General features: G+C 40.4%; 1 protein-coding gene across 1 annotated transcript; it reads right to left on the bottom strand.

The window, feature by feature from the left end:
- Positions 1-54,803: 54,803 nt before the first annotated feature.
- Positions 54,804-216,907, bottom strand: SPHKAP (SPHK1 interactor, AKAP domain containing). The gene is made up of 12 exons (XM_088841870.1): positions 216,831-216,907; positions 193,649-193,754; positions 173,309-173,416; positions 100,501-100,560; positions 98,102-98,236; positions 92,056-92,311; positions 86,102-89,873; positions 74,581-74,766; positions 72,590-72,676; positions 70,345-70,397; positions 70,073-70,257; positions 54,804-56,533 (listed from the first exon to the last, which is right to left on the bottom strand). Exons 1-12 carry the CDS (start codon positions 216,905-216,907, stop codon positions 56,390-56,392), a joined length of 5,169 nt encoding a protein of 1,722 aa, XP_088697996.1. The 3' UTR covers positions 54,804-56,389.
- Positions 216,908-279,624: the final 62,717 nt, after the last annotated feature.

Genomic DNA, 279,624 nt, shown 5'->3' with positions numbered 1-279,624 from the left:
TGAATAAAATATAGTGAAATATAGAAAAACATATAGGGAGAATAAAATGGATCTCACTTAGTAGCAAATGTATTCTGATTTCATAGTAGATTGGAATGTAAAAAATGCAGACTTATTTTTTTCTGAGGAAAAGTTAAACAGAATATAAATTCAGACTATTGAACTTAAAAATCTGGTTTTTAAACAATTGAGGTACCAGAGAAATTATCAAACACCAACCTGATTGATGCTGAAATACTAGACAATATTTTTAAAAAGGCTTTTCTATGTAAAAGTGCCACAATGCATTTTAAAAGTTAATGTTCATAGATAAAGCACAAGACTTATCTTTACAACTGTTATCTGTTACAATGCAGATAGCAGTCCTGATTTTATACTGAGCAAGGTATGTCACAGTGAAGTTAAATAATTTACTGCTGCTGCTGCTAAGTCACTTCAGTCATGTCCGACTCTGTGCAACCCCATAGATGGCAGCCCACCAGGTTCCCCTGTCCCTGGGTAATTTACTATAGACATCAAATATTAGGTAGTGAAGTGAGATTTAGAGCCCAGGGATTACACTCCATTATATTATGTTCTTTGACGCTCCCTGGTGGTCAGGAAAGCCTTTCCTGGGCTTCTCTGATTGGTTCAGATGGTAAAGAATCTGTCTGCAGTGCAGGAGATGCAGGTTTGATCCCTGGGTCAGGAAGATCCCATGAAGGGAATTGCAGCACACTCCAGTATTCTTGCCTGGAGAATTCCATGGACAGAGGAGCCTGGCAGGCTACAGACCATGAGGTCACAAAGAATCAGACAGGACTGAGTGACTAACACTTTCATTTTCATATATTACATTCTTAAGTGAAAAAGTCTTAATTCTGGCCTAACACTATCAGATGTACTGGTAAGAAATTTTGGGGTGAGAATTACCTCTCAGATCATCTGTGGATGCCTCAAGAAGAAAAAAATAGAATAAACAAAACTTTAGTGCTGGAAAGGAGTAAATAAGTTTAGAGATGGAGCAGCCAATGAAAGCTTGAATTAGGGAAGACCAGGCCAACATTTGGGCTTCCCTTGTGACTCAGCTGGTAAAGAATCCACCTGCAATGCGGGAGACCTGGGTTTGATCCCTGGGTTGGTAAGATCCCCTGGAGTGGGAAAGACTACCCACTCCAGTATTCCAGCCTGGAAAATTCCATGGACTGTATAGTCTATGGGGTTGCAAAGAGATGGACATAACTCAGTGACTTTCACTTTCAGGCCAAAATTTAGCTGCTGCTTTGAAAATTCTAAAGAATCAGTGGACCTTGAGTTTTCCTTCTAACCCTTTGACACCTTTGGGAAGGGTGGTGATAAACAGAATATTTTCTGCCATATCAGTAAACAAAGGATGTCACAGTCATCAGCAATTGCAGCCATAGCCAATTGTAAGCTGGGGGGCCTAAGGGCACTCAGCAAGGAGAAGAATAGCTGCTATTTAGGAGTCAGCAGCAACATCAGTAGTCATCAGACTGCAGCCACTCTCCAAGGTGAGCCCTGAAGAAACTCTAGATGTGAGAACACAGGGTACTGGCCCCAGATCCCTGAGGTGCATATCCAAAGAATGATTTCAGTGAGTCCAGACTCTTGTGTTTTCTTTAATTAACAGTAATCTTTTGTTTCTATTACCTGCTTTTTGTTGAAAAACTCATATATCCTAGCTTTCTGCTTGCCTCCTTGCAGCAGTTCTCAGAGTTACTTGAGATGCTGCCTCCTGGGCTTGAAGTCCTAAAAATTCCCACCAAATAAGACATAATGCTCAACTTGTAGACTGTGAATACATACTTTCAGTCCACAGAGAGAATATTATTTTGATAAATCATTTAAAAGACTCAGACAATGTGCTAACCTAAGTTCATGTGCCTGACACACAGTGAGGCCGAACAAACTGAAACGTCATAGTTTGGAGCAGAGAAAGTTTTATTGCAGGGACATGCAAGGAGGTGGGTGACTCATGCCCTAAAAAGCCCCGAGCTACTTGGCAAAACATTTTAAAAAGCCAGGTGAAGGAGGGGAGGCACAGGGTATGTGATCATCTCGTGCACAATTCTCTGATTAGCTGATGATGTGGAAAAGGGTGGTGTCACTGATGTTAACTTTATCAGCCCTTAGGCTCCAGGAGGCTATGTTACTCACAGTCATCAGGCAGTTATATCTTCCATTTTGGGGGTGTTTTCACATCTGCAAAACAACTCCGGAAATGTACCTCAGATACTATTATATATTCAGTAGGTACTTTAGAGAGGAGCTAAAGCAGAGGATAAAATTAAAAGACATTTGCCCCTTGGAAGGAAAGCTCTGACAAACCTAGACAGCATATTAAAAAGCAGAGTTATCACTTTGCCAACAAAGTTTAATTTAGTCAAAGCTATGGTTTTTCCAGTAGTCATGTACAAATGTGAGAGTTGGACCATAAAGAAGGTTGAGCATCCAAGAAATGATGCTTTCAAACTGTGGTGCTGGAGAAGACTCTTGAGAGTTCCTTGGACAGCAAGAAGGTTGAACCACTCAATGCTAAAGGAAATCAACCCTAAAAATTCACTGGAAGGACTGATTCTAAAGCTGAATCCCCAGTACTTTGACCACCTTGATGTAAAGAGCCAATTTGTTGGAAAAGATCCTGATGCTGGGAAAAATTGAGGGCAGGAGGAGAAGGCGGTGACAGAGGGAGAGATGGTTGGATGGCATCACCAACTCAATGAACATGAGTTTGAGCAAACTCTGGGAGATAGTGAAGGACAGGGAAGCCTGACATGCTGCAGTCCATGGGGTCACAAAGAGTTGGACACAACTGAGCAACTGAACAACAGCAAAGTAGAGGACATTGGAGAAGACCTGTCCCAGGAAGGTTCCATAGGGTCCTGCTGCTGTTCAAATGTAAGATTATCCTGTGACTTACAGACCAAAATGAAACTCTTGGCCATAAGATGACTTAACCTCCTAAGTTTTATGTTTTGAGGAATTGTTTCTTTATAGAATGCTTGTGATGGCTTTCAGATATCCTAATCTACTTTAAAAAGTGCTTACTTAAGATCATAGGGAAAGCAATAATATACTGCTGGGTGTTGGTCTCAGCCCACTGATCATGATGCTATTGGCTAGCAATGCCTGAAATGCTCACCTGAGCTCCTTCTCCTTGTGGTGAGTCCTCATAGACATTTACCCACCTGAAGTCAGTGTAGCTGGATTGGCTCTCTTGGTTATTTATATGGTTCTAATAGGGAAGAACAAATCTAACTCCATATTAGATGTTTCTTTTAGTTTAAACCTTTGCTCTCTGTTGCTTTTTTTTTTACAAGTCAATCACTAAAAGGACAATGCCTACAGTTAGAAGCAAATATAATGGCCCATCTCAAGGAACCTGCCCCTTCTGCCTAAATGCTAAACTGATATACATTTGTTAAGCTCACAGAGAAACATTCTGACCCTGTTCACCTGTGAATGGCTGCAGGAAAGAAGAAAGGGAACATATCCCCTCCCAGAGTCTGGTCAAATCAGGAAATATTTGCAAAAATTTGGGGCCTTTCTCTTTACCTCTTGCCCTCCCCCTTCTCTCTTTCCTACAAAAGAAACTAGCATCCAGACCCCGTTAAGACAGTTCTCTAGGACTTTAGTCTTCTGAGGCTCCCGACTTTCCAAATAAAGCCTTTCTTCCTTGCCCCAACACCTCATCTCCCAATTTATTGGCCTGTCATGTGGCAAGCAGAATGAGCTTAGACTTGGTAACATGATTGTAAGAGGCACTTTGGCAACAACCATTAGGGAACTTTGAAAAAAGCAAGGTTTTGTTACAAAGTCCTGGAGGGTACAAGTCACACCCAAGGTCACACAGGAGGCCAGGTAGAAGGAGAGGTTTCACAGGTTCACAGTTCAGTGGTGAATTTAAAACATAAGAGTGGGGACTAGGGCTTGGGAGAAAAGAAACAGGGTCACTCAAGTGAAGTTATCTGGGTCACCCAGGGCTTTCTAAAAGAGGAACATCATAGGTGAGGTGGCCTGGCTCCTTATCTGGTTGTTTAGCTAGGGTATGTGTCATCATAGAGCTGTAAATAAGCTCATTTGAAATGGATATCTTTGAAATGGATGCCTCAGTAGTCAAAAGCTTATTGTCAGGCACTTTCACTACATATACCCACTTTATTTTCATCTGGAGTATTGTCAGGTACAGTGAAGTGTATGTGGGGCCTGGAGTCAGATTCTCTACATATATATTCTGATTCAGACTCCTGTTCTTGGACAAGTTATAATACCTTGCCACTCTGTCTGAGGTTTCTTATCTGGAAATTGGTGGCAATAAAAGTTCTTGTTTTGAGGATTAGGAATACATGGCACATAACAAGCATGAGGGTAATGTTTTCTGTTATTATTTATGATCAATAACTTAGGAGACCTCTTCAAAACAAATTGCACTTCACATATGAGCACATTTTTCAGGGAAGAACACAGTGTTGTTTTTCCTGAAATAATAGTTGTAATATAACTCATTTAATTTGTTAAAAGCATCTTAGGGAGGATTGTAAATCAAATTTTTGTCAATTAATTTAAAATTTAAGTCTTTTATAACTTTCCTTTTAAAGGTTTTCTTTCAGAGGAGATGAGATGTGAGGAGATCATTAATATAGATGATTATGGTCTAATCTATCCTCACGCATTTAGATTTCATATAGAATTTTATGAAAGTGAACTGTCCTCGTAAAAATGAAGTATCTTTTCTAACAACTCATCTCGAAAACTGCAGTAGCTCATGATTTAGCATAATGTCTTATTTAAAGGCAAAATAAATGCTCTTTGAACTAAACAGTGCTTTTTATACACAGAAATCTTCTATTGCCATTTGAAAATGCATCAGTAATCTTTTAAATTACAAAGGAATTTATTATGTTTTCCCATTGCTTCTGGCTCTCTTAAAACAATTTTGGGTTTTGAAATTTGAAGTTAAAAAATTGTGAATATAGTAAAAAGCATCAGTTCAGTTCAGTCGCTCAGTTGTGTCCGACTCTTTGCGATCCCATAAATCATAGCACGCCAGGCCTCCCTGTCCATCACCAACTCCCGGAGTTTACCCAAACTCATGTCCATCTAGTCGGTGATGCCATCCAGCCATCTCATTCTCTGTCATCCCCTTCTTCTCCTGCCCCCAATTGCTCCCAGCATCAGAGTCTTTTCCAGTGAGTCAACTCGTCACATGAGGTGGCCAAAGTATTGGAGTTTCAGCTTTAGCATCATTCCTTCCAATGAACACCCAGGATTGATCTCCTTTAGAATGGACTGGTTGGATCTCTTGCAGTCCAAGGGACTCTCAAGAGTCTTCTCCAACACCACAGTTCAAAAGTATCAATTCTTCAGCACTCCGCTTTCTTCACTGTCCAACTCTCACATCCATACATGATCATTGGAAAAACCATAGCCTTGACTAGGCGGACCTTTGTTGGCAAAGTAATGTTTCTGCTTTTTAATATATTGTCTAGGTTGGTCATAAATTTTCCTTTTGTGTTGACTGGTTTGGTCTCGCTGTTAAAGGGACTCTCAAAAGTCTTCTCCAACACCACAGTTCGAATGGTTGTTACCTATTACAATAAATGTAATTTGTTATATCCAAGGTAGAAAATTTTGACTTATGAGTACAGCGACGAGTTGACTCACTGGAAAAGACTCTGATGCTGGGAAAGGTTGGGGGTGGGAGGAGAAGGGGACGACCGAGAATGAGATGGCTGGATGGCATCACCGACTCTGTGGACATGAGTTTGAGTGAACTCCGGGAGTTGGTGATGGACAGGGAGGCCTGGCGTGCTGTGATTCATGGGGTTGCGGAGAGTCGGACACGACTGAGCGACTGAACTGAACTGAACTGAACCTTAGTGGCAGATTATGATCACTTTTTTTCCTTTCCTCATATTAGAACACATTTCTCACTCTTATTATGGATCAGGTCTATTCATATAGCAAAAAAGAATATATATTCTGAAAAGCTTCCCCTCATCCTGAGAACAGCTGTACTCACCCTGAAGACTCCTGGGTCCTAGTGAGATTACAGTACGGTTTGTCCTCACTTGATTCATGGTATCATGACCTACTCTCTACTACTCGGCAAGCTTCAACTTTTGCATTGTTATTATTCTCAACTTAAAAATCAATACTGAGATTCCTGAAAAAGGTAAGCATCAAGTTACCATATGGCCCATATACCATTTTCACTTCTAAATAAATACCCCAAATATTAAAAACCGGTACTTAAGGACACGTATGTGCATTTTCATTAAAGCACTATTCACAATAGCTTAAACGTCCATCAGTGGTGCTGCTGCTGCTGCTGCTAAGTCACTTCAGTCGTGTCCGACTCTGTGTGACCCCATAGACGGAAGCCCACCAGGCTCCCCCGTCCCTGGGATTCTCCAGGCAAGAACACTGGAGTGGGTTGCCATTTCCTTCTCCAATGTGTGAAAGTGAAAAGTGAAAGTGAAGTCGCTCAGTCGTGTCTGACCCTTAGCCACCCCACGGACTGCAGCCGACCAGGCTCCTCCATCCATGGGATTTTCCAGGCAAGAGTACTGGAGTGGCTTGCCATTGCCTTCTCCGATCAGTGGTGCAGAGATAAACAAATTGTAATATATCTATACAGTGGAATATTACTTAGCCACAAAAATGAATGAAATACTGATAAAGTGAATCTTGAAAATATTATACTCAGTGGAAGTAAGACCAAAAGCTCACCTCTTGTGTGATTTCCTTTATATGAAATACCCGAAATAGGTATATCCATAGAGATAGAATGTAGATTGGTGCTTGCCAAAGACTGGGGGTAGGGTGGGGCACAATTGTTTCATGGGTGTGGTGTTTTCTTTAGGGGTGATGAATATGTTTCAGAATTAGAGATGCTTATTGCACAAAACTCTGAATATATCAAGTACTAATGAATTGCTCAGTTTTAAATGGTTCATGTTACATTTGTATATTTTGGAGATTAAGTCCTGTCTATTGCATCATTTGCAAATATTTTTTTTCTATTCTGTAGATTGTCTTTTTTTTTTTAAATTTTAAAATTGTTACTTTGCTGTGCAAAGTTTGATTAGGTCCCTTTTGTTTATTTTGTTTTTATTTCTTTTGCCTTGGGACACTGACCTAAGAAAACATAGGTACAATTTATGTCAGAGAATGTTTTGCCTATGTTCTCTTCTAGGAGTTTTATGCTGTTTCTCTTTATTTCTAAATTTCCTCTTGAGTTTTGAGCTTTAGGTTCAGTTACCTGGAACTGGAAAATGAGTTTATGACTCTGCTGTCATGCAAGAGATGAGAATCCCAGAGAAGTTATCTAGAAGTTGTAAATACAGTGAGGACAAACACTTATTTATTCTGTCTTTTGGGAAATGCTGGATGAATCTTTTCAATCAAAAGTTGCCTTTGCTACTACTTTCTTGGGACTGTGAGGTCTAATCAAGCGATCACCACAAGTCAAATGTCCTTGTACTTTACTGAGAAATGGCAAGCCTGCTTTTCACTGATCTCACTAATGAAAAGGAGAAAATATTGTTTTAAATCTCACTTTTATTCTCTCATCTCAGCAGGTGGCAGTGTTTATCTTTTGGCAAATAAATTCTTTACTTACAGCTGCAAATGAGTCTAAAGAGTAAGCTTTGTATTCTGGGTTCTTTAAAGTTCAAGCTACATGGGCCTATATAACAATGCTCAGATTGTGGTATGGCTTAAAGCATAGGACCATTTTGGCATATCTGGGGCAAATGACATATCTCATTAAACCCGATGCAGTATAGAGATGTTTTTCCATGTATTTATGAGAACACCACCCACTAAGGTGGATAAGAGATAGTTTTATTTGTTCTCTATAGATCCCTCCATTGGAAACCATGTTCTAATTATTTATTTTATAATGATGTAATCTATCAAGTAAACAAACTTTCAATTAGGATAAAGTAATACTTGATCAATTTTTATGTTCTGATAAAATTGATTATAATTTCAGTGGGTCAAGAGCCCAAGAATTGTGGATACTTTGAATGTAATTATTTTAACATAATTGTAAATTGAAAGGGTCAATCTGGTTTGTGTTTGATTTTCAAAGACAACAAAATTCTGAGACGAAATGAACAGAGGCTATTTATTAATAAAGGAAGACCATCTGCTGTCACTTTCATTTCAGCAGGAGTTCCAAGTTTCAAAGGAGAGTCAGTTTCATAGAGCAGAAAGATGAAATACAGAGATAATCTCTGATTGACAGGTGCTTTATTAAGGTGGCAGCTTCAGGGTGACTTTCTAACTGGTTTTCAGGTATATCTGGCAGCCTTCTACTGGCTACAATGGACAAGAAAGCAGTTTGAGGACATTTTTAAAGAAGGAAGGATTACTCAGTGTCATGGGTGGAGGATTTTCTGTAGAGTCCTTGGGTGCTTTGTGGCCGTTAAACTGTCATGAAGGTTCTTATTTGATGGTAGTGGTGGGCCAGCTGCCATGACAGCCAGTTTCTCAAGAGTGACAGTATTTTGGTGATTAAAAATGTAGACTCTGCAATCAAATAATATTAGAAGGGATAGGGTACCCACTCCAGTATTCTTGTGTTTCCCTTGTGGCTCAGCTGGTAAAGAATTTGCCTGCAATGTGGGAGACCTGGGTTTGATCCCTGGGTTGGGAAAACCCCCCAGAGAAGGGAAAGGCTACCCACTCCAGTATTCTGGCCTGGGGAATGCCATGGACTATATAGTCCATGGGGTCACAAAGAGTTGGACGTGACGGTGCAGCTTTCACTTTTACTGCAATCCAAATGTCTGTTTTAATATCCTGCTCACATGCTTCTTGGATGTAGAAGCTTGAGATTTCAAACACTCCTTGACTCAGTTTTCTCATCTATAAAAGGGGACTGATAATAGTGTGTGTGGAGTTGGTGAGGATTAAATAAGTTAATAAATACATGAAGAACTTGGAAGGAAAGCTATGATAAGCCTAGATAGCGTATTAAAGAGCAGAGACATCTCTTTGCTGACAAAGGTCCATACAGTCAAGGCTATGGTTCTTCCAGTTGTCATGTATGAATGTGAAACTTGGACTGTAAAGAAGGCTGAGTGTTGAAGAATTGATGCTTTCAAATTGTGGTGCTGGAGAAGACTTGAGAGTCCCTTGGACAAGGAGATCAAACCAGTCAACCCTAAAGGAAATCAACCCTGAATATTCACTGGAAGGACTGATGGTGAGGCTAAAACTCCAATACTTTGGCCACCTGATGCGAAGAGCCACTCATTGGAAAAGACCCTGATGCTGGAAAAGATTGAAGGCAAAAGGAGAAGTGGGTGGCAGAGGATAAGATGGTTATAGCATTATTGACTCAATGGACATGAATCTGAGCAAACTCCAGAAGATACTGAAGGACAGCAAAGCCTGGCGTGCTGCAGTCCATGAGGTTGCAAAGAGTCAGACACGACTTAGCAACTGAACAAGAACAGCAACAGAACTTGATACATCGTAAATATTCAATTAATGAATTAGTTCCTTTGCAGACAAGGCTTCAGTGGCTTGGATTTAAAGGATTTAAGACCGGAGAAAGAATTCACATATTCGAGGCAGATTCTCATGAATTTATTATGATTTGGGATATCTCTGCAACAGATATTCTAAACCTCCCAATCTATGTTCTCCTAGGAAACTGATAGGGAGTAAAATAAATGCAGCGAGTATTAGTGTCCATCTCATAAATTGTTATGGACCGAGGCATGAGAATAAAGTTTTGGTTCAGATTAATGCGCATGTAGTGATCATGGCTCTTAATTAGCCCAGTGTTTCAGTATTTTCCTCCTTTTGCAAAGCTGTGACCTTCTAAGTAAAGCCTCATCCAGCCCTCACAGCCACGGCAATCACTACTGAAGAGGAGGAAAATGCCATTAGGTGAAATTTCAAAATTCTTGAAGTTATCCTCTTGGATTTTGAGAAAAGATGTTTTTATTAGAAAATTTAGAGGGAATTTATCAAATATTTCTTAAAAATATCTTTAAGGTGGCAATATTCCCCAGGGTGTTCTGATGTGCCTATTAAAATTTCAGTGATTCCTACGCATTGGAGAAATTGACAAATGCCCCTAAATTTGAGTTTTAATTACTCAATCAAAGTGTCAATCAAAGACTGATGCTGAAACTCCAATACTTTGGCCACCTGATGTGAAGAGCTGACTCTTTGGAAAAGACCCTGATGCTGGGAAAGATTGAGGGCAGGAGAAGGGGGCGACAGAGGATGAGATGGTTGGATGGCATTATCAACTCAATGGACATGAGTCTGAGCAAGCTCTAAAAGATGGTGAAGGACAGGGAAGCCTGGCGTGCTACAGTCCATAGGGTCACAAAGAGTTAGACATGACTTAGCAACTGAACAACAGTGTCAATCAATCAAAGAAGCCAGCACCTCTTCAGTAAGGGTGATCACAGACACACTTTCCTTTGGCATTTCCAGTGCATTGACATGTAATATTTTGGGTGCAGGCTTATGCTGCATGTGTAATGATCCCCTTGGAATCTCTTGTGGTGTGGTTCCTGCTTTAGTACTTTTCTTCATCTTATACACCTTATTATTTGCAAGTATTTCTAGGACACGCTCTCATCCTTAATTATGGAAAGAGCAATCCAAGGGGGAATACCCGAATTTCTGCTCCGTGTGCATATGGTTTTTCCCTGTTTTCCCAGCGGAGTGTATATTCCTGGAGTGGAGGATGACACTGGGTTTTTTCCCCCAGGCAAGAGGAGACTTGTTTTCTAGGTGTGCCTGAGGCTAAAGAACATGAACAATTCTCTTCTAGGGTAGAAAATCTCCATTGTTAAGTAGAGTAGCAGCTACGGCTATTACACCTTGGGTTATTACCAGGAATAAACAATTAGGTTGCATCCTATAAAATTTTGACAGATTTTTGATTTACAAAATTTTCATGTGGTTCAACCTAATACATTGCTGTATATGTGCAGGTTGAGAGATATTTTTGCTTCAGGTTTGTCCTCAAACAGATCCTTGATAGTGACCCACAACAATTATTGCATCCTGGTGTCCTCCCCCTGCAGAGAGCTGATGATGGGTTTCAAACAAAGGCTGATGATACTTTGACCTACGTAATCATGGTAGAGAAAACCCACTTAACATGGTATATGGCAGACATAGTGGATTTTGGAATAAGACAGTGTTCAACTCATTATCCTATTCTTATGAGCAAGTCATTTTACCTTTCTGAGTCTGTCTCCTCATCTATAAGATGGAAAGAAAATAATAGAATGAAATGAGACAGTACACATGGAGAAAAACTAGCCCAAGGCTTGTGGTGCATTTGGTATTTAATGTGTGTCCTTGACCTTCAATTTCTCCTTTGAGAATGGAGTCAGTGCTGACTCCTGTGATTGAAAAAGGGATCTTGCACGAACTGTCCTTGGAGAGAGCAAGGACATCCTCTCTGCCTTTCTGAAGGTCTTTGCCCACAATGCCACGCAGAGATGTCCCTTGTAAATGTGCTTCTCTCCGCCACTCAGGTTTTGCTGACTCCCTTGGGAAAAACAGGTGGCCTATATTTAGAATAGCTTCAGCTGTTAAGTATTTGAGTGAATGCCTACAAGTGTTAATCAAAAAGTGTTTTAAGCATTGATTCTATGTAAAGATATTGTTTCAGACAATGTTCTAAATATCTGGATGATCCTTTTAGATTGGTTTGAAGGAGGAGGATAAAAATAGAAGTATATGAATATATATCTGAAAGCAAGTCTTTTTAGAGGGATTTTAGTTGTTGTAAAATTTACATTATAATATATAGAAATAATTTCAGTAAAGAAGTCATATTAGGTTTCACCTTCAATATTTAACAGTCCAATGAGGTAAGGAATGTCATGTCAGACATTCATAGAGTTAGTTGCATAAAGAAGAAGTTCTGATTTCTTATTCTTATAGTCCACAGCATCTATGAGTTGGCCCTAACCTACATTACTGGCTTAATCTTCCCTGCTCCCCTACATCCCAGGCTGAATTGTGTTCTCTCAAAATTTGTATTTTGAAGTCCTAATCCACTTCAGAATGTGATTAGAATGAAATTGTACTTGGAGAGAAAGTCTTTATAGAGGTGATGAAATTAAGGTCTTTAGGATTGTCCCTCATCCAATCTGACCGATGTCCAAAGAGCAAATTTGGATATACAAAGAGACACTAGGGTTGTGGTGCAAAAAGTAAAGACCACACAAGGACACAGCAGGAAGATTTTTGTCTGTAGAGTTGATCTTGGACTTCCAGCCTCCAGAACTATAAGAAGCAATTTTCTGTTGTTGAAAGTATCCAGTCAGTGGTATTTTGTTATGGCAGTCTGAGCAGATGATACACCAGATTAACTAGACTATCCAGCAGATCTCATATACCAGACTTGTCTTTCTCTTTGATTTCACTATTATCTACTTTCTTAGCCTATTTGGTGTGTTATAAAAGAATACTATAGAGTCAGTGGCTTGTAACCAACAGAATCTTCTGGTTCACAGATGGCCATTTTTCTTACTGTGTCCTCACAGGGCCAAAGGAGCCCTTTGGGGTTGCTTTTGTAAGGGCACTGATGTCTTGATGAGGGTTCTACCCTCATGATCTAATTACCTTTAAAGGACTTACCACCTAATATCACATCAAGGGTTAGTTTCAAAACATGAAATTTGGGGGAACACAAACATTCAGTCTATAGCACTTACCATAAAATGCTGTGAGTAAATGGGTAAGTAATTTACCATAAATAGGTAAGTAAGTTACCCATTTACTTACCCTAAGATTCCTCTTATATCTCTAGTTAGGAATTCCCCCCTCCAATGCTCTGCATATTCCTCAGATACAATATTTCTCTTGAATTCTGTTCTCCTACCCACCCTCACTCCTCCAAGGTGGAAAAGGTCTTCCTCTCAATTCCATTCATGCATGTCTATTTTATAATTTTAAATCATATTATTCTGGAAAATAAAGACTAGAATTTCCAGAACTTGCTGGAGTTGAAAAAGATCAAGAGACCATGGGACCATTTAATTTTGGCTTTTTATTAGGATTAAAGAGGCATATGCCTGATTTTAGACTGAGGAAACGATTCCAGTAAAGAAATAAAGGTTGAAAAGTTAAAAGAAAAAAATTTGTGTTTGTTGGAACTGTTATTATTTTTTTAATTTAATTTTTGGTTGCACTGTGTCTTCATTGCTGCATGCCGGTTTTCTCTAATTATGGCAAATGGAAGCTACCCTTCATCGAGGTGTGTGCATTCTCATTGCAATGGCTTCTCTTGTTGTGGAGCACAGGCTCTAGGCACACAGGCTCAGTAGTTGTGGCTCCGGGGCTCTAGAGCACAAGCTCAGTAGTTGCGGCACACGGGCTTAGTGGCATGTGGAATCTTTCTGGACCAGGGATTGAACCTATGTCCCCTCCACTGGCAGGCAGACTCTTATCCACTGTGCCACTAGGGAAGTCTTGGAACCAGTTATAGAAGATGACAGAGGAGATGGTCAAAGAACAGAGGGAGGCGCTGACATCAGCGGCTTTTAGACTTCAGTCTTAGTGTTGTTAGGTCTACAATGGGTAAAATCATCACTGTCATCAAACAATTAAATGGGTCCCACACATAAAGTACTTAGCAAAGAACCTCACCAAAATGATCATCAATAGCAATGAATCTTATTACTGTTGTCAACGCCTAACCACCAGGGATATGCCCATAGTTGAACAGACTAGATTGATTATTCCTTGGAGGGAGACGATGCTCTCATGGGGAACCATGGATCGGTTCAGAAAAAGAATGCTAGAAAGGATTGATTATAAAATATGGGCTTGTATTAGGTTTTTTTGGAAAGTATTAAAGGACTTTTCTCTGGACTGGATGTTGTCAGGAAGTGAGTGTGACTCATCAGTGAAGTTGCTCAGTCATGTCTGATTGTTTGTGACCCCATGGGCTGTAACCTGCCAGGATCCTCTGTCCATGGGATTTTCCAGGCAAGAATACTGGAATGGGTTGCCATTTCCTTCTCCAGGGGATCTTCCCAACCCAGGGATGGAACCCAGGTCTCCCGCACTGCAGGCAGACTCTTTACCATCTGAGCCACCGGGGAAGCCCCATGAACGTGATTGGGTATCTTCAAAACTTTTATGCAAGACTAAAGTTGTCATTGGTAAAGGAGTAGCTACTGCTTATATTAACTAAAAGAAGGAGGCATTTGATTTACTACATTTTTGTGGCTTGAACAATGCTTATGTTTTGTCTGTGTTCAGACAAAATAGAGTGGTGGTGTTTTGTCTTGATCCATCCTATTAGGGAAGTTAAAGTAGTCCTGTTCAGACTTCAGGAACAAGAAAGCAGAGGAGGCCTCTGATCTTGCTTCTAACTGGCCCCGACACTACCCTGACTGTGTGCCTGCTCCAAGTGCATCTGTGCATACCAGTAAATCCAGGGGAACTGTAGAAAAGATAGCAAGCGGGTCTTGGAGTTGTTGAACCCTTGGAGGAGGTCTGGCCAACCAAGCCCAGTGTTTAGCAATATCCTAGGAGTGGCAAAAAACTCTATGACCAGTGCGTTCTCTTGACAAAACTATTAGCCTTTGCCCTGCTTCATTCCGTGCTCCAAGGCCAAATTTGCCTGTTACTCCAGGTGTTTCTTGACTTCCTACTTTTGCATTCCAGTCCCCTAGAATGAAAAGGACATCTTTTTTGGGTGTTAGTTCTAAAAGGTCTTGTAGGTCTTCATAGAACTGTTCAACTTCGGCTTCTTCAGCATTACTGGTTGGGGCATAGGCCTGGATTACTGTAATATTGAATGGTTTGCCTTGGAAATGAACAGAAATCATTCTGTCGTTTTTAAGATTGCATCCAAGTACTGCATTTCGGACTCTTTTGTTGACCATGATGGCTACTCCATTTCTTCTAAGGGATTCCTGCCCACAGTAGTAGATATAATGGTCATCTGAGTTAAATTCACCCATTCCAGTCCATTTTAATTCACTGATTCCTAGAATGTCTATGTTCACTCTTGCCATCTCCTGTTTGACCACTTCCAATTTGCCTTGATTCATGGACCTAACATTCCAGGTTCCTATGCAATATTGCTCTTTACAGCACCGGACCTTGCTTCTATCACCGGTATGGTTTACCATGCACAACCGGGTATTGGTTTTGCTTTTGCTCCATCCCTTCATTCCTTCTAGAGTTATTTCTCCACTGATCTCCAGTAGCATACTGGGCACCTACCGACCTGGGGAATTCCTCATTCAAGGAATTTTGCCCTTTGATACTGTTCATGGGGTTCTCAAGGCAAGTATACTGAAGTGGTTTGCCATTCCCTTCTCCAGTGGACCACATTCGGCTGTGGTCCATATGATCAGATCAACTAGTTTTCTGTGATTTTGATTTCAGTGTGTCTGCCCTCTGATGCCCCCTCGCAATACCTATCGTCTTATTTGGGTTTCTCTTACCTTGGGCGTGGGAAATCTCTTCACAGCTGCTCCAAGAAAGCGCAGCCGCTGCACCTTACCTTGGATGAGGTGTATCTCCTCAAGGCCTCCCCTCCTGACCTTGAACGTGGAGTAGCTCCTCTCGGCCCTCCTGTGTGGGCGCAGCCACCTCCTATTGGACGTGGGGTAGCTCCTCTCGGCCGCTGGCCCTGGCCTCAGGCATGAGGTAGCTCCTCAGGCTGCGCCTCTTTGAGTGGTCGGTTGCAGGCGGGGCCAGCGTCTCCCGCGTCTGAGCCGGCGGGGCCCTCTTCCAACAAAAGAGAAGACTCTACACATGGACATCAATAGATGGTCAACACTGAAATCAGATTGATTATATTCTTTGCAGCCAAAGATGGAGAAGCTGTATACAGTTAGCAAAAACAAGACCAGGAGCTGACTGTGGCTCAGATCATGAACTCCTTATTGCGAAATTCAGACTTAAATTGAAGAAAGTAGGGAAAACCACTAGACCATTCAGATATGACCTAAATCAAATCCCTTATGATTATACAGTGGAAGTGAGAAATAGATTTAAGGGACTAGATCTGATAGACAGAGTGCCTGATGAACTCTGGACGGAGGTTCGTGACATTGTACAGGAGACAGGGACCAAGACCATCCCCATGGAAAAGAAATGCAAAAAAGCAAAATGGCTCTCTGAGGAGGCCTTACAAATAGCTTGAAAAGAAGAGAAGTGAAAAGCAAAGGAGAAAAGGATAGATATAAGCATCTGAATGCAGAGTTTCAAAGAATAGCAAGGAGAGATAAGAAAGTCTTCCTCAGTGATCAATGCAAAGAAATAGAGGAAAACAACAGAATAGGAAAAACAAGAGACCTCTTCAAGAAAATTAGAGATTCCAAGGAACATTTCATGCAAAGATGGGCTCGATAAAGGACAGAAATGGTATGGACCTAACAGAAGTAGAAGATATTAAGAAGAGGTGGCAAGAATACACAGAAGACTGTACAAAAAAGATCTTCACGACCAGGATAGTCACAATAATGTGATCACTGACCTAGAGCCAGATATCTTGGAATGTGAAGTCAAGTGGGCCTTAGAGAACATCACTATGAACAAAGCTAGTGGAGGTGATGGAATTCTAGTTGAGCTATTTCAAATCTTGAAAGACGATGCTTTGAAAGTGCTGCACTCAATATGCCAGCAAATTTGGAAAACTCAGCAGTGGCCACAGGACTGGAAGAGGTCAGTCTTCATTCCAATCCCAAAGAAACGCAATGCCAAAGAATGCTCAAACTACCGCACAATTGCACTCATTTCACATGCTAGTAAAGTCATGCTCAAAATTCTGCAAGCCAGGCTTCAGCAATATGTGAACCATGAACTCCCAGATGTTCAAGCAGGTTTTAGAAAAGGCAGAGGCACCAGAGATCAAATTGCCAACATCTGCTGGTTGATGGAGAAAGCAAGAGAGTTCCAGAAAAATATCTATTTCTGCTTCATTGACTATGCCAAAGCCTTTGACTGTGTGGATCACAATTAACTGTGGAAAATTCTGAAAGAGATGGGAATACCAGACCACCTGACCTGCCTCTTGAGAAACCTGTATGCAGGTCAGGAAGCAACAGTCAGAACTGCACATGGAACAACAGACTGGTTCCAAATAGGAAAAGGAGTGCGTCAAGGCTGTATATTGTCACCTTGCTTATTTAACTTATATGCAGAGTACATCATGAGGAATGCTGGGCTGGAAGAAGCACAAGCTGGAATCAAGATTGCTGGGAGAAATATCAATAACCTCAGATATGCAGATGACACTACCCTTATGGCAGAAAGTGAAGAGGAACTCAAAAGCCTCTTGATGAAAGTGAAAGAGGAGAGTGAAAAGGTTGGCTTGAAGCTCAACATTCAGAAAACAAAGATCGTGGCATCTGGTCCCATCACTTCATGGGAAATAGATGGAAAAACAGTGGAAACAGTTTCAGACTTTATTTTTTGGGGCTCCAAGATCACTGCAGATGCCGATTGCAGCCATGAAATTAAAAGACGCTTACTTCTTGGAAGGAAAGTTATGACCAACCTTGATAGTATATTAAAAAGCAGAGACATTACTTTGCCAACCAAGGTCCGTCTAGTCAAGGCTATGATTTTTCCCGTGGTCATGTATGGATGTGAGAGTTGGACTGTGAAGAAAGCTGAGTGCCGAAGAATTGATGCTTTTGAACTGTGGTGTTGGAGAAGACTCTTGAGAGTCCCTTGTACTGCAAGGAGATCCAACCAGGCCATTCTAAAGGAGATCAATCCTGGGTGTTCATTGGAAGGACTGATGCTAAAGCTGAAACTGCAATACTTTGGCCACCTCATGCGATGAGTTGACTCACTGGAAAAGACTCTGATGCTGGGAAAGGTTGGGGGCGGGAGGAGAAGGGAAAGACCGAGAATGAGATGGCTGGATGGCATCACCGACTCTGTGGACATGAGTTTGTGTGAACTCCGGGAGTTGGTGATGGACAGGGAGGTCTGGCATGCTGTGATTCATCAGGTCACGGAGAGTTGGGCACGACTGAGCGACTGAACTGAACTGAACTGAGGAGTGGCAAGATAAAGAGCACTGTTCAAAAGATTAACCTATAACCAGAGCTGCAGTTTTCTCACAAACTTCTGATGGTATCAGTTTGCAGCCTGGGATGGTAAGCGAGAACTCCCCAAAATGCAATTACGAAGTCACACCCACAGAGTGGACGTGCGGCCTGGGATTTTTTCCCGACTGGGACACCAGATTGCTGTTACACGGGACTTCCCAGTGTTATTTGTAGTCTGGATGCTAACCAGCCCCAGGTTGGTGATGTATCTGCTGTTCTATTTCTCTTTCCTGTTAATGATTATTGAAAGTAAGAGAGATAATTCTCTGTTAGATATTGGTTCTCTTTTCTTCTAATGATTGTATATTGAAAGTAAGTTAGATAATTCTCTATTAGATATTGGAATTGTTCATTTGTGTATGAGTGGTTTGTTTTGTTAACGAATCCTTGGAACCCGAAACAAAAGTTAAAACTTTCAGCAAGGAGAGGGTGTGGAGAAAAGGGAACCCTCTTACACTGTTGGTGGGAATGCAAACTAGTACAGCCACTATGGAGAACAGTGCGGAGATTCCTTATAAAACTGGAAATAGAATTGCCATATGACCCAGCAAACCCACTGCTGGGCATACAAACCGAGGAAACGAGAATTGAAAGAGACACATGTACCCCAATGTTCCTTGCAGCACTGTTTACAATAGCCAGGACATGGAAGCAACCTAGATGTCCATTGGCAGACGAATGGATAAGAAAGCTGTGGTATGTATACACAATGGAATATTACTCAGCTATTAAAAAGAATGCATTTGAATCAGTTCTAATGAGGCAGATAAAACTGGAGCCTGTTATACAGCGTGAAGTCAGCCAGAAAGGAAAACACCAATACAGTGTAGTAATGTATATATATGGAATTTAGAAAGATGGTAATAATAACCCTGTATATGAGACAGCAAAAGAGACACAGATGTATAGAACAGTCTTTTGGACTCTGTGGGAGAAGGCGAGTGTGGGATGATTTGAGAGAATAGCATTGAAACATGTATATTACCATATGTGAAATAGATCACCAGCCCAGGTTCAATGGATGAGACAGGGGCTCAGGGCCAGTGCACTGGGATGACCCTGAGGGATGGGATGGGGAGAGAGGGTCAGGATGGGGAACACATGTACACCCATGGCTGATTCATGTCAATGTATGGCAAAACCACCACAATATTATAAAGTAATTAGCCTCCAATTGAAGTAAAAAAAAAAAAAAAGAATCCCCCTGCCAATGCAGGAGATGCAGGTTCAATACCTGGGTTGGAAGATCCCATGGAGAAGAAAATGACATCCCACTCCAGTATTCTTGGATAATCTTATGGACAGAAGAGTCTGGTGGGCTATAATCCATGAGGTCACAAAGGAGTCAGACATGACTTAGTGACTAAACAACAATTAAAGCTCCAGCATTTGAACTTCTTATAACATCATCAAGTAAGCAAATTACAGTTGCTTATTATGCTTCTTTCTCTCTCTTTCTTCTATCTTGTATTCATCAAAATATAGTCACATGTGTAAGTAAAAAATATATACAATTGTTACAAAAAACAAAACAAAACAACAAACCTTTTGCAAAACACATCCTGAGCACAGAGTGGCCTTTTCCAATGTTGATGTTCTGTGAAGTTGTTTATGAGAATGCCAAGGCCTGGCTGTATCAGCCAGTAGCAACGCCAAGACCTTGTTGATCAATGCCTAACGACCTTGGTTCCTGTAGGGTATCTGCAGAGAATGAGGTGCTTAGAGACTGAGATGGATGTTGATAATCTTTTTTTGATCATCGCTGAAGAGAATCACAAAGGGATGATGGGCAACGCTGAAAGTCGAGGTCAGAGACCACGGATTTGCTGTAGTCATTTGCATTGTGCTTGTGTGATTCTCATCCTTGGTGCTTGACCACCCAGCACAGGTATGAAGAAGGGACATTCCAACACTGGTCCTGGCCTGGGGTTTTCAGAGAGACCAGGATAAAAGAACAGGAGTTCAAACTTGAGAGTGAAGGTGAGAAGAATTCTGTTGGTTTGCTCTGAGATATGGGCAATGCAATGAATAAAGACAGTCGATGAAGGAATTAGCCACCAAGAGAAAGGGGAAACTGAAAGTCTTAGAGAGAGGATTTTCTGAGTAGAAATTCTTCTGGGTTGTGAGACGGTCTTTGACTGGAAAGAATCCAGGACGTTGGAAATGAAGGGGTTGGTAAACACAAAAGCTGAAACCCTGCAATGCAAAAGAAACTAAGCAAATAGACTTTAAAGTCTCTCTGGGCCATTTTAGATTTGTCAGAACTTCTGCCTCTTTCAAGAAAGGATGCAGGCACAGTGACAAGTATCCTGCCACCATGACCCTCACCTTTCCCTCATCTGATAGGTGATATTCTCTCATATCCCATTTTAGAATCTGTTCCACTTCACGTGAAGATGATGCCTTTTGGCACTGCCTCCATGTTGCGTTTTGCAGCATGGTTTCTGAAACAGCTTTGTCACTGCCCTGTGTTTCAGATATTTTTATGTTGGACAACTTTATTTTTGCCTCTTCTCCCTAGGGCTCTAGTACAAGTTCAAGGACAGGGAAAATCTAGTAAGCACATACTCACAATTTTTACAAAACCCTGTCTCCTCTATCAGAGACAAATTGTCTTTGGAATAAACCTCAAAGCTCTTGGAAAGCTGACTCTCAGGACCTTAGTCATGCATGGAATGATTTGCAGCCTCAGGAGAGCATCTCACGGCCTCTCAAGCTGGTTCCACTTTCAGAAGAAGGTTTCTCTTCAACTCTGAGCTTCTCCAGAATGTGGTGTGGTGAATGTGTTAGTCGTTTAGTTGTGTCTGAGTCTTTAAACTCCATGGACTTTGTATCCCACCAGGCCCCTCTGTCCATGGGATTCTCCAGGCAAGAATACTGGAGTGGGTTGCCATTCCCTTCTCCAGGGAATCTTCCTGACTCAGGGACTGAACCTGGGTCTCCTGCATTGCAGGCAGATTCTTTATGGTCTGAGCCACCAGGGAAGCCCTGGTATGGTAGATTGCTCTAAATAGGTAATGACTGATTGATTATAGAGCTATGAAATTAAAAGATGCTTACTCCTTGGAAGGACAGTTATGACCAACCTAGACAGCATATTAAAAAGCAGAGACATTACCTTGTCAACAAAGGTCCATCTAGTCAAGGTTATGGTTTTTCCAGTGGTCATGTTTGGATGTGGAAGTTGGACTATAAAGAAAGATGAGTGCCGAAGAATTGATGCTTTCAAGCTGTGGTGCTGGAGAAGACTCTTGAGAGTCCCTTGGACTGCAAGGAGATCCAACCAGTCTATCCTAAAGGAGATCAGTCCTGGGTGTTCATTGAAAGGACTGATATTGAAGCTGAAACTCCAATACTTTGGCCACCTTATGTGAAGAACTGACTCATTTGAAAATACCCTGATGCTGGGAAAGATTGAGGGCAGGAGAAGAAGGGGGCGACAGAGGATGAGACGGTTGGATGGCATCACCGACTCAATGGACATGGGTTTGGGTGGACTCCGGGAGTTGGTGATGGACAGGGAGGCCTGTGTGCTGCAGTTCATGGGGTCCCAAAGAGTCAGACACGACTGAGCGACTGAACTGAACTGATTGATTAATAGAGTGAATGAAGAATGCTGTGGCTAATTACTTTGACGCTGTAGGACATTAGCTGTTCTTCAGAGGTTTTTCAAAGCCTTCCACATCAGGGAGCAAGGGGCTGAGCACACAGAACTGTGTCCTCTGCATATTTCTTTAACCAGAGGAGCTTTGTTAAAAAACAGGATCACACAAAGAACAGACTTATGTTTGCAAAAGGGGAGAGGAGGTAGGAAAGGTTTGGGATTAGTACTGTATATAGGAAAGGTAAACAACAAGGTCTTACTATATAGCACAAGGAACTATATTTAATATGCTATAATAAACCATAAACCAAGGAAATGGCAACCCAGTCCAATATTCTTGCCTGGAGAATTCCATGGACAGAGGAGCCCGGTGGGCTACAGTCCATGGAGTTGCAAGATTTGGGCATGACTTAGCTACTAAATCATCATCATCATCATCATCATCAATACACCATAAAGGAAAATAATTTTATAAAACACTTTCTTCCTGATTTTCACCTACAAGTAAAGTATATTTGGAGAAGTGAAGTGAAGTGAAAGTCGTTCAGTTGTGTCCAACTCTTTGTGACCCCATGGACTATATAGTCCCTGGAATTCTCCAGGTCAGAATACAGGAGTGGGTAGCCTATCCCTTCTCCAGGGGATCTTCCCAACTCAGGAATTGATCCAGGGTCTCCTGCCTTGCAGGCGGATTCTTTACCAACTGAGCTATCAGGGAAGCATTTGGAGAAAGATTTTATAATCTCTAAGGGAGAGAGAGAGATCATTAGGTGAAGAATACAGTTCTGCATTTAATCACGAAAGACTGGCCTATTGTTTTAAACTCATGTTGATCTTACATGATTTCTTTGTCTAGTCCAACTGATCTAATATGCCATACAGCTGATCTCAGTATGCCACTTCCAATCTTTATATTTTTGCTTCTCCAATCTCAAACCTTCAAAATTATCTCATTTCACATCTTCCTTAATCTCCATGGGGGGATGTGCTTGTTCCTTTACTCAGTTGTGTCCGACACAAACTCATGTCCATTGAGTCGGGGATGCCATCCAACCATCTCATCCTCTGTTGTCCCCTTCTCCTCCTGCCTTCAATCTTTTCCAGCATCAGGGTCTTTTCTAATGAGTCAGTTCTTCTCATCAGGTGGCCAAAGTATTGGAGGTTTATATGTCAGGTACTGAGATTCATAATGAATAACGTGGATACCTCTGCCTTCAGAACATACAATTTAATTGGACTTGAGGGGTATATTTGATTTCTGAGGAGGCTCAGTGGTAAAGAATCCACTTGTCAATGCAAGAGACACAAGAGACGTAGATTTGATCCCTTGGTTGGGAAGATCCCCTGGAGGAGTAAACGGCAACCCACTCCAGTATTCTTGCAGAGTTGGACATGACTGAGCAACTGAGCACTCACAAACATGGGGGCCCTATCAGTCAGAGTTCAACCAGAGAAACAGAATCAGTAGGAGATACATTGTGAGATTGACTACAAGGAATTGGCTTATATGATTGTGGTGAATCTGAAATCCTCAGGACAGGCTATCAGGATGATCAGGGCAAAACGCTCAGGCACGAGCTGAAGCTGCTGTCCACAGATAAAATTTCTCCTTCTTGTGGCAGCAGCAGTTCTGATCTTAGGGACTTTGACTAATTGAATCAGGCACATTCAGATTATTTACTAACTATTCCATACTTAATGTCAGTTGATTCGACCTGTAATCACCACTACAAAGTACCTTCACAGTAACTGCTCTGTAGTATATGATTCAATAACTGGGGACTGTAGCCCAGTCAAGCTGACACATAAAACTGACCATCACAGGAAAGAACACTAAACAAACCACACAAAAATATCACAATAAGATTCAGGAGAGAGAAGAAAATGTTTCTATACTTTTTGTCTAGCTGGAAGCTTAGAGATAAATTTAATGTTTGGTTTTAAGACTGAACTTTAAGAATTTAATGCAACTATTGAATTAATTGAGTGTCAAACTAGATATCTTTGAAAAATAACAATGACTTGACCCTTCTCTGGACCAATTAAATCAAAACTTCTGGAGATGAGTGCCCCAGAACTTGTGCTTTGAAAATGTTCTGCCAGGCAGGTCTAATATGCAGCGAGAGTTAAGAACAACTGCTCTAAAGGGACTCGATTTTTTTAGCTGTCCTGGTTTATATGTGTTCTGATATTGAAATGATCTTTTCATCATCTTCAGTTCAGTTCAGCTGCTCAGTCATGTCTGACTCATTTTGACTCCATGGACTGCAGCATGCCAGGCTTCCCTGCCTGTCACCAACTCCTGGAACCTACTCAATTTCATGTCTATCGACTTGGTGATGCCATCCAACCATCTGATCCTCTGTCGTCCCCTTCTCCTCCTGCCTTCAATCTTACCCAGCAACAGGGACTTTTCCAGTGAGTCAGTTCTTCGCATCAGGTGGCTAAAGTATTAGAGTTTCAGCTTTAGCATCAGTCCTTCCAATGAATATTCAGGACTGATTTCCTTTAGGATTGACTGGTTGGATCTCCTTGCAGTCCAAGGGACTCTCAAAAGTTTTCTCCAACACCACAGTTCAAAAGCATCAATTCTTTAGCACTCAGCTTTCTTTGTAGTTCAACTCTCACATCCATACATGACTACTGGAAAAACCATAGCTTTGACTAGATGGACCTTTGTTGGCAAAGTAATGTCTCTGCTTTTTAATATGCTGTTTGGGTTTGTCACAGCTTTTCTTCCAAGGAGCTACTGTCTTAATTTCATGGCTGCAGTCACCATCTGTAGTGATTTTAGAGCCCCCCAAAATAAAGTTTCTCGCCGTTTCCACTGTTTCCCCATCTATTTGCCATGAACTGATGGGACCAGATGTCATGATCTTTGTTTTCTGAATGTTGACTTTTAAGCTAACAGAGTTTTTCACTCTCCTCTTTCACTTTCATCAAGAGGCTCTAGTTCTTCTTCATTTTCTGCTATAAGGGTGGTGTCATCTGCATATCTGAGGTTGTTGATATTTCTCCCGGCAATCTTGATTCCAGCTTGTGCTTCATCGAGCCTGGCACTTCACATGATGTACCTGCATATAAGTTAAATAAGCAGAGTGACGATATACAGCCTTGATGTACTCCTTTCCTGACTTGGAACCAGTCTGTTGTTCCTTGTCCAGTTCTAACTGTTACTTCTTGACCTGTATACACATTTCTCAGGAGGCAAGTCAGGTGGTCTGGTTTTCCCATTTCTTGAAGAATTTTCCACAGTTTGTGGTGATCCACACAGTCAGAGGCTTTGGCATAGTCAATAAAGCAGAAGTAGATATTTTTCTGGAACTCTCTTGCTTTTTCGATGATCCAGCAGATGTTGACAATTTGATCTCTGGTTCCTCTGCCTTTTCTAAATCCAGCTTGAACATCAGGAATTTCACAGTTCACATACTTCTGAAGTCTGGCTTGGAGAATTTTGAGCATTACTTTGCTAGTGTGTGAGATGAGTGCAGTTGTGCGGTGGTTTGAACATTCTTTGGCATTGCCTTTCTTTGGGATTGGAATAAAACCTTACATTTTCCAGTCCTGTGGCCACTGCTTAGTCTTTCAAACTTACTGGCATATTGAGGGCAGCACTTTCACAGCATCATCTTTTGAAAGAGCGCAACTGAAATTCCAACACCTCCACTAGCTTTGTTCATAGTGAAGCTTCCTAAGGCCCACTTGACTTCACATTCCAGATGTCTGACTCTAGGTGAATGATCACACCATCGTGGCTATCTGAGTCATGAAAATCTTTTTTGTATAGTTCTTCTGTGTATTCTTGCCACTTCTTCTTAATATCTTCCGCTTCTGTAAGGTCCATACCATTCCTGTCCTTTATTATGTCCATCTTTGCATGAAATGTTCCCTTGGTTTCTCTAATTTTCTTGAAGAAATCTCTAGTCTTTCCCATCTTATTGTTTTCCTCTATTTCTTTGCATTGATCACTGAGGAAGGCTTCTTATCTCTCCTTGCTGTTCTTTGGAACTCTGCATTCAGATGCTTATATCTTTCCTTTTCTCCTTTGCCTTTCATGTCTTTTCTTTTCTCAGCTATTTGTAAGGCCTCCTCAGACAACCATATTGCCTTTTTGTGTTTCTTTTTCTTGGGGATGGTCTTGATCACTGCCTCCTGCACAAAGTCATGAACCTCAGTCCATAGTTCTTCAGGCACTCTGCCTATCAGATCTTTTCCCTTGAATCTATTTCTCACTTCCACTGTATAATCAGAAGGGATTTGATTTAGGTCATACCTGAATGGTCTGGTGGTTTTCCCTAGTTTCTTCAATTTCAGTCTGAATTTGACAATAAGAAGTTCATGATCCGAGCCATAGTCAGCTCTTGGTCTTGTTTTTGCTGACTGTATAGAGCTTCTCCATCTTTGGCTGGAAAGAATATTATCAATCTGATTTCAGTATTGACCATCTGGTGATGTCCATGTGCACATGGACAAGAGTCTTCTCTTGTGTTGTTGGAGGAGGGTGTTTGCTATGACCAGTGCGTTCTCTTGGCAAAATTGTTAGCCTTTGACCTGCTTTTTTTTGTACCCCAAGGCCAAATTTGCCTGTTATTCCAGGTATCTCTTGACTTCCTACTTTTGCATTCCAGTCCCCTATAATGAAAAGGAGATCTTTTTGGGGTATTAATTCTAGAAGGTCTTGTATGTCAATTTCAAGAACTAGAAGTTCTTGAACTAGAACCATTCAACTTCAGCTTCTTCAGCATTACTACTTGGGGCATAGGCTTGGATTACTTTGATATTGAATGGTTTGCCTTGGAAATAAACAAAGATCATTCTGTTGTTTTTGAGACTGCATCCAAGTACTGCGTTTTGAACTCTTTTGTTGACTATGATGGCTACTCCATTTCTTCTAAGGGATTCTTGCCCACAGTAGTAGATATAATGGTCATCTGAGTTAAATTCACCCATTCCAGTCCATTTGAGTTTGCTGATTCCTAGAACAATGTTCACTCTTGTCATCTCCTGTCTGACCATCTTAGAAACTAAAAATACATAAATTAGAAAAAAATAATTATTTTCATTTAAAAAATGGGTTCTTCTTAAAGCCACTGAAATGCTTGAAGTCACATTCCTGGATGGTAAGTCTAATGAAGGCAAGTAGGTGGTTCAAACAGTAAAGAATCTGCCTGCAATGCAGGAGACCCAGGTTTGGTTCCTGGGTTTGGGAAGATCCCCTGGATAAAGGCATGGCTACCCACTCCAGTATTCTTGCCTGAAGAATTGCATGGACAGAGGAGCCTGATAGGTTACAGTCCATGAGGTCGCAAAGAGTGGGACATGACTGAGTGACTAACATGTTCACTTTTCACTATCAATTAGAATTGATACCAGTGTGCGCCAATTAAATAAAACCCCTAACTTTTCAGGAAATTAAAAAAGAGATTTAGTTCTCACTTATTAAGGTCTGCCATGAATCTAGGTGACTCTCCAGGGCAGCTGGTCCCTCTGGGTGGCTCATTAATAAGATCTAGTTGATTTGGTTTCGTATCTCTGAATTGAGTCCAATAACTGGCTCATGTTAAATATTCTTAGAATTCACATACCACACATTCTTTGTTCTTTGATATGTGTATGTATGTGTGTGTGTGTGTATGTGTAGTAGATTGAATCCTTTTCTGTGGACAGGTGTTTCTCAGCTCATTAGCTCTCCAAGTCTACCATGCCACAGACTCACAACTTCATGTCTGTGGCCCTGAGACATTTGTGATACCAACCACAATGATAGCACCAGTGAAGGAAAGTTCCCTTGATACCACAGACTACCACTGACCCTCACCTTCTCAGACCCAATAAAAAGAGAAAGAGAGCTTTCAGATATTACCCAGGTAAAGAAGTCTGTTTGCAATGAACCTGGCTAAACCCTGTGGAGAATCAGTAATGCAGTTCCCTGGTCAGATTAATGTCACTATCCAGCACTGTCCCCAGCAGTTCCCCAGTCTTCACAGCTCTGAAGAATGGAGGCTTCCCTGGGAAAGAGAAGCTAGCCCTGAGGTCAAGTCTTCTCTAGACCTGCAAGCTTCTGCATGTGTCAGACCCAGTTGTGTGAGATGTCACTTAATAGTATGTTTTGGGGACATCCCTGGTGCCCATTGACTAAGACTCTGTGCTCCCAATGTGGGGGGCCCAGGTTCGATCCCTGGCTATGGAACTAGATCCTATAATCCTGCGTGCCACAACTAAGAGCTGACAGTTCAGTTCAGTCGCTCAGTCGTGTCCAACTCTCCGCGACCCCATGAATCACAGCACGCCAGGCCTCCCTATCCATCACCAACTCCCGGAGTTCACTCAAACTCATGTCCACAGAGTCGGTGATGCCATCCAGCCATCTCATTCTCGGTCGTCCCTTTCTCCTCCCGCCCCCAACCTTTCCCAGCATCAGAGTCTTTTCCAGTGAGTCAGCTCATCGCATGAGGTGGCCAAAGTATTGCAGCTTCAGCTTTAGCATCAGTCCTTCCAATGAACATCCAGGATTGATCTCCTCTAGAATGGACTGGTTGGATCTCCTTGCAGTATAAGGGACTCTCAAGAGTCTTCTCCAACACCACAGTTCAAAAGCATCGATTCTTCGGCGATCAGCTTTCTTCACAGTCCAACTCTCACATCCATACATGACCACGGGAAAAACCATTGCCTTGACTAGATGGACCTTGGTTGGCAAAGTAATGTCTCTGCTTTTTAATATACTATCAAGGTTGGTCATAACTTTCCTTCCAAGAAGTAAGCGTCTTTTAATTTCATGGCTGCAATCAGCATCTGCAGTGATTTTGGAGCCCCCCAAAATAAAGTCTGACACTGTTTCCACTGTTTTTCCATCTATTTCCCATGAAGTGATGGGACCAGATGCCATGGTCTTTGTTTTCTGAATGTTGAGCTTCAAGCCAACCTTTTCACTCTCCTCTTTCACTTTCATCAAGAGGCTTTTGAGTTCCTCTTCACTTTCTGCCCTGCATATCTGAGGTTATTGATATTTCTCCCAGCAATCTTGATTCCAGCTTGTGCTTCTTCCAGCCCAGCGTTCCTCATGATGTACTCTGCATATAAGTTAAATAAGCAAGGTGACAATATACAACCTTGACGTACACCTTTTCCTATTTGGAACCAGTCTGTTGTTCCATGCCCAGTTCTAACTGTTGCTTCCTGACCTGCACACAGGTTTCTCAAGAGGCAGGTCAGGTGGTCTGGGATTCCCATCTCTTTCAGAATGTTCCACAGTTTATTGTGATCCACACAGTCAAAGGCTTTGGCATAGTCAATGAAGCAGAAATAGATGTTACTCTGGAACTCTCTTGCTTTCTCCATGATCCAGCGGATGTTGGCAATTTGATCTCTGGTGCCTCTGCCTTTTCTAAAACCTGCTTGAACATCTGGGAGTTCACGGTTTACATACTGCTGAAGCCTGGCTTGGAGAATTTTGAGCATGACTTTACTAGCGTGTGGGATAAGTGCAATTGTGCGGTAGTTTGAGCATTCTTTGGTATTGCCTTTCTTTGGGATTGGAATGAAGACTGACCTCTTCCAGTCCTGTGGCCACTGCTGAGTTTTCCAAATCTGCTGGCATATTGAGTGCAGCACTTTCACAGCATCATCTTTCAAGATTTGAAATAGCTCAACTGGAATTCCATCACCACCACTAGCTTTGTTAGTAGTGATGCTTTCTAAGGCCCACTTAACTTCACATTCCAAGATGTCTGGCTCTAGGTCAGTGATCACGTTATCGTGACTATCTTGGTTGTGAAGATCTTTTTTGTACAGTTCTTCTGTGTATTCTTGCCACCTCTTCTTAATATCTTCTGCTTCTGTTAGGTCCATACCATTTCTGTCCTTTATCGAGCCCATCTTTGCATGAAATGTTCCCTTGGAATCGCTAATTTTCTTGAAAAGGTCTCTTGTTTTTCCTATTCTGTTGTTTTCCTCTATTTCTTTGCATTGATCACTGAGGAAGGCTTTCTTATCTCTCCTTGCTATTCTTTGGAACTCTGCATTCAGATGCTTATATCTTTCCTTTTCTCCTTTGCTTTTCACCTCTCTTCTTTTCACAGCTATTTGTAAGGCCTCCTCAGACAGCCATTTCGCTCTTTTGCATTTCTTTTCCATGGGGATGGTCTTGGCCCCTGTCTCCTGTACAATGTCACGAACCTCCGTCCAGAGTTCATCAGGCACTCTATCAATCAGATCTAGTCCCTTAAATCTATTTCTCACTTCCACTGTATAATCATAAGGGATTTGATTGAGGTCATATCTGAATGGTCTAGTGGTTTTCCCTACTTTCTTCAATTTAAGTCTGAATTTGGCAATAAGGAGGTCATGATCTGAGCCACAGTCAGCTCCTGGTCTTGTTTTCGCTAACTGTATACAGCTTCTCCATCTTTGGTTGCAAAGAATATAATCAATCTGATTTCGGTGTTGACCATCTGGTGATGTTCATGTGTAGAGTCTTCTCTTGTGTTGTTGGAAGAGGGTGTTTGCTATGACCAGTGCATTCTCTTGACAAAACTCTATTAGCCTTTGCCGTGCTTCATTCCGTGCTCCAAGGCCAAATTTGCCTGTTACTCCAGGTGTTTCTTGACTTCCTACTTTTGTATTCCAGTCCCCTATAATGAAAAGGACATCTTTTTTGGGTGTTAGTTCTAAAAGGTCTTGTAGGTCTTCATAGAACCGACGCCAGCCCCGGCGGCGCAGACGCGACGCGAGAGACGCCGGCCCCGGCGGCGCAGACGCGACGCGAGAGACGCCGGCCCCGGCGGCGCAGACGCGACGCGAGAGACGCCGGGCCCGGTCGCAACGAACGACGCAAAGAGGTGCGGCCGTGAGGAGCTACCCCACGCCTGAGGCCAGGGCCGGCGGCCGAGAGGAGCTACCCCACGTCCAACAGGCGGTGGCTGCGCGGGTGCAGGAGGGCCGAGAGGAGCTACTCCGCGTTCAAGGTCAGGAGGGGTGGCCTTGAGGAGATACCCCTCGTCCAAGGTAAGGTACAGCGGCTGCACTTTGCTGGAGCGGCTGTGAAGAGATTTTCCACGACCAAGGTAAGAGAAACCCAAATAAGACGGTAGGTATTGTGAGGGGGCATCAGAGGGCAGACACACTGAAATCATAATCACAGGAAACTAGCCGATCTGATCACATGGACCACAGCCGAATGTGGTCCACTGGAGAAGGAAATGGCAAACCACTTCAGTATACTTGCCTTGAGAACTCCATGAACAGTAACAAAGGGCAAAATGATAGGATACTGAATGAGGAATTCCCCAGGTCAGTAGGTGCTCAGTATGCTACTGGAGCTCAGTGGAGAAATAACTATAGAAGGAATAAAGGGATGGAGCAAAAGCAAAACCAATACCCAGTTGTGGATGTGACCAGTGATAGAAGCAAGGTCCGGTGCTGTAAGGAGCAATATTGCATAGGAACCTGGAATGTTAGGTCCATGAATCAAGGCAAATTGGAAGTGGTCAAACAGGAGATGACAAGAGTGAACATCGACATTCTAGGAATCAGTGAATTAAAATGGACTGGAATGGGTGAATTTAACTTGGATGACCATTATATCTACTACTGTGGGCAGGAATCCCTTAGAAGAAATGGAGTAGCCATCATGGTCAACAAAAGGGTCCGAAATGCAGTACTTGGATGCAATCTTAAAAATGACAGAATGATTTCTGTTCGTTTCCAAGGCAAACCATTCAATATTACAGTAATCCAGGCCTATGCCCCAACCAGTAATGCTGAAGAAGCCGAAGTTAATCGGTTCTATGAAGAGCTGACACAGCCAAATAAATAAATAAATATTTTAAAAAGTAGTCACCATATTTTCATTTCAGGATTAGCTCTTTATCTTACTAAACTTCTCATCCTGTATGGAAATGCTGGTGTTGAAAACATTTTATACTCAACTGAGTATCTGTTACAAAAGACAATTATCCTAAGCCTACATGAACGATTTCCAATATAAAAAAGCAATCTTCTTTGATTTCAGTTTCATTAATTGAGGGCATTTTCAGAGGGTAATTTGAAAATGTATTTTAAAATACATCCCAATTTTTAAAATAGGTCCCAATTTTAAACTCACCATGTTGATGCTGTATAATTATTTTTCAGGGTTGCCCAGTGAGCAACCAGCATGTGGTATTGCGGAGGTAAATAAGAGCACTCTTGTTCTAGGAAGATTTGTTTTGTGAATTATGCTTTCACAAGTGATTATGAATAAATATGTCTGAACAAGTTAGAGTGGGGATATGGAAGAAAATTATATTTATATTTTGGCCTTTGTAAAAAAGTAAAACTTTTTGATCAATTATACTTAGCACTTTGCATCAAAAAGAATCTGAGAATGACCTACTTTGAGGATATGCACGGATTATCTTTTCCCTTGGTTACTAAATAAGAAAAAAAATTATTTGTCAATTATCCCAAGTCTGTTTGCCTCAGCTTTGAAATGGTGTGACCGAATAAGTCATTGCTCTTGGCCTGGTGCATCAGTTTTCTAAAACTGGAGTGAGGTGTAGAGAACTTAATCTCCAATTGCTTTGAATTTGTATACAATAGTGTTGTTGATTTTCTGAGCATCTCTTGTGCAAATATTCCAGATTTTCAAGCATCACAATCCTAATTGGATAAAGCTGTGTTTGGGATTCAGATATATTTTTAAGTCATTGGTAATAAGAGGAGGGAAAATAAAGATATGTACATTTGTTTTTAAGTATATAATATGTGGCAAGTAATTTGTAAAAGGCTGATGTTTTTCATCTTTACAGACTCTTTGAATTTAAGAAGGCAAGCAACTGGCCCCAAATAACCCCACTTGTGATGAAAGCAGGGATTTGAACCCAAAAAGGTCTGCTTAAAAATCTTGCACGCTTTCCAATACACCATACTACTCCACTAGTTAAGAATTACCACCTTATTAAAAGAAAATTATCTATTCGGCTGTGTTGGGTCTTAACTGAAGGATATCGGATCCTTAGTTGTGGCCTGATGAACTTTGGTTGCTACATGTGGGATCTATTTTCCTAACAAGGGATTGAACCTGGGCCTCTGCAGTTGGGAGTACAGAGTCTTAGCCACTGGACAAGGAAGTTCCTATCCCTTCATTTTGAAATTTAATATATATGGCCCCTAGATGCTAAAAAAGGCTTCATAGAGCCTTTATACTATATATCATAAGATCAACATTCATAGTAATGAGTTGTGAATAATAGTATAACCAACTCAATGGCTATGAATTTGTAAAGCCACTATCAGGAGATAGTGGACAAAGGAGCCTGGAGTGTTGCAGTCCATGGGATAGCAAAGAGTCGTATACAACTCAGCAACTAAACGAAAACTAACAGTAGTTATTTAATCTCCACTGCATTTTTATTTTCATTTGTATCCTGAATGACTCCCATTTAAAAGCTATCCTAATTATTTCTAGGAGTTCCTGTAAGTGTTTCTTGCCAGCTGAATTTACTCACAGTGTTTTGTTCTGGACTGTCTTGAACATGCCCTTGAACTTGAGGGGAACCATCCACTCTGCACATCTGCCTGTGGGTGTTAAGTCACGTCAGTTGTGTCTAACTCTATGACCCTATGAACCATAGCCTGCCAGGCTCCTCTGTCCATGGGATTCTCCAGGTGAGAATACTGGAGTGGGTTGCTGTGCCCTCCTTGCAAATCTGCCTGCTGCTGCTGCTGCTAAGTCACGTCAGTCATGTCCGACTCTGTGCGACCCCATAGACGGCAGCCACCAGAATCCTCCGTCCCTGGGATTCTCCAGGCAAGAACACTGGAGTGGGTTACCATTTCCTTTTCCAATGCATGAAAGTGAAAAGTGAAAGTGAAGTCGCTCAGTCATGTCTGACTCTTTGTGACCCCATGGACTGTAGCTTACCAGGCTCCTCCTCCGTCCATGGGATTTTCCAGGCAAGAGTACTGGAGTGGGGTGCCATTGCCTTCTCTGGCAAATCTGCCTAGTGGGTACCAATTAGTGAGGACAAGTCACAGGTTGGCTTCCCCGAATTTCCAAAGCTACCAGACCTAATGATGATTAACAACATTCTGCTTATACCCCTATGCCTTACATAGTTCCCTGTGAAAACACTTCCTTCAGCTTTTATCTGCAGACTCACTTACCACAGGGCATGGGGGCAGATGTCATATTACTCTCTGTTCTCTTTCTCAGTCTAACTCATAAACTCACTTCTTCCAGATCATCTTTACTGAAAGAAGAGTACTGCTGACAGGCCTGCTGTAGCAGGCACTGTCAGACATGCCCCAATTTCTCCAATATCTATATATTTAATATATTACAAAGGAAAGGTTCAAACATGTTTGATTTTGAAAGTGAAAGGAAAGTGAAATCACTCAGTCGTGTCCGACTCTTTGCGACCCCATGGACTGTAGCCTACCAAGCTCCTCAGTCCATGGAATTTTCCAGGCAAGAGTACTGGAGTGGGTTGCCATTTCCTTCTCCAGGGGATCTTCCCAACCCAGGGATTGAATTCGGGTTTCCTGAACTTCAGGCAGATGCTTTACCATCTGAGCCACCAGGGAAGCCCGTTTGATTTTGAGCAGCATATTATTTTAAAAAATTTACTTGGGATATTCTATCATGAGTTTTAATCTTCCCAACTCCCTTGCCAGCTTTACACATGTATCTTTTTTTTGATTCAAATATTAACATTTCCATCATCTGGGAGCTTGTTAAAATGTAGACTTCTAGTCCTCACCTTAGACCTACTGAATCAGAATCTTCATTCCTGTCAACAATACCACTATTTAACAAGAAATCAGGTGAACTGTGTGTGTCTTAAAATTTGAGAACACTGGTCTCTGTTACTCTGCCATTCCCTGAATTTAGGTAATTGTGAGCTGTGTAGCTTAGGCCACACCACCACTGACATAAATAAATAAAAAGATGTGGATAAAATATAAAGTGAACTTTAGGCAGTCTGGACTGAAAGACTTTGATGTCAGGCAGAGCAAGAAAAAATTCTCACTCGTGGAAGGTTCACCATCGTATGCCTAAAATTATTTATACAATAGTTTTCCGAACAGAGTACACAAGTTGGTATCAAAAATATCAGATGTATAAGGAACCACGATGACATAAATGAGAACCAACAGAACAATGGACAAGCCCAATGTGACTTCAAATCTAGGAAGAGGAGTAAGGTGAATCTTCCTGTTACTTTGCTTATAACAAGCAACCTAGTGGCACAAAGTTTTACTGTGCTATAAAATCCTGTGGGTTAGGAATTTAGACAATATGCAGCAGAGATGATTTGCCTCTGCTCCATGGCATGTGGTTCTTGGTCTGGGTGACCTGAAGGCTACACTCACTGGGATTGACAGCAGGGTGCGTGCACATCGTAATTTTTGACTAGTCTGATTTTTTATTTGACAGCTGGATTCTCTCACAGTGAGTACTCGAGAGCACCAGGCAGAAACTGCTTGTCATTTAATTATCTAGCCTTTTCAATCATATAGCATTGCTTTTACTAAGCACTTTTGTGTGAAAATGTCAGATCCATGCTCAGATTCAAGTACACAGGACATCGACACTGTCCAATGGTTTTGAAAAAAAATCACCTTATCAAATTACAAAAAGCTGGGTATAAACTAAGGATAACTCTTCTTAGAGTCATGAATTATGGCATTTACTTAAACAAAATTGGTCTGATGTGGCCTTCAAGGTTCTTTATTGGGCATTTATCATAATTGACTTATAAGGCTACTTATAAGAAACATCAGTTTAATATGTAATACCAAGAATCCATCTGCCCATGCAGGAGATGCAAGAGATGTGTGTTTGATCCCTGAGTCAGGAAGATCACTTGGAGAAGGAAATGGCAACCCACTCCAGTATTCTTGCCTGGGAAATCCCACGGACAGAGGAGCCTGGCAGGCTACAGTCCATGGGATCTCAAAAAGAGTCAGACACAACTGAGCACACACACACACACAACAAATGTTTAATGAACATGTTAGAAAAATGGAAAAGTAAAAACAAACTAACAAGCCCATTTTTCCTGATACATCTATTTAGTTAGACTTTAAGAGTCACTCAACCCTTGATTAACATTCTAGGCTCAGTTGTATGTCCACCCCTGAATCAACCACTGGGGCCAATGAAATAAAAAGCAGTGATTGGATTAGCCTAGGTCCTGTGTCAACCCCTGGGGGCTTGGCATGTATTAGTTTCCCTTTAAGCAAGCAGATACAAGAATGGAAATTTAGGAGTCATTGGCATGGGAAAAATTGATACTAGAAGATCCACTATCCATGATGGGAGAATGTATAGTCCAAACAAACAGAACAAATAGCTTGTGTAAGTTTCTCTACGATCATGTATTGCTTCTGGGTAATGGCAAGGAACCGTTATGGCTGGAGTTAAGTAGTACCTAATATCTCTGCCCACAAAAACACAGGAACCAGGCTATAAAATTATGTCACACTGAAGGATGATTACATAATTGATTCATTGTCAACACTTTTTCAAAATAAAACAGAAATATGTATTTTCATGGAGCTGAGATATGAGACTTGGAAAATATAGGGAATAGGCAAGTATAAATGCAGAAATTTTGCATAAAAGTTTCATTAAAGAAAAAAACACTATGTTCTCCAAGATCTTAGCAACTGTTCTTTAAGCTAAAGTTGACTACCCTCAATTACAGGTTCTATTCATGGGCTCATGAACTTGACACTTGAAAGCTTCCCCTGAGAATCATCTGTCACGAGTATGCTTTGTCCAGCTGGAAGCTAGATTTATAAATATTTTAGCCTTTTTAAACTCTGTCTCAGCAGACTTATATGTCATTTACAAGCAGGCATCAATTGATGTGACCTTTCCAAAGGAGTCAAGGATTCAGGAATCACATTGACACTGTACCTTGGATAGTGCCTTTTACTTACAAAGCATACTTGTAAATGTAGTCATATTGAATATTTACAACTGTTTAATGAATATATATATTTGATCATTTTTATTAATATATTTATCTTTTATTGGAGTATAATTGCTTTACAATGTTGTGTTAATTTCTGCTGTACAACAACGTGAATCACTTATATATATGCATATATTCTTTCTCTTGGGCTTTCCTTCTTCCTCCCCCACCGACCCCTCTTCCACCATCCCACCCATCTAGGTCATCACAGAGCACCGAACTGAGCTCCCTGTGCTAGAAAGCAGATTTCCATTCACTATCTATTTTACACATAACATTGCATTTATATCAAACCTAAGTTCCCGATTCACCCCACCCTCCCCTTTGCCGCCTGTGTTCACATGTTTCTTCTCCGCATTTGCATTTCTATTTCTGCCCTGGAACTAGGTTCATTTGTACCATTTTTCCAGATTCCACATGCATGTGTTCGTATATGATATTTATTTTTCTCTTTCTGATTTATTTCACTATGTGTGATACAACGTATGATCCAACAATCCCACTATTGGGCATATACCCTGTGAAAACCATAATTTAAAAAGACACATGTACCCCAGTGTTCACTACAGCACTATTTACAGTAGCCAGGACATGGAAACAACCTAGATGTCCACTGACAGATGAATGGATAAAGAAGCTGTGGTCCATATACACAATGGAGTATTGTGCAGCCATATAAAAGAACTAAACTGGGTTATTTGTGAGACGAATATATGTTGACACCCATTTTACAGATGAATAAATTGAAGTTCAGAAACTTTGGGTGATTTTCCCAAAGTTATACAGATAGTAGTGGCAAATGAGTCTCAAGCCTAGACTCTCTTATTCCAAACCCAGCATTCTTTTGGCTGTCGCTTTTTCCTATCATGAATAAAGCAGGCATTATCAGAAGCTTCTCCCTTATTAAAGTATGACTTGAATCACAGAGTAGGTATATTTTAAGCTATTCCACATAACTGGAATTATAGCAATAATTTGCCTATAGTCAGCATATTAGGATAATAGAAAATGCAAGTAACATACTTTAAGAACAGGCTTCCCAGGTGACACTTGTGGTAAAGAACTGCCCGGCCAATGCAAGAGACATAAGAGGTTCGGATTCTATCCCTGAGCTGGGAAAATCCCCTGGAGGAGGGCATGGCAACCCACTCCAGTATTCCTGCTTGAAGAATCCCATTGGATAGAGGAGCCTGGCAAGCTGCAGTCTGTAGGGTCTCACAGAGTCGGACATGACTGAATAGACTTAGCACACATGCGCACACTTTAAGAACAAATACATATAAAACACCATACTGCTTAGATGAAGTTGTGCATTCAAGACCTTCCAAATTTTGTTCCCAGCCACTTCCAAATCATAGTTTTCCATTCTCCCATCTGTATTGTTTGCATCCTGTATTGTCTTGGCTTTGATACCCATCCTATTGCCTACTCTCTTCCTTTTGTTTAAAATTTTCTTCCCAACATGTCTTCCATTTCTGCTTTTCCAAATCTGATTTGGGATTTGAGGAACCACATGGAACTTGAAAGTCTCTGTTCCCCAGCTAACCCCTCAAGCTATCTCACTGTAATTCTATTCCTGTCCAACACCATCTCTCTGGTTCAATATGTGTGTGTGTGCACACACATATGCACACGTGTGTGTACACACGTGTGTGTACACACGTGTATGTGTAATAGCAGGAAGGCTGATGGGAAAATCACTGAAATCTGAAATCATCTTAGTCAGTTTGGGTTGTTGTACCAGAATCCAATAGCCTGTGGGACTTAAACAATAAACATTTTTTCCCCATGATTCTGGAGGCTCTAAGTCTGATATCAAGGCACCAACTGATCTTGTGTCTGTTGAGGGAATGTTTCCTGTCTGCAGATGGCTATCTTCCTTCTGTATCCTCTTATGGTAGACAGAAAGAGAGAGAGATGACCTCTTCCACAGCTCTCCTTATAAAGGGCACTAAGCCCATTTAGGAAAGATTCACCCTCGTGACCTAATTAGCTGCCAAAAGCTCTGCTTGAAAACATTATCTCATTGGGGATCAAGGCTTCAGCATATGAATTTTGGGAGAACAAATATGCAACCTATAACATTTTGACTCTAGCTTCCCCCAATTTATGTCCATGAAAAAGATATCTATTCCATCCCAAGAGACCCAGACATCTTAGCTCATTTCAATAGCAACTTTAAAGTCTAAAATCTCATCTAAACACCACCTAATTCAGATATGAATGAGACTGGAGGTAAGATTCATCCTGAGGCAAAATTCCTCTCCAGCTGGGAATCTGTGAAACCAGACAAGTCAAATGGTTCTAAAATAGGGGTGAATAGGATAGACATTTCTATTCCTGATGTGCTCAGTTGTGTCCGACTCTTTGCGACCCCATGGATTGTAGCCTGTCAGGCTCCTCTGCCCATGGAATTTTTCAGACAAGAATTCTGGAGTGGGTTGCCATAACCTCCTCCAGGGGATCTTCCTGACCCAGGGATAGTACCTGCATTGGCAGGAGAATTCTTTACCTCTATCGCCACCTAGAGGTATGAAAAAGAAGGACGACACAATGGGTCCCAAGCAAACCCAGTACCTAACAAGGCAATCAGTCCTGGATATTCACTGGAAGGACTGATGCTGAAGCTGAAACTCCAATACTTTGGCCACCTGATGCGAAGAACTGACTTATTTGAAAAGACCCTGATGCTGGGAAAGATTGAAGGCAGGAGGAGAAGGGGATGACAGAGGATGAAATGGCTGGATGGCATCACTGACTCAGTGGACATGAGTTTGAGTAAACTCTGGGAGTTGGTGATGGACAGGGAGGCCTGGCGTGCTGCAGTCCATGGAGTCGTAAAGAGTTGGACATGACTGAGAGACTGAACTGAATTGAACAAGGCTAACTCCATGAGCCATTAAGGCTCAAGAATGGTCCTTTTTGGCGTGATGCTCTACCTTCTGGACTTAATGGGTCATGTAACCTGGGCCTCACACTTAGGAAAGACTTGCACTTAGTTTAAGGCTCTGTTGTTGCAATCTGGAAAATCTTAACAATTTTTATTTTGCACTGAAGCTTGCAAATTTTGCAGCTCTTCCCGCTCTCTTGATTTTAATTATTCCAACAAGTTGGTGTGGAAGGGAGGGAGAAGGAAAGAAACAGTCATCTCTTGTTTAACTGGCCAATTTTGAAATCCCCTCTCTCTTGGTTGGCACTGTTTCTCTGCCCAAAATTGATTTCTGGAAACAAGACAAGCAAGGCTGCACAGCTGTATTGCTCAAGCCACTTCAACCACCCTGCTTTGTTGTCAGCCTCATGACTAGTGGGTCATCAACCTATGCTCTCCTCTGCCTCGCCCTTGTGGGGAGAGTGTTTTTGTTTCCCTTTCCTTGAAATCCCAGGAAGGGGCATCAAGATGAACCAAGATCAACCAGGAAGGGAGAGATTCTGATTTACTTACTTTTGATTGGCTGCCTGTTTGGACAGCCAACTTGACGATTTCACTTTTGCACATCTGAGTGGAGAAGAACATTCCAGAGAGAAGGCCCAGCTCAGATGAGTGGGAAAGAGGAACAGCTTTGGTGAAGATAAGATTCTTCCTATTCAGTGTCATGCATTTGCCAAAGTTCACTGCAGAAATAGGGGTAGTTGACTGTATTTGAACTATTCTGATGGTATGCACCCATGGAGTTGTCTATTAAATATTGGAAACCAGGTGCAAGAGGCTTGGATGGGGCAGGGAGCAGAGAGAGTTAGGGGTCATATGAGTGTGGGCCATATGAAGAAAAAGTAAAACTGGAGTTATACTTGTGTCTTCTGGTTTTATTTTTTTTTAATTTTAACTTCTTTATTCTCTTCTTTTTATTTTTTTAACTTTTTATTTTATATTGAAGTAGAGCCTGAACTGATAGCCAATTATTAACAATAGAGGAGGAAATGGAACCCACTCCTGTAGTCTTGCTTGAAAAAATCCCATGGAGAGAGGAGACTGGCAAGCTACAGTCCACAGGGTTGCAAAGAGTTGGACACCACTGAGCGTCTGAACACACATAGCCGATAAACAGTGTTGTGACAGTTTCAGGTGGAGAGTAAAGGGACTCAGCCATACATATACATGTGTTCATTTCCCCCCAGACTCCCTTCCCATCCAGGCTGCCACATAATATCGAGTAGAGTTCCCTGTGCTATACAATAGGTCCTTGTTGGTTATCCATTTTAAATATAGCAGTGTGTCCATGGCCTTCCCAAAGTCCCTAACTATCCCTTTCCTCAGTCTTTCCCTCTGGCAACCATAAGTTCATTCTCTAAGTCTGTGAGTCTGTATCTGTTTTGTAAATAAATTTATTTATATAATTTCTTCTTAGATTCTGCGTATTAAGGTGTCATATGATATTTCTTCTTGTCTGACTTACTTCACTCAGTATGACAGTCTCTAGGTCCATTCATGATGATGCAAATGGCATTATTTCATTTGTCGTTATGCCTGAGCAATATTCCATTATATATATGTACCACAGCTTCTTTATATATTATTCTGTTGATGGACATTTATACTGCTTCCGTATCTTGACTATTGTAAACAGTGTTGCAATGACAACTGGGGAGCCTGTGTCCTTTCAGATCATATTTTTCTCCTGATATATACCCAGGAGTGGGATTGTAGGGTCATATGACAGCTTCCCTCCAGGGAAGATGCCTTGGAGGAGGGTGTGGCAACCCACTCCAGTATTCTTGCCTGGAGAATCCCCATGGACAGAGGAACCTGGAGAGTCCATAGGGTGGCAGAGTTGGACATGACTGAAGCAACTTCTGCTTCTGCACTGTTCAGTTCAGTCGCTCAGTCATGTCCGACTCTTTGCAACTCCATGAATCACAGCACGCCAGGCCTCCCTTTCCAACACCAACTCCCGGAGTTCACTCAGACTCATATCCATCGAGTCGGTGATGCCATCCAGCTATCTCATTCTCTGTCGTCCCTGTCTCCTCCTGCCCCCAATCCCTCCCAGCATCAGAGTCTTTCCCAGTGAGTCAACTCTTCGCATGAGGTGGCCAAAGTATTGGAGTTTCAGCTTCAGCATCAGTCCTTCCAATGAACACCCAGGACTGATCTCCTTTAGAATGGACTGGTTGGATCTCCTTGCAGTCCAAGGGACTCTCAAGAGTCTTCTCCAGCACCACAGTTCAAAAGCATCAATTCTTCGGCAATCAGCTTTCTTCACAGTCCAACTCTCACATCCACAAATGACCACTGAAAAACTTGACTAGATGGACCTTTGTTGGCAAAGTAATGTCTCTGCTTTTTAATATGCTATCTAGGTTGGTCATAACTTTCCTTCCAAGGAGTAAGCGTCTTTTAATTTCCTGGCTGCAATCAGCATCTGCAGTGATTTTGGAGCCCAGAAAAATAAAGTCTGACACTGTTTCCACTATTTCCCCATCTATTTCTCATGAAGTGATGGGACCAGATGCCATGATCTTTGTTTTCTGAATGTTGAGCTTCAAGCCAACCTTTTCACTCTCCTCTTTCACTTTCATCAAGAGGCTTTTGAGTTCCTCTTCACTCTCTGCCATAAGGGTGGTGTCATCTGCATATCTGAGGTGATTGATATTTCTCCCGGCAATCTTGATTCCAGCTTGAGCTTCTTCCAGCCCAGATTTCCTCATGATGTAGTCTGCATATAAGTTAAATAAGAGGGTGACAATATACAACCTTGACGTACTCCTTTTCCTATTTGGAACCAGTCTGTTGTTCCATGTCCAGTTCTAACTGTTGCTTCCTGACCTGCATACAGGTTCCTCAAGAGACAGGTCAGGTGGTCTGGTATTCCCACCTCTTTCAGAATTTTCCACAGTTTATTGTGATCCACACAGTCAAAGGCTTTGGCATAGTCAATGAAGCAGAAATAGACGTTTTTCTGGAACTCTCTTGCTTTCTCCATGATCCAGCTGCTTCTGTTAGGTCCATACAATTTCTGTCCTTTATCGAGCCCATCTTTGCATGAAATGTTCTCTTGGTATCTCTAATTTTCTTGAAGAGATCTCTAGTCTTTCCCATTCTGTTGTTTTCCTCTATTTCTTTGCGTTGATCACTGAGGAAGGCATTCTTATCTCTCCTTGCTATTCTTTGGCACTCTGCATTCAGATGCTTATATCTTTCCTTTTCTCCTTTGCTTTTCACTTCTCTTCTTTTCACAGCTATTTGTAAGGCCTCCTCAGACAGCCATTTTGCTTTTTTGCATTTCTTTTCCATGGGGATGTTCTTGATCCCTGTCTCCTGTACAATGTCATGAACCTCCGTCCATAGTTCATCAGGAACTCTGTCTAGCAATACATGAACCGTGAACTTCCAGATGTTCAAGCTGGATTTAGAAAAGGCAGAGAAACCAGAGATCAAATTGCCAACATCTGCTGGATCATCAAAAAAGCAAGAGAGTTCCAGAAAAACATCTATTTCTGCTTTATTGACTAAAGCCTTTGACTGTGTGGATCACAATAAACTGGGGAAAATTTTGGAAGAGATGGGAGTACCAGATCACCTGACCTGCCTCTTGAGAAACCTGTATGCAGGTCAGGAAGCAACAGTTAGAACTGGACATGGAACAACAGGCTGGTTCCAAATAGGAAAAGGAGTATATCAAGGCTGTATATTGTCACCCTGCTTATTTAACTTATATGCAGAGTACATCATGAGGAACGCTGGGGTGGAGGAAGCACAAGCTGGAATCAAGATTGCTGGGAGAAATATCAATCACCTCAGATATGCAGATGACACCACCCTTATGGCAGAAAGTGAAGAGGAACTCAAAAGCCTCTTGATGAAAGTGAAAGAGGAGAGTGAAAAAGTTGGCTTAAGGCTCAACATTCAGAAAACTAAGATCATGGCATCTGGTCCCATCACTTCATGGGAAATAGATGGGGAAACAGTGGAAACAGTGTCAGACTTTATTTTTTGGGGCTCCAAAATTACTGCAGATGCTGATTGCAGCCATGAAATTAAAAGACGCTTGCTCCTTGGAAGGAAAGTTATGACCAACCTAGACAGCATATTAAAAAGCAGAGACATTACTTTGACAACCAAGGTCCATCTAGTCAAGGCTATGGTTTTTCCAATGGTCATGTATGGATGTGAGAGTTGGACTGTGAAGAAAGCTGATCGCCGAAGAATTGATGCTTTTGAACTGTGGTGTTGGAGAAGACTCTTGAGAGCCCCTTGGACTGCAAGGAGATCCAAACAGTCCATCCTAAAGGAGATCAGTCCTGGGTGTTCATTGGAAGGACTAATGTTGAAGCTGAAACTCTAATACTTTGGCCACCACATGCGAAGAGTTGACTCACTGGAAAAGACCCTGATGCTGGGAGGGATTGGGGGCAGGAAAAGAAGGGGACTACAGGGGATAAGATGGCTGGATGGCATCACCAACTCAATGGACATGAGTTTGGGTAAACTCCAGGAGTCGGTGATGGACAGGGAGGCCTGGCGTGCTGTGATTCATGGGGTCTCAAAGAGTCGGACACGACTGAGCAACTGAACTGAACTGAAGTGACTTAGCACATGTAGCACATGGTAGTTTTATTTGTAGTTTTTAAAGGCATATTGAAACTGTTCTCAGTAGGGGCACTACCAATTCATATTCCCACCAGCAGAGCAGAAGTGTTCCCTTCTCTCCACACTTTCTCCAGTGTTTATTGTTTGTGGATTTTTTGATTATGACCGTTCTGACTGGAGTCAAGTACTTGTGTCTTCTATTCAGAGAAATATGTTCACCATGATCCAACAAGCCCTTTCAAAACACATGTATCCCATTCGGAGAGCAGATATTTGGGTTGCTGCTCCAGGAGGCGCATCACCAGTGGGGTGATATTAACAAGAGAAGCAATCCTAGTCAACAGAGAATTGTAGTTCAATTTCCAGATGAAATGAGAAATATCTGTCCTGCTTTGTTTCCTTCCCCCACTGCCTAACACTGACTAAGATGGAACCAGAAGAGGTTGGGGAGGAAGAACAAAGAAACAGTAGACACTGTCCCTTTTCCAAATTCAAGCTCCTTAGGCTGAGGTGTAGTTGGTGCTTAGCAGAAGAGAATAACTTTAAATTGCACACCAGAGCCAGGCTACAAATTGGAGTAGACTGGCTGTAGAGTTTAGTAATGAAAAAGAACAGAAACTATGGGATCTGCCCTAGATTTTCATAGGATGGCAAAAATATATTTGACAGGACACAGTTGGCCTAGTAGTTGAAGGAACTAAAAAATGCATCATGTTTTGTTTGCCTCGTGTAATTTAGGTCATTTAATAAACCATTTACATTTGCAGTTTGGCTGCCAGAAGTAGCCAGAGAAATGCTTTCCTGTTCACTTTTTCTTAGGAGCTGGAGAAAGATGATAGATTAGATAGAGAGATAGATAGAATCTTCTATATAATTTCTTCCCTTTGGCTTGGGAAATTTAGGTCCCAAATCTACTCCTGAACTGATAAGGATTCTAACAAGGGAAGACTGACTCCAATGGGCTTAGTCTAGCCTGTATCCATCCACGCTCTGGGATGGAATTAGTTTCTCCTACTTTATATGGGTTATGTGGAGGAACCCGAATTCCTGCTCATCATCAGGTAAGGAGGAGAGAGATGCTGCTGACTAGGCCACCAAAACTCTCCACTGTGTGGGGCTACCACATGTGACAATCATTTGTCATCACCCAGTTGCCCTGGGCAGTGTTGACCAATTTCCTTCGGGCTGCTCCGTGGCAAGGGTCTCCGCCATTCCTCATGGTCAGTGGGAGTGGCTCATGCCCAGATAAGGGAAAGCCAGGTGTGTTACTTCCAGCAGGTAATTGCTGGCCAAAGGCCTGTGTGCTCTGGTCAGTTAATCATCCTCACTCTTCTCCCCATTGGCTGGCCTTCGGAGTGAATGTTCTAACTCCCAGATCCAACATGAGTCAGCCTTGGCATTTGTTTCTTTGAAAACACTCTTTTAATTTTTTTTCTTTATTCTTGCTATCTTCCGGAGTCAAACTCTAAAAACAGAATTAAAAATTCATCTCCCAGTGTGTCTCTGTGATGTTCATTCTCCTCATGCTGAAAATTTGGCTGGCACTCACTTCTTTCGTGCTCTGTAGAACAATTCTACTCTTCAGTTCACTAACTTACTTAGAATAGATGACAGGTATGGCATTATTGGTTGCGAATGTTTAATATAACATTAAAAAAAATGACCTATCACATAATATTTTAAAAACATTTCTGAAAGAATAATGAGAGGAGCCAAATACTTATTATTTCTTTTTCTTTTTGATGATTTAAGAAGAAAATTTTATTGTGATTTTAAACTTTTGGGAAACCTCTTGTAACCTGGTGCTTATCCAGGTTGAGGACACCTTTACAGTTTGCAGTTAAGTGAAGCGTTTATCTGGAGGGAGGTTATGTGAATGATCTAGAAGTATGGTCTGTTTGCATGGGGATATTCTAAATAAGGAGTCCCCGGTCCCAAGACCATGAACCGGTACTGGTCCCTGGACTGTAAGGAAGTGGGCCACACAGCAGGAAGTTAGTGGCAGGTGACCAATGGGAGCTCTGTCTGTATTTACAGCTACTCCCTATCACGTGTCTAAGCTCTGCCTCCTGTCAGATCAGCAGTGACATTAGATTCTCATAATAGCATGAACCCTACTGTGAACTATGCAAGTGAGGGGTCTAGGTTGCGCACTCCTTATGAGAAGCATCGTGAAACCACACCCAACCCCCTCATCTATAGAAAATTATTTTCCACAAAACCAGTCCCTGGTGCCAAAAAAGGTTGGGGACCACAGCTCTAAAGAATTAACCCAAACTTTTAGTCATCATCTCCACTTTCCCAGCCTTAACTGCTGTCGATATCAAGTAACACAGAGTTCTGTTCATCTAGTCTATTTGGGGAGCATGATGGCAGCTGAGAAAAGATGCGATTGAACCAATAAGGATGATTTCTGGTTTGTGACTCTGCTTTTTTTCCTGTCTGCCTTGTATCTCCTTTGACCTGGCTTACTTCTCATTCCTCTAATTTATACTAAATTAAAAACCTTGCAGCAGAAGTTCAGAGTGCAGGCTCTGATCTGTCTGGGGGTAAATCCTGCTCTACCCATTTCTAGGTCTGTGATTATAAGCCAGCTACTTCTTACCATGTTCCAGATGCTTCAATAATGAAATTATAATAACAATATTTTATTAATTCAGAGGGCTGGTGGGGAGATTAAGTAACATTCACATATGTCTGGTACGTGGATCAAATGCTCAGTAAATCTTAGTTGCCGTTATTTTTATTATTCTTTGAAACCTTGATTAAGTTCCCTTTCACCCCTGAATCTCCACTTTCTCACCTGCAAAACTGGAGCCATAATTTTTTTCCATACTCAGATGACTTATATGGACCTGAACGAGGAGCACAGAGGGAGTGGTCATTAGTAAAGTGTTGGTGAATTAACACCAGGAACCTTCATACCAGGGCTGTCCCCTGTTTTCAGAATCATCAGAAGTTGACGAGGCTCAAAATTCAGTTAGATGCTAGCAGATGTCACCATCTTCCAACTCAAGGGCTTGCCCAAACCTCCAATGCTGAGTATGGAAAATTAACTTTCTCCCAGGAAGAAACTCCTTTTATTTTTAAGTGTTACTGATTCTTTAGCCAGAGGAATTCTGATGATGACAGTATTGCCCTTGACATTCTAAAAGATGAGGTTCCATACCTCAGACAACAGTGTACTCAAGGAGTCATCAACCCATGAATTCCTGCAGGGCAAGGAAATATACAACCTGATGGGGGTGGGGCAGCAAGAGCTGGAGATAGTTCAGAAAATGTCAGGAGAGAATGTATTGGGATCTTAGCTGAAAGTGGGAAAATATACAATCTGAGAAACGCGGGGGTGAGAGGAAAAACTGACCAAAGAATAAGGACATATTGGATTCTTGCAGATTTCTGTTCTTTTTTAAAATTAAAGAAAATGTTTAAATTTTTATTGATACATAATTGATTTACATTGTTTGGGTTGGGAAGATCCCCTGAAGGAGGAAATGGCAGCCCACTCTAGTATTCTTGCCTGGACAATCCCATGGACAGAAGAGCCTGGTGGGCTGTTCTCCATAGGGTCGCAATGAGTTGGACATGACTGAAGTGACTTAACAAGCAGTTTTAGGTGTACAGGGTCGCAAAGAGTCGGACACGACTGAAGTGACTTAACAAGCAGTTTCAGGTGTACAGAAAAGTGATTAAGTTATATACATATATGTTTATTCTTTTTATTTTTAAATAATTTAATTAAAATTTTTTTTTGACCCCACTGTACAACTTGTGGGATTTTAGTTCCTCAACCAAGGATCGAACCTTTGTCGTCAGTGGTGAGATAGTAGAGTCCTAACCACTGGACTGCCAGGGAATTCCCTATATATTCTTTTTCAGATTCTTTTCCATTCTTTTCCACTCCAACTCCTGGAGTTCACTCAAACTCAAGTCCATCGAGTCGGTGATGCCATCCAGTCATCTCATTCTCTGTCGTCCCCTTCTCCTCCCGCCCCCAATCCTTCCCAGCATCAGTCTTTTCCAGTGAGTCAACTCTTCGCATGAGGTGGCCAAAATTTGGAGTTTCAGCTTTAGCATCAGTCCTTCCAATGAACACCCATACTAGCAGGCTGTTATGGACTTCCCAGGTGGTGCTAGAGGTAAAGAACCCGCCCACCAATGTAGGAGACATATGAGGCTCAAGTTTCATCCCTGGATTGGGAAGATCCCCTGGAAGAGGGCATGGCAACCCACTCCAGTATTCTTGCCTGGACAGGGGAGCCTGGCTGGCTACATTCCATAGGGTCAGGAAGAGTCAGACGTGACTAAACAACCTATCACACACACATGCAACAGGCTATTATGGGCACAAAAAGTTGGTGGTAGTGGTTTATTCATGTCTGACTCTTGTGACCCCATAGACTGTTGCCTGCCAGGTTCCTCTGTCCATGGGGGTTCTCCAGGCAAGAATATTGGACTGGGTTGCCTGTTTTCTTCTCCAGCATAAGAAGTTATGACTTCCTGTTTTTTCAGAGCTGTGTATAAGAGTTCTAGTTTAACTGATGCATTTTTGAATTTTTTTTTATTATGGTAAAAAAACATGGAATTTACTGTCTTAACCATTGTAATTGGTGCATTTTTAATGACAACTAATACATTTCATCTGCTTTGAGTGGCAGGTGGTTAAAACTGTGATCACTGTTTTCAACAAACCTGGATGAAGGGAAGAAAGTGAAAGTGACGGTTGCTCAGCTGTATCCAGCTGTTTGCGACTCCATGGACTATACAGTACGTGGAATTCTCCAGGCCAGAATACTTGGGTAGCCTTTTCCTTCTCCAGGGGATCTTCCCAACCCAGGGATTGAACCCAGGTCTCCCGCATTGCAGATGGATTCTTTACCAGCTGAGCCACAAGGGAAGCCCAAGAATACTCTTCCCAACCCTGGAATCAGACCAGGGTCTCCTTCATTGCAGGCAGATTCTTTACCAACTGAGCTATCAGGGAAGCCCTAATAAAGGGCTTTCTAAGTGGCGCTAATGGTAGAGAATGTGCCTGTCAATGGAGGAGACATACGAGATGTAGGTTCGATCCCTGGGGGGGTTGGGAAGATGCGCTAGAGGAGAGCATGGCAACCCACTCTAGCATTCTTGCTGGAGAATCCGATGGACAGAGGAGCCTGATGGGCTAGAGTCCACTGGGGTCGCAAGAGTCAGACTGGACTTAGCACTCACTCAGATGAAAGAACAGAGTCTCATGGCATGATCGGGAGAGTAGCATCAGGCCCTCAATCCCTAGGATTTGAAGAGAAACTAGAAGTTCTTGGAGTTGAATGGAAACCTCTTTAGGAACCATTAATTATTTTCCTGAGACATTGAATTCCACACAAGTGTTGGTATCATCTTTACATTTACCTTTCTCTCTGCCAAATAGCAATTTGTAGAATGTTCTAGTTGGAAGTGTTCTCATATATTGCCTTACTGCATCCTTTATTTGTTATGTTAAAAAACAAAATAAAATGTTTCAGAAACATTTAGTCCTATGCTGGAGGGCACATACAGCTGGGATTTAAGTTACTGATTTTTCTACTGTATCTTTGCATTTAAATTTTAGAAGGAGATCGTGATGTCAAACATGAGGAAAGAAGGAAATAAGTGAACTAATTGGATGAAGCTTTATTAGATATTTCTATGAGTTTCACAAAAAAACAATATGTGGTCTACTGTCTTTTTCACTAAAAATACTGCTAGGTGTAAAATAACTGTCCTATTGTTTGAAACAGTAGGCAAGGGTAACCTTCACAAATGGAACATGTGACAATGGAGAAGAATCCAGTGCACTGGAAACCAGATGCTCTCCTGGTATCATCCATCTTTATTCTGTCTTAACAAACGGCAATTTGATTTCTTTTGCTTTTATCTGAAAGAAGGAAAACAGTGCTTGCTCCTACTTTATCTGGGCCACATGCTACTGTTTGTGACTCGATAAGAGAGAAAAATGTTGCATGTGTATAAGTATTTGGACCAGGTGTTCAGCCCAGACACAACACAATCTGCCATGAAACAATCTTTGCACCTGGGTTTTGTGGTGCTTGGAGTATCATGGTAGAATCTGGAGTCCTTGCTACATTCTGGACCAGAAACAGGCAGAACAGAGAGTAAAGTAGCAGATGGGACAGAATTCAACAAAGCAGAGGGAATCTCCCAAAGGCAAACAAATAATTGTTGATGTCAACTACAAATTGGCACTTGCCATCTTCCTCTACAAGGATTAAATCATGTGCTGTTGCAGTTGTTGATTTTCTTTTTTTTTTTAATTTATTATTTTTTTATTTTACAATATTATATTGGTTGGTTTTGCCATACATTGACATGAATTCGCCCCAGGTGTACATGAGTTCCCCCTCCTGAACCCCCCTCTCACCTCCCTCCTCCCTTTATCCTCCCTCTGGGTCATCCCTGCACACCAGCCCCAAGCATCCTGTAACATGCATTGACCCTGAACTGCTGATTCGTTTCACATATGACAACATACATGTTTCAATGTCATTCTCTCAAATCATCCCACCCTCACCCTCTCCCACAAAGTCCCAAAGACTGTTCGATACAACTGTGTCTCTTTTGCTGTCTCGTATACAGGGTTATATTTCCATCTTTCTAAATTCCATATATATGTGTTAGTATACTGTATTGGTGCGTTTCTTTCTGTCTTACTTCACTCTGTATAATAGGCTCCAGTTTCATCCACCTCATTAGAACTGATTCAAATGTATTCTTTTTAATGGCTGAGTAATACTCCATTGTGTATATGTACCAAAGCTTTCTTATCCATTCGTCTGCAGATGGACATCTAGGTTGCTTCCATGTCCTGGCTATTATAAACAGTGCTGCGATGAACATTGGAGTACATGTGTCTCTTTCAATTCTGGTTTCCTCGGTGTGTATGCCCAAGTTGTTGATTTTCAACACCTCCTGAAAGGAGTTTGGGTTGGAGAGCAGAAATAAGGCACTACTGTGTTTTGGGAAAAAACTGGCATAACAAGTCTTCAGATATGGTTAGGAGCTGATTTTATGAGCTCAATTCTTATAGCTCTTCATGTATAGAAAAGCACTGAAATCATGGTGACAATTGCTCCTTCTGATGAGCAGAAATCTGCAAAAATATGCACTTGATTGCATGTATTCCTCTTTCACTAAAATCACATGTAATACTGACCTTTCCTTCTGATTCTTTGGAGCACTTTCTCAGAGCTATCTGAGGTGCTACCTCCAGGCTATAGTCCTCATTTTGCCCCCAAATAAAACTTGCCTCTCAACTTTCTCATGCATTTTTTTAAGTCGACATTGATAAGTTTTAATAAAAGGCTGTTTTTAAGGACAAAAGCAGAAGAAATGGGAAGGAGATATGAAACTGAGAAAAAGTGAAACTGGATATGGGGCTTTGCAAGGGTATTTTTGAGCTGATTATTTCAGGAAAAGAAAAACTTAGGTGGCCAAAGGATTCTTACATCAGTAACAGTGGATTAGCATTTTGTTCATTTGTTTGAGCACAGAAAATCTTTACTGATAGGAAGGGAGGATCAAATGATTCTTCCCCTTGTCCATCTTGTTCAGACCTAATCTGCACCCAACTGGCCTCTAAGTCTTGCTGATAATGTCCTGGATATCACTTAAATTCATCCCAGTACCATGAAGACATTCTCCTTTCTATGACTGAATGGTCTAATGCAACTAAAATAAAAGGCAAATATTTTTAGGAAGTTTCACTTACGGAAGTAAAGAAGTAATTTTATACAAAGTCTTGAGACATTTAATATGGCAGGTCTCTGGAAAACTAAGGAGAACTTTAGAGTAAAATTGTGTTTCTCAAATTAATGGTTGACCATCACTAGATGTAAACCAAAGCCTTAATTATCCAAGGTCCATTAGCTTTATCAGTTCAATTCAACATCTACCATGGACAAGGCATTGTGCTAGAGATGATGAGCAAGTCCATACATGAGTTAAAGATGGCTCCATCCTCAAGAAGCTTTCAATCAGTGATGAAGACATAGATATTCAACTTATCATGCTAGAAGGCAGACTGAGATGGTTAACCTAGAAGGCCTTGGCACTCACACATACCTCTTCCTAAAAGAGGTCTGATTTCAGGTCTTGACCTTGACTGGCTCTTAGGAGCTCAGCTCTGAGACTTGGACCCATGGAAGCCCCCGTGTTCACAAGGACCCTTCAAATTTCCATTCTTGGTCTCATAAATCCTTAGCTGAACTAGTTGTACCCACTGATCAACTAGAGGAATATACTTGCTAACCAAACTTTAGTTAAGTTTCTTGACTTTCTCCAGGCTCCTTAACTTTGACACATCCTTGTTGGCAGGATCCAGTATATAGTGTCTCCTTAAATAACCCCTCCTGAGAATAGACTGAGCCCAGCATAAAACATTCTCTCATCTACTGCCCCATCATGACACCTGCACTGGCTTATCTCATTCTCCACACCTGGCTCTTTCTAGTCCTTTTCTCTCTGAAATAAAACCTCTTTTTTGGCCCAGAACACTTGTAGATCTCACAGTTGGAGCTTTCTTACTTTGCTATAGAAATAGTCCCCCTTCCTTCCCTTTGGAACAGTCCCTTTCCCCTTCTTGTAGTAATCCTTTCAAATAAAGTCACTCCTTACTAATGCCTAGAGTTTATTTTTATTTGACATTGTCCTCTGGCAGATGGAGAATTCTTTACATAAGCATATCCAAGCCTTTTTATTAGTAAATAAAATGCTCAGGTATCTCAATAATTTCTTTCTATAAATCTAATAACTTTTGAGGTTGACTATGTTTTTATTTATGTGGGCTGGTGTTCATGGTGTCTGTTTCTTTCAAACATAATTAACCTATAGAAAAAGAAAACGTTTTGTTTTATTAGTCTAAATGTCTGAATAGTCAGCACACACACACACACTGTCTCACACATAAATTAACCTCAATGAAATAATTTTGATTGTAAGAGATGCATTTAAATTTTTATCAAATATGGCTTTTCAGTTCGAAAACATCAGACTGTAATTAAAATATTGATACAACTGTCTAGCTATTTCTACACAATCTTTCCAGTTTTCATACAGCTATTAGGAAAACAGATCTCATTTAAAAAAAAATGTAGATGCTATTTCGTTTACTCAAGTAATAAAAATAGCACATGCTCACAGCCAGAAGTATGGTACAGTGGTTAAGATTTGCAGTCAGGCTGCCTATGCTCAAATTCTTCATAGCTGTGGGAGCTGGAAAAAATTAGCTCACCTCTTTAAGTCATATCAGACCCCACTTTTGCCCCTCATTGTTTTAAGCATTGTACAGATCATTTAGGTTCTCTATATTTTAGCTTCCCACTTTTGGAAAATCATCATAAAAATTGCAACTAACAGAATTGTTGAGAATAGTAGATAATGTTATCCTTATTTGGGCTTCCCTGGTGGCTGAGAGGTTAAAAGCGTCTGCCTCCAATGCAGGAGACCCGGGTTCGATCCCTGGGTCGGGAAGATCCCCTGGAGAAGGAAATGGTAACCCACTCCAGTATTCTTGCCTGGAGAATCCCATATACGGAGAAGCCTGGTAGGCTACCGTCCACGGGGTCGCAAAGAGTCGGACACGACTGAGTGATTTTACTTTACTATCCTTATTTTTAATTACCTGAATAATCTTTTTTTTTCTTTTGCTATATATCGGCATCACAATATATTCTAATGAGTTCAAAGAGCACCAGTCCATTTATCTCTAAGACTGAACATTTACCTCCAGCTTACTTGCTTCTAGGTTGGTTTAGTCCCAGGTCTGGAGATGCCTGGTTGCCTTGTGCCTCTCTCGTCTCTGAGACTTACTGTAAAGGCCACAGTCAGCCCTGGGAGGGTGTGGGCAAGTGAAAAGTGAAAGTGAAAGTCATTCAGTCTTGTCCAACTCTTTGTGACCCCATGGACTACACAGTCCATGAAATTCTCCGGGCCAGAACACTGGAGTAGGTAGCCTTTCCCTTCTCCAGGGGATCTTCCCAATGCCTGTTTTTCAGGTTCGTACTGGGGTTCTCCTTTAACCTAATGCCTCCTAGAGCCTCAGACTCTGCCTTTTCAAGGCATTATTTACACCAAAGATCCTCAACCAATGGTGATTTTGCCCCCCAGGATCTACTTTTTTGGTTGTCATAACTGGGAGGAGATAGTCACCGACATCTATAGGTAGAAGTTGGGAGGGGGTCACTACTAAACATTCAACAATATGAAGGACAGTATCCCCACCCCCGCAACAAAGAATTATCCAGCCTTACCTGACAGTGATGCTAAGATTGAGAAGTGAAGATTTATGTGAATACTACTGATCCCAACAATTTAGTCAAAGAATATCGGCTTATTCAAAAATCGAAAGTGGGACAGTGAAGTGTATAATCACACTGTGACTTTTCCTATGAGGCACTTAAGCTCTGGGAGAAAAAATGATCAACCACTTGGCAACAAAAATTTATTAATTAGTTTGCAACTTTAGGTACAACATATATTTCATCACATGGTTATAATTCGGTATTTGTGCTTTGTAGGATAAGTAAACATTCGAGCACAACAAAAATCTACACACAATATTACAGTCTTTTGGGGTTGTTCAGAAAATAAACATATCCTTTTCCATCTAGTATCACAAAGAATTTTCACTTTGAGAGGATGGATAAATGTTCAAGTTTGGTATTTGTATAACATGTCAATTAAATATATAACCCAAATTTGGACTATTTTTCTATAATAAATGCCTAATGAGTCCTTGAAAGAATCCTGGGGGTGGGTGGTAGGGAGGATGACTTCCAATAAAGTTTTTTTGACATTTCAAGAAATGTCCATTTCTTGTCAACGTGAATGACACAGAAAGCCGGCATAGATGGTGTGGGACTTTGTTCACATTTAAAATTACTTGACAATCTTAAAAATAGTGTAAAAGCATAGTATTTCAGGAAATCTTTAATAAACACATTCTTTGATCAAGAAAATAAAAGCCAGTCTAGCTCATTTAGCTGAAGGGGAAAAAGACCTATTAGGGAGAAGTTAAATACCTTTATTTTTCAAAAAAGTAAATCTCTGTTTTTAAAATACTTCAATGTGACAATATTTTCTTTTCCCCAAATTAAATGCCAGTATCCTTAAATTAAGAAGTATATGATCCTAACTGGATATGTCAAACCCTGCATCCATCATTATAAATGTCATCTGACTAGCAGGTCTGCCATACGGGTACCAACGTGTTTATAATGAAATCATAGGGCTCAAGTGTCAATATCCAACTTGAAACAATAATCTCTTCATATTTTATGAACCTCGAAGGCTAACTTGATTTATTATTTATGATAATCTCTCCATAATTTACAATAAAAATGAAAGCTTATATTTTATATAATTTAATATACAAGCAGATTTTCTCTCCAAAGACTCTCTTTAGTAGGAAAGCTTTCCCATAGGGTAAGAGTTCTGTAACCATGTCACTCATGTAATAAACAGATGGAAATAAGAAAATCTTCCACCTTTCTCTCTCTCAGCTGAACACCAAGAGTCTTTTGATTAGCTGGGAACTCAGACATTGCTGGGGAGATATGAAATATTTATCAGTGGGCTACAGTGAACAAATGAAATCACCTCTGCAGGCAACACTGACATATCCTTGCATCTCTGTGAATATCCACTGGTAACGGTCTAAAACTGAAAAGCTTTTATATCAAAAATTTGGAAATTTCTCACCTGTATCTTAAATATTTACCTGGACTGATAGACCCTTTAATCTGCTCAAAAAAGTAAAATAAAGATTACAGCAGAGTTTATAAAATGATTTTGACCAGTGATGTTGTTTCCAGTTGATTCACATAATTGGAGATATTACATGACATTTTATGTTATTAAAATTATGCAAGTGCAACTCTCCTAGAGTTTAGGCCTAGCCCTAAGTTTTCCATCTGGGCCCATTACAATTTCTGTTTCTCCAGCCATTCTAACACAAGCTCTTTTAAACTCACCAACAGGTTGCGTTGATTTGTACAGACCTGTATTTTGCTTTCCCTCAGATTTATTCCATGTGCAGCAGACTTGAGGAACAGATTTTTCCTAGCTCTGTTAATGTGATGTGATGTTTTGAGGAAGTTTAGAGCATTTAGAGCAAACCACTGTAATCTAAGCTGGAAAGAAGGAAAGGGGTACTCTTCAGGAGACTGCTCTCTTATCCCAGTTCCAAGAGCCAGTCAAAGAGACTTGGGGTCCCATCCCTCCGCTCCTCATGTATCTTGCAGTACTGAACCACGGCATGGAAGATATCCCCCACCTTCCAGGACTTCTGATGGACCAGCCGCACGACATCTAGAAACTAGAGGAAAGCACAGAGTTAGGACTCACATATCACAGAGGATCCTCCAATCATCTCACTCAACCACTCTACCAAAGCCAATGGCTCTCCAGGCTATTTTTTAATACCTCTAGTGGCAGGGAACTATATTTCAGGACAGTCTATTTTCTTTGTAGACAGTTCAGATTATTAGAGGGTTCTTTCAACTGAACTGAGATTTTCCTCACAGCTGTTGCCATCCACCAACTTTTGAGAGTCTACATGGAATTCTTCTTCCAACATCTTATCTTTTAGGTATTTGAAGAGTTCCCTCAGATCCACTTTTCTCTGGGTTAGACTCTCTCTAATGGGTCTGTATAGCACGGTTCCCAGTCCCTTCTATCAGTGTCATACATAATCTTTCATAGGATGTACCATTTAGGTCAAATAAATTGTGTTAAAATTTTGGGTGCTGGAGAAGACTCTTGAGAGTCCCTTGGATGCCAAAGAGATCAAACCAGTGACTCCTAAAGGAAATCAACTGAATATTCATTGGAAGGGACTGATGTTGAAGCTCCAGTACAATACTTTGGCCACCTGCTGTGAAGAGCCAACTCATTGGAAAAGACCCTGATTCTGGGAAAGACTGAGGCCAGGAGGAGAAGCGGGTGACAGAGGATGAGATGGTTAGATATCATTGACTTAGGTGAATATGAATCTGAGCAAACTCCAGGAGATAGTAAATGAAAGGAAAGCCTAGCGTCCTGCAGTCCATGGGCTCACAAAGAGTTGGGGATGCCTTTAGCGACTGAACCACAAACTTTTGGGTAGTTTTACTTACTGGTTCCTCATTCCACTTTGAAAAGTTCCCTCCTCCTTCATCAAGTTTCAAGAGACACTGTCTTTCCATTGGAACAGGAAAAGGAAAGATTGAGGAAACATCCTAGACTCATCACCTGGCTAAGGTATCATTTTCAATTGGCCACAACTTAGAAAGCATCTGACTGCAGGTTGAGTTGGAGCACTGGAAGATGGGAAAATCATTACAGATGGTCCCCTTCATGAAACTGTAGCCTAAAGCTCAGCATGAAGTCCTCTTAAACTCCTTAGTCAGATATGTATAGAGAAAAGTAACAACTATTAAGAGCCAAAACCTGTAGGAAGTACCTTTCAAGCATGTAATCTCATTTAATTCCATCAACAACCCTGCAAAGCAGGCATTTAAAGATGAAAAATTGTGGGTTTGTGAGATGAAAAGTTGGCAGTAAGATGGTCTTCTTTTTTTAATGTGAATCATTTTAAAAGTCTTTATCAAATTTGTTATAGTATTGCTTCTGTTGTCTACATTTTGTCTTTTTGATCACAAGGTATGTGGGATCTTATCCCCTTGACCAGAGATGGAACCCACACCGCCTGCATTAAGTGAAGTCTTAACCACTGAACCACCAGGGAAGTCCCAGGATGCATGGTCTTCTGACACTACAGCCCAAAGCTCTTTTTGCTACAGCACCCCATGCCTTTTGGTGGTAGGAGAATATGCTAAGTCACTTCAGTCGTGTTCGACTCTTTGCGACCCCATGGACTGTAACCTGCCAGGCTCCTCTCTCCATGGGATTTTCCAGGCAAGAAAACTGGAGTGGGTTGCCATTTCCTTCTCCAAGGTAGGATAGTAAGACATTAATATTTATTTGGAACATTGGGATAAAGGAAAGGCTGGGACTCTAGTCTCGTTTATTGAGGAAGAAAAATCTATTTCTTAAAAAGATGAGAGATGTAGTTTAGTTACTATTTCTTCAATGTTTCCTTCTAGAATTTCTTTGCCCTGCTCGTTTCACATTTGCTCAGACTTTGAAGATGAGCCACAAATTGGAATGCTAATTTTTTCTGATCGTCCCCTGCCCCCTTCGGTTTGAATTTGCTAATTCATTTCAATTACTGAGAAGTTGTTTCCCAGAGAGCTACTATTAAATTATGTTTCTTCTTCCAGCTGCTGTGACAGCACCAGCTTTGGCAGTTACGGAAATCAGTGCTTTATTGTACTCATTTGCCTTGTGTTGGCTTAATCAGAATAAAGCAATTTTCTAGGCTGGAAAATAAAATGCTTAACTTTTAATACATGGAAACATAAACATCATCTCAAAGAGTTTTAGGAAGATGCAAAAAGGGAGACCAGTGGGAAGCTGATGGCAACAGTATTATAGACAGTAATCTCCCTGGGAAATGACACCATCTGATCTGCCTCTCGCAGTTTTTTTTTTTTTTTTGGCTTTACCAGGGCTTTGTTGCTGTGTGTGGGCTTTTTCTAGTTGAAGTGAGCAGGGGCTGCTCTGTTGTAGTGAGAGGGCTTGTCACTGCAATAGCTTCTCTTGTTGGGGATCACGGGCTCTGGAGTACAGGCTCAGTAGTTACGGTGTACTAACTTAGTTGCTCTGCAATCTGTGGGATCTTCCCAGACCAGGGATCGAACCCATGTCCCCTGCGTTGGCAGGCGGATTCTTAACCACTGAAAGTTAACCAGGGAAGTCCTTAATCACTTCATATTGGTAACATCTTATGGAAAAAACGTGAATGAACTGTTTGGCCAACCCAGTATCTTGTGCCTGCACCTACTAGGGACTCAATAAATATTTACAGAAGGCTAAACATCCAAACTATGGGGTTGCACAGAGTCGGACACGACTGAAGTGACTTAGCAGCAGCAGCAAACATCCAAATGTGAGTCAAATATATCAAATGCATTCAAAATGATCAATAAGACTACTTGAAATATGAAGTGACATCCAGAATCATTGAAGCTGTACGTTGTCTAAATATTCATTCTTGAGTTTTACATATTTGCACATACACCATTAAAAAATTACCAGGCACATCTTGGGGCTGCTTACTCAATAATTTCCTACAGATAGGATGCTCCAAAAAATGAGTCAAGGCTGCGAATCTAAGTCAAGGCAGAGCCTGAACTGGTGCCATGGTAGTGGGCAAAGAGCAAAGTCAGAGATGGTCATGGGGCAGGTGTTTTATCACCTGTGACTGGGAGTGGGCATGCATGCTGTGGAGGTGGGGTGCCCGGGACCCCTCTTCACTGGTCATTACAACAGCCCTGGAAAGTTAGCTCCAATCAGCTCCATCAGGCTCAGTGACAGAATTTCAGACTGTTAGCTGTCCGGTATCCCTCACAATTCTGTTGTGCTTTCTGACTGTCAGACGCCTGAAATTTTAGAGAACTTAATCCTTTAGGTTAAGACTTTGCTCAGAACACAAATACCGTCAGAAAGAGGAATACTCTAGGTAGTTATTAGTAAATTCACAGAGTTGCATAAAAATAATTCTGTGAGCCGTTACTTGTATGTTGGTGTGTATGAAAGATCCCAGGCACGCATGTTTTTCTACTGGAGTAGGTGGCAAAAACATGAGGCGTCAGGAAAAAGGGGAGAAAGGCTAGGATGTCTTTGCCTGATTTTGTTAATCAGACTTTTCCAGCTCTTACTGGAGAAAGGTGTTCCCAGTGCAGAAGGTTTGAACATCAAGTTTCTGAGGTCTCACTGAGAGAGGCTCATATTAATAATTCATCGACTTTTCTTCAAGATTTTCCTCCAGGGTCATCAGTGGTCTTAGACCAGACTTATCCCTTAAGGGTGTTTCCTCTTCTTTAGCATGTTTTATAAAGATGCAGTATAAAGTACATAGAAATACAAACTTAGTCTCAGCACTTTTTTTTCTCTTTCTGTACACTTTAGTTTTCTGGGCCACCATCTTATTCCCAACTTTAATCTCTGAGTCATTGCTCTGGGAGAGAATGAAAATTACAAAGCAGATGTCAATACTGGCTAAACTCTTCCCAGAAGCCTGTCTGCTTCAGACCTTTCTGGAAGGTATTAGCTACTTTCCATCTATTTTGGGCCTGCTGAAGCAGGGTCTCCCACTGTGGTCTGTGATGATGACCACAGGTTGTTGTGAACTGACCCAAAATTGTCAAAATGTCCTACCAACTAGGCTACCCTATCAGTGTGAAATGGCCACATGCTAGAATCTGTCTCATGACTTCTAAAGTCAGGTTGATAACCCAATAAATTGGAGAAGAAAATGGCAACCCACTCCAGTATTCCTGCCTAGAGAATCCCCAAGGACAGAGGAGCCTGGTGGGCTACAGTCCACGGTGTCGCAAAGAATTAGACATGACTGAACGGTTAAGCACATCCCAGTAAAGCAATTTTTAAAAATGATCTGGTCCCGCTAAATATAGCATGCTCTTAGTCTGTGATGGCTTCATCTCAGACATTAAGACCTTGAAACATCGATGGGGTTGATGAGTAAGGAAGGTCTTACACTTTCTTTTCTTCCTTTATTTAAAAAATATTCTAGACAAAATGAAGCCAAGACTGTAAATAAGCCAGAAAAGGACGCTTCCAGTTCATTCCTACAGTCTTTAAAAACTGCATTCTATTTAGCAGCTGTCCCTATATCTTTCACTGTGTCTGTCCATGCTATGGACTTGATAATTTCATAATCAGCTTTAGGATGTCAGGGATCTGAGTTTTTCTTTCCAACGTACTGACAAATAAAAATTTTCATTTTGTATCATTTCACAATTAATAACAATTAGGTTCCCTTCCTATGTATCAGAGTTGCCATCTGCTTGAACAAATGTTTCGTTTTAGGAAGGTAGAAGAATCTACATCCTGTGATGGTATGTTGTAGACCTGTTTGAAGGTAAGTATCACATGGTAGGTACCTTTTATATTCTCAGGTGCATTTACTCAATTAGTTGTTTATAAAATCATATGGTAGGACCTGTGGGTTGTTGTTGTTTAGTTGCTAAGTTGTGCCTGACTCTTGGTGACCCCATGAACTGTAGCCCCTCAGGCTCATTTGTCTGTGGGATTTTCCAGGCAAGAATACTGAAGTGGGTTGCCATTTCCTTCTCCAGGAGATCTTCCCAATCCAGGTATCAAAAGGAATCTATTAGAATTGTTGCAAATTGTTTAGATTTTTTGGGAAACACTCAATGTAGATTTCTGAAAGCAGCTACCTTCTTTTGTTCCAAGGCAGTCCATTTCATTAAGCACTAGTGAGCTGGTCTTTATATTGCTCCTGCAACTATGGCCTGTAGGAGTCGAGATTCTCAGCCTTGGCTGTACCCTGGGACTCCCCAGGGATCTTGAGAAAACCCCAAAGCCTGGTTCATCCCAAGAGAGGAATCTGATTTGATTGGCTCGAGCATTGGGCCATAAAAGCATCCCCCGGGTCATGGGGATGGGGCTCTCAGGATGGAATTCATGCCCTTCTGAGAAGATGAAGAGATACCAGAGCCGGCTCTCTGCCATGAGAGAGCCAGAAAGGAAGAAAGGAAGCTGCACAGAAAGGAAGCTGTCCCTCATCAGGAAATGCACCTACTGGCACTTTGATCTCAGACTTTCTAGCCTCTAGAACTCTAAGAAATAAAGGTCTGCTGTTTAAGCCACTGTCTATGTTATTTTATTAGAAAAGCTTGAGCTGACTAAGACAATATTTAATTCTTTATTTCTCCTTTGTCAGGTACTGTTTTCAAAACTGAGACTTTAAGTGTAGTATTTTGGGGAAAGTTAAGTTAACAGTAAATGCCATAGATATTTTCTCATTCTCTTTTCTCTACTTGGCTTGTGGAAAAGAGTAAGACATTAAAGAAGCAAGTCTTCTTCTGACACCCACTTTCTTAGGAAGGCAGGTATACATCTGTTTCCTCTTAGGACATTCTGTTCTATGCACTGCCCTCAAGAGAAGGATGTAATTCCCCAAATGAGCTTAATGATGAGGAAGGCAACTGATTTACTAAGAGGCCAGTCATCAGCTCATTCCGGCTTCCCGATTATTGAATTTAAACAGAAGTAAAAGAGCTGGAGAACAATAATGCATTGCCTCCACAAAGCAGAACAATTAGTTAATTGATATCCTTTTTTTAAAAAAAATGGCTCTCATGATTTTTCCCCCTCCATGAATTAAGTAGATTAAATTTAACTGATATCAAGGTCACTGTGAATTAAATTTATAAACTGTATTTTAGATTTTCAAGTGCTATGATTCTCAGCAATCTTTCCTTTGGAAGTTAGCATACTTAAAAGCCACCTCAAATTCTGCCACTCCTTCAAGATATTTCTTATGAAAGTGTTAGTTTCTCAGTCATGTCTGACTCTTTGCGACTCCATGGACTGGAGCCCTCCAGGCTCCTCTGTCCATGGGGTTCTCCAGGCAAGAATACTGCAGTGGGTTTCCAAGCTCTTCTCCAGGGGATCTTCCCAATCCACGGATCGAACCCACATCTCTTAATGTTTCTTGCATTGGCAGGTAGATTCTTTATCACTAGAGCCACCTGGAAAGCCCATTTCTTATGGAAGGGAGTCCAAACTTTAGTGCTCATCAGAATCATCATACTTGAACAAATATGTTAAACGTGCATATCTCTAGGCACCACTCTTAGAAAGGGAGCTCCAAGAAGCAGCCTAAGATGTGAGTTGTAAGTTAGTGTCCCAGGTGACTCTTTGCATTTGGCTTATGGTTTGCAGGGCATAAAGAACAGTTTCAGTATGTTTCTCATTTTTCCTTATTCAGAATAAGCTCCCATTACCTTTCAAGTTTGATCTTTACAAGCTGAGCCTCCTTTGGTTTACCTTCTACCTGTCCTGGGCCCTTCCTAAACTGGAATATGAACTCCCAAAGGGTAGAACATCTTGCCTCTTTTGTTCCCTGTGTCCCCAGAGCCTAGAACAATGTTGGCATGTTGTACATATTCGATAAACTTTTGATGAATGTCCTGAATGTATGATGTTCAAGTGCACCTAGCATTTTAATAATTAGATGGAACACTAAAAGATAAAGCCTGAGAATAAAGGTGTCATTTACTGGAGAGGAGTGACAGTACATTGGGCACCCAGAATGTTTGGAATTTATCTTTTGAATTGAAATAAGACTGCAGGTCTTATCTAATAAGCTGATATTAGGTGTCCTTCCACTCCAAGGCCAAGTTCACAGGCAGTGGTGGGACAGATGACATGCTTCTGTATTCAATCATGACATCTCTTGGAACTTGCTCAAACTCATGTCCATCGAGTCAGTGATGCCATCTAACCATCTCATCCTCTGTCATCTCCTTCTCCTCCTGCCTTCAATCTTCCCAGCATCAGGGTCTTTTCCAATGAGTTGGCTCTTAGCATCAGGTGGCCAAAGTATTGAAGTTTCAGTTTCAGCATCAGTCCTTCCGATGAATATTCAGGACTGATTTCCTTTACTATTGACTGGTTTGGTTTGATATTCTTGCAGTCCAAGGGACTCTCAAGAGTCTTCTCCAACACCATAGTTCAAAAGCATCAATTCTTCAGTGCTCAGCTTTCTTTATAGTCTAACTCTCACATCCATACATGACTATTGGAAAAACCATAGCTTTGACTAGACAGACCTTTGTTGGCAAAATAATGTCTCTGCTTTTTAATACTCTGTCTCGGTTTGTCAAATATTTTATTCCAAGGAGTAAGTGTCTTTTAGTATCATGGCTGCAGTCACCATCTGCAGTGATTTTGGAGCACAAGAAAACAGTCTTTTCCTATTTCCATTGTTTCCCCATCTATTTGCCAAGAAGTGATGGGACCAGATGCCATGATCTTAGTTTTTTGAATGTTGAGTTTTTAGCCGGAGTTTTCACTCTTCACTTTCACCCTTCATCAAAAGGCTCTTTAGCTCTTCTTTGCTTTCTGCCATAAGGGTGGTGTCATCTGCATATCTGAGGTTATTGATATTTCTCCTGGCAATTTTGATTTTGGCTTGTGCTTCATCCAGCCTGCCATTACTCATGATGGCATTATAAGTTAAATAAGGAGGTGATAATATAGAGCCTTGACGTACTCCTTTCCCAATTTGGAATCAGTTTGTTGTTTCACGTCTGGTTCTAACTGTTGCTTCTTGACCTGCATGCAAGTTTCTCAGCAGGCAGGTAAGGTGGTCTGGTATTCCCATCTCTTTAAGAACTTTCCACAGTTGTGATCCACAAAGTCAAAGGTTTTAGCGTAGTCAATGAAGCAGAACTAGATGTTTTTCTGGAATTCTCTTGCTTTTTCTATGATCCAACAGATGTTGACAATTTGATCTCTGGTTTCTCTGCCTTTTCTAAATCCAGCTTGAACATCTGGAAGTTCCTGGTTCATATACTACTGAAGCCTAGCTTAGAGAGTTTTGAGCACTACTTTGCATGTGAGATGAGTGCAATTGTGTGGTGTTAGAACATTCTTTGGCATTGTCCTTGTTTGGGATTTGAATGAAAACTGACCTTTTTCAGTCCTGTGGCCACTGCTGAGTTTTCCAAATTTGCTGACATACTGAGTGCAGCACTTTCACAGCATCATCTTTGGGATTTGAAATAACTCAGCTGGAATTCCATCACTTCCACTAGCTTTGTTCATAGTGATGCTTCTTAAGGTCCACTGGACTTTTCACTTCAGGATGTCTGGCTTTAGGTGAATGATCACACCATCGTGGTTATCTGGGTCATGAAGATCCGTTTTGTATAGCTCTTCTGTGTATTCTTGCCACCTCTTCTTAATATCTTCTGCTTCTGTTAGGTCCATACGAATTCTGTCCTTTCAGTTCAGTTCAGTCACTCAGTTGTGTCCGACTCTTTGCGACCCCATGAACCACAGCATGCCAGGCCTCCCTGTCCATCACCAACTCCCGGAGTTCACTCAAACTCATGTCCATCGAGTCGGTGATACCATCCAGCCATCTCATTCTCTGTCATCCCCATCTTCTCCCACCCCCAATCCCTCCCAGCATCAGACTCTTTTCCAGTGAGTCATCTTGTCGCATGAGGTGGCCAAAGTATTGGAGTTTCAGCTTCAGCATCAGTCCTTCCAATGAACACCCAGGATCGATCTCCTTTAGAATGGACTGGTTGGATCTCCTTGCAGTCCAAAGGACTCTCAAGAATCTTCTCCAGCACCACAGTTCAAAAGCATCAGTGCTTCGGCGATCAGCTTTCTTCACAGTCCAACTCTACATGACCACGGGAAAAACCATAGCCTTGACTAGACGGACCTTTGTTGGCAAAGTAATGTTTCTGCTTTTTAATATGCTATCTAGGCTGGTCATAACTTTCTGTGCCCATCTTTGCATGAAATGTTCCCTTGGTATCTCTAATTTTCTTCAGGAGATCTCTAGTCTTTCTCATTCTGTTGTTTTCCTCTATTTCTTTGCACTGATCACTGAGGACGGCTTTCTTACCTCTCCTTGCTGTTCCTTGGAACTCTGCATTTAGATGAGTATGTCTTTCCTTTTCTCCTTTGCCTTTCGCTTGCTGAACTTAACAGAGACACTTCTTTCACCTTTTCCAAGCTGATGAGGAGCTAATGAGACATTGCTGCTTTCAAGTGACACAGCCTCCTTGGTGGGAAGCCATAGTCTGTCTTTCACACTTGAAAATGGCCACTTAACTTCCTGACTAATTAAAAAACAGAATGAGGGCTCCAAATAAAAGACGGGATATCAAAATTCCACATAAGGGTTTGCTTTATTTCACCAGTTCTGTCACAGAACTGGGCACAGGCAGTGCCCTTTTATGGAGAAGCCATTACCTGTAGAGAATTTTAACTGACTCAGAAAAAAAAAATGATTCAGTCCCTAAAATTATATTACTTAGAAATAAGTCCCTTGAGGTGATGCTAAATAGGAGTGAAACAGCATTTAATGTATCTTGACATACTAATGGAACATTTATTTTTACAGAAAAATTGCTATGAAAAAGGACAGGGATCCCCTTTGATAACTGAAAATCCACTGGGGATAAATAAATATCATGTCAAAGCACTATTTATATAATTAAGGTGTTAGTGACATATTCCTTGTCCTTTTATCTAAACAAATTTATTAGACATATATTCACATAGAGTGTTACACTGTTTCTTCAGAATGGTGGACTGTATAAAAATCAATGGGACATGAATTTGAGCAAACTCTGGAAGATATCAGAAGACAGAGGAGCCTGGCATGCTGCACTCCACGGGGTCCCAAAGCGCTGGACACAGAGCAACTGAACAACAACAGCATAAAAATCTGTTTCATGAACAAACCATCTAAAATACACCATGCAATGCTTTTATTCAGGAAAGGGCTGGGGATAAAACTAGAAACCAACCTGCCTTTCATTTTTCCAGGAAACCAAGAACTCTGGATAAAAATGTCTTTGTTCTGCTCCCCATGGCAGGGGGTCTTGGGATGATGTGGGGCAGGAGGGAGGGGCCAAAACTGAAGCACTCTATCGCTGCACCCTTTGCACTGGCTGGCTGGATGGAAAGGTGGGAGGAGAATTTATAGTGAACCATTATAGTGAACCACTCATCACCTTGAAAATAAAGGTGTGCAAAGTATGGAATAGTATCTAGATTTAGAGACGATAGAACTGTAGGCAGTCCTATGCATAAACAGAAACACGAATCACTGGCTGGAAAGAGAAGCCGAAGTGGACGAGTGTATGGAAAATAAACTAAGTCTTCTCAGTTTCTCCAGTAGCTAAGCCCATTGGCTGGGGAGGCAGAGACAGAGAGCAAGAGAGAGAGACAGATGCTATTCTAACTACCGTGTACTTAAGCCTAAGCCAGAGAGTAAAGGACCTCTCATTTCAGGATGTTTCAAGATGCTAGATTTTGGCAATAAAAATTAAGATGCAGTTACACCTTTAGGAAAATCTAGATTTTAACTCCAAGGCAATTTAACTTGAGAGAGAGAAACTATCGAGAAGCATATGTAGAGACAGTGAGGTTCTAACCCACTCCAGTGTTCTTGCCTGGAGAATCCCAGGGACGGGGGAGCCTGGTGGGCTGCTGTCTGTGGGATCACACAGAGTCAGACACGACTGAAGCGACTTAGCAGCAGCAGCAGTGAGGTTCTAGGACTAGGCTCAGTCCATAGGACTCTCATGGACCAACCTCTCTGAGTCCTTACTTGTTCATCAGTATATAGGGAATGATAATATCCATTCTGGTCTTCTCACCGGGTTGTTGAGAAACAAGTATAATGAGTATGTGGACATACTTTATAACATTCAGTTCAGTTCAGTTCAGTCACTCAGTCGTGTCTGACTCTCCGCGACCCCATGAATCACAGCACGCCAGGCCTCCCTGTCCAGCACCAACTCCCGGAGTTCACTCAAACTCATGTCCATCAAGTCGGTGATGCCATCCAGTCATCTCATCGTCTGTTGTCCCCTTCTCCTCCTGCCCCCAATGCCTTCCAGCATCAGAGTCTTCAGTGAGTCAACTTGTCGCATGAGATGGCCAAAGTATTGGAGCTTCAGCTTTAGCATCAGTCCTTCCAATGAACACCCAGGACTGATCTCCTTTAGGATGGACTGGCTGGATCTCCTTGAAGTCCAAAGGACTCTCAAGAGTCTTCTCCAGCACCACAGTTCAAAAGCATCAATTCTTTGGTGCTCAGCTTTCTTCACAGTCCAACTCTCACATTCATACATGACCACTGGATAAAGATTAGGGCAGCAAATTTGGGGAGCTAATTTAAGATACTACCTATCATTACCACTGTGCTGAAGAATGCTTAAACTACTGCACAACTGTACTCATCTCACACGCTAGTAAAGTCATGCTCAAAATTCTCCAAGCCAGGCTTCAGCAATATGTGAACCGTGAACTTCCAGATGTTCAAGCTGGTTTTAGAAAAGGCAGAGGCACCAGAGATCAAATTGCCAACATCCGCTGGATCATGGAGAAAGCAAGAGAGTTCCAGAAAAACATCTATTTCTGCTTCATTGACTATGCCAAAGCCTTTGACTGTGTGGATCACAATAAACTGTGGAAAATTCTGAAAGAGATGGGAATACCAGACCATCTGACCTGCCTCTTGAGAAACCTATATGCAGGTCAGGAAGCAACAGTTAGAACTGGACATGGAACAACAGACTGGTTCCAAATAGGAAAAGGAGTACATCAAGGTTGTATATTGTCACCCTGCTTATTTAACTTATATGCAGAGTACATCGTGAGGAATGCTGGGCTGGAAGAAGCACAAGCTGGAATCAAGATTGCTGGGAGAAATATCAATCACCTCAGATATGCAGATGACACCACCCTTATGGCAGAAAGTGAAGAGGAACTCAAAAGCCTCTTGATGAAAGTGAAAGAGGAGAGTGAAAAGGTTGGCTTGAAGCTCAACATTCAGAAAACTAAGAATGAGACAATTAATGCTCTTATTAGGGCATATCTTAAATGTTACTTTTGAGTTAATCAAAAGGGAGACTATCTGGTGAACTTAATCTGTGTAATTTAATTGAATGAACCCATTAAAAGCAGAGTTTTCTCTGGCTAGTGCAGAAGAAGTAATGGAAACTAACAGCATGAGGGCACAAAGGGACCACGTGACAGGAAATTGCACAAGTTCTAGAAGTTGAGAGTGGGCTTCTGCAAGGAAATGGGACTTCAGTCCTACAACCTCAAGTAACTTGAGTCAGGACAACCTTAAGAAGTGTGGAAACTTATTTCTCTCTGTGGTTTCCAGATAAGTGCCAAAGAAAGCTGCTAAGTTGATTTCTGCCTTGTAAGTCCCTCAGTAGAGAGAATGGAATTCACCCAAACTTCTAACAACAGACCTTGGTGTTGCTGTTTTAAGTTACTAAATTTGTAACACAGAAATAGAAAACCAATATAGCAACATTATTTTAAATCATTTTAAAAGTATACTTTTAAATTATGAAAATTGAGCTTGAAAACACTGGTGTGCCTGATCAATAGTTCAGTCATATCCAGTTCTCTGTGACCCCCTGGACCACAGTCTGCCAGGCTTCTCTGTCCAGGCAAGAATGCTGGACTGGGTTTCCATTCCCTTCTCCAGGGGAGCTTCCTGACCCAGGGATGGAATACGTGTCTCTTTCATCTCCTGCATTCTTTACTACTGAGATTTACTACTGAGGTAGGCAGATTCTTTACTACTGAGCCACCTGGGGAGTCATTGGTAGTTGAATTCTTGTTTTAACCTTAATAATTGATATTCTATAATAGTAAGTGATTGGTCTTAGAGAATAGGAATTAGAGTGGCAGTTGCTATTAATTTTGATGTTGGCCAAAGATCTATTCCTTAGCTTTATATTTTTGGTAGCTGGAGAATATTAATGAGAAAATCCATCCAATGCAAATCTGTTCCACAGGGAATTCAAAATGCCTTCTCTTTGACACCATGCCAGTTTGTTTTAATTATCAGTGTGACCTCAGTTTGGTCTAGTATATATCAAATCTTTGCTTCTCTACTTTTAATTTAAATGAACATAGGAAAAGGTCAATTCAAGAGCAAGGAAACACACCTAAAGATAACAGACTCTTTGAAAATATCCCATCTCAATTTACTTTCTCATCATCCCCAACTAGTGGAAACAAACTGGCAGTCAAAGAGTTGTCATGATTACATTTATGCAGGTGGAAGGCTTCAAAGTTTTAATCAAAATTCTAAGGTGAAAAGTCAAGAACAAAAACATTCAAATGGGTCAACTGGACATTTACTCAGTTTCAAGCAGGGATAAAAACACAAAGCCTTAAGACATCCAAACAGGGGTCAAGGTACCTTTTCGATTCTGTTTTCTTGAGATTTCTTAAAGTAGATGGTGGGGATACCAAGTTCAGACGCAGCTATCCACTGCAGAGTAGCTCGCAGCTCAGTGTCAGGACACTCTGGCTCCAGGTCAAAGTTTATCACCAGCAGGCTCCCCTGGCGGCTGGCTGTTCCCACTGGCGTTCCAGAGGCACATTCTGAACACAGACATAACCACCTTACTATGCTTTCCATGGGAAGATCATAGGCAAATTGCGTCTCAAAATTATGGGAAAGTGGCTTACCTTCCATGGTTTCTGACTGTCCTTTAAGAATCTCCTTTTCTTCTACCAATTCACTTTAGGAGAAAACAACAGTATATGGTTGGTAATGTTTAGGAAGAACAAGCTGTAAATGGAAGATGAAGTGATGGGTCTTACTGATATAGAAGCTCTTGAAATATATTTATGGTTTTTGTGGAATAAATGAATACTAGAGAAGTACTAATATAGCTATTACGTTGGACTACTGGATCTGAAATAGACAATCTCGCCCCTAAAAAAAAGGCCAGATCAACTGCATGGTTTTAGTTGAGATGATTGGTGTGGGAGACTCTGAGAGATGCAATCTTCAATTCTTCTCAACCTCCCTTCTACAAACCTACATAGGTTTGAATAGTCAAGAAAATATTTAGTAGGTAACTAGATCCGATTGGAGGATTTATCCTTCTGCATTTTATTTGTCATTTAAAGGATCTTGTATTTCCATCTCAAGACTAATTATTTTTCTATACCATGATAGCAACATAAATTTGCATTTTAGTCTGGGAAAATATTTTTCTACATATAGCTGGTTCTTTGACCTGAAATGAGGAAAAACACAATCACAAACTTTAGAACTTAAGTTGTATGACAAAATATCTCAATTAGATGAAACTTTTCTTTTTTTTCCTTTTTATTGGGAATTGTTAGCAGGCTGGAAGTTGTTTAGAACTAGAGACTCATTACTGAAGTGAGTTCAGTTCAGTCGCTCAGTTGTGTCTGACTCTGAAAACCGAAGTAAGGATCTCATTAAATATAGGCATGTTGAATATCTGAGGTATTTTCATTATAGTGAGTACTTATTAGGGAGCCTTGCAAATAGTGGGAAGATTTAGTAAATGATTTTAAAATTAGAGTATATGTTCCAACAGCTGAAAGCAAGTGGCCATCTTGGGAAACTCATCGTTGTCCTGTATTTTTGTCCTGTCTAGAAATTAAACTGCAGGTGCTCTTAAAAATGTGTCTCTTTATGGGGGAGGATTCTTTCTTATATTCTCTGTTACTGCTAAAATCTGACTAGTAAATTCCATTGTATTCCTAACATCCAGAGAAAGTACAATTGTTCTTTTATGAACACCTATTTGTTTGTGGAAGAATGGCCAATTTCCCAAAAGCTCTATATTTTTCGGTAGATCTCTATCCAAGATCTCATAAGTGAAATGACCTACTAGATACAGTTTCTGCTGTTATGAAGCAGCAGGATGCTAACAGGGGTAGCAGAGATGGTCTTGGTTTTCTCCTGCTGTATTCTGTGGGGTCCTAGACTCATACTGGGTAGAAAGATGGACAGCTAAACAAACGTTGTCTGAAGGAGAAAAATAAATTTACCCCAAAGTGGGTTTGCTTGTTTTGTCTCCTTTCAAACACAAATCAGACCCAAGATAACGTTTATGTTCATCTCTACCTGCGAATCATGGCTGTGTAGCACAGTAAAGGAGGCACTGCAACTTTTAATCACTGAGGAATATTCCCACAGGCAGGATACTGATTAAACAGTGAAACAGAAGTGCTTTCACTATGGATAATAACAAAAAAATAGAACAGGGAGAAGTTTTAGCCCGATATCTCATTTTCCCTTTTCTGAAATTTCAGAAATCTCCAAATAATGTCATAATGGTCAAAAATAGGTTTCGGTTCATTTAATTTTCCAGAACAATCACAAATTCTAGATAAAGTCCTGACCTCATGTTGCTCTCCCTTTATACACCATATTTTATGCCTTACTTATTGTATTTTTTTTCCTTGGTACTTTAGAAGGGCCTCATAATGTGGGGAGCAGATGATGTATCTCCATCATAGTGCCATTTGGTATTGGACTCATTAATGACAATAATCCCAGGTGTCTACAAGAAAAGAAAAAGCCTCTCACACTATATTCTATTGAACAGTAGTCTTTGCTGCTTGGTATAGTACAATTTAAATGGATTTTTGCTTCTCTGTATCTATCTAGGTAAAATGACATATATGTCTGAATATATGGATAAGTTTTATCCAAAACGATTATAGTATAAGGGACAGACTTAAAATACAGAAAGCGGTTGATGGCAGGGTGAGGCTACGGCACGCCTGAGTTCTTACTTCAGTGACATGAAACCACACATCTCCGGGAGCCTTGGTAGGACAGACATGATGAAGCCAGTGGTCGGGCACAACCTGAATGATCAAAATGGATTGCCAGATGGAATCAGAGTAGTGGTCTCACAATCACGGCATCTCAGTGGCTACTTACTTAATCATGGGAGAAGAAGGCATGCTTCCCTGATAAATGTCCAGGTCCATAATGCCAAGACTGCTAGTGCCACTACTGTTGCCATTGCTGACAAAGCAAAAGTTGACATATTAATGCCAGTCTCTGCCACCTGGCCACACTGCCGACACTGATGTTCCACCATTCCAAGAGGTCCTTCCTTTGAGCCCCAAGAGAACATTGCTTTGTGTCTAGGACCCCTAAATTGATGTTTATTTGACCAAATCAGGGGAAAACACAATAAAAGACTCTTTTGACTCACCACCATCATCCTCATCATCAGTATTTTGTAATTCCTGCAGTGGGCTCAGACTTGGTGGATCACACCTGGTGGGTGACAATCAGCAAAACCCCTTTCTTCCCCATTCTAGGAAGTTTATCCATCAGCAACAGGCTTCTTGGGTATATCTCCAGAGACTAAGATACTTCTGAGAATGCTGGCTTGGGGCAGATCTTCCTGCTTCTTGACTTTTGACAGAAACCAGTAGGGTTTTTCCCTTTGCCATTCAGGCGATTTTTCTGAGGCATATTCCATAGGATATACAGTTGTCTCATTTTTTTTTTTTCTTATGGGGCTACAGAATTTTAAGTACACAGTTGGGTAATGTCAAAGTTTTATAGCTCCTTTATCTTAAAATCTTTGAGGAGGAGCCACACCTGATACTTCCTGTGTTGTAGAGAAGGAGGAATTACATATTTTATCATTTTTGTAGGTTGCACAATCAATATATGGTCTAGTTACTAGCCTGGAATCTATTTACTGGAACACAGAAGAGTTGAGCCCATTTTTAGGTTCTGTCTGTACTTGCACAATGGAATGTATCCAATTTCACCAAACTCACCATGTGTCCTCATACCTTCTCTAATTTCCAATGACTTCTCTTGCAAGTAAGGTTTTCTAAGGATGTGTGCTGGAGTATTGTGTAACGGAACAGTCTTCCCTCTGGAGTTCTATGAATAGACAACTAAACCCCCTCATTTCAAATTCTTATCTTGGGTTTCACATGGGGGTACTGAATGTATTCACTGATTGAAATTTGATGACTCAAACATTACACTGGAGGTAATTAACTGTATAAACTTATGATAAACCCAAAGATTCAAATTCTCTTTGCTTTTTATTGCTATACTGCAACATTTCCACCAGTGTTTGAAATTTTCGATAAATCATTTAACACTGTGACATTTTCTAAGTCTAAACAGACTGAACTGCAGGAAAAAAAGAAAAACCTTTCCAGGAGGCATACACTCAGATGCAACTGAAGCCACTTTCCAATTGATCTTTCTGAAAAGTTCTTAGACTTGTTGGCCTGGTATCAAATAAGATTGGGGTAGAAAAGTGAAGATGCTTTTCATTTTCACCTCACAGAGGACTAATTTTTAGTTTATGTCTCCTGAGTGGCTTCCGTTCCGTTCCGTTCTGTTGCTCAGTCGTGTCTGACTCTTTCCGACCCCGTGGACTGTAGCCTACCAGGCTTCTCCGTCCATGGGCTTAGGTTCTCCCAAATCTAATCTCTCTAAGCTCCTGTCTAGCTTTCTAGAGCAACAATACAGAGGGCAGGGCAGAGAAAGGGAAAAACACAACACTGTGTGAAAACACTTGCCTCATGTAAACCCAGCCTGTCTTGCATCTGAAATACAAACGAACCAGAAAGAAAGTATCAAACACGCCATTTGTAACAGCAACTCATTAAAGCAAACAAACAAACCTCACAGTTGTCACACCACTGATGCACTAGCTGGAGCCTGCAGAGAAGGGAACACGGATGACTCTCAACTTTGGTCGAGCTAATTGAAACCGTAACTGGATATTAACAGCTCTCAGAACAAATCATGACAAGCAGGCACTTGGTCCTAGCAGGAGCTTTCCTTTTTGCTCTTTTAGGGATCCTTTGAAGATAATGATTTAAAATGTATTTCTGGAATCTGCGCTGAGACTTATTTCCCTGGGAAGTCAATTAAAGTGCAGGTACCTCATGGATCGCTCACTGAGCTGCAGGAAGCTGCTTGTGTCGTCTGGGTTGTCCTCCTCGTTGGCGAGCTGGGACCAACTGTCCATGCTTTCCCCACTGCTGCCTGGAGGGCTGGAGAACTCATCCAGGGCTCTGCCTTCTTTTGAGACTTCAGCCTCTGGTACATCTCTGGCATCAAGGGTTTCACTGTAGATAGTAAGACATTACTAAGAGTGTAGGTATAAGACTGAACTTTTCCGGGGAACCTCACTGCCCCGAGTGTATATACCATATATTATTAAGAGTTTGTATGTGTTTGGGGTAGAGCTGTGGACACACTAAATATTCTGTAAATTAACGTGTGTGTGTCTGTAAAGCTGCTTAGTTGTGTCCAACTCTTTTGCAACCCCATGGACTGTAGCCTGCCAGGCTCCTCTGTCCATGGGATTTCTCAGGAAAGAATACTAAAGTGGGTTGTCATACCCTCCTCCAGCGGATCTTCCCAACCTAGGAACTGAACACAGGTCTCCTGCATTGCAGGTTCTTTACTGTCTGAGCCACCAGGGACGCCATAAATGAATATGTTATTGTTAAAACTGCCTAGTTCATAATTATATGCATACTCTCAATTTAGGTAGCCCTACCTGTTAAGTTCCAAGTGGAAAGATCTGGATAACTGCAGTATGGAGATGTGGCAGTTTCTATCACACTCTAGGCAAAAGAGTCAGGCACAACGTACTGACTAAAAAGCAACTTCTGCTAACACTTGGTGAAAGAGGGTTCTTGACAAGCTTGACGTTCCATTTGTTTGCCTGGCAGTTATACACGCACACAGGTGCTCTGGATTAGGGATCAGACCATTTCTTTGCATCCATTCCCTCAGTCTGCCCCAATTTCCCAGTGCACACTGCAGATGGAGTGAGGTTTTCACCACAGGAGAGGAGGCTCAAAATTAAGACGCTAGGACATGTCTGCCTCCTTTTCTTCAGGGAGAGAGGGGAGAGAGACAGATGGAAGAGAGAGAACTTTGCTCAGGATTATAAATAAACTAAAACCTTCTCTGCAGAGAGGAGCTGGTGTCACCATCCTGGAACGGAAACAACCAGCTCTAGGAAAATGAAGCTCTGTCTCTCTCTAGAAGTCTCGAACTCTAGGGTTCATAATTGATCAACCGTCAATCCAGGTGCCAGGGCTCTTTGTTCAGAGAGCCAAATATACAGGAAGTAGGGAGAGATTCGTGCAAACTTTTCTCCATAGGCTCATCAGAAACTAACAGTATGGAAGTGAAGGGCTTCAATGACTGCAAACAAAAAACAAGAGTGTATTTCTCAGTTGACGATGAAGAATAAGGTAACTCGGTGAGCGGACACTGGAATTCTTTCCTTGGCTGTTGTGTACTGGCTGTAGAGAGTATTGAGGGCTTCCAGTGAGGCTCGTCCTCAGGTCTGGAATTGTCTTGCCAAGGTTATACCCTTTCCCAGTGAGTACCCCAAGGATGCGATAATACAGAGCTACAAAAACCTACTTACTGGCTCCATTTGCACTAAACCTGACAGACCATCCCAGCTGCAGGGTTTCCTGTAGGCTATGCTGCGCTCTCAGTTGTAAACACATTTGCAGGGGTGGACGATCTGCCTCTGTCTAATCTTGTCTTTCCCTGCTCCTTACACAAGGATGTAGACTTTTCTCTGGAGAGCACTCCAAAAATTACCTGTCTGCCACTCTCTTCAAGGTCTGTTCCTGGGAAATACAATTTAAGATACTTGATCAATTTCATTCAAAATTCCTGTGTTAGGTAGGAAGTTAGGCGTGAGTGATGGCACCCCACTCCAGTACTCTTGCTTGGAAAATCCCATGGACAGAGGAGCCTGGTGGGCTGCAGTCCATGGGGTCACGAAGAGTTGGACACAACTGAGCGAATTCACCTTCACTTTTCACTTTCATGCATTGGAGAAGGAAATGGCAACCCACTCCAGTGTTCTTGCCTGGAGAATCCTAGGGACGGGGGAGCCTGGTGGGCTGCTGTCTATGGGTCGCACAGAGTCGGACACAATTGAAGCGACTTAGCAGCAGCAGCAGCAGCAGCAGCAGCAAGGGTGGCTTACTGGAAAAGGTTGCAATCTGATCTCTAAACCTACACTTGCCCAGAGCACACAGTGGATACAAACTAACTACAGGGGCTTCCCCAAGTAAACTCAGGCAGCTACAAGCCCATTGACGGTTCATAAATATTCTATACTGGTTATAACAGACCGAATTATGGGAAGACATGCACAACAGAGCAACTGTCAGTCGACCGTGAGCATATGACCATCTGCATTCCCTTTCGTGACTGGTAGTAGGAGAAGGCAATGGCACCCCACTCCATTACTCTTGCCTGGGAAATCCCATGGACAGAGGAGCCTGGTGGGCTGCAATCCATGGGGTCGCTAAGAGTCGGACACGACTGAGTAATCACTTTCACTTTTCATGTTCATGCATTGGAGAAGGAAATGGCAACCCATTCCAGTGTTCTTGCCTGGAGAATCCCAGGGACAGGGAAGCCTGGTGGGCTTCCGTCTGTGGGGTTGCACAGAGTCGGACACGACTGAAGTGACTTAGCAGCAGTAGGTACAAGCCCTAAAAGGCTACATAATTTTCCTTAATCTTAGAATGAGTACTGTTATCCTTTTTCCAAAAATGACTGTACTTTAAAAAAAAATCTCAGTTGGTAAAGAATCCGCCTGCAATGCAGGAGACCCTGGTTCGATTCCTGGGTCAGGAAGATCTACTGGAGAAGGGATAGGCTACCCACTCCAGTATTCTTGGGCTTCCCTTGTGGCTCAGCTGGTAAAGAATCTGCCTGCAATGTGGGAGACCTGGGTTCGATCCCTGGATTGGAAAGATCCCCTGGAGAAGGGAAAGGCTACCCACTCCAGTATTCTGGGCTGGAGAATTCCACGGACTGTATAGTCCATGGGGTCGCAAAGAGTCAGATGACTGAGCGACTTTCACTTCATTTCACTTCACAGAACTTCAAATGCTTAATTCTGGGGGCGTGATTAAATACCACCTCTGAAATGTGAACGTGTCACCTTGGTAATTTCACACAAGATCTCAGATTCCTTCTCACAGAATCCGGACAAGTGCAGTGTTGGGGTGTGGCTGCTTCTAGTGCAATCTGCTGCTAACATTTGGTGCAAAGAGACCCATATAAACTTGATCTTTCTTTCAGAAATGTTGAGATTTTCTAAATTGAGCAAGGAAAAGGGGGAGAGGAATAGATGCAGCCAAAGACACATTTACTGAATTTAACTAAATCAAATGAAAGAGAAGTTCATTGATGACAAATGGAAATAATATACATGTTCCCCCAAGTGGAAATGAGCCAAGCGTTGAGCACAAAGGAGAGAAATCCGAAGCCAATTGTTCATTTGGTTAAAAAATAATTTCCTAGACCAATTCCCAACTGAGTTAGGACCTTATATTATTAGCAAAATTTGTTCCAGGACATTTCTTACTAAAGCAGAAGTTAAATCTCAGTGACTGACATTAAACATTCAGGTTAAAAAATGAAGCTGTCAGAATATTTTATTTTATCTCAATTTCACACTCTATTTACAGTAAACTTCATATCCCATGTTACATAACCAGGAATTCAGAATGAATAATGATTATATCTAAAATAGTAGTTTTCATTTTCTTTTGAGAGAAATTTAAAGCTTTGCTCATTTATTTATGAATAATACACATATATGTTTTGCAGATGTATGTGTTGGCTTTTTTTCCTACTTCTGATCTTACAGTTCACACACACTGCTTTCAAGGACCATAGTTGATATGACATCAAATTGAACTGTAGAATTTCTGAGCTGGCAGGGACCTCAGAAACCACCTAGCTCAGAGTTCCTTCAACTTAATTTGCTAGCAAACCATTGTCATAATTTGTGCCATATTTGCATTACCCTTTACAATAATAATAATAAAAATTTAAAAATTAATTTATATAACCAAAATATGTTTATTTTAGAAAGAAAATTTGAGTCATTACTATAAATGAAAAACAGGAATCACTTGCCATAGGTAGACAGTAACAATAACCCTAATGTAAGTGATGGAGTTTGGGTGAAAATGATGTATTATGTTGGTTCATTAGCTGTAACAAGTGGACCACTGGTGTATGATGGTGATAGTGGGAGAGGCTATGCTTATGTGGGGGCAGAGGACATGGAAAACTCTCTGTTCTATCCACTTTACTGTGAATCTAAAACTGCTCTTAAAAAATTAAGCCTATTTAAAAAAAATGAAAAAATAAGGTTATCAATAAATAGCAATTTTTATTTAACAAAATGTCCCTAGGAGATGTGCACAGTAAGAAGTGCAGTGGGAGTCCTTAGACAGAAGGAAAATAATACTGATTGGAACTTGGATACACACAAAGAAAGAACACCACAAACAGTAAATAATTTTCAAGATGATCATTGAAACTCAGGCATGCTGATAACTACATTAATTTTTTAATGGTCAAAACACTCTAACAAGAAGCAGAGATTGTCACTTTTGTTTCAGATCCTTCCATTTTCTGCCTCTGAGATTATCATATGATTATGATTATTAAGTTCAGCCCTAGATTTAAAAGGATGTTTATTATACTCAATCTAGGATTTCTAGGTGATTCATCCTGGGAGAAATTTTGTCTATCTAGAACACAGTGATGTTAAAGATGCGGTTCAATTCAATTCTTAAGTCATTGGCATAATTTCTCTCTTTTTTCACATTTTGTCTCAAATGCCAACATTCTATCTTAAGAAGCCTCTCCCCCCAACTAGTTATTTTCTGTCACATTACTCTTATTTCCTCTCAGCACACACTACAGTAATCTTTTTCAAGCGGGTTTTTCCAAGCACACTGTCTATTTCTCCCACTGGTGTGCAAGGTAGCCCGCCAGGCTCTTCCGTCCACGGGATTTCCCAGACAAGAACACTGGAGTGGGTAGCCATTTCCTTCTCCAGGGGATCTTCCCGACCCAGGGATCGAACCCAGGTCTCCTCCACTTCAGGCAGATGATTTACTGTTTGAGTCACCAGGGAAGCCCAAGAGCCGTGGATGCAGGCACTAAATCTTTATGTTCTCTTGTGTTTGCAGCTCCAGCGGCAACGTGTATCATAGATAAGCATGCAAATAATTGTCGGGTGAAAAATTTTTTTTCTTGAAGCAAACATAAATGAATACACAATATAAAATATATTTTTTAAAAATTATATAAAGTGAGTGCAACATGTGAATGATCAAGATTTTCAGTTTGGTGTTTATACCTTGGTCTCCAGCTATCAAAAAGTTAGATAATTGCTTTTCGAAAATCTCAGAGAAGGTGGTTGAGTTAAGAACACATTGCTGTTCACCAATAGGATAATATCTTCCCAGAAATCAAGAACTGGGCTATCCTAAATCACTGCAGCTCTTTAAAACTGATATAATTCGGAACTTGGCCAAATGTGGTGGCCTGAACTACAGTAGCAGCAGTAGTAGTGTTAGCTGCTCAGTCGTGTCCGACTCTTTGCAACCCCACGGACTGTGGCCCACCAGGCTCCTCTGTCCACGGAATTCTCCAGGCAAGAATGCTGGAGTGGATTGCCCTTCCCTTCTCCAGAGGATCTTCGCAGTCCAGTGAAAGAACCTGGGTCTCCTGCATTGCAGCAGATTCTTTCCTGTCTGAACTACAGTATTTCTATTTGGGCCTGATGGCCATGATGAATTTTGGTTTTACATAACAAAAAAGTAAGAATGTGATTTTTATTTCATTATGTTGAGCATTTATGAAGCTGTTAGTAAGAATTATGACAATGTCCTTCAGAGAATAGCTTAAAAATATCTTCAGGACATGACACCTCCCCACTTCCAAACAATCTAATGTGTGCCTATGTCCTCCCTCCCCCTAGTGTATAAGTGGGTAGGAAGTCTGTCATAGGGAATTGAGCTCCATATTTAGGTATTTGGACACGTCAAATCCCCTGATAACAACCCTGAACTTAGAAAATGTGATCTAAGTATGACTAATTTCCCTCTTGCAAATCCTGAGAATTCTCTAGTTTCAATAAAATTCTCACACTGTTCAAAACAGGTTTCTCTTGGGACAAAGATCTTCTGGAATAAAAGCAACCATATACCTTAAACCCAAGCACAACTGTAAACATTTATTGAGTGTTTGTAATAGACTAGGTGCTGAGTTAAGAGTCTGTCAACATTTCTTGATGTAAACCTTAAGAATCTTCTGATGATGTAGCTGTTACTATTATTACCCCCTACAGGAGAGTCCCTTGGACTGCAAGGAGATCCAACCAGTCCATTCTAAAGGAGATCAATCCTGGGTGTTCATTGGAAGGACTGATGCTAAAGCTGAAACTCCAATACTTTGGCCACCTCATGCAACGAGTTGACTCACTGGAAAAGACTCTGATGCTGGGAGGGATTGGGGGCGGGAGGAGACGGGGACGACAGAGAATGAGATGGCTGGATGGCATCGCCGGCTTGATGGACATGAGTTTGAGTGAACTCCGGGAGTTGGTGATGGACAGGGAGGCCTGGCGTGCTGTGATTCATGGGGTCGCAAAGAGTCGGACACGACTGAGCCACTGAACTGAACTGAACAGGTGAGACAGAGTGCCCGAAGAATGATGGACGGAGGTTCGTTAACATTGTATAGGAGGCAATGATCAAAACCATCCCAAGAAAGAGAAATGCAAAAAGGAAAAATGGTTGTCTGAGGAGGCCTGACAAATAGCTGTGAAAAGAAGAGAGATGAAAGGCAAAGGAGAAAAGGAAAGATATAAGCATCTGAATGCAGAGTTCCAAAGAATAGCAAGGAGAGATAAGAAAGCCTTCCTCAGCGATCAATGCAAAGAAATAGAGGAAAACAATAGAATGGGAAAGACAAAAGATCTCTTCAAGAAAATTAAGAGATACCAAGGGAACATTTCATGCAAAGATGGGCACAATAAAGGACAGAAATGGTATGGACCTAACAGAAGCAGAAGATATTAAGAAGAGGTGGCAAGAATACACAGAATAAGTGTATGAAAGGGATCTTAACGACCTGGATAACCACAATGGTGTGATCACTCACACTCACCCAGCGCCAGACACCCTGGAGTGAGAAGGCAAGAGGACCTCAGGAAGCATCGCTATGAACACAGCTAGCGGAGGTGATGGAATTCCAGCTGAGCTATTTCAAATCCTGAAAGATGATGCTGTGAAAGTGCTGCACTCAATATGCCAGCAAATTTGAAAAATCCAGCCCACAGAACTGGAAAAGGTAGGTTTTCATTCCAATCCCGAAGAAAGGCAATACCAAAGAATGCTCAAACTACTGCACAATTGCACTCATCTCACAAGCTAGCAAAGTAATGCTCAAAGTTCTCCAAGTTAGGCTTCAACAGTACGTGAACCGTGAACTTCTAGATGTTCAAGCTGGATTTAGAAAAGGCAGAGAAGCCAGAGATCAAATCGCCAACATCCGTTGGATCATAGAAAAAGCAGAGAATTTCAGAAAAACATCTACTTTTGCTTCATTGACTATGCCAAAGTCTTTGACTGTGTGGATCACCACAAACTGTGGAAAATTCTTAAGAGGTGGGAATACCAGGCCACCTTACCTGACTCCTGAGAAACCTGTGTGCAAGGCAAGTGGCAACAGTTAGAATCGGACATGGAACAACAGACTGGTTCCAAATTGGGAAAGGAGTACTTCAAGGCTGTATATTGTCACCCTGCTTATTTAACTTATATGCAGAGAACATCATGAGAAATGCCAGGCTGGATGGAACACAAGCTGGAATTAAGATTGCCGGGAGAAATATCAATAACCTCAGCTATGCAGATGACACCACCTTTACAGCAGAAAGTGAAGAAGAAGTAAAGAGCCTTTTGATGAAGGTGAAAGAGGAGAGTGAAAAGGCTGGCTGAAAACTCAACATCCAAGAAACAAAGATTATGGCATCCAGTCCCCTCAGTTCCTGGGAAAAAGATGGGGAAACAATGGAAACAGTGACAGACTTTATTTTCTTGGGCTCCAAAATCACTGCAGGTTGGTGACTGCAGTCATGAAATTAAAAGACACTTGCTTCTTGGAAGAAAAGCTATGACAAACCTGCTGCTGCTGCTGCTGCTAAGTCGCTTCAGTCATGTCCAACTCTGTGTGACCCCATAGATGGCAGCCGACCGGGCTCCGCCGTCCCTGGGATTCTCCAGGCAAGAACACTGGAGTGGGTTGCCATTTCCTTCTCCAATGTGTGAAAGTGAAAAGTGAAAGTGAAGTTGCTCAGTCGTGTCCAACTAGTAGCGACCTCATGGACTGCAGCCCACCAGGCTCCTCTGTCCATGCGATTTTCTAGGCAAGAGTACTGGAGTGGCTTGCCATTGCCTTCTCCATGACAAACCTAGACAGTGTATTAAAAAGCAGAGACAATGCCAAGAAAGGTCTGTATAAAAGCTATGGTTTTCCAGTAGTCATGTATGGATGTGAGAGTTGGATCATAAAGAAATCTGAGTGCCGAAGAATTGATGTTTTTGAACTGCAGTGTTGGAGAAGACTCTTGAGAGTCCCTTGGACTGCAAGAAAATCAAACCAGTTCATCCTAAAGGAAATCAGTCCTGAATATTCATTGGAAGGACTGATGCTAAAGCTGAAGCTCCAATACTTTGGTCATCTGATGTGAAAAGCCAACTCATTGGAAAAGTCCCTGACGCTGGGAAAGATTGAAGGCAGGAGGAGAACAGGATGACAGAGAACGAGATGGTTTGATTGCATCATCAACTCAATGGACATGAATTTGTGCAAGCTCTAGAAGCTGGGGAAGGACAGGGAAACCTGGAGTGCTGCAGTCCATGGGGTTGCAAAGGGTCTGAAATGACTGAGTGACTGAACAACAGCAGGTGAGTAAGGTCTTTCCTGGTGCCTGAGTGGTGAAGAACTTGTCTGCCAGTGAAGGAGACATGGTTTGATCCCTGGGTTTGGAAGATCCACTGGAGAAGGAAATGGCAACCCATTCCAGTATTTTTGCTGGAAAATCCTAGGGACAGATTGGCCTGGTGGGCTATCATGCCCCCTGCATTGAAAGCACTTAGCCTGTAGTCTAACCCCTGGACCACAAGGGAAGTTCCTATAATTCTTTATATTGTGCCACAAAGAAAAATATATTAAATGCTTAGTCTGGATGCTTTGAGAAAAAATTTAGCTCTTGAATTTCTAAGGCTGATGATTCTACCACGTTTTTTTTCTCTTTCACTGTTGGAAAATTGAATCAGAAATCCACATCATGAGATAATATGTGTTTGTGTCATTTATTGGGAACACAAACTAATTCAGTTGGAGGCTTTATTCATGCTTATTTTCCAACTTTTTGGAATGTTCTTAGGTTGTACCTATTTTGAGTATCATTTGTGACATTTAACTCAAAATTGTACAATGCATGGTATCTAATTTCAGTGACCACCACTATTAGATTTGAGCCTACAACTATGAACCTTGTTGAACTACTGGTTCAAGAATGCTCCCTAGCTAGATGATCTTCTTTTACTAAGAATCTCAGCTGGTGCTTTCAAGGAGAGCATAAGTCAAACACCTGGAATCCAAAACAAGTCTTTAATCAGAATTAATAACTTGTCATGCATCATATTTCCTGGAGGTGGTGAACACTATGGTACTTCTGTAAGATTTTGACAAGTATTGTCTGGAGAATTACAGATATGTAAGAACTTGTCTTCTTAGTCAGCTTGGCCTGTATTTCATTTCGTTTAAGTTCATGTTCTTTGGCTTGTACGTTTTCATGCTTTTGTCCCCCTGCATTCTTCTAGGATTTAATCCAACTGGTAAGCTGAATTTTTAGCACTAAGTAGCTAAGAAAGTGCAACTGGAGCACCCACTGCCCATAACTTGTAAAGATGCTTTATAATGATGGCGAGCTTTAGTACCTGAAGATGGATCCATTTGGGGGATTTCTTATTCTTGGTGGGGGTGTGAATGTCCCAGGGATTTTCCAGAGCTGACAAAATTTGAGGAAGTCTGTGTTCAGCTGGTTAATTGCAGCTAAACACTTAAAAAGCATAAGCTCTCTGAATGATAGATGTATATCTCTGAAAAGATAATGCAAGCTATTTCTGAACTTATGTTTCCCAAAGCCAGTAGATTAATTTTTGTCTTTGTTTACTTTGGTAGCTTAAAAATAAACTTTATGTATAGATCAAAATTTTAAATGTTACGATGGTCTCATATTCAAGAATCCTATGAATATGCTACAGAAAATGGGAGTTGTAAAAGGAACTGATATTTCTTTAAGCTGTCTGAGAGAAATAATTACCTTATCTCAAATTCAAAATGCACTGTCACTTGCATTACGATTTTCTGGAAAAAGAACTATTGAAATAACAACATTCCAGTGTTTTTTTACACTTATGCTTCCTTGATTATGTTGAAGTTTAGTCGCTAAGTCGTGTCTGATTCTGCCAGGCTCCTCTGACCATGGAATTTTCCAGGCACAAAAACTGGAGTGAGTTGCCATTTCCTTCTCCAGGGAATCTTTCCCAACCAGGAATCAAACCATGTCTCATGGATTGGCAGGTATTCTTTATCACATGCATGAACGCCTGTATTATACTAAAGATCTAAAGCACTGTGGGACATGGTGTCCTTGCAAAGATCTTTAGAGTAAGACAAGAAAGAAAAACTCGAGAGAACCTGGGGGAAAATTACACCAAAATATTTAATGTCAGATTCCAATATTAAAACTTACTTAAATTTAGCTGTTTTTCAAGTGAACAAGTTGATGTGTTTTCTTTTTTGCTTGAAAGTTGCCATGAATTAATTTCAAAAGGGAGCTTACTATGGGAGATTAATTTTAATGGGGAGAATGATATCTCATTTCATTATACACAGAAATCTAATTTGTTTTAGAAATTAAAAAATTTACTTCCGCCTTTCTATTATATGCATGCTAAGTCACCTCGTGTCTGACTCTTTGCCACCCTCTGGACTGTAGCTTGCCAGGCTCCTCTGTCCATAGGATTCTCCAGGCATGACTACTGGAGTGGGTTGCCATGCCTCCTTCAGGGGATCTTCCCAACCCAGGGACTGAACCCATATTTCTTACGTCTCCTGCATTGGCTGGAGGGTTCTTTACCACTAGCACCCCCTGGGAAAGTGTATATTAACCCAGGGAGGCCAATGACTATCTCAGGAATTCAGTTCCTGAACCGTAAGTTCCTAAGATTTAGAATAAATACTGATTACGACGAGCTGATTCACTGGAAAAGACTCTGATGCTGGGAAAGGTTGGGGGCGGGAGGAGAAGGGGACGACCGAGAATGAGATGGCTGGATGGCATCACCGACTCTGTGGACATGAGTTTGAGTGAACTCCGGGAGTTGGTGATGGACAGGGAGGCCTGGCATGCTGTGTGATTCATGGGGTCGCTGAGTCGGACATGACTGAGCGACTGAACTGAACTGAACTGAAGGTGCAAACTGCAGTCCCATGCACCCTAGTTCCTCTAAGAGATCACTCACTCACCTGGGGTTCTGGCAGGCACTCAGGGCAGCGTCTTCACCCTTCCCTGCATCTGGGACCTTTTCTTCTTTCAAACACTTTTCTTTTTCCTCTAGGGGGCTGCATTCGGAAATCACGTGTTCAGGTTCTCCCACACACTCTTCTCTCTGATCTGTTTCGATCTGGATTAAAGGCACTTCCCTTGAACAAAGTGATCGCCGGGTGTGGCTTAGAGGGACCGCATTGTGGCAGGAGGGAGTTTCCTTTTTAAAATCTAAACTACTGTGACTTGTAAGAGGAGCAGCTTTGCTTGGGGACGACCCTGCGGGACGGTTGCTCTCTGTGATTGAGTTTTTCCTCGGATAATCAACGGACTCCTGCACAAGCAGAGCTGGCCCACTTTGCACCCTGCCCGAAGCTAACCTGCCGGCACACTTCTCCACTTGCAAGGAGGGGCCCCCTGAAGCAGGGTCAGCATTAGCTGCGCCGGCATCGTCCACTATAATTTTGTTCTTCCGCATGAGGGCCTCGATTGAGTTTGCCCATGTCTCGTGAATTAACATGTTTGTGATGTGGTCAGTCCCGCCTCTGCGATACAGGCAAGAGTCAGATTTGCAGAGACCCGAGGAGGAAGCGCCGCTGACTGGCTGGACGCTGAGGAAGTCTTGCTGGCTGTGTTGAGAAAAGCCGTCTAAGGAGTTGGCTTTGATGGGCGCGTTCACCGTGAGCCTGGCGCCCGGGGATCTGCCGTCGGGCACGGACGACTGTCTGCAGTACCAGGGGGACCGCAGAGAAGGCGAGAGCAAGCCAGTGGTCCAGTCCTGGCTGCCTCGCCTGGAGGCGGTGCCGTCTTTGCCCTCTCGTTCAATGTCCCTCAGCATGTACCTGTAGAACTCCTCGGTGATGCTCTCCGTGCTGGACTGCTTGGAGGGACAGCTTGGCTTCACACTCAGGTGGTCATTTTTCCGGCAGGCCTGTTGCACAGCTGAGTTCAGGATGCTGCTGGCATTCTTGCCTGCATAGTAATCCAGCAGTAACTCGAAGCCTCGTCCTTCATTTTCCATCTGGTTCACCATGAACCTGGAAAACTCATCCGTGATGCTCTCGCAGCTCGACTGCTTGGAGACGGAGCTGGCCCGGCTAACTGGCTGACTCAGGGTACTCATCAAACCCAGGCTGTTCACATAGGCCTGGGTGTTAGAGTCCTCCTCTGGAATGCTCTCGCAGCTGGAGGCCTTCAGGCGGTTCCACCTGTCCCCACCCAGTAACCGACTCCGCGGGTAGCCCTGGGCTTGCCAGACACCGTCCACCAGGGAGAACTCTGTGAGGTTCATGATCTTGGCTGTCACTTCATTTGCAAAAATGCTGACAGAGTCTGGGAGGTCCTCGAGGTTCACGGACTCGTCCACCACCCTGTTCATCAGCTTCTCTTTCAGCTCCGGGTGCTCATCGGTTTTCCTCTTGATCTCGCTGAGTCGCGGGGGCTTGTGTTTCCTCACAGTGGCCCCGCTGGCCTGGCTCTCTTTCTTCCTCTTCAAGGATCGGCAGGAGATGTTGGGGGTAACCAGAAACTCATTCCCTCTTTTCCATGCACAGAACCAAGGTTGTTTTCCATTGGAGTTGTCAAGGCAAATCGCTGCGATTTCCGTTGCCATGGAGACGATCGTCTCTGCTAATTCTTCTGCGAAGTCTGCAATGCAGTATATGTCTGGGTCTTTTTCTGGTAGCGTGGATTGAGCAGGAAGCAGCAAATCATCCCCCGACAAAGACGGGCGAACGTGAACTTCATTGTTCAGAGGCAAGGCACCATTGTACTTTTCTTGAGCATTTGCATTGATGCTGTCCTCAGTGTCCTGAGAACTGGTGCTGTACTTGCCAAATGTTGGTGTCATTTCTTCCTCTGGAGGGGCTCTGCATTCATTCTCATTGTCACTGGGTGGTGGAGGAGGGTTTTTCATATCCTCCACCACCGATCCTTTCAGATATATTTCCTTGGGGGATATTTTAGCAGACATGCTGGTACTGCAGGATAATTCAGATTGCAGTATGGGGATCTGGGAAAGACCTGACTGTGCTGGACCCTTGCCATCTTGCTTCAGATGTCCAGCATCTACGAGATCATTGATAACAGGACTGCTGATATGCAGGTTACTAAGTGGATGGCAACTGGAGTATTCAGTGGCTTTTGTCCATGCTGGACAAATGGCTTGATCAGTTGGCTGGAAGTCTGGTTCGGTTTCCTTCCATCTGATGGTCTCCTTAGAAAGGACAGGGGGACATCCCCCAAGCCGTACAAGGTGGCTCATCTTCTTGAACGTGAAGCGTATCACATTGAAGAGCAGCTGATTTACACTTTCCATTAAGGAGTCCAGGGTTTCAGATGAGTCCCTGTCATCATTGGGGTCTATTATTTTATTTTTCTGGTGAATTTCATCAATGGAATGCTTCAGGATAACATTAGACAGGGTCTGTGCCAGTTCATTCCCAAGGGCATTTTCTGAGCACAAGGTCTGAGGCTTTGAAACAGCTTCTACGATCCTCCTATTCACTGACTCCATGAGGTCTCCGATGCTGCTGTAGGCATTAGGTCCTGTTAAGACCAAGGCAACCTCCTTGAGCAAGGCCTCTGCAATGGCTTCATCCCCCAGCTCCATGCTCTTCTCTGTCACTAAACCACAAAGTGGGGTGATGGCTGCAGGGGCCTCAACTGCAGACAGGAAGCCACTGGAAGCCACCGGGCACTTCACCTCTCCTGTTTCCTCCAGGCCACAGACAGCAACAGCACTGGCCACCTGAGTCATGCCGCATAAAGCAGATGGAAATGAGTATTCACTGAGGGAGGGATCCTTGGGTACTTGAGAGGCCTGAGATTGCACTGGCTCATCACCTCCCAGTGGATGGTGTGAAACCAGGGATTCTTGCTCCATTTTGAATCTTTCTGTGGCTTGTGGACTGGAAATGGTTCCAATAACAGTGGCTGCACAAGCTAGTGCTACTTCTAGAGCACTCTGGGGGTGTCTGCTGGAGTTCTCTCCAGAGGGGCCGCCTGGAGTTTCACTGGAGACTTCTGTCTCGGGCCATGAGGAGATGCCTGGCTCAAGGCCAGCATCACTACCTTCTGGACTTTGGACAATGACGATTTTGGGGAGCTCGTTCCATGACTGAGGTACCACGATATCTTTTGTGGAAGAGCCACTGGGGAGCAGAGCATGTCCTACAGAAACACTGACTGCAGATTCCTGGGGGAGGGCAGGCTGAGACTTAGATAGTCGAATAAATGCATCTTGCAGCACAGATTCCGCTAAATTCGTGGCGTACTTGCCTGTTGTGGCTTCTCCGTCTTGTGAGGGAAGAAGAGAGCTTGTGCAGTCTTCATGGTCTGCTGGGTCTAAATTGCTGTCATGCTCAGAGAAAGTCCCACATGCAGAAGGTCCATCCCTCTTAACCATCCTTGAGGAATAAGCATTGCCTGGAACACACAGTGCCTGTGATTTTTCCTCTTGACTTTCACACTTTTCTGAATAATAATCCTTTGTGGTTGACCACTCATTCCCCACAGCTTCACCTTTCCACTTTGATATCTTGGCTGAAGGATCTAGATTCTGCAGACTTGTATATTCTGCCACTCTTCCTAGAGATCCTTCTGTTTTAACCAGTGGTCTATGATATTTGCTAACACACTTGTCTTCCAATGTATAAAGTAACTTTTCCTTGCTGTGATTCCATTCCTCCTTAGTGGCTTCCTTTGGCTTTTTATTTTCCAAGATACTGCTTGAGACATTTATATTTTCATAACCTGGTGAAGAGAAAATGATACTACTTATTTATTTTATTTAAATAAAAATACTACTTATTTATTTTTTCACTTTTGATCATCTGCTTTTATTCCATTTTTTGCAGTTCTGAGTAATTTTTTTTATTGGAGTACAGTTGATTTTCATTGTTGTGTTAGTCTTAGGTATACAGAAAAGTGAATCAATTGTATATATACCCAGTCTTTTTTAGATTTTTTCCCATGTAGGTCATTACAAAGTATTGAATATAGTAGGTTCTTATTAGTTATCTATGTTATATACAGTAGTGTGTATATGGGACTTCCCAGGTGGCTCAGCTGGTAAAGAATCTGCCTGCAATGCAGGAAACCCTGGTTCAACTCCTGAGTTGGGAAGTTCCCCTGGAGAAGGGAGAGGCCACCCACTCCAGCATTTTTGGGCCTCCTTGGTGACTCAGATGGTAAAGAACCCACCTGCAGTGCGGGAGACCTAGGTTCGATCCCTGGGTTGGGAAGATCCTCTGGAGGAGGGCATGGAAACCTACTCCAGTAATCTTCCCTGGAGAATCTCAAGGACAGAGGAGCCTGGTTGGCTACAGTTCATGGGGTCGCAAAGAGTGGGACATGACTGAGCAACTGCATACAACACAGCACAGTGTGTATATGTCACTCCCAATCTCCCAGCCCGCCCCCCTCCACCATTTCCACCTGGTAATCATGAGTCTGTTTTCTACATCTGTGACTCTATTTCTGTTTTATAAATAAGTTCATTTGTATTTTTTTTTAGAGAAAGAAGAACAAACAAAACCCAAAGTTAGTAGAAGGAAAGAAATCATAAAGATCAGAGCAGTTATAAATGGAAGAAACAAACAAACAAAAAAAAACAACATAAAAAACCATAATTCGAGAAGTTACATGCACCATTACTTTTTAGATAGCAGGTTCACTTAAGTCTAAAATAATCTTTATTTCCAAAACTGCCTTAAAGGATCAGTTATCTTTTTTTTCTGTTTTTGAAAATAGTATTTTGAATATTTCTTCAAGAAATATGAATCTGAAAAAGCTTCTGAGTTTCATTGTGAACTGCCCTCAACAGAATGGCTTTCGATGTGGAGTACAAATGCCGGTGCGAAAGTGGAAGAGGGCATTTGGGAGCTGAGGGCTGGTCACCGTGCTCTGGCGAGAAAGTAACCAAGACAATTGTGTCCTGCAGCTGCCCAGTGGGCACGGGGGAGAAGGCAGGATATGCAGGATATCGTGGGCCTTGTTGAGAGAGTTTCTCTGAAGCTTGCATAGGACATGCCCCAAGGACAGTGAGAACAGAATCTGGAGTATTCCTTCCTCTTTGGGGAAGAGTAACTCATTGCTCACTGAGCTCTATTAATGAGTCAAAAGAAAGAATAAATACACGCTAAGCACTTTTTTGGGTTACTTCCTCCTGCCCTGGAAAAATAATCATGCCGGCTCAGTCATGTCCGACTCTTTTGTGACCCCATGGACTGCAGCCTGTCAGGCTCCTCTGTCTATGGGATTTCCCAGGCAAGAATACTGGCCTAGGTTGCCATTTCCTCCTCCAGGGGATCTTTCCAACCCAGGGATCTAACATGCATCTCCTGTGGCTCCTGCGTAGGTAGGCAGATTCTTTACCACTGAGCCACCTGGAAAGCCCAGAAATGTAACAAATATATATATTTTAAATGGCTAAATATAATACATACAATAGTTCTGGAGGCACTGTTATACTCCCAAATTATGGATGGAAAATGGAGCTCAGAAAGACTTAGATCACTGGCCCTAGGTTTCACAGCCTCAAAGAGGCAGTGCTCGGATTCAGGCCAATCTCACTCGGCCTCAGCTAACAGATGGCTTTAATGGAAATCTTAGGGAAATTAACTTTCCTCCGATTGATAGTCTTCATCTCTTGGCAGGCAGGAAGATTTCGTTTTAAAACAGAGATTTCCTTCAGCATCCCTAAGGCATCTTTACACAGAATGGGGCCATCTAACCATTAAATCTGTTAAAGTGCCTCCGTCAGCATCCTCACTAGTGTTTCCTTATCCTCTCTCCCTCCTGAAACTTCTTACGTGAAGATTGTGATGCATCAGCCAAACTGATGTGGCCTGAAACTTTTCTGAAATGTAACCAAGACATTTTTATAGGGTGACTAATTTCAGGATGCACATTCATTTTACAGGAAAGCTCTCACCGTTCCTATACTCTTCCACTTCACTTTCCTCCTCCAAGTGCTCGGATGCGGTGAGAAAGTCTTCTTCAATTGAAGACAAGGAACAGTTCGTGTCATCCTCCACTTTCAAGACGTTTGTATCAAGGTGGAGCTGCCGCTCCTGTACCAGTTCCAGACCAATCAAAAATTTGTTGATTTCAAAGATGATGCAATTGGTACTGTTTGGTCTGTTCCCTCTTGCACACTGGACCAAGCAGACATCTGACATCCAAGGACACTGCAAGTAGAGAGAAAAAAAGGCACTTGTTAAAAAGCAACAACAACAACAAAAAAAAAGACAACGGAGCTTCTTGGGGGACGCTAGTGGTAAAGGATCCACTTGCCAATGCATGAGATATAAGAGATGCAACTTCGATCCCTGGGTCAGGAAGATCCCCTGGAGAAAAATAGCAACCCACTCCAATGTTCTTGTCTGGAGAATTCCATGGACAGAGAAGCCTAGTGGGCTGCAGTCTGTGGGGTCGCAAAGAGTCCAACACAACAGCACACACACACAAGAGAAAATATAAAACCATTGCCTCCAAACTTTCTTCTATTAGTCTCTCCCATTAGAAGGAATGGGGACCTTTAAAATACTTGGAATATCTTCAGGGCATATATTGATGAACTGCTTAAAAAAATTAAAATGCTGCTTTGGAACACAGGGTATCTAGGAGAAAAGCTGACTAGTTGTGTCACATATTTTTGTTCTCTCTTGTCTAGGTGAAAATTTCACTGGGCAAAGTTTAGCAGGCACAGAAGACCTCATTCAAAGCTTTTAAAATAAGAGAAGGAGGCCAGAACTGAGTTGGATCACAACTCAACTGAAATTAAAAAAAAGGCAATAGGGTTTTGAAGAGCTGGTACAGGAGGACTGAAGTCCATCTGTGTTTGCTTAGGAAAAAGAAACTTCTCGTATCTTCTTGGCTGGAAGTAGTTTTGTAAATTGGAGCAAAGTGCCTGCAGAAGTTAGGACATAGGGACACTAACTTCTTTGATGACATTTCCAAGAGATGGATCCAAGGTCTTGAGAAAGACATTCTTGAACTGTACAGGTGTCAAAAGGCTTTTAAAATGATTTATATCCCAATGGGGCAGAGAAGCAATTTATAAAAATAAGTCCTCTAAAATCAATATTCTAAGGAAAGGGAAGTTTAGGGCCTGGAGTTAGGAATAAGGTTGTCTAAAATTTAATAAAGCTGAGAGGAAAGTTAAGGCTGTCTTGGGTGCTCCTTTTGATTAAATGAGTCCCAGGTTCTCAGACCAATATTTTTCTGCATTGGTGATATTCAGTACAACCTCTCTGCTACTATTTTACACAGATGGAAAGTGTTCTATCAACTCTGGTTATATTTTATAATTTGTAGTGTTCATTTGAAGAAGCAGCCAAAGTGAGACGTAAGAAAATCCACTGAAAGTGATAAAATTCTCTCTAAAGGACAGTGTATGGGGACAGCAGTGAGGGAGACAGATCACTGGAGAGTGTCCCACGGAGACCTGTTAATTCTCTTCAGTTCCAAGGTTACAGACCACCTCCCCATTCTCCATTACACATTTTCACCATTCACCGTGCCATTCATTATAATAACAGTAAAAAGTCTCAGTTGCCCTTGCACAGATTACTAGTAGGTCACAGATATGTCTTGTACATTGGGGTTTTCATCTTTGTAAGAGGAACAATATGCTGATTTCTAGCAATTTTTAAGAGAAAATTATCTGAATAGAAACAGTGGGCAAAGAGAAGCTAAATAAACTCATCTCAAGATGGAATTCAAAACGCTTGGGAATATTTTATGTCGACATGTTCCTCTTATAAAAAGAGATTGTTTAAAACACGTGCTTATCTGTGGTTGGAGGTAATTAGGTCTCATCCTAGTTAACTTGCCATTTCGAAATGCTTGAGTGTGAATGTAGATATCTGAATGTATTATATATATGTATGTATATAAGTATATATACGTGTGTGTGTGCGCGAGTGGTGAGGATGCATACATGCAGAACACATACACATGGATATTCACATTGTATCTCTGAAAGCAGTATATCTTTTTTGTGTAAATATCATTTATCAATCTCTTTGACTGAATACTATATATAATTAGAGTAAGACTAGGACAGTTGATTAGAAAATGAAAAATTCAATCATTCTCTGAGTCCAGGGGTCCCTAAGATTTATCTATGTGCTTAAGTGACTGGGTCTTTTCTCAAGGAAGGTGGCCCATAACCTTGCTTTTCAACGTGTGGTTTGTGTACTACCAGCCTCAGCATCACATGGGAGCCTGATAGAAATATATAATCTCAGACTCCACCCAGTCTACCACATCAGAATCTACATTTTCAAGAAAACTTTCAGTGATTCCTGCATGCACTGACTTTTGAGAAGTACTGCCCTATAGATTCTGTGAAATTCACAAAGAATCTGTGATCCCCCAAATGGTGAGGACCCACTGCTATAGAGTAATGGGGGCTGACTTGATGACTTTTCTTTCCACTGGATTCAGAAGTAAGAAAATAAAGGGAAATTTGCCAGACATTTTCTGAGTGCCTATTATATGCAAGATATGCTGGGAGGTACAAGTTCTGTTCAGTTCAGTTGCTTAGTCTTGTCTGACTCTTTGTGACCCCATGGACTGCAGCACACCAGGCTTCCCAGTCCATCACAAACTCCCAGAGCTTTCTCAAACTCATTCCCATAGACTTGGCGATGCCATCCAACCATGTCATCCCCTGTCATCCCCCTTCTCCTCCTGCCTTCAGTCTTTCCCAGCATCAGGGTCTTTTCCAGTGAGTTGGCTCTTTGCATCAGGTGGCCGAAGTATTGGAGTTTCAACTTCAGAATCAGTCCTTCAAATGAATATTCAGGATTGATTTCCTTTAGGACTGACTGGTTTGATCTCCTTGCAGTCCAAGGGACTCTCAAGAGTCTTCTCCAACACCACACTTCAAAAGCATCAATTCTTCGACTCTCATCTTTCTTTATGGTCCAACTCACATATCTATACGTGACTACTAAAAAAACCATAACTTTGACTAGATAGACCTTTGTCGGTGAAGTAATGTCTCTGCTTTTTAATATGCTGTCTGGGTTTGTCACAGATTTTCTTCTATGAAAAGGAGGTACAAACACTAATCAAATAATCACTCTAGGGAATACGGCATGATATATTCCCAGTAGATCACATAGGAATAAAAATCATTACAAAGTTGAATCATATGAAATTGTCACATATGCAGATTAAGATGATTGGTTATTTTATATCATTTAGACTAAATATAAATAACATGAGGTGAAATGGGACAGAAATCAAAAGGAATGTTAACAAAGTAATATAAGCAGTTAAGTCATACTTCAAGACAGACTTAGGGAAAGGATGTTACTAAACATGAGATGTTACACAGATGTGGTACCCTTAGGAAGAAACTGTATTTTGTTTACAATCTTCTTGAAAGTAAAGATTGAAAGATCCTGGGAATCTTAGGTACATGATGGCAAACAGTAGAGGCTGGAAAATAATGGGAGATACACCAAGGGGAAAAGGGCTATCAATTCAGTACAGTTCAGTTGCTCAGTCATGACCGACTCTTTGAGACCCCGTGAATCACAGCACGCCAGGCCTCCCTATCCATCACCAACTCCCTGAGTTCACTTAAACTCATGTCCATCGAGTTGGTGATGCCATCCAGCCATCTCATTCTCTGTCGTCCCCGTCTCCTCCTGCCCCCAATCCTTCCCAGCATCAGAGTCTTTTCCAGTGAGTCAACTCTTCACATGAGGTGGCCAAAGTATTGGAGTTTCAGTTTTAGCATCAGTTCTTCCAATGAACACCCAGGACTGATCTCCTTCAGAATGGACTGGTTGGATCTGCTTGCAGTCCAAGGGACTCTCAAGAGTCTTCTCCAGCACCACAGTTCAAAAACATCAATTCTTCGGCGCTCAGCTTTCTTCACAGTAAAATTCTCACATCCATACATGACCACTGGAAAAACCATAGCCTTGACTGGACGGACCTTTGGGTGGGAGGAGCTGGGAGATTGGGATTGACACATATACACTAATGATACTATGTATAAAATAGATTACTAGGAAGAATAAGCTGAATAGCACAGGGAACTCTATTCAATGCACTGTGGTGACCTAAATGGAAAGGAAATCCAAAAGAGAGGGAATATAGGTATTCCTATATTTGTATTCCTAACATTTGTATGGCTGATTCATTTTGCTGTACAGTAGAAACTAACATTGGAGAAGGAAATGGCAACCCACTCTGGTGTTCTTGCCTGGAGAATCCCAGGGATGGGGGAGCCTGGTGGGCTGCCGTCTATGGGGTCGCACAGAGTCGGACACGACTGAAGCGACTTAGCAGTAGCAGCAGTAGCAGCAGAAACTAACATAGCAGGGTGAAGAAGCTATACTCCAATAAAAAGTAATTAAAAATAGTGGCAGATATTAGTATATGATTTTCATGATAGTCTATTAGATGCTTTGCATACCTTATTGCCTCTAACGTTAACAATTTTCTACAAGGTTGCTGGTGCTACTGCCCTGTTACAGACAGAGGCACACAAAGGCCAATTGATTCTTTTTATACAAGTTTTTTACTGGAGTGTAGTTGCTTTACAGTGTTGTGTTAGTTTCTGCTGTACAGCCACGTGAGTCAAGTTATGTTCACATATATCCCCTCAGTTTTAGATTTCCTTCCCATTTAGGTCGCCACAGAGCACTGAGTAGAGTTCTCAACAGTTATCGATTTTATCCATGGCATCAATAGTGTATATGTGTCAATCTCTGTCTCTCCATTCATCCAAGTCACAGAAATATAAAGTGGAAGAACCACCGCTGCAGTCCAGGTCTGCTGGACTCCAGTTCCTGTGTTTTTTCCAACTCTCCTCATGGAGAGTTTAATTAGAAATGATAATTAATAGGCCTGGTGCAGAAACCACTCTTAAAACTCAGGTTTGAAAATTACGTTTGGTTATTATGGCTTTGCCTAATACAAATAGACAGCACTTAGGTCCCCTTCTGTATTCTCTTTTCAAATAATTTTCTCACTAAAGAAATGTGTTACCAGATTGACTGGGAGTAATCTTGTTCTAGTCTTGAGGAGCAAATTGTAATGGACTGTGTGTAGATTTTCATTGAGCATCTGAAGTATGGAAAGAAACAGTGGGTGGCCCACTAAATGTTTTTTTGATATTTTGAAGGATTAAAGAAAAAAGAAGATTTAAAAACTTTCCAGCAAAACTAAAACACAAGGAAGAACAATTTATAGGGGAAAACAAATGCTCATTATTTTAATCTGTAGCTATCGATCACTATTCACATATCTTATGTGAGAACATTCACAAGCTTGTACAGTGTGTCTTTAGAAATTTTATGTAAATTGATTAAACAATTTAAAATGTTAAAGTTTTCTTCAGCATTATAGTTATTTAATAATAACGAACATTAGTTTAATAGATTGAATGATAATAGTATTTTAAACTCTATTTTCAGTAACATTCTTTTCTTCTGGGAACTTCATTTTGGGTCTAGGAGACTCCATTTTCATCTTTGGGACTGCTATCCTGTATTTATTAGCTTAGCTGGTTTGATATAGCTTAAAAAACCAATAGCATCCAGAAAGAAGAAATTATGCCATTCTGGCATCACATGGTATGAATTAGAATTTTGCTATTTTTCCTGAAACAGAAGACAATTCCGGTTTTGATTACTCAGTAGGTTAGTAGAAAACCAAGCTAACCAACCAATGCCGGGTGTGCCTGCTCTAGTTTAAGTGCAACTTAGTACTATAAAGCTGAGAAGATAATATATGTTAGAAATCAATGTAAGGGAAACTCTGTCAAACTTTAAGGGGTAATATTTAAAAGAAGTACAAGTAAAGAATGATATAGGATACAAAGATGTTTAGATTCATATGCTATGGGAGTCTATATATTGCATTCATTTGGGCCTCATACTGACTTGTGCCAAGAGCTGACCACAGATAACTTGCTAGTGAATTGCTTATCAAGAGCTACTATTTCTTACCTGTGAAACTTCAAAATCTGCCTGTAGGTTTCCAGATGTTAACCCACTTAGGAGGACAATTTCATTTTCTTTTGGCTGTTGGACATTCATGGAGCTTATAAGTTTTGGAAGATCTGGTGAAACATTGACCAACTTCTGTAGAACAAGAATCTTTATTAGTTGAGATAATTTATTTTCACTTCCAAAATACTACCTCAAAATTATTTTACTTGCAAAACTAATATACTCATATAACTATTCATAATATAGATGACTGAATCTACTAAGATTATTACAAGAAGAGATTGTATAAAATTGAAACATAAAGGCTTAGATTGGAATAGAAAATTTCCTAAACATAAAGATTTAATAATTTTTAGTTTGAAGTTTCCCAAAGTAAACACTTAATGATTTTATTGTGACACCACAGGCATCCATGGTAGTTTGGGAATTTTCTTTCCTTTTAAGTCCTTGAATAAGAGACTCGTTGACTAATAATCATGAAGCTAATGATTAGCTTCTAATGAAGCTAATAATAATAAAATTGCATGGCAAGTCGCTTCAGTCATGTCTGACTGTGTGCAACCCTATGGACTGTAGTCTGCCAGGCTCTTCTGTCCATGGGATTCTCCAGGCAAGAATACTGGAGTAGGTTTTCATGCCCTCCTCCAGGGGATCTTCCCATCTCAGAGATCGAGTCTCCTATGTCTCTTGAATTGGCAGGTAGGTTCTTTACCACTAGCTCCACCTGGGAAGCCCCCAGTAATAATATTAATAATAAAATATTTAACGGCATTGATTTTTCTGTATATATGAGGCACCATATTGAGGACTACACGTATGTTATGTTGCTACAGTCACTGCAATACCCCTAAATGGATTAGGTAGCACTACCACTCTATTTTCACACATAAGTATCCTGAAATCCAGAAAGATGAGAAACAACTTTGTGTAGCTAAATCAGCTTATGTATGCTCTTAGGCATAGCCGAAGACTGTCTCGAATCAGTCATAAATTTGTTAAATAAAAAAAAAAAATTGTTAAATACAGTCTTCTCTTTTTTTGCTTTAGTCTTTTATTGTGCTCGACATATATACTTATTTTTTTATATCAAACAAAAGAATGTTTATTTGACACACAAAAAATCAGAACCTGAGAACACAGAGAATACTGAGATTCATATACAACAGATTAATTGGAAATACACATATACATATTTATTTTATATACTCTGAAAATGTTATTTTCATAATATTACCAAATTTTCATTTCACACATATTTAAAAATTAATATCTGTCATCTATTTGCATATTTAAATACTGCAATAGCTGTCCCAAAGATCACAGCTGAAACATTTTTGTTTCCATGAAGATCACATTAATTGGAGAAATAAAAGTGGGAAAAATGCTGTTAAGTTATAATGCATATTTTCTGTATCATAAAGTTTGATGGAAACACACAGTTCTTAAGATGACAGCTTGCTTTGTCCCTTCCTGCTCTCTCTGATGGACTTTGCACCACAATTCCATAAAATGGAATAATTTGTATAATTTCTTTTGAAGATCTCTATAGTACTACACAGATTAGGGATATTTGGGGCTCAGTGGAAATCTGTAATAAATAATCTGTATGGACAATTAAATTTGAGAATCTTCAGGTGCAGCACTGTTAAGAAAAAAAGTTACAGGGGTAACTGAGTAATTTCAGATCCACTGTCCCATGGCAATCAAGATGCAAATGGTGTACTATTATACATTAAAGAGTGCTGTACCAAACAGTAAAATCAAACCGTCTTCAGCTTTGGGCATGAAATGATAAATTATATCACACTAACCAACCTTTCCCACTGTACCTACAGGCTCTGGTCCCAAAGGATTGAGTCTTCAAGTTTTTGCATGTTGTCAAAAATTTACATCAGAAATCTCACAACCGTGGCTAAGTTTGGAATATTCAGCTCCCACAGAGTGCAAAAATTGTGAGTCCCAGATGACTGTGGGACTGAGAAACTGAGGTTAGATGGAAAACATTTGATGAGAGCAGCAAGAAGGAGCAAGCCAGAGGGAAGGGCTAGCTGGCATCAAGCACGTTTTAGAAAAACTTTGGGAAAGTCATCAGAGAAAGAGTGCTTGAGTGCGTAGAGTGGGGCAGTAGAAAAGTCACTCCTAGGCACCGGGGGCACAGGAGAAAGAGACTGCTTAGAAAATAGCCTGGTCTACTTGGGAAAGCAATTCTCAAATGTAAGGAGAGCAAACTGCAGAAAAATGCCAGGAAGAGGCCAGGGAGATGGGCTGTGATGAAATCATCTAACTAATGAGTCTCCTACAAAGCGGGCATCACCGAGGCAGTGTCATGATAGGTCTCTCGTCAGTACAGCCAGCCCTTGAGGGGAGCTCCCAGAGAGTTCAGTTCCCCGAGTTACCTGCTGCAGGCGCTCCGCGCTGCATGCATCCTTGTTCACATCCAGGTTCACAAAGCAGACCTGGGAAAAGGGCGACAGCTGTCAATAAAGTGAAAAACCTGACAGTCCTTTTTGAAAAGAGCAGGAATTAGTTGGGCGCAAATGATTCCAGAGTCAAATTTTTTCATATAGTTGATCTGGCATAGAAACAGCCATCTTACCTTTGAGCTTCTGCATGGGTCTCTAATATCCTACTCATGATTCCCACTGATTCCACCGAATGCCCTCTGTCTTTCATGACCCAACAAACAAAACAAAATCTCTTTGTACAGAACCAGTGTAACAGTCTCAACAAAATCTTCAGGTTTTTAGAGGGTTGTTAACTCTCATGAAACAGAAAAAAAGAAGCTTGTAATACTTGCAAACTCTTTATAATCGCAGCAAATATTTCCTGCTGGTTCTCTCTTTTCTCGTACTTCCTGCTCCCTTTCTACACCCACTTTTCATATCATGTACTATCAGTCGAGTTCTCCATGTCTCATTATTTTAATTTTTAATGTATTTAATCTTCTTGTAAACTCTGACACTTTAGTAGCTATCTTGCAAATCAAAACCACAATGAGATCCCATTACACACCAGTCAGAATGGCTGCTATCCAAAAGTCTACATGCAATAAATGCTGGAGAGGGTGTGGAGAAAAGGGAACCCTCTTACACTGTTGGTAGGAATGGAAACTAGTACAGCCCCTATGGAGAACAGTGTGGAGATTCCTCAAAAAATTGGAAATAGAACTGCTATATGATCCAGCGATCGCACTCCTGGGCATACACACCGAGGAAACCGGAATTGAAAGAGACACATATACTCCAATGTTCATTGCAGCACTGTTTATAATAGCCAGGATATGGAAGCAACCTAGATGTCCATCTGCAGATGAATGGATAAGAAAGCTTTGGTACATATACACAATGGAGTATTTTTCAGCCATCAAAAAGAATGCATTTGAATCAGTTTTAATGAGGTGGATGAAATTGGAGCCAATTATACAGAGTGAAGTAAGCCAGAAAGAAAAACATCAATACAGTATACTAACGCATATATATGGAATTTAGAAAGATGGTAACCTGAACCCTGTATACGAGACTGCAAAAGAGACATAGGCATATAGAACAGTCTTTGGGACTCTGTGGGAGAGGGTGAAGGTGGGATGATTGGGGAGAACGGCATTGTAGCATGTATAGTATCATAAGTGACCAGTCCAGGTTCGACACATGATACAGGATGCTTGGGGCTGGTGCACGGGGATGACATGGAGGGAGGATATGGGGAAGAGGGAGGTGGGAGGGGGGTTCAAGAAAGAGAACACATGTACAACCGGGGCGGATTCATATCAATGTATGGCAAAACCAACCAATATATTAATGTAAGGTAATTTGCCTCCAATAAAATAAATTAAAAACAAACAAACAAACAAAAAAGAAGTGTCTGGATAAATAAGAGTGTAAAAACAATAGCTATAAGATTAAATAGTAATTCAGAGCAACGGTCAAAGAATTTTTATAATTTAAAGCCATCACAAACAGACTTGGAACAATAGACTGGTCCCAAATTAGGAAAGGGGTATGTCAAAACTGTATATTTTCACTCTGCTTATTTAACTTCTAGGAAGAGTACATCATACGAAGTGCAGGGCTGGATATAGCACAAACTGGAATCAAGACTGCAGGAAGAAATATCAACAACCTCAGATTTGGAGATGATACCACTCTAATGGCAGATAGTGAAGAGGAAATAAAGACCGTCTTAATGAAGGTGAAAGAGGAAAGTGAAAAAGCTGGCTTAAAACTCAGCATTCAAAAACTAAGATCATGGCATCTGGTCCCATTACTTCATGGCAAACAGATGGGGAGAAAGTGTAAACAGTGGCAGATTTCACTTTCTTGGGCTTTAAAATCACTGTGGATGGTGACTGCAGTGATGAAATTAAAAGACACTTGCTCCTTGGAAGAAAAACTACCTAGACAGTGTATTGAAAAACCAGAGACATCACTTTGCTGGCAAAGATCTGTATAGTCAAAGCTATGGTATTTACAGTAGTCATGTATGGAAGTGAGATTTGGACCATAAAGAAGGCTGAGCACCGAAGAATTGATGCTTTTGACCTGTGGTGTTGGAGGAGACTCTTGAGACTCCCTTGGATTGTAAGGAGATCAAAGCTGTCAATCCTAAAGGTTATCAACCCTGAATATTCTTTGGAAAGACTGATGCTGAAGCTGAAGCTTCAATAGTTTGGCCACCTGATGTGAAGAGCCAACTCTTTGAAAAAGACCCTGATGCTGGGAAAGACTGAGGGAAAGAGGAGAAGGGGGCTGCAGAGGATGAGATGGTTGGATGGCATCACGACTCAATGGACATGGGTCTGAACAAACTCCAGGAGATAGTGAAGGACAGAGAAGCCTGGCGTACTGCAGTTCATGGGTTCACAAAGAGCTGGACACGACTTAGCAACTGAACACCAACCACAACCAGATCACATTAATTAAAATAAACTACCATGGGTACTACTGCTGCTGCTGCTAAGTCACTTCAGTCATGTCCGACTCTGTGTGACCCCACAGATGGAAGCCCACCAGGCTCCCCCGTCCCTGGGATTCTCCAGGCAAGAACACTGGAATGGGTTGCCATCTCCTTCTCCAATGTGTGAAAATGAAAAGTGAAAGTGAAGTCGCTCAGTCATGTCCCACCCTTAGTGACCCCACGGACTGTAGCCCACCAGGCTCCTCCATCGATGGGATTTTCCAGGCGAGAGTACTGGAGTGGCTTGCCATACCATGGATACTACTATATATGAAATAGATAACTAATGAGGCCCTACTGAATAGCAGACATCCTGGAATGTGAAGTCAAGTGGGCCTTAGAAAGCATCACTACGAACAAAGCTAGTGGAGGTTATGGAATTCCAGTTGAGCTATTTCAAATGCTGAAAGATGATGCTGTGAAAGTGCTGCACTCAATATGCCAGCAAATTTGGAAAACTCAGCAGTGGCCACAGGACTGGAAAAGGTCAGTTTTCATTCCAATCCCAAAGAAAGGCAATGCCAAAGAATGCTCAAACTACTGCACAATTGCACTCACTTCACATGCTAGTAAAGGAATGCTCAAAATTCTCCAATCCAGGCTTCAGGAATACGTCAACCGTGAACGTCCAGATATTCAAGCTTATTTTAGAAAAGGCAGAGGAACCAGAGATCAAATTGCCAACATCCGCTGGATCATCAAAAAAGCAAGAGAGTTCCAGAAAAACATCTATTTCTGCTTTATTGACTATGCCAAAGCCTTTGACTGTGCGGATCACAATAAGCTGCGGAAAATTTTGAAAGAGATGGGAATACCAGACCATCTGACCTGCCTCTTGAGAAACCTGTATGCAGGTCAGGAAGCAACAGTTAGAACTGTACATGAAACAACAGACTGGTTCCAAACAGGAAAAGGAGTATGTCAAGGCCGTATATTGTCACCCTGCTTATTTAACTTATATGCAGACTACATCACGAGGAACGCTGGGCTGGAAGAAGCACAAGCTGGAATCAAGATTGCCGGGAGAAATATCAATAACCTCAGATATGCAGATGACATCATCCTTATGGCAGAAAATGAAGAGGAACTAACAAGCCTCTTGATGAAAGTGAAAGAGGAGAGTGAAAAAGTTGGCTTGAAGCTCGACATTCAGAAAACAAAGATCATGGCATCTGGTCCCATCACTTCATGGGAAATAGATGGGGAAACAGTGGAAACAGTGTCAGACTTTATTTTTTGGGGCTCCAAAATCACTGCGGACACTGATTGCAGTCATGAAATTAAAAGACGCTTACTCCTTGGAAGGAAAATTATGACCAACCTAGACAGCATATTAAAAAGCAGAGACATTACTTTGACAACCAAGATCCATCTAGTCAAGGCTATGATTTTTCCCGTGGTCATGTATGGATGTGAGAGTTGGACTGTGAAGAAAGCTGAGTGCCGAAGAATTGATGCTTTTGAACTGTGGTGTTGGAGAAGACTCTTGAGAGTCCCTTGGACTGCAAGGAGATCCAACCAGTCTACCCTAAAGAAGACCAGTCCTGGGTGTTCATTGGAAGGACTGATGCTGAGGCTGAAACTCCAATACTGTGGCCACCTCATGCAAAGAGTTGACTCACTGGAAAAGACCCTGATGCTGGGAGGGATTGGGGGCAGGAGGAGAAGGGGACGACAGAGGATGAGATGGCTGGATGGCATCACCGACTCGATGCACATGAGTTTGAGTGAACTCCGGGAGTTGGTGATGGACAGGGATGCCTGGTGTGCTGCGATTCACGGGGTCGCAAAGAGTCAGACACGACTGAGAGACGAACTGAACTGAACTGAAGAGCACAGGGAACTCTACTTGGTGCTCTGTGGTGACCTAAATGTGAAGGAAATCCAAGGAAGAGGGGACATATGTATGTGAATGGCAGATTCACTTTGCTATACTGCAAGAAATTCACACAATGTGGTAAAGCAACTATATTCTAATTAAAAAAAATAAGTAAGTTACTGTTTGTAAATTCCTGTAAATATATGGATAAAAAGCTAAATGTAAGTCTAAATAAAGGAATGTTTTTGCTTAATGAATGTAGTTTAAAGAAATGATGGTTTTTGTTTATTTGTAATTTGTAATTTGCTGGTGTTTCTACTAATATAAATAAAGAGCCAAAAGTTTCTAGAGGCATTAAAAAAAAATAAATAAAAAAAATAAAGGAAGAAAAACAGTAGGGCCATAAAAAACTGGATGAGAATATTAATTACCTGAATAGTTAGTCAGATATTTGGACTTAAGTAGATACCTGAAAGCGTATAAGGGTTTCTGATTTCAGTTAGTTGTTTGGGGTCATGCTTTCTTAGAGTCCATCGTTTTTCTTTTTGGGGTTGGAAAAGAACCATAAGGGAAAGATTTTGGGAAAGGCCTTAAAAATTAAAATAGTGTTATACCGATGAAGTATAAAGCTCACTGTTGTTTTAATCCTAATTATTGAGAGACTTCTTCGTTTCCTGGGCTCACAATATCGTTTCAGTACATTTCTTGGATACAGTTTTTGCTTATAACTTGATGGACATTTGGAAAAAGCAAGGGTATGAAATGCCACCCACACTCTCAATCTTTTGGTTAACAGGGAGGATTCGGGCATGAGACCTTTTGCAGACAGAGAGCAAATGGAAGCATAAACAGTAGGTGCTTCCTGATGCACAATCTAGAGCAGTTTGAGAATATTCATATAATAACAGTAACTTTGCCCTTGGAAAGCTGGTTCAGTATCCATTAGTGCTCAGGGACTTTTCATTATAGGCAGCTGGGATAGCAGTTATTGAACTGATTAGGCAATTCTCCATTCACCTTAAAGAAAGGTGCATTACCTGGCCCCTGGGGGTCACAAAGCTCTATTATCCTATTTCACAGAGGAAGAGGGCGAAGCAGAGAGACCCAAGAGAAGCGTCTATGATAACCATTTCTTGCCTTCTGATACCGTATTTAGTTTCTGAAGATGAACATTCTTTAACATTAATTTTGCGTTACAATGTGAAACTGCCTGTGCTTGGAGGAGGAAACTCTCCACACTTGCCGGCTGGGCCAAGACTGGAACACAGCAAGACTTAAACCTGTTGCTGCTTATACTGTACTGAGCCCGTACGTCTTTCTGGATGTTGGTGGGAGGGGAGGTTTTAGGGCCGTTGCTGCTTATACTGTACTGAGCCCGTACGTCTTTCTGGATGTTGGTGGGAGGGGAGGTTTTAGGGCCGTTGCTGCTTATATTGTACTGAGCCCATACGTCTTTCTGGATGTTGGTGGGAGGGGAGGTTTTAGGGCCTGATATACATGCAATTTGGGGAGACAGTCCTTTAGAAAAAGAATGATGAAATTTAAAAGTTTAAATTAGATGTGAAAGTGCCTATTTATTTAGAAAGAGAAAGGAAATCACAACAACTCTCAAATTTAAAAAGACTGACAAACACCATAAACACAAGAACTTTCTGAAAAATGATATTTCTATTAATAAACAGCCTAGTACACCTACATAATATTTCCCCCTACAGTGTTGGCTCAGTACTCTGATTATCTCTTCTTATAAAAGCAGTTTTATAATACCATTTTCTCTAGCAAGAATAGAAAGATAATTCAACCTCAATACTGTTGATTTAATTTTTTCAGCTTCACAAACTTACATTGATAATATCTTGCACAGTTTCCAGGTTGTTGTCAAATCCAGTGAGAAATCACTAAATAATTTCTTTCATATATGAGTGGCTATGATGGACAGGGAGGCCTGGCGTGCTGTGATTCATGGGGTCGTGGAGAGTTGGACACGACTGAGCGACTGAACTGAACTGAACTGATAGGTATATTCATTCATTTTAATACTATTAAAGTTTGTGCTCTACAAACTAACATTTGGATAAATTCTCTTTTGATTCCTACTGAAAAAGAAAGACAAGGACATGTTACTGAATTTTCCACTGGGGAGAACTTCTGTGTTGTCTAGACACCAATGAGAACCCAATCTTGTATTTTAATTTTACATGTTTGGTGACTAGAAGAATTTTTCACAGACTAGCTCCCGGCACATAAACTTTGTTTACTGTTTTATATTGGTATTGGGATGGTAGGACACATTCAATTGGAAAACTGTCTCTCATCTGAAATCTTCTTGGTGCAATGTACGGCTGGGTTACCCTCTGTCCATGACGGGAGCATTCAGGAAGACATTCCTACATTCCTACATGGGCATGATCTCAAACTACATAAACATATCTCAAGGAAATACAAATCCACTCATTTTCTCTTGAGCCAGACCCCACACATGTCTGGGGTCACTTTGATGACCCTTCACATGAGAAGAGGTAAGATGCAGGGAGTCTGAATGGAAAGAGACAACTGCAGTTTAAATATCTTCAATTTGAAAATCACAAATACATATAACTTTGTGAATACCTATGAGGGGATCCTATGCACCCGAGGAGCCCTAAATTTGAAGCTTTGATAGTTTCACTGTAAGTGCACTTCACAGTGAAATGGTCTCTGTGATGGAAATGCTCTTAGGATATGCTCATTCTCTATGACTGTGGACTGTTTACTTGAGATTCAGCGATCCCCTGATGCTGAACTCTGAGTGGAAAGTGTAAGACAAGCCTCTCTCCAGTAGGACTGGGGAATGGTCGCTATGGAGTGGAGATTGTATAGGTTGATGAGAGGACTAGCGGTCCTACGCCTCCGAGGTTTATGGCTTAGTGCTGGGTGCTGAGAAGACAAACAGTTATTTTTCTCGCTCTCAGAAAGTTTTGGTCTGCTGAAGGCTGAATGCATCCCTAAAAGGATGACCATGAAGTGTTACAAAAGTAACAGGCATGTGTAGTGGTGGAGGAAGCTGGGAAAAGGGATTCATCACAAATGGCATCTCTGAGAAGATAGATTTGAGGTGAGGTTGGCAGGCAGGCAGGCAGGACACATTTAATAAGCAGAAGAGGGAAAACGGCACAAAACAACAAATGGATGGTTTTCCCCTGACCAGCAGCTGTTGAATGATAAATGATAAGAATCTCTGTATTAAGCACAGGCTGAGGAGAAGGAGAAGACAGAGGTTGTGAAATCCAAGGCAAGGAAAACTTTCTAGAGGAACTCCAGAGTGAGATCAAAGTGGGTGGACAAAACGTCCTTCTTTCTGAACAATAAAAGACTCTGGGAATAATTCAGCAGACTTTTCAAAGATGAATGAAAGGGGAACTCATAACTTTGTGATATACATCCTGTGCAATAAGAATTGAAGGAGACCTGTGGGTTAGAATTAGGTATTTCCATTCCTGCAAGTGAGGCTGCTCCCATGTTATTACGGGAGGAAACTTAAATAGGAGGACATTATATAAGGAAACTTGGTAACAGGAAGTTAAAAGTTCGTAGCAGCTTAAGGTGAGTGTTATGTATGACCAACATTAAACCCTGGCAGATTATTCATTATGGCTTAATGGGTTGCATGAAGGTTGAGTCTGTATGTCTAAGACATCATCCAATTAGGAATAAGTGTAACTGTTCTGTGCTGACACTTTATCTCAATCTGGAGTGAAGTTACTGTTCAGTTCGGTCACTCAATCATGTCAGACTCTTTGTGACCCCATGGACTGCAGCACGCCAGGCTTCCCTGTCCATCACCAACTCCTGGAGCTTGCTCAGACTCATGTCCATCGAGTAGGTAATGCCATCCAACCATCTCATCTTCTGTCGCCCCCTTTTCAATCTTTCCCAGCATCAGGGTCTTTTCCAATGAGTCAGTTCTTCACATCAGGTGGCCAAAGTACTGGAGCTTCAGCTTTGGCATCAGTCCTTCTAATGAATATTCAGGACTGATTTCCTTTAGGACTGATTGGGTGGATCTCCTCGCAGTCCACAGGACTTTCAATTCACTGAGTTATCTGTCAAATGACTGGATGTGCAAATCCAAATACAGTAAGTCCCTGAAATACAAACTTTAATTTGCAAACATTCAAAGACGTGAACATGCCATCCATGATGAGAAAAAGAGAGCTACTACCCAGACATCAGACTGGTTCCAAATAGGAAAAGGAGTGCGTCAAGGCTGCATATTGTCACCCTGCTTATTTAACTTCTATGCAGAGTACGTCATGAGGAACGCTGGGCTGGAAGAAGCACAAGCTGGAATCAAGATTGCTGGGAAAAATATCAATAACCTCGGATATGCACATGACACTACTCTTATGGCAGAAAGTGAAGAGGAACTCAAAAGCCTCTTGATGAAAGTGAAAGAGGAGAGTGAAAAGGTTGGCTTGAAGCTCAACATTCAGAAAACAAAGATCATGGCATCTGGTCCCATCACTTCATGGGAAATAGATGGAAAGACAGTGGAAACAGTGTCAGACTTTATTTTCTTGGGCTCCAAAATCACTGCAGATGCTGATTGCAGCCATGAAATTAAAAGACGCTTACTCCTTGGAAGGAAAGTTATGATCAACCTTGATAATATATTAAAAAGCAGAGACATTACTTTGCCGACCAAGGTCCGTCTAGTCAAGGCTATGGTTTTTCCCGTGGTCATGTATGGATGTGAGAGTTGGACTGTGAAGAAAGCTGATCGCCGAAGAATTGATGCTTTTGAACTGTGGTGCTGGAGAAGACTCTTGAGAGTCCCTTGCACTGCAAGGAGATCCAACCAGTCCATTCTAAAGGAGATCAATCCTGGGTGTTCATTGGAAGGACTGATGCTAAAGCTGAAACTCCAATACTTTGGCCACCTCATGCGACGAGTTGACTCACTGGAAAAGACTCTGACGCTAGGAAAGGTTGGGGGCGGGAGGAGAAGGGGACGACCGAGAATGAAATGGCTGGATGGCATCACCGACTCTGTGGACATGAGTTTGAGTGAACTCCGGGAGTTGGTGATGGACAGGGAGGCCTGGCGTGCTGTTATTCATGGGGTCGCAGAGAGTCGGACATGACTGAGCGACTGAACTGAACTGAACTGAACCCAGACATCACTGGATCATTTTTTCCAAAACATAGAGTTGAATCCAGCAAGGAATCAGAACCTGTGTCATTAATGTCAGAGGTGAATGAAATCGCAACTTGCCCTCCGTCTGCTGTTGCTGACAATCCCTCATGTCTACCTTCTACCTTCTTTCTCCCTCCCCTCAGTAACTCTTCCTGCCTGTTCACTCAATGCCAGCCCTTGCTTACCAGCTGTTGAACTATACTACTGTGCCTTTCAAGGCACTGTACTATAAGATTAAAAATACTTTATTTTTTTTGTATTTCATTTTTATGTATTATTTGTGTGAAAAGTATTATAAACCTACTACTGTACAGTACTATATAGCCAACTGTGTTAGTTGGGTACCTAGGCTAACTTTGTTGGACTTACAAACAAATCGGACTTAGAAATGTGCTCTTAGAATGGAACTTGTTTCTATGTAGGAGACTTACTGTATGTCAAGTGATATGGGGAAAGATCTTTTTTAATTAATTAATTTATTTTAATTGGAGGCTAATTATTTTACAATATTGTGGTGGGTTTTGCCATACATTGACATGAATTAAAGTACGGGTGTTTACTTAATTACCTTTGTTCCTGAGCACAGTTTATTTCCTTCAGCCTGGACTAGATTATTTGTTCATGAGGTCAGATTCTGGTCATCACTGTATTCTTAGTACTTATCATAGCCTGGCATTTCATAGATGCTCAATGAATCCTTGTTGATAAATGTATATGTGTGAAGTGAAAGTAGTGTCACAGGTGATAGGTGTAATAATCATCAATTTAACTAAGTATTTTCCTTATTTGTTGCATAGTTTTCTTCTAACAAGGATGTAAGGGATTAAATACAGAAGTTATAGGAGGATTAACTGGGCTAATATGAATCAGGCTGTTGATATTGCTTAAAGTGCTTAAAAATTTGCTCCTTTATCCCCTAATAAGGATTTGCTAAAAAATAGAAACGGGCAAAAAGTTGAGAATAACTAGTAATAAATACGCATAAAAGGTATTAGCTTTTTTTTTTTTTTTTGGACTCAAGGCTCCTTGTTCTTCACATAAAATGCATTCCACATTGTGTCTGCATTTATCCTTGTTTACAGCATTTGCAGATACATTCAGTTAAAGCAGATGGAAACACAGTATCATCATCAAGAGAACACAAACAACTTTTCTTGCTAATTTTATGGTTGTGCATAACTTTTAAATTCAAAACCTCTCTTCTGTCATTATTAAGGTTTTAAAATGAAACATTGTAGGAATAAGTATCACTCAAAAAATTATGCCATTTTATGATTTTGACTTTTAAATAATCTAATAAAATATTCTTCAAAGGTACTCACAAGTAAACATTTTAATGTTTGTAGGCCATATACTGTTTCCTCTGTTTAGCTTTTATGGATTATTAAGTCAAGCATTTCACCTATAAGTCTACTTTCATAAATGGAGGATGTAGGCATGTAAAAATAAAATTTTACTTTGATATTTTATTAGATAGTGATTTAAGAGTTTTGGTAAAAGCTACTATGAGAAAAAGGTTAACCTTAAACTATATTAAAATAAGAAAATATAAGTAAAGTTGATTGTAATTCATAACATGTGAAGTCAAGTGGGCAGATGATACCACTCTAATGGCAGAAAGCGAAGAGGAAGTAAAGAGCCTCTTAATGAGGGTGAAGGAAGAGGGTGAATGAGCCAGCTTAAGACTAAATATTAAAAAATACTAAGATCATAGCCGGAGAAGGCAATGGCACCCCACTCCAGTACTCTTGCCTGGAAAATCCCATGGATGGAGGAGCCTGGAAGGCTGCAGTCCATGGGGTCGCTGAGGGTCGGACATGACTGAGCGACTTCACTTTCACTTTTCCCTTTCATGCATTGGAGAAGGAAATGGCAACCCACTCCAGTGTTCTTGCCTGGAGAATCCCAGGGACGGGGGAGCCTGGTGGGCTGCCGTCTATGGGGTCGCACAGAGTCGGACACGACAAAAGTAACTTACCAAGCAAGCAAGATCATAGCATCTGGCCCCATTCAGTTCAGTTCAGTTCAGTTGCTCAGTCGTGTCCGACTCTTTGCGACCCCATGAATCACAGCACGCCAGGCCTCCCTGTCCATCACCAACTCCCAGAGTTCACTCAAACTCATGTCCATCGAGTCGGTGATGCCATCCAGCCATCTCATTCTCGGTCGTCCCCGTCTCCTCCCACCCCCAATCCCTCCTAGCATCAGACTCTTTTCCAGTGAGTCAACCTGTCGCATGAGGTGGCCAAAGTACTGGAGTTTCAGCTTCAGCATCAGACCCTCCAATGAACACCCAGGATTGATCTCTTTTAGAATGGACTGGTTGGATCTCCTTGCAGTCCAAGGGACTCTCAAGAGTTTTCTCCAGTACCACAGTTCAAAAGCATCAGTGCTTCGGCGATCAGCTTTCTTCACAGTCCAACTCTCACATCCATACTTGACCATGGGAAAAACCATAGCCTTGACTAGATGGACCTTTGTTGGCAAAGTAATGTCTCTGCTTTTTAATATGCTATCTAGGTTGGTCACAACTTTCCTTCCAAGGAGTAAGCGTCTTTTAATTTCATGGCTGCAATCAGCATCTGCAGTGATTTTGGAGCCCCCAAAAAACTAAAGTCTGACACTGTTTCCACTGTTTCCCCATCTATTTCCCATGAAGTGATGGGACCAGATGCCATGATCTTTGTTTTCTGAATGTTGACCTTCAAGCCAACCTTTTCACTCTCCTCTTTCACTTTCATCAAGAGGCCTTTGAGTTCCTCTTCACTTTCTGCCATAAGGGTGGTGTCATGTGCATATCCGAGGTTATTGATATTTTTCCCAGCAATCTTGATTCCAGCCTGTGCTTCTTCCAGCCCAGCGTTCCTCATGATGTACTCTGCATATAAGTTAAATAAGCAGGGCGTCAATATACAACCTTGACATACTCCTTTCCCTATTTGGAACCAGTCTGTTGTTTCATGTCCAATTCTAACTGTTGCTTCCTGACCTGCATACAGGTTTCTCAAGAGGCAGGTCAGGTGGTCTGGGATTCCCATGTCTTTCAGAATGTTCCACAGTTTATTGTGATCCACGCAGTCAAAAGCTTTGGAATAGTCAATGAAGCAGAAATAGATGTTTTTCTGGAACTCTCTTGCTTTCTCCATGATCCAGCGGATGTTGGCAATTTGATCTCTGGTGCCTCTGCCTTTTCTAAAACCTGCTTGAACATCTGGAAGTTCACGGTTAACAGTTTGCTAAAGCCTGGTTTGGAGAATTTTGAGCATGAGTTTACTAGTGTGTGAGATGAGTGCAATTGTGCGGTAGTTTGAGCATTCTTTGGCATTGCCTTTCTTTGGGATTGGAATGAAGACTGACCTTTTTCCCAGTCCTGTGGCCACTGCTGAGTTTTCCAAATCTGCTGGCATATTGAGTGCAGCACTTTCACAGCATCATCTTTCAGGATTTGAAATAGCTCAATTGGAATTCCATCACCTCCACTAGCTTTGTTCGTAGTGATGCTCTCTAAGACCCACTTGACTTCACATTCCAAGATGTCTGGTTCCAGGTGAGTGATCACGCCATCGTGATTATCTTCATCATGAAGATCTTTTTTGTATAGTTCTTCGGTGTATTCTTGCCACCTCTTAATATCTTCTGCTTCTGTTATGTCCATATCATTTCTGTCCTTTATCGAGCCCATCTTTGCATGAAATGTTCCCTTGAAATCTCTAGTTTTCTTGAAGAGATCTCTTGTTTTTCCTATTCTGTTGTTTTCCTCTATTTCTTTGCATTGATCGCTGAGGAAGGCTTTCTTATCTCTCCTTGCTATTCTTTGGAACTCTGCATTCAGATGCTTATATCTTTCCTTTTCTCCTTTGCCTTTCGCTTCTCTTCTTTTCACAGCTATTTGTAAGGCCTCCTCAGACAGCCATTTTGCTTTTTTGCATTTGTTTCCCATGGGGATGGTCTTGGTCCCTGTCTCCTGTACAATGTCACGAACCTCCATCCAGAGTTCATCAGGCACTCTATCTATCAGATCTAGTCCCTTAAATCTATTTTTTACTTCCACTGTATAATCATAAGGGATTTGATTTAGGTCATATCTGAATAGTCTAGTGGTTTTCCCTACTTTCTTCAATTTAAGTCTGAATTTGGCAATAAAGAGTTCATAATCTGAGCCACAGTCAGCTCCTGGTCTTGTTTTTGCTCACAGTATAGAGCTTCTCCATCTTTGGCTGCAAAGAATATAATCAATCTGATTTCGGTGTTGACCATCTGGTGATGTCCATGTGTAGAGTCTTCTCTTGTTTTGTTGGAAGAGGGTGTTTGCTATGAACAGTGCGTTCCTGCATGGCAAATAGAAGGAGAAAAGGTGGAAATAGTAACCGATTTCCTCTTCTTGGACTCCAAAATCACTGAGGATTATGACTGTAGCCATGAAATCAGAAGACGATTGCTTCTTGACAGGAAAGCGGTGAGAAACCTATACAGTGTGTTGAAAAGCAGATATGTGCCTCTGCCAACAAAGGTCCCTATAGTCAAGGCTGTGGTCTTCCCAGTGATCATGTACGGCTGTGACAGCTGGACTGTAAAGAAGGCAGAAGGCCAAAGAATTGATGCTTTTGAAATCTGGTGCTGGATAAGACTCCTGAAAGTCCTTTTGACAGCAAGGAGATCAAACCAGTTAATCTTAAGGGAAATCAACCCTGAATATTCACCAGAAGGACTGATGCTGAAGCTGAAGCTCCAGTACTCTGGTCACCTGATGTGAACAGACGACTCACTGAAAAAGTCCCTGATGCTGGGAAAGACTGAGCGCAGAAGGAGAAGAGGGCGTCAGAGGATGAGATGGCTGGATGGACCGATGTGATGAACATGAACTTGGGCAAACTTTGGGAGTAGGTGAAGGAGATGGAGGCCTGGTGTGCTGCAGTCCTTGGGGTCGCAAAGTCGGACACAAAACAGCTATAAAGAAACAATTCGTAACAACTTTTCTAAGTTAGCTATATTTAATAAATAGTTTTATTTCAATGCAAATTAAGTCGGATAAAACAATACTAATATGTCAAAATTAGTAAAAAATTAGTAAAAAATTCAGATTTGAGTCTTTGAAACAATCCACTGTATGTGGACAGTTTTATTTTTTCATGTATTCACTTTAGTTAACATTTTGGATTGTTCAGATAGTCAAATGCAACAGTTGAGAGATGCCATTATATAATGCACTCACTAAAAGCAAATCGCTGTGCAAGAGGATATATGACAAGTGGGTTTTAGCCCAGAATATGGGACCTTTGTATTTCTTTCCTGGGTATGTTTTCATCTTTCCTGAAGTCAGCTAAAATCTATTTAAGAAATGATTCTTATGGAGATCCTGCTTAGAAAATGTTAACAAAGAGCATGATGTCAAATTGTTTTTGAAATCTAGGCATTTGAATGTTTACTATGACCAAAGATATACTTAGGCTTTATCTTAGAAGAAACCCAATTCCTTTTTTCTGCAGCTTCCAACAATGCAGCCATCTGGCCATGTGGTGATGAGAGGATCTCTTAATTTGGTGGTTTAAAATGCTGATCGACAAGTTTTTCAAAATAAAAATTGCCTCCTTTCTTCCCCAATCAAAAGACTTCTGCTAGATTCAGGATCCAGGACCACAGTTACCTTTTAAAGAATGTGCTTTTTCCCCTGATTAGTCCTTTAGGTTGATGATAACTAAAACGGCAATTTATATATCAATGCTGTCAAGCCACAGAGCTGTCAGACATTCTAGAACATACTTGACTGTTTGGAATGACACTGCATGTGTATCCAGTTATTGCTTTGAAATAATTTCAGCAATCACGCAAAATAAAATACAAAGTTTTATTTACACTTGAGACTGTCAAATTTTCCTTTGTTTTCATTGCCAATATTTTTTAAAAATAATTTTGAAATGCTGTTGGGGGGTAGTTATTCAAGTAAAAGGCATAGACTTCCAAGCAATGACAGGCATTTTAACTAGCCATACGTCAGGCCAATTTTATTGCTAACCTAAAAAATAAATGAAAAAATAAGGATGCTACTCTAGAGTAATTATTCATTTTCCAAAAATTTTTGTTGTTTTAAAGACAATTCTTTTGGAGTATGAGGATAAACTTAAATATAATGTCTGATAGACATTTACCAGATATAAAGAACACATGATATTTATTTTAGATTTCCATTTAAAATATATGTTTTATTGAGATATAATTAATATACTATATGACTTATCCATGTAGAATGCATGCTTCTATGGTTTTTCATATATTCACAGGGTTGTGCAATCATCACCACAGTGAATTTTAGAATATTTTTACCATACACAAAAGGAAATGTACTATTAGTAGTCAATCTTTATTTCTCCTCAGGAACCCTCCCTCTAGCCCTAGACAATCACTCATCTACTTTATATCTCTAGATATTTGCCTGTTTTGGACATTCAGTATAACTAAAAGCACGTGTCTTAGAAACAAAACATAAGTTTTTTTTTTTTTTTTTGGTAATTAAAATTTATTGTTCACAGTCACTCAGTTGTGTCCAATTCTTTGCAACCCCATGGACTGCAGCACGCCAGGCTTCCCTGTTCTTCACTATCTCCCTGAGTTTGCTCAAACTCAGGTCCACTGAGTAGATGATGCCACCCAATCATCTCATTCTCTGTCGTCCCCTTCTCCTCCTGCTCTCAATCTTTCCTAGCATCAGGGTCTTTTCCGATGAGTCAGCTCTTCCTATCAGCTGGCCAACGTTTTGGAGTTTCACCTTCACCATCAGTCCTTCCAATAAATATTTGGGGTTCATTTCCTTTAGGATTGACTAGCTTGATCTCCTTGCAGTCCAAGGGACTCTAGGGAGTCTTCTCCAGTACCACAATATACTGCATGCTATTTTTTCATTTATGGATATTTGGGTTGTTCCAAGAAAATATTTATTTTTCAAAATCTCCCCTGGTAAAATGATTTGGGACTCTTAGAATATGATAAGTTTTGACTATAATTATGTCATCTATCATCTTGGCTCTAAGAATTTCTCCTGTTATCTCTTCTTGATAATAGGGGATGATTCTAAAATAAAAGTGATGCTCAAGGATGGAGGGGCAAGGATGAGTCAAATTTCCCTTAGAAGAGGGTTTATCTGGAAGTTTAACCATTTTGCATATTAAATTGAAAGGAAAAATAACGGACTTCGCTCCACGTTGTTTATTTCTTCTCTCACAGAGGTTATTTAGATTACTAACACAAAGAGTTGAGATACATTCCTAACCTCTCAGGAGTCATGTCCAGGGGTAATGCAGGCAAAGAAAACTCAGATGCTGATCAACTGCGTAGATGGCTTGCTACAGACATCCTCAATGGCAGTGGGGGAATCTTCTACTTGACAGGAAACTTCTGTTTTCTTTTTGATCAAGATGATTTCTCAAGTCCCCATTTTGTCTACTGTAATTAAACCAAGTTTCAGAGAGTCACATAACAATCACTAGCATGTTTAATAGGGAAAATCTTTTTTTTTCCCCTTGGAAAAGTAGGGCATGTGTCGGGTAGGGGGAGTAGTCAGAGACTTCATGTCTTTTGACAGGTGAACAACACCTCAGGAGATGGTAGGTAAGATCTGTTTGCTGATCCTGAAACATGACTTGAGCATGAAATTCTTACCTGTCATCAAGTTCAATATGACAGCTCTATGCATCTTACTCTTCAAAATTCTCGTGCTCAAACTGCTGTTTTCCTTATAAGTTCTTGCATTTTCTTGGATGCCCTCAGTTCAAAGGGTTAACTCTACTTAATCTGGATAAACATACTCTAGAAAAGAAAGACTGAAAGAACAGGACTGTCCCTAGGTTATGAAAGTCAGAAATAACCCAGATCCTTAGTCTACGAACAGGCATACTAAAGGAACTAACAACAAAGAACTGAAGAAATAAGTAAGCTATGTAGCAGAAAGTCACCTAATTTTCAAAGTTTTCAAAATAATCCTATGTTTTCCATGTAGAGGACAAAGCCATTGTTCAGAATATGAAAACTTTAGAGGTTTCACCAAATACCAATGGAGGAAATTCCAGAACCAGTAAATGGGACAATATGATCGCTGTCTACGGCTGGACCACTCTTTCGTCTTTGAGGCACAGAGTACAGAAGAAACAGAAGGGCTTTGCTTTCAGACAAGCTTAGCTTTCCTATCCTGATTTCACTTCTTAATAGTTGGTAGTCTTAATAATCCATGAGAAAAATGGGGGTCATAAATTTATAATAATAATTTGTAGAATTCCTGTGAAGAGTAGATGAAATACAAAATAAAGAACACTGGAGTACAGTAGATGACATTTTACTGCTTTCTGGATTATAATCTGTAAAGGTGAACTATTTTAAACTGCTGCTCTCTAACTTTTTTCACACAAAACATTTTATAAGGTTTAATAATCTAAATAACGTGAAATAGAATTTTATAAAGAACAGCCATTTCTGAGTGTAAAGCAATTAAATTTTGACTTCTTGTACAGAGATAGTCATACAGAGTGAAGTTAGTCAGAAAGAGAAAAACAAATATATTAACACATTTATGTGAAATCTGAAAAAAAAAACTGGTATGGACAATCTTATTTACAAAGCAGAGACACAGACACAGAAGTAGAGGATAAATGTACGAACACCAAGGGGATGGGGGTGGGATGAATCCAGAGATTGGGATTGACATATATTCACTATTGATACTATGTGTAAAGTAGATTGCTAATAAGAACCCACTGCAGAGCATAGGGAACTCTACTCAATGCCCTGTGGTGACCTAAATGGGAAGGAATTCCAAAACAGAGGCGATATATGTTTACATATAGTTGATTCACCTTGCTGTACAGTAAAAATTAACACAACATTGTAAAGCAACTATAAGGCAATAATTTTTTTTAATTAGTTAAAGAAAATGCATGAGATTAAAAAAAATCATATTATTAATTAAAAAAGTCATTCTTAGAGTCCCAGAAATTTTGCCTAAAGAACTTTCTTCTCTGGAATTTTGATAAAGCAGAATAAATACTTGTGATTAAAGAAAGAACATAATTTTTTATAAACTTTTACTTCTCATGTTTGGACTCTAATATGTATATAAGAACTGTGTGTTACTGTATTTTTCAAGCTATAAAATATTTTATTAAGGAATGCCTTCATTCTTGTTCTCAGGGGCATTTATGACTTATTTATCTAAACACCTGCAAGTGTTATGGGTAATATTGTTATCACATGCCATAAAACCAGTGGGTGATTGCAACAGACAAGAAACTGGGAACCAACTACGTGTAGGGAGAGTAAAAAATTATAATTTGCCGCAGAAATGTAGGCATGCTAAAAACATCAACCACTGCTTAACCAGCATCAAGTTCCTTAACAGGAATAGTGCTGTTTGAGGGAACTCATACAGATCTGCAGGCAAAATAGACTATTCATAGAAATAAATATCTTTGATGAGAATGAGAACACATAAACTGTTATACACACATCAGTTCAGTTCAGTTCAGTCGCTCAGTCGTGCCCGACTCTTTGTGACCCCATGAATCACCGCACGCCAGGCCTCCATGTCCATCACCAACTGCCGGACTTCACCCAAACTCATGTCCATAGAGTCGGTGACACCATCCAGTCATCTCATTCTCTGCATTTCACCCCACTGAATCCAATGCATGATTTCAATTTCTCAATAGAGCGTATGAAAGCATATACAGGGTAGCTTTATTTTAAAACATTTAAGAAACCAGCTGAGAATGCGCTTTTCATCAATGTTGAAAAGCTGATCAGTTAATTGACAAAAATCTTCCTTCAGGCATGATAAGAATATTGAGTTTTGACTATGGCATGAAATGAATGCAATAGAAATGCATTAGATAATATGCATTAGAACAAAATGCAATAGATAAACTGAGCATAAACTGAACAAAAATACTGCATGGCTTTAAATTTTGTAGAATTTTATGTTTTAGCTCTTTAAACTTCTATTAAAGTTATTTCTAATTTTCACCTGTAAAGTAATAAAGTCACTTTTGCCTCTTCTCAAAGTCATAAATATTTGCAAAAAGAAACGTAAAAAGTGTAGAAATGGACGTTTGTAGCCTTAGCAGCTCAATTATTTTAGAGTAGATGAAAGGCCATTTAAATACCTACTGGGAATAAATGATAGTGAACCTAATTTTAAAATACAAATAATTAATCTAAACTAGACAGGGACCAAGACCATCCCCATGGAAAAGAAATGCAGAAGAGTGAAATGGCTGTCTGAGGAGGCCTTACAAATAGCTATAAAAAGAAGAGAGGTGAAAAGCAAAGGAGAAAAGGAAAGATATAAGCATCTGAATGCAGAGTTCCAAAGAATAGCAAGGAGAGATAAGAAAGCCTTCCTCAGTGATCAATGCAAAGAAATAGAGGAAAACAACAGAATAGGAAAAACAAGAGACCTCTTCAAGAAAATTAGAGATTCCAAGGGAACATTTCATGCAAAGATGGGCTCGATAAAGGACAGAAATGGTATGGACCTAACAGAAGCAGAAGATATTAAGAAGAGGTGGCAGGAATACACAGAAGAACTGTACAAAAAAGATCTTCACGACCAAGATAGTCACGATAACGTGATCACTGACCTAGAGCCAGACATCTTGGAATGTGAAGTCAAGTGGGCCTTAGAAAGCATCACTACTAACAAAGCTAGTGGAGGTGATGGAATTCCAGTTGAGCTATTTCAAGTCTTGAAGATGATGCTGTGAAAGTGCTGCACTCAATATGCCAGCAGATTTGGAAAACTCAGCGCTGGCCACAGGACTGGAAGAGGTCAGTCTTCATTCCAATCCCAAAGAAAGGCAATGCCAAAGAATGCTCAAACTACCGCACAATTGCACTCATCTCACATGCTAGTAAAGTCATGCTCAAAATTCTCCAAGCCAGGCTTCAGCAGTATGTAAACCGTGAACTCCCAGATGTTCAAGCAGGTTTTAGAAAGGGCAGAGGCACCAGAGATCAAATTGCCAATATCCGCTGGATCATGGAGAAAGCAAGAGAGTTTCAGAAAAACATCTATTTCTGCTTCATTGACTATGCCAAAGCCTTTGACTGTGTCGATCACAATAAACTGTGGAACATTCTGAAAGAGATGGGACTCCCAGACACCTGCCTCTTGAGGAACCTGTATGCAGGTCAGGAAGCAACAGTTAGAACTGGGCATGGAACAACAGACTGGTTCCAAATAGGAAAAGGTGTACGTCAAGGTTGTATATTGTCACCTTGCTTATTTAACTTATATGCAGAGTACATCATGAGGAATGCTGGGCTGGAAGAAGCACAAGCTGGAATCAAGATTGCTGGGAGAAATATCAATAACCTCAGATATGCAGATGACACCACCCTTATGGCAGAAAGTGAAGAGGAACTCAAAAGCCTCTTGATGAAAGTGAAAGAGGAGAGTGAAAAAGTTGGCTTGAAGCTCAACATTCAGAAAACAAAGATCATGGCATCTGGTCCCATCACTTCATGGGAAATAGATGGAAAAACAGTGGAAAGTGTCAGACTTTATTTTTTTGGGCTCCAAAATGACTGCGGATTCTGATTGCAGCCATGAAATTAAAAGACGCTTGCTCCTTGGAAGGAAAGTTATGACCAACCTTGATAGTATATTAAAAAGCAGAGACATTACTTTGCCAACCAAGGTCCGTCTAGTCAAGGCAATGGTTTTTCCTGTGGTCATGTATGGATGTGAGAGTTGGACTGTGAAGAAAGCTGATCGCCGAAGAATTGATGCTTTTGAACTGTGGTGTTGGAGAAGACTCTTGAGAGTCCCTTATACTGCAAGGAGATCCAACCAGTCCATTCTAAAGGAGATCAGTCCTGGATGTTCATTGGAGGGACTGATGCTAAAGCTGAAACTGCAATACTTTGGCCACCTCATGCGACGAGTTGACTCACTGGAAAAGACTCTGATGCTGGGAAAGGTTGGGGGTGGGAGGAGAAGGGGACGACGGAGAATGAGATGGCTGGATGGCATCACCGACTCTGTGGACATGAGTTTGAGTGTACTCCGGGAGTTGGTGTTGGACAGGGAGGCCTGGTGTGCTGTAATTCATGGGGTCGCGGACAGTCGGACATGACTGAGCGACTGAACTGAACTGAACTGAGACCTCTAACTAGCATCCCTCATATTATGTGACAACCAAACTAACAAATAACTCCAAGCTTTACCTCTCCTGGATGCCTTAGGTATACTTGAGCAAACACTGTGTGCCTGTCAATAATTAAGGGAAGCTGTCATTCCATTGGTATATGTAAAAAAAAAAAAAGTATAAAAAACAAAAATGTAACAGTAACTGCTGAATGTACATCCTGGTTGATGCCACACAGAAAAGTGAATTGATTAGATAATTTAGTCCTCAAATCAAGCTAGCAACGGTGCAGATGTACTTTTCATTCTTTTGAAAAGAACTGTTCAGATTCACTATCTACATTGAAAGTTGTTCTCAATTCTGTTTCAATGGGTTTGTAAGAACCACTTTATTTGGTCTGCTCTGTGGTTATGTATTAAGTCATTAGCTCCAAGCATGTATCTGAATTACTGCTCTCTATAACTTGGATTCCTAGAGCTCTTCAGAGACTCATTAAGGTAAAATGTTCTAACAGACTGGCAAGTGCTTAGATGTAACTTGCTTTTCAAATAAATGGCCATTAAAGCCAAGTCTTTGAAAATTGGAATTCTGAAGTTTGTCATTTTCACACAATGAATAAATAATCAGATAGATAGATAAAGCAATTAGAGAGAAACAAAAAAATACCAGAGGGGATTATCTATTGTTCTGAAGAGGATAAAAACTAATCTTTCACATTTGTTTCCTTTGAAAATGATTTTGATTAATTATTAAAATATTCATGTTTCAAAGAGACTTTGTGCATGATGAACGCTGTTTTTTTTCCCCTTTGTTGGATTTTTGTCTCTGTTGGTAAAACTGACATATATCCTAATTCTGGCTTATTTTCCAATTTACTTTCTTGAACTTTATTCATTTAAGGCAATGACTTCTGGAAAAATGACTTTTGTAATGAAGGTATTAATTCAAGATAGTTCTAGGCTTGCTATTAACAAGACATGACCAATAAACTTCTGAATTTAAGCTTTGATTATGGGATCAAGTGTTTGAAATAGATAGGTGACTCAGATGCTCTTCAAACACTTCACATTCTCTGACCTCTCCAGAAATCATTGACAGCAAGAGAGCAGGAAAGTGTTTTTTGTTTTATTTCATTTGTGTTTAAACTTAATATTTCATTGTTTCTGACTTCAATCATTGAAGCATCAATCAAGAATTTTTTTAAAAAATTATTATAATTTCTGTCTGAGATTCCAAATGTCAGCTTTTAACTGAAGGACACTATGAATTGTCTTCTTTTGTGGAGTTGGAGAAGACTCTTGAGAGTCCCTTGGACTGCAAGAGGATCAAACTAGTCAATCCTAAAGGAAATCAATCCTGAATATTCATTGGAAGGACTGATGCTGAAGCTCCAATATTTTGGCCATTTGATGTGAAGAACTGACTCACTGGAAAAGACTCTGATGCTGGGAAATACTAAAGGCAGGAGGAGAAGGTGACAATAGAGGATGAGACAGTTGGATAGCATCACCAACTCTATGGACCTGAGTTTGAGTAAGCTCTGGGAGTTGGTGATGGATGGGGAAGCCTGGCATGCTGCAGTCCATGAGTTTGCAAAGAGTCGGACACGACTGAGCGACTGTACTGAATTGAGCTTTTGGAAAGATTAAAAAAATGCACGCTTCTCTGTGCAAAAGAGGAGAAAGTAGTGTCTGGGCAAGGACAGCTGGAGCCCTGACTTTTGTTCCTTTGTAATGTCCACACCTCATCGTCAGGCTTTCTCTGTTGCCAGCTAACATTTTCTCACTTAAAAGGAAAGGAGAAGAGAGCACAAAAATATTCCTGGGTTTCAAATCAGTCTTGTCAAATAAATTTTTACTTTACTAGGAGTAAATAAATAAAAAAATTTGAAATTCCAAGTTGAAAAATCATTTCACTCAAAAATTTGAAGACATTGCTCTGTTGTTTTCTAGCTCCCTTGCAAGCTATGTCTGACTCTTTGCAACCCCGTAGACTGTAGCCTGCCAGGCTCCTCTATCCATGGGATTCTCCAGGCAAGAATACTGGAGTGGGTTGCTATACCCTCCTCTAAGGGGTCTTCCCAACCCAGGGATCAAATCCACTTCTCTTAAGTCTCCTGAATCGGCAGGCTGGTTCTTTACCATTAGCGCCACCTGGTAAAGTCTCTCACAAGCTATACTCTATGGCAAATCTTGGTCTCCTGCAAACACCAACAGTAGTATTTAAGGACTTAAGTACAATTCTTAGAGATTTCAGGACCCTAAGCTGTTATTCCAGTTCCTTGGGGCACATTGCTGCCAGTGTCTTCAACAGTCCAGATACCCCAGATGTGAGACACAGCCAATGGGAGTCTGACAAAATAGTTCTGATGCTGCACACAGATGGAGTTTTCTATTTTTGTGTACTTGATCTCCATATTTAGTCTTGAAGAGTGGGATGAGGGTCAGATTTCTTCGTATCTCTCAGACCTCCTTACGAACTACCTTGTCACAGTGAATTTTTCTGATGATTATGCTTTTTTCTTATAGCACCATGAAATTCTCCTTCACAGCAGTGATTAAAATTTGCATAAACATTTTTTAAATTATTCCTGTCTTTTCCCCCAAATGTGTGTGTGTGTGTGTGTGTGTGTTAGTCACTCAGTTGTGTCCAGTCCCTTGCAACCCCATGGACTATAGCCCTCCAGGTTCCTCTGGCTATGGAATTCTCCAGGCAAGAATACTGGAGTGGGTTGCCAGTTTCTTCAGGGGATCTTCCCAACCCAGGGACCAAACATGCTTCATTTATGTCTACTGCATTGGCAGGCAGGTTCTTGACCACTGGTGCCACCTAGGAAGCCCTTTGCCCAAACAGAAGGTAGGCTAATGAAGAGTGGGACCGCTGTCTTGTCAGTAGGTGAACTGTGCATCTCCCCAAGTGCATGGTGCAGCATATGTCCAGACAACAGCAGCTGAGTAAACGAAGAATGACCAGGTCATAGATGAAGACAGAGAGAGCTTGAATTGGCCACATCAGTGGCCCATTTTGGCCCCAATCTGTGTTTCGTTGGACTATCACTTCCAGCCCAACTTGATTTGGAACAATGTAATAGTGAATCTTGGCCTAATCTAGGGGGACCTGTTTTCCCTAAGCATTGAGATAGCAATTCTTATTCTTTATGACTTAAGAGGTTCTTTAAATGTTTATTTTTCCTTTTAAATGTGAAGAGAGTAAAATAAATAAAAGATAATATCTCTGATCTTTATTACATATAAGCATGAGCCACAGGAAATCATATTTGCACAGGGAGTAAACAGTGAATAAAAACTTGCTTACGAAGTACTGGCAAGTGTACTTTTAAGTCAATTGTTAGGCAGCTTTGAAGTAGAAGGAGGCATAATTACCTTCATACTCCCTGCAGCTTGCACTACAGGGGCCTCGTTTACTTTGAATGACTGTATGTGTGAATGTCAGGAACAGTTTAAGATGGGCTGGTCTAGCAGTATTCCTGAGAGTAGCTTAGATGGCTCCCATGGTTAAGAAAGAAATAAATGATAAATCATCAGTGCTCAAAAGCACGTCTGACTTGTTCAGTGGACTAAGGCAGTTGCATCAAACATCTGTATTTGACAGAAGCATACATTCTTAAATGCACTGTACGATTAGGAAGGGAGGCATGATTGAAAGTAGAAATTGACTTGACTTGACATTCTACTTTTTTCTTTAAAATTATCTTATATACCATACATGCAGAAAATCTTCTGACGTTCTTCACAAGTATTCTAGATTATTTTTAAAGAGAATACTATTGAAAAGTATACTAGAAATCTTGCCATAGGAAATAAATATTAAATAAGTCTTTTTATTCATGTAACACCTATTATTCACTCAAAATACATTGATATGTATCATTGAATGTACATTATTTTTATTGAGCTAGTAGGCAAAAAATTCTCAAATGCAAAGCAAAGTTGTCTCGTTCAAACTGTATCCTTTCCCAGTGTTCCTCTATTTCCACCTGTGTATCTGAAGCATAAGCTGGAGTCAAGATTGCCAGGAGATATATCAATAACCTCAGATATGCAGATGACACCACCCTTATGGCAGAAAGCAAAGAAGAACTAATAAAACCTCTTGATGAAGGTGAAAGAGGAGAGTTGACAATCAAAAAACAAAGATCATGGCATCTGGTCCCATCACTTGACAGTAAATATATGGAGAAACAATGGAAACAGTGACAGACTTAATTTTCTTGGGTTCCAAAATCACTGCAGATGGTGACTGCAGCCATGATGGTAAAAAGACGCTTGCTCCATGAATGAAAAGCTATGACCAACCTAGACACCATATTAAAAAACAGGCATTACTTTGCCAACAAAGATCTGTATAGTAAAAGTTATGGCTTTTCCAGTAGTCATGTATGGATGTGAGAGTTGGACTATAAAGAAGGCTGAGCGTCGAGGAATTGATGCTTTTGAACCGTGGTGCTGGAGAAGACTCTTGAGAGGCCCCTGGACTGTAAGGATATCCAACCAGTCCATCCTAAAGGAAATCAATCCTGAATATTCATTGAAGGACTGATGCTGAAGCTCTAATACTTTGGCCACCTGATGTGAACAGCTGACTCATTGGAAAAGACCCTGATGCTGGGAAAGATTGAAGATAGGAAGAGAAGGGGACGACAGAGGACGAGATGGGTAGATGGCATTACTGACTTGATGGACATGAATTTGAGCAAGCTCTGGGAGATGGTGAAGGACAGGGAAGCCTGGCGTGCTGCAGTTTATGGGGTCGCAAAGAATTGGACATGACTGAACAACTGAACAACAACAATTTGAAGTTCAAACTTATGAGGCATTTCATTCACCCCTTGAGAAAATATTTGAGTCCCTATGAAAGTAGTAACTGTGAAATGAAAACTGCAAGGAGGAGTCCACAGATTGTGTGCCAGACGATACTGAACAGATAAAGGAGGGAGGGGAAGGCTTCCTGAGGAGGTGAAGTTTGAAGGAAGATCTGAAAGTCTTAGAGGCGAGGTCAAGTCCTAGATGGAAGATGAGCAGAAAGAGGGTAAGCTGGGAGAGGATTCTGGATAGACAAGTAACAAATGTCAAGTTTTTAAAACATAGTGCATTTAAGAAGTGGTAAGGAAGATTGGTGGAATGTAGGGAGTGAGCAGATAAATGGGACACTCTGAAACCAGAGGAATAAGGTCTTGGAGTATGGGGAATTTGGAGGGAATTTTAAAGACTTTGTCTTTACCTTGAATGCAATGGAACACCAGTAAAGAGAAAGACTCCCAGATGAGAGGAGACATAACTATATCTTTGTAATGCAGGAGAACCAGGTTCAGTCCCTGGGTTGGGAAGATGCCCTGTAGGAGGAAATGGCAACCCACGCCACCACTTTTGCCTAGAAAATCCCACAGACAGAGGAGCCTGGTGGGCTATAGTTCATGGAGTGGCAAAGAGTTGGATATGACTGAGTGACTAATACTTTCATTTTCAACTATATCTTAGCTTGTTGAAGCTATAACAAAAACCATAAACTGGACAGCTTATCAAGAGAAATCTATTATAATTCTTGCAGTTCTGGAGGCTGGAAGTGTGAGATTTGGGGCCACAATGGCCAGACTCTGGTAAGAACCCCCTTCCAGACTGCAGACTGCTAACTTTTCATTGCACCCTCACAAGGCAGAGGGTCTTAAGACTCTCCTAAGGCATTAATCCCATGCAGAAGGACTTCACATTCATGATTTTATCAGATCCTAATCACCTCCCAAAGGCCCCGCCTCCTAAGGCTGCTGTCACACTGTGGTGATAGGATTTTAACACATGAATTCTGGAAGGACACATTTATTCTATGACATCATGTTTCTGTTTTGGAAAGACCACTCTGTGGGCAGTTCTTTCCCCTGAGCTCTATGCCGCTCCACAATTCTAAAGATCAGATTAAAAATTAGTTTCATTTAGTTTCATTCCTTGCACATCTAGAGTTGCAGATATGAGTCTACATTCTGTTTTGTTCTTGCTGCCGTTGCCCATTCAGAACTTTTCTCTGTAACCAGGAGCAAAAGCCTTTAATTAGGATCCCCAACAGCAGCTCCCTCAGATCTAGCCCATTCTGTGTCCTGCTACTCCCAGCCTAAGAAACTTCCATTTCCCTTTAATGTCTAGAGAAATCTCAGTAAGTGCTATGAGTCACTCCATGTCCTAAGTGCTTAGCCATACATTATACAGACATTATGTTACATTTTACACCACTTAATCTTCACCTATATTATACCATTGTACTTGCATTATATCATTTAAACCTCACCACCCCCAGGCAAGGTAGGCACTATCATTTCAGTGCACTTCACCTGCTCTCTAAGCTCCAGGCAAATGCCACCAATGTTGTTCGCTGAATATGCCCAGAGTCTTCTTCCCTCTGTACTTAAACTCTCACACCTTTAGCACTGCTGGAATGGGGAGATGTTACCTCCCCTCTGCTCCCTACCCCTTTATCAGAACATCCATTCAGACTTGAACTAATATGCTACCTTCTTCAATACCTCCACTTGCAGATTTTCTGAAGTGCTGTGTCCCTCTTAGCATTTGTTTTTAAAAACTCCTATGTAGCAGTCATATGTGAACAAATAGAAGGGTTTTCTTTTAGTAGTTCATCACCTCCCTATTAGAAGGGTCTGCTGATTTACTTTCTTAACTCTTAAATTTACGTAGAGTAAAATTTACAGACAAAAAAGTTCATTTTTGGGGGTGTACATATCCATGCAGTCTTACACATGCATGCATTCCTGTAACCATGAGAAGATATAGAACACTTCCAACATCCCCAAAGAATTCCCCTGTGCTGCTCTTTTATAGGCAGACCCTCTTTCCCTCCTTAATCCTTACAATCACTGACCTGTTGTCTATTCCTATAGTTTTGCCTTTTCTAAAATGTTGTGATAGTGGAATCATATAGTATATAACCATTTATATACCTGATGGGAAGAGCTGATCATTGGGAAAAAACCCTGATGCTGGGAAAGATCGAGGGCAGGAGCAGAAGCGGGCCACAGAGGTTGAGATGGTTGGATGGCATGAGTCTGAGCAAACTCCAGGAAATAGTGAAGGACAGGGTAGCCTGGCATGCTGCAGTCCATGGGGTTGCAAAGAGTTAGTCGTGACTTAGCAACTGAACAACGATGACAGCAGCATAATCATTTAAGACTAGGTTCTTTCACTCAGCAAGCTGCATTTGAGATTTCTCCATGTTGTGTGTACTTACTGTTTCTCTTTATTGCTGGATAGTATGCTATTGTTTAGATGCATCATGGTTTATCTATTCATCCGCCTAGTCACTGACTACAGGTTTTCCTGTGAATATAAGTTTTCATTCAATTTGGGCAATACCTGTGAATGGGATTGCTTGGTTTTGTGCTAAGTGTATGTTTAACTTCTAAGACGAGGCCAAACTCTCTTCCAGAGTGACTGTATTTTATCCCCTGCTTATTCACTTTTGTGATTTTTTAATGTGGCTGAAAAAATCATCTTCCCCAATCATTTTGTTAACTGACTTATACAAGCGCAAGACTGAATTGCAGTCATGGTGTTGAAGAAGAAACTGCATAAGCTGGCTAAATATTCCATCCAGTGAGTGCAAAAGCTGAGAGAGAGAGAACAAATTCTCTGAAAAACAGAATCTGAAACATGAGCTCATTATGTGTTACCTTATCCTCCAATTCTTGCTTTTAGATTATGTGAAACTTAAAATGTGGCAAACAGCTTTCAGGTATTCCTATATGGAGTTGATGGTCAATTTTATCTTACAGAAACCAAGCAGGAACCACCCACCTCCTTGTGACCTGCATCCTGTTTGTAGAAAACCTTCATGCTTTTAGGCTTTTTACAGTTTCAAAGAGCAAATTTAATCAGAAAACTGAAAAAATACAGAAACAAAGGAAAACAGTCAAGCAAGATAAAATTATAATAGTTTCATCATAAAACAAAGTCAAAGACCTTTAGTTTCTCCTCAAGGGTCACAGATAACATCCTGAGCCAAATCCTTGTGCTGTTTTGCAGATACTAAAACCCCTACCAGGTAGAAGAAGAAGTTAACGGCATGCTGAACACAAGCCTATTGATATCAACACAATATACCACATTAACACATTTAAGAATAAAAATCATATGATCATCTCAAAATATGTGGAAAAAGTTTTTGGCATTAGTTAATATCCACTCAAAGAGATGGGGATACCAGACTACTCTACCTGCCTCCTGAGAAACCTGTATGCAGGTCAAGAAGCAACAATTAGAACCCAACATGAAACAATAAACTGGTTCCAAATCGGGAAAGGAGTATGTCAAAGCTGTATATTGTCACCTTGCTTATTTAACTTATATGCAGAGTACATCATGAGTAATGGCAGGATGGATGAAGCACAAACCAGAATAAAAATTGCCGGGAGAAATATCAATAACCTCAGATACGCAGATGACACCACCCTTATGGCAGAAAGTGAAGAGGAATTAGAGAGACCCTTGATGAAGATGAAAGAGTAGAATGAAAAAGCTGGCTTAAAAGTCAACATTCAAAAAACTAAGATCATGGCATCTGGTCCCATCACTTAATGGCAAATAGATGGGGAAACAATCAAAACAGTGACAGATTTCATTTTTTGGGGCTCCCAAATCACTGTGAATGGTAACTGCAGCCATGATATTGAAAGACGCCTGCTCCTTGGAAGAAAAGCTATGACAAACCTAGGCACCGTATTAAAAAGCAGGGACAACACTTTGCCAACAAAGGTCTGTATAGTCAAAGCTATGGTTTTTCCAGTAGTCAAGTATGGATGTGAGAACTGGACTATAAAGAAGACTGAGCACCAAAGAATTGATGTTTTCAAACTGTGGTGTTGCAGAAGACTCTTTGAGAGTCCCTTGGACAGCAAGGAGATTCAAGCAGTCAATCCTGAAGGAAATAAACCTTGAATATTCACTGGAAGGACTGATCTGAAGCAGAAGCAACAATACTTTGGCGACCTGATATGAGGAGCTGACTCACTGGAAAAGACCTGGATGCTTGGAAAGACTGAGGAGAGGCGGAGACGGGGGCATCAGAGGATGGGATAGTTAGATGGCATCACTGACTCAACAGACGTGAGTTTGAACAAACTCCAGAAATTGGTGATGGACAGGGAAGCCTGGCATTCTGCAGTCCATGGGGTTGCAAAGAGTTGCGTTGGATGTAATCGAGAGTTTGAAAAATAACAATATTCACTTAGGATTAAAAACTGCCAACAAAGTGGATGTAGACGAAAAAACCTCTACATAATAAAGACCATATATGGCAAACATACAGACAGCATCACATTCAATGGTGAAAAGAGGAAAGTATTTCCTTTATGATCAGGAATGACACAAGGATGTCCACTCTTGCCACTTTAATTCAACATAATATGAGGCCTTGGGATGAACTGTTCCCATCGAAGATTTCTGTTTTCCTTTTTGATTATAAATATAGTCCTTAGGGAGAAGATTAATTAAATGTCTACAGAAATTCAAACATTGATAGTTAGACATAAGTTAATTAGAAAAAGTTTTCAGGCAATTTATATAGGAGACATAAGAGATATGGGCTCAGTCCCTGGTTCAGGAAGGTCCCTTGGAGAAGGAAATTCCAACCCACTCCAGTATTCTTGCCTGGAGAATCCCATGGACAGGGGCGCCTGGTAGGTTACAGTCTGTAGGGTCACAGAGTTGGACATAGCTGAAGCGACTTAGCATGCATGCATACAGGAACCCATTCCAGACCTTCAGAACTAATGTGATAGCAGATACTTTCATTATGTATCTTCTCAGGCAGACATTTGGTCCTCATAAAAAATCCTATAAAGATGCCATTATGATTCCCATGTCAGGAATCTAAAACACAGAAAAGTTAAGTAACTTGTGCAGAGTCACAGATCTGTTGAATGGTAGGATTCATTCGCAAGTAGTCTGTCTTAGAGGTCTGTGCCATGTTATAGTATCTTTTTAACATAGTATTTACTATATGCTTTATCATGTATTATATAATATATGATGTTACATATGTTCTGTGACATACTATATTATATATATATTTTTTTTACTACCAGGTTCAATGCATGATACAGGATGCTTGGGGCTGGTGTACTGGGATGAAGCAGAGGGCTGGGATGGGAGGGAGGTGGGAGGGGGGTTCAAGATGGGGAACACATGTACACCCGGGGCAGATTCATGTCAACGTGTGGCAAAACCATTACAACAATGTAAAGTAATTAGCCTCTAATTAAGATAAATTTAATAAAAAAGATTTTAAAAGGCAAAAAAAATACTATGCTGTTTTAAAAAGATGAACTGGATAGACTGCTAAGGGTTCTAATTCAGTTAAAAATGGGATATACTCTCAACATTTCATTCTAGCAGTCTAAGATGGTCTTTTTTTTAAATTTAGAGATGAGCAATAAAAAGGCAACAAGAACAGGCTCCACACAAGACAGTACAAGACAATAGAGGGAGGGGAAAGAGGATATATATGGCAGAAAAAAAATCCTCACAATAACAAGTGACCACCAAAGTGTTGGAAATTAGGACTAAATAAATGGCTAGAAACTAATAGAACTTAATGGAACAACGAAGAGGCTTAAAGCAGAGCAATTGAGAGCTCAGGGGGAAAATACAGAGGCGCCACAGAAGGAGATGAAACAATAACTTCTAGGGCTCAGGAAGGAAGCAGAAGAGAAAAATAAAGCCATATGGAAATTTAGGCATATTGAAATAAACACAGAGGAGAATAAGCACTACTCATGTTAGTGAAGATAAGGTAGACAGGATTAAGAAAAGCAAGCAAAATAAACCGGAGATTAACCAAGGTAAAATGGATTAGAGAGACTATGAAAGATAGGAAGACAACAGAAAAACAAACAAACAAACAAACAAACAAAAAAAAACATGGGTTAGTGATTGGAATGTGATATTTACTTCCAGGTCTTTAATATATTTATGATTGAAGCCATGATGGTTGTTGAGAATTTTTTTCTTCAAGAGGCATCTCTTGTCAGTCTCAACTGTGATTTGGTTAATCCCAAAGAGCTTGAAGTAGGAGGCAAGATGGATGGCAGAGCTTGGGAGAGGTGTTCCCCAGGGAGAGGGTGACAGCTCTCAGAAAGTACTCTGAGTTTGATGGTTGATGGAGAAAGGACCAAGGGAAGACGAGACACCACCAGGAGCAGCCCGTGAGGGGAAGGCAGGGGCCTCATCTCTCAGGGCAGAGCCCAGGCTGAAGCTGGAGGTTTCATAAACCATGCTGGATTTAGCACTAAACTTGGACAACTTTTGGGGAATTTTGAAGTTCTCCATTTTCATGTATGTGTTTCAAATATGTGTGCCTGACTCTGTGACCCTATGGACTGCGGCATGCTAGGCTGTCCTGTCCTTCACTATCTCCCGGAGTTTGCTCAAACTCATGTCTATTGACCAACTAACCATCTCATCCTCTGCTGCCCCTTTCTCCTCATGCCCTCAATCTTTCCCAACATCAGGGTGATATTTGAACCAACGTAACAGTGTCAGACTTTATTTTTTGGGGCTCCAAAATCACTGCAGATGCTGATTGCAGCCATGAAATTAAAAGACGCTTACTCCTTGGAAGGAAAGTTATGACCGACCTTGATAATATATTAAAAAGCAGAGACATTACTTTGCCAACCAAGGTCCGTCTAGTCAAGGCTAGGGTTTTTCCCGTGGTCATGTATGGATGTGAGAGTTGGACTGTGAAGAAAGCTGATCGCCGAAGAATTGATGCTTTTGAACTGTGGTGTTGAAGACTCTTGAGAGTCCCTTGTACCGCAAGGAGATCCAACCAGTCCATTCTAAGGGAGATCGATCCTGGGTGTTCATTGGAAGGACTGATGCTAAAGCTGAGACTCCAATACTTTGGCCACCTCATGCGACTAGTTGACTCACTGGAAAAGACTCTGATGCTGGGAAAGGTTGGGGGCGGGAGGAGAAGGGGACGACAGAGAATGAGATGGCTGGATGGCATCACCAACTCTGTGGACATGAGTTTGAGTGAACCCTGGGAGTTGGTGATGGATAGGGAGGCCTGGCGTGCTGTGATTCATGGGGTCGCAGAGAGTCGGACACGACTGAGCGACTGAAATGAACTGAACTGAACTGAATTATACTCCTGTAATTCAGGAGATCTGGGTTCAATCCCTGGGTTGGGAAGATCCCCTGGAGGAGGAAACGGCAACCTACTCCACTATTCTTGCCTGGAGAATTCCATGGACAGAAGAACCTTGTGAGCTATAGTCCACATCAGTCTCAAAGAATCAGATATGAAAGAGCTACTAACACACGCATTTATACTCTGAATATCCAGGACATGGATTTTCTTGGAAAAGAGCATTAGCTGTAGCATCTATATGCACCCTTTGCAACTCTTTGGAACCCCATGGACTGCACAGTCCATGGAATTCTCTAGGCCTGAAAACTGGAGTGGGTAGCCTTTCCCTTCTCCAGGGGATCTTCCCAACCCAGGGACTGAACCCAGATCTACCGCATTGCAGGCAGATTCTTCACCAGCTGGGCCACAAGGGAAGCCCACAAAAAAGACAAAAAATTCTTTTCCTTGAAAAACTAATGGATTATAGTGACCGAATCTAGACTCCAGCCTTATTAGCCCTGACAGAATAGGTATCACTCAATTCTTTTCACATGTTGCAAACTAGCATTTTCACTCCAAAATCAGTCGATATCCAGCATAGAAAATGTGTAGTGTGCATAGGTAGTGTTTTAAGTAAAATCAAGGTAACATTAAACAACTGAGTGATTTTTCATAAAAGTTCTGAATTTCCAACCTCTAGAGAAATTCTGGGACAAAAACCTTCATTTCCATATGACAACTGTCCCCGGATCCTTTTAAGTGTCAAGTCCTCCACCAGTTCCTATTGTATTCTGGACTCTGAAGTTGCATGGTAAATGCCATGTCATTGGTTTCTGCATTGGTCATTTTTTTAAGAACAGAGAAATATGTCTCTGTACCCAAGTGGGGAAATAAAAATGCCAAGACTGTGAGTTTAAAGAAAAATGGTAGTAAGCCTATTTCTTTGTGAAAGTGAGTGCTAGATCCATCCACATGTTTGATATGCAAAGTATATCTGTGTTTAAAAGAAACAAGACAAAATCATAAAATAATATTATGAAATCATTCATCATAAAGAACCACACAGGTGTAAAGGAAAGATGTATGATGAAACAACTGGTGATCTGTTGAAAAGGACTGAATTTAAAAACATTTGTTTTGGATGTGAGTAAAATAACTGATGCTCCTGTGGAATTAGTTATGCATTAGGGGAAATAATTTGTCTGTGCAATTGCTTTTTACAGATGACAGGTTTATTAAACAAAGTCTATTGAGTGTAACAGAAATCATGTGTTCTGAACAGAAACAAGTTTTACAAATGAAAGTCTAGCTGGAAATAATGTTGCTTGGCATACTGAAACTACTGTTAAGATTTTACGGTGTATATGGAAAATGTTATTTGTGGCCTCAGCTCAAAGCACAGATTGATTCCTGTCTATCTATAAATCATATCTATCTATCTGTCTATGTAGTACCAGACAGTTATTTATATTTGTTCTTGGTATTTTGATGATTTTGATTTTATTGAGAACTTTTGAATATAGTGTCCCTCATGGCATAATATCAGGAAATGAGCTACTTTACTGAGAAAAGTCAAATAACTTATTGTAGATTGGTCAAAATTGGTTGAGTGGTATTGCTGCTGTGGTTGGTATTAGACATTAGGGAACTAACATATATACAGGGTGGTAACATTTTTCAAGAATGTAGAATTTTAGTTCATGTAGTACATTATGAACTAGTATTTGTTTGTTTTGGTTAAAAAGTTAATACTAAACAATGCTATTAACATTGTAGTTAACTGCATTAACTCAATAAACTCGTATCAGTTCAGTTCAGTTCAGTCACTCAGTTGTGTCCAACTCTTTGCGACCCCATGAATCACAGCACGCCAGGCCTCCCTGTCCATCACCAACTCCCGGAGTTCACTCAAACTCATGTCCATTGACATGATGCATCGGTGATGCCATCCAGCCATCTCATTCCCTGTTGTCCCCTTCTCCTCCTGCCCCCAATCCCTCCCATCATCAGAGTCTTTTCCAGTGAGTCAACTCTTCCCATGAGGTGGCCCTTGAGTCAAAGTGAGATTTCTGGATGAACCGGACAGGTAGTAAGACATAGTTTTTTAATAGCTTCATATGACAAAATACCGATCAGAGTTTTAACTGTTCAAAACATTGACTTATTCATGGAACCTTGACTGCATTAACGATTTGGCTGTTTTAAGTTGCCGGTATAACTCACCTAATCACTGAATAGCTATCAAAATGCATGATTTCACTGTTCCAGGAATCCTGAGACGATGTGTTTGGAGATACTATTTGGGAAGAAATTGTCTGGTCCACTTTTATATGCTAAAGTCAGTCTCCCTAATGAAATGGAACCACATACTCCACACCGTGGTTTTGAAGTCTGAGGTTTAAAAAGATTTCTCTGGTTGATGTTAAACTGCAAGTAAAATTAATTAACATTGCTTGGTTTCTATCTCTTAATATTTCCACTTGTGAAGTAAGAACGACTGTTGGATACTACTGAAATACAGGATCATAAAAATCATTAAGTAGCAGCATCTAAAAACGAAGACATTGGGACACAGTAATTCCATCTCTCCCAGATGGAATTACCTAAAATACAAACATTTACAGGTCTATATATTTATGTATTGAAACAGTTGTTTTCCATTATGGAAAGCAATAAAAGTAAATATCATACCCAGCTAGAGGAACCATGACTGAATTTGATATTACACATTGTAAACTGAAATAAAAAACCTACTATTGACATGGTGTGTAGAAGGTTTCAGATGTTCGGTTTTTTTTAGTTTCAGAACAAGTTCTTCTAACTTACAACACAAAAATATAATAATGGGACATTTCTACTTTTTAATTTCATGGCTGCAATCAGCATCTGCAGTGATTTTGGAGCCCCCAAAAATAAAGTCTGACACTGTTTCCACTGGTTTTCCATCTATTTCCCATGAAGTGATGGGACCAGATGCCATGATCTTTGTTTTCTGAATGTTGAGCTTCAAGCCAACCTTTTCACTCTCCTCTTTCACTTTCCTCAAGAGGCTTTTGAGTTCCTCTTCACTTTCTGCCATAAGGGTGGTGTCATCTGCATATCTGAGGTTATTGATATTTCTCCCAGCAATCTTGATTCCAGCTTGTGCTTCTTCGAGCCCAGCGTTCCTCATGATGTACTCTGCATATAAGTTAAATAAGCAAGGTGACAATATACAGCCTTGACGTACTCCTTTTCCTATTTGGAACCAGTCTGTTGTTCCATGTCCAGTTCTGACTGTTGCTTCCTGACCTGCATACAGGTTTCTCAAGAGGCAGTTCAAGTGGTCTGGTATTCCCATCTCTTTCAGAATGTTCCACAGTTTAGAGTATATAGTTTAAATGTTGGCTTTAAAATTATTTTCAGTATCCATCCATACCATGTTAGGTATTTTTGTCTTTGTTCAGAAAAAATGAATGGCAGATGATTCTGTTTCTGGCAGATGCTAGCTTTCTTCCTGGTGTATGTCACTCATTTCTTTACCTGCTTCGCCCCTTTAGGTATATGAGGTCGTGTTCCCGGATACAGATGTGAATTAAAGCACAAGATTATGAAGAGAAAGAGTACATAGAACAAGAAGAGAGGAGGAGCCAACACAAAATTCATTAAAATGCTCACATAGGGGCAGAGTAAGAGAACAGACAGAGGACATGGGTACCCAGAAAGGTAACCAGAAAACCAGGAGAATGTGGGGCTGCAGGGCTTGGGGGAAGACATTGTTGGCAGAGCAGAGGCTGTCTACCATGAGCCCTGAGCATCTTTGTCCTTGCTGGGTGCACAAAAATGCAAGGTCTGAATTCTCTTTCCTAGGGCCATTTCTCGGCCTTGTGCCTGCAGAAAGCAGTCTTAAAGGATGAAGTTAATTTCTTCCTTCCTCACCAACAGAGTACAGTCGCTCCTGGTTCATTATAAAATCAGTAGATGCTGCACACTCAGAATTCCTTCATTGCAATGCAAACTCACTGCATGCGTGACATACACCTGGGACCCACCTGAGCCATCCCCATGGCTCTTGGGAGGCAAGGGAAATTGACGCAAACATACTGACTCTGGCTACTGCTGTGCTGTGTGTAATACTTTTTCTCTGACCCAGAAATCTCATGTCTTTTCCAAGCATTCACCTAACAGTAACAGTCAGCTTCAAAGTAGGGCAAAATCTCAGTTCTTTCACAGTCCTGGACACTCATTCAGGAGAAGAGCTACCAATGCTGCCAAGTGTTCAGAAGCACAGGAAGCTCAGCTCGGTGCTCTGTAAGAACCTAGATGGGTGGGATGATAGGGAGGTGGGAGGGAGGTCCAAGAGGGAGGATATAAATGCACACATACAGCTGATTCACTTCACTGTACAGCAGAAACTAACACAACATTGTTAAGCAATTATACTTCAATAGAAAGGAAACAAATGATAAGTAATTAAAAAAAAAAGAAAGGTAGACATCGAAAAGGGTCTATTGGTCCTTAAAAACCTTGGCAAAGAACAGTTTCCATGGAGTGCTGAGGGCCAAAGAGATGATTCTAAACTATTTTAATATGTTTGGCTATAAAAATGAGAGTACAGAAGGTAACTGCTTAAAGATGATATAGGGTCAAAGGAGGATTCTAGTTCCTGGCACCAATTTTCCAGTTATTTAATGATTTTGTTTGGGATTTTTGCTAAGACAGCTGGTATGGCTGTGCAAGTGTGCTTTGTAGTATAATTCCAAGAGGCCAAGGGGTACCATTTACTTTCTAGTTACAGTGCAGTTGTAGGGTTATTATAATAGTTTTCTGGAGAGAAGCACTATACCGAATTGAGGAAGGAAACCCCTTTGCATTTGTGGCGAGGCTGCCTCTGAGGGACACTCAGGAGGAATCTGTCCCCGAGTAAACCAACCCTGGACTACAGAGGTGACTTCCTTGTCTGCACTCAACATTCTTATTGTGAGTCACCTAAGTACCAAGAATAGTACTGGGTGACGATACCGGGGTGAGGAAGACGATCAGTCAGTTCCAGCCCTCAGAGTTCCAGAAGCCTTTCAGTGAGATGCTGACGAAGATGAGCTGTGAATAATGAAGAGCTATTAGTCATCAAAGCAGGGAATAGAGGATCTGCACAAGTGTGAATAGTTTCTGTAAAGACTTTGAGTCAGAATGATCCATGTAGGACGGGCTAAGGAGCAGAGAGGTGAAACTTTAAAAAGCATCCTTTATCCCAGGAGGCTCCTGTTTAGGTTTTGTTGCTGTTTAGTCCCTAAGTGGTGACCGACTCTTTGCCACCCCATGGACTGTAACCTGCCAGGCTCCTCTGTCCATGGAATCTCCCAGGCAAGAATACTGGAGTGGATTGCCATTTCCTCCTCCAGGGGATTTTCCTGACCCAGGAATCGAACCAGTGTCTCCTGCATTGGCAGGTGGGTTCTGCACCACTGAGCCACCAGTTGAAACCCACTGTTTAGATTGGAAGGGAATAATTTGTAGTGGAACTTAAATATGCCCTTAGGGGCTAAAGTGAAAGTGTTAGTGGCTCAGTTGTGTCCGACTCTGTGACCCTAGGCCACCAGGTTTCTCTGTCCATGGAATTCTCCAGGCAAAAATACTGGAGTGGTTTTGAGTGCCCTATTTCATGCATTGAACTTGAACTGGTGATCGATTTCACATATGGTAATATACATATTTCAATGCTATTCTCTCAAATCATCCCACCCTTGCTTTCTCCCACAGAGTCCAAATGTCTGTTTTTTATATCTGTGTCTCTTTTGATGTCTCGCCTATAGGGTTGTCGTTACCATCTTTCTAAATTCCATATATACATGTTAATATACTGTATTGGTGTTTTTCTTTCTGACTTACTTCACTCTGTCTAACAGGCTCCAGTTTCATCCACCTCATTAGATGGGATGGGGAGGGAGGTGGGAGGGGGGTTCAGGATGGGGTTCATGTACACCCATGGCTGATGCATGTCAGTGTATGGCAAAAATCACCACAATACTGTAAAGTAATTAGCCTCCAATTAAAATAAATTAATTAATTTTAAAAAAGAAAAAAGAATACTGGCGTGGGTAGCCATACCCTTCTCAAAGGAATCTTCCTGACCCAGGGATCAGACCCAGGTCTCCCACATTGCAGGCAGATTCTTTATTGTTTGCCACCAGGGAAGAAGAACAAAACAAAAACCTGTAGCAGTATAAGAAAGTAGGAAAGAATCAACGCTTAACTTTTTTCCCCCTAAATAAAAGCCAGAGAAGCTCCAAGCGGTTTTGTTTGTTTGTTTGCTTCATATTTCCTCTTAACTTTCGTCTCCGATTGATTTTCCAATGAAATGGGTGTTATCCTACAGTTGAAATATGCCTGTGTTCAGAGGGATCCCAACACACCTGACCTCATCATTAGCTTCTTTTTTGTACCTTCCACTCTTATCTCTCTCCTGTGGGTTTCACCCTGACACAAGGTAATTCATTTTCTATAAAATGGTTATTTGTGTCTCTTGGAAATTTATCCTCTTCTAATAAGAAGGTTGTACAATTACCCTCTGTTCTCATTTAAAGCACAGTCAAGCTGTTGGAATCCGCCCATGAAAAGTTCCCTTCACCTTCCAGAGAAGATACCTTTCAGGCCAGCTGGTGCCGCCCTGAGCGGCACATTGTGTGGGGGCAGTACTCAGGGCTGTGATGAGCACACTGTTTCTAGTTTCTAGGTTGCACGTTGTTCTGATAGGGAGAAATCATACTCATTCCTGCATCCGTGCAAAAGAGAACATGCTTCTCAACTAGTAGAGCTCTCTGGAGCCACAGGAGCATCCATTCTTCCATGATCAATTCTCATTAGAACACAAACTGACCAGAGAAGGTAATCTCTTAAAATTTCACCTCTTGCTTTTAAGCACCCATTGAAACAAACTGCAGCCGCGAAATTAGAAAACGCTTGCTCCTTGGAGGAAAAGCTATGACAAACCTAGATAGTGTATTAAAAAGCAAAGACATCACTTTGCTGACAAAAGTCCATATAATCAAAGCTATAGTTTTTCCAGTAGTCATGTATGGATGTGAGAGTTGGACCATAAAGAAGGCTGAGGGCCAAAGAATTGAGGCTTTTGAACTGTGGTGTTGGAGAAGACTCTTGAGAGCCCCTTGGACTGCAAGGAGGTCAAACCAATCAGTCCTAAAGGAAATAACCCTGAATATTCATTGGAAGGATTGATGCTGAAGCTCCAGTACTTTGGCCGCCTGATGCAAAGAGTCAACTCACTGGAAAAGACCCTGATGCTGTGAAAGATTGTGGGCAAAAGGAGAAGGGGGTGATGTGAGACGGTTGGATGGCATCACCAACTCAATGGACGTGAGTTTGAGCAAACTCTGGGAGATAGTGAAGGACAGGGGAGCCTGGCATGTTGCAGCCCAGGGGGTCACAATGAGTTGGACATGACTTAGTGACTGAACAACAACAGACAGACACGTGGTTGGTAGTGGGGAATGGATTGGGAGTTTGGGATTAGCAGATGCAAACTATTATATATAGAATGAATAAACAATAAGGTCCTACTGTGTAGTACAGGGAACTATACTCAACATCCTGTGATAAACCATACAGAAAAGAATATGAAAAAGAATATATAAAAACTGTATATATACACACATATTTACATATATAATTTGAATCACTTTGCTGTACACCAGAAACCAATACAACATTGTAAATCAAATCAACTACACTTCAATTAAAAAATATTTTCACTAATATTTTTACTGTAGTTACTTAGTAAACTATTTTTTTAGAGATAATACAGAGACAATTCTTACTCTTTACTAAATTATATTTTCTGACCGAGTGTGATTTAAATTATAAGCTATTTCTGTTTTTTTAATTAAAAATTAAAAAATAATAAACCAAGGCAAGAAATTGAAGGGATAATATTTCAGAGACTGTAAAAATGTGTTTTTCATTTATTATCCCACCTATTAAGCATCCTTTCATTTTTAATCCATCTGTCCTGTTTCATAGACCTTTCTCCTTATTGTGAACATATCCAGGATTGACCTCCATCACCTAATCTGAAAATTCAGCTCCGGTGGATGTGACTTTAAAAGTGCAAACCAACTTCCAGTCAGCTATGGTTCAGACATCCTGGGAAATAACTATTTCCCAGATATCCTAAAAAATGATATTATGGGTGTGATTTCAGATTAGACGCTGTGACCTAATGTAGAACTTAACGCTTCTGTAATGCATTTTTGCTTCTGTACTTTGCTTGCTGCTCATAAAACCAAAGTTACTCCATTTTAAAATAAGGTTGTTTTTAAGTAAAGATTCCTAAAATTGTTTTTGAAAAAATAAAAAAATAATAAACAAAAACCAAAATAAATAAACAGTGAGAAGTGACAAAGCTGAAATGTGAACTCAGATGTGTGACACCAATGACTGAAGTCTTAAGTCCTAAGCTACATCAGTAAGTTTTGTCTTGATCTTTGTCTTTGTTACTATATTGTATTTTGAACAATATATTTTTTACTATATTGTATTTTGAACAATGTATTTGTTACTATATTGTAAAAAAAAATTAAAAAAAAATTCAAATAAAAAGTGAAAACCACAGAATGTACATTCAAAGACTCAGCAACCTTGGCCTCAGGACAGAAGGTTCTTCTGCTTCTCTCCTTCAGCACAGGAGTTAAAAAGCTAAGAAATGGAGAGAGCATTTGCCCTTTCTATTTGTGTACTCTTGAGGCTCAGTTATTTGAATCCCACTGACTCAATGACACTTGCTGGGACTACTGATGGACTTTCCCAATCACAGTGAAAGTGAATCTACTCTTGTAATCACAGGATGAAATAAACTTGAGAGAAGCTAAATATCAAGCTTACAAAATGTAAAATTGTATACAAACTGCATACGTGGAGTCGGGAATCTGGGAAAGAGGAGGTAGCTCATTCCATATGCTCCAATTAAGTCATCCTGACTTAGCGTTGACAGGGCCTCCTGGGACTGAGCTAGCCCTCAGACAGACAGGAACATGTCAGAGAGACAGACCATCATTCCGTCATCTGTCATGTTACTGAGGGCTCTAGTTGAAAGCTGTGAGTGACTCTCATTCCAATAAGGGCTCTAGGCCTTTAAACGAGCAGTTAGTCATTTCCCTCTTCTCTCTGTCGTGTATATTGGGAGACAGATACGATTTCATTTGAAAAAAAGGATTTTGCTTTTTAGAAAAAAAGACACTGATGCAGAGCACATTCCAAGGCTGTGCTTAAATTATTTACAAACATATATGAATAATCACGGAAACTTCAGCGTGAGTTATTAAACATATAAAGAGACAGAAACGTGTCTTTCTCTTTGGCACCAAACAAATTTTAGGAGTGTTAACTAAACCAAGTTAGAATATATTGGCATAATATTTTGAGCACCTTAAGATGGTAAGTTCAGAGGTTCTTCAGTTATCTTTAGAAGATGTTTGTTATTGCTTAAAGTTTCAAAGACTTTTCTCCCGCTTGTGGCATTTTATATTTTAGTCCTTTGGATTTTAATATTACTATGAGATTTGTTTTTGATGAAAACCAATTGCCAGATAACAAGAACGCCATTGAGTTTTGGTTTTAAAATCACGAAAGTCCAATAATCCTTTCTTTCAAAAATGCATTAGGATCTTTCTTTAATGTATATTAAGCCTGGTGTACGAATACATGTACTTACCTTTGGTCATATTTCTGCACCCGATTAAAATTATCTTTCCTGCCTTCTTTGTTTAGTTAACGTGTTCCTATTTTTCATGCTGTGACTTAAAAACAAAATCGCATCTCAGACATCTACTTTGATGTGTAGCTTTTTCCATCACCTTCTCTGACCAGAAATAACTTTTGCCTCTCCTGTGATCCCACCTCCCTCATTTGTATCATTGGTGCTAATGTATCACACTGAAGTAGTTGAGAAAATCTGAAATTTCCCCCAGTCCTGTGGAGTGTCTGGTAGATATGACTTATCTAGCTTTATTTATTTTTAAAATGCTTTTATTTTTTACGGGTAATATGGTCGTTACAATAAATAAAATAAAAAATAATAAGAGTTATGTAAAGGTAAAACTGACCATTTCAACCTTCTTTCACCTCTTCCTGCTTCCAATACCTGCCAATGTGGTGAACAAATTTAATAGCTTAATCTATATCTTTCTAAATCCTTCTCCAAGGAATCTACCTTGATACAGCTATGTGTTTAAAGACACAGATCTCTCTGTCTCCGTCTGTGTCTTTATATCTTTATCTGTTTATCAGTATGCATATGTGTACACACCGATACGGATTTTATTTTGCAACAATATAATTTTACTCTCTATATATTATAACATGCTTTCTCTTATGGACACCCATATATCTAACTTTCTCTATATTTTTTCTTCTAGTGTTGCATACATACACTATAGCTTTCAATAAATGGGGATCATAATACATGTTAAGCAACAGTTAGAAGTGGACATGGAATAGCTGGCTGGTTCAAAATTGGGAAAGGATTTCGTCAAGGCTGCATATTGTCATCCTGCTGATTTAACTTCTATGTAGAGTACAACACGCAAAATGCCAGGCTGGATGAATCACAAGCTAGAGTCAAGATTGCTGGGCTAAATATCAACAACTTCAGGTATGCAGATGATGCTACTATAATGGCAGAAAGTGAAGAGGAACTAAAGAGCCTCTTGATGAGGGTGAAAGAGGAGAGTGAAAAAGCTGACTAAAACCTCAACATTCAGAAAAACTAAGATCATGGCATCTGGTCCCATCAGTTCATGGCAAATAGATGAGGAAAAAGTGGAAACAGTAACAGACTTTATTTTCTTGGGCTCCAAAATCACTGTGGATGGTGACTGCAGCCTTGAAATTAAAAGACTCTTGTTTCTTGGAAGAGAGGTTATGACAAACCTAGACAGTGTATTAAAAAGCAGAGATATCACTTTGCCGACAGAAGTCTGAATACTCAAAGCTATGGCTTTTCCAGTAGTCATGTACAGATGTGACAGTTGGGGGTCACAAAGAGTCAGACACGACTTACCCACTGAACAATAATAACAAAGAGTACATGTTGGGTTTTTCATCTGCAATATGTGAGTGTGTATTCTGAGGGGCAGGTAATATGGTGAGGCAAAGTGCAATCTTTATTTCATCCATTTCCTTTTTACTGACTTTACTCTACTCCTCTCACTGTCATGTTTGCGTTAAATCTCTGTTCTTCCAGAACTTGACATACAACATATATCCATGTGTGTTGACATATGTGTATATATATGTATGTATACATGCTCAGTCATGTCTGACTCTTTGTGACCACATGACTGTGGCCTGCCAGGCTCCTCTGTCCATGGGATTGTCTCGGCAAGAATGGTGGAGTGGGCAAGAATGGTGGAGTGGGTTGCCATTTCCTCCTCCTGGGGATCTTCCCAATGCAGGGATTTCACTCGAGTCTCCTGTATTGCAGGAGGATTCTTTACCACTGAGCCAGCAGGGAAGCCCTTCGTTAAGTCCCTCCAAGAATAGTGACATATCCCCAGCTCATTCTTCTGTATGACTGCATTCTGGCTTATGAGCTGAGGTAGGGCAATTTTCCCCAATTGTTAATGGGAATTTGCTTCCAGGTTTGTTTGTTTGCTGTTGTTGTTTCTCTTGCTGCCATTGTGAAGAAATGCCATATTAAAGAGTTTTGTTTTCGGTTACTTTTATGATTTCAACGCACACACACACAAATGGGATTTGGGGGTTGAAGGGCACATAACTTAAGTTCTAACAGAAGTATTTTGTTTACTATTTAAACAGCTTAGAACAATTTAAATGCCCATCAGCTATATGTGAAAACATCCCTTTCCATATCAGTATTATAGGAATATTGCTCTTCTATCATTAAGCATCATAAAAGCATGCTTCCTTGGTGAAATGCATGGTTTTCCTTGCTCTCTCTCCCTTTTTTTTTTGTTTTTACAGTCTGCTTTTTAATGGAAGAATTAATTTCCTATGCAATTATTTTGCCATTTCATTTTTGTTGACCCCCTCAAGTAGCTTGGCAAAGCATTTAAACCTAAGGTCTAATAGACTAAGGTCTTTATAAAATTCAGGCAAAGATTCCTTATTTAATTATTGTTTTCCTTTTATGTTCCTTTTTCTCCTTCAGAAGCTTCTATGATTCTCATATTAAATTTCTGAGGTTTTTCATATGGCTTTATTTTCCAAAATTAGCAGTTAGAGATATTTCTTTTGCTTTCTCTCCTATACTACAAATTTGAATCTCTATAATGACTGTCTCCTACTCAATGTATTTCTTTAATATTTATTAGAAAATGACATTTTCAGTTTTAAGAATTCATTTTTTGTGTGTGTTGTTAGTAGTCTTGTTCTTTTTTAAAGTGTTCTAGACTTAAAGTCCAAGCCAGTCTAGAAGTCCCCACGTTTGCCCCAGTCAAGAGACGCAGCTGTGTTGGAGTGAGAGTTGGGTGAGAAAGTTACAGAGCTCCTTAAGTGACCACCTTCCAGGGTTATTCTGATTTCATTCATCATTAGATTATCTGATCCTTGAATTATACCTAGGATACAGAAAGTACCCTATTGATGGGGCTTCCCAGGTGGCTCAGTGGTAAAGAAGTTGCTTGCCAATGCAGGAAAAGTGAGTTTGATTCCTGGGTCAGGAAGATCCCCTGGAGAATGAAATGGCAACCTACTCCCATATTCTTGCCTGGGAAATCCTATGAACAGTGGAGCCTGGAAGGCTATAGTCCCTGGGGTTGCAAAAGAATCAGACAGGCCTGAGCAAGCACATACATGCATACGCACAAATGCATATTTTCTGAGGAAAAGCCATAATAATCACCCCAATGTACATTCCCACCAACAGTGCAGGAGTTCCCTTTTCTCCACATCCTTGCCAGCACTTGCTACTTATTGTCTTTTTGATGATAGCCATTCTGACAGGTGTGTGGTGGTATCTCATTGTAGTATTGATTTGCATTTCCCTGACATTGATATTGAGCACCATTTTATATATCTTATGCCATCTGTATATCTTCTTTTGATAAATGTCTATTCAAGTCCTTTCTCCATTTTTAAATCAGATTATTTGCTTTTTGATATTAAATTTTGTGAATTCCTTATATATTTTGTATGTTAATTTTCCATCAGATATGGATGTGTGATTTGCAAATATTTTCTTCTGTTCCATCGGCCACCCCTTCCTTTTGTTGATCATTTCTTTTGCTGTTCAGAAGCTTTTATATGTGATGTAGTCCTACTTACTTATTTTTGCTTCAGTTGCTTGCGCTTCTGGTGTCATACCAAAAAAATCATTGCCAAGACCAATGTCAAGCAGCTTTCCCTTTATGTTTTCTCCTGGTAGTTTAACAATTTCAGGCCTTATGTGTAAACCTTTACTCCATTTGGAGTTAATATGCAGTTTTCCAAACACCATTTATTAAAGAGATTATCTCTGCTGTATAATCTTGGCCTCCTTGACAGATATTAATTGACCATATATATGTGGGTTTACTTATATCTTCTTGATGAATTCACCCCTTTATTGTTATGTGATGAGCTTCTTTGTCTCTCTTAAACATTTTTAGCTTAAAATTTTCTTTGTTTGATATGTCTAGCTACCTCTTTTCCTTTGTTTATCATTTGCTTCTAATATCTTTTTTCCATTCCCTCACTCTCAATCTATCTGTGTCCTTAAAGCTTAAACAAATCTCTCAAAGGCAGCATATGGTAAGACATTATTGTTTTTAAATACTCGAATTCAAGGTGGGAACCAGATTAATTCTATCCATACTAGACTAAACTTATTGAGAAGTTATTATGTGTAACATGACACTGCACTTTCCAGAAATCGTCATACCTACGTATACATCACATGCTTTTTTATGATGTAACACTAACACTCCTTCATTAATAAATGGGGTCAGTTTTTCTTCCCCTTTTATCTGAGTAGGCCTGTGTCACCCATGCTGGAGAGACCACTTGGAGAAGCCGTAGGAAATGAAAAGACACACACAACAAGGCCCAGCTGCTTGAGATCCTGGTTGTTTGAGCTTTTCCAGCTCAGATATCAGATGTGTATGAACAAGCTTTCAGATGATTCCAGTCCTCAGCCTCTGACTAACTTATTCGGCTCAGTGGAGCCAGCCATCCAGTCTCCCAACTGTAACACAGATCTATAGGGCAGAAACAAGCCACTCTCCTCCCCCTCTCCCCACCAATCCTCCCATATGCCCACAGAACGTATGAGTATATTGAAAGCTGTTTTATGCTACTAAGGTTTGGGGTAATTTGTTCGTGCATTTGTACTAACTAGAAGAGATGATTGGAAAAACACAGACTTACAGAAATGGAAAAGAACTTTGAGAACATCTGGTTAAAGCAGCTTATTTTACAGATGATACAATTAGCTCAGAGAGTCAGAATAATTGACCCATTATCTAACAGCTCATTAATGGCACTGCAATGGTCTTATTCTCCTTGTGATGTGTGGGGAGAATGATGGTCTGGTAGAGAAAACATATATGAGTTATTGGATTGGAATAAACCTCTCTGAATGAAAGTTGGTTCATACAGTTTCAGATACTCCGCATGGGTTAGGCTGCACCAGTAAATTCTGAGGTTCCCCAAAGTTACTGCCTGCCTACCCACTAGGCAGAGCCAATCTAGAAATGAGAATTGCATACGTGTAACTGGACTGCAAGGAGATCCAACCAGTCCATCCTAAAGGAGACCAGTCCTGGGTGTTCTTTAGAAGGACTGATGCTGAAGCTGAAACTTCAATACTTTGGCCACCTCATGCAAAGAGCCGACTCATTGGAAAAGACTCTGATGCTGGGAGGGATTGGGGGCAGGAGGAGAAGGGGATGACAGAGGATGAGATGGCTGGATGGCATCACCGACTCGATGGACATGAGTTTGGGTGAACTCTGGGAGCTGGTGATGGACAGGGAGGCCTGGTGTGCTGTGATTCATGGGGTCGCAAAGAGTTGGACACGACTGAACTGAACTGAATAAAGCATAAGCTGGAATCAAGATTGCCAGGAGAAATATCAATAACCTCAGATATGCAGATGACACCACCCTTATGGCAGAAAGTGAAGAGGAACTCAAAGGCCTCTTGATGAAAGTGGGACACACCCTCTACTTTCAGGTTGTGACTTTACTTTTCAGTTAACATATGACTACTGAAGGAGAGTATCTACAAAATTTAGGTGAGTGGTCTAGAAAAACCGCATTATTAATGTACTGCTGAACATGCAGAAAGGATACATGCCACAGTGCTCTCCAAATTACATCAACATGTCAATAATTATGGGGCTTCCCCATTGGCTCAGTGGTAAAGAATAATTTTGCCAATGCGGGAGAGGTGGGTTCTATCTCTGGGTCAGCAAGATCCCCTGGAGAAAGAAATGGCAACCCACTCCAGTATTCTTGCCTGGGAGATTTCATGGACAGAGGAGCCTGGCAGGCTACAGTCCATGGGGTTACAAAGGAGTCAGATACAACTTAACAACTAAACAACAACAATGAATCAATAATTACATAATTTCTGGTGCACTCTGAAGTCTTAAACCATTGCCACGTGACCGTGACCGCTATACTTTATCTGTTTAGAGTCAAACCTACTGCCTTTAGGACCATGCGGCCTGAAGGTTTACATGCCTCAGCCACTGTCGGAATGATTTAAATATATGCTACTTAAGCAGTTACTCTTACCATCATTTGAAACAATTTTTTTTTTTTGTATAAAATTAATGCCTTTGGATCTGAAGTTAGCAGTGATATGGTGCCATAAGAAAGACCATGGAACCATCCCCAATGACCTGAGTTAATTTAGGAGAGAACAAGCCAAAGAAATAGCAAAGAGAGTGTTAAGAAAACTAGTAAAAAAAAAAAATCACCGTTCAGCTAGACAAAGATAAATTTATGGAAATTAGCCCTAAGGTAGAAATTTCCATAATGTGCTCTTATGACCTTAAGCTAAGCAACTTAAGCTAAGGCAGGCAGTATTTTCTGACCATTTGAAAAAATTTCTGTAAATATATACTGTGATTAAAACACATATTTAAATGCAAAAATGTTCTATAATGGGGATTAATTGATATAATCTCAGATCCATTATCTGTATTCTATGTTAATGCTCATAAGATGTTAATCTTGAATTAGTGGTCTTCAGAAGTCCCCCCAATTGTATATAACATTGCCTTTATTTCAGAAGGTAAAGCATCTGCCTGCAATGTGGGAGACCGGTTCAATCTCTGGGTTGAGAAGATCTCCTCAAGAAGGAAATGGAAACCCACTTCAGCATTCTTGCCTAGAAAATCCCATGGACGGAGGAACCTGGTAGGCCAAAGTCCATGGGTTCACAAAGGAGTCGGACATGACTGAGTGACTTCACTTTTCACTTGCTTTATTTTATTTGAGCCTGCCTGTCTTATTTTCTTCCTTCCTTCCCTCCGTCCCTCCTTTCTTCCCTCCTTCCCTTTCTCTCTCCCTTGTCCTTTCAACATGTATTCCTGCCAATCAGTTTCCGTTTACATAAGATAGCCAATATTATCATCAAAAAGTAAGATTCCAAAACCAAGAAAATTTTCGATGCAAAAAGGCAGAGACTGTATTGATCTCAGTCACCACAATGCTTATTAAGGCAGGAAGAACATAATTATGGAAGTAAATTCAAATTACAGAATATCATCACTAAGATGGACCTCAACGATGAAAACATTCTTATAATACCTGCATTTTTTCTTTTATACCATGGATGCAGTAAGCTTTTAGAACATTGTCTTTTGGTACATAAATGTGCCTATTTTTAAAATTAATAATGACTTGCTTAGGGTGTATGTGCTTACTACCACTAACTTACTTCACGAAACCTGAGGCCTAGAAATTGGAAAATATATCCTCTGATCACACTCTCTTTGAATTACCAAGGACTTGCTTTCCTTTTCTAAAGAGCTGACAAGCGTTTGTTCTTTCTGAATTGCCAAGCACACATCAAATATTTCTCAAAGACCATGGCTTTTGTGACTTCTGGTAGGTTGTGATTAACAGGCAACAATAAAATGGGATGGCAAATTAGGGTTTACAGAACTAAAAATACAGTTAGTAATTATAGCTTTGAGACAAACAAAAGCTAGATTCATGCAGGAAGCAATATTGTTCTCCTAAAAGATGCCAGATTACTCTTCAGAGGGACAAGAAAAGGCAATATATCTGTCTAATTCTCAAGAGTAAGCCAGGAGAAAACGCTATGAAACATGTAATTTCTTAGGACACTTGGACTAGTGAAATTGGAAACCACTAAGAGGTGAAGCACAAAAAGGCTTTACTAAAGAGAAACAAAAATAACAGAGTTTGTGGGAAACGGCCATGAAACTATTCTTTGATAAAAATTTCAAAACATATCATGTTTTTTTTTTTCAGTAGGGTAAATTAAGTATATTATTAGAACAGGGAAGTCAATTTAAAAGAACCCAAAATTTAGGTGGAAACATGAAAATCAAATATCCTGGAGAATTTAAAATCCTGAGGTACAGTTCTCTATCAAGAAAAATTAAGACTTAAGTTAAAGTTCAGTCCATAGAGCTTATCAGTTCAGCTTATAGTCACTCTACTTTGCACAATTCAATACACCGAGAATCTTAAGTTCACTCAAAACGTATCATGGTTTTAAGTAATGGGAAGCAGAGATCGACGAATTAAAATCTTGATGGTGAAAAGTAATGTCCTTCAAACACTTGATGTATAACAGATCTGAGAAATTCCACAGATAGAACAGAAATAGTCTTGTTTTTACCCATACTAAATCAATAATGCAAAGAAGCTGTATTTATCTTTCAAAAGTTTTTGCTGCATTTACTCACCTCTTCTGTGATGATGGGGAAACAGTCATAGGCAGTATGGAACAGAATGGATGTGACTGTGTCCCAGTGAAATTATTTACAAAAACAAGCAGTGGGCCAGATTTGGCCTGAGGACTATATTTTTGTCAGTTGTGTCTCTAGAAAATCAAGAATGTGAAATCATAAGACTTGACTTTGCCAATTAATCATTGCTTGGCAAATGTAATTGGGAGACCTGATTTCAAGCATTAAGTCCATCACTTTTTGATCTTGGACAAACATTAAACCTTTCAACACCAATGCACATTTCTTTACATACAATACCTATTCTGGGTATTTCATAGGGTTTCTGTAGAAATTAATAAAAAATAATATTATTATTTCCCTGTTTCATCTTGCACAGATAGCATATATTACTAATGGCTTCCTGGCACTGATAGTATTACAATTAAAGAAATTTAAACAAGAGATGACATTAATAGCATTATGGCTATGAATAAGAAGGCAAATAAATGCCTGCACAGCTGATCTGAAAGAAGTTGAAAGCCTTCAAGAATTTTTCCCATAATTATCAACACATATGAAAACATCCGTTAATAGCTCATTTTTATATATTCATACATAAATATTAATATTGATTATTACAAGCCATTTATTTTGATTTTGTTTTTGAAAAAAATGATGTGATGTAAATTTTCATGCACCCCATTGTATCATCTTAAATGTCTTGTGGGATTTCATTTCAGGTAGTTTCTAAAATGTTCATGACTGATTAGTTTTCAAAAGTGTTTCATAAACTAAAACTTAAGAGGACTTTGCCTGAACAAATTACTTCTCCCTTCAGTTTCCAGACACATAAGCAGGGCTCAAGTCCAATTCTTTGCTTTCCCACTTCGAAGGAACTTCTCTTTAGATCAAAGAAATCTCTGCCTATATGAAGAGTGAGAAAGCGTTGTGATGGATAACGGGGAAAAGAGCATCTTTACAGACAAACTTACTGAAGGAAAAAAATAATAAAATTGAGTTGTCAGAAGAATAGCTCAAAGCCTGTGACATTGATTGATGACTTCCCTTTGCAGATACCAAGGTAAACCAAATATATGCCCCTAGTTCTCTGACTCCTCCTAAGCAAAGCAAACAGAATGTGTTTTCATGCACTTAACACCAGAACAACAGCAATCTGCTGAGTTAACAGAACACCATGCTGAAGTTCAGTGTAAAAAAATAAAGGCAGCAAAATTATGCTGTTTTTACTAATTAACACAATATCACTTTCTTCCAATATTGCACTGTTAAGAACAACAATTCTGCTTTGACTGTGTGGATCACAATAAGCTGTAGAAAATTCTGAAACAGATGGGGAATACCAGACCACCTGACGTGCCTCTTGAGAAATCTGTATGCAGGTCAGGAAGCAACAGTTAGAACTGGACATGGAACAACAGACTGGTTCCAAATCAGGAAAGGAGTGCGTCAAGGCTGTATATTGTCACCCTGCTTATTTAACTTATATGCAGAGAACATCATGAGAAACGCTGGGCTGGATGACGCACAAGCTGGAATCAAGATTGCTGGGAGAAATATCAATAACCTCAGAAATGCAGATGACAGCACCCTTATGGCAGAAAGTGAAGAAGAACTAAAGAGCCTCTTGATGAAAGTGAAAGAGGAGAGTGAAAAAATTGGCTTGAAGCTAGACATTCAGAAAACTAAGATCATGGCATCCGGTCCCCTCACTTCATGGGAAATAGATTGGGAAACAGTGGCAGACTTTATTTTGGGGGGCTGCAAAATCACTGCAGTTGGTGACTGCAGCCATGAAATTAAGACGCTTGCTCCTTGAAAGAAATGTTATGACCAGCCTAGACAGCATATTAAAAAGCAGAGACATTACTTTGCCAATAAAGGTCCATTTAGGCAAAGCTATGGTTCTTCCAGTAGTCATGTATGGATGTGAGAGTTGGACAACAAAGAAAGGTGAGAGCCAAAGAATTGATGCCATTGAACTGTGGTGTTGGAGAAGACTCTTGAGAGTCCCTTGGACTATAAGGAGATCCAATCAGTCCATCCCAAAGGACAGCAGTCCTGAGTGCTCATTGGAAGGACTGATGTTGACGTGGAAACTTCAATACTTTGGCCACCTGATGCAAAGAGCTGACTCATTGGAAAAGACCCTAATGCTGGGAAAGATGGAAAGCAGGAGGAGAAGGGGACAGCAGAGGATGACATGGTTGGATGGCATCACCAATTCAATGGACATGAGTTTGGGTAAACTCTAGGAGTTGGTGATGGACAAGGAGGCCTGGTGTGCTGATGTCCCTGGGGTCACAAAGAGTCGGACATGACTGAGCAACTGAACTGAACTTATCTGACGAAGAATGAATAAGCATCTGAAAAGAATATTCAAAATTGGAAGGAAGCTTTGTGGTCACATAGGCCAAGTCACGTGGGAATTTGTTGTGATAAATGAAATATGTCCCTTAATTTTAATATCATTTTTTTAGCCTGCACAACCTACTTTTTATTAATGCTATTTTAGACAAAAATTACAGTGACCAGAGAATATTCTTTGATACAGATATACCTACCTATGAATGTCTACTTGAAAATTCACAAAATTCTGCTGATTTCAAGGATACATGACTAAATTCTCTTGGAGGTTTACAATATAATTTTATCCAGAAAAACAAATGATATGAATAGACAATTGGGTTTGCTATACAATTAGTACTAGAGAGAATGACTCAGTTTAAGCGATTTCACATTTATCATCCTTTGCCAGACCTCATGTAACATCTAAGTAGCTTCCAACCAAAAAGTATATTTTGAATCAACTCAAGCAGTATCAAGAGGAATCCTTTACAGTTATTTTTTGGGATCATGATGAAATTATAGTCCTTAAAGTTGAAAAATCAGTATTTAACAAGTTTTTAATGGACAGCTTCTCTAGACAACTGTGACATCTGTTAAATGTTTTCAGAATAAAATCAGTAGAAGCATCTCCTGAAGTTGAACTCCATGGATTATAAGAAACTTCCATTTTTTTCCTGAGAAAAATCTTGATTCTCTCCTCAAACATTCACTTGTCAACTTTATATGAAAATGAGATGCTCTTCTTTGGGGAAATTAGATTCCTCAACTTTCATGAAGAATGTCAGCTCTACCCTCAACAAAGCTAAAAGCTAAAGGATATAAAGAAATCTTTAACTGGTGATGAGAAACGCCTGTCTTTATTTGTGAACCCTGCCTGGGTCACAAACTTGAACATCTCCAAGTGTCAGGCAGGTAACATAAATATGGTAGAAATTTCCAGGCCTGGGATGGCAGCATGAAGAGCTCTGTGGACCAACTCCTCAGTGAAGGAAGCAAAGCAGTGGGGTGCGGGAGGGGAACTATAAAAGAAATGCTTTAATTCCCTAGAAACTGTCACGAGAACACCAAGAAAAGGAAATATCTTCAAGAAAATCTGCTAAAACTCAAAATAGAGAAAAAGTCTGTGGTATTTATGCCACACCCCACTCTCTCCTTTCCCCTGCAGTTCAATTTGACCTGAGGCTCCATTTGGGTCTCCTGTCCCCTCAACTACCAAACAAGGGTTGCTCTATCTTATCTCCTGAAAGTCAGAAACTGCTAGCATTACTCATCCCCTCCAGATCCAAAGTGAAGAGGCTAAATACCTGGTGAGTGAAACCAAGAAACTGGGATATTCTTTCTTCCATGTGGGCCCCATCCAGGTTCTACTTAGATACAGCAGGCTGGGAATACTAGGGCTGTTGCAGGTGAAAGTCAATTCTGACTCCATGTTGGAACTGTTGCTTCAACTAGCTTTTAGTTGCTTTTGTTATTATAATCACACATAATGGCTTCAGAGAATCCTGCCCCTCTGCTTAACTGTAAAACTAAAGTGCCTTTGCAGAGTCCTGTCCACTTGTAGATGGCAGAAAGAAATTAACACATCCCCTGCCATTCTAGGAGATATTTGCAAGATCAATGTCCTTTTTACTTTGTTTCCTCACCTCCCCTCATCTCTGATCTATAAAAGAACCTGGCATCCAGACACGGATAAGACGATCATTTTGAGACATTAGTCTGCCATCTTCTTAGTCAGCCAGCCTTCCAAGTCATATTCCTTGCCTCAACACCTTGTCTCCGATTTATTGGCCTGTTGTGAGATGAGCAGAGTAAGCTTGGACTCACTCCAGTGTCTTGTAGAAAGTAGCAGTTCTAACTTAGAGAGGCAAGCCAAGAACATCAGAGGCTACTGTTATACCCAGTGCCCTTCATCACCACTTAAGAGATGTTGCCTAGGAGAAAAGGCAATCCATAAGAAAAAAGAATTCAGAAGCTCTTTCCAAAGGACACTGAGATTATTTGAGACAGTGTCTAGAGAAGTTCAAGCCTGAGTGAATCCTTAAAAATTAAGATCAACATGCTACACCACAGTCAGCTAGCTTATTAGAGTGAATTAAAAAGGTATCTAAAAAGAACCCTCATGGGGTCAGAACAAAATTCAAAACTACAGAAACTACACCTGCCTAAGTTTAACTGCATCAGTCTGCTGAACAATTTATATTCCAAGGTATTTTTCAAAGCAATAGAATAACCAGCTGACAAGTAGTGGAGTCTAACATGCAGCAATGTACTACCAAATGAAACAGGCAGCCTAAAAGAAAGATCAGAGAACGACACGGAGAGAGACCTGCGAGGATCATGGTTGTCCTAGGTGATTGCTCACAGGCCCAAGGCTGTGCATCTCTGAGGAGTGACACCAAAGACTCCACAATATGAAAAGGAAATAAACTCCACTAAACAAATCCAGTGAAAAAACAAACTGGAGAAAAAGACAACAAAATAAGCCCAAGAGTGTGGGAGTGGAACCAGTATCCAGAATTATTATGGCATATTATTTAAAATGGACTTCCCAGGTGGCGTTAGGGGTAAAGAACCCGTCTGCCAATGCAGGAGACATAAGAGACACGGATTCGATCCCTGGGTTGAGAAGATCGTCTGGAGGAGGGCATGGCAACCCACTCCAGTATTCTTGCCTGGAGAACCCCAAGGACAGAGGAGCCTGGCAGGCTACAGTCCATAGTGTGGCAGAGTTGGACATGACTGAAGTGACTTAGCATGTATCAGTTAAAATGTCCAGTTTTCTGAGCTACTTAAAATGTAGAGAATTTTTGCTCATGTTTCCATACACCTCAGAGACTCTGGTGGAGGGTTTGAATATCATAAGACTTGATAAATGTCAGCTGGAGGACTAAGTGTAGGCACTGCCACTCGAGGTCTCCAAGGGGTATGTTGCTTTGGTTGATGGTACAGACAATCAAACTTAACTGTTGTTTAGTTGCTATGTCATGTCCAACTCTTTGGGACCCCAAGGACTGCAGCCCACTTGGCTACTCTGTTCCAGGCAAAAATACTGGAGTGGGTTGCTATTTCCTTCTCCAGGGAATCTTCCCCACCCACGGATCAAACCTGTGTCTCCACACTGCAGGTGGATTCTTTACCATTGAGCCACCCAAACCTTAATGGTATTTATAACTATGAATGATATATGTGCCCCAGATATAATTTGACAGTATTATGTATACAAAATGTGACAATCTTAAATTTACTAAAAACAGTCAGAAAGCTAAATATCTTGGAACTTTTAAATAATTTAAGGTCTTCAGCATGGATTAGTGATAAAAATCTTTCATGCTTCAAATAAAATAACCTACAAAAGAAATTGTACATCTTATTACATTTTAATAAAATTATAGCTACTGTAGAAGGGGATCTACCAGAATATTGAAACAGTGCTGTATTCATTTTGCTAGGAATTGGTGGATCTGAGCTTTAGACCTGGCCTTGCTGCTAATTTAATCCCAGGCTTTGAGCAATCCTACTCCTCATTGCTCTTTTGTTTTCTCATTTGAAGTGTAAGTGGAATGGGCAATATATCTTCTCAGATTTATTCCAGCCCTTGCTGCTGCTGCTGCTAAGTTGCTTCAGTAGTGTCCGATTCTGTGTGACCCATAGATGGCAGCCCACCAGGCTCCCCTGTCCCTGGGATTCTCCAGGCAAGAACACTGGAGTGGGTTGCCATTTCCTTCTCCAATGCATGAAAGGGAAAAGTGAAAGTGAAGTCGCTAGGTGTGTTCGACTCTTCTCGACCCCATGGACTGCAGCCTACCAGGCTCCTCCGCCCATGGGATTTTCCAGGCAAGAGTACTGGAGTGGGTTGCCATTGCCTTCTCCGATTCCAGCCCTTAGGGTATGCAATTTCATGAATAGAAGTTTAGTCACTTAGTTTGGCACTACAGGAGAACTTTAGTACATTCTGTTTGTTTAGCATGTGTTGTAAATATGCTTACCAAAGCTATTTTATTTTGGGGCTGCTGCTGTGTGCATGCATGCTAAATCATTTCAGTCATGTCTGACTCTTTGCGACCCAATAGTCTATAGCCTGCCAAGTTCCTCTGTCTATGGGGATTCTCCAGGCAAAATTACTGGAGTGGGTTGCCATGCTCTCCTTAGTGGGGTCGCAGAGTCAGACATGATGAATGCATACATGGGGCTGCTGCTAGGCTCTGGCAAATGAATATTGTGATTGCATCTTCAATGTCAGAGAGTACCAGTGTCAAAGTGCTTCTTCCTTGACCCGTCATTTTGCAATGCACTTTAAAAACTAGGATGGATATGCACACATTGCTACATTTAAAATGGATAACCAATAATGACCTACTGTATAGCATATAGAACTCTGCTCAATGCTATGCTGCAGCCTGTATGGGAGGGGAGTTTAGCGGAGAATGAATACATGTATATATATGACTGAGTTCCTCTGTTGTCCACCTGAAACTATCATAACATTGTTAATTGACTATACCCCAACACAAAATAAAAAGTTTTACAAAATTAAAAAATAAAACCCAGGATAACAAGGTGAATCATATCCATATTCCCTTGGAATTCATATTCAATTCAATTAAAAACTAGAGTTATGGTCTTGAATTAGATACTGAACTGACTAAGGGGCCCCTGAGGAATTATGTGATATAGTGTGGTAGCAGGGTAACTGGCAATGCAATTATTTGTAACACTAGAACCTTAAAGTAAGTCTAGGAATTTGATGCTACAAAGGAACTCAGGAGAGAAAGATACCAAAATGTCAGTGGACTTTCAAGATTGCTAAGGTCTTCTTTGATTTTTTTGTCTCTTGTTTTTTGTGTTTGCTTTAGATTTTTGCACATTAAATATTTAGAAGAAACATGTGGGGCGTTAAACCATAAAGTAGTGACAGTAGGGCTGAAAAAGGCACAGTCAGAACTCAGAAATAAAAACAGCTTTTGATAATTAATTAGAGATGAAGCATAAGAGAAAAATAAGATGAGTGTGATTTCTAAGGACTACAGCCTGGGAAAATGTGTAGATTACAAAACCATCAACAGAAATTTTGGGAGAAGGACCATATTTTTGGATATTTACCCAATTTATATTGACTATGTGTTATTTTCAAGATTTTTTCAGATGAGTTTATATAACAGGGACTTGGAAAGAAGTCTGTAGTCCTGAAATGGCAGTCATTGGTATATAGACGTGGCTAAAGCCATTAGTTATAGATGAATGATCCAGTGAGAGCTGTGAGAAAGAAAGGATGGGCTTTTGCACAGACCTTTGGGAAAAGCCACATTTAAGTGCTAGGTTGGGAAGTCCAAGAAAAATACAGAAGCGGAAGTCCAGGGAAAAGAGGAGAAATGATAGGAGAGGTAGGGAAATAATTAGAAGAGAGAATGATGTTCATGAAGCCATGGAAAAAAATAAATACTCTTCAGAAGCTGGGTAGGGGTATGAGTTTGTTCTGCTCAAAAGTAACATAAACAGTGACAACACGTCAGTGGATAAGAACAATTTAAGCAGAAAGGTAAGATAGCCAGATAGTGGTCCAGATAGATTAGACGATACGCTTTTTACTAGTTTTTAAGTTTGGTGGTCAAGAGAAGGAGGAACACAGGGAGAGTGCTTTCACAGGGAGAGGGTCAAAGAAAGTGTTTTGCTTGTTTGAATATTTGCTTTTTAAACAGGATTTGGAAGAACATAAGAATAAATATTTATAAGGAAGGAGGGGAAGCATGTATGCAAATGTACGTGTACACATTAGGAATGCCATAGTGAAGAATACTTTCATTCAAGAATGAAGACATTTGTTCAGCAATGGTGCTGAAGATTGGAAGACTCTCTTCTGGAAGAATTCATCCCTGGGTACCTGGCAGAACCACCTTAGATACTGCTGACCTGTCAAAGTGTTAGTCAATCAGTCGTGTCTGCTGACTTAGTCTGTCTCTTTAACGGTCCTACTAAATCAAACCTGAGGCATAACATTGTTGCTGTTCTTTAGTCGCCAAGCTGTGTCTGACTCTTTGCGACCCCATGGACTATAGTCTGCCAGGCTCCTCTGTCCATGGGATTTCCTGGGCAAGAATACCAGAGTGGGTTGCCATTTCCTTCTCCAGGGGATCTTCCCGACCCAGGGATCAAACATGCATCTCTTGCATTGCGGGCAGACTCTTGCGCTGAGCCACCTGGGAAGCCCACAAGGCATAACTTAGCAATGGACAAACTTTCCTTCACTCTTTTCATCTAATGCAGATGATTCTGGCAAGTACACTGAATGCCTCCAGATAATCCAATTAAATTCCACTAACACCACAGAAGCTATGAACCAGCTGACCTGCCAGGCACTGTCTGGAATATATAGTGAGGGCTGTCTCTGGTCTTAAAAAGAGTGTAATATACAAGGGTAGAAGGGCAGCAGTTCTGCTTGAAGCACTTTCTCATCTCTAATAAAGGTCTAAGGGTGAGCTTGTGTCATTATCATAAAAGAGAAATAATACCCCAGAGGCTTGGAACTGAAAACAGACATCCTATGGTGGTCATTAGCCAGGCACACTTTGTTTCTTCCTCTTATTTTTTTTTAACCTTTAGACTCTAAGTTATGAAAAAGAAATTAATGCTGTTACTTCTGACTAGTTTTCCTGGGATTTTGGAATAACTGATCAAGAAAGACAAGTTACCAAAACAAATAATTCTGCTAAAGAGATACCTAAACTATGTAATAAATAATCCTTGAAGCTTAAAGGTATTTTAATGACAAACAGTGTTTACTGCTCCTGGTTTTTGTTGACTGATTGACTTTCTACTCAAAGGAAAATTGCTGTAATTGCAGAAATTGTTTGAAATATGAAATTCAAAGCTATTCTGAGCTATTTTAATAATGTATTCTTCTGTCAAAATGAATAAAAAAAAAACTGAGAACGGTTTGAACACCCAAGTTTAAAAGTACATTCAGATCTATTCATCTGCCTGTATTTTGAGTGACAAAAGTACCAGGATACATAAAACACTTCATTGTGTATTTGAAATTCAGACTTACATGCTTAAAGAATAATCTCTTGCTTTTGGGGGGACCTTGGGAGATGGAGATCCTTGTATGAGCACTTACCAAAATACTCCAGCTCAGAATTATAAGCTCCTTTCTTCCACACATTCTCCCTGGTGTGACTGAGCTCTACTTTCTGCCCTCAAATCCCTTCTCTCTCTCCTTAATCTTACCAACAATTCCTATTTGTACATCCAGATACCAAGTTGACATTTCTACCTGGATAATTAAAAGACACTCAGAATCATCTCCCTCCTCCTACCTCCAACTACTTCTCCCAACCCTTAGTCTCCCCCATCATGGTAACTTAAATTCACCTAAGAGCTTATGCCAAAAACACAGAAGTTATCCTTGACTTCTTTTTTTCATTCAATTCATTAAAGTGTTTGGTTTAATACATAATATGCACAGTTTTGAAGCATATTTTAAATAAATAATTACACTGGGAGCCTTGGTTTCTATTATGAATTATTACAAGTCTCATTCCACTTATTTAATGCTTAGATAAAATGGCAATCTACTTTTCTAACAATAGTCCATATAGTAAAAGCTAGGGTTTCTCCAGTAGTCATATGTGGATGTGAGAGTTGGACCATAAAGAAGGCTGAATGCTGAAGAATTGATGCTTTTGAACTGTGGTGTTGGAGAAGACTCTTGAGAGTCCCTTGGACTGAAAGGAGAACAAACCAGTCAATCCTAAAGGAAATCAATTCTGAATATTCATTGGAAGGACTGATGCTGAAGCAGAAGCTCCAATACTTTGGCCACCTGATGTGAAGAGCTGACACATCAGAAAAGACCCTGAAGTTGGGAGAGATTGAAGGCAGGAGGAGAAGGTGACAACACAGGGTGACATGGTTGGATGGCATCACTCATGACTCAATGGACATGAGTTTGAGCAAGATCCAGGAGATGGTGAAGGACAGGGAAGCCTGGGGTGCTGTAGTCCTTGGGGCTGAGAGAGTCGGACATGACTGAATGACTGAACAACAACAACTCCAGTATTCCTTCCTAGGAAAGCCCTTGGACGGAGGAGCCTGGTGGGCTACAGTCCATGAAGTTGCAAAGAGTCAGACATGACCGAAAATCTGAGCATATACATTGTAATTTCTGGGACAGTAAACAAAGTCAATGATCTTAATTTTTATTATGTATCATTTTACCTACAACTTAGGAGCAGCCTAGTGGGCTGCAGTCTATGGACTCACAGTCAGACATGTCTGAGCGATTTTCACTTTAGGACACAGAATTTGGACTCAATTTTCAATCAAAGTAAACTTACAAAAACACCCTCCTGAACAGTTTCAGGATCTAAGACACTAATAAATGTATGGACTGAGCCTAAGACTTACTCCCAAACTGAAAGTCAAAATGCGAAAGTGTTAGTAGCTCAGTCGCGTCCACCCCCTTGCAACTCCCCTGTTCATGGGTTTCTCCAGACAAGAATACTGGAGTGGGTTGCCATTTCCTTCTCCGGGGGCTCTTCCTGACACAGGGATCAGATCCGGGTTTCCAGCATCACAGGCAGATTCTTTACCATCTGACCTCCAAACTGCTACAGTACTGTTTGGCCACACAGTTTAGATTCAGCACTCAAATTATTTATCAAAAGCTTCTTCTCAGTTTGACTGATCACTCTTCTAGGTTTTGGTTTCTTGCACATGACCTTCACAGATGGAGAGCCACAACTCTTTTCTCTACCATCCCTCTGTGTCACGCTTCACAATAAAGTGCCTTTCTAATTCACTGGCTTCTAAAAGCTTGGGAAGGTTCAGTGAAACTTCAGTGTGGAGATTCCTCAAAAAATTGGAAATAGAACTGCCATATGATCCAGCAATCGCACTCCTGGGCATACACACCGAGGAAACCAGAAGTGAAAGAGACACGTGTACTCCAATGTTCATTGCAGCACTGTTTATAATAGCCAGGACACGGAAGCAACCTAGATGTCCATCTGCAGACGAATGGATAAGAAAGCTTTGGTACATATACACAATGGAGTATTATTCAGCCATTAAAAAGAATACATTTGAATCAGTTCTAATGAGGTGGATGAAACTGGAGCCTATTATACAGAGTGAAGTAAGCCAGAAAGAAAAACACCAATACAGTATACTAACACATATATATGGAATTTAGAAAGATGCAAATGATAATCCTGTATACGAGACAGCAAAAGAGACACAGATGTATAGAACAGTCTTTGGGACTCTATGGGAGAGGGTGAGGTTGGCATGATTTGGGAGAATGGCATTGAAACACGTATGTTGTCATATGTGAAACGAATCACTAGTTCAGGGTCAATGCATGTTATAGGATGCTCGGGGCTGGCATGCGGGGATGACCCAGAGGGAGGATAAAGGGAGGAGGGAGGTGGGAGGGGGGTTCAGGAGGGGGAACTTATGTAAACCCGGGGCAAATTCATATCAATGTATGGCAAAACCAACCAATATAATATTGTAAAATAATTTGCCTCCAATAAAAAATTAAAAAAAAAAAAAAAAGAAAAAAAAATAAATAAAAGCTTGGGAAGGTTCAGTGAAACTTTCTTTTTTTTTTTTTTTAAGTTTTTTATTTTTTTTTAATTTTTTTATTTTTTAGGTAATTAATTTATTTTTTATTGGAGGCAAATTATTTTACAATATTATATTGGTTGGTTTTGCCATACATTGATATGAATTTGCCCCGGGTTTACATAAGTTCCCCCTCCTGAACCGCCCTCCCACCTCCCTCCTCCCTTTATCCTCCCTCTGGGTCATCCCCGCATGCCAGCCCCGAGCATCCTATAACATGCATTGACCCTGAACTAGTGATTCGTTTCACATATGACAACATACGTGTTTCAATGCCATTCTCCCAAATCATCCTACCCTCACCCTCTCCCATAGAGTCCCAAAGACTGTTCTATACATCTGTGTCTCTTTTGCTGTCTCGTATACAGGGTTATCATTTGCATCTTTCTAAATTCCATATATATGTGTTAGTATACTGTATTGGTGTTTTTCTTTCTGGCTTATTTCACTCTGTATAATAGGCTCCAGTTTCATCCACCTCATTAGAACTGATTCAAATGTATTCTTTTTAATGGCTGAATAATACTCCATTGTGTATATGTACCAAAGTGAAACTTTCATTTGACTGAGAGACAAAAGTTTTCTCCGGGATGCTTGGATTTTTAAGATGTCTCTGAAGCTACTGCCCAGGTGAGATGAGGTCGCCTGGTCCAGCTCTACTGCCCTCACGCTGCTTTGCTTTGTCTGTTTTATCTAGAGCTTTTGTTTTGCTCAGTCTGTCTGACTTCCATCATCATCCTTTGGTTTTTCACTTTTTGCAGGCAGAATTTAGCTTCTCCTTGAAAACTGTTGAATGAATATTTAAAGAATACCATTGTGCAGTGGTAACTGAGTTCCTCGCCTAAACAAGGGTTTCTGCAACTCTGGGTTCAACTTGAATTTCAAATATTTATATTTCACACCAAAGTATGCAGGGATAAAGGGGCATCGGGTCATTCTCAAAAGTTTTAGAAAAAAAGCACCTATGTATATTTACACACAGATGCATATTCATGCACAAAGGAGAGGGTGAAACAACTATAGTAACATTTTTGCATTTCAGGCATCTGCAAAGTCTTTGCACTCTTCATGCAACTTTTCTGTAAGCCTAAAGTTAAAGAATTAAAAAGGAAGTTCCAAAGCTTATTCTTTTAGGGAAAAAAAAAACATTAATAGTTCCTTGAACATTGGTAAATTGGTAAATATCTGTACCAGATCATGTAAATATCTCTTCATATTTTATATTTCCTTAATCATGTAAACCTAGATTCCTCCATAGACCAACTAGTGGGCTATTTGTCTCTTCCTTAACTTTTCTACTAAGTTTCAGAAAAGAGTAGGTACAGACATATTTGGAGAAATAATATACAATAAAAAGCAGTCATTCAATATACCATCCTGTCATTGTTGCTCCTGGGTTTCACTCACATCAGAGACCCACTGAATAGCTGTCAAATATCTTCCTAGTTTCACAATATCATGTTTGGAATTTTAAAGACCGCTCAAAAATCTTCTTAATTTATTCACAAATTTAAGGCAAATGCAAAACATTTTCAAATGCCAAGATTCATCAGCTAAAATGCACGCTAGAGGGTATAATTTATTTGCAGGGTGATAGCCAGAAGTCTTAAAATGATCAGTAAGGAAAGAACTGATTGTAACTATGAATAGAAATAATGTGAATTTCAAGGCAATTTTAATGAAGCTTTAACCAAAAGATAGTTCTGGAAAAATTAGAAATTAAATTCTAGTAAAGAGCAAAATGATAAGTCTCTTATCCTTATTCATCAAGGGGCAGACAGAATGAAAACCATAATCACAGAAAACTAAGCAAACTGATCACATTGACCACAGCCTTGTCTAACTCAAGGAAACTATGAGCCATGCCATGTAGGGCCACCCAAGACAGACGGGTCATGGTGGAGAGATCTGACAAAACGTGGTCCACTGGAGAAGGGAATGGCAAACCACTTCAGTATTCTTGCTTTGAGAACCCCATGAATAGTATGAAAAGGCAAAAAGATAGGACCTGATAAATTAACTCCCCAGCTCGGCAGGTGCTCAATATGCTACTGGAGATCAGTGGAGAAGCAACTCCAGAAAGAATGAAGAGGCAGAGCCAAAGCGAAAACAACGCCCAGTTGTGGATGTGACCGGTGATAGAAGCAAGGTCTGATGCTGTAAAGAGCAATATTGCATAGGAATCTGAATGTTAGGTCCATGAATCAAGGTAAATTGGAAATGGTCAAACAGGAGATGGCAAGAATGAACATAAACATTTTAGCAATCAGCAAACTAAAATGGACTGGAATGGGTGAATTTAACTCAGATGACCATTATATCTGCTACTGTGGACAAGAATCCCTTAGAAGAAATGGAGTAGCCATCATAGTCAACAAAAGAATCCAAAATGCCGTACTTGTGTGCAGTCTCAAAAATGACAGAATGATCTCTGTTGGTTTCCAAGGCAAACCATTCAGTCTCACAGTAATCAAAGTCTATGCCCCAACTACTAACGCTGAAGAAGCTGAAGTTGAATGGTTCTATGAGGACCGACAAGAACTTCTAGAACTAACACCCAAAAAAGATGTCCTTTTCATCATAGGGACTGGAATACAAAACTAGGAAGTCAAGAGATAGGAGTAACAGGCAAGTTTGGCCCTGGGAGTACAAAATGAAGCAGGGCAAAGGCCAACAGAGTTTTGTCAAGAGAATTCACTGGTCATAGCAAACACTCTCTTCCAACAACACAAGAGATGACTCTATACATGGACATCACCAAATGGTCAATATCAAAATCAGATTGATTATATTCTTTCTAGCCAAAGATGGAGAAGCTCTAGGCAGTCAGCAAAAACAAAACTGGGAGCTGACTGTGGCTCAGATCATGAACTCCTGATTGCCAAATTCAGGCTTAAATTGAAGAAAGTAGGGAAAACCACTAGACCATTCAGGTATGACCTAAATCAAATCCCTTACGATTATACAGGGGAAGTGACAAATAGATTCAAGGGATTAGATCTGATAGACAGAGGAGTGCTTGAAGAACTATGGACAGAAGTTTGTGACATTGTACAGGAGACAGGAATCAAGACCATCCCCATGGAAAAGAAATGCAAACAGACAAAATGTTTGTCTGAGGAGGCCCTACAAGTAGCTCAGAAAAGAAGAAAAGCTGAAGGTAAAGGAGAAAAGGAAAGATATACACATCTGAATGCAGAGTTCCAAAGAATAGCAAGGAAAGATAAGAAAGCCTTCCTCAGTGATCAATACAAAAAATAGAAGAAAACAACAGAATGGGAAAGACTAGAGAACTCTGAGAAAATTAGAGATACGAAAGGAACATTTCATACAAAGATGGGCACAATAAAGGACAGAAATGGTATAGACTTAACAGAAGCAGAAGATATTAAGAAAAGGTGGCAAGAATGCACAGAAAATGTATACAAAAAAGAACTTAATGATCCATATAACCATGATGGTGTGATCACTCACCTAGAGCCAGACATTCTCAAGTTCAAAGTCAAGCAGGCCAGAGGAAGCATAACTATTAACAAAGCTAGTGTAGCTGATGGAATTCTGCTGAGCTATTTCAAGTCTTAAAAGATGATGCTGTCTGTTAAAGTGCCGTACTCAATATGCCAGCAAAGTTGGAAAGCTCAGCAGTGGCCACAGGACAGAAAAATGGTCAATTTTCATTTCAATCCCAAAGAAAGGCAACGCCAAAGAATATTCAAACTACCACACAATTGCACTCATCTTACACGCTAGCAAAGTCTGTGAGCTAGCAAAGAATGCTAAAAAATCTCCAAGCTAGCCTTCAACAGTATGTGAACTGAGAACTTCCAGATGGTCAAGCTGGATTTAGAAAAGGCAGAGGTCCAGAGATCAAATTGCCAACATTTGTTGGATCATACGGAGAAGGCAATGACAGGCCACTCCAGTACTCTTGCCTAGAAAATCCCATGGATGGAGGAGCCTGGTAGGCTGCAGTCCGTGGGGTCGGTAAGGGTCGGACACGACTGAGCGACTTCACTTTCACTTTTCACTTTCACACATTGGAGAAGGAAATGGCAACCCACTCCAGTGTTCTTGCCTGGAGAATCCCAGGGACGGGGGAGCCTGGTGGGCTTCCGTCTATGGGGTCACACAGAGTCGGACACGACTGAAGTGATTTAGCATCAGCAGCAGCAGTTGGATCATAGAAAAAGTAGGAGAGTTCCAGAAAAACATCTACTTCTGCTTTATTGACTATGCCAAAGCCTTTGACTGTGTGGATTATGACAAACTGTGGAAAATTCTTAAAGAGATGGGAATACAAAATCACCTGATCTGCCTCCTGAGAAACCTGCATGCAGGTCAAGAAGCAACAGTTAGAAATGGACATGGGACAACAAACTGATTCCAAATGGGAAAAGAAATACCTCAAGGCTGTATATTGTGACCCTGCTTACTTAAATTATATGCAGATTACATCATGGGAAATGCCAGGCTGGATGATATAGGCTGGAATCAAGATTGCTGGGAGAAATATCAATAATCTCAGATTTGCAGATAACACCACCCTTATGGCAGAAAGCAAAGAGGAACTGAAGAGCCTCTTGATGCAAATGAAGGATGAGAGTGAAAAAGCTGACTTAAATCTCAACACTGAAACAATGAAGATCATGGCATCTGGTTCCATCACTTCATGGCAAATTGATGGGGAAACAGTGGAAACAGTGACCGAGTTTATTTTCTTGGCCTCTAAAATCACTGCAGATGATTTTTGTGACTGAAGTCATGAAATTAAAAGATGGTTGCTCCTTGGAGGAAAAGCTATGACCAACCTAGACAGCATATTAAAAAGCAGAGAGACATTACTTTGACAACAAAGGTCCATGTAGTCAAAGTTACGTTTTTTCCAGTAGTCATGTATGGATGTGAGGTCCATGTAGTAAAAGTTACGTTTTTTCCAGTAGTCATGTATGGATGTGAGAGTTGAACTATAAAGAATGCTGAGTTTCGAAGAATTGATGCTTTTGAACTGTAGTGTTGGAGAAGACTCTTGAGAGTCCCTTGGACTGCAAGGAAATCAAACCATTCAATCCTAAAAAAATCAGTCCTGAATATTCATTGAAAGGACTGATGCTGAAGCTGAAGCTCCCATACACTGGCCACCTGATGTGAGGGTCTTAAAAAAGACCCTGATGCTGGGAAAGATTGAAGGTCAGAGGAGAAGGGGACAACAGAGGATGAGGTGGTTGGATGGCATCACTGACTCAATGTACATGAGTTTGAGCAACCTCCAGGAGTTGGTGATGGACATGGAAGCCTGGTGTGCTGCAGTCCATGGGGTCGAAAAGAGTCAAACGCAACTGAGCAACTGAACTGAACTGAAAGAGAAATAGGGGGTTAAAAAGTAACTAAATTTGTTTTTAATTTAAAAATGTCAGGCTTCCTAAAACGTCCACATCCTACCACTCAAGTTAAGGACTTCTACTAAGATAATGTCTCAGCTTCCGGATTTAGATATTGGCTTCCAATGTTATTATTCTACATTTCTCTTTTAAATAATTAGATTTAAAAAATCTCCAAGGCTGATATATGCTTTATTCCCTCAGAATAGCAAATCAGAAATAAAAAAACATAATGTAGTTGGATTGTGCTCTGTGCTCAGTCGTTCAGTAATGTCAGACTCTTTGTGATCCTATGGACTGTAGCCCACCAGACTCCTCTGTCCATGGGATTCTTCAGCAAGAATACTGGAGCAGGTTGCCATTCCATGTCCTCCAGAGGATCTTCCCGACCAGGGCTTGAATCCACATCTCCTGTGCCTCCTGCATTACAGCCAGATTCTGAACCCACTGAGCCATCTGGGAAGCCAACTCTATTTACAAAAGCAAAACCACAGTTTTCATATTTAATCTCTTTTGTAAAAAATATTAAGAGTGACTTTCAGGGGGCTTCTGAGTCAGATTTCTCTCAAGTTTGGCTTGCCTATCATATTTATTTTTTAATTTTATTATTATATTTTTGATTTCTGATTGGAACATAGTTGACTTAAAATGTTGTGTTAGTTTCTGCTGTAAGGCAATGTGACTCAGTTATACATATACATATATCCACTCTTTTTTAGATTCTTTTCCCATATAGATCATGATAGAGCACTTATCTCATTTCTGATAGCTTCAGACAGCTCACTAAGATACATCATTTTAGCTGTGAAGTGAAAGCAGTTCTTTACTGAGATAATGATCAAATCTGATTTGTGAAGCTCGTTTGATGCTTGAGAACAAGCAGCTGTACTGACCCATGCCCATAACACCCTGAAGGGTTTCCATGCCTGAGAATGTCCTTCAATAAAAATTTTAAATGAACATCTTGTCTTCAGAAAATATTGGTACTGTGAGGCACTTAGTTCCGAGAAACTGCAAATCCAGATACTTAGAGTTTAGCATGATGGATAACAAGCCAATCAAAACTGGATATGAAACAGCTGTATACAAAGTTTGATCTGGAAGAAATGAGTTAAAGAAGCAACAATTAACACAGCGGAGGATCCCCCAGGCTTAGAACAGAGTACAATTTGCTATAGGGTCCTCAGAATTCAGTTGTGCTTATTTGTTAATAGATGTAGATTTAGGATGATCTCTTTAGAATAATTTCTTAAACTAGACTTTAATGAAGATATTATTTAAAAACACAGTATTGTGGTTTCCTTAAATTACACTTTCATGTTTATTCTGCTGCTGCTGCTGCTGCTAAGTCACTTCAGTCATGTCCGACTCTGTGTGACCCCATAGACGGAAGCCCACCAGGCTCCCCCATCCCTGGGATTCTCCAGGCAAGAACACTGGAGTGGGTTGTCATTTCCTTCTCCATGTTTATCCTACTGAGGAGAATTTGTTTGGAAGAGGAATTATGTACTTTTTCCCTGACCATGTGGCTACTTCTTCCTTGTGTGTAGTTGTTTTGGGCAAGAAATTCTTGTCCTGTCAACCAGTGCTGTGTTGTTGCTGTTGCTTATGTCTGAGTCTCTGGCGACACCATGGACTACAGCCCACCTGGCTCCTCTCTCTAGGGGACTACAGCCCACCTGGCTCCTCTCTCTAGGGGATTTTTCAGGCAAGAATTTGGGAGTGGGTTGCTGTTTTTGTCTCCTGGGGATCTTTCCTCCTGACCCAGGGATTGAACCCGAATCTCTTGCGTCTCCTGCATTGGCAGGTGGATTCTGTACAGCTGGGCCACCAGGGGAAGGCCAACCACTGCTGTAGATCAGCTCTGCTTCCCTCTAGATAATAGCTTCGCTTCAGCAACGTCCAGGTCTAGACTCTGTTTCTATGCCAACTAAGAGAGAAAGGACTTGTAAACTAAGAAAAAGTAAACTACAAAGTACTTTTTAAGAGATTAGGGTTTATTTTTCATAGGGATACTGAAATTTCTTTAAAGTTTAGAGTCATGGACAATTTTTAACATTTGAGTCAGTTTCATTTATTATAAACTTTTGCAGAAAAATAAACCTTCCAGTATGCCTTTTATTTGTGTTTAGATTTTTCTCCTTTGGGGAAGAATAGAAAGAACCACAAGGACAGGACAAATCAGCAAGCTCAAACTCACCAATGTCATATGAAACTGTAAAGGGACAAAGAATTAAGAAAGAAAGGGGCACACAGTTTTACGTCCAAATGTGAGTTCCTAGAGACTGGGGGGGGGGTGTTGTGAGTAGAACTTTCTCACACTTAGGGAGAGCTCAGATCCGACGGTAATCTTAACTTTGGCTATAAATTTATCATTTCTAGTTGTAGATCTTCAGTACAGATTCCCAAAATATGAATTTAGAAAAGACCTCCTTGCCCTTTATTATGCAATTGTTAGGGCCTCAACTTTGGTGCCTGCTGCAAATGACAGACTCCTTTATATAGGAGCTGCCTGGATGAAGCCTTTGACTGAAGTGTAAATGCTGATAGCTTTTCCTCTCCATTTCTCTCCCTTTTGCAATTCATAGCTGTGTAATTAGAGATTAGTATCAGCAAATGCCTGAAGTTTCTACCTCATCTTAGAACTGAATTTCCAAAGGTATCGCTGTTAAATAACTCACCACCTAATCTTTTTTGTTTTCACCAAAGATTTTTAGCCATCAACTGGTTTTCTGGACAAGGGATTTAAAAGTCCCCAAAACAGCACAATAAAATCATTTTGCCTAAACAAAGAGATTGAATTAAGTGTGTTGAATGGACTCTGTTTTCCTTGGGCTATGAGACTCTGCAGTGTGAAATGTTTTACATTCTCTGTCTGCCAATTCTGGCTCTGCTCATTATATATAAAAAGCTTCTCCATCCCATTTTCAGCTTCCTTTTTTTTTTCTTTTAACAGAAATGCTGGCATGCAACTTACCTCTAGGAATAGCTCTGAGCTGATGCTCTCAACTTAGTCATGAGAATTATATTTCTCTCCTCTTTGGAAATATTCTCCCCCAATTTCTGTAATTATGACCCCATTAGAGCTAGGTAATTTTAGTTAAAATGAAACATAGCTTTGTAGAACATACAGGAAGCAGACTACTTCATAAAGGAAGGAGAGATCACAGTATTGATTTCTCATATCAACAATATACCTTTACAATCTAAGCCATAAGAAACATTTATCTATAAGAAAATCTCTTCCCTTGAAAAGAAGGGTTTTTATATGTAAAGCTCAGATACAGTACAGAATATTAAAATTCATGCTTGTATATTTCTTATGTTGAGAAGGTTTTCAAATAATGACGATAACATATAAAAGCGGTAGAACATTTTTAAAGTTTTCATGTTGGAAAATACCTATTAGAAGAAGTGATAAAATATATTGAAAAGGATCTAAGAGAGCTCTTGACCAGGCTTTTGTTTCTCATCATGCAATTCTATTTCTGAATCTTTTTCTCAGTTTTAAAAATAAAAACAACATGGATAGAGAATTGTTAAGATTGTCTGTTGAAATGAGAAAAGCAGAAGAATAATCATGAGCTTTGGCCTGTCACCCTCTGTATAAACCAATTACGCATTTTCAAAAGGTTACTTTCCCAATGCTGTATTTAATGATTACGTCCTCATGGGCACAGGTTTGCGACTCCCCACTTTTCAAGCCCTCCGCCCCGGAGCGGTGTTTACTTACAGAAGCGCAGTTTTCAGACTTGTCTTCCACAAAACCAATCTGGCAGGGTGTTCTCTGATTCTGCAGCCAGTAGTCTGTAGACTCCAGCAGGCTATTACTGCGGAGAACCTAAGGGAACCAAGACAACCTTCTCAGAGCTTCTGGCAAGACTTTCCATTTAAAGAAAGAGCTCTTTGCTAAAGAATCTAGAAGTGTTTCGCTGGCCTCAGAGCATCTGGATGTTAGGAAAAAAAATACTTCCAGAATAATAGCACCTCTAAAATGTGTAAAACAGTCAACCAAGAATCCACTTTAAAGGAACGCACTGATGTGAATATTGTTGTTTCTTCTCTCATCTAATTCAACATCTGGAAATGTATCTGTGACTTTTGCATAACTTGCAGTCAAATGACTGTTTGGGGTATGGTTCAATTGGCAGTGGGATCACACTTCATTTAAGTGTTGGAGCTCTTTTACATTCTATGAATACTTTTGATTGAAATGTAGTGTTTCTCCATTTGGCGCAATAATGGAATTATTCTTTAGTTTTCCAGCTGTGCTAACCTACCTATGAAATAAGGCACAGTTCTTTTAGAACACTTAGGGTACTACACTAAGTTTAAAAACTATTAGGAATAAATAAGTGCATTATAACAACCATTTCCCTTGTAGAAACAGTATGGTAATGCAAAGTGAATTTCAATACACAGATTAACAACACCAAATATGGTTTACAAATGTCTTGTTTCTGGGCTTTGATTTTAAAGAAATAAAAAAAAAACCCATATTTCTGAACTGAAACATTTTCAAGATGTAGTCTCATGAACAAACAAATGATTCAGCTTCTGATGTTTTAATGCAATTCAAATATTGTATAAGATTTTTCTCATATAAGATTTCCAATGCTCTCCTGGTACTCTCTACTCTATTAGGGAACATGTCTGCCAATATTTGACAACCACCTTCACTTAAGTAATAGATTTAATCAGTTTAATAGATTTAATCAGGTTTAATCACAAGAATAGAATGACACTTCAATTACATTTCATTTGCACACTGAAGGATTGTCTTCTTTTGTTCTATAAAAATACTTTTTGTCTCTGTATATTGAGTTAACCAAATATAATTCTGACATATTTTTCTGTAACATTTTTGTGTTAGCCACATGATATTATTTTAACATTTTTCCCCCTCAAGGTTTATTATTCTGGAGATAACAAATTTTCATCATTCTTTTCCAGAACAATACCAAGAGACAGTGTGGATGGACTTCAGTTATCACTGGAGATGAAGGTTGGAGATGAAACTTCTCAGGTCTCTTAGAGTTTATCTAAAAATTGTGGTTCTTAAAGTGTGAGTTGGGACCTATAGAGGTCCCTGGGGTCTTTCAGGGAGTCCAGTGGTCAAATTATTTTTATAATAATATTGTCTTTATTTTCTCTTTTCAATTGAATTGTCTCCTGAGTACTCAGTGGAGTTCCCCAGGGTCCACACGAGGTATGATAATGTAATAGGCTAAATGCAGAAGCAAATAGGAGAGTCCCACTGAGTTCTTTTAAGTTAGATATTAAGGAGATTTGCTAAAAATGTAAAATAAAGTTACTCTTCTCACTAAGCTGCTTTGTCTTGGAAAGCATAGGTATTGGCCATAAAAATATGTATGTTAACATGCAGTATGTTTATTTTTATTTTCAAATTATTTTTAAGTAATAAATTATGGCTATTTAAATTCTAATTGCTATTTCAAGATTAAAGAAATACGTATTTAGAATTTTCTTTGCTTTTTTCTTATGAATTATGCATTTATTTAGCTGCTTTAAGTTTTTGCTGGGGTTTGTCAAGTTGCACTAGCCGTGAAGAACCCGCCTCCCAATGCAGAAGACATAAGAGACGTGAGTTTGCTCCCTGGTTTGGGAAGAGCTCCTGGAGAAGGAAATGGCAACCCACTCCAGTATTCTTGCCTAAAGAATCCCAAGGACAGAGGAGCCTGGCGGGGTACAGTCCATGGGGGTCACAAGGAGTCAGTTATGACTGAAGGGACTTAGCACACATGCACAAGTTTTGGTATTTTTGTTTCTATGTGGCATCAGACTTCATCAACATATCCTGAAAATACAATTTAGCAAATAGCAAAAGCTATTTTTAATTTTATTTAAAATTTTTATTTTCTATTGAAGTATAGTTTATTAACAATGTGTTAGTTTCAGGTATACAGCAAAATAATTCAGTTACACATATATATGTTATTCTTTTTCAGATTCTTTTCTCCTTTAGGTTATTACAGAGTATCGAGCAGAGTTCCCTGTGCTATATATATAGTAGGTCTTTGTTGGTTATCTATTTTATACAATAGGGTTCATATGTTAATCCCAAATTCCCAATTTATCCTTCCTCCAACCTTTCCTCCTTGGTAATCATAAATTTGTTCTCGAAGTCTGTGAGTCTGTTTCTGTTTTGCAAATAAGTTTATTTGTATCACTTTTCTTAGATTCTGCAAGTGAGTCAAAGACAAATATGATATGATATTGCTTATATGCAGAAGTTTTCTTAGGTTTAATTTATAATATGGAATATACCAATAAGAACAACCCATATAATCAAAATTTTCACAAGGTCCCCACCATTTTTGTAGGAGTTTTGATTTCAGAAACATTAAAATTGAGAACCATTGATTTATATTAACTTTATTTGAAGTAGAAAAAGATTCTCAGTCCATTTCTTCCACTGCCATTCACTTTTACTTCCAGCATAGAATAGAATTTAAGAAAATGGACATTCATGAACTGTGTTGAGATCTTATCCTGGTGATTAGTAGCAAGAAGACCTTGGATGGCTGATTTAAATTCTGTCTCACTTTCTACACCTGTGAATGGAGACAGTAAATACCCACTTGGAGGTGGGATCACTGGGGTATTCAGTGAGATGACGTGTGTCAAAGACGGTAGTGTGCAAGATGGTACGTCATCCTCTCAATACACAGTTCTCATTGTTACCGTTTGATATGAACTACAAAGGAAAGTAGAAAACTGGATGTCTGTTTTGAAATTAGTACATTGAAAACATTTCAGATGTGTGAAGACAAATTTTCTTTAGCAAATCTTCTGACCTAAAAAGTGTAAGTTCAGTTTCACATGTTGCTGTGACCCTAAAACTGCTCTGAAAAATAAAATATATCATACATTTAAAAAATAACTAAAATGCAACCTACATCTTTCAATTGCTTGAGAACAAATACTTTGAAGAGAATGTCTCTTGTGAGAATCATCATTCCCTGTGTAACTTTAAAATGTGAATATTATTCATCATAATTAAAAAATAGCTTGTTTTTTATCAACAATTACATTTCTCTATTTAGAGATATTTAGAGGTTATTAATTATTTAATACTTTATATTCTTCAATTATTGACCAAGAAATACTACATTTAATTGAGAACTCTCTGGGCTAAGGTCCTATTTAGTTATTATCTGAATTAAACACCTAGACTTATGAAGTAGAATTTGAGGGCTAATATGTGACATGTGCTTAAAATAGTTCTTGGCATGTAGCAAGTGTTCAATAAACATCAGTTCAGTTCAGTTCAGTCGCTCAGTTGTGTCCAGCTCTTTGCATCCCCATGGACTGCAGCATGCCAGGCCTTCCTGTCCATTACCAACTCCCGGAGTTTTGGAGTTTCAGCTTCAGCATTAGTCCTTCCAATGAATATGCAGGACTGATTTCCTTCAGGATGGACTGGTTGGATCTCCTTGCTGACCAAGGGACTCTCAAGAGTCTTCTCCAACACCACAGTTCAAAAGCGTCAATAAACATCAGCTCTTGTAAAAATTATTATTCTCTTTGCCGAGACTTCAAGGGATTTATACTTTTTCTTCACACTCTGTGAACCAGTCTCCCTGGTCCCAAAGGTCCCATAACAGATGGCTTCATTGCAAGGTAGTAAAGTTACATAATTTCTCATCTTCCAGTTCTACCAAATATATGTCTATGCATTTATCCATCTCTCCCTCAGGGACCTGTTCTTGGTGGTCAGAAGGTTTGAGTCCTAGTTCTGGCCCTACTGTCTGTGTGGTCAGGTTATCCACCAGCTCCCAGGCTCAGTTTGTCCTTTGTACACAATGAAATCATGTGATCTGAAGCGCTCTTCTCTGGAACAACAGTAATTCTCTGCCTCCCTTCTCCTTTCCTTCTGCTCTTCCAATTCCCAAATATATTAAGAAGCAAATAAGCAAAGAGAATAAAAATGCAGGCATCAATAAACCATTTAGCATCATATGTTAAGCAATTTTGACCCGTGAAAAGCTTTTGGTGTAATGGTTTAGACAAATCATTAGAAAAAAAGAAGAATACTTGAAAGAAGGATATATGTTTGAGAACGTAATGATTTTAATGTTTTATGAATATAATCTCCCTGCAGAGAGAGTCACTTTCTGATGGGGGTAGGGAACAAGAAAAACTCACCAGGCTTTCCATGGCTCATTTATTTATCTGCTATTTTTTAGCTGCAGGTTCGATTATTTCAGACGAAGAGCTTACGACAAACATGCTATGCATTCACAAGTTTGAAATAATAATGACACATTTTCTCTTAAAATTTTGTTGTGTCCTAAACAACGAAGAAAGATCATTCTGCTTTCCTGTACAGTGATTTCCCCTTTTTATACAGAAATAGAGATATTTAGAGGTTATTAATTATTTAATACTTTATATTCTTCAATTATTGACCAAGAAATACTACATTGATATGGAATCTATGCGCCTGAACATAGATGGATTCTTGGTAACCTGAACACAGCTCTAAATATTACTGAGCAATGCTTTAAAATTAATAAAAATAATTAAATTGGAGAAGACAGCAATTTAAGTTTAGTCACATTTCTAGTTCTATACTATCAAATACTGTCAAATTTTTTTTCCTGATAATTTTAAGTATCATGATGTAAAGCAGCATCAATGCTCTTAAAAGAGAAAATTTCACACACAAAATACTGTATTTGCCTAATGTATGTATGATTGGGGCTTCCTGGAACCTGGCTCAGAACCTTCTTAGGTGGGAAAGAACCTGCCTGCCAATGCAGGAGACACAGGTTCGATGCCTGGGTTGAGAAGATCCCCTGGAGAAGGAAATGGTAACCCACTCCAGTATTCTTGCCTGGGAAATTCCATGGACAGAAGAGCCTGGTGGGCTATAGTCACAGGGTTGCAAGAGAGTTGGACATGACTAAGTGACTAAACAACAGCAACGACGGTATCACAATTTATGATGGAATTGTGCTTCACACTAATTGAATAACATGATCAGAACAATGAGCTCATTCGTCTTCAGCAGCAGATTTATTCTCCCTCCCAGCCCCAAACAAGTGGACTCAGAGAAGCTGAGAAGTGCTGGGACATTGAGACACTAACACTCTCAGCTGTCTGGAGGCTGGACAGCGCCTGGTTGGCCATTCAAGGGCAAGCACCCTTGACCATCTGCTTACTGGAGTTCCAAACAAATATTTAAAAAATATGTACTGTAATGTGGAAACAATTTGGAAACACTGTTTAAAGAAAAATCATCCTTTCAAATGTGGTACACAGTTTCCATGGCTGTGTGCTGCAGATAAGGAAAGAAAAAGAAAGAGGAACAATAAGATAAAGGAAGCCAGACAAGCCCATTAGGAGAGTCCTGAGTATTCCTCAGAGAAGACTCTCCAGACCCCTACTGCAGTTCTAGCCTTTCTCTAAGAAACTCAATTAAATTTTCCTTACACAAAGAGACTGTAATGTGAGCAGGTCAATTAGATTTGCACAGTGAGATGGCAAGAGTTGGGACATCCCTGGTGGTCCAGTGGTTAAGACTCCACCTTCCAATGTAGGGGGTGAGGGTTTGATCCCTGGTCAGGGACTAGGATCCACATGCTTCACAGTGAATCCAAAAAAAAAAAAAAGGATGCCAAAAAGTTGATGAAAATTGATGTTAGGGAAGAATGAAGGCAGTTACTCACTAAATACTATTACATATTTGTTCTGCAATAAACAGTGGTGTCTCTACTGTGGATAACATTTTATTCATAGAGATAACACATTCCTATAAAATGCACCTTTTTGTGTAAAGTTCTATGAGTTTTGAAGAAACCACATAGTTGTGTAACCACCATCTCAATCAAAATGTAGAAAAACTGTTCAACTTCATCACCCCCAAAATTCATGTCTGTTCCTTTTAGTCAAAAGGCCACCCAAGTCCCAAACTCTGGCAGTCTGATTTGATATCTATTTCTAAAATTTGCCTTTTGCAAAATGCTGTATGTGTGGAATAATGTAGTTTGTTGCCTTTTTGTGACCTGTTTTTTTCCCCCCATTGAGTGTAATGTGTTCAAGATTTATCTGCATAGTTGTGTGTATTACTTTTCTTTTATTGCCAGCAGTATTTCATTTTTTGGATGTATGCATATTTTCAAAAATATCCATTTACCAGATTAAGAATATTTGAGTAGTTTCTATTTGGGGGTAAGCTACCAGGGAAGCCCAAATATGAATACAGCTGCTATAAATATATGCTTACAGGTTTTTGTCTGAATTTAAGTTTTTGTCTTGCTTGAGAATGAGACAGTGATGTAACTCAGTAAGAAACTGATGAACTGTCTTCTAAAGTGAATTTGCCATTTTCATTCCCATCATCAGAGGTCAAGCTGCTCTGCATCCTGGTCAGTACCTGGTATTATCAGTTTTTGACTTCAAGTTTTAGCCATTCTACTTGGTGCACCGTGGTATTTCATCATGGCTTACTTTCCTTTTATTTTTAAAAGATTTTTCTCCTTTTTTTAAATTAAAATTTTTAATTTGGCTTCTACATTGGTGCAAACCATATTCATCAGTCACAAAGCATTAAATAGACTCTACATTTGATACTAACTTTGGGATATCATTTCCAGGAGAAGGATAAGCCATCCATGTTGCTTTCATTTCCTTGTTCATTCATTCAATGGCTGCCTGTTGAACACCTACTGTTTATAGAAGATGTTGCTTATTTACTAGGCAATCGAGGGGTGGGCAAAACAAAAATAATGACGAAGCAGAGAGTTTTGTTCTCATTCTGCCAAGGAAGGACCCATCACAATCAAATAAATTTTCCATATTTATATATGTTCTGTGAAAACTACTGTGACCACAGAGATGATAAAGCCAGAGAAAGAAATGAAAATGTAAGGGATAGTGTTTGGGAAAGTATTTTCTGGCCTTTGTGAGGGTGACATTGAACAGTGATCTGAAAGAAATGAAGTGACAGCCACACACCTACCTGAAGCAAGAGCATCTCAGCAGAGATTACCAGTAAAAACAGAGGCTCAAAGCAGAAATGCGTTTGTTGATGTTGAAGAGCAGCAGAGAATCCATCATGGCTGGTGCAGTGTGAATGGTTGGGGAAGGGATGAGAAAGGGCATTTTATCCTCCACCGAAAAGACACCCATGGCTAAGGGAGCCAGATATTCTTTAACGTCATGAAGTACTCTAAGTTTTAATTTTAAAAATCTTTAATTATAATTTTTGGATATTTAGTCACTGGCTCAAGTAATGCTTAATTATTTGCTTAAATTTTTATAATAGCTTAAAAGCCTACCTCCACCAGATACACTGAACTAGAAGTCAGAAGATTTTGTGTCACTTTACACACTTAATTTTATGTTGATTTAATCTGTGCCTTAGGGAACTTTCTGAGAACTCTGTAATCTTTTATTTTCCACTCTGGGATAATATTTTTTCATTACCTCACAGGGAAACTCTCATGCTTTAGAAAGCACATTGAATTCCTAAGAAAAGACAAAGAAACAAACTGGAAATAAAATGATTGTGTGGCACAGTTTCTCAGGAGGTTAAATGAAATAGTAAGATAACATTTTCCTTTTAATGATGATTCTTCTGGCTGACTGCCTGTCATTTTGTGTATTTAGCTTCCTTTGACAAAAAGGGGAAACCGTTTTCAAAGTATGATAATCATGTACAAAATACAGTTAATGTGAAACATTCTTTCATGAAAAGGTTGACACCTAGCACAAAGTAGCAATCTTATAACTGATTGCTGCAAAAGTATTAGAAAACAATGGAGTTCTGTTAAGACTTTGGAACTAGCGATTCTTCATTGTTAAGAAGAAGGAAAGAACCTCGACAGCACCAGATCAAAGGTATTATTGGTTCGGAAGTTTGGGAAGGAAATAGTTGGCAGTGGATCTGCAATTGTTTCTTGACTATAGAGCAGAGTGGGAGGGAATACTCCCAGAGAAGAAAGAAGGTGACACTCTAATATTTCATTATAAATACACTAACCTCCAAATAAACTGTACTTTTATAGCAGCAGAGTCCTCATCTATGGGATGCCTTTAGCAATATGTACCCGATCTTATGAACCTTGCCTCTGGTAAACATGAAATATACTGATTAATATTGGTCTTCCCCTGTGGCTCAGTGGTAAAGAATCTGCCTGCTAGTGTAGGAGACGTAGGTTTGACTCCTGGGTCAGAAAGATCCCCTGGAGAAGGTAATGGAAACCCACTCCAATATTCTTGCCTGGTAAATCCTATGGACAGAGGAGCCTGATAGGCTACAGGCCATGGTGTTGCAAAAGTGGGACATGTCTTAACCAGTAAGCAACAACAGCAACATACTGATTCACAAGTTACTTCCAACAAATGTCACACATGCAAGTATCTCTCTGAGTATAAAATGGAAATGTTTCATGAACAAGAGGGCTCTCTCCTTTGAAGTTAATGTACCCATCTATGTAATCTGGAGAGTTTGTACGTTATCTTGGCCCAGAGTATATCCTAATGCATCAAGAAATGAACTAGGTAGGCAGTTTAAAATAGCTTCCTGTTTTTCTGCGCCACACAATTACTTGTATCCTGGAAGTTACATTGTATTTCAATGCAATCACAAGAATGGTATAGGAGTACAAAGGACAATTTAGAAGTATCAAGCCATGCTGCTTACTTCTCCCCACCACACAGATGTCAGCTGGCTGAAGAATGCTCGGAAAGCTGATCAGAGCTTTTTCCACATGAAAATGATAACCAAGTTTGTCTCAAGCATAAAATGCAAGAGTTACAGAAACAGATATACTCAGTAAAGGTAATTATAGCATAATTTATGAATGGTCTGATTTAAATAGCATCAAATTAGACATGAATGGAAGATAGCTGATTAATTGCTGTTTAGTTTCTATTTAGGTGCCATGTAATGCTGTCATGTTGATATGACCTGTTATGGAAATAGGATTTTTCATGTTAGGAGAAGCAAAATACAGGGAAAAAAACACATATAAGAAAATCTATAATGTACATCTGTGTGCGCTGCATGCTAAGTAGCTCCAATCATGTCTGACTCTGCAACCCCATGGACAGTAGCCCATCAGGCTCCTCTGTCCCTGGGGATTCTCCAGGCAAGAATATTGGAGGGGGTTGTCATGCCCTCCTTCAGGGATCTTCCCAAGGCAGGGATTGAATTCAGGTCTCCCTCATTGCAGGCAGATTCTTTACCATCTGAGCCACCAAGGAATCCTGTAATGTACATCCAGGCCTGCCACTGACTTTGGATGATTTTTGTGCAAAGTGTACATGGTGAAGATTTGCTACTCATCAAAGGGACACCAGGTTTGGCCATGTAGCACTTTGATATGTGTATTCGGCCTTTGGTAAATATAAGAAAGTGGCAATTCTCATCTTGACTCTTCTTTTCTTTGCAAGATGCTGCTGGGAACAACTACCTTCTAAAGGTGGAAGCAGAGGGACACATACTTTGCTAAGGGATACACCTGCTTCTTGGATGCTCTTCATCCTTGAGAGGAAGAGCCCTCATCTGGGTCTTTCAAAATGGGTCTCCTCTAGACACAGAGAAAAGCCTAGTAAATGCAGGCACACACAGCAGAGACTCAGTCTCAGGGATTCATGAACCAGAAGGCCCTTAAGGAGGACGGTTCAAGTTTATCCGAGTCACATTCTTTCTTCCCACTCTGCCACTGCCAGAATTGAAAAGTGAGCACTTTTATCAGAAAGGCAAGCCTGGCAGGATACAGGGAAAATGAATCCTCTTAGGACTGGTGGGGAACAGTGTTTACTCCAGGCTACAAAGTCCAGAGGGATGCTTAGATGGAAGACTAAGGGGAAAGTGAGAAAAAGCAAAAGGCTAGTGATGGGGAGCAGGGATGGTAAGATATTTCAAATGCCTGAAGGGAAAAAAAGAGTTCTGAATGCCATATTAGATATTTAAAAAATAGATACCCCTTCCATTTTTGGATAGAGATTCTGAATAGCTAATATAAAGGTTTGGGGTAATTAAAATAATTCAAGGAAAAAAAAAGATCACTTGCCTGGTTTCAACAGCGCAACGTCACCTTCCATTCCACAAAATGTTCTAAGCTATTTTGAGTTTTCAGAGCCCTACTTTTTGGTTGAAAAAAAAAGAAAGAAAAGGCACTGCAAAATCCTTCTAGGAGTTCTTCACACATAACGGAGAAGACACTCAAGGAATTGAACTGTAGAGAATAGAAAAAGACTAGCATATTGGAGTCTCAAACACTCTATACAGCAGTTGCTGGCACGAAGGAGAGGTGGTGTGGAATCCTGAATAGAAGTCCTGACTTTTGGAATAAGAAGCTGAATCACATTCAGATTGCAAAATGAGCCATAATTGATAGTTTTAAACAGTTTCCCACCTAACATTACTGAACTGACATTTGTCAAAGAATAAACTCACCATGTAGCACACCTCTCTAGTTCAGAGTAGACCAGGCTGCTTTAAAGGCAAGAGAAGATGTTTATCATTTCAATTTGCTTTTGCTGAAGGCAGAGGAAACGAGTCCCCACCAGAGTCCTCATTATCTGTGTTCTGGACTCAGAGCAACCTTGAAGCCTTTTAGACGTTAGTGTGGCTCAGGACAAGTAAATGTTTCCATAGGCAGTCAGTGAAATGACCTCCAGAAGAAATTTTGTGGCTGGCTCTTCAGATGTAACTGGGCTAAATCTGAACCTATGAACCTGATACCTTGTCTCCTAGCTCCTCTTCCCAATGACCTCAATGACTCACCACTCATGAATGTCTTGGCTCAAATAGAGTTCGTGGTTCTGTTCAACTCTAAATGTCGTGGAGCCCTATCGACCTTGATTTCCTCATGTGTCTTGCTTTTCCTTCCCCGCAGTTTCTGTATACAGGGTCTGCCTCTCTTCTCCCTGCTTTCCCATCCATGTAAGCTGCACTTCTTCTGCCATCCCAGATTTCACTCTCATTTTTGTCTAAGGAACTGTCTTTAGAACTACTAGACTAACCATCTTCAAATACCACTTTTAGGAAGACATCTGTCTATTCCTTTTCTTAAAAATCTCCCTGTTTCTTCAATGCCTCTGATTATTCCTGTAGAAGGGCAATAAAACGAGACAAAATTTGAAGAGGCCATTCTCTGGCATCAGAAGGTGCTCCTGAACATCCTAACAGGTTGCTTGATCAGAAGAGTGTTTATAGATCTGTGAGTGGGTTACATCCCAGAGGGAAAGCCTTCAACAGAAAGGTGATTATGGCCCAGTTATGCTGGCCTTGTTTTAATTTTACTTACTTAGTTACATATATTTTAAAAGCCCTTCCTTCCTTTAAGGAAACAGCTTCTACAAATACAGATTATTATAGCTATTTTCCATCATGTACTTCCTGGAGTTACTACTGGGGCTTTTGGCCAAGAGCAATGCAATTCTGATCAATAAAAACATCTTTAGAGATAAGGATAGGATTCTGAGAAAGCCTTTCAATGTGTATGCTCGTGCATGAACGTATTAATTGAATTGCTTTTGCTAATTACATGTCATCAAAAGGATATGGGCTGAGATGAAATGTATATTACAGAGCAGAGTAAAACATCAAGGGGCCTCCATTCTGTTTTTCTTCAGTTGTATTTGTGCTACTGTTGACAGCAAATTTCAGTCAGTTTAAAAGAGGTCAGTCAAGCCAAAGCATGCTCTTGAAGCTTCAAAGAGATGATCAGATGTCGCGTTAAGATCAAATCTTGCCTCTGGGAACCTCAAGTGTTTTCAGTCTGATGCCTTTGATAAGTCCAACTATAGGGTGGATTTAATTAACATGCCCTAAAAAGAGAAGGATATTTGAGGTGTTGATTTGTCTCCAAAATTCTTTTCATACATTTGGCTCCACTATATCCTGAGTAGCAAATCTTCAGTCCGTGATGCAAAGTATGAATCGAAAATGTCCTGCTATTGTGGACATATGACATTGACTATTGGGCTTCCCTGGTGGCTCAGAGGTTAACGCGTCTGCCTCCAATGCGGGAGACCCGGGTTCGATCCCTGGGTCGGGAAGATCCCCTGGAGAAGGAAAATGGTAACCCACTCCAGTATTCTTGCCTGGAGAATCCCATAGATGGATAAGCCTGGTAGGCTACAGTCCACGGGGTCGCAAAGAGTCGGACACGACTGAGCGACTGAACAGAACAGATAATGCTTTCAAGGGGCTTCCCTGGTGGCTCAGATGGTAAAGAATCCGCCTGCAATGCAGGAGACTCCAGTTTGATGCCTGGGACAGGAAGATCCCCTGGAGAAAGGAATGGCTACCCACTCCAGTATTCTTGCCTGGAGAATTCCATGGACAGAGGAGCCTGGTAGACTACAGTCCATGGGGTCATAAAGAGTCAGACACGACTGAGTGACTAGCACTTTCACTTCACTTTCATAATGCTTTCTAACTAGAGAAGAGTCCAACAGATAATCAACACAATGAAGGCACATTGCATGGTACATCCAGATTAGTTTGTCAATTCTACTTAAATAAATTTTACCCTGTGGGCTTCTTTGGTGGCTCAATGGTAAAGAATCGACCTACTAATGCAGGAGATGTGGGTTCGATCCCTGGGTAAGGAATATCCCCTGAAGAAATGGCAACGCACACCAGTATTTTTGCGTGGGAAATCCCATGGAAAGTGAAGCCTGGTGGGGTCCAAAAAGAGTCAGACATGACTTAGCAACTAAACAACAACAAAAGATTATTTTTTGGTTAAAAAATAAATTAATTTTTATTAAGCATGAACTATGTACTGAAGACTTACACAAAGCTTTTGGCATATAAATGTCATGTTATTATTGTTTAGTCACTAAGTTGTATCCAGCTCTTTGCAAACCCCATGAACTGTATGTAGCCTGTCAGGATCCTCTGTCCATGGAATTTCCCAGGCAAGAATACTGGAGTGAGTTGCCATTTCCTACCTCCAGGGGATCTATTCAACCCAGGAATCAGACCCTTGTCTCCTGCACTGGCAGGGGGAATCTTTACCACTGAGCAAACAGGGAAAGTGAAGTGGAAGTGGATGTCGCTCAGTCCTGCCTGACTCTTTGCAACACCATGGACTACACAGTCCATGGAATTCTCCAGGCCAGAATACTGGAGTGGGTAGCCTTTCCCTTCTTCAGGGGATCTTCCCAACCCAGGGATAGAACTCAGGTCTCCCGCATTGCAGGAGGATTCTTTACTAGCTGAGCTACAAGGGAAGCCCAAGCTCTTAGACTCGTGATGTAACTTCTCTGACTCAGATGTCTTAAGGGTTGGTATGAAGGCTTCCCAACCCTTAAGACATCTGAGTCAGAGAAGTTACATCACTGGTCTAAGATCACACAGTAAAAGGAGAAACCTGAAATCTGACTCGGGACTTTGGATTCCAAATTCAGTTTTGCTACACAACACTTTACTGCCTCCCTTTAGATAACAGATTTTGATTTATTATAAAGAGAATATTAAGGACATTTCACTTAGTGTTTAATAAATAAAAAGGATAACATTTATAATAACTTAGCTTATTTAAAGGGAAATCCATATGATTCAGTTTAACAAAGGTGGTTGCATTTGTCTTGTAAGGAAGAATTATCCTATGAGGGAAGGAAACATCAGGGAATGTCCAGGTGAGAAACAATTTTAAGAGATAACAGGGAGGGCTCCAGTGTCCCTTCTTCACCAGCAGCTTTCTTTCTTTCTCTCATCTCCCTCCCCCAAGGCAGTATGTAGAATTTCATCATTTAAATGCATTATATTGCATACCAATCCTAAAGGAGATCAATCTTGAATATCCATTGGAAGAACTGATGCTGAAGCTGAAGCTGCAATACTCTGGCCACTGGATGGAAAGGGCTGACTCATTGGAAAAGACCCTGATGCTGGGAAAGACTGAGGGCAGGAGAAGAGGGCAACAGAGGATGAGATGGTTGGATGCCATCACCAACTCAATAGACATGAGTCTGAGCAAACTTCCGGAGATAGTGAAGGACAGGGAAGCCTGGTGCGCTGCAGTCCATGGGGTCACAAAGAGTTGGACATATTTAGCAACTGAACAACAACAACACTGCATACATTAAAACTTCCCCTGGGTCTGGTAGTTGTTCAGTCACTCAGTCATGTCTGACTCTTCCTGACCCAATGGACCGCAGCACGCCAGGCTTCCCTGTCCTTCATCATCTCCTCGAGCTTGCTCAAACTCATGTTCATTGAGTCAGCGATGCCATCCAACCATCTCATCCTCTGCTGTCCCCTTCTTCTCCTGTCTTCAATGTTTCCCTGCCTCAGGGTCTTTTCTAATGAGTAGGCTCTTCACATCAGGTAGCCAAAAATATTGGAGCTTCAGCTTCAGTATCAGTCCTTCCAATTAATAGTTAGGGTTGATCTCCTTTAGGATTGATTGGTTTGACCTCCTTACAGTCTCAAGGACTCTCGAGAGTCATTTCCAACAACACAGTTCAAAAGCATCAATTCTTCGGTGCTCAGCTTTCTTTATAGTTCAACTCTCATATCCATACATGACTACTGGAAAAACCATAGTTTTGACTAGATGGACCTTTGTGGGCAAAGTAATGTCTCTGCTTTTTAATATGCTGTGTAGGTTTGTCATAGCTTTTCTTCCAAGGAGCAAGAGTCTTTTAATTTCATGGCTGCAATCACCATCTGCAGTGATTTTGGAGACCAAAAAAAAAAAAAAAATAAATAAAGTCTGTCACTGTTTCCATAATTTTTCCATCTATTTGCCATGAAGTGATGGGACCAGAAGCCATGATCTTTGTTTTCTGAATGTTGAGCTTTAAGCTTTTTCACTCTTCTCTTTCACCTTCATTAAGAGGCTCTCTAGTTCCTCTTCGCTTTCTGCCATTAGAATGGTATCATCTGCATATCTGAGGTTGCTGAAATTTCTCCTGGCGGTCTTGATTCCAGCTTTTGCTTCATCCAGTCCAGTATTTTGCATGTTGTACTCTTCATGTAAGTCAAATAAGCAGGGTGACAATACACAGCCTTGATGTACTCCTTTCCCAATCTGGAACCAATCTGTTGTTCCATGTTCAGTTCTAACTGTTGCTTCTTGACCTACACACAGATGTCTCAGGAAGCAGGAAAGACGGTCTAATGTTCCCATCTCTTTAAGAATCTTCCACAGTCTGTTGTGATCCACACAGTCACAGGCTTTAGTGTAGTCAGTGAAGCAGAATTAGATGGGTCTTGGTGCTCATTAAATTAGGGTGACATCAAAGTTAGCTTAAATCACAACTTGCATGGACTGATGCTTTGTGAGGAATAGAATTTTGAGCCAGGCTCTATAGGCTCAGTTGCCAGTGTCAGCTGAGGGAGGTGATAATCATAGTAGTTCAGCAGTAGCAGTAGTTAAGTAAAAACAGATTTTATTTGTTACAACAACATTAAGATGTGTAGTTACTAACACCACAGAGCGAGTTTATCTGATAACTTTCACAGCACTTAGAGGAATGGGAGAAAGAAGAGAAAGGATAATTCTGAAGCTAGAGTTGGGATAATCATAGGATACTTTGCACACCAAGGAATTTTTGAGAGCAAAAGGGGATTCTCTCAACAAAATGCCAGGACAGTATATATTAGCTGTGATTGCATGGTATGGTGATCTTAGCTCTGGGGAAAGACAGTCCTTCTCAAATAAACACATATATTAAGGAGTTAATAATTCCTTCAAATAAGACCACTAAATTCTTTTTCCTAATGGTATGGCTTTTTCACAGCTATGGCGTCCAGTGACATATTTCCTTAACAACAAGAAACTAAAGCAACTGTACCTGGATAGGATTCCAAAAACCTTAGCGATTCACTGTCAAGCATACAGCATACGAAATACATTTGGTCAATTTGCAATTTTTCAGAGGCTGATTATCCAACTAATGCATTATCTTTTGGACCCTTGTTTTATTTCTTCTACTGGTTAATTTAACAATATGTCAGTTCTGATAAGGTTTGATGGATAAGAAGATGAAACTATTACATAAAATGAGTTTGGGGAATTACCAATTGATTTCAATTATCCACGTTACTCTTACTGAAGGCTGATTCACTGTGAAGAGTGGGGATTTAGCTGGATAGTCTTGCTCTTTCTAAGACAGAACTGTCCTTACTCTTCTTGTAATTATTGTACAAAACATATATGTGCAATTGTGAATATACAGATCCTTACTTCCCCAATCCTGTGACCTGTGATTAATGCAATAAAAAAATAATCATGATCACTTAAATCAACTTGCAGTAACATATAAAAATAAAATAAAGGAGTTAAGTTTCAATATTCATGTCTTTTATTGTGGTTTATGGTTTTGATACAAAGAAGAAGAAATACTGGTGAGCTATCTTTTGGAAGGCAAGAAAAACAGAGTCCACATGGTGTATAACCTATGGCACATAGGGCTACTAAATTGTCTTAAAATGCAATGTTTATGTAAGCTTAAGAATGAAAGGAATGTACCATGAATATTAGAAAAATATTGCCATACACAAAAGTAATGGCTTCTCCTACATTAATTTGGCTTCTGCTTTCTAAATTTAGTTGGACTAAGATCATGGCAACTGGTCCCATCACTTCATGGGAAATAGATGGAGAAACAGTGGAAACAGGGTCAGACTTTATTTTTTGGGGCTCCAAAATCACAGGAGATGCTGATTGCAGCCATGAAATTAAAAGACACTTACTCCTTGGAAGGAAAGTTATGACCAACCTAGATAGCATATTAAAAAGCAGAGACATCACTTTGCCAACCAAGGTCCATCTAGTCAAGGCTATGGTTTTTCCCGTGGTCATGTATGGATGTGAGAGTTGGACTGTGAAGAAAGCTGATTGCGGAAGAATTGATGCTTTTGAACTGTGGTGTTGGAGAAGACTCTTGAGAGTCCCTTGGACTGCAAGGAGATCCAACCAGTCCATTCTAAAGGAGATCAGTCCTGGGTGTTCAGTAGAAGGACTGATGCTAAAGCTGAAACTCCAATACTTTGGCCACCTCATGCAACGAGTTGACTCACTGGAAAAGACTCTGATGCTGGGAGGGATTGGGGGAGGAGAAGGGGACAACAGAGAATGAGATGGCTGGATGGCATCACCGACTCGATGGACATGAGTTTGAGTGAACTCCGGGAGTTGGTGATGGACAGGGAGGCCTGGCGTGCTGTGATTCATGGGGTCGCAGAGTAGGACACGACTGAGCGACTGAACTGAACTGAATCTCTTCACTTATTCAAATCTTAATCACACTTCAAAGTCTAAATTAACATCTTCTCTTTTTGAAGGTTGTTGTCTATTACAAATCCAGTGTCTCTCTGTGTTCTCAGCTATAAATACGCATAATGCTCATTTGTCCCCTAATTTATACTATCTTGATATGTCACTGTAGAGTTATATTATTTATCTTATTATTTATTGCTTGACTTTTCATGTCAGAAACCAGTACAATCTCCCAAACCATACTGTAAATTCTTTTAGAGTGGGGGCCATTTGTGATCTATCTTTTTATCTTTCCATGCATGCACGCGTGTGTGTGTGTGTGTTAGTCACACAGTCCTGTCCCACTCTTTGTTACCCCATGGACTGTAGCCCGCCAGGATCCTCTATCCATGGAATTCTCCAGAAAAGAATACTGGCGTGGGTTGCCATTCCCTTCTCCAGGGGATCTTCTCAACCCAGGGATTGAACCCAGGTCTCCTGCATTGCAGGCAGATTCTTGACCATTTGAGCCACCAGGGAAGCCCCTATCTTTCCTTAGGAGGTAACGAAATTTTAAATGTATTCAGGTTGGATTATATGAAAGTACCCATATTTGATAAATGATCAATAAAAAAGTGAATTTTATATGGTTCAACCTAATAACAGTTGTTCTAGAAATAATTGTGGAATGAGTAGGATTATATTAAAAATTTTAAAATCATATATATATACATACATACATATATAGTAGATCATTTAGAATAGATCATTGAATTTGTTTTACTTTTTTTAGAACCTATTCAGCCCCAAACTTCTTTATTATTAATTCATTAGCTTCTAGACATGATTTTTTTAAAAAAATGAATATGACTATTTTCTAGGGAAATAAGCATAATTGAAATAACAGATCATAAAGTACTAACTCTTAGCATGGTAATGCTACTATTGAATTTTTCTGGCACTGTTTACCAGTTGGTAAAACCATTCTTTAGACTAATAGTAGTTACAGGTAATCTTTATATTTGAATATATATAGTATCCCAGGCACTGTTCTAAGCATTTCCTATTGAGACATTCATTGAAGAACCTGCATCTTAACCCTGTGAAATGGGTAATAACATCTTTTTTCAGATGAGCAAATTGAGGCATGAAGAGGTAATTTGCTCAAAATCACACAACTAGTAATCATAGAACTGGGTGTCAAATTCAGGCAGTCTGGCTTCAATCCTTCTTTTAAATGCCACTGAAATTCTAATCAATAGAAACAGAGTTATTCAAAAATTAGAATAAATTAAAAATAATTTATCCTTATGAAAGATATAGCATCTGGTGATGACTTTATAATTTAGAGTTACAGAGTTGAATAGACCATATTTAGGGCTTGAAACCTGCAGCTTTAGTTCTTTCATAGGCAACTCAAAACCAGTTTGCGTGACAGGGTCTCGGTTTTCTGCATTAAAATCTGGAATTTATAGCTTTGAATCCTCTAGAAGAATTTTAAAAGAGGAGAGAAAATAGGATTATGTAACACGTGATAGTAAGATAGGATTATGTAACACGTATGCCTTAATTAATCAGGCACATTTATTTTTATATTTAGTTTTGAATATATGCATGCAAATATTTTTTTAAGATTATGTTTAATACTACTTTTTTTATAATCAATGTATGTTCTCTATTGAAGATATTTGTTTTCTTTGGTACTTGAAAACTATACAAAATCACACAAACAGAGAATACTGCTGATTCACTCAGAAGAGTAATCAATAGATTGAAATATATATGCGTATGTAATGTACATTATGTTATCATAATTAAATGTACATATAAAACATGATCAGTAAAATAATTTATCTAATGTATAAGCCGGAGAAGGCAATGGCAAGCCACTCCAGTACTATTGCCTAGAAAATCCCATGGATGGAGGAGCCTGGTAGGCTGCAGTCCATGGGGTCACTACGACTGAGCGACTTCACTTTCACTTTTCACTTTCCACTTTCACACATTGGAGAAGGAAATGGCAACCCACTCCAGTGTTCTTGCCTGGAGAATCCCAGGGACGGGGGAGCCTGGTGGGCTTCCGTCTATGGGGTCACACAGAGTCGGACACGACTGAAGTGACTTAGCAGCAGCAGCAGCAATGTATAAGCATTCTTTATAATTGAACTTTTTTTTTAACAATAAATGAATAACCCAGTATGATTTTTCTCTGTTTTCAAGAAAAGAAATACACTTTCCTCTGGAATTCAGCATCAAATACTGACAAATGCATTAAATAGGTAAGTGAGCATTTGGCTTTAAATTTCTGGGTCTGAAATTGGGTTGGGTTGGCTTGAAAGATGGGACAGTTAAATTAGATGATTTTATGTTGTTCAAATGTCAACTTTCTGCAAGTGTCTGAAAGCAAGATTTGTTTATCAGTTCTAAAATCTATAGGAAATTCAATTCTGTTCCTAATAAAATAGCCAAGCATACCCTTCCCTTTAAGAAAACAGCTAAAGGAAAACTTAGGAGCTTACTATAGTAAGCTGAATCATTAAATATCCATGAAGATTTTTCTGAAAGGAGATCCAAGAAGCCCTTATCCATGCTTAAGTTTAGGAAGAGCTACTAGAAGAAGTTGGAGGTGTGGTGTATGACTGGAGGCTTAGAATTTTTAAATCAGACCTTTCTGAAATGCTTGAGTTTTCTGATCATTCCCATGAATTACATGCTTAATGTCATCAGGCGGTTATCCCCATGAGCAAACTGTGAGTGATTTTGTTGTGTGGTTTTACTGCTGTTTCTGCTTTAGAAGATGTGCTTGAAAACTCAAACCAGTGTTCAATCAGCTCAATCAGTTCAGAGAGAGTGATGCTAGAGGCAGTGTTTACCTTCTTACACGCAGTGATGGAGCCGCCCAGGCTACTTCCCGAGCTGGCGCTGGCGCTGCCCTGCTGTGTTTCCGGAACCTCGTACATCAGGGGTGACTCCAGGCTGCTGTTTGTTCCCCAAAACACAAAAGAGAACACATTCATTGAGTCATCTGCATATTCAGAAAGAAAGAAGCACAATGTGCTTTATGCAAATTCATCTTTTCAGATTAAGCTGGACACTGCAAATCTTCTGCTGACATTGATGTTTGTTTCCTTGCTGGTTTCACTTTTGTATTTGGTGGAAGCACTACGACCTATTCCATTCTGAATATAAAATTGTGACCCATCACCCTTCATGGTCTGTGGATGGACACATCTGCATGATTTCTAGCAGAGTTGACACGTTTTCTTAAGCAAGAAGTTTCAAAACCCAAGTAATATTCTTTCCATTGTCACATTATTTCTACTCAGCCAAAATGAATACATAAAAAGTACTCATATTTTTTCAAATGAGAGGAAAACAATTTTAATTGGGAAGCAGTGTGGTACCATGAAAAGAACATGAGCTTTAGAAAACACAGGTCATCTCTTTATCATTGCTGTGACTGGAGACAGTATTTTAACTTTCTTGTCTCCAAAATTCTAGACTTAAATCCTCTTCCCCTATTCCTGTCAAATCTTGGTGGGCTTGACTATATACAGGGGTGTATACATATTTTAAAAGATCTGAAATTACTTATACAGCCTCAAGACATGATAAAAATCAAAATTATTTTTAGAAAATAGTTATAGAATATTGAAGGGAATAGCTACCCAGGTTGGTATTCTGACCTGGAGAATTCCATGGACTGTATAGGCCATGGGATCGCAGAGTCAGGCACTACTGAGTGACTTACTGAGCTGAGCTGAGAAATATTAAGATTCAGAGGGCTTCTTGTATATTTAAGTTAGGCTGAATACTTTTTTTCTGAAAATATGCAAATTTAGATTTTAAAAAAGTATACTGATATCTCAAATCTACATATTTTATTTTTGTGGTTGTTGACCACATAGAACATGTATAATTCATTAAAACACATTTTTTGAACTATCGTCTAATGACTCTTTATATAATTATCAACCCAACATGTAGAATTTTTTTCTTCAGATTGAGAAGCATCAAACAGAAGATCTGTTAAATAAACATTGTATTTCTAAATAACCTATACGTATGCCTTATGCTTGAGGTTCTGAATTAGTCAATTTTCACTGCATTGCAATTAGCCGTAAATCAAATATTGCATGCATGTAGTCCATTTGTATTTCTGTTATTAACCTCTGTTAATAACATTCTTTTATTTACATGACCACAGACAGCACTCTGAAACAAATCAGAAATTCGGGTAAAAATTTTACAGAATAATTCAAGTGAAATCTGTTTTGTTTTAAACTTTATGTAAAGCTTTCTGAGTTACTGCCAGCGTAAGGAATAAAATGAAGAGACAGCATCCACATTGTTTCTGAAGAACTAGGGGAAGATTGGGAAAGGAAGGATGAAAGGAAGAAAGGAAGGAAGGGACAGAGAAGGAAAGAAAAAGGAAGAAGGAGCGGGGAGGGATCGGGAAACAGGGAGAAGGTAACTGACTCTAGATCCTGGTTCTAACGCCTCAGCCAAGACACTGCCTAGCTTTTCAGGGCCTGTCTCCTTTTTGTTTATAAATGAAACACTTGGCGTGAAGTCTGTGGTCCCTGTTAGCTCTGGACCTCACTTTCAGAATATCAGCGTCTGAGTTTTCAGCCCTGTCTTTACAGGCTTCTTGCAATGTAGGGCCTGTACCCTACTTACTGTCAGTAAGTGATTCTCCCTCAAACTCAGCTCCAGGCCTTCTGAATGCTTTCTCGGCCACAGGAGAGTTTGACTTTTATACCAAACAGGTTATCATTGTGAGATTCTAAATCATTTACACATGGAAGACAAGATCACTGACCAAGGTAACTATGGTCTGTAACAACTTGACCAATGACTCAAAAGAAATTGAGTTATTATTCTTAGTAGGAACCAGTCAAAGCTCTGTGTGCAGGAGTTCAGGGAGACAGGCCGAAGAGTTCTACATAGCTGCCTGCCCTGTTTCTGCTATGTCCATTAGGCGTCTCTAGTGACCTGGAGGATCACGTCCATCCAGGCCACCAAAGATTTAAGTCCAGTGTTGGGACATTCCCCATGTCTCATTGCAGGGTTAGCAATCCTGAGAGTGGGTAGGAGGAAGGCTGAGAAATGAAATGGACACAAACCTGATACAAAACACAATAGAAATAAAGGTTCAGCAATTGGTATCTCTCTAAAGGTGGATCATAACTAACTTAGGGAAAGTTGGGTAGGTCCAAAATCAGGGAACCTAGGTTACAGTAAAAGACCACCCATTGAAGCTCCTTGTTTTTCCATAAAGCACATTGTACATGGCTGCAAGTAGCCACGTTGCTCAGCTGTGTCTGACTTTTTGGGACCCCATGGACTGTAGCCTGCCAGGCTCCTCTGTCCATGGAATTCTCCAGGCAAGAATACTGGAGTGGATAGCCATTCTCTTCTCCAGGGGAACTTCCTGACCCAGGGATCAAACCTGGGTCACCCCCACTGCACAGATTCCTTACCATCGGAGACACCAGGGAGAGTAGCCACAGTACCCTAGTGATTATTATACTCATAAAAGTTTAACTGCTGAGTTAGTCTAGGAGAAAGAAGAAATGCCAAGTCACCAGATCCCCAGATGGTCAATACCAAAATCAGATTGATTATATTCTTTGCAGCCATAGATGGAAAAGCTCTATACAGTCAGCAAAAACAAGACTGGGAGCTGACTGTGGCTCAGATCATGAACTCCTTATTGCAAAATTCAGACTTAAATTGAAGTAGCAAAAACCACTAGACCCCATTCACATATGACCTAAATTAAATTCCTTACGATTATACAGTTCAGTTTAATTCTGCTCAGTCATGTCTAACACTGTGACCCCATGGACTGCAGCACATCAGGCCTCCCTGTCCATCACCAATTTCCAGAGCTTGCTCAAACTCATGTCCATCGAGTTGGTGATGCCATCCAACCATCTCATCCTCTGTCGCCCCTTCTCCTCCTGCCTTCAATCCTTCCCAGCATCAGGGTCTTTTCCAATGAGTCAGTCCTTCGAATCAGGTGGCCAAAGTATTGGAGTTCCAGCTTCAACATCAGTCCTTCCAATGAACATTCAGGACTGATTTCCTTTAGGATTGACTGGTTGGATCTCCCTGCAGTCCAAGACTCTCAAGAGTCTTCTACAACACCACAGTTCAAAAGCGTCAATTCTTTGGCACTCAGTTTTCTTTATAGTCCAATTCGAACATCCTCTCACTACTGGAAAAACCATAGCTTTGACTAGACAAAGTAATGTCAAAGTAATTGGCAAAGTAATGTCTCTGCTTTTTAATATGCTGTCTAGGTTGGTCATAGCTTTTCTCTTAAGGAGAAAGCATATTTTAATTTCATGGCTGCAGTCACCATTTGCAGTGATTTTGAGCCCCCCAAAATAAAGTCTCTGACTGTTTCCACTGTTTCCCACGATTATACAGTGGAAATGACAAATAGATTCAAATGATTAGATCTGATAGAGTGCCTGAAGAACTTTGGACAGAGGTTCGTGACATTGTACAGAAGGCAGTGATAAAGACCATCCCCAATAAAAAGAAAAAGGCAAAATGGTTGTCTGAAGAGGTCTTACAAATAACCGAGAAAAGAAGAGAAACTAAAGGCAAAGGAGAAGAGGAAAGATATATCCATTTGAATGCAGAGTTCCAAAGAATAGCAAGGAGAGATAAGAAAGCCTTCCTCAGTAATCAATGCAAAGAAAGAGGGAAACAATAGAATGGGAAAGACTAGAGATCTCTTCAAGAAAATTAGAGATACCAAGGGAACATTTCATACAAAAATGGGCATAAAGGACAGAAATGGTATGGACCTCTAAGTGGACCAACAATTAGAACTGGATATTTCTGCTCCATGAAAGAAAAGCTATGACCACCCTAGACAGCATGTTAAAAAGCAGAGACATTACTCTGCCAACAAAGGTCTGTCTAGTCAAAGCTATGTTTTCTCCAGTAGTCATGTATGGATGTGAGAGCTGGACTATAAAGAAAGCCGAGTGCTGAATTGATGCTTCTGAGCTGTGGTGTTGGGGAAGACTCTTGAGAGTCCCTTGGACTGCAAGGAGATCCAACCAGTCAATCCTAAAAGAAATCAGTCCTGAATATTCATTGGAAGGACTGATGTTGAAGCTGGAACTCCAATACTCTGGCCACCTAATGTGAAGAGCTGACTCACTGGAAAAGACCCTGATATTGGGAAAGATTGAAGGCAGGAGGAGAAGGGGACGACAGAGGATGAAATGGTTGGATGGCATCACCGACTCGATGGACATGGGTTGAGCAAGCTCTGGGAGTTGGTGATGGACTGGGAGGCCTGGCATGCTGCAGTCCATGGGGTCACAAAGAGTCAGACACGACTGAGCGACTTAACTGAACTGACTGACCCACACATATCCTGGTACGAAAATCTTTCTTCTTGTAAGATGACTGTGAGATTGAGATCCTAGTCAGAAGTGAAGGAGAAGAAGGGGATCTGAAAGTGTTGCTTGCCTGCAGGGCTCGCTCCATTTGTTTTAAGGCTAACCATGTATAGCATTAACAAAATTAAAAATGTGTCCTCAATGCATCTTCTGCTCTCCCGAAACACATTATGAATCAATTTAATGATGCCTATATCTAAAATATATCTAGAGAGGCACATCTTTAAAATCACGTGACATGAATGTAAGTTTCCAGTAGGTGACTACAACCCAGCTCAATGTATTCCCATGCCTTTGGGAAGGAGATGGAATTTTCAGAGTATTTGCAAAAACGTTTTCTCCCTAGAAGCAGAACATTTGCTGCTACAGGATGAGACAGCGATGGCAAGAACATGAAACTCATGCATTTATTAAAAATGAGCACAGACTGACATTAAAAGAACTGCTGTCAAGATACAGCACAGCCTTATAACTTGCTCTTAATGGGGAAGGATGTAAATACTTCCCTGGGACATTTTCGTTTGATTTTGACAAGTGTTGACAGTATTTATTAAGCACATCCTTTCCGTCTGGTTTCACGCTGAAACTGCTAAATGCATTTCAGTGAGGAGGAAGATCAAGCTAGAAAGGAAGGCACCAAAGCAGAATTTAAAGTAGTGACTTTAAAAGTATTATAGGAGGAGAAGCAGACAGCTTTGTAGAACAATGTCGTATATCAATGAGATCCTGAGTTGCCACCACACTGCAATCAATGATTCATGCAATGCGAATAAGTAGGTCAACCATTAGTAGTGAAAATAGCTTAAGGAATATTCAGTGATTTCACCAGAGAATGAAGTGACCCACTACTGGAAATTGAGTGGTTTTTATGTTGCTACTTGAAGTTCAGTCTATGTACCAGCAGCACTCTTGGAAGCTTGTTGATAGCCAGGATTTCTTGACCTGCCCTAGAGCTCCTGAATCGGATCTGCATTTTGACACTAAACTCATTAAAGCTTGAGAAGCATTTATCTAAGGTCTTAAGTTAAATATATATTCCTTTTGCCCTTGAGCCTTTGCACATGATATTACTTCTTTTGGAAATGTATAGATGAACCTATCTTTGGGGCAGGAATAGGAAAGCAGACGTACGGAACAGACACACGGAGACAGGATAGCAGGTGTGAGGTGAACTGGGAGACTGGGATTCACATATATGCCCCGCCATGTGTAAAACTGATAGCCAGTGGGAAGCTGCTGTATAGCGCATGGAGCTCAGCATGGTGCTCTGTGATGACCTAAATGGATGGGATGGAGGTGGGGTGGGAGGGAGCTCCAAAAGGGAGGGGACTGTTGCTGTTGTTCAGTCACCCAGTTGTGTCCGACTCTGCAACCCCAAGGACTGCAGCACGCCAGGCATCCATGTCCCTCACCATCTCCCAGAGTTTGCCCAAGTTCATGTTCACTGCATTGGAGATGCTGTCCAGTCATCTCATCCTCTGACGCCCTCTTCTCCTTCAGCCCTCAATCTTTCCCAGCATCAGGGACTTTTCCAATAAGTCATCTGTTTGCATCAGATGACCAAAATACTGGAGATCTCATCAGTTCTACCAGTGAATATTCAGGGTTGATCTCCCTTAAGATTGACCTATTTGATCTCCTCGTCGTCCAAGGGGCTTTCAGGGTCTTCTCCAGCACAACAATTCGAAGCCATCAATTACTTGGCATTCTGCCTTTTTCACGGTCCAGATCTCACAACTGTACCAGACCACTGGGAAGACCATACTCTTGACTATATGGACCTTTGTTGGCAGAGTCTCTGCTTTTCAACACACTGTCTAGGTTTGTCATCGCTTTCCTGCCAAGAAGCAATCGTCTTCTAATTTCATGGCTGCAGTCACTGTCCAGAGTGATTCTGGAGCCCAAGAAGAGGATATCTGTCACGACTTTGACTTTTTCCCCTTCTATTAGCTATGCAGTATTGGGGGCAGATGCTATGATCTTAGTTTTTTTTAAAATAGTTAGTCTTAAGCCTGCTTTTTCACTGGGATATATGTGTACATATAACTGATTTATTTCATTGTACAGCAGAAACTAACACAACATTGTAAAGCAACTATACCCCAATTAAAAAAAGAAAACCCTTCCTGTACCTACCCTCCACCCCAGCCCATACCCCTGCTTCCTCCAGGATAATTTCTACTCTATCCTTTGAGTCTCCATTTATAAATCACCTCTTGCATCTCTTTCTTCCCCTCTCTCTGCTAAGGAGACCACTGCTCCTCTCCAACCTCCCGTGCCCAATGCACGCACATGCATACACACACACACACACAAACACACACTCACACCCATACCCTTACATTTCCTCCACCCTCATCTTCCCAATCTCAACTCAACCAAGATATGAGACAGACACTCTTCTTGTGAGTTCCAATAGCACTTGTCCTATGACATCACTTGTCAAAATGATATATAATTGCATAATGTTTGTCTGTCTCCCTGTTTAGGCTATAAATAGTGCTTTCACTGTTAGGGATCCCTTACCACCTAGGACAGCACTAGTCAGTGATGGATGCTCAATTAGTATTTATCAATGTTGTTTTTCCTTATCTTTCTGAGCATCCTGGCTGACCTCAAAAGATTATGCACTAATTTCCTGCCATGGTGACAGATGGTGAGATAAGCCACATCTGAAAAGATAATTTAAAGAATTTCCCAGGATAATTCTAACAAAAAGGGATCCTGCTGCTGTTGTTGCTGAATTCAAGTAAATACAGTAAAAGTTAGAAAATTTGAAGATTCTAAGAGCTAAGGTTTATTCTTAGCTTCTCCCCCACATAAAGAATGCTCTTAGTAAAATATGGTAATTGGTTTGTCTCAATCCTATTAAGGATATCTATTCTTGGGCCTTATACTAAATCCTTTAATCTCAACAGCAGATGAAAAATAAAAGCTCCTATCTATCAGAAGGGATTTTTAGCAAGGAATCAAGTGCCCCTTGTTAAAACCAGTTTAACAACATGCCACAACCGAGAATTTAGAGGATTTTAAAATACACATTTGTGTGGTTCAAAGTGAAAGTTTGCTAAAGTGAATGTCCTTATTTTACCCTTATCTAAAGGGATTAATTTGTTAGATGAAGAAAAGGGGTTTAGGTCAGTCTTTCTAAAACTGATATGTTTTTGGAAAACTGAAAACCCAAAGCAATCTTGAGAAAGAACATAGCTGGAGGCATCATACTCCCTGATTTCAAACTATATTACAAACACCTATAAAACAGTGTGACCTTAGCATAAAAAACAGACACAGAGATTACTGGAACAGAATACAGCACCAGAAATAAATGCACTCCTGCAGGGTATTAATCTATGACAAAGGAGCCAAGACTATACAATGTAGAAAAGGCAGTCTCTTCAGTAAATGGTATTGAAAAATGGAACAGCCACATGAGAAAGTATGAAACTGGACCCCTACCTTATGCTGTGCTGGGCTTAGTCTCTCAGTCATGCCTAACTCTTTGAGATCCCATGGACTGTAGCTCACAGGCTCCTCTGTCCATGGGGATTCTCCAGGCAAGAATACTGGAGTGGGTTGCCATGCCCTCCTCCAGCGGATCTTCCCAACCCACGGATCAAACCCAGGACTTCCGCATTGCCGGCGGATTCTTTACCAGCTGGGCCACCGGGGAAGCCCATGAATATCGGAGTGGGTCGCCTATCCCTTCACCAGGGGATCTTCCAGACCCAGGAATCGAACCAGGTCTCCTGCATTGCAGGCGGATTCTTTATCAGCTAAGTTACGAGGGAAACTCCCCACTACTTTATATCATACACAAAAATTAACTTGAAATAGATTAAAGACTTGAAAATAAGACCTGAAATCATAACACTCCTAGAAGAAAATAAAGGCAGTAAGCTCATAGATGATTTTTAAAAATCTGACACCAAAAGCAAAAAAAAATTTAAAAGATTCTGCACAGCAAAGAAAACCATCATCAAAATGAAAATGCAACCTACAGGAAGGGAGAAAATATTTGCAAATCATATATCCAATACGGGGCTAATATCCAAAATATGCAAAGAACTCAAAGTTCAATAGCAAGAAACTGAACAGCTCAGTTAAAAAGCAGGCAGAAGATCAGAATACAGATGGCCAATAAAAAGATGCTGCTGCTACTGCTAAGTCACTTCAGTCGTGTCCGACTTTTTGTGACCCCATAGACGGAAGCCCACCAGGCTCCCCCATCCCTGGGATTCTCTCAAGAACAATGGAGTGGGTTGCCATTTCCTTCCCCAATGTGTGAAAGTGAAAAGTGAAACTAAAGTCGCTCAGTCGTGTCCGACCCTTAGCGACCCCATGGACTGCAGCCTACCAGGCTCCTCCACCCATGGGATTTTCTAGGCAAGAGTACTGGAGTGGCCTGCCATTGCCTTCTCCGATAAAAAGATGCACTACACCATTAATCACCAAGGACATGCAAATCGAAATAACAAAGAGATATCACTTCATACGTGTTAGAATGACTAACAGACAAACTAGCAAATATTGGAGAGGATATGGAGAATAGGGAACACCCGTATACCGCTGGTGAGATGTAAACTGATGCAGTCACTTACGGAAAACAGTATGCAGTTTCCTCAAAAAATTAAATGTGAAACTACCATATTATCCTGCAATCCCACCTCTGGGCATTTCTCCAAACAGAACAAAAACACTAATTTGAAAAGATATATGCACCCCATGTTCATTGCAGCATTATTTACAATAGCCAACACATCCTAAGTACATCCTTCAATGGATGGATGAAAACAAACACACAAGCATGCGCGTGTACACGCACACAGGAACTGGAATATTATTCAGCCATAAAAACAAATTAAATCTTGGCATTTGCAATCACATGGATGGACCTTGAGGGCATTATGCTAAGTGAAATAAGAAAGACAAATACTATTTGTACAATCTCTATTATATGTGAAATCGAAAACGTACATGTATATATGTGTATTTATCTATATTATCTGCATCTATAAAACAAAAGGGAGAGGCAGGTGGAAGAAATGGGTGAGTGTTTTTTGCTTTGTTCTTTACATTTTAAATAAATTACATTAAAACTGATTTGCTTTAAAAATCACATGATGTGTAAATTTCTTCATCTTCTGACCAATCTATTGACAAATACTCCCCTCCCTGGCCAAGCTTTAGTCAAGTTCATTACACTGTTCATGAATCAGAAATCTCAGCTTTGTGATACTGTCATTGCTGCTAGTGAAACCCTCAGGCCTGATTTCCCAGGTGGCTCAGTGGTAAAGAATCCACCTGCCAATGCAGGAGACATAGGAGATGTGGGTGTGCTCTCTGAGTCAGGAAGACTCCCTGGAGGAGAAAATGGCAACCCATTCCAGCATTCTTGCCTGGAAAATTCCATGGACAGAGGAGCCTGGCGGACCACAGTCCATGGGGTCGCAGAGTCGGACATGACTGAGCACAAGCACAAATTGCGATTGTTAGTTGCTCAGTCATGTCTGACTCTTTGCAACCCCATGGACTGTAGGCTGCCAGGCTCCTCTGTCCATAGGAATCTCCAGGCAAGAATACTGGGGTGGGTCGCCATTCCCCTCTCCAGGGGAACTTTCTGACCCAGGGATCGAACCCGGGTCTCCTTCATTGCAGGCAGATTCTTTACTATCTGAACTGAAAGAGTGGGACATGACTGAGCACAAACACAAATTAGCTATACTCTAATTGAAGGAGATCCAACCAGTCCATTCTAAAGGAGATCAATCCTGGGTGTTCATTGGAAGGACTGATGCTAAAGCTGAAACTCCAATACTTTGGCCACCTCATGTGACGAGTTGACTCACTGGAAAAGACTCTGATGCTGGGAGGGATTGAGGGTGTGAAGAGACGGGGACGACAGAGAATGAGATGGCTGGATGGCATCACCGACTCGATGGACATGAGTTTGAGTGAACTCCGGGAGTTGGTGATGGACAGGGAGGCCTGGCGTGCTATGATTCATGGGGTCGCGGAGAGTCGGACACAATTGAGCGACTGAACTGAACTGAACTGAATTCAATACTGATTATTTTAAAAATACACGATTAGAGAATTATTACCTCACGTGGGATATAATTTGTAAACACCAATGGTTGGTAGTTTTATTTTCAGTATTAAATTATATCAAACACTGTTCAATGAAGACTTTTTCATTCAGGCAACCCTTAAATCTATCAGACATTTCATTCGAATGGTATGAGAGCCCATTGGAATGTCTGATAGCCCATCACAAGTAGATATTATGCACAATAACTAGATTATAATAGAAAAGATAAACAATAAGCTGCCTAATATAATTCAAGGACTGTATTGTAGAACAGAGTGTATTGATGATTATATACATAATACAAAATCATTTATTGAATGATAGTTTGTGTGTCAGATGCTGTGCTTTGAAAATTCATATACTGTCTCTGAGTAGATAGATGACAGCAAGTAATGGCCTCAGGAATTTCATCACTACCATAGGGGTTTATTTTTGTACCTTAAAACTCAGTTTCACAATCTCAGCCTTCACCAACATCCCAAGAATTAACCTTGAAAATATAACTCCTTGTTCAGAAAAGAGGATCAAGCCCAAAACAATGTAGTTTAGCTTTCCCCTCCCCCCTTTTTGTTAACAAGAGCTATGGGAAACTTTTGAAAACATATGTCCTACAAGTGGTGTAGGGAAAATATTATTTTAATCAGACGAAAGGTACCTATCACTGCTAAGTAAGAGTTGCATGAGTATGCACTATGGAGCCCATTAGATGATTACTATTGACATACTTATCCCAAAGTTCTTTATTTCTTAAAAAAGGTTCAGGTGATATTTATTTGGATGGTCAAAACATATCATGTATGTCACTGCATTCTGCTGCATCTAGGTTTTAGTTCAGATACATTAGTAATATATGGTACAGTATCCACCTCCATTCCCAACTAATTTCTGTTCTTCCACCAAACCACCTGGGCAAGTGCTTCCGTCTGTTATACAATCTTCTAAACATATTGCCGCCATTTAATGCATAGCAGACGCTTAGTGTCTATGGACTATTTTACACTGTCTTTTAATTATACCCCTTTTATAGGTCAGGAGTTAGAGGTTAACATAATCCAGGTTTATATCCCTGGTAAATAACTGCTCTGTGATTTGCTCTGCTTTTCTTATCTCTGCATCATGCTATTTTCCATTGTAACTTCTAATTTTCCCTCTAATCCTTGGCTTCCATGACCGTGCCCTCTAAATGAGCCCCAATCTAGCCAAATCCTAGTGCTTTGGTATTTAAGAAAGTCTAGGTTCAAGTTTCTACTTCAGTACTTATTAGCTGGGTAAAATCGGACCATGTGACTTAAACCTCTCCAAGCATCCATTTCCTCATCTGTAACATGCAGATTATAATAGAAGCTGTGTCATGGAACTGTTCTGGTGGTTAAACGGTGTTATTGTCTTATAAAGCAGTAGCATAATGCTGGCTCAGGGAAAGCACTAGATATTAAATTGAGAAATGATACCACGTTAAACTCCATAAATCGACTTATTCTTAAGATTCTCCTTATCAGATTTAAAGCATATTTTGCTAATAAATTAAACATAATATGCGCAGACCTTTTGAATAAATGCATAGACATTTAATACTTGTGATTTTCTTGTTTTAATTTTTATTGGAGCATAGTTGCTTTACAACATCGTGTTAGTTTCTGCTGTGCAGTAAAGTGAATCGGCTGTACAGATACACATATCCCCTCTTTTTAGGATTTCCTTCCCATTTAGGTCACCACAGAACACTGAGTAGAGCTCTCTGTGCTATGCACTAGGTTCTCACTAGTTGTCTACTTTATACACAGCAGTGTGTATATGCCAAGTCCAATCTTCCAATTCATCCCAACCTCCACTTTTCCTCCTTGGTGTCCATACATTGCTTTTTTACATCTGTGTCTCTATTTCTGCCTTGAAAGTTGGTTCATCTGTATCATTGTTCTAGCTTCCATATACATGCGTTAATACCCAGAGGTGGTCATACAGAGAGAAGCAACTCAAAAAGAGAAATAAATACTTGTTATAGTGACATTTCCCTTTTCTGTTTTCAGACCTGAGTTTCTAAAATATATACATACTTATGCTGTCTCTTGACTATCACCATGAGATTATAACGTAAAGAGCAATGAACCACTTTTAAATCCAAGGAAACATAGAATTCATTCAATGAGTCTAAAGCTGTACAAATATATGGCCTGTTCAGACACACAGTCTTTTATCTGTCAACAGGGGGAAATATTCAAGCTTATAGGGGGCTAATCTGACTTCAGTGAAAATTTGAGCTGAAAGTGTTTCTTGAGGAAAGAGGTATTGCTATTTTAATTGGAAAAAAAATGAATACTTCAATACACAAGAATTACTTTTCTCTATAGTGGAACTATATGTAACTTTGTTCTGTATTTTCTAAATCTCCTATACATGTGTTACCATGTTTTCATAATTTAAAAGATAAAAAACATAAGACATTTTATGTATATTTTCCTCTGTTTCTGTTTACCTTCTTCATTTGCTTTGCAAACCCTTTCTTCTGAGATACTGGGAGTTATACTTCTGTGAAGGCTTTCCCTCAGGTATCATCACATCAGAATTTACTGTATGACAGAAGGAGTTCATATATGGTGCTCGATGACAACGTAGAGGGGTGGGATGGGATGCAAGGTGGATGCGAGGTTCAAGAGGGAGGGGACATGTGTATACCTATGGCTGATTACGGCAGAAAACAACACATTAAAGTAAAGCAATTATCCTCCAATTAGAGAGAGAGAGAGAGAAACATTAGGAGAGGGAGGAGACGAGTCACCCACTCAAGCCAGAGTTGGCTTGAGTCATGCATTTTTTTTTTTTAAAAAGAAAAAAATCCAATTTATTTAATTAAAAATCAGTACTGTATTCAAACATTGGAAAGAGGGACCATAGGAATGTGCGAGATAGAAGAACTCTAAATCTTCTCATTTATTTATTTATTTTTTATTGGAGGCTAATTATTTTACAATATTATATTGGTTGGTTTTGCCATACATTGACATGAATCCGCCCCGGGTGTACATGAGTTCTCCCTCCCGAACCCCCCTCCCACCTCCCTCCTCCCTTTATCCTCCCTCTGGGTCATCCCCGCACACCAGTCCCGAGCATACTCTAACATGCATCGGCCCTGAACTAGTGATTCGTTTCACATATGACAACATACATGTTTCAATGCCATTCTCCCAAATCATCCCACCCTCGCCCTCTCCCACAGAGTCCCAAAGACTGTTCTATACATCTGTGTCTCTTTTGCTGTCTCGTATACAGGGTTATCATTTGCATCTTTCTAAATTCCATATATATGCGTTAGTATACTGTATTGGTGTTTTTCTTTCTGGCTTACTTCACTCTGTATAATAGGCTCCAGTTTCATCCACCTCATTAGAACTGATTCAAATGCATTCTTTTTAATGGCTGAGTAATATAAACTCAAAATGGATTAGAGAGCTAAATGTAAGACCAGATTCTATAAAACTCCTAGAGGAGAACGTAGGCAAAACACTCTCCGACATAAATCACAGCAGGATCCTCCAAGACCCACCTCCCAGAATATTGTAAATAAGCAAAAATAAACAAATGGGACCTAATTAAAATCAAAAACTTCTGCACAGCAAAGGAAACTGTAAGTAAGGTGAAAAGACAGCCTTCAGAATGGGAGAAAATAATAACAAATGAAGCAACTGGTAAAGGATTAATCTCCAAAATATACAAGCAGCTCCTGCAGCTCAATTTCATGGTTTTTATTTACATTGAAAGTCAGTTATATCTGGATTTCCCTGGTAGGTCCAGTGGTTGAGACTCTGTAATGCCAGTGTAGCGGGTACAGACTTGATCCCTGGTTGAGGAACTAAGATCCCACATGCTGTGCCATGAAACCAATAAATAAACAAATACAACAATGATTCACTAAAGAAAACCAGGTCACTTATGTGAAAGTGGGTTAATGAAGAAAAAAGGAGTGAAAGAAGAAAAGTAAGAAACGTAGGTGTGTGTGTGAAAAATATGGGCCTCCATCATTCTGATGTGTCTACTGATTGTTGTATGGATTTTAAGAAGTCTTTTTGATAAATAAGTGAGTCTCTTATTTGTTAGTCTCAAGTTAAAAAACTGACATATTATTCTGTTGATCAAAATAATGTCATATTTTACAAGTTGCTTCTGAGGGCATAAATGTATATTCAGTTCAGTTCAGTCGCTCAGTCATGTCCAACTCTTTGCAACCCCATGAATCACAGCACGCCAGGCCTCCCTGTCCATCGCCAACACCCGGAGTTCACTCAAACTCATGTCCATCGAGTCAGTGATGCCATCCAGCCATCTCATTCTCTGTCGTCCCCTTCTCCTTCCACCCTCAATTCTTCCTAGCATCAGAGTCTTTTCCAGTGAGTCAACTCGTCGCATGAGGTGGTCAATGTATTGGAGTTTCAGCTTTAGCATCAGTCCTTCCAATGAACACCCAGGATTGATCTCCTTTAGAATGGACTGGTTGGATCTCCTTGCGGTCCAAGGAACTCTCAAGAGTCTTCTCCAACACCACAGTTCAAAAGCATCAATTCTTCAGTGTTCAGCTTTCTTCACAGTCCAACTCTCACATCCATACATGACCACAGGAAAAACCATAGCCTTGACTAGACAGAACTTTGTTGGCAAAGTAATGTCTCTGCTTTTTAATATGCTATCTAGGTTGGTCATAACTTTCCTTCCAAGGAGAAAGCGTCTTTTAATTTCATGGCTGCAATCAGCATCTGCAGTGATTTTGGAGCCCCCCAAAATAAAGTCTGACACTGTTTCCACTGTTTCTCCATCTATTTCCCATGAAGTGATGGGACCAGATGCCATGATCTTTGTTTTCTGAATGTTGAGCTTCAAGCCAACCTTTTCACTCTCCTCTTTCACTTTCATCAAGAGGCTTTTGAGTTCCTCTTCACTTTCTGCCATAAGGGTAGTGTCATCTGCATATCTGAGGTTATTGATATTTCTCCCAGCAATCTTGATTCCAGCTTGTGCTTCTTCCAGCCCAGCGTTCCTCATGATGTACTCTGCATATAAGTTAAATAAGCAGGGTGACAATATACAACCTTGACGTACTCCTTTTCCTATTTGGAACCAGTCTGTTGTTCCACGTCCAGTTCTAACTGTTGCTTCCTGACCTGCATACAGGTTTCTCAAGAGGCAGGTCAGGTGGTCTGGGATTCCCATCTCTTTCAGAATGTTCCACAGTTTATTGTGATCCACACAGTCAAAGGCTTTGGCATAGTCAATAAAGCAGAAATAGATGTTTTTCTGGAACTCTCTTGCATTCTCCATGATCCAGTGGATGTTGGCAACTTGATCTCTGGTTCCTCTGCCTTTTCTAAAACCTGCCTGAACATCTGGAAGTTCACGGTTCACATATTGCTGAAGCCTGGCTTGGAGAATTTTGAGCATGACTTTACTAGCGTGTGAGATGAGTGCAATTGTGTGGCAGTTTGAGTATTCTTTGGCATTGCCTTTCTTTGGGATTGGAATGAAGACTGACCTTTTCCAGTCCTGTGGCCACTGCTGAGTTTTCCAAATTTGCTGACATACTGAGTGCAGCACTTTCACAGCATCATCTTTCAGGATTTGAAACAGCTCAATTGGAATTCCATCACCTCCACTAGCTTTGTTCGTCGTGATGCTCTCTAAGGCCCACTTGACTTCACATTCCAAGATGTCTGGCTCCAGGTGAGTGATCACGCCATCGTGATTATCTTCATCGTGAAGATCTTTTTTGTACAGTTCTTCTGTGTTTTCTTGCCCCTCTTCTTAATATCTTCTGCTTCTGTTAGGTCCATACCATTTTTGTCCTTTATCGAGCCTATCTTTGCTTGAAATGTTCCCTTGATATCTCTAATTTTCTTGAAGAGATCTCTTGTTTTTCCTATTCTGTTGTTTTCCTCTATTTCTTTGCATTGATCGCTGAGGAAGGCTTTCTTATCTCTCCTTGCTATTCTTTGGAACTCTGCATTCAGATGCTTATATCTTTCCTTTTCTCCTTTGCTTTTCGCTTCTCTTCTTTTCACAGCTATTTGTAAGGCCTCCTTAGACAGCCATTTCGCTCTTTTGCATTTCTTTTCCATGGGGATGGTCTTGGTCCCTGTCTCCTGTACAATGTCACGAACCTCCATCCAGAGTTCATCAGGCACTCTATCTATCAGATCTAGACCCTTAAATCTATTTCTCACTTCCACTGTATAATCATAAGGGGTTTGATTTAGGTCATATCTGAATGGTCTAGTGGTTTTCCCTACTTTCTTCTATTTAAGTCTGAATTTGGCAATAAGGAGTTCATAATCTGAGCCACAGTCAGCTCCTGGTCTTGTTTTTGCTAACTGTATACAGCTTCTCCATCTTTGGCTGCAAAGAATATAATCAATCTGATTTCGGTGTTGACCATCTGGTGATGTCCATGTGTAGAGTCTTCTCTTGTGTTGTTGGAAGAGGTTGTTTGCTATGACCAGTGCGTTCTCTTGGCAAAACTCTATTAGCCTTTGCCCTGCTTCATTTCGTGCTCCAAGGCCAAATTTGCCTGTTACTCCAGGTGTTTCTTGACTTCCTACTTTTGCATTCCAGTCCCCTATAATGTAAAGGACATCTTTTTTGGTGTTAGTTCTAAAAGGTCTTGTAGATCTTCATAGAACTGTTCAACTTCGGCTTCTTCAGCATTACTGGTTGGGGCATAGACTTGAATTACTGTAATACTGAATGGTTTGCCTTGGAAATGAACAGAAATCATTCTATGTCAGCAGTTTTTAGGATTGCATCCAAGGACTGCATTTCGGACTCTTTTGTTGACCATGATGGCTACTCCATTTCTTCTAAGGGATTCCTGCCCACAGTAGTAGATATAATGGTCATCTGAGTTAAATTCACCCATTCCAGTCCATTTGAGTTCACTGATTCCTAGAATGTCGACGTTCACTCTTGCCATCTCCTGTTTGACCACTTCCAATTTGCCTTGATTCATGGACCTAACATTCCATGTTCCCATGCAATATTGCTCTTTACAGCATTGGACCTTGCTTCTATCACCAGTCACACCCACAACTGGGTAATTGTTTCACTTTGGCTCCATCCCTTCATTCTTTCCGGAGTTATTTCTCCACTGATCTCCAGTAGCATACTGGGCACCTACCGACCTGGGGAATTCCTCATTCAGTATCCTATCATTGTACCTTTTGATACTGTTCATGGGGTTCTCAAGGCAAGAATACTGAAATGTATATTACACTTTTGGAAAACAATCTGGATGCATATTTCATGACTCTTCTTACATGTTACTCAGTACCGCCCCTTAAAAGAATTTACGCTAGAGGACTGACACTGATGTCTGAGATAAAGACTTGGGTATTGAGATTTCCATTCAACATTATGAATAGGGAAAACTGAAATAAAGAATACATTCACTAATGGGTACATTGATGGAACCAGTATGCCTCTTCCCCATAAATACAAAATAACTTGGGGAGATGCTCCCCTGTTGAACGACCACAGTTGAACACAAAATATTATACAATATGACTGCTGACAGAGGTGGTATCCTTCTAAAATATAAGCTTGATCAGGTTATCTTTATGCTTAAAACCTTGCTGTAGGTTTGCATCTCACTACGAGTAAAACTGTAAGTCACTGCCATGCACCACAAAGCTCTCCGTGCTTGGAATCTCATCACCTCTGAGGCCTTGTGTCCTTCACACTCCCTGTCTCCACTCTGGCCACACTGACCTTCTTGCTATTCCTAGAACAGGACAGGCACACTGCTGTGTTAGTCCCTTCCCCAGCTGTCCCCTTGCCTGGAACGGTCTTTGTCTGAAAAACCCCTTCATCACCTCCTTCAGGTCTTTCCCAAATGCCCCTTCTCAATGTGGCTTTTCCTGACCTCTCTTGTTATCACACAGACCTCCCTACACTGGACTTCCCAATCTCTCCTACTCTGTTCTATTTTTCTTAGTATCATCTTCTAACATTCTATAGGATGTAATATTTACTACATTTATTATTTATTACAAGTCTCTCCTCCCTGTCCTCCCTCACTCCACCCTGCTGGTTGTAAATTCTAAAAAATGTGGGGATATCTGTTGATTTTTTCATGATGCATTCTCAGTCCAAGCATAATATCTGGAGTATAGTAACTGGAGCCCAGTCAATGTTTGTTGAATCAATGAGATCCTTAAAAGAAATGTATACATTGTTTCATATACATGGAAACATACTGGAGTGGGTTGCCATTTCCTACTCCAGGGCATCTTCTCGACCCAGGGATGAACCCATGTTTCTTGTATCTTCTGCAATGCAGGAGGATTCTTTACTGAACCATCAGGGAAGCCCCTGAAAATGTAAACAGAACTAATCTTTGGCTTACGGGATGACTTGTGACATTTTCTTTCTTATTCTTTGCTACATTTTCTAGATTCTGTACATTCTTCACATACACATGTGTGTGTGCGTGTGTGTGACTCAAAATAATTCTCTATTTTGAAATGTATGATCTCTGTAAGCTCTGAAAACCCAGTGCTTCTGAAAAAAAAATGGAGATGCAAAATTATATCTACAGTAATAAGGAATTTATCTGGTTAGTAAATATTTTTTTTTCCTTCAAAATAAATGAAATTTTCCATCTTAGCATATAGGTTACTATTTTAGTAGTAAGTTCTCATGGGTCCCACACCAAAGGTAACAGACAATCCAGCTATTACAGTGAAAATGAACTAATGTGACTGGTAGAACCAGCAAATGGACTGCAAGGAGAGCCAGCCAGTCCATCCTAAAGGAGACCAGTCCTGGGTGTTCATTGGAAGGACTGATGCTGAAGCTGAAGCTCCAATACTTTGGCCACCTCATGCGACGAGTTGACTCACTGGAAAAGACTCTGATGCTGGGAGGGATTGGGGGAGGAGAAGGGGACGACAGAGAATGAGATGGCTGGATGGCATCACCGACTCGATGGACATGAGTTTGAGTGAACTCCGGGAGTTGGTGATGGACAGGGAGGCCTGGCGTGCTGTGATTCATGGGGTCGCAAAGAGTCGGACACGACTGAGCGACTGAACTGAACTGAACTGAACCAAAGGTAACTTCCACGGCAAAGTTTTTATTCAGAACCCTTTATCATGGATGACTGGGTATGAGACTACATCTTGTTTTCCTGATATCTCTGGGGGATGAAGATGTTGACCGGTTTCATAGTTGTCTACGTAGATAACTGGCAAAATGAAATTAAACTTCGACAACCCTATGGAACACTTCACTGATTCTGGATAATGAGACTTAGATCAGGAGCAGAAGATTTTGGAAGCTGCTGGATGGAGTTACCTGCACAGGTTAAAAGAGCACCATCATGCCAAAATACAGATCCCCTCAAAAGAAGTAGCTCCTGTTCTGATGGGTGAAGCCAGCCAACGCTAATGGCTTCATTTCTCTGAAACTATCACAATAGGCTAATGGTTTTGAATTGAATTCTTTATTGGGTATAACAGATTGTCTTTTAAAATATCTAAAGCCTGTAGGAAGCCTTTCATGTGTTAGAATAACACTGAATAACATTCTTTTCAAAGGGTAGAGGGGTAACCTTTCCCAGATCATTTTTGCTCTCAGACTCACTGCAAGTACATTTGGATTTAATAAATGGATCTTCTAAGTGAACCTGGAATTTGTATTACTATAATTATAGATTATTTTCATAGAGTCCAATTAACTTAATTCCTTAGAGATGAATGTATTTTCATTTTATGGCTTTAAAACGTACAGCTTGTTAAATGTCAAAAATTTATGAATAGAATAAAATAAGTTTAAAATTGAGGTAATTTTACATCCCAAACATTAAGCCATGAGAGAGTTTAAATAGAATTCACAAACTGTGCACTATTAAAATATTTTAAACTAGTTGCCAACTCTTGAAAACTGGAAGAATGCACCTTAAAAGGTTTGAGTTTTGTCTTCTCTTGAAATATATAAATCAGGTTACCCTGGCAGAACTTGTTGAGTTTGGAACCTGTTTAAATTCATCATGCTTTTTTAGTTTCAAGTGTATAGCAAAATGACCCCATACACATTGCAAGTCAACTATACTCCAATATTAAATCTAAAATTAAAAAACAATTTCAGCATGCTTTGTGAGCACGCTGTTGCACTCATTTTCATTACAAGTTTCAGCCTGGAAAGTATGTGATCATGCGACTTCAGAATAAAAAACATTCTTGACATATTTTTTGTCTCAAATTTTCTTCCCTCAGATTTTTAGAATTATAAAACCATGCCTTGAGTTACCATTGCTCTTAGATTTATTTATTTTTGTAATTATTTTTGCATTTTGAAATAGAGCACTCCGATACACACTTTTATTAGAGTTTGAAGAAGTCTTTTCTGCTGTCATAGCAGAGATTTCATAAGCCATCCAGCAGGCTACTTTTACAACTAACAAAGAGTTGGGTGTGTATTTTCTTGGAGAGAGTATCTGGAGAAATCCCAATTCAGACAATATTATATGTATATATGTTTGTGTGTATATCAGCTTCCCTGATGGCTCAGCAGGTAAAGAATTTCTCCTGACTGCAGGAGACGCAGGAGACCCAGGTTCGATCACTGGGTCAGGAAGATCCCTGGAGTAGGAAATGGCAACCCACTCCAGTATTCTTGCCTGGGGAAATTCCATGGACAGAGAAGCCTCGTGGGCTATAGTCCAGGGGGTTGCAAAGAGTCAGACACAGCTGATCAAGCGAGTAAATAAATCTTCACTTATAAATGTTAATGTATATGGATCTCCATTTTATGGCATAATTATATTTTATATTGAATGAAGAAGGAATTTCCAATTTAGCTGAGGTTAAATTTAAACTGCCAGATTTTATTTCCAAATTTGTTCTTCAGTTCTTGAGGTGAAAAGGAGCATCTGATTCTCTATTGAACCGTATAAAACACTTGGCACAATGTCTGCCGATTAGGCAGCATTCAATAAATATGATAGGATCCAAAAATGGCACCACAAAAATTGTAGTGATCTATCCGCAATTGTCAGATAAAGGTGAACATGGTCTTTTGTCTCCATGTTTTTGTCTGTGAGAATCTATAGTCTTGAAATACAAATGTTAGTAAAACCAACATTTAGCTAGAAATAGTACAAATAAGCCAGTGGAACTGTCATTTTTTAAAAATCAACAAAAAACTCATATAAATTATATTTGCAATATTTGAAACCAGTAGAATGGAGAAATGTATAACATTCACACACTAAAAATAGGCCATGAGAAGAATTACAATTAATATAAATATATATGTCAAAATAAAAAAAAATTCTTGTAATGTGATCTAGTAACAATACTGCTGTGTACCGGAAGTTAGAAGATTTGAGTTTGGGTCACTTTTACTAGCTCGATCTTGGGAAAGTTACTTAATCTCCCTGAGCCTCCACTTTCTCATCTGTCAAATGGGGCCAATACTATCTACAAGATTTGCTGTTAACGAAGGGAGTCTCAGTTAATGTTAATAGACACACTTGGCTGAGCACCCACTCTACCTTAGTTGCTGTGATAGGACCTTTACATTTGTCACTTCATAGCTTCAGAGTAGGGGAGATGCTATTACCCTACTGTATTCATAAGAAGACTGAGACTCAGAGGTTTGGAGTTTGCTAGGCGTTACACAGTTAATTAAGTGGCATAATGTGGGTTTCAAGCCTAGGTGAGTGTGCCCTCAGTCTGTGCTCTTTCCCTTAGAAAACTTTCCCCTAGAAAACATGTGAACTTTCTCAAGAACTGTGTTTTCCTTAAGGTCTTCCATTTCATGGGGATCCTGGAGCCCAGAGAAGAGCAATGCAGACAAGGGTGAAGGTTTGCAGGAGGAGACGCTGCTGCTGCACCAGACTAGATGGTGCTCCTATGGAGGAAAGAGGGGACTTGAATCATAGAGGAGCATTGCCAACCATACTACCAGGCCTAGACCTGCATGAAAATGAAATAGGAAAACATCCTTCTTTTGTGATTGAAAGAATGAGGAAAACTGTGTAACTAGGCTGGTCTAATCGTCATGATGATTAATGACTTGGAGTCATTAATGACTTGGAGTCAGTCATTTAAACTAGAAGAGGGTAGAAGGACCCTAAAGGGATGGAGCATAGAAAGGGATGGAGCATAGAAAGGATCCTAAAGGGATGGAGCATGCTGCTGCTGCTGCTAAGTCACTTCAGTCGTGTCCGACTCTGTGTGACCCCATAGACGGAAGCCCACCAGGCTCCCCCGTCCCTGGGATTCTCCAGGCAAGAACACTGGAGTGGGTTGCCATTTCCTTCTCCAGGGATGGAGCATAGAAAGGGTAAAATTCGAGAGTTCAAAAAAGAGGTCAGGTGCATAGCAAAATTTGCAGTTTGGCAAAAGTGGCTCCATGAACCAAGAAGCCTACAGAGTCAGGGTCAAAATCTGGGGGGCTGGGAACCAGGGGGCCAATGGAATACTGGCATGAGAGAAGGGATCCTAATCACGACTCGGCTGTATACTTCCCAGGACCTCACACCCCATGATCAACCTGGATTCCTGGGAGTATCTCCTGGCAGACAAGGCAGCAGAGGGGCAGGTAGGTGAGTTTGGTTCAGTTACCCACATGGCTGATGGAGAGGACCAGACCCACAATAAAGGAGTTACATACACCAGCAGATTTGGAGAGAAGAGTAGAGGGGGAAAAAACAAGTTTTACTATCATTATAGGAGAAAGACATACTCGCAGCAGGTTGTCTTTAAAAAAAACAAAAACAGCTAAACAAGAAATTGTAATAATTTTTAAAAACTCAAAAACGTGCTCAAAAGTTGCATGCAGATAGTGCCTGTCTTGGGTAATATGCTGGATTTGTATCTGAGATGGGGCTCCACATCTTTGATGAATCAAAAGGCAAATTACATCTAGCAGATAAGAATTCCACAACCTTCCAACCTGGTTTATGGGTATGTATAGGTGAGGAGCTCAGTATGTGCTACTTAAACTTACTATTTTAATATTAAGGGCAACAGATTTTTGCAGGCTTTCATTGTAGCTTCTTTGAATGCCTTGTAATTAATTTTCTATACAACACATATCTGTAAGCATGCTCTAGCACCTTTTTTTCAGTCAAAATGAAGGGTACATTACCTCAAACTTCAAAGGCTATAAAGTCATTATAGCTAAGAAAAACTAACAATATCAATATATATTGGAGCACAAAATAAGTGAGAAGTCAGTGAAATTATCATCACATCTCCACTGATGGTAGTTACATCACTGGTGGCTTAGTCACTAAGTTGTGTCTGATTCTTTCAATACCATGGACTGTAGCCCACCAGGTTCCTCTGTCCATGGGATTTCCCAAGCAAGATTACTGGAGTGCGTTGCCTTTTCCTTCTCCAGGGGATCTCCCTGACCCAAGGATTGAACCCAGGTCTCCTGAATTGCAGGTGGATTCTTTATCAAATGAGCCACCAGGGAAGCCCTATGCATCATTAGAACTCAAGAAAATTTTACTTTATGAATGAAGATGTCAGAAAAGTAGGGCAGTAAAATATCAGAGATATCAAAGCAGGAGATACTTGATTTAGAGGCATGGGGTAGAGCAGCATGTGTCAATAAGTGACCATCTGTGGTCATATAAAGTCCAACCTGGGCTTCCCTGGTGGCTCAGTGGTAAAGAATCCACCTGCCAATGCAGGAGACCCAGGTTTGATCCCTGGGTCTGGAAGATCCTCTGGAGAGGGAAATGGCAACCCACTCTGATATTCTTGCCTGGAGAAATCCACAGACTGGGGAGCCTGGCAGGTTACAGTCCAACGGGTCACAAAGAGTCACACATGACTTCCATATCTTTTACTTTTTGTTTCTCATTATTGTCTTCCTGCCTTGGCTAGGATCTTCAGAGAAATTCTGAATAAAGTAATGAAAAAAAAAATCCATAGGGTTACACCAATGTGTATTATATTTGCTATAGAGTTTTACTAAGGAAGTTTTGCCAGTTGTATTTTTCTAGTCTGTTTTTTTCAATTAATTGGAAAAGGCTGCTGTTTTTTATTGAATGCTTTTTTGCATTTATTGATATAACCACATTTTTACCCTTTAGATTACTAATTTGATGGATTATAAAAATTGAATTATAATGTTAAATCAGTCTTGAATTCCTGAGCTCAATGTAACTTCATGGTATTAATTATAATTTTTATATGTTGTGAGACCTAGATTGCTGATAATTTCCTTGGGTTTTTTTTTTCCCTTTGTGATCATAATTGAGATAGACTGTATTTCCTTTCTTCTTTTGTCATGTTGGTATCAAAGTTATGCCAGTCTCGTAAAATATATTAAAGCTATTCCTTTTTTTCTGTTTGCTGGATGAGTTTGTGTAATATGGAAATTGTCTATTGTCAAATGTTTGGCAGAAATCTAACAAAAGGAGATAGAGCTTTTCTGTTGGAAGGGTTTTGATCACAGAATAAATATCTTTGATGTTTACCACGGTTTCTATTCTTGAGCTACTTTGGTAAACTATATTTTTATTCAAAATTTAATCTAAGTCGAATGTTCATGTGTTGACATAATGTTTTACAATATTATCATAATTTTGTCTGTGATGTATGTAGTGATGTTCACTTTTTTTTCATTCCTACATTGTTTTTGTTCTTCACCCCTATCCTAGGGAATTAATAAAGTATTTATATATAGTTATGAACAGTGTGAAATCAAATGGGCTTTAGGAAGCATCACTATGAACAAAGCTAATGGAAGTGATGGAATTCCAGGTGAGCTATTTCAAATCCTGAAAGATGATGCTGTGAAAGTGCTGCACTCAATATGCCAACAAATTTGGAAAACTAAGCAATGGCCACAGGACTGGAAAAGGGCAGTTTTCATTCCAATCCCAAAGAAAGGACATACCAAAGAATGTTCAAACTACTGCACACTTGCACTTATCTTACATGCTAGCAAAGTAATGCTCAAAATCCTTCAAGTTAGGCTTCAACAGTATGTGAACCGAGAACTTTCAGAAGTTCAAGCTGGATTTAGAAAAGGCAGAGGAACCAGGGATCACATTGCCAACATCCGCTGGATCATATAAAAAGCAAGAGAATTCCAGAAAAACATCTGCTTCATTGACTACACAAAAGCCTTTGACTGCATAGATCACAACAAACTGTGGGAAGTTTTTAAGGCGGTGGGAATACCAGATCACCTTACCTGCCTCCTGAGAAACCTGTATGCAGGTTAAGAAGCAACAGTTAGAACCAGACATGAAATAATGCACTGGTTCCAAATTGGGAAAGGAGTACATCAGGGCTATATATTGATACTTTGCTCATTTAACTTATATGCATAGTACATCACGAGAAATGCCAGGCTGGATGAAGCACAAGCTGGAATCAAGATTGCCTGGAGAAATATCAATAATGTCAGATATGAAGATGACACCACACTTATGGTAGAAAATGAAGAGGAATTAGAGCCTCTTGCTGAAGGTGAAAGAGAAGAGTAAAAAAGCTGTCTTAAAACTCAACATTCAAAAAACGAAGATCATGGCATCTTGTTCCATCACTTCATGGCAAATAGATGGGGAAACAATGGAAACAGTGACAAACTTTATTTTTTTGGGGATTCAAAATCACTATGGACAGAGACTGTAGCCATGAAATTAAAAGATCCTTGCTCCTTGGAAGAAAAGTAATGACAAACCTAGACAGCACATAAAAAAGCAGAAATATTACTTTGCCTACAAAGATCTGTATAGTCAAAGCTATGGTTTTTCCAGTAGTCATATATGGATGTGAGACCTGGACAATAAAAAAGACTGAGGGCCAAAGAATTGATGTTTTCAAACTGTGGTGCTGGAAGAGACTCTTGAGAATCTCTTGGACAGCTAGGAGATCAAACCAGTCAATCCTAAAGGAAATCAACCCTGATTATCCATTGGAAGGACTGGTGCTGAAGCTGAAACTCCAGTACTTTGGCTACCTGATTTGAAGTTATGACTCAGTGGAAAAGAACCTAATGTTGGGAAAGATTGAAGGCAGGAGGAGAAGGGGACAACAGAGGAAGAGATAGTTGAATGTCTTCACCAACCCAATGGACATGAGTGTGAGCAAACTCTGGAAGATGGTGATGGACAGGGAAGCCTGGCACACTGCAGTCCATGGGATTGCAAAGAGTTGGACATGACTGAGTGACTGAATGACAACAATAAATAGCATTCAATGTCTTTCTTGAAAAGCAGTATACTTTAAAGAAGCTTACCCCTAGGTAATATATCAAAATGCCCATGCAAAGAAAACATACTATGTGTACTTATTAATAATCTTATTAAATCTTACTTTTTGTGTTATAAATTCGTTATACCAATATTTTGTCATTGTGTATGTAGGTCTCATTTTCAGAAAAATCTTAAATAAGTAACTCACGTACAAAATTCAAGTAGGATGCATGCTGCCTCCCTGCCAGTTCTAAATTGCTTTCCCTACAAAAACATTTTTACCCTAATGGAAGTTGAGTAGCACAATCCAACATATTAGAGAGGCAGGTAGAACGGCCAGTTTTTCTATGACTTTTATTCTAGTTCAGTTAAAAAATAAAACTTTACAACTATTAGGTTTTAGAATGAGATGCAAAAATGAAAATAAACATTTTCTCTTTTTTCATGAATTTATTCAACTAAAGAATAAGTGAATGAATTAATAAAAAGACAGACAAACCAGCTTATCGTTCTAGGTCCTAAGCTATAATGCTTAAATATATTGGCTTTCAAGCCAAAAAAATAAATACCTCTATATTTTCCACTTCATTAAAAAAGTATGTGAGTCAAGGGACACATAAAACGTTTTCAAAGTGCAAAGAATATTAGGGAGATTTTATAGTACTACTCTAAGCTTTTATATTAAAGGGGAAGTTTTTTTGTTTAAAAATGATACTTTAATTTGAGCAACATTTCAGAAATTGTAATAACAGATATTATCAGCTAATTTATATCTTTGTATAATTTATAGATAAAATTTTAAGCCAATTATATCAGCATGTGTGTTGGAAGTTTAGCAGTGAATACTCCTTTCACCCATTCAGCAGTAGCTATTTCTAAGATAAGACCTGGTAAGAGTAAAAATTCTTTACTTTCTAAAAGTAGGTGATGAGAATAATGCAGCTAGAACCCAAATTATTAAATGTCATAATCTATATGCAACTATTATTGAGAATTTCAAGTATTAGGCCGCATATGAATTATAGCAACATAAAAATGTTGCTCACTAAAAAGGCCATAACATAAATATGACATAAATATGCACTTCAGATTTTATAACTCTATGGATGCCCAAATCACCAAGATTCAGGAAACTGTCATTTGTTCTTGGAAACCGCATTTCATCCTTTCTAGGTGAAGCAGAGCGGAGCATTTTAGTGAGGCTGAGCAGATGAACATGTTTCCTCAATATTAGGACAATATATCCATTCGCACAGCAGATTTTATCTTATTGCCTCATGAGATGCCACTGAGAAAGGTTAGCTGAGAGCAGACAGTGAGCAAATCCCACTAGAGGGATTATGTAGAGACATCCAGGCTGCTTAAGGGCTTAAAACAATTATTCCCTTATTTCAGTGTTCAAGAGTGCTAAAAACATATTTCTGAGAGAAATTTCATACATTTAATATTTACTGCAAATTATCATTGCACACAGGAAATAGAGCTTCTATGCAGCACAGGCAAAGAAGGCAGGCAATGCCTCAAAGTTTAGGAAATGTTAATCATGGCTCAGGGAGGGCACACAGAGGGCCATCTAACTCATTAGCCAGTTTCTTGGTGGAAGAGAACAGAGTGTGTCCTATATAGAAGATCACCGTGGTGAGGAATACCTTCCCTGGTGAAAGAATTAAGCTAAGATATGCCAACTAAGAGAATAAGACTCCTTTCCCCTCATCAAGACCTACTTTGAAATAAGGTTACTTTCTCTTATCTATATTCTCATAATGTCTACAGAAGGATTACCCCCGAAATCTGATATGCATGTCTCAAATGTATCAAACCAGTCAGTCCTAAAGGAAATCAACCCTGAATATTCATTGGGAGGAATGATCCTGAAGCTGAAGCCGCAGTCTTTGGCCACCTGATGAGAAGAGCCAACTCACTGGAAAAGACCCTGATGCTGGGGAAGATTGAGGGCAGAAGGAGAAAGGGGCAGCAGAGGATGAGATGGTTGGATGCCATCCTCGATTCAACGGATGTGAGTTTGAGTATCTCCAGGAGATAGCGACGGACAGGGAAACCTGGCGTGCCGCAGTCCATGGGGTTGCAAAGAGGTGGTTATGACTTAGCAACCGAACAACAGCTGTGGGAGAACTACAAACAGGAATCATGAAGAAGCTTTATTTGTATCAGTATTGCTGGTCTTCTCTGCTGACTCAGCAGTAAAGAATCTGCCTGCAGTACAGGAGATGTGGTTTTGATCCCCGGGTCAGAAGATCCCTTGGAGAAGGAAATGCAACCCACTCCAGTATTCTTGCCTGGAACAGAGGAGTCTGGCAGGCTACAGTCCATTGGATCACAAAGAGTTGGACACTATTTAGCGACTAAACAACAATAGTTTTCTCCACTGAAGACAATTAAGTTTATCCCTCCAACTAAAATTACAAGTGCAAGGATTAACATCAATAAATAGTCAGAGATACATATCTCAGACCTTCTGGTCATTGATTCAGATTTATTTCTGAGCTTCTCATTTTCTAAGGAAAGATCTAGAAACACAAATGTTTAATTTCTTCTGAAATTCAATCAAAATGAGCTCTCTTTCTAACAAGATATTAACAGTCCCATTAACCACTCTGTAAGTAGAAAAAGCAGAAGAAATATACTTTCTGAGCAATTATAAAACTAAGCAGAAAACTGAATTCACATACGTTTATTCTTTCAACAGATAACTACTAAGCCCTTGCAGTAATAAAATGGACAAAAAACCCCTCACTTTCATGGAGTTTATGTTGTATTGGAGAAGAAAGAAAGAATTAAAATATAAAATTAAAAATATGTAAGAGACTAAAAACATTTAAATGTTTATTTTAGATAGGGAATATTTTCATTTAGGTTGCTGAGGTTTTTTTTCCTTCACACAAATAATGAGAATCGGGTCAGGAAACATTAATAGACAACTTCAGGACAGGTAAACAATTTTGCTGAAGTCACACAGTATACCAAAAGATATGATTTCAACTCTGTCTTCCAATTCCATGCCTGGAATTTTTCCATTATAAAGCATTGTCTACACAGCAATAAAAGTAAATTAAATGTTCACAAGAAGTTGTGTACTGAGAATCATGGAAAGAGAACACCCAAACGAACTGAAAAATTGAATATACATCTGAATATTTCAGAGTTCTCCACTCACTGTTTCAAAGAAAGCAGGACTCAATGAGAGAAAAATAAAGCAACTGTACAATTTGCAATAGAACACCTGTTATTCTGTTTTTACATTTTTTAAATGGTACTTGCTTTGAGAGGATTTTTTAGTCTGTTTCATTGTATGTGCTTCTATTACATAGTTCTATCAATATAAGGAATAAGGAGGTAATATTTAGGGTGGGGAAGCAGTGGAAGAAAACTCAGGATCAGCATAAATATCTAAGAACAGGAATAGCCAACAGAGACCACTGGGATCTGGGTGAGTCTGCTTGTTCTACAATTGCTAGTACAGTTTCATTGGATAGATTTGGAAATAAACATGTAGGCTGAAATATTTTCATAGGCTATTTAGATGGCCACAGATGGGTAGTAGTTGTTTTGTCTAGGTAGAATAATTATGATTCTTGAAGGGAAAGTAAAATTACCAAGGAAAAGAGGAAATCAAATTTTAAATAGTACAGCTTTTTATTAAGCCATCATTATTAGCTTGCTTCAAAATGCACAAGACTGATGTGGAGATGCCAAGGGCACAACAACATGCCAAGTATACTGAAGTTAATTATGACTGATGTGCTTGCAAAAGGTCAGGAATTAAATGGTAGAATGGACAGCACACTCACAGATTTGCTTCTTCTAGGACTGCACAAAGGCAGAGCAACAGGGAGAATTGAGCAATTAATTACCCAGTGAATTTAATCAGTGCTGACATTCAGTGTTGATCATCCAAGCAACTTCCTGTTTCCTGTCCAAATGTTCCACTAACTACATTCTTCACCTATTTTCTTCTTTTTCAGACCTCAGAGGGCTATACGAAAATAAAACAGGCACATGTAAGATAACTGTGATTGTATTTTACTTCTTTCTTTCCCAGCATAGATTGTATTATTTTACCGTTTAAAATAAGGCCAAGAGACCAACCATACCAGCTATAGGAGGTGGTTAAAATAGCCAGGCATGGGAAAAACCAGGGGTAAACTTAAGGTATGTCCTAGGGAGTATGAAAATCAAGTCCAAGAGACTGAATTCTATTGCCATTTCTATAGAGTGAACATGGGGTCCACCAGGAAATTAAATATATATATTATAGATAGATATGGGCTCCCAGGTTGTGCTAGTGGTAAAGAATCTGCTGCCAATACAGGAGATGCAGGAGACATGGATTCAATCCCTGGGTCAGGAAGATTCCCCTGGAGGAGGGCAGGGCAACCCCCTCCAGTATTCTTGCCTGAGAATCCCAAGGACATAAGTCCTGGCAGGCTTCAGTCCATGGGGTTGCAGAGTCAGACAGGTCAGAAGTGACAGAACACACATGTGTATATATAGTAAGGTGTATATGTCAATTATAATCTCCCCATTTATACCTCCCCTCCCTTCCTTGGCTTCCCTGGTGGTTCAGATGGTAAAGCACATGCCTGCAACGTGGGAGACCCAGGTTCGATCCCTGGGTCAGGAAAATCCCCTGGAGAAGGAAATGGCAACCCACTCCAGTACTCTTGCCTGGAAAATTCCATGGATGGAGGAGCCTGGTGGGCTACAGTCACTCCCTTCCTTGTTCCCAGGTAACCATAAGTTTTTTGGGTTTTTTTTTGTTTGTTTGTTTTTATTTTTACACCTGTAACTCTGTTTTGTTGATAAGTTCATTTCAGCATTTTTATTAGATTTCTCATATAAGCGACATCATGTATTTTTCTTTGACTTACTTCACTCAGTATGACAATCGCTAGGTCCATCTATGCTGCTGTAAATGGCATTATTTCATTCCTTTTCACAGTTTAGTAATATTCCATCGTATACATGTACCACCTCTTTGCTATCCATTCCTTTACTGGTGGACATTTAGGTTGCTAAGGAGAGCTATTCTTAGTTAACCAATTTAGCCAAGAGATCTCATACCTCTGATGTGTTTGTCTAGATTCATTCTTTCACTCCAAACTTCTCCCTTGAGTTTCAGATATGAAAACTCAACAGCCTACTGAATTGTCTTCATCTCTATGTCTTGCACCTACCTCAAAGTTCCTCATGAATTTTCAGTTCAACTTTTGCTATCATAAACAACCCAAAATTTCCAAACTAAAACAACTTGGAATTTATCTTTGAATTCCTTTTGTCTCATCTCTAATATCTAATCAATTACCAAAGCTTTCCAATTTTATTTTCTAAATATGTCTTTCAAAACAAATACATCTTTCATTCTATCCCCTTCTTTCCAATGTTATAATATTACCACTGAAAGAATTCAATGCCTGTTCATGTGTCATAGATGAAGAAACTCAGACTGAGGGATAAAGTAATTTACAAATGAGCAGTAGTAGAGACAGAATTCTAGTTCGGGTTGTAGGACCTCCAACTCTGAGTTCTCCACCACTATCTTACTAACTTAGACAAAGCCCAGGTTCCTAAACATAATCTCAAAGCTAATTTATACCAGACAAAGTTAAATAGGTAAGACAAACTTTATTCAAGTTTATTGCAATAGGGGACCAGAATGCAGTCCAAACTCAATTCCATTGAAACAAAGGGTGAAGACTGTTTAAGAGCAGGGATGCTGACGGTTGGTGGGGGAGCACAGGCCATTTGTATTTGTTAACTGACCTTACCCAAAGGAAAAATAAACTCTCATATCTTCATGACATGGGATAATTTTATAATTTGGAGCAAGGTGCTCACATAATCCAGGCTCCCCCCTCCCACAGAAGCTAGAAGATGGGCACACTATCTTCCATGATGCTTACATTTCAAATAGATGACTTCTAGGTCCTCAAGAAAGATATTCCTAGTTTGTAAAACTGGAAAGAGGTCTTTGAAAGTATTTTCATTCCAGAGAGGCAGAGAAAGAATTCATAAGTTTTTTTTTTTTTTTTTTAAAGGCTCTAAGAAAAGAGAAGTCTGCTCCCAGAGTCAAGAAGGTAATTACTAGTGTAATCAAGATGAGGAAACTGTTAAGCTCATCTTGGTCAATAGACTGTGCAGCTTCCATCGTGGAGACCTTGGCTTCTTCTCCATCCGTATTTCTCATCACAGGATACCATGCCCTTCACTTCTACACATCCTCACTATATCTGAGGAGGTAATTTCCATATAAATGTGTCTTTAAATTCTCCCTCCAGATGGGTGCTGGGAATGTCGTCTGGTGCTAGGAGCCTGAAGCCATGTGTTGTTGGTTTTGTTGTTAATAGTGACTCAATCATGTCCGATTCTTTGTCACCCCATGGACAGCAAAAGGCCAGGCTTCCTTGTGCTTCAATATCTCCCAGAGCTTGCTCAAACTCATGTCCATTAAATTGGTGATGTCATTCAACCATTTCATTCTCTGTCACCCCTTTCTCCTCCTGCCCTCAATCTTTCCTGGCATCATGTGAGTCTTGTTCATTTGGAAAGGGAGCAAAGGGAATTTGACATTCACACCCTCAGCTGAAAGATAAGGTCTTTATGTAAAACTATCATTTTGGGGAAGACAAAAATAAATCAAAATATTGATTGGAGAGGAGGAAATTCAGCTTCGTGTGATGTTTTGAATGATCTGAGATTTGATATTGTCAGTGGAATTTGTGGGCTTGGAACTAGGGGAGGTGGCATATTGCAATAATCATGTTAGTCTTCATGATCATGAAATCCAGATAGTATTTAGCTGAATCTATGTGAACTTTCCGGAGAAGGCAATGGCACCCCACTCCAGTACTCTTGCCTGGAAAATCTCATGGACAGAGGAGCCTGGAAGGCTGCAGTCCATGGGGTCGTTGAGAGTCGGACACGACTGAGCGACTTCACTTTCACTTTTCACTTCCATGCATTGGAGCAGGAAATGGCAACCCACTCCAGTGTTCTTGCCTGGAGAATCCCAGGATCAGGGGAGCCTGGTGGGCTGCCGTCTACGGGGTCACACAGAGTCGGACATGACTGAAGCGACTTAGCAGCAGCAGCAGCATGTGAACTGTCTGAATGAAATACTGTACTATATAGGCATGCCTCATTTTATATGGCACTTTGCAGATACTGCTTTTTTTTTTTTAAAAAAAATAAATTGAAGTTCTGTGACAACCCTGTGTCCTGCAAGTCTATTGGTGTCATTTTTCTAACAGTGCTCACTGCTTGTCTCTGTCACACTTTGGCGATTCTATTAAATGTGCAGAAGCTTTATGTTTGAAAAGTGATATAATTACCTTAATTTGAAAACACATAAAGCTACTGTACATTTAATAGATTACAGGGTACACAGAACTTTTATATGCATTGGAGAACCAAAAAAACTGTGTGACTTGCTTTACTATGATAATCACTTTATTGTGGAGGTCTGGAACTTGGCCTATAATATCTATGAGATGTGCCTGGATTTATTTTGTTAGTGGTAAACTTTTGTTTGCTAATTAATGACACTGTGATAGAGCAAAATGCTTTTAAAGTATATTTTTTCAAGATATTCCAGACCTTTGCATATTTTTAAGGTAATGTTTGCATCCAGTGTCCCAGACTCAGTGTCTCTTTCCTTATACAGATTTTCGCGATCTCTCATATATTAGACTCTACAAAGGGGAAAAGGTGGAAGCAGTGACAGATTTTATTTTCTTGAGCTCCAAAATCACTGCAGAAGGTAACTGCAGACATGAAATTAAGACACATGCTCCTTGGAAGGAAAGCTATGACAAACCTAGACAGCCTATTAAAAAGCAGAGACATCACTTTGCCAACAAAGGTCCATATAGTCAAAGCTATGGGTGGGCTTCCGTCTATGGGGTCACACAGAGTCGGACACGACTGAAGTGACTTAGCATAGCATAGCATGGTTTTTCCAGTAGTCGTGTATGGATGTGAGAGCTGGACCATAAAGAAGGTTGAGCATCGAAGAACTGATGTTTTTGAAACGTGGTTTTGAAGAAGACTCTTAAGAGTCCCTTGACTTGCAAGGAGATCAAGCCAGTCAATCCTAAAGGAAATCAATCCTGAATGTGTATTGGAAGGACTGTTAGCTGAAGCTAAAGTTCCAGTACTTTGGCCACCTGATGCGAAGAGCCAACTCATAGGAAAAGATCCTGATGCTGAGAAAGATTGAAAGAAAAAGGAGAAGTGGGCAGCAGAGAATGAGATGGTTAGATATCATCTCTGACTCAATGGACATGAATTTGAGCAAACTTTGGGAGACAGCAGAGGACAGAGGAGCCTGGCATGCTGCACTCCATGGGGTCACAAAGAGTCAGACACAGTTTCGTGTGTGAACAACAAATTCTCGGCTCAAGGATTATCAGGAAACATGTGTGTGTTTAATTAGTTCATCCAAATAATTTATCAGAACTGATATGGTGCCAAATACTATATAAGGCACTGCCAACACAATAATGTGTTGACTGAAGTTAATGATGACCGAAGTTAAACGTAATATCTGCTTTCAACTAACTTGAAGTGAGTGGAGAAGGCCGGCATCAAGTAAATAATATTATGAACAAGAACAAATGCTTGGTGAGGTTATACTTAGAGGCGTCTGAGTTAGTAAAGGGAGTCCAGGGAAAACTTCACTGTAGGTCCAATCCAGAAACAATGCTATTTTTGCTTCAGAAAGTTGGCGGTTAAATTGTCATGTGCCACAGGGATTTCAACCATCAATGAGTCAAAAGAAGAAAAAACAAAAAGATTCAGGATATACGTCCTCAGAAGCACAAATCCTCATGACATCTAATTTTGTAAACTGCCCATGACTAAAGTCTTTCTGGCCCACTGGTGCTGAACTTCCATGAGAATGGGGCTACCTCTAATTGTGTTCCTTAGTGCATATCTAGCTGACATTATTTGGCATAAAGTAAGGCTTCAATGACGCTTACTCCTTGGAAGGAAAGTTATGACCAACCTTGATAGTATATTAAAAAGCAGAGACATCACTTTGCCAACAAAGGTCCATCTAGTCAAGGCTATGGTTTTTCCCGTGGTCATGTATGGATGTGAGAGTTGGACTGTGAAGAAAGCTAAACGCCAAAGAATTGATGCTTTTGAACTGTGGTGTTGGAGAAGACTCTTGAGAGGCCCTTGTACTGCAAGGAGATCCAACCAGTCCATTCTAAAGATCAATCCTGGGTGTTCACTGGAAGGACTGATGCTAAAGCTGAAACTCCAATACTTTGGCCACCTCATGCGACGAGTTGACTCACTGGAAAAGACTCTGATGCTGGGAAAGGTTGGGGGCAGGAGGAGAAGGGGATGACAGAGAATGAGATGGCTGGATGGCATCACCGACTCTGTGGACATGAGTTTGAGTGAACTCCGGGCATTGGTGATGGACAGGGAGGCCTGGCGTGCTGTGATTCATGGGGTCGTGGAGAGTCGGACACGACTGAGCGACTGAACTGAACTGAACTGAAGGCTTCAATGAGGTTTCAGTGGTAAAGAATCTGCCTCAACGCAGAAGACTTAAATTCTATCTCTGGGTCAGGAAGATCTCCTGGAGGAAGAAATGGCGATCCACTCCAGTATTCTTGCCTGGGAAATCCCAGGGACAGAGGAGCCTGATGGGCTACAGCCCATGGGGTCGCAAAAGAGTCAGATATGACAGTGGCTAAACAACAACAACACCAGCAAGGGGTCAATATCTGTACTCAATAAATGCATGAGTAAATGTATTTTGTTTTTAAAGGTTTATGTCTTACATTTGACCTTAACTCTTCATAAAAAGGGCTTCCCTGGTGGCTCCAACGGTAAAAAGTCCTCCTGCCAACGCAGGAGGCCCAGGTTCAATCCCTAGGTCAGGAAGATCCCCTGGAGGAGGAAATGGCAACCCATTCTAGTATTCATGCCTGGAAAATCCCATGAAGAGCCTGCCCGGCTACAGTTCATCAGGTTGCAAAGAGTCAGACATGACTTAGTGAGTAACAAACAAGGGCTTCTTTCTGTGGCAGGAGCTTTTTTTTTCCCTCCTCAGAGGTATAAAGAGACCTATTATAGGGGCATTCAGGGACTATGGGCTTCCCTGGTGGTTCAGCTTGTAAAGAATCCGCCTGCAATGCGGGAGACCTGGATTTGATCCCTGGGTTGGGAAGATCCTCTGGACAAGAGAAAGGTTACCCACTCCAGTGTTCTGGCCTGGAGAATTCCATGGACTGTATAGTACGTGGGGCTGCAAAGAGTCAGACACGACTGAGAGACTTTCACTGACTCATTCACTCAGTGGCTATGAAGGACTAGACATGGAACTGTTTCACCAAGATCCTGGTCACCACAGACACTGTCTGAAGACCCACCACACGGTTTTAATCTTGTTGGTCTACTTGTTGCTTTTAGACTTTGATCAACACGGTGGTCTTACAGAAAGGGTAAAGAAGTAGACTGACATTTATCCTGGAACACCGTTTGGTGCTTTTCATTCATTCAATTCAAATGAATACCTGTGCATTAAAAAAGGACTAATAACTGTGAGATATTTTGGAAACAGAAAGACCTCTGCAGTCTTAAGAACAGTGGATAATTTCCCAGAAGAATGGGTTTTTGAAACAGTCAATTGTATCTGCATTGCTTCATTAGATAATTCACTCATCTGTAAGAAAATGTTTGGGAAAATGGAAAAGATTTTCAGCAGTGCCTTCATTGGAGAAAATCTAAATTTAAAATCATTGGAAATTGTCCTCCTAAACATCAGATGTCCTTGTTATTCACGTTCCAGTCTTTGTAATTAAAAGACTGTATAAAAAAAGCAAACATTTCATTAACTAATAGACTGACAGCTCCCAATTAGTCTCCAGTGAGGATTCCTCCCAACCAAACTTGAGTGTTTATCTCTGTCCATGGCATCAATATCTTTGGTAGTTGCCTGTTGATGATTTCAGAGGTTGTCAGTTTTATTTAAATAAAATGTTCATAAATTAAGATTAAAAATCTTGCAGAAAATGCAGAAATTCAGGAAAGAGAAGAAAATGATGAGAACTCTTTATCACAGGTCAAACTGTCGATAAATGAAAGTCTGTCTGAGTTAGGATCAGTTAAAATTGGAAGAAGGGAAGATCAATGAGGTTGATGACATGACAGACATTTCACAAGGCACTGATCTGAGAATCAAAGAAGTAAAGGAACAACTGGCAAAACTTATGAGGCTCTTGAATATATTTACAGAACTGACTTCTTTATTCTTTATGTGCCATGTTAGCACACACATTTGAAGGAAAAATTTTGGTCTCCCAATCCAATCAATACCAAATTCATTATTGGATCATTTAAATTTTTTTTACATTATTGATTCCATTATTTATTTATTTTTGCTGTGCTGGGTCTTGCTGTGTGGTTTTAGAGGTGGGGGCTACTCTCTAGTTGCAATGCACGGGCTTCTCAGTGCAGTGGCTTCCCTTACTGTGAAGCAGGAGTTCTAAGGCTCTCGGCTTCAGCGGTTAGGGCTCCTAAGCTCCAGAGCACAAGCTCAACAGTTGCGGCACGCAGGTTTAGTTTCTCTATGGCATGTGGGATCTTCCGGGACCAAGGATCAAACCCATGTCTCCTGTATTGGCAGGCGGATTCTTTACCACTGAGCCACCAGGGAAGCCCCATTATTTGATTATTACATAATTCATGCTTTTTATTTTTAAAACATCAATAAAGTGAAATGATTTTGAAGTATAAGTCTTATTATTCTTAAAGATATATTTCCAATCAAACTAGTTAATTTTGTCCACTATTTAGTAGCATTTAATCTTCACTGTAGGAAATTTATGTGCCCTTTTACAGGTTCCAATTGCCCTCACATGATGAAGATGGCTTTGAAGTCACTATATTTCATTCTTTCCTATAAAGTAAACAAGTAAACCCTCCCTCCTACTTTTTCCCCCTCCATTTCCAAACGTCCACACCAGTTCCATATAATCTACAAGCTTAAAACTCATAAGAGATCTCACCTTTTCGGATTCATTCTTTATAAATGTTCTTATCCGTAATATGGAAAAATATGAAAACCAATAAAAATATTGAGGAAAATATCATCATCATTAACAGTTTGTGCATATTGTTCTCCTCCATAAAGAATGACTACAATCTAAAAGACTTGAGTGTGACTAGGGTTAGGATAAAAGTTTATCTGGATAAAAAGTTCTCTGGATCATGAATCTCTTCTCGGGACACTTTTACAGTGATTCATGTGATGAAAGTGCAGCTCATTATCCAAATGACCTGATTCTGATGAAGTCATCATATTTTATCCATCATTGCAAGAGAGGAAGACTAAACAGTTTAACAGATTGTCAGGTCAGATCACTGACCATTGATAATTACACAAGTAAAGTGCATGCATTTTTAATTGCTATTTTGAAGCATCGTTGATTCATTCAGAAAAAAAGTTAAATAAGAGGTAAAAATCATCAGGTTATACTGAATGTATGAGTCAGCAATAAGCACACTCAGTTCAGTTCAGTTCAGTCGCTCAGTCGTGTCCTACTCTCCGCGACCCCATGAATCACAGCACGCCAGGCCTCCCTGTCCATCACCAACTCCCGGAGTTCACTCAAACTCATGTCCATCGAGTCGGTGATGCCATTCAGCCATCTCATTCTCTGTCGTCCCCTTATCCTCCTGCCCCCAATCCCTCCCAGCATCAGGGTCTTTTCCCATGAGTCAACTCTTCGCATGAGGTGGCCAAAGTATTGGAGTTTCAGCTTTAGCATCAGTCCTTCCAATGAACACCCAGGACTGATCTCCTTTAGAATGGACTGGTTGGATCTCCTTGCACTCCAAGGGACTCTCAAGAGTCTTCTCCAACACCACAGTTCAAAAGCATCAATTCTTTGGTCATCAGCTTTCTTTACAGTCCAACTCTCACATCCATACATGACCATGGGAAAAACCATAGTCTTGACTAGATTGACCTTGGTTGGCAAAGTAACGCCTCTGCTTTTTAATATGCTATCTAGGTTGGTCGTAACTTTCCTTCCAAGGAGTAAGCGTCTTTTAATTTCATGGCTGCAATCAGCATCCACAGTGATTTTGAAGCCCCCCAAAATAAAGTCTGACCCTGTTTCTACTGTTTCTCCATCTATTTCCCATGAAGTGATGGGACCAGATGCCATGATCTTTGTTTTCTGAATGTTGAGCTTCAAGCCAACTTTTTCACTCTCCTCTTTCACTTTCATCAAGAGTCTTTTAGTTCCTTTTCACTTTTTGCCATAAGGGTGGTGTTATCTGCATATCTGAGGTTATTGATATTTCTCCCAGCAATCTTGATTCCACCTTGTGCTTCTTCTAGCCCAGTGTTCCTCATGATGTACTCTGCATATAAGTTAAATAAGCAGGGTGACAATATACAACCTTGACGTACTCCTTTTCCTATTTGGAACCAGTCTGTTGTTCCATGTCCAGTTCTAACTGTTGCTTCCTGACCTGCATACAGGTTTCTAGGTGGAGCCAATATTTCACTTGGAAAAAAATGTTTCCAATCAGTCTTTTATTTTTATAAGATTTTTGTTTTGAATTAACCAGATAAATTATTTGTCTTCATAAATTAAGTGGAAGAATCAGTTGCTCAAACTGTAATTGAACAGATAAATCTATCCATAGGCACAATGTGTCAAAAGTCATTTATTGAAGTCTTATTATGTTCTTTTTATTATGCTAAAAATTATAGATTTTTACAAGAGAAGCAACTTTGTTAACTTACGTTAATACTGAAGTATGTGAGAAAATTATCAATTCTCCTTGTATCTTTCAAAGCAAAAGTAAGTGTTTTAAAATTCTTGTTATTTTATTTAATGCATTTTAATGGGAAATAGATGGAAAAACAGTGGAAACAGTGTCAGACTTTATTTTTTTGGGCTACAAAATCACTGCAGACGCTGATTGCAGCCATGAAATTAAAAGACGCTTGCTCCTTGGAAGGAAAGTTATGACCAACCTATTTTAATATACTATTAAAAAGCAGAGACATTACTTTACCAACCAAGGTCCGTCTAGTCAAGGCTATGGTTTTTCCCGTGGTCATGTATGGATGTGAGAGTTGGACTGTGAAGAAAGCTGATTGCTGAAGAATCGATGCTTTTGAACTGTGGTGTTGGAGAAGACTCTTGAGAGTCCCTTATACTGCAAGGAGATCCAACCAGTCCATTCTAAAGGAGATCAATCCTGGATGTTCATTGGAGGGACTGATGCTGAAGCTGAAACTGCAATACTTTGGCCACCTCATGCGACGAGTTGACTCACTGGAAAAGACTCTGATGCTGGGAAAGGTTGGGGGCGGGAGGAGAAGGGGACGACAGAGAATGAGATGGCTGGATGGCATCACCAACTCTGTGGACATGAGTTTGAGTGAACTCCGGGAGTTGGTGATGGACAGGGAGACCTGGCGTGCTATGATTCATGGGGTCGCGGAGAGTCGGACACGACTGAGCGACTGAACTGAACTGAATCCCTGAGCAAAGTATTCTAAAATATAAAATGTACACACTAAAAATGGCACTTTTAGCTGCATACCTTGATACAAATTGAAAGTCATGACATATGCATATACATTTAAAATAGATGTGTAACATCATATTTGGGCTTCCCTCATTGCTCAGTTGGTAATGAATCTGCCTGCAATGCAGGAGACCCAGGTTCAATCCCTGGGTTGGGAAGATCCCCTGGAGAAAGAAATGACAACCCACTCCAGTATTACTGCCTGGAGAATCCCATGGACAGAGGAGCCTGGCAGTCTATAGTCCATGGAGTCACTATGGTTGTTTAGCGATTAAACAACCATAACATCGTGTTTAATAAATAATTGAGAATTATGTCTCAGAAAGCTTTCAAATTTTATTTTATATTTATTCTAAAACAGTTGGTTTTCCTTAAATCTAATCATCTAATAAGCATTTTGAAGAAATTGCTTATAACATTTCACATATGGTCAGTCTGTCATTAATGGAGGTTTAATTAATATGTATAGACCATTGATTCATATGAGTTCCAATTTGTCACAGATCAATTTAATTCCTCTAATATGCAGGAACATTATTCTTTTGCATTGTTTATAAAGAAATCAATTGATTGACTGCATGATTGGTTTAGTGATGTATATTCCATCTTGTTCCACTAAAAATATATGACAACTAACAGATAACATGGGCTTCCCAGGTGGTACAATAGTAAAGAAACTGCCTGAAAATGCAGGAGACTCAGGTTCAATCCCTGAGTAGGAAAGATCCCTTGGAGTAGGAAATGGCAACTCCAGCATTCTTGCCTGGGAAATCCCATGGACAGAGGAGCCTGGAGGACTACAGTCCGTGGGGTCACAAAGAGTTGAACACAGCTGAGCACGCATGCAAACACACAGAAAATGTATGTACAATGAAATGATCAGACGTGGTTTAAAACTTAGGGCTAAGGAAAATAGACATTAAGGCAAGTGGTTAGTATCATGGTTAAAAACAGCGTAGATATTTAGGTTATAAACTCCTAAATTGCTGTTAATATTAAACTTTTGATTTGTTTCTGGCATTACTGTCAGTTAAAGCGAAATGGAGACATAAGCAATCATAAAAACATTATTTTTTTAAGGAAAAATCAGAAAGTTATTTAGACACAGGTGACTGACAAGTTCTATAGTATTGGTAAATGCTAAGAGCTTCCAACCACTTTTGGAGCTGATTATTATTATTATTTTAAATAAATCCAGTGCAGTGATAAGCATAGGAATCAGGAGCTTAGGGATTCATTCTTGGCTCCCTGACTCTTCCAAGTGGCTCAGTGGTCAAAAATCCACCTGCGAATGCAGAAGATTCAGGAGACTTGGGTTTGATCCCTGGCTCATGAAGATTCCCTGGAGAAGGAAATGGCAACCCACTCCAGTATTCTTGCCTGGGAATTCCCGTGGACAGAGAAGCCTGGTGGGCTAGAGTCCATGGGGTCTCAAAGAGTCGGATGTGACTAAGCAGGCATACACACATCTATAAATATCAACATTTTTATAATTTGATTAATTCATTTAACTTTTCCTGAATTCAGTTTTTTAATCTGTAAAGGAAAAGGGTTGAGCAAAGTAGCCGTTATCAACATATTTATAGCTACAACATCCCATTCTCAGTGGGTTCCCACTTTCTCAGCACAGAGAGAAAAGAACATGATATTTCAAAAGGTCTATATTTTAGGTAAGTTTCTCATTAGGGAAAACTTGTTTTAGGAAGTTAGGGGTCACCTCTACCTCACTGTCAGTGTGCTCAGAATCAGGAAGAAAACTGATCAATCTGGCTAGCCTGAGAGAGGTCCCTCAAGAAATGAAGAGGATCTAGTCACTGCGTGCTGTGTGTCAACTTCCCAGCATGTCTCCTTCCTCACAAAGTTCAACTGCCACCAAGATGAAATGCAGCGAGGGCAGGAACTGGGTCTCACTCCACCCCAGGATCGTGAAGGAGCCAAGAGAGAGTGCTGAGTGAGGAACCTTCCAGTTATCCCCTTCTTGTGGTGACAGGTTACCAAAATCAATGTTTTGACAACCACTGGGAAGCAGAGGAGCAGCTAATGTGGGATTTCAGGTCTAATGTCATAGCCTATCTTGAAAACTGTGTGGAGTCAAAATAACCTTTGAAAATCCTTTAAGAAGCTTATAAATCATGGCATGTTGGATTTTGCAAAAAAAAAAAAAGCCTAATAAAGTGTTTTTTTCTTTTAGTGTGTGTATGCTATATAGAAATGGGCAATGTGACAGAAATACAAGCTAACATAAGCTTACCATATTTTTTTTTTTTTTTGCCTTTTCATACTGTTCATGGGGTTCTCAAGCCAAGAATACTGAAGTGGTTTGCCATTCCCTTCTCCAGCAAAGACTCTTGAGAGTCCCTTGGACTGCAAGGAGATCAAATCAGTCAATCCTAATGGAAATCAACCCTGAATATTCATTGGAAGGACTGATGCTGAAGCTGAAACTCCAATACTTTGGCCACCTGATGCGAAGAACTGGCTCACTGGAAAAGACCCTGATGTTGGGAAAGACTGAGGGCAGGAGGAGAAGGGGACAACAGAGAATGAGACGGTTGAATGGCATCACTGACTCGATGGACTGAATTTGAGCAAGCTCTCGGAGTTGGTGATGGGCAGAGAAGCCTGGCGTCCTGTAGTCCATGGGGTTGCAAAGAGTTGGACATGACTGAGCAACAGAACTGAACTGAACTACCATATTTTTAAAAATGAAAGAGAAGCAGAGGAATGGGAGAACGGAAAAAGGAAAAGGAACATGTAGTACTGGATCTGCATGAGCTAAAAGTGTACATGATGCAGTTGTTGTTCAGTCACTACAACATGCCCCACTCTTTGTGACCCTATGGACACTAGCCTGCCAGGCTCCTCTGTCCATGGGATTTTTCAGGCAAGAATACTGGAGTGGGTTGCCATTTCCTTCTCCAGGGGATCTTCCCAACCCAGGAATTGAACCCACATCTGCTGCATTGACAGGCGGATTCTTTACCACTGAGCCACGTGAGAATCCCATATGATGCACTACTATGTCCTTAAAAAGCAGCAGCTGGGTGAGACTGTGAAATGGGAAGGGTGTGAACTGACATCAGGATGAGTGAGACTCCTAGTTCCCACCCCATGTCCTTAGGATGGGAGGCCTACAGGCCACACTGTGTTTATTGTCATTACCTGGGGTTGGTGCAAAGGACCTGGTTCCTGACTGCTTCATGAGTTAGCCAAGGTGAATTCCATTCCTGCCTTTCTCCAACCCCATCCTTGTACCACTACACCAAGAGTATGCCGTTAGATAGTGATGAGGGTCTTCTGAAGTTCAGAGCAAGACAAGAACCTGTGAGATCCTTTGAAAACCTCCACAAGTGAGCCACTCACCCACCGGACCACCTACCATTTCAGCCCCAAAGGTGGCAGGGTCAGATATAGTGGGTTGGGTGATACTGCTTTATCAAACAACTCCAAAATCTCAGGGGGTTAAAATGACAAAGATCTATTTCTTGCTTATCCTATGTGGCCATCGTGATTTAATGGGGGCAGTGTTTCACACTGTGCTCCTTCTGAAACGCAGGCTGATGGAGCAGCCACTATGTGAACCCTGTTATATGGCATGGCAGAGAGCAGGGGAAGTGAAGCAAATCACATATGAGCTCTTTAACACTCCCACCTGGATGAAACACATGTCTCTTCTGCACACCTTGCATTGAAGTGAAGTGAAGTGAAAGTTGCTCAGTCGTGTTCAGCTCTTTGCGACCCCATGAACTATACAGTCCATGGAATTCTCCAGGCCAGAATACTGGAATGGGTAGCCTTTCCCTTCTCCAGGGGATCTTCCCAACCCAGGGATCGAACTCAGGTCTCCTGCAATGCAGGTGGATTCTTTTACCAGCTGAGCCACAAGGGAAGCCCAAGTATACTGGAATGGGTAGCCTAGCCCTTCTCCAGCGGATCTTCCCGACCCAGGAATCAAACCGGGGTCTCCTGCATTTTCAGGCAGATTCTTTACCAACTGAGCTATGAGGGAAGCCCCACCTTGCATTGGCTCAAGCAAATAATGTGATCATACCTTGTACAAAGGAGACAAGCAAGGACAACCTGGCTTTATGCTTAGGAACACAATCGGAAATATTTCCTGACTATCACTAATGACCATTGCAATAAAGAGATGTGCCAAAGAGTGAATTCTATTAGGTCTTCAAGTACACCCCAATCTGGCCTTATGTTATTGAATAAGATTCTGGAATTGGGTTGTGGTTTCACTTTGGCCACACTGAATGAATTGCATATTCCAGTGGAAGAACAAACAGTCCTATCACTCTCCCCCTTTATTTAATAAAGAAAGAGGGTTAGGAGAGAAAGAAAGAGGGAGAGAGAAATTTCTCCTAGTAGCTTTTCAAGTGAAATTTGAAAGCCAGCATGATACATTTTTTTTTAGTTAAATTAATGCTTGTGATAGACAGAACAATGGGCCTAAAAAGATGTTCATGTTCAAATCCCCTCTACCTAGGAATATTGTTACACGGCAAAGCAGAATCAAGATTCTGGACGGCATTGAGGTTATTAATCCACGACCTTGATATACGGACATTATCCTGGCTTGTCTGGGTGGATCCAACGTAATCACAAGGTTTCAAAAGTGGAAAAGAGAGGCTGAAGAGGTAGAAGTTAGAAGAATGAGATGTAAGAGCTCAACCCACCATTGCTGACTTTGAAGACAGAGGAAGGGAGTCACGAAGCAAGGACTTCCAGCAATTTCCAGAAATTGGAAAACACAAGGAAATAGATTCCTCCTAAACCTTCCAGATGCTGAAGCTGAAATTCCAATACTCTGGCCACCTGATGCGAAGAACTGACTTACTGGAAAAGACCCTGATGCTGAGAAAGATTGAAGGCAAGAGGAGAAGGGGAAGACAGAGGATGAGACGGTTGAATGGCATCACTGACTCAATGGACATGAGTTTGAGTAAACTTCGGGAGTTGGTGATGGACAGGGAAGCCTGGTGTGCTGCAGTCCATGGGATCACAAAGAGTTGGACACGACTGAGTGACTGATCTGAACTGAAACCTTCCAGAAAAGAATGCAACCCTGCTAATACTTTGATTTTATCCCAGTGTGACCCATGTCAGACTTCTGACATACAGAATTATAAAATAATATATTTGTGTGCTAATCTACTGATTTTGTGGCAATTTGCTGAATTAATACAGAAAATGAAAATAATATCTTTACATTTTTAAAAACTGTTGGCCATACTACAAGAGATCTTAGTTCCCTGACCAGGGGTTGAACCTACGTCCCCTGCAATGGAAGCACTCTGTCTTAACTGCTGGACTGCCAGGGAATTCCCATATGTTTACATTTCTAAAGACTAACTTTTATTTCAAAAGCCATCAATACTTTAAGAATTCCTGTTAACGATTTCAAGATATCAATAATATGTATTTAAAATGAAAGGAATAAAAAGAAGTACATTGGTCTGTAAGCTATTTTTTCCAAGAGAAGTTCTCTCAAGCCATTTGTTTGGATATGCCACTTTTTCTGTCTCAAGCAGGAATGCAGCATGGTTTTCAGGTAGAGGCATTTCCACTGAATACATATACAAACTTTTAAATTAATGTCTTAATTTTTTATTCCATTATACTCTAGGTTTCCATTGCTTTCTTATGGCTGACTCAAAATTCCTTTGAGCATCCACCTGTCTTTGCAGCTGCTTTTGATTCAGAGGCCATATGTTGAGAAAGATGGAATCAAAAGGCATTTAGAAAAAATAATGACATTTTAAAACTACTTGGTGACCTTATGGAAGGCAAGAACCATTTCCTACTCATCATTATGCATGCTTCAGTAACTTTCTTGGGGATAGGAGGTCAAAAATGTCTGAAATAAATGAAGCCATGTGGCATCAGTAAGTGTCCTGGAGGCCTCCAGAGTGGGAACATACATGCATTAGGAAGTGGACAGTAACAGTGATACAGTCAGACAGCATAGAATTTGGAGTATAAAAACCAAGGATGAAGTTTGGCATCTGTCACTCACTAGTTGAATGACCTTGGGCGAGTCATTTAACCTCTCTAAGCCTAAGCGTATTCTTTAAAACATTCATTAAACAGTAACACTGACTTCCAGTTTCCACTTGGGGAAGTATTATCCTACCATATTATAAGCCACATGAAAAGGCAAGGTAAAATTGCTCTTCCAAGGGATAAAGCAACATACAGAACCAGCTTATTACAATTTTAGCTTAATATTTTCAGCATTAATAATAAGACACCAAACCACAATAAGAAGCTCAAACAACACCAGGCAGGATAAATACAACATACACACACACACACACACACACACTCACTCCTTGGCATATCAAATTAAAACTGCTCCAAACAAGAGACCAAAAGAAAATCTGGAAGACAAGCAGGGGAAAAAACACACGTGACATAGAAAGGAACAAAAATAAGAATGAAAGCAGTTTCTTGGCAGAAACCACAGAAGCCTAAATACAAAGGAAAGACATCTTTAAAACAATGAAAAGAAATTTTTTCAACCCAGGACTCCATACTCATAAAAGGTATAATTTGAAAAGTAAAGGAAAAGTAGACATTTTAGATAAACAAAAACAGAGAATTCACTGCCAGCAGACCTGCATGATAGTGATGCGAAAGGGAGTTCCACAGAAAGAAAGAACACACAAGACAGAGAAGCTTGCCTCTATACAAATGAAGCGTCAGAAATTGAATAAATGAGGATAAAATAAAATCTACTTTTTCTTATTTTTGATTTTCTAAAATATCCAACTTTTTAAAGCAAACGTAGTAACATCAAATAGTGTTTATAACAGAAATAAAAATAAAATACATGACAATAGCACAGAGGATCAGAGAAGACAATTTGGACATATAATTGTAAGACCCTCTCTCTGGGTGTGCGGTTCAGTTCAGTTCAGTTCAGTCACTCAGTCGTGTCCGACCCCATGAATCACAGCACGCCAGGCCTCCCTGTCCATCACCAACTCCCGGAGTTCGCTCAAACTCATGTCCATCAAGTCGGTGATGCCATCCAGCCATCTCATTCTCTGTCGTCCCCGTCTCCGCCCACCCCCAATCCCTCCTAGTGTCAGAGTCTTTTCCAGTGAGTCAACTCGTCGCATGAGGTGGCCAAAGTATTGGAGTTTCAGCTTTAGCATCAGTCCTTCCAACGAACACCCAGGATTGATCTCCTTTAGAATGGACTGGTTGGATCTCCTTGCAGTCCAAGGGACTCTCAAGAGTCTTCTCCAACACCACAGTTCAAAAGCATCAATTCTTCGGCGGGTGTGCTGTAGTAGATTACAATTTGAAGGTATATACTGTTAAAGTGCTGCACTCAGTATGTCAGCAAATTTGGAAAAACTCAGCAGTGGTCACAGGACTGGTAAATGTCAGTTTTCATTCCAAATCCCCGAAAGGGACAACAAATGGCAGGATACCCATCTTTCTCATGGCTAAATAATATCCATGTATCTTCCACAGTCCAAGGGGTCACAAAGAGTCAGACACGACTGAGTGACAAACACTTTTACACTTTATGCATATAAATATTCATTTACGCATTCACTGTTGATGAACCCTGAGGTTATTTACATACATTGTCTACTGTCTATAATGCTGCAATGAACACTAGAGTGCAGATACCTCTTCAAGATCCTGCTTTTTTTCTTTCTTTCTCTCTGCACCCACCACCCCACCACATGTCTCTCTTTTTATCTTCACCTAAAATGAGATGGCTGGCTCAAATGGTCATTCTACTTTCAATTTTTGGAGGAATCTCCATACAGTTTTTCATGGTGGCTGTACCAATTTACTTTTCTACCAACAGTGTAGAGGGTTCCCTTTTCTCCACATCTTCACTACCGTTTGTTATCTCTTGCCTTTTTAATGACAGCCATTCTAACAGAGGAGCCTTCCCTGGTGGCTCAGATGGTAAAGAATCTGCATGCAATGCAGGAGACCTGGGTTTGATCCTTGGGTTGGGAAGATCCCCTGGAAAAGGAAATGGCTACCCACACCAGTGTTCTTTCCTAGAGAATTCCAAGGACGGAGGAGTTTGGCGTGCCACAGTCCACAGGGTCGCAAAGAGTTAGACACGACTGAGCACAGTTAACATTCTAACAGATGTGAGGTGAAAGCTCATTTATGACTTTGATTTGTAGTTCCATGACAATAAGTGTGCTGAGCACTTTTTCAAGTACCTGTTTGCCATTTGCACATTTTCTTTTTTTAAAATTATTTATTTTTAATTTTTATTTAATAGATGGTACAACATTTGCACATCTTCTTTGCAAAAAGATGTTTACTCAGTTTTTCTGTCCATTTAAAAACCAGATTATTTATATTTGTTGCTGTTGTTGTTTGCGATTGAATTGTATCAGTTTTATATACTTTGGATATTATCTTTTATCAGATATATGATTCATAAATATTTTCGCTCATTCCATGTTTGCCTTTTCATTTGTCGATGGTTTCCTTTGCTATGCAGAAGCTATTTAATTTGATGTTATCTCATTTACTTTTGCTTTTGTTGTTTTAGTTGGTGGCTTTTAATACAGCCCTATCTAGAATCATAATGTGAATGATCTAAATTTAAGCAAATCAATTAAAACAGATTGTCAGATAAAATATAAAAGATACAATACCCTGTCTACAAGAAACAATTTTAAATATGAAGAGATAGATTATAAGCAAAAAGATGGAAAATGGTAACCCAAAAGAAAGCTGGAATAGCTATGCTTATGTCAGACAAAGTAGATTTCATGTCTGAGTTACGTGGGCTATTCACCACCCAAGACAACAAAAGTAGTAAGTGGAGAACCAGGATCTTAATCACCATGCTATTGTCTTTACAAAAAAGTAAGCTTTTCTTCTGCCTTCTGTGAGCCTTTTGGAGGGATTTAAAAACAAACATTGATTCTCTGAGCTGGACTTTTTTTGAATGGATTAGTGTTGCTTTGGTTCTTTTTTCAATGCCTTGATTTTACCTGTATATTTCAAGAGGATAATCCTATTCATATCATGTCCAGTTGAGACATGATACACTAAAAGAAAGAAAGAAAGTGAAGTCACTCAGTCGTATCCAACTCATTTCAACCCCATGGACTGTAGCCTCCATTGCCATTTCCTTATCCAGGGGATCTTCCCTACCCAGGGATCGAACCTGTGTCTCCCACATTGTAGGCAGACACTTTACCATCTGAGCCACCAGGGAAGCCATCAATAAAGGTCCTGTACAATAAAGGTCATGGCATTATAGAAGGTTAGAAGTGAGAGGGATTCAGATCAGTATATGTAGAGTATGCATTACTGTAAACAGGAGGAGGTAGAGAATCAACGTCAAACAATTAATTCCGCAATTACAGCCATTAATTTCAGAACAGAACCAAGCACTACATGTCCCAATAGTCTCCTAATATCAAATACACCATTTTTTCCTCTTCCTACAATTCCTTTTAGTTGTAAGCTTTAATTAGAATAAAACTCCATTCAAATATATATTAGACAAATGGACCCTTTGCAAATGAGACATTCTCTAACAGTTCATTTACAAATTGATTATTTGGCAGCAGATACATATTTTTCTAAAGGAACCAAAAGGATGGAGGTCAGGGGCCCCTAAAAGGGTCAAGGTGTGAAATGCAGGATAAATGGTCGATTTCAAGACTTTTAAAAATAATGTTTCTCTGGGAACCTGCCTTCAGAGTTCCCACCTCTTCTCCAGATGTTTATTACCCTTCGGCAATATAGAGTCTTGAGTCCTGAGCACCAAGAGTTACTAATTCCCAGGTTTTTTTCTCTGTAAGAAGCAGCACCTCCTGAGCGGTGCTTCCCTGAGAACTGTAAATTAGGAGACATGGCCACATCAGCCCTGGTCTTGTAAAGAACATGCATTTCAGTCTAGAGAATAATCTCAAATTTTTATTTAAGACAGAATCTGGTATTTGTCCCTGACCCCCAAATTGTTAAGAGTGATGGATTCTTTCTTTAAGAGTTTCTGATAAATAAAAAACAGAAATGTAAACGTACTCTTAAATTTCTCTGTTTGTTTTGAATTTGAATGGAAGACTTTCATTTACAGCTTTGGGTTGTTAGCTCCAATTAAAAAACAGCTTTTTTTTCCCCCTCTAGTACTAACATTCTCGGAGACAAAATTTTGATTCTAATGGGCTTTAGTGAAATATTGCTAGGCTAAACTTAGGCTTGGTCAAACTAAACTGATGGGAAATTTAAATTAAAATATCTATTTTTTCAAACATCTCTCTTTAATGTTCTCATTCAGAGTGCCATGGGTGGGGGGAGGGATATACTAGGAGTCTGGGATTAACATACATTTGCTGCTGCTGCTGCTGCTAAATAGCTTCAGTCATGTCTGACTCTGTGGGACCCCACAGAAGGCAGCCCACCAGGCTCCTCTGTCCCCGGGATTCTCCAGGCAAGAACACTGGAGTGGGTTGCCATTTACTTCAATGCATGCATGCATGCTAAGTCGCTTCAGTTGTGTCCAACTCTGCGACTCTATGGATAGCAGCCCACCAGGCTCCTCTGTCCACGGGATTCTCTAGGCAAGAATGAAGAAGTGGGTTGCCATTTCCTTCTCCCTATTAGAGTCCCTTGGACTGCAAGGATAGCCAACCAGTCCACTCTGGGGGAGATCAATCCTGGGTGTTCATTGGAAGGACTGATGCTAAAGCTGAAACTCCAATACTTTGGCCACCTCATGCGACGAGTTGACTCACTGGAAAAGACTCTGATGCTGGGAGGGATTGGGGGTGGGAAGAGACGGGGATGACAGAGAATGAGATGGCTAGATGGCATCACCGACTCAATGGACATGAGTTTGAGTGAACGCCAGGAGTTGGTGATGGACAGGGAGGCCTGGCGTGCTGTGATTCACGGGGTCGCAAAGAGTCGGACATGACTGAGCGACTGAACTGAACTGAACTGATACACACACTAGTATACATAAATAGATAATCAACAAGGACCTACTATACAGCACAGGAACTCACCTCAATATTCTGTAACAACCTAAATGGGAAAAGTATCTGAAAAAGAATGGGCATATGTATATGTATAACTAAATCACTTTGCTGTACACTTGAAGCTAACACAGTATTGTAAATCACCTTTACTCCAATAAAAATAAATTATTACTGAAATAGAAATTAGTAAGCCAAACTGAACAAAAAGAACAAAATTAGTATAAATGCAAGTGATTTAGAAAATAAAAGAAGGCTTCTTTCTTAAAGTTGACGTTCAAGCTTAGATATGGTCAAGGTGACAAATTATTTCTGTTTGCAAACATGATATTTTCAGCATTTGTTGGCTTTAAACAATGATCTGGCTTTTAGGCTGCCCTCATGTGTTCTAATGACATCAGACTTTGTCCAAACTGTGCACCAGGATCTCTTCTCCTCTACCCCCATTTAAAATAACATGTGAATTTTCAATCAATACAGAAAAGGAAATTGAACTTCAAGTCAGAAGAACTTGTAGATGACTGAGCTTTCTTACATACTATTGTATAAATTTTTTAATCTAATTTTATTTTCTTCATTTAATTTCTTTTTACTTCAATTTTTTCCCCAACAAATTAGTGGGGGCAATTATATTTGTTATAATTAACTCACATGGATGTGATGATCAAATAATTTAATATATGGGATGTTCTCAGTCACTCAGTTTTGTCTGACTCTGTGATCCCACAGACTGTAACCCACCAGGCTCCTCTGTCCATAGAGTTCCCCAGGCAAGAATATTGGAGTGGTTTGCCATTTCCTCCTCCAGGGATATGGGATAACACAATAAAATACCAACTTGACCGTTCACACACTTCCTTGGTAGCTCAGCTGGTAAAGAATCTGTCTGCAATGCAGGAGACCCTGGTTCTATCCCTGGGTCTGGAAGATCCCCTGGAGAAGGGACCAGCTACCCACTCCAGTACTCTTGGGCTTCCCTGGTGGCTCAGATAGTAAAGAATTCACCTGCAAGGCGGGAGACTTGGATTTGATCCCTGCATTGAGAAGATCCCCTTCCCCTGGGCTAGGAAGATCCCCTGGAGAAGGGACCAGCTACCCACTCCAGTACTCTTGGGCTTCCCTGGTGGCTCAGATAGTAAAGAATTCACCTGCAATGCGGGAGACTTGGATTTGATCCCTGCGTTTGAGACGATCCCCTTCCCCTGGGCTAGGAAGGTCCCCTGGAGAAGGGACCAGCTACCCACTCCAGTACTCTTGCCTGGAGAAGTCCAAGGACAGAGGAGACTGGCAGGCTGTACAGTCCACGGGGTAGCAAAGAGTCGGACACGACTGAGCGACTTTCACTTTCAACTTTACCAACCACATAATCAGTTCAGTTCCGTTTAGTCGCTCAGTCGTGTCCGACTCTTTGCAACCCCATGGACTGCAGCACGCCAGGCCTCCCTCTCCATCACCAACTCCCAGAGTTTACTCAAACTCATGTCCATTGAGTCGGTGATACCATCCAACCATCTCATCCTCTGTCATCCCCTTCTCCTCCCACCTTCAATCTTTCCCAGTATCAGGGTTTTTTCAAATGAGTCAGTTTTTGCATCAGGTGGCCAAAGTATTACCAATATAAGTCAGATCAACTTTCCTTCTGTGAGAGGTGACTGCTGCATTGTAGTATAATGTGCTACAGCAATACAACACATTTTGTCAGTCTGGGATTCTATTCTGTTTTCATAAATCCTAGTTATGTGGCCTTGGCAAATCAAATAAACCTTTTGTAAAATACATGATGAAAGAATCTCTACCTAAACTTTTAGATCTAAAAAAAAATTTTTTTTTTTGGTTTGTTTTTTAGATTTTGTGTGTTTGTTTTTTCCTTGAACTGGATTACTGATCAGAAAACACTTAGGTTCTGGGTCTACTATACAGCTAACATGGAAACATTTCATGTTTCCATAGCTTGCTGCTGCTGCTGCTGCTGCTAAGTCGCTTCAGTTGTGTCCGACTCTGTGCGACCCCACAGATGGCAGCCGACCAGGCTCCATCCTTTTTTGAGATACCTTCCAGCTTTAACAAACAGTGGTTTTAAGAAAATTGTAATATAATCCACATAACTTATTACACATTTAAAGATGAAAATATTCAAAGTAAAAACTAGTTGGAGCTTTCACAGAGGTAAGGAAATATAGTGTAATAACTCAAAAAAACAAACAATTCCTTTCAAAAAACCATCTTTCAAAATTTCTACAGTGTATGAATCAAATAAGATCAATCTCTACAGAATATTGTTTGATTAAAATTTCAGTCAATTATATCTTTGATTCATTAAACATTTTAAAATCTAAAGGTCCACACAAAACATATATTCTTTAATTAGCTTGATATATTAAAAAATCTTTTTGTTTTATCTGTCCAATTGTTGACCATCAAATTGCTTTTATAATTCTTAAGAGAAACAATGATTTATAATCACTAACTTAATTTTATTAAATACTGAAAACATATCAGATTTAGACAACACAAATCTTGATTTATAACAATTTGATTTTTCCTCTTTATTTCCATTTTCTTGAAAAGTTTGTAGAGTATCCAATCATAAATTATTTAAATTTCAAAGTTTTGTGAAGAAGTGATACAATGAATATAATTTCTACACACTGTTTTAAAATTCTAGTTTACTTTTTGCATATCACTATGACTTCCAATTAAATATTGCAGGAAGAAATTGTATTTCTTGTAGTAAATGAAATAGGGGTTAAACTTAACTATTTTTATATTAATAAGGATGCTCATAAAATAGCTGAATTATCACACTGATTTGTGGAAATGTGTTGCATCTTGGCAAATAAGCAGTAATATTCAAAAGGTTAAATAGCTGAAGCTGGTGCTAATTCTATATTAAGATTTTTACAGGCTACTACAAGATACAGAGCAATTTCATCCAGTTCACTTGCTCTTCAAAAGGTCATTTTACAATCGTGCAGAAGAAATTTTAAGAAGTTATTGGTATAAAGTAGTTCTAATATTTTAGAAAATACCTCAGCTGTTTAATAGATACATAATTCGGATTCAAGCACCACTGTATTGATCAGCAAAACTGGATTTAGAGCAATCTCCTATCAAAAATGTCTCTATTTTATTGGAATGTTGGAATCACACAGTTCACCATTTCCATTCTAAAGACCGTAGGGAGTAGACCAGATGGTGGGGAACGTGAATCCCTAGTTTGTTAGATTTTAAAATGTTTCACACTTTGACCCAAACTAAGAGACAATATATAGTTTTAAGCTTTAAAAAGTCTTCCTGACATTCTTATTGTCCTTATCGTGCATCAGGATAGAAAGGAATGAGTTAGTGGTACTTTGATGATATGCAGATGACATTACCCTTATGGCAGAAAGTGAAGAGGAACTCAAAAGCCTCTTGATGAAAGTGAAAGAGGAGAGTGAAAAAGTTGGCTTGAAGCTCAACATTCAGAAAACAAAGATCATGGCATCTGGTCCCATCACTTCATGGGAAATAGATGGAGAAAAAGTGGAAACAGTGTCAGACTTTATTTTTTGGGGCTCCAAAATCACTGCAGATGCTGATTGCAGCCATGAAATTAAAAGACGCTTACTCCTTGGAAGGAAAGTTATGACCAACCTTGATAATATATTAAAAAGCAGAGACATTACTTTGCCAACAAAGATCTGTCTAGTCAAGGCTATGGTTTTCACCGTGGTCATGTATGGATGTGAGAGTTGGACTGTGAAGAAAGCTGTTTGCCGAAGAATTGATGCTTTTGAACTGTGGTGTTGGAGAAGACTCTTTAGAGTCCTTTGTACCGCAAGGAGATCCAACCAGTCCATTCTAAAGGAGATCAATCCTGGGTGTTCATTGGAAGGACTGATGCTGAAGCTGAAACTGCAATACTTTGGCCACCTCATGCGAAGAGTTGACTCACTGGAAAAGACTATGATGCTGGGAAAGGTTGGGGGCGGGAGGAGAAGGGGAGGACCGAGAATGAGACGGCTGGATGGCATCACCGACTCTGTGGACATGAGTTTGAGTGAACTCCGGGAGTTGGTGATGGACAGGGAGGCCAAGCGTGCTGTGATTCATGGGGTCGCGGAGAGTCGGACACGACTGAGCGACTGAACGGAACTGAACTGAACTGACTTTGTTTGACTCCACAGATATTGGAGCAGCATCAAGCTAGGCTTAGAAGACTTTATAAGAGCCCTTTGCTACCCAGAGAAGGGATGTAGCTCTATCTTCTTACTGAATATAAATATTAACACTTCAAGTCTCTAGATGGCAGCCTTCAACACGTTAGAGAAGCGGTGTCCATCCACCCCGACTCCAGTCCCACCCCCGTCTCGGCTACTCAGCAACACAGTATCAGCTCCGTGTCTGCTTTAACCGGTGCGTGGTGGATTTAGGTGCTCTCCAAGAATTCGAGTTCCAAATGTTTATTCCAGAGCCTGACACTTGGCTGAAAGCTGCCTAGATGTTTGCTTGGGGAAAAGGAGGAAGTAAGAGATGGCAAAAGAGTCCACACGAAGCCCCTTGTGCCTCGGAAAGGCGGGGCTGTGCGGGCGGCAGAGACCCCCGCATCCGCGAGCAGCAGCGTCCTCTCCACGGGGATGGACGCTCCGCGCGGAGCACAAAGAGCGCAAAAGCCCACCTGCCCGGCTGCCGGAACGCCCCCGGCGCCACGGCCTCAATTCACCCCTCAGGTTTACGCGGGCAGAAAGACTAAAATCTGTTTCCTAAATGCGCAAAGGACTGAGTCTGAACCGAGCGCGGAGCACCGGCAAAGCGAGGAGACAGGACGGAACGCACATCAGGGAAAACGTGTTGGTCCCCAGCTGGGCAGCGCCTAAGGTGGCCTCCCCACAACCTCCCGGCGTGCGGACCCCAGGGCTGGGGTCGTCAGGGAACGATCGAGGCCAGAGATGCTAAGGAGCCTGGCAGGAGGTGTGGGGCGGGTGGGACTGGGGCAGGCAGAGGTCCTTTCTGGTATAGGTCTCCGGCGGGCGCAGTCCAGGTCAGTCGGGAGTTAGGGGCAATCGCCCCCACCTCGACCTCCCCACCAGCAACCGCAGACACTCGCCTAGGGGGCCCGGAGGGACGGGATGTAGCGGTGCTTTACCCCAGTCCTGCTCCCTTCCAGTTTTCATCCCTACCTTGGAACCGCTCTCCCCTCAAGGCGCAAAACCTCTCCGGGCCGGGTCCGCAGAAAGTCGGGCTCCCGGCTTCCCGGGGCCCCCGCCCTGGAGGCGGTCGCGAGCTCTCCCCACCCCGTGCGGCCCCGGCGCGCAGCAGCGCTCCCCGTGCGCCAGCTTCCAGCGACCACGAAGCTGCTCGCACCCGCGCAGCCGGACTTCCTGGAAGTTCCGAGTCCTCGGTGTCCTGGGGAGCCCCGCGCCCCCCAGGGCAAGTTCGCCAGCGACTCGGAGCAGAGAGCCGAGTTTGAGGCGCGTCAGCTAGGAAAGAGGGGAAAGCGGGTCTCACCTTGGTGCGGAGAGCAGGGCGCTGCCATCCATTGTCTGGGGGCGCGTCGAGAGCGGCGAGACGGAAAGTGCGCGCGAGGGCTGGGAAGCCTGCGGCGCGAGGACCCGCTTCCCAGAGCGCCGAGACAGACGCGCGCGGGCACCGCGGCGCGCGAGCTGAGACCACCGCGGCGCGGGGCGGTCGGAGCCGCGCTCCTCCCTGGCGGGGAAGCGTTGAACTCCGCGGCCGTCAAATAGTCTCCTCCCAGTTCGTCCCCTCTGAGCTTGCAAGTGCGCTTGGCCAAAGCTCCGAGCGGGCTACCCAGCTTCTGCCCTCCTCCAAGGCAGCCCGGGTCTCGGTAGCCAGAGGCGCCTCACGAGCTTTCCCTGCCTCTGCTGGCGCCCAGCTGAGGTGACTCCGACAGAATTTCTCTCTCCCCGCCTCACAATCCCGTCCCCTCCTCTCTCCCTGGGGTAAAGCCGTCTGAGCCTGAGCCGTGAAGTTGTTCATCCACTTTGCCCCATTCAGGCTCAACTCCTGGCCATGCCCCCCATACTCCACTGGTCGCTCACCATTCCTTTGAACTGCCTCCCTGAATTTTAGTTCTGTTTGTCTTCTACCAAGTCATGGTTCATCGCTCAGAGCAATGCTCTTTGATCTGCCAGCTGCTTTTGCCTTTACCTGGTCTAGATTTGATTCTCAGAGTTCTGCATCGAACTCATTTGGCTTAATTGTGACTCACTCATAACTCATCTGTTAGAAGCCTGTGTGAGCAGAGATTTCAGAAGCTATGACAGTGGTCATCCGTCAGAGGCCAGCACCCAGACCCTGGAAGGAAGGGCTGTCACACACACACAAATCTGTAAATGCCTGTTTCAGTGTCTTGAGCAAAAATTGACACTTAAGAAGACACTGATGATTGCAAATGACTGTTAAGATGAAGGTACTCTTGCTTCTGCTTTAGTTTCATCAAATTAAAAAAAAAAAATTAAAAGAAAGATATGGGACTTCCTGGCTTCCCAGGTGGCGCTAGTGGTAAAGAACCTGTCTGCCAATGCAGGATACATAAGACATCTCTGGGTGGGGAAGATCCCTTGGAGAAGGAAATGACAACCCACTCCAGTATTCCTGCCTGGAGAATCCCATGGACAGAGAAGCCTGAAGGCTACGATCCATGGGGTCGCAAAGAGACACGACTGAAGCGACTTAGCACATAGGACAAAGGGGAAGATGGAGGACATTCACTTGACCCTCCTCCTTCCGGTAGCCACAGATAAAAGCTCTGGAGATTGTAAAACAAGCATAATAAGACCAAAAGTTGGACAGAAGAAGGCTGACAAACTAGAGACCTCGAAACTCAAGGAATGGCGTGATCTTGAGTTCCTGTTGTTGTTGTTTTTTTCCTTTGTCTCTTATGTTGCAGACTTGGAACTGAAACAGCTGAACAAAACCAGAAGTTTTGAGTGCAGACAAAAAAACCATGAGTGCAGACAAAAAAAAAAGCCTCCTCTTTTTAGCCAAAGGACCAAGAAAGGGACAGCCCAGCAGACAGAAAATTGTCTGGTAGAACATCAAATTAAAAAAATCCTGTGGTCCCTCTCAACCATGCCATCAAAGGACAAGTGTGGCCCCTAGATTTGTTCTACTGTTTCTAGGCTCTTAGGAGGCATCGCAAACCCCCAGCCCAGGTTGGATCAGTGAAAGCTGAATAGGGAGCCAGGACGTTCACCTCCAGAAGGATGTATCAGCCCCTGCTCCCTGCCTTTGTGTCACTGAAGCCTATTCTTTGCTGCCACATAGCAGCAACGTGTCCCTGTCCCACTCGGCACTGAGGGAGTGTAAGAGAAGCCACGGTGGAGAGTCAGAGCTTCCCCCACTGCCTGGAAGTAATGAAGCCACTTGGGAATTGATACCTAGGCACTCACACCAGTCCCAGTATCAGTGGAGGTCTCTGGAGGATCCTGAACCCCCAATCTGTGCCTAGTAGCAAGGGGGACACCCCTCCTCTCAGGTGTTGAAGGAAGTTGTGAGGACACCGTGAATTCTATCCCATATCTTACTTCCCTCACCTCTCCCCAGGCAGTAACGAGGAGGTACTTCCCCACTTGCCGCTGTGTCCTGCAGGAGCATGGCTGAGAGATGCCCACTATAAGAAGAAATGAGCTTCAGTCTCCCATATAGTACCCTAAATGTACAGGCTTAATAGAGAATTACTCATCTTGCCAAGAACAAGAAGATTTCAAACAATATTTTTGAAAAATCAGTAAATTAAGATAACAAAGAGGTCTCGAATTATCTGACAAAGACTTTAAAGTAGCCATAATAAAAGTGCTTCAATAAGTAACTACAAACACACTTGAAAATAAATTGGAGAAATAGGAAAAGGAAAGAAAGATGGGGGAAGGAGGAAAGAAGGGAGAGAAGAAATGAAGTCTTACAAGTAAATAGAACACATACATAAAGAAAAATTGAAAATTTTAGAACTGGAAAACATAGTAATCAAAAATACAACACTGACGATGATTTTAACAACATAATAAAGTGAAAAGAAGAGAAAACCAGTAAACCGGAATATAGAGCAATGTAAATTATCCAACCTGAACAAAAGAGAGAATATGTTCTAAGAAAAGAAAGGAAAAAACCAGAGTCCCAAGAACATGTGAAGAAAAACAGTGTTTAAAAAGTCCCAAAATTTGGCAGAAGACTTCAAGAAGTGGAGCAAATCCCAAAGAACACAAATAAATCTACATAAAGTCATATCATAGTCAAACATCTAAGAATTAAAGACAAAGGCAAAATATTGAAAGCAATTGTGGAGAAACATCACCTTACCCATAAGGGTTGTTGCTGCTGTTCAGTCACTAAGTTGTGTCTGACTCTTTGCAACCCAAACTGTAGTCTGCCAGGCTCCTCTGTCCATGCGATTTTCCAGGCAAGAATACTGGAGTGGGTAGCTGGTCCCTTCTCCAGGGGATCTTCCTGGACCAGGAATCAAACCTGCATCTCTTGCATTGGCAAGTGAATTCTTTAGCAGAGACACGTGGAAAGCTCACCCATAAGGAAAAACAGTACAAACCAATAGCAAATTTCTTGTCAGAAACCACGGAGGCCAAAAGTAAGTGCAACAACATTTTAAAACTGCTGAGAAAAAGAACTAGCAACACAAAATCCTGTGTCCAGTAAAAATATTCTTCAGAAATGAAAGTGAAATCAAGACATTCTTAGATGAGGGAAGACTAAGAAAATTTGCCACCAGTGCTGGTGGCGGTGGTTTAGTCACTAAGTCATGTCCAACTCTTGCAACCCCATGGACGGCAGCCCGCCAGGCTCCTCTGTCTATAGGATATTCCAGGCAAGAATACTGGAGTAAGTTGCCATTTCCTTCTCCAGGGGATCTTCCCAACCCAAGGATTGAACCCGGGTCTCCTGCACTGGGGGCAGATTCTTTACCAACTCAGCTACCAGGGAAGCCCAAAGAGGTTTTCCAAATAGAAAAGAAACTATAAGGAAGGTATCTTGGAATATCAGGAAAAAAAATCCAATACAAAACACAGTAAGCAGTAGTATGATAAAAAACAATAGGTTTCCTTTCTCCTCTTGGGTTTCCTAAATCATATTTAAGACAATGGTCTTACAAAAGGGTAGAAAATAAAGGGAAAGTTTTGTACACTTTGTTCAAACTGGTAGGTTGCCATTCTGTCTTCCATGGGATCTTCCTGACCCAGGGGTTGAACCTGGGTCTCTTGTATTGTAGGCAGATTCATTACCATCTGAGTCATAAGAGAGGCCCAAATTAATACCTCAAAAGACTTTAATAAGTGATGTGTATTTAATGCAATATGTAAAGAAATCACTAAGAAAAAGCCATACAAATAAATATGCTCAAAATACTATGGGTAAATAAAATTGAAATAAATAATGTGAAGTAACCCACAGTAAGGCAGAGAGAAAGAGAACAGAAACAAAAAGAGAAAATGAATTCTAAAAAGTACAAAAGAATAGTTTTAAGCTCTAATATATCAATGATTGGGTTTCCCAGGTGGTGCTAGTGGAAAGAACATGCCTGCCAGTTCAGGAGACCCTGGTTTGATCCCTGGGTCAGGGAGATCCCCTGAAGGAGGGCACAGCAACCCACTCCAGTGTTCTTGCCCGGAGGACTCCATGGACAGAGGAACTGGTGGACTTCAGTCGATGGGGTCGCGAAGAGTCTGACATGACTAATGACTTACCACGCACGCACTTACATGTCAATGATTACACGAAATTTGAATGATCTAAATACCAATTAAAAGACAAAACTTGGCAGAATCAATCAAAAACATTCAATTTTATGCTGTATATAAAAAATTAATTTCAAATATAGCTATATAAGGAAGTTGGAAAAAGGTGTATCATGCTAATATTCAAGAGAAAGCATATTATTCATGCCTTTATTATTATTCAATATTATTATTATTATAGCTAATATTAGCTAATATTATTCAAAAGAAAGCATTACTATCAGAGACAGTAGATCTCAAGGCAAAGAAAACTACTAGAGGCACAGGGGGAGATTACTCAACGATAAAGAAGTCTTTCTAAACTATACAGCTACATGTAAAAGAATGAAATGTAGAACACTTCCTACACTATATACAAAGATAAACTCAAACTGGATTAAAGACCTAAATGAAAGACCAGAAACTATAAAACTCTTAGAGTAAAACATAGGCAGAACATTCAATGACATAAATCAAAGCAAGATCCTCTATGACCAACCTCCTAGAGTAATGGAAATAAAAGCAAAAGTAAACAAGTGGGATCTGATTAAACTTAAAAGCTTTTTCACAGCAAGGGAAACTATAAGCAAGGTGAAAAGACAGCCCTCAGAATGGGAGAAAATAATAGAAAATGAAACAACTGACAGAGGATTAATTTCCAAAATATACAAGCAGCTCATGCAACTCAATACCAGGAAAACAAATAACCCAATCAAAAGGTGGGAAGAAGACCTAAACAGACATTTCTCCAAAGAAGACATACAGATGGCTAACAAACACATGAACAGATGCTCAACAGTGCTCATTATTAGAGAAATGCAAATCAAAATTACAATGAGAAGGTACCTCACACAGGTCAGAATGGCCATCATCAAAAAGTCTACAAACAAAAAATGCTGGCGAGGGTGTGGAGAAATAGAAATAGCTGTGAAAAGATGAGAAGCAAAAAGCAAAGGAGAAAAGGAAAGATATCCCCATTTGAACACAGAGTTCCAAAGGATAGCAAGGAGAGATAAGCAAGCCTTCCTCAGCAATCAATGCAAAGAAATAGAGGAAAACAATAGAATGGGAAAGACTAGAGATTTCTTCAAGAAAATTAGAGATTTCAAGGGAACATTTCATGCAAAGATGGGCTCAATAAAGGACAGAAATGGTATGGACCTAACAGAAGCAGATGATATTAAGAAGAGGTGGCAAGAATACACAGAAGAACTGTACAAAAAAGATCTTCACAACCCAGATCATTACGATGGTGTGATCACTCACCCAGAGAGAAACATCCTGGAATGTGAAGTCAAGTGGGCCTTAGAAAGCATCACTATGAACAAAGCTAGTGGAGGTGATGGAATTCCAGTTGAGCTATTTCAAATCCTGAAAGATGATGTTGTGAAAGTGCTGCACTCAATATGTCAGCAAATTTGGAAAACTCAGCAGTGGCCACAGGACTGGAAAAGGTAAGTCTTCATTCCATCCCAAAGAAAGGGAATGCCAAAGAATGCTCAAACTACCACACAATTGCACTCATATCACGCACTAGTAAAGTAATGCTCAAAATTCTCCAAGCCACGTTTCAGCAATACGTGAACCATGAACTTCCAGATGTTCAAGCTGGGTTTAGAAAAGGCAGAGGAACCAGAGATCATATTGCCAACATCTGCTGGATCATCAAAAAAGCAAGAGAGTTCCAGAAAACATCTATTTCTGCTCTATTGACTATGCCAAAGCCTTTAACTGTGTGGATCACAACAAACTGTGGAACATTCTGAAAGAGATGGGAATACCAGACCACCTGACCTGCCTCTTGAGAAACCTGTATGCAGGTCAGGAAGCAACAGTTAGACCTAGACATGGAACAACAGACTGGTTCCAAGTAGGAAAAGGAGTACGTCAAGGGTGTATACCGTCACCCTGCTTATGCATTGCCGACTCGATGGACATGAGTTTGAGTGAACTCCGGGAGTTGGTGATGGACAGGGAGGCCTGGCGTGCTGAGATTCATGGGGTCGCAAAGGGTCGGACACAACTGAGCGACTGAACTGAACTGAACTGAGAGTACATCATGAGAAACGCTGGGCTGAAAGAAGCACAAGCTGGAATCAAGATTGCTGGGAGAAATATCAATCACCTCAGATATGCAGATGACACTACCCCTATGGTAGAAAGTGAAGAGGAACTAAAAAGCTTCTTTATGAAAGTGAAAGAGGAGAGTGAAAAAGTTGACTTGAAGCTCAACATTCAGAAAACGAAGATCATAGCATCTGGTCCCATCACTTCATGGGAAATAGATGGGGAAACAGTGGAAACAGCGTCAGACTTTATTTTGTGGGGCTCCAAAATCACTGCAGATTGTGACTTCCGCCAGGAAATTAAATGATGCTTACTCCTTGGGAGGAAATTTATGACCAACCTAGATAGCACATTAAAAAGCAGAGACATTACTTTTCCAACAAAGGTCCATCTAATCAAGGTTATGGTTTTTTCCAGTGGTCATGTATGGATGTGAGAGTTGGACTATAAAGAAAGCTGAGCGCCGAAGTATTGATGCTTTTGAGCTGTGGTGTTGGAGAAGACTCTTGAGAGTCCCATGGACTGCAAGGAGATCCAACCAGTCCATCCTAAAGGAGATCAGTTCTGGGTGTTCATTGGAAGGACTGATGCTAAAACTGAAACTCCAATACTTTGGCCACCTCATACGAAGAGTTCAGTCATTGGAAAAGACCCTGATGCTGGGAGGGATTGGGGGCAGGAGGAGAAGGGGACAACAGAAGATGAGATGGCTGGATGGCATTACTGACTGGATGGACATGAGTTTGGGTAAACTCTGGGAGTTGGTGATGGACAGGGAGACCTGGTATACTGTGATTCATGGGGTCTCAAAGAGTCAGACACGACTGAGCGACTGAACTGAACTGAACTTGCTCTGTTGGTGGAAATGTAAATTGATGCAGCCACGATGGAAGATGGTATGGAGACTCCTTAAAGAACTAGGAAAAAAGCCACCATATGACCCAGCAATCCCACTCCTAGGCGTATACCCTGAGGAAATCAGGGTTGAAAAAGACACATGTATCCCATTGTTCATTGTAGCGCTATTTACAATAGCTAGAACATGGGAGCAACCTAGATATCCATTGACAGATGAATGGATAAAGAGGTTGTGGTACATATACACAATGGGATACTACTTAGTCATAAAAAGGAACACATTTGAGTCAGTTCTAATGAGGTGGATGAACCTAGAGCCTATTATATGAATGAAATGAGTCAAAAATAGAAAGATAAATATTATATATTATTGCATATATCAGAATCTAGAAAGATAGTAATGAAGAATTTATTGACAGGGCAGCAGTGGAGAAACAGACTTAGAAATCAGACTATGGGCACAGGGAAAGGGGAGGAGAGGGTGAGATGTATGGAGATAGTAACATGGAAAATTACACTATCATATGTAAATTAGATAGCCAACGGGAATTTGCTGTATGTCTCAGAAAACTCAAACAGGGGCTCTGTAGCAACTTGGGGGAGGGGTTGGGGAGGGAGATGGAAGGGAGGTTCAAGAAGTAGGGGATATATATATACCTATGGCTGATCCATGTTGAAGTTTGACAGAAAACCACAAAATTCTATAAAGCAATTATCCTCTAATTAAAAAATAAACAAATTTTTGAAAAAGCTACCAAAGGAGTGAAATAAAGCAATTTATATTTATTTCTTAAAAAAAGTCAATCTATTAAAAAGACACAGGCACTTTAAATGCCTATGTGCAAAACAACAGAGCTGCAAAATATGTGAAGCAGCAAACTTGTAGGACAGGAGAAATCGACAAATTTACAGTTATAGTTGCACACTTTAAGGACTTTTCTCAACAACTGATAAAACAACTAGGCAAAAAATCATCAAGGATATAGAATGACATAACAAGATCATAAACCAATAGGATCTAATGAACATTTATAGAACACTGCATCCTGGGTTGGGTACAAAAGCAAAGATACCCATCTCCACTCTCCTCTGAGTCTCTTCCAGTCTACATCACTATCTGTAATGACTGTACTGATTACTAGCACTGACGTTTTTATTCCAAGATATGTGACAAGCACAATATACATTTCTCCATTTAAAATTAAAGTACAAGAAAAGAAAAAGTTAAAGTATCAGGAAAAAACATCACTGTTGTAGAGAAGTGGTTCAGTGTGTAATTTTTATGTTGCACATTAGGGCATAGTACTTGTTCAAAGACAAAGGAAATATCTGTGCGCATTCAAAGTCCTAGAAATCTCTTGATTCCTGAGACTCAGAGTCTTAATTGTGCTTTGTAATTGCAGTGATCACTGCACCTGTTTAAAAAAAAACAACAACTAAGCAATGAAGTTCTGGAAGAATTAATGGAAGATATTTGTAACTTTTTGTATATTACATTAAAATAAATAGTTGGGAAGTTTATGTTTCAAAAAAACAAATGAAAGGTATGACATCATGGAAACCTCAAAAAAATTAGTTTGGCTGAAATCCTCCTTTCCAGTTTCTTAGCTTTGCCACTGTTCTTGATTCTTGTGCCTGTGGCAATGCTCTCCAAAGTGTAAGCGTCTACCAATTATGAGAGCTGAAAAAGGGAGGTGCAATTAGGCATATGGTACTGGATGATGGCCATCAGAATTTGAGCTCCTGATGGTGTGGGCGGGTGCCAGGTGCTGTTCTTTTAACGTGGTCTCAAAACATAGTCAGAAATTAGTGGGTTTGGTTCAGATTTCTGAAACAAGGCTCAGTAGCTAATTGTGAGGGTTCTGACATTTCAGATTGAAGATTGGATCGTTGGTAGTCATGGAATTTGAAAGGATATTGTGCAGGTTCAGCAGTTCCTGAATGCATGAAGGTGACCAATATCCATCTATGTTGGTGTAAGCAAGCAACCTACTTACCTTTAAGGATGTAAGTGTAAAAGGCAAACAAATGGGGGGTGCAGCTTAAGGAGTTTGGAGATGGCCAGGGTCAGTGTACTCAGAGGCAGTAAAATGGGACGAGGCCCCCACAGAGCCCAACTTCGCCCATTTTTGTTTGTGCAGCCTCTCAGTGTCTGCAGCTGCAATGGTGATATTAATCAACTCAACAGGACACATCGCAATATGATCAACTAAATGTGATACACATCCAACTTTTAACAGTAAAGAGCCAGACACTGTAACACATCCATAGAAGACTGCTTTTGAACATGGTTGAATCATGAGCTTTGGGTCCGTGAGTCTCAGTCTTAACTATAAATCAATGCTTAAACTCCACAAAGATCAATTAAGTTAGAATCTTTGAAGATGATGCCTTTCCAGGAAGCAACATTTTTCAGAAGTTTCTGATGTGATTCTAACGTGCTCAGTCTATAAGAATTTCTGCTAAGTCTATAGCAGCTTTTGAAAAGCTTTTTACCACTTTATTTTATATAACAGAAAACAAATCTAAGGAAAAGATGACTTGCTTAAAATCTCAGAATGAGTTAGGTGTACACCCAGGCCAAGAATAGAATTGTTCTAAATTTTGCCATTTGAGAAAGCCATGGTAGTGCTTGTGAAAGTGCCAGGTCATGAAAAGCAAATATAATTTTACTTTTAATGAGCCTTTAAAGATTCTTTATACATCCTTAGAGTTTCCAGTAAGTCTTATAAATTTCCATGTGCATACATCTAAGTCACTTCAGTTATGTCTGACTCTTTTGCAACCCTATGGACTTTAGCCTGCCATGATCCTCTGTCCATGGGAATCACCAGGCAAGAATACTGGAGTGTGTGGCCATGCCTTCCTCCAGGGGATCTTCCCGACCCAGGGACTGAACCCATGTCTCTTATGTCTCCTGAGTTTGCATGTAGGTTCTTTATTACTACCACTACCTGGGAAGCCCATGTAATGGTATATCAACAGTTACTTTGCATTTAACTAGTTCAGTTCAGTTCAGTTCAGTTGCTCAGTCGTGTCCGACTCTTCGCGACCCCATGAATCACAGCACGCCAGGCCTCCCTGTCCATCACCAACTCCCGGAGTTCACTCAAACTCATGTCCATCGAGTCGGTGATGCCATCCAGCCATCTCATTCTCTGTCGTCCCCGTCTCCTCCCGCCCCCAACCTTTCCCAGCATCAGAGTCTTTTCCAGTGAGTCAACTCATCACATGAGGTGGCCAAAGTATTGCAGTTTCAGCTTTAGCATCAGTCCCTCCAATGAACACCTAGGATTGATCTCCTTTAGAATGGACTGCTTGGATCTCCTTGCAGTACAAGGGCCTCTCAAGAGTCTTCTCCAACACCACAGTTCAAAAGCATCAATTCTTCGGCAAACAGCTTTCTTCACCGTCCAACTCTCACATCCATACATGACCACGGGAAAAACCATAGCCTTGACTAGATGGACCTTTGTTGGCAAAGTAATGTCTCTGCTTTTTAATGTACTATCTAGGTTGGTCATAACTTTCCTTCCAAGGAGTAAACATCTTTTAATTTCATGACTGCAACCAGCATCTGCAGTGATTTTGGAGCCCAAAAAAGTAAAGTCTGACACTGTTTCCACTGTTTTTCCATCTATTTCCCATGAAGTGATGGGACCAGAGGCCATGATCTTTGTTTTATGAATGTTGAGCTTCAAGCCAACCTTTTCACTCTCCTCTTTCACTTTCATCAAGAGGCTTTTTAGTTCCTCTTCACTTTCTGCCATAAGGGTAGTGTCATCTGCATATCTGAGGTTATTGATATTTCTCCCAGCAATCTTGATTCCAGCTTGTGCTTCTTCCAGCCCAGCATTCCTCATGATGTACTCTGAATATAAGTTAAATAAGCAAGGTGACAATATACAGCCTTGACATACTCCTTTTCCTATTTGGAACCAGTCTGTTGTTCCATGTACAGTTCTGACTGTTGCTTCCTGATTTAACTAGTAAAACGGTGTTAAACACCTATTTTGTGCTGCATTTCCATCCACACCCCTTTAATGAAGTGTCTGTTCAAAGTTTTTGCCCATCCTTGTTTGTTGGTTTGTTTTTTATTGAAACATTGTTGAGTTCCATTGTTGGGAACATTGTTGTGTAAACCCGTGTGCACATTTTGGATATAATACTTTGTCAGATGTCAGATTAAGGAGTATTTTATCCCAGTTTATAGGTTATATTTTGTTCCTTTACCAGAATCTTTTACAGAAAGAGAGTTTTTCATTTTGATGAAGTACAATTAATCAGTTTTTTACATTTGATGATATTGGAGTTGTGTTTAAAAACTGTTTCTCTAAGCCGATTTTTCTATTTTTTCTTAAGAATTTTAGAATTATATGTTTTAAATTTAGATCTATAACCCTATAGATCTATAACCCTTTTGAGTTAATTTTGTGTAAAGAATTAGCGGTTGGTGAATGTTAATTTTTCAGTGATGTCTAGTGTTCCGAAACAGCATGTTTGTTTGAGCCGCCTTTGTACTTCTGTCAACAGTTGATCATATTTGTATACATCTATTTTTGTGCTTTCTGTGTCTATCCTTTTGTCAGTACTATACTGTCTTGATTACTCTAAGTCGTAATAAGTCTTAATAATAAGTATAGTGTGCATTATTTAACACTGCTTTTCTTTCTCAAAAGTGCTTTGGCTATTCTATTCTAGTTTCTTTGTTTTCCCATACAAGTTTTTTGAGTTAGCTATTAACATTGTGTTCAGCTTAGGCTGCCATAGCAAAATATCAAAAACTGTATGATTTAAACAACTGAAATTTATTTATCACAGTTCTCGAGACTAGAAAGTCCAGGTCAAGGTGCTGACCTATTGTGTTCTTGCACAGGATGGAGAGAGAAAAAGAGAGAGAAAGCAAACTCTTATCTCTTCTTATAAGGACACCAGTTCTGTTGGATCAAAGCCCAACTCTTATAACCTCATTTAACCTTAATGACCTGCACAAAGGCTCATATCTCGAAATAGTCAGATTGGGGGTTGAGGTGTCAACATATAAATTTAGAGAGGATGTCTACACTCTATCCATAACAGATATCTATGAGAAACTTTGCTGAAATTATAATTAGTATTGCACTGAATTTATAAGTCTGTTCAGGGAGTGTGGTTTTGAATTGCTCATTCTTATAAGGAAGAGATTCTTTTCCTACTTTCTGAAATGCTGTATTTCTTCCATCAGAGTTAAATGTAATTTGAATGTTTAATTCTTTCTAACTTCCAAGTATTAGGAAAACATATACATGTGGAATAACTAAGGTGGTTTCTGGCAGTGATTAACAAAACCCCCATATCTGTGAAGTAATTGCCACATGATATGTACCAAATCAGAAAAAATGTGCAGGCTTGATATTGATATATAGAGGAAATACAGTGAAAAATAATTGTGTATTTATGAAATTATAATTTTTTATTTATGCAGAATAATTAAAACCTCTATACTGGAAGTTCAACAAATGGGTACTTGTCATTTATTGCCTCTGCTTTTGTTAGATTTTGTGCACTATTTAATAGTTAACCATTTTATAGTTGTTTCACGTTACGTGAAAAATATTGGCCTTTTTCGGATTTTTCAAATCTTCTCTTTTTAAAGATCATTTGAAAGAAAACCTTGGATTCTACTTGTATTGAAAATAAGTTAGGGAGTTTGGGATTGACATGTCCATACTGCTCTATTTAAAATGGATAACCAACAAGGACCTACGAAACAGCACAGGGAATTCTGCTCAGTATTATGTGATAGTCAAAATGGGGAAAGAATTTGAAAAATACATGTATATATATGTACATGTATATGCACAACTGATCACTTTGCTGCACACCTGAAACTAACATGACATTGTTAATCAACTATACTCTCCCGTAAAATGAAAAAAATTTTTAAAAGAGAAAAAAGATGAGGTGAATTCTGGGAGAGTAAATGGCATTGCAGAAAAAATACCAAGCAAGGATCAAGTGGTCAGAAGTTGGGAGATCTCTCCCTCTGGAAGGTTAGTCCACCTTCCACCAGGGACACTGGCGACATCTGTTGTACCTGGGAAAAGTGCACCAATGGAGGCTCTGTGCTCCAGTGGTAAATAATAAAGCTTTACATAAAATGGGTTTTTATCCTAATTTCATTAAAGGATCTTCACACCGCCTTAGAGGACAGGTTCTTATATGCCTCCAGGTTCCAAGAGGGAACTTGTCAGGTGAAGACAGAGGAGGGTTCCTGTCCTGCAGAGTCTGCCCCTTCCTCAGCCACCCTCCTTGCTGGGGGACCCATTGTCTTCAAATGCTTGTGATGATGCCTAGTGTTTAGGTTGAGGGCTGGTTTACCAGATGGCTTTACTCAGTGTCTGTTGCATTTTCATCTTTACATTTTCTCTTTTTTCTGCCCTCGCACTGATTTGCCTCTTTGCTCTTGCAATTACTCAAGCCACGCTCCATATTCCTGTTACTCTACACTTGTCGTTCTGATGGTATAGGGAGGGGAAGGGGCATTCTTTCACTTGTGATTAAGCCTCAGCCTTAGACAAGCAGTGTGAGCCTGGGTCTCCTGGCTCTGACTGTTATTGCTCTGTCCCCCAGGTGTAGTTCTGAGCCCATTGTGGTATTCTCATGGTATTCTCATGGTATTCCTGCTCCTTCCTTAGGGGCAGAAATGTTTTTCTGCGCAAATTCTCCAACTGCAAAGGATTATAATAGGGCCTAAGGTGACAGTAGGCTTGTGCTCCTTCCTTCCTCCCAATATTAAGGGTTTCGTTCTTTGAGTCATGTGAGGTAGTTTCGCACCTTTTCTGTAGACATTTGTTGTTCCTCTCCCCCAGGCTGGTACCACAGGGACATCTTTCCAGGACTCTCAGCAAACATTTTTGTGGGATCCATAGAGAAAAGCGCATAAGAGGGTGAAAATTCCCAGCACAGCAACAGTTCTTGGGGTTGTTTACTTGCTTGTCAGACCCACTTAACTTCCACCAATGCCTTAATTATTTCAGCTGGATTTTTTCTACTAGTGTCTGGTGTGTCTGCCTCAGGTAAACAAGAACTTTCTCTCCATTTCTTTCTGAAGCACCTGTCTCTCCCTAGACTTTAGGCTGGTTAGTTACCCAGGGCTGTAGATCTCTGATGGATTCGAAGAAAAGTCATAAACTTGTTGTTTCTCTGCTTTTGTTGTTGTCTCAAGAATGGAAACAAGGACGCTTTCAGCTTACTACATTGGGTGGAGGGTGTGGAACCTGCTATTACTTTCTAAAGAGAAAATACCTAAAAATAAAAATGTTAATAATGGTTATTTATGGGTAATGGGATTATAGGCAACTTATTTTCTTGTGTTGATCTGTGTTTTCTAAATTTTTCCTAACAGATATTACTTTGTTAATCAGAAAAGACTAAGAAGTATTATCTTAATGCAAAATGTAAAAAATATTAAATAAGAGACTGTGAATTTATTTTATGGGATGAGTCAAATTTTTGCTCCTCAGACACACCAGCCAGCTAACTATGCAGTTTGGCTTTAAAACCAAGGAACCATTTGTCTTCTCCCTACCCCAAGGTTAGTGATTGCCATGCCTTGGAAGCATGCATTGTTTATGGGTCAGTTTCTTCTCAGTTAAGTACTGGAGGTCAGCTGGGAGGCTGCAAAGTGGGGAGATGCTTGATCAACAAGCACAGCAGACCAAGATGACTCAAAATCATACATGTCTGTCAATTTTTCCTTTTAACTCCATCCATCTGTGACCCTCCCATTCCCACCCCTTTTGTTCTTACCAGGCATCACTTCTGTCATTATTCAGGTCTTAGACCCAACATTTCTGGAATACCTTCTCCATGCTCACACAAATAAAACCATTACTTGGATATCCTCATGCTTAATTTAATGTATTCTTTATTATTTATTGATAAAATTTAAGATTAATTAATGCAATTAGTTAATGCAATATATCTTTAATATATAACTTGACTAACAACTTTTATGTACTGATTTGCAGTAAAATAAATTTCAGAAAGCAAATAACTCCTTTAAAAGTTACTCCCTGGTTTCTTTTTTTTTTATTTTCTTGGGTCAAGTTTATTTACAAAGAAAGAAGCTTCATGGCGCTAAAATCTTATATCAATTCTTACTTTCCTCATCAACTACATCCTGTTTATTATCTTTTTTACCACTTTATATATTGGCCTAGTAAATTGAATTCTCATATCAGCACAAACATATTTGGGAATGTGGAATCAAAGAATCTCTCAGCTGATAAAAAGTTCTTGGTGAAATATATTCTCATTATTCCTTATGAGTCTTTTTGCATAAGTTATGCAGATGATAGATATGAATGACTAAGGCTTAAATTTTATGCTTGCTCAGTCGTGTCCGACTCTTTGAGATCCCATGTACTATACAGTACATGGAATTCTCCAGGCCAGAATACTGGACTGGAATGAGTAGCCTTTCCCTTGTCCAGGAGATCTTCCCAACTCAGGGATCAAACCCAGGTCTCCTGCATTGTGGGCAGACTCTCTACCAGTTGAGCCACAAAGGAAGCCCCAAAATGCTACAGTGTAACCTATCCCATCTCCAATGGATCTTCCAGACCCAGAAATCTAACTGGGGTCTCCTTCATTGCAGGTGGATTCTTTACCAACTGAGCTATTAAGGCTTAAAACAGAGGCAGAAATCTATAACAAAATGAGATTCATTGTCAATGAAATGGTCAGCTGAGGCCCTCTACTAACCAGTCAATGCAATGGACATCTGTTTTTATTCTTTTAGATTTTCTCTCTCTCTCTTTTTACTGAAAAAAGGACAGGATATTGATGTAGAGAAAACAGTGTTGTTTTGAAGGTAGAAGGTTTAGTTTCATTCCTTTACTGCTTTCTAGTTGGGTCACCTTGGACAAATCTCATAATGTTTTTGAACTTGTTTCTTCACCTAAAAAAATAGTAGAAAATATAACCTTGGTAACAATACTGTGAGATAGGTATTAAAAGAGACTTCATAGAAAGAAAGAGGGAAATTTATACAGCATTGCTGTTTGCTTTTATGGAGTAGTTCTGCAAAAGACTTTGTGCAGTGTTTTTAATCTTTCCAATTTAGAAAATAATTTATATGTTGACAATATACAATAGCTGCACCTTGTGAATAATGTAGTTATTGCTTTTATTGGTGGCCATTATTTAGCTTACCATAGGAGTTTTTATAATTTTAAAAGTATAACTAAACTACTAAACTTAGGTTAAGAGTTTGTGTGTATATGTGTGTATATATATATATATTATATATAAGATAATATTATATATAATACATTATATTATATTTATATAATTATATATATATATATATATATTTCAGATAGCTCAGCTGGTAAAGGATTCACCTGCAATGCAGGAGGCCCCAGTTTGATTCCTGGGTCAGGAAGATCCCACTCTAATATTCTTAGGCTTCCCTGGTGGCTCTGACAGTAAAGAATCTGCCTACAGTGTGGGAGACCTAGGTTCCTTCCCTGGGTTGGGAAGATCCCTTGGAAGAGGGCATGACAACCCACTCCAGTATTCTTGCCTGGAGAATCCCCATGGACAGAGAAGCCTGGAGAATCCCCATGGACAGAGGAGCCTGGCTGGCTATAGTCCATGGGGTCACAAAGAGTCGGACAAGACTGAGGGACTAAGTACAACACAGTACAGAAAAGAGGAATATGGCATCTGGAAATAGCTCATACACTATCTGAATGAATTTACAAGCTGTTGTATTAATGTATGATAAGAGCTACATTTTCTCTAGACATAAGTACTTCATATGCAAACATAGTAATTTTGCTATAGATGTTATAGGTATATACATATAATTATATAATATAAAATATAATAATATACAATATGTATGTATACAATATATTTGGGTATACACATAATATAATATATAATATGTTTATGTATAATAATATAACTGTAGAACAAATACACACTGTAAGGAAAAGAAATTAAATACTGCTAGAAACAAATGGTAACCTGAGTGAGTGGAGGTCTGTTTACAGTACATTCTCAAGAAAAATGTCTCAGGTGAGGGTTGAAAAATTATTATTATTATTTTTTTGCCTATAACTTGTTTTTAACTCTTCTATATTTTAATTTTTTTAATTTAAGGATAATTGCTTTACATATTCTGTTGGTTTTTGCCATACAACAACATGAATAAGCCATAAGTATACATATGTCCCCTCCCACTTGAATCTCCCTCCCACTCCCCAAAATTACTTTCTTGGCATTATGTGTTTGAATCTGTGTTTGAAGAAGAGAGAAGTATGGCCAATCAGTCAGTCAGTCAGTTCAGTCGCTCAGTCGTGTCCGACTCTTTGCAACCCCATGAACCACAGCACGCCAGGCCTCCCTGTCCATCACCAACTCCCGGAGTTCACTCAAATTCATGTCCATTGAGTCGGTGATGCCATCCAGCCATCTCATTCTCTGTCATCCCCTTCTCCTCCCACCCCCAATCCTTCCCAGCATCAGAGTCTTTTCCAGTGAGTCAACTCGTTGCATGAGGTGGCCAAAGTATTGGAGTTTCAGCTTTAGCATCAGTCCTTCCAATGAACCCCCAGAATTGATCTCCTTTAGAATGGACTGGTTGGATCTCCTTGAAGTCCAAGGGACTCTCAAGAATGTATGGTAAATGTCCGAAATACCACAAAGAAGCTGACAAGTTTGCACTGCTGTAGAGGCACTGAATCAACCCATTACCTGGCCCAGAATGGTTCACAGATTTTTCAAGGGGTAGAAGAAATAAGTGACTTACAAACACATATTCTATAATGCCAAAAAAGTAATTTTTCAATCCTCATCTGTAAATAGAGATGCTCGCTCTAGCCACTAAGCAAGTCAGAAGGCTCTTACTTTGCATATGTATATAAGTGTAAAGGGAGGCATAGAAAAGAATGGTAACTTTGTTGCTGAAAATGGACTTTTTAATTTAAATGTTAATTTCAGCAATGAAAGTGCTTACTGATATCAATATTAAAATAATCTAGAATCCAATCCATTGTTGATAAATATTTTATATTATTTTAACATTTGATAGCTGGAGTTATTGTTTTAGTTGCTCATTCAATATAAGTTAACAGTGACTAACACAAACAGATGCATTGCATTTGGGCTTTATGGATACATCAGTAAACAAAGAAATCACGATTCATTTCTCTATGGAGCATATGTCCTAGTTTGGGAGGCATCCAAACAAACAAACCCAAACTAAGATCAAATAACCGCCTGTACAAATAAATATACTGACAAAAGTCATATTATTTAAACTCTTCTGCCATGTTTTCCCTGTTTAAAAAGTATAAAGTAGCTAGGATTATTGAAGGCAGTAAAATCTAGTACTTTATTCTTTCTTTTCATATACCTAGTATTAAATTAAATCTTGCTGTAAGTATTAATTATTGCAAGACACCTGTCTTAATGTTTAGCTTCATTTTTGATGTTTCCATTTTAAACAGAGGTGCTAACATTAAGAGATTTCCAACACCCCAAACGGCCACCTTCTCCAATCTTCCACTTCCCAGAAAATGATAGTACAGTTACCCAGTAGTTCAAAATAACACCTTAACATAGTTTTTGATCTGTCTGTCTCTCCTTTTTAACCTCAACCTCTATATTCATGGAGAGAGGGCAGTTAGTGGGCAAGGAAGATCAGGACAAGGAGAAATGCTCAAGAGTTGCTGGTTCCTATGTGGTTTTAATCAATTCTAACAGCTCTGCTATGAGTGTTCCAGGAACATTTAACATGACTACGAAGGCTGTGAAGGTAGAAAAAGTTCTGTGTGTTTTCTATTCAAAGGACCTGCAATAAGATGAGACCGCAAGAAATCAAACTAGAATCAGAGGCAGATCATTCAATACATGTATCTAGAAAGGATTTTTTTTTTTAAGTATTGACTGAGAATCTGTAGGAGTTGGAGGCAATTAAGACAGAAAAAACCAATGAGGTCCAAGTGGATATAGTGGGAGTGATCCTGTGTCTATTTCAAAGAGGCATCGGAGAAGAGTGTTGAAGACACACATACCTTCGAGTAATGGGGTACTGTATTCTAACCCAAAGTTTGGCACTTGGAGTTTATCATTTGTTGCCTCATATTCCTCATCCTAAAATGAGGACGATAACTCTTTATCCTAAATAGATACTCTCTCAGCATTACATAAATGTATCAGATGAGATAATGTAGGCAAGCACTTTGCATATGCTTGACAACCAGTTGTCACCAGAGGTGGAATTACTGTGATGCTCATCAATCTTAGCCTTCAGGGGCTGTCTTATTAGTGGCCCTGTTTATGCCCTTGTAGAGATTTATGAGGTCATGTTTGGGATAAAATTAGTAACAGTAAAATATTTAACTGTAATTTATTGTCTTCTATTTCTTTCCACCCTAGCTACCTTTCTTTTGGGTTTCCTTTTGTTTCAGGGGGTCGTTATAAAAAACAGAAATGTGTCTTGTGGTAGGGGGGCTCGAAGGAGCTCCAGTTCTTTATGTCCTAACACAGAAAGAATTCAGTGAGAGGCAAAGTAAAAGATAAGTGATTTATATTTTATGGGAGTATGTTTGATTGACAATGTTGTGTTAGTTTCTACTGTATGGCAAACTGAGTCAGTTATCAGTTCAGTTCAGTTTAGTCGCTCAGTTGTGTCCGACTCTTTGCAACCCCAAGAATCACAGCACGCCAGGCCTCCCTGTCCATCACCAACTCCCAGAGTTCACTCAAACTCATGTCCATTGAGTCGGTGATGCCATCCAGCCATCTCATTCTCTGTCGTCCCCGTCTCCTCCCACCCCCAGTCCCTCCCAGCATCAGAGTCTTTCCCAGTGAGTCAACTCATCGCATGAGGTGGCCAAAGTATTGGAGTTTCAGCTTTAGCGTCAGTCCTTCCAATCAACACCCAGGATTGATCTCCTTTAGAATGGACTGGTTGGACCTCCTTGCAGTCCACGGGACTCTCAAGAGTCTTCTCCAGCACCACAGTTCAAAAGCATCAATTCTTTGGCGATCAGCTTTCTTCACAGTCCAACTCTCACATCCATACATGACCACTGGAAAAACCATAGCCTTGACTAGACAGACCTTGGTTGGCAAAGTAATGTTTCTGCTTTTTAATACGCTATCTAGCTTGGTCATAACTTTCCTTCCAAGGAGTAAGCGTCTTTTAATTTCATGGCTGCAATCAGCATCTGCAGTGATTTTGGAGCCCAAAAAAATAAAGTCTGACCCTGTTTCCACTGCTTCCCCATTTATTTCCCATGAAGTGATGGGACCAGATGCCATGACCATTGTTTTCTGAATGTTGAGCTCAAGCCAACCTTTTCACTCTCCTCTTTCACTTTCATCAAGAGGCTTTTGAGTTCCTCTTCACTTTCTGCCATAAGGGTGGTGTCATCTCCATATCTGACGTTACTGATATTTCTCCCAGCAATCTTGATTCCAGCTTGTGCTTCTTCCAGCCCAGCATTCCTTATGATGTACTCTGCATTTAAGTTAACTAAGCAGGATGACAATATACAACCTTGACATACTCCTTTTCCTATTTGGAACCAGTCTGTTGTTCCATGTCCAGTTCTAACTGTTGCTTCCTGACCTGCATACAGGTTCCTCAAGAGGCAGGTCAGGTGGTCTGGTATTCCCATCTCTTTCAGAATGTTCCACAGTTTATTGTGATCCACACAGTCAAAGACTTTGGCATAGTCAATGAAGCAGAAATAGATGTTTTTCTGGAACTCTCTTGCTTTCTCCATGATCCAGCGGATGTTGGCAATTTGATCTCTGGTGCCTCTGCCTTTTCTAAAACCTGCTTGAACATCTGGCAGTTCACAGTTCACATATTGCTGAAACCTGGCTTGGAGAATTTTGAGCATGACTTTACTAGCGTGTGAGATGAGTGCAATTGTGTGGTAGTTTGAGCATTCTTTGGCATTGCCTTTCTTTGGGATGGAATGAAGACTGACCTTTTTCAGTCCTGTGGCCACTGCTGAGTTTTCCAAATCTGCTGGCATATTGAGTGCAGCACTTTCACAGCATCATCTTTCAAGACTTGAAATAGATCAACTGGAATTCCATTACCTCCACTAGCTTTGTTCATAGTGATGCTCTCTAAGGCCCACTTGACTTCACATTCCAAGATGTCTGGCTTTAGGTCAGTGATCACGCCATCGTGATTATCTTTGTTGTGAAGATCTTTTTTGTACAGTTCTTCTGTGTATTCTTGCCACCTCTTCTTAATATCTTCTGCTTCTGTTAGGTCCATACCGTTTCTGTCCTTTATTGAGCCCATCTTTGCATGAAATGTTCCCTTGGAATCTCTAATTTTCTTGAAGAGATCTCTTGTCTTTCCCATTCTGTTGTTTTCCTCTATTTCTTTGCATTGATCACTGAGGAAGGCTTTCTTATCTCTCCTTGCTATTCTTTGGAACTCTGCATTCAGATGCTTAGATCTTTCCTTTTCTCCTTTGCTTTTCACTTCTCTTCTTTTCACAGCTATTTGTAAGGCCTCCTCAGACAGCCATTTTGCTTTTTTGCATTTGTTTTCCATGGGGATGGTCTTGGTCCCTGCCTCCTGTACAGTGTCACGAACCTCTGTCCAGAGTTCATCAGGCACTCTGTCTATCAGATCTAGTCCCTTAAATCTATTTCTTACTTCCACTGTATAATCATAAAGGATTTGATTTAGGTCATATCTAAATGGTGTAGTGGTTTTCCCTACTTTCTTCAATTTAAGTCTGAATTTGGAAGTAAACAGTTCATAATCTGAGCCACAGTCAGCTCCTGGTCTTGTTTTTGCTAGCAGTATAGAGCTTCTCCATCTTTGGCTGCAAAGAATATAATCAATCTGATTTCGGTGTTGACCATCTGGTGATGTCCATGTGTAGAGTCTTCTCTTGTGTTGTTGGAAGAGGGTGTTTGCTATGACCAGTGCGTTCTCTTGGCAAAACTCTATTAGCCTTTGCCCTGCTTCATTTCGTGCTCCAAGGGCAAATTTGCCTGTTACTCCAGGTGTTTCTTGACTTCCTACTTTTGCATTCCAGTCCCCTATAATGAAAAGGACATCTTTTTTGGGTGTACATACATACATATTCATTTTTTTAAAGATTCTATTCTCATATGGATCATTACAGAGTATTGAATAGAGTTTAGTGTGCACAGAGGAGAATCTCCTGGGAATTGTGAAGTTATTGAACTCACTGGGCGGGATGTGGATCCCATTCCGCTACTGTTTTATTGTTTTGGGAGCCTATCCCATGCTTCTGTTGCATTTTATTTTGCTAAACAAGCCTGCTTGGTTTCACGATTAAGCAAATTATTACTGAGTGATCATTAACATACAGGGGTCTCCCATACTTTTTCCTTTACTTGTGATCTCTTGGTGATGTTAGTCACTCAGTGTTGTCTGACTATTTACCACCCCGTGGACTGTAGCCCGCCAGGCTCCTCTGTCCATGGAATTCTCCAGGCAAGAATACTGGGGTGCGTTGCCATCCCCTTCTCCAGGGTATCTTTCCGACCCAGGGATCAGATCTGGATCTTTTGCATTGCAGGCAGATTCTTTATTGTCTGAGCCACCACGGAATGGGATTAATTATTTGATCACCTACTTTGTGCCTTTTCTGTCTCTATCAGAGTACCTGTAAGGAATAATTTGAAAAAAGTTTAAAAGAAAGCAATTTCAGAAACATAAGGCTCAAAGAAAAACAGATTCCAAGGAAATTTTAATAAGGCATATCAAAGAAAGATATGTAAAGCATCAGAAGAATGAAAATTAAAGAGAGAAATTTTAAAAACTCATATAAAAAGTGGTTAAAATGGAAGCCAGAAAAAGAAGTTCCAACACTCATGAAATTGGAGTTCTTCAGGAAGAAAAGCAAGCAAATAAATAAAAAATAGATCAGAATTAATATTCAAAACTGTAATCCAATAAAATTTGTTTTAGAAATAAAATATTGAAATAGTTTAAGAAAATTGACTTTGTGAAAATAAACTCTAACACTTTCCTGAGTAAAGCTCATAGTCTTTAAGAATAAATGATAAAGGATTCTCAGGACCTTAAAGCAGAAAGATCAAACTCTTCATAAAGGTAAAGAGAAATCAGCCTGGCATTAGATTTCTCAAGAACTAAATGTAAGGTAACGAAATAGTAGAGCAGCATTTTCAAAATACACAAAGAAAAAGAGCATGAGCCAAGAATGTAATCCCAGCGAAGCTGTATTTTAAATACTGAGGCTATAGAAAGGCAGTTTTAAATATTCAGTAAGTCAGGGAATACTAAACACATCAGCCTTTTCCAAAGATTTGAATATATGATGCATTTCATTCTAGCAAGAAATAACTGGAGCAACTTCAGTAAAAAGGCTAATGGAAATGATTTAATATATGTAGATGTAGAAATATGACTAAAGTGATGTTGGTGACATGGGTGGGAGACATCCAGATAAATATATGTTCTGAAATAGTGGAATGAATGAAAGTAAAACAGGAGGAAAAAAGAAAAAAAGAAGGAAGTAGAATAAGATCATTGATTATTTTAAGGCTAGTGTCAAAACAGACTAGTTAAAACCAACAAATCAGATAGTAGTAGAATAAGCAAGGAGATCCAACCAGTCCATTCTAAAGGAGATCAGTCGTGGGTGTTCATTGGAAGGACTGATGCTAAAGCTGAAACTCCAATACTTTGGCCACCTCATGCGAAGAGTTGACTCACTGGAAAAGACCCTGATGCTGGGAGGGATTGGGGGCGAGAGGAGAAGGGGATGATCGAGAATGAGATGGCTGGATGGCATCACCGACTCGATGCATATGAGTTTGAGTGAACTCCGGGAGCTGGTGATGGACAGGGAGGCCTGGCGTGCTGTGATTCATGGGGTCGCAAAGAGTCGGACATGACTGAGCGACTGAAATGAACTGAACTGAACTGAATTTTGAAAACGGGAGATTAAAGATAAAGGATGTAAATACAAATATTTCTACTAGAAAGAAAAGAAAGCTTCCTAAATACAAAATGACATTTTGAAATATCAAAGATGATATGCCACTAAGAGAAACATAGCAAATATTACATAGTATACACGGTAATGGCCCCATAAAATACTTTGTGTGGATCATAAAAAACTGCGGAAAATTTTTAAAGAGATAAGTATTCCAGACCATCTTACCTGCCTTGGAAGAAATCTCTATGCAGGTCAAGAAGCAAAGTTAGAACTGGACATGGAATAACGAACTGGTTCAAAACTGGGAGAGAAGTACATCAGAGCTGTGTATTGTCGCCTTGTTTATTTAACTTATAGGTAGAGTATAACTAGTGAAATTCCAGGCTGGATGAATCCCATGTTGGAATCAAGATTGCCAGAGTAAATATCATCAACCTCAGATATGCAGATGATACCATTCTAATGGCAGAAAGCAAAGAGGAACTGAAGAGCCTCTTGATGAAGGTGAAAGAGGAGAGTAAAAGAGCTGGCTTAAAACTTACCATTCAAAAAACTGAGATCACGGCATACAGTCCCATCACCTCATGGCAGACAGATGGAGAAACAATGGAAACAGTGACGGACTGTATTTTCTTAGGCTCCAAAATCATTGCAGATGGTGACTGCAGGAATAAAATTGAAAGACATTTGCTTCATGGAAGAAAAGCTATGCCAACGTAGATAGCATATTAAAAAGCAGAGACATCACTTTGCCACCAAAGGTCTGTATAGCCAAATCTATGGTTTCTCCTGTAGCTATATATGGATGTGAAGTTGAACCACAAAGAAGTTCAGTTCAGTTCAGTCGCTCAGTCATGTCGGACTCTTTGTGACCCCATGGACTGCAGCACGCCAGGCCTCCCTGTCCATCACCAACTCCTGGACTTCACCAGACTCATCTTCATTGAGTCAGTGATGCCATTCAACCATCTCATCCTCTGTCCTCCCCTTCTTCTCCCGCCTTCAGTCTTTCCCAGTATCAGGGTCTTTTCCAATGAGTCAGCTCTTTACATCAGGTGGCCAAAGTATTGGAGTTTCAGCTTTAGCATCAGTCCTTCCAATGAACACTCAGGACTGATCCCCTTTAGGATGGACTGGTTGGCTCTCCTTGAAAGTCCAGTGGACTCTCAAGAGTCTTCTCCAACACCATAGTTTGAAAGCATCAGCTCTTCAGTGCTCAGCTTTTATAGTCCAACTCTCACATCCATACATGACCACTGGAAAAACCAGAGCCTTGACTAGAAGGACCTTTGCTGCCTGAGTAATGTCTCTGCTTTTTAATATGCTGTCTAGGTTGGTCATAACTTTTCTTCCAAGGAGCAAGCGTCTTTTTATTTCATGGCTGCAGTCACCATCTGCAGTGATTTTGGAGCCCTCCAAAATAAAGTCTGCCACTGTTTCCCCATCTATTTTCCATGAAGTGATGGGACCAGATGCCATGATCTTAGTTTCTGAATGTTGAGCTTTAAGGCAACTTTTTCACTCTCCTCTTTCACTTTCATCAGGAGGCTCTTTAGTTCCTCTTCACTTTCTGCCATAAGGGTGGTGTCATCAGCATATCTGAGGTTATTGATATTTCTCCCAGCAGTCTTGATTCCAGCTTGTGCTTCCTCCAGCCCAGTGTTTCTCATAATGTACTCTGCATATAAGTTAAATAAGCAGGGTGACAATATACAGCCTTAATGTACTCCTTTTCCTATTTAGGACCAGACTGTTGTTCCATGTGAAGTTCTAACTGTTGCTTCCAGACCTGCATACAGATTTCTCAAGAGGCAGGTCAGGTGGTCTGGGATTCCCATCTCTTTCAGAACTTTCCACAGTTTGTTGTGATCCACACAGTCAAAGGCGTTGGCATAGCCAATAAAGCAGAAATAGATGTTTTGCTGGAACTCTCTTGCTTTTTCAATGATCCAGGTGATGTTGGCAATATGATCTCTGGTTCCTCTGCCTTTTCTAAATCCAGCTTGAACATCTGGAAGTTCACAGTTCACGTATTGCTGAAGCCTGGTTTGGAGAATTTTGAGCATTATTTTACTAGTGTGTGAGATGAGTGCAATTGTGTGGTAGTTTGAGCACTCTTTGGTATTGTCTTTCTTTGGGATTGGAGTGAAAACTGACCTTTTCCAGTCCTCTGGCCACTGCTGCACTTTCCAAATTTGCTGGCATATTGAGTGCAGCACTTTCACAGCATCTTCTTTTAGGATTTGAAATAGCTCAACTGGAATTCCATCACCTTCACTAGCTTTGTTGGTAGTGATGCTTCCTAAGGCCCACTTGACTTCACATTCCAAGATGTCTGGCTCTAGGTGAGTGATCACGCCATCATGATTATCTGGGTCATGAAGGTCATTTTTGTGCCATAAAGAAGGTGGAGTGCCAAATAATTGATGCTTTCAGATTATGGTGGTTGAGAAGACTCTCAGGATTCCCTTGGACCACAAGGCGATTAAACCAGTCAATCTTAAAGGAAATCAACTGTAAATATTCATTGGAAGGACTGATGCTGAAGCTGAAGTTCAAATCCTTTAGCCACCTGATGCAAAGAGCTGACTGATTAGAAAAGATCCTGATGCTGGTAATGATTGAGGACAGAAGGGGCCGCAGAGGATAAGATGGTTAGATAGCATCATTCTCAAAGGATATGAGTTTGAGCAAGCTCCTGGAGAGAGTGAAGGACAGGGAAGCCTGATGAGCTGCAGTTCATGGGGTTGCAAACTGTCAGACACAACTTAGTGACTGAACAACAACAACGTACTATAATGGGGGGAGAAAGATGCCTATTCAATTTTAGAAAATTGCAAGACAATCTTGCTATCAGCTTAACAACTAAAACAATTATCTATATAGTTCAGTTCAGTCGTTCAGTTGTATCCAACTCTTTGTGATCCCATGGACTGCAGCACACCAGGCTCTAAATAATCATGTCTTCCAGACCCCAAAGGAATTGAGGGCACAAGAATAGCTAATAAACTAGCCTTCAGAAACTAACATAATCTTTTTGTACTTTTTTAAAAATTATTATTTATTTTAGAATTTTTTACTGGAGTATAGTTGGTCTACAGTGTTGTGTTTTGTTCAGATGTTCAAATGAACTTATTTACAAAATATGATCTTAAACAACAGATAAGGAAGAAGAAATTTCTTATGACAGAATGGATGAGAGGAAGAGAAATCCACTCTAGGAGAGAAAAGATGAAAACCAGCCTAATAAGTAACACATTTTTAAACTTGCATTGGGGCTGGCATCACAGGTGTGTCATGCCAGTTCTAAGAATTGCCTCAGTTCAGTTCAGTTCAGTCCAGTCACTCAGTCGAGTCAAACTCTTTGCGACCCCATGGACTGCAGCACGTCAGGCCTCCCTATCCATTACCAACTCACAGAGTTTATTCAAACTCATGTCCACTGAGTCAGTGATGCCATCCAACCATCTCATCCTCTGTCATCCCCTTCTTCTCCCACCTTCAATCTTTCCCAGTATCAGGGTCTTTTCCAATGAGTCAGCTCTTCTCATCAGGTGGCCAGAGTGTTGGAGTTTCAGCTTCAGCATCAGTCCTTCCAATAAACATTCAGGACTGACCTCCTTTAGGATGGACTGGTTTGATCTCCTTGCAGTCCAAGGGACTCTCAAGAGTCTTCTCCAACACCACAGTTCAAAAGCATCAATTCTTCGGTGCTCAGCTTTCCTTGTAGTCCAACTCTCACATCCATACATGACCACTGGAAAAACCATAGCCTTGACAAGATGGACCTTTGTTGGCAAAGTAATGTCTCTGCGTTTTAATATGCTGTCTATGTTGGTCATATCTTTCCTTCCAAGGAGCAAACGTCTTTTAATTTCATGGCTGAAATCACCACCTGCAGTGATTTTGGAGCCC

This window comes from Moschus berezovskii, chromosome 2 (genome assembly GCF_049115385.1).
Source record: "Moschus berezovskii isolate FMDL1 chromosome 2, NW_MosBer_1.0, whole genome shotgun sequence".
In the NCBI taxonomy this organism is placed as follows: Eukaryota; Metazoa; Chordata; class Mammalia; order Artiodactyla; family Moschidae; genus Moschus; species Moschus berezovskii.
Note: the sequence above shows the minus strand (reverse complement) of the source record. Positions and strands in the feature narration are given on the sequence as shown.

Excerpts from the sequence above, each read along its gene's own strand:
- SPHKAP (XM_088841870.1), bottom strand. The coding sequence starts at position 216,907 with ATGTGGGTAACTGAACCAAACTCACCTACCTGCCCCTCTGCTGCCTTG. Across the intron at positions 89,874-92,055 it reads AGTGGAAGAGTATAGGAACG|GTTATGAAAATATAAATGTC; the intron begins GTGAGAGCTTTC and ends TCTCTTCACCAG. Across the intron at positions 70,258-70,344 it reads ACAGTCAGAAACCATGGAAG|AATGTGCCTCTGGAACGCCA; the intron begins GTAAGCCACTTT and ends GTCTGTGTTCAG.